Source organism: Heteronotia binoei, chromosome 8, assembly GCF_032191835.1.
Source record: "Heteronotia binoei isolate CCM8104 ecotype False Entrance Well chromosome 8, APGP_CSIRO_Hbin_v1, whole genome shotgun sequence".
NCBI classification, from domain to species: Eukaryota; Metazoa; Chordata; class Lepidosauria; order Squamata; family Gekkonidae; genus Heteronotia; species Heteronotia binoei.
The window spans coordinates 92,990,020-93,254,290 of record NC_083230.1 but is presented as its reverse complement, the minus strand read 5'-3'; the positions used below and the strand labels follow the sequence as shown (position 1 = coordinate 93,254,290).

The 264,271-nt window shown below is 43.1% G+C and overlaps 1 protein-coding gene across 6 annotated transcripts; it reads right to left on the bottom strand.

Moving 5' to 3' along the window:
* Positions 1-26,058: 26,058 nt before the first annotated feature.
* Positions 26,059-148,848, bottom strand: IGF1 (insulin like growth factor 1). Of its 6 annotated transcripts, none has more exons than XM_060245608.1 (5): positions 148,729-148,848; positions 136,260-136,419; positions 46,449-46,630; positions 35,911-35,966; positions 26,059-27,564 (listed from the first exon to the last, which is right to left on the bottom strand). In XM_060245608.1, the coding sequence occupies exons 2-5, from the start codon at positions 136,411-136,413 to the stop codon at positions 27,525-27,527; spliced, it is 432 nt and encodes a 143-aa protein (XP_060101591.1). In that variant the 5' UTR covers positions 136,414-136,419; positions 148,729-148,848; the 3' UTR covers positions 26,059-27,524. The 6 variants fall into 6 exon arrangements, with proteins under 6 accessions (XP_060101591.1, XP_060101586.1, XP_060101589.1 ...); XM_060245603.1 differs by lacking the exon at positions 148,729-148,848 and adding an exon at positions 147,952-148,272; XM_060245606.1 differs by lacking the exon at positions 148,729-148,848 and adding an exon at positions 147,558-147,718.
* Positions 148,849-264,271: the final 115,423 nt, after the last annotated feature.

The following is a 264,271-nucleotide window of genomic DNA, read 5'->3' as shown; positions in this document are numbered from 1 at the left end:
ATGTATTTCCAATCACAGCTCATCAATCATAGCCTAAAGGAAGATGATGATATTGGATTTATATCCCGCCCTCCACTCCGAATCTCAGAGCGGCTCACAATCTCCTTTACCTTCCTCCCCCACAACAGACACCCTGTGAGGTGGGTGAGGCTGAGAGGACTCTCACAGCAGTTGCCCTTTCAAGGACAACCCCTGCAATAGCTATGGCTGACCCAAGGCCATTCCAGTAGGTGCAAGTGAAGGAGTGGGGAGTCAAACCTGGTTCTCCCAGATAAGAGACTGCACACTTAACCACTACACCAAACTGGCTGTGTTCATCTGGGCAGTTAATAGGTCATTCAGGGCTATCCCAGCATCTGTGGCCATCTTCTGATGTGGGCTTCTGCTGCAGTTTTGGAAACATCTGGGTAGGTGTTGTGTCCTAGGCTCAAATGGGAGAACTGTTACTTTTGGAGGGAACTGTTACTTTTGGAGGGAAGCTGAACAAGCCAAAGCTTGTACTCCACACCAGGGTTCCAGAGAAGGCCTAAGCGTGCCCAATCAGGGGAAGGATTGAAACATAAGTAGCCAATTAACATCTAGGCTCACACTGTACCCTGATAGGCCCTTAGGCCCCTGTAAATAGCCAATCCATGTACATAGTTAAGGACCAATCAGAAGGGGGCAAGAATTGTATAAAGGAGCGGGAGGTTTGAATAGAGCTCAGTCTGTGTTGTGTTCCTGAAGTAAACTGAAGTTGCTGAAATCACTCTCCGACTCCGGTCTCTTACTGCGCCGACCCCAGTACTTTACACTGGCGACGAGGATGGGATGCCAGTAAAAACCAGCAACAGAACCAGGAACACGGAAAGGTGGCTAAATCCAAGCCATCTGGGTCCGCACCTCCGCTCTGCGCACACCCCATCTCGCAAGCCGCCCAGACATGCTGCCAAGAATGGAGGCTCCAGCCAACCTCCTGCAGCCCTTTAGCATCGATCGCCCCGAGCTGTGGGACTCGTGGGTCGAAGGCTTCCAGTCATACCTGACCTTCCGGAAGATTACAGAGACTACCATGCAGAGAGCTCTGCTTATCAGTACGTGTGGCACGGAGACCGTGGACTTAGCCAGGGCTCTTCTCCAACCCAGGAAGCTCTCAGAGACGCCGGTGGACGACATCATCAGCGCTCTGGAGAAGTATTTCCAGCCCCAGCCAACCAAGCTCACCCGGCACTGGGACTTCCGACAAAGGACACAGAAGGCAGGCGAAACCACGATGGCATTCTTGACAAGCCTGCGCCGGGTGGCAAGCCGATGCAGTTTCGCAGACCTCAACGAAGCCCTTCTCTACCAGTTTGTATGGGGCTTGAGGGACAAAAAACTAGTACAGAAACTCCTGTCCCTCTCCGACTGTGACCTAACAAAGGCAATCGATGTGGCCACCAGCTGGGAGAAGGGCAGATCAGCAGGGCCACGGCTGACAAGACAGGCTGCGGCACACCAGATCAACCCTGAACCATCTACAGAGGACTCAGACGAGGACAAAGCTCTACAAACCGGCTATCGTTCAGCAGGAAGGAAGACCACCCATGCCCCACAGGGCATGAGACACAAGACACCACCTGCATGTGCAAGCTGCGGGGGCCAGCACGAGCGAAAGACCTGCCGATTCCGGAATGCCACCTGTCGACTCTGCAACAAGGAAGGCCACATCGCCTGTGCCTGCAGATCCACATCCCGAGCACGCGTCCCGCAAAGATCTGCGCACTCCGAAGGCCAGCCAGACTTCGAGACCGACGCTCTCCACGCCCATTTATACCCGGTACAGTACCTACCCTCGCCGGTCAGGCCCTCCAAAATCCGGGTCAATGTAGGGATCGGGGGGGTGCCCTGCCAAATGGAGGTGGACTCTGGGTCAGCATCATCTATTATAGCGCCAGAGACATTTTTTAAAATCCCCACCAGGCTGAGGCCTCGTCTCAGGGACCCGGGGTTTACCTTAGTGGACTTCCAGAAGAATAAGGTGCCTATCTTGGGAGTGGGCCCGGTCCCAGTCCAATACAAGGGGTTCAAGGGCCAGCTACAAGTGCTAGTGGTCAAGAACCACCTTACAAACCTTTTGGGTCTCGACTGGTTCAAGCCCCTGGGAATAGAGATCAGGGGGGTCAATAAGACTGTCAGAGTGGACTTTAACAAGGTTTGCGAAGAGTTCCCGGCCGTTTTCGATGGCACCTTGGGCTGCTACACGGGTCCCCCAGTTACACTACACCTCGACCCCACAGTGCGGCCTATTAGGCTTAAAGCGCGGCGAGTTCCATTCGTGCTCAAGCCTAAAATTGAAGAGGAACTGGATAAACTGATTGCACAGGGAATACTAGAGCCTGTCACCCACGCAACCTGGGAAACTCCCATCGTGACTCCAGTCAAGCCCAGTGGGGAAGTGCGGATTTGTGCAGACTATAAGTGCACCCTCAACAAGGCTCTTCAGGCCCACGCATACCCTGTGCCCATCGTCAGCCACGTTTTAGCCACCCTAGCCGGCGCAAAATTTTTTGGCAAGTTGGACTTGGCCCAAGCTTACCAACAGCTGCCGGTGGATGAGGCCACGGCCAATGCCCAAACAATTGTGACCCACCGGGGGGCCTTTAGAGTAAAGCGGTTGCAATTTGGCGTGAGTGTGGCTCCGGGGTTGTTCCAGGAACTCATGGACTCTCTTTTAAAAGGACTTCCCGGAGTCACTCCATTCTTCGATGATGTGCTGATCGCTGCAGCCTCGCCTGAAGAATTCGCCGCCCGCCTTAGAGGAGTCCTACAACGTTTTGAAACAGCCGGCCTCAAGGTCAAACGGGAGAAGTGCCTCCTGGGCGTGGATCGGGTGGAATTCCTGGGGTTCTCCATCGATGCCCAGGGGGTCCACCCCTCCGACGCCAAGCTGCGTGCCATCAGAGATGCTCCAGCGCCCACCAACAAGCAAGAACTCCAGGCCTTCCTCGGCCTCCTAAACTTTTATCATGCTTTTCTCCCCCACAAGGCAGCGGTGGCCGAACCCCTGCACCGGCTTCTAGACAAGAACCGACCCTGGGCGTGGGGCCGCCAGCACGCTAAAGCCTTCCAGGATATCAAGGGCCTCCTGATATCCAACTCCGTCTTTGCCCATTTCGACGAGACCCTGCCCTTGATCCTTGCATGCGACGCATCCCCTTATGGCGTGGGGGCAGTTCTGGGCCACCGACTCCCTGATGGGACCGAAGTCCCTATCGCGTACTACTCGCGGACCCTCTCATTGGCGGAGTGGAACTACGCCCAAATCGACAAAAAAGGGTTGGCAGTTGTGGCCGGCGTCAAAAAATTTCATGATTACATCTACGGCCGGCCCTTTACCCTCTATACGGACCACAAACCCCTCTTGGGCCTCTTTGCATCAGACCGGCAGACCCCTCAGGTGTTGTCCCCACGGGTCCTCCGTTGGTCCATTTTTCTAGCCGGCTACACTTACACCCTAGTGCATCGCCCAGGCAAGGCAATGGGCCATGCTGACGCCCTGAGCCGCTTGCCCTTGCCTGACGTGGATCCCGATCCAGCCCCGGCTCATCAGATCCTACTGATGGACATGCTTCCGGACAGGCCATTGCTCGCCCGTGATGTTGCTGCCCGCTCCGCTCGTGATCCAGTCCTCTCCCATGTCTTGGACTGGGTGGGGAGGGGGTGGCCCAAGGGCTCGACTGGGCCGGAATTTACTCTGTTTGCAGCCCGGAAAGACGAACTATCTACCCACAAAGGCTGCCTACTATGGGGCAACAGAGTCGTCATCCCCAAACCTTTGCAAGACCAAGTGCTTAGAGCCCTGCACGAGGCACATCCGGGCATAGTCCGCATGAAGGCTCTCGCACGGAGCTATGTCTGGTGGCCCGGCCTCGATGCAGAAATTGAGGCTTGGGTTAAAAGGTGCCCGACATGCCAGGTGTCAAGGCCTGACCCCCCACGTGGCCCAGTGCAACCATGGGAATCCACCAAAACCCCCTGGTCAAGACTGCATATGGACTTTGCTGGCCCCTTCCATGGGCGGACTCTACTCATACTAGTGGATTCATACTCCAAGTGGTTGGAGGTGGTCCAGGTGCCCTCGCCATCATCGCAGGCGACCATCACGGCTCTGAGGGCCATCTTTGCAACCCACGGGTTGCCGGAGACCATCGTCACCGACAACGGCACAGCATTCACGTCCGCAGTGTTCCAGGACTTCTTAGCCAGGAACCTCATCAGGCACATTCGCTCTGCCCCGTTCCATCCAGCCACCAACGGCCAGGTAGAGTGGATGGTGCGCACGGCAAAGGAGGCCTTGAACCGTCTGGGCCCCTCAGACTGGCCAAAAGACTTGGCGTGTTTCCTAATGGCCTACCGGACCACACCCACCGCCTCCACAGGTCGCAGTCCAGCCGAACTCCTCATGGGCCGCCGCATCACCACCCTGCTGGACAAGCTGCACCCTGACCGAGCCCCAGACAGGCGACCGGCGCCGGAACACCTTAAAGCCCCCAGAGGGTTCTACCCAGGTGAGACAGTGTGGGCACGGAACTATGCCACCACTGGACCCGCCTGGCTCCCTGGAAAGGTGGACCACGTCACCGGACCGGTCTCCTATGCAGTGACCTTGGAGGGTGGACATCTTCTGAGGCGACACATCGACCAACTCCGTGGTCGCCTGCCTGCCGGGGAGCCAAGGTCAGAGGCTCCAGATCCGGACAACGTAAGTCCCTGTGAGCCTGACACAGAACAGGGTTCTGTGGAGCCCGCTTCGGCCCAGCAGGAGGAGACCCCCGACCACGCAGCTGAACCCAGGTCTCCCGGGGCCGCCGTCCCAGATGTCTCCAGCTCTGCAGCCGCGGAACCACCAACCGAGTCGGAACGCCCAGTCCCCTCGGAGCTCCGACGCTCGACACGAGACCACCGCCCTCCGGCATATCTCCAAGACTATGTCACCTGATAGCTGGAACTATGGGGGGAGGGGTGTTGTGTCCTAGGCTCAAATGGGAGAACTGTTACTTTTGGAGGGAACTGTTACTTTTGGAGGGAAGCTGAACAAGCCAAAGCTTGTACTCCACACCAAGGTTCCAGAGAAGGCCTAAGCGTGCCCAATCAGGGGAAGGATTGAAACATAAGTAGCCAATTAACATCTAGGCTCATACTGTACCCTGATAGGCCCTTAGGCCCCTGTAAATAGCCAATCCATGTACATAGTTAAGGACCAATCAGAAGGGGGCAAGAATTGTATAAAGGAGCGGGAGGTTTGAATAGAGCTCAGTCTGTGTTGTGTTCCTGAAGTAAAGCTTGCTGAAATCACTCTCCGACTCTGGTCTCTTACTGCGTCGACCCCAGTACTTTACAGTAGGATTTCTAAATTGTTCTCTTCTCTCTTGTACTCCCACCTCAGGTTGTCAATATATATAATAGAAAATTTAGTGGTTCCTATTAGATAACCAAAGCAGGAAATGGAAGCCGTCCAGACTCCTAAACAGAGTTACACCTTTCAAAGTACATTGAAGTAAATTAGCTTAGCAGAGGATAACTGTGCTTAAGGTTGCACTATTAGAGAAAGAGTTTTGTGGGATGGAATGTTCAAATTGTTCTCCCCTTCTGTGATTCCTCATGGGTCCTCATCTTTATGAACGATGGTTACCCTATCCCAGCCACCCAGCCCAGACTACTCCATACCAGCTGTTCCCAGATGACCATTCTTCTTCAGGGATCCTGGTCTTGCTGTGAGGTTCTGAATCCACCAGCTTATAGCAATCATTTGATTTTTAAATGTTTGGGTGTATGGGAGGGGTATCCTCAGGCTGTGGTTTGGAATAAATGTGACTCGATTAACCATGCTTGTACTCATAGTTATGTTTGACTTCCGAAACAAGGTACATTACATTGGTAACTAGATAAATTCTAACTAGGTAAACAAATAAATTCTAACTAGGTCAAGAAGCTTTCAGGAAGGAGTAAGGGTGTGTGGGGAGAAACAATAACTTCTTGCTGAAATGATGTTTTCCTGCAGTATGTTTGACGTGACAGTCTTGAAAGTGAGAGACAGATGCTGATGGCAGAAAAGGTGATAAAGCAAGGCTATAAATGACACCTGGGGGATTATTTACAATTTATTTCAACTGGCCCACTTCTGCAGCAAAGCATCTAACCTGTGCCTACACTGAACTGTGGAAGGCAGCTCTACTGAAGCCTCTGGAAGTGCCCAACTCAAGCCTGTGATTTGGAGCACTGGAATCAATATTCTTGTAAAGTGTCTGGTTTAGTGGCTATGAACACTTGCTTCTGGAACTTAGAGCATTTTTCACTTGTGAGGACCAAATCACCAAGACATATATTCTTTGACTGAACACACTGCTTTTCCCTGCATTTTAATATTCGATGTGCCCCCCCCAAGGGTCTACTCCCCCCTCTTCACTGTATTGAACTCTATAGTGCCACTCCAGGTCACTGTCAGAATTGGTGGATAGATTTTAAACTGACTTGGTTAACTCTCTCAGCCATCTGCTTAATGGACCAGGATTTTCAGATTGTCACTGGAAAGATAACTTCCTTGATTGCCCAGCCCTATCCATAGCCCTCCTGACTGGATATAAGAGACCCTAGTGTGGTTAAAAACTCCCAAGTCAGATCTAGGCCTTCATGTAAGTGTCAGTCCGGTATGGTTTGTTCTGTACTTGTGGCCTAGTGACAAGAACATTTCTCCTAAGCACCTTCTAGGGTTGCCAGCCTCCAAGTGAGGCCTGGAGATCTCCTAGAATTAGAGTAGATCTCTAGACAACAGAGATCAGTCCTCCTGGAGAAAACAGTTGCTAGACTTTAATGGCATTACTCCCAGTTGAGGTCCCTCCACTCCCCAAACCCTGCCCTACCTAGACTCCAGCCCCAAATCCCCAGGAATTTCCCAATCCTGAATTGGCAATCGTATCAGCTTCTATCTTTTTCTGTTTATTTATGGCCTGCTTTTCTCCCCAGTTGGAGACACTGGAACATTCTCCCCTCATTTATTTTATCCTCACAACAAACCTATTAGGTAGATTAAGCTGAGAGCGTGACTGGCAGAAGGTCATTCAGCAAGCTTCCACGGCAAAGTGGGGAGTCGAAGCTGTGTCCCCCAAAGCCTAGTCCGCTGGTTTTCTGGCTTTCTTGAACAGGCTAGTTCACCTTGACTACTGTTTTGTTTGCTTTAGTCAGCCAGCCCTGAAATGTACTGGGATTTCCCACCTGTCTGTTCTCCCCTCCCCTCCCCTCAGCACCATTTATACACTGCTAAAGGCTGTACTCAAATGGCTGCTTGCTGCTTTCATTTTACCTGTCCTTTGTTGATTTAAATGCTAGAGAATATTCATTTCATTCAGTCAGATTTCGTTGGAATCAGGACAGAGTCCAGGGCTGTAGCGCCCTCCAGTGTTCCTTTTAAGCCCCCCAACACTTTTCTGATCTGACACCCCCAACAAGCCTCTGTTTGCCCTACTGGAGAAACTTATGTACACTGATGGGTTTTTATAGGTTTTCTCAGGGTCCTCAGGGCCATTTCAACTTGGGAAAACTATGGGGGAAGAGCTTAAAACTTCTGTTCCCTAACCTGGATAGCCTAAACTAACTTGATTTTGTCAGATCTCAGAAGCTAAGCAGGGTCAGCCTTGGTTAGTATTTGGATGGGAGACCACCAAGGAAGTCCAAGGTTGCTATGCAGAAGCAGGCGATGATAAACCACCTCTTAATATCTCTTGTCTTGAAAACCTTTTGGGGTCGCCATAAATTGGCTGTGATTTGACAGCTTCTGATTTGATGCTTCCAATCTAAATCAGGCCCTTGTATACCTGGGAATTTAGTTCCAAGCATGTAGCTTGGTACATGCCTAGTTGACAGGATCTGTGGTGGGCATGGGTAGACTCATAAACAATGTATCATCCAGTTGGTCCCAAAACAACGTACCTTGAAATACATGATCCTCTCCTATTTTTCTGGGGATCTGCTGGTCCTGCAGGAGTGCTTCTTTCCTTCATCTTGTATTTTTGTAAAGAATCAATATTGGAAAGACACCATAAATATCCAGTGCCTGTCATCCAAAGGAAATCAAATCTGGTCAATGCATATTCTCCACTTCCCTAAGCCACTTTTATAGTGAACTAAAAGGACTAAGATCTAGCAAAGTGAACTCTGATTCAGAATAAAATATGCTGAAATAAATTTGGTTAATCTCTACAGTGGTTAGTCTCCACAGTGGACTCCTGCTTTATTTAGAAGGCCTAAGAGAAATTATAGAGGTGTTAAGTTAGTTATTGCTGTAACTAAGCAGAGAAGGAAACTCACTGTGAAACATTACACCTATTAAAGGTGTGCTGATTCTCACGCTTAAGAGTCACAGATATTCTGGATTCAACTAATCTGATTGCTAAATTGTTTTTTTTGTTGTTTTCCAATTAACTTAAAGTAGGATAAATAAAAACAAGATTTAAAAAAAAAAGAGATCTCAGGAAAGTATTCTTTTAGAAGCAGAACAATTAGATAAAAACATAGTCTGGTCATGTTAATCTGGCTACTCGACAAGGCTTGTCTACCATCCAGTTTGGAGGAGGGGGAATCTGGCAGGAAAATTTTATTTTTGTACCAAAAACTCAAAGACTACAGATGATTTTTTACAGATGATTTGACACTGTGTTGTCCATTGAAAACAGCAAAAGGGAGCTGGGAATAGGTGAATAGTCCAGCTTTCAAACACAATTTATTTGAAAAACCAACACTCTAATCATACAGTGAAGGAGGTATGTACATTTGAGACAGTGCTGTGCTGCCAATAGCTATTCCAAGCACAAAAGACAGAGACGTTACCGGAATCTTTATGATAACAGTGACCTAATTCACGAGATAAGGGTTTTATTTGCATTTGCTAATACAAAACAATTCTCCTATCGTTTAAGATTTTTGATGTTGTTTCAGACCACACAAGTCAATGTGATCAATCTGCCTTTCGAAGTTGACCACCTAGAATCTTGGCTGGCACCTGACATTTAGGTATTTAAGCCATTTCTATCCTGCTCCTCAGCTCAATGGCTAATGGGTGGCTTTCTAACAAGGCCCTTATATCTACTGAGCCACACTGTAGGACTGCCAATCCTGGCTTGGAAAATTCGTGGAGATTTGGGAGATGGGGAGGGCAGAGTTTGGGAAGTGACAGGAGCTTAGAGGCAATGTGATGCCATACAGTCTGCCCTCCAAAGTTAGCACTTCAAGTGAACTGATCTGCATAATCCAGGTATCAGTTGTAATTCTTGGAGAAATTCCAGGCCGCATCTGTAGATTGGAAGTTTTAAAGGCTAGTGACATTAATTCCACCCAGTGAATTCCAGGTAGAGCTGAAGTCAGCTCCTTTAATTCCTTCCTTCAAATTAACAGTAGGTTTCAGAGGGTAGCCATGTTGGTCTGCATTAGAACAGTTAGGTTCAACTACAGGAGTGCCTTAGAAACCAACAAGATCTTCAGAGTATAAGGTTTAGGGAGACAAAGCTCCCTTTAAGAAATCTCATTGGCCTCTAAGCAGCTACTTTAATTATATATTTCCTAGGTGCATAATCTCATTTGCCTGACTCTTAGACTGCATCTACATGGTGATATTTTTTCATATTCTTTCTATTACTACAGCAAACACAAAGGCATTTGAAGTATGAACAGTATTTGCATAGTTTTATTTATTTACTAGGAATAAGTCCCGTTGTGGAGGAAAATACAATGGGATCTAAGAAAGAAGCTCTGGATGAGTGCCCCCCCCACCTTTCCTGTCTTCTCATCCACTCAAGGGGAGCTGATGCCTGTCATCTGGAGAGCAGTTCTTGGTGATCTCCAGCTCTTACCTAGAGATTGGCAACAGTGGTTCCCCAGGCAAAAATGGCTGGTTTGGGTGGTGAAGTCTATGGCATTGTACCTGTCTGAGGTCTCACCCCTCCTTAAACCCACCCTCTCTCCAGGCTCCACCCCTCAAATTTCCAGGAATTTGCCAACCTGGAGTTGGCAACTGCTAAATCACACTGTCTGCCATAGAGGGGCTGCTGCTGATCGGGGCAAGCATCGAAGCCTAGTTAAGTCATACTAGTCAGAAGAATTATTTGGGGGGGGGGGCGGTGCAGTGGGGCATGACAACGGTCACACAGATGCTGAAGCTCAGCATTCCTTTTGTTTGCAGTGCATTGTTGCCACTTTTTCCTGTCATATTCAGCCTTGCAGCATTTAGAATTAATGTGATTTTGTGCTCTGATCTGGGTTTTTTTTGTCCTGTCCTGGCTGTGTTATGGTATACTACAGAGTAGGGAAACTGATCTGACTTCAGTTTTTCATCTCCTCCTCCCTCCCTGCAGCCTCTACCTAGGAAAAGTACAATCTTTCCCCACAGTGAGGACCAAAGAAGGAAGCAAGCAACCTCAGCAGGGTATAATGACAGAGTCCACCCTTCAAAGCAGCCATTTTCTTCAGGGAAGCCTATTTTTGCCATCTGTAGAGGAGTTATAATTCTGAGTGATCTCCAGCCCTCAGTTGTTCCCCAGGAGGAAATGGCTGGCTTGGAAGGTGGAGTCTATGACATTTTACCTGTCTAAGGTCTCACCCCTCCTCAAACTCACTTTCTCCGGGCCCCACCCCTCAAATCTCCAGGAATTTCCCAACCTGGAGTTGGCAATTGCTAAGTCACGCTGCCTTTCATAGGGGGGCTGATGCTGAAAAACTGCTTTGGAGGGTGGACAGTGTGCCATACTATCCACCTGAGGCCTCACCCTTTACTGACAACAGCAGCCTGGGTTGCCTAGCAACAAGCCTCTGGCTAACACTTCTCAGATGTCAGCCATGGACTCTGAGGAAACACTCTCAGTGTGGCCTGGCTTCCCTGGCTATTTCTGCTGCCTTCAGAGGCTGCGTGTTCTGGGAGGCCTTTTGTGAGGCTGCAGTAGCTCTGCAGCCCTTTCTGAGGCCGGTTGACAACGAGGACACAAAGAAGTGTTGGAGTTGTGGCTGTCTCTGAGGTAAGGCTGCTTTTGGCAGTGTGTTCAACATTTCTGTTGAATGCGCCCCGTGGCACAGAGTGGTAAATGCTGCAGTACTGCAGTCCAAGCTCTCTACTCATGACCTGATTTCGATCCCGGTGGAAATTGGGTTCAAATAGCAAGCTCAAGGTTGACTCAGCTTTCCATCCTTCCAAGGTCAGTAAAATGAGTACTCAGCTTGCTGGCGGGAAAGTGTAGATGACTAGGGAAGGCAATGGCAAACCACCCCATAAAAAGTCTGCCATGAAAACGTCATGATGCGACACCACCCCAGAGTCGGAAACGACTGGTGCTGCTGGAATGGCCTTGGGTCAGCCAGAGCTCTGGCAGAGGTTGTCCTTGAAAGGGCAGCTGCTGGGAGAGCCCACTCCAGCCCCACCCACCTCACAGGGTGTCTGTTGTGGGGGAGGAAGGTAAAGGAGATTGTGAGCCGCTCTGAGACTCTTCGGAGTGGAGGGTGGGATATAAATCCAATATCTTCTTCTTCTTCTTCTTGCACAGGGGAATACCTTTACCTTTTTTTTTTTACTCAACATTCCTGGGCCTATAGTAGGCAGGGGCAGGGGATTCAACCAATGGGAGGCCAGAGACAGTGATCAATGTGTGATGGGCCAATAGTTTGTTCCCACACATATTAGCCAATGGCTGCATTCCATTTGGCCACATATTAGCCAATGGCTGCATTCCATTTGGCCACTAGATTAGATTTTTTTAGTCGTTGGTCACCCAAAGGGTCTCATGGTGACTTAAAGCACTTAAAATCATAATAAATAAGTTAAAAACCAGCAAAATCAGGTAATACATATAAAATATTAAGATATATAATCTTACACTAGCAACCCAGCCCAAAACATCAGGTTAACCTCCAAAATACAGCCTGAACAATTCAGCATTGCAAGCCCTGTGGAAACTAAGCTAGTTTCACAGGGTAGGGACAATAACTTCTCCTGGTAACTGCTAACTGAACCATCCTGGGGCTTTGTACCTGTAAAAGCTCTGAGAGATGACCAAAGGGTACACGGGGAGTTGTAATGGGAGAAGTAGTACCATAGGTATGAGGGTCCCAGACAGTAAAGGGCTTTAAAAGTTAACACTAACACCTTGAATTGGATCAAGAACCTAATTGGTATCCAGTGAAGCTGCCAAACAAGGGGTAATATGAGCTGACCATAATGTTCTGGTCTGCAGCCTGGTAGCTTGCATTCTGAACCACTTGCACTTTCGGAAGCATTTTCAAGGGTAGCTGTATGTAACACAAATTGCAGAAGTACAATCTGGAGGTGACTGTTACTTGGATCAATGTGGCATTCTACAGTTCAATACATTAACATAATTTAACATACCAAGATGGCTCGTAGGGCTATAAAATACCCAAGATTTTAAAAGGGCTGTGGCAAATACCCCCCCCCCCCCATACAGTTACTGAATAAACTAAAGGGGGTGGAGCTGGAGCAGGGGAGGCCAGAATTATGAGACACCTTTCACCAAGGGTGAGCATTGTGGAGGACAAAAAGGATGCACAGCTGCAGAAGGATAAATATGGTAGGACAGAAAGGAGGAGTCAAGTTTGAAATAAAGGAAGGGTGGACCTTTGGAAAGAGCTGGAGACAAGAAGAAAGGAAAACAAAAGAGATGAACATATTGAAAGACATATTGAAAGCATTAGGAGCTGTTCTCACACACACATGCACACTCACTTGACACAGTCTAAAATTACTACTCAAGTCTCTCCATTGTTCTCATTGGCTTGGATTCTGCATGACGTTGGGGAGATGGTCTTCTGCTGCAGAGCATGTTCCTCTGATGCTAGGAGCTTCCAGTCTTGTGAGATTGATGTCTTTCAATGAGCCAAAATGCACCAAGATCTAGAGGAAAGAGACACTCAGAGGCAGACCAGCTCTACAATGGACAAAGAGGGGCATAAACAGAAGTCACAAAGCTCAGTATCCAAGCCATTACCTACTGAAAATGGTGTGGTTAAGCATAACATAACACACAGTGAGAAGCCTGAGAAATTTTATATCTGAAGGAATGTCAGTGGGCAAGTCCCACAAACTAGTGAACAAAGGGGAGGAGGTGAGATCTGCTTCTTGCCCTCTTCAACAATGATCTTGTCAGACTCTGTTTTATGGGCATTAATGGGTGCCTAAGAGTTTTGTGCGCTAGGTTGCACTGTGGTTGGCTCTGAAATGCCAAGGGAGCTGGGTGGGATTCATGCACAAAAAAAGGAGGGTGGCCTAGCTGTGTGGATCTGTATTTATATCCCTTTGCCCTACAACAGTATCATGTTTCTAAGACCTTCACATTGCGCAGTCCTGAATTTGACCGAAGGTTTCTAGGTTTGTTAGCTTACTTGATGCTGGGCATTTCTGTCCAGAACACCCAGTCTATTGTTCATTCTTATCTGTTTACATAGAGTTGGAGGTTGTATAAAATGGGCATGATCTTACTGTTTGCTGGTTATTCTAGCTATCCATGCCAAAGCTACTATCTTATCTGGCTGAGTAAAGGACATTTCCTGAAAAGTGGGAAACCACAAAATTTAGAAACTACTACTGATATAATGGATTAGGATTCTCAGAAAAGTTGCTTCCTCCAGATTTTGGATGATGGGTAGATTTACAGGTAATCTAGGCAATATGGGGTGGTATTAATTTTGAGATTATAATCTGCTAATCTATTGGTCTCTCAATCATTTTATGCAAACTCACATCATTCCCAACAGGAAAGCTGAATTACCGGTATGTGTTCAGAATTAACATATAAACTCATGGCAGAAACATGAGTGTGCATTATCTTCTATGCAATATCACCCTCTGAATAAAAATGGCAAAGCTTTACTTTTAAGACTCTGCTGCTGCAGGTAGCTGGCTTTCATAACGGAGTGTTGGTGGGGTTTTTTTTTGGTGAGGTGGGAGGAAATCAGTCACATTACATCATGTTCTATTTGTCCTCTTTCCAGGTTCTTCACATCCTTAATACACTGTCTCAAAAATAACCCCTCTAGCCCTTTTTATTATGGAGATATAAGGGGAAATATGCAGGTACTTTTTGTCCTGATTCCCTAGAAATAGAATCTGGGAAAGGAAACTGTAAGACAATTGGAGATGTGCAATTTGTATGTAAATATTATTCAGTAGTGCATGCATGAAGGAAAAAAAGGGGGGGGGTTGATGAGTCACCATGGTGGGTCTGATGACCACGACTCTGAGAACCAGTTTGAAGTTGTGGCACACACGTGGAAAAGACACAAAAAATGGGAGAAGAAATTAAAACTCCATTGTGGAACTCTGTTGCTAATGCATGTGCCCCATTTGCAAAGGTAATAAAAGCAATGAAGAGACTTCTCTGTGTTGTTTGCCAGTTTTGGGTTGGGAAATTCTTGGAGACTGTCACACAGCAGGGACCTAGGAGGGCCTCCTACTGACTGCCATCACTTTGATAAGAGTCTGCATGGGAGGGCCCAGAGCACCCAGGCACCCGTGACTTCCTTATTAGTAAATACCTCTTAATTGTGACCAAGGAGACGTGAGGACCCAGGCAGTATAACAACAAAAAGAAGTTTATTATTAGTGCTCTGAAACAATAAGTGGGTGATAAAGATTTAGTGCTACAGTGAATATGAAAACAGTAAAGGTTGGTGCAAATAAATAGAAGCCCTGACGCAACTAACTAGACGTTCCTTGCTACTAGTAACAAAACTCACCACCTCCTTTGGGTGAGGAATTGCTTTCCAGCTGCAAGCTCTCTAGACTACAGCCTGCCTCTAGCTTAGCCTGGGACCCAGTACCGAGCCCTGCGGCACCCCACTGCTTACCGTCCTCCACTGCGAAGACTGCGCATTTATACTCACTCTCTGCTTCCTATTACTCAGCCAGTTTTTGATCCACAAGAGGACCTGTCCTTTTACTCCATGACTCTCAAGCTTTCTAAGGAGCCTTTGATGAGGAACTTTATCAAAAGCTTTCTAGAAGTCAAGGTAAACAACATCTATCGGGTCTCTTTTGTCCACATGTTTGTTCACCCCCTCAAAGAAATGTAACAGGTTAGTGAGGCAAGATCTTCCCTTGCAGAACCCATGCTGAGTCTTCCTCAATAACCCGTGTTCATCAATGTGCCTACTCATTCTGTCCTTGATAATGGTTTCTACCAACTTTCCTGGTATTGAAGTCAGATTGACAGGCCTGTAATTTCCCGGATCTCCTCTGGAACCCTTTTTAAAGATGGGGGTGACATTTGCTACCTTCCAGTCCTCAGGAACGGAGGCAGATTTCAATGAAAGATTACAGATTTTTGTTAGAAGATCCACAAATTCAACTTTGAGTTCTTTCAGAACTCTCGGGTGTATGCCATCCGGACCCGGTGACTTATTAGTTTTTAATTTGTCTATGAGTTGTAGGACCTCCTCTTTTGTCACCTCAATCTGACTCAGGTCTTTCAACACCCCTTCCAAAATTAGTGGTTCTGGTGCGGGCAAAAAGTTCTCGTCTTCCACAGTGAAGACAGAGGCAAAAAATTCATTCAGCTTCTCAGCCATTTCCCTATCCTCCTTCAGTAATCCTTTTACTCCATGGTCATCCAAGGGCCCCACTGCCACCCTGGCTGGTTTCCTACTTCTAATATATTTGAAGAAATTTTTATTGTTGTTCTTTATGTTTTTTGCAATATGCTCCTCATAGTCCCTTTTTGCCTGCCTGATCGCAGTCTTGCATTTGATTTGCCACAGCCTGTGTTCCCTTTTACTAATCTCACTTGGACTGGTTTTCCACCGCTTAAAGGTGTCCTTCTTACCTTTTACAGCTTCCATTACTTTGTTTGTTAACCATGCAGGCCTTTTCTTATGCCTGTTTGTGCCTTTACTAACTTGTGGTATGTATTTTATCTGAGCTTCTAGGATTATAGTTTTAAATAGTGTCCAAGCTTCCCCAAGGGTTTTGACCGTATTTACCTTTCCTTTCAGTTTCCTCCTCACATGCCTCCTCATCTCAGTGTATTTACCCCTTTTAAAGTTAAACATGGTTGTGGCGGTCTTTTTGGGCAACTCCCTATTTATACAAACGGTGAAGTCAATAACATTATGGTCACTGCTCCCAAGCGGCGCAATCACTTTTACATCTCTCACCAAGTCTTGGGCATTACTTAGGACTAAATCCAGGATCGCCCCACCCCTGGTAGGTTCTGAGACCATCTGCTCCATAGCACAGTCATTGAGAGCATCAAGAAACTCAATCTCTTTCTCTCGACCAGAACACATATTGACCCAATCTCTGATCTCTGCATTCTAGTGACCAGTTGTAATTCCAGGAGATGTCTAGGCCCTACATGGAGGCTCATCCTAAACATCCATTATGCCTCTCTGCACAAAGACTGTGCAGAGAGTGTGCACAAAGACTCTGCACAAAGTTCTGAGCATGCTTAGGGGCTCTGCTATTGGTGGAAGCCAGTTTTACAAATGTAAGTGCGGATGTTTGTCTGTCAACTCTGCTGTACGAAAGCTGGTATCCTCAATAGTTCACTGGCTTAGATTTTTGTGAAGGCACACCTAAACCCCTTGATTTCTTCAGATTTAGGCACACTTAACTCTGAAAAGATCTGGGCTGTAAGCAAAATAAACCTTGTTATTTTATTAGCAGTGCCAAAACACCAGGCTTTCTTGTGAGCAAGGCAAAATAAAGCAAACATCTGGACATCAGCTAGTCTGTGAAGGAGTTGTGAAGAAGTAGGACAGAGAATGTTATTCTTATAGCCAGATAAAACTGATGAGAACAGAGTAAAACTGATGAGAACGGAGTAAAACACCCACTCCTGAGTTAACCTGGAACCAGCCCAGGTCACTCTCAGTCACTGCAAATGAGACATGGTAATGGAGTCATGTGCAGCTTCCCAGAGTGTATTGCCAGGTCAGTCTGACTTGGGCTACAAACCAAATGCCTGAAAACATTCTTATTGGAGTCCCAGCATTATCACAAACTCCAACTCAGTGGAATAAAGCGAAATGTAGAATCACTAAAATATATTTTACAAACTCTGCTTACAGACTGTGCTATTTCTGTTTTACATATCCATTACCATCACATCACCCACCCTAACACAGAGAATCTATTGTTCTTTGTTAACCATCTGTCTTTATGGTTACAGCCAGAAGCCTGGGTACCAAGTTAAGCTATTGGGCACTGCAAGAGGGATGCTAGAAAAGAACGACAGGAAAACTATGGCATTGGACCTCTTAGCTGAACAGAAAGGCTTCCTGGCCCAAAAGCTTTTGACTTACCCAGGCTGCATATGCTATCATTACAATCAGTATCAATTGTTTCTGGCGTATTCTGCATCTGTGGAATGACAGCTGGTTGTTTTCCTCCCCCTACAAATCAGCATCAAAGTGATTTCAAGGACAACTCAGCTAGAAACTTCAACCCATGGAATTCGGTTCATCTGCAAAATGAAAATGTGGCAACAGAATGTTTTTGAAGCTAGGTCAACATACGCAGCACTTAACTTCTGCGGGCCAAATCATACATGAGGCTGAGAGATCCATGATTGATCTCCTGGGACTTTTAATGTAGGAAATCCAGGCTTCAGAAACTGCTGATTTGATCACAGCAGCAACGCGGAGAAAGGGATATTCTTTCTTTGTAGGCTGTCTTTATGATCAAGATCGCTCCACTCTAGTTGTTTTTCCTCCTGCCTGAGGAACAAATATAGCACCCAGTGGATTCTCTATTCCACCCTTCCCTGCAGTGGAAAAAATAGTTTGTGTGGCTGTGGTTCAATGACAGAGCACCTGCTTTGCATGTAGAAGTTCACAGGTTCGGTCCCTGGCATCTCCAGTTAAAAGGAGCAGGCTCTGAATGAACTCCTGCCAGCCAGAGTAAATAATGCTGACCTTGATGGAGCAGTGGTCTGACTCAGTATAAAGCAGCTTCATGCATTTAGGACAAGGGAAGGGTTACCGTCTTTTAGACTAGTTCCCCTATCTGTCCCTTTAATATCCATATACAGCAGTTATTGAATGATGTTACTTGGCTCCATGCAATGAAAAGCTTCAAGTGCCAATTAAACCGCTATTAAAAGGATAGGGCATTTGTTTCCTGGCCAGCTGGCAACTGGGGGTGGGGGGAAGCCAAGTAGCAAATAGCAATCACTCCTGTAATCAAATTCTAAGCATCTTAGGGAATCCTGGATCTTACATAATCAGGGTCTCAATTGGCACAAGAAACGAGGCGCTGGAGATCAAAACTGCTTTGATGCTGCACCTTTTGATGCCAGAAGAAAGCAAGGATGTTGAGGTGTTGTACTTCAGTGGCAAAGGAATGCTCTCTGTGCATGCTCAGAGGTACACAGTGGGAGTGCCAACAGTGCAAGGTTATACATGCATTTTAAAATCAGTAAAGAAAATCTCTTTAAACTCCAAATAACCTGATTGGTAGAAATGATAAGAATGCAAAACTTTTGAGATGGACATAAACAGTGGTTCAAGAACTATGAAGACTAATTGTCTGTCCTTTCCAGTCTGATATGGCAGGGGTGGCCAATGGTAGCTCTCCAGATGTTTTTTGCCTACAACTCCACTCAGCCCCAGCCATTGGCCATGCTGGCTGGGGCTGATGGGAGTTGTAGGCAAAAACATCTGGAGAGCTACCGTTGGCCACCCCTGTGATACGGGATTGCCAAGTACGTAGCCTGTAACTTTAAGAGAAGAGAAAATACTGTCAGGTGCAACTTATTCTTTTCCTGCTGAATAGGAAAATTTTGTTTACTTCTTTATGATGCTCTTTGTACTCCGACATGCTTAGGATTGGGCTCCTGCTGCACAGCTGCCCCCTGTCTGATGCTGTGCACAGAAAACATAAGCAGGTTCTTTGAATGGCCTCCACCTGGGTACTCACATGATCCTGCTGAACATGCATAACAGGGCTATACCACTCCACAGGAGATTCTTTTCCTGTTTGCAGCCATCAGGGATTTCCATGGATCTGCTTTCTGTACACAGCTGGTTTCCAAATCTGATTTTATGTATGTGACTATAAGCATGTACATAAAACAAGATTACTGGTCTGGGACAGTTCTGAATTGTATCAGTCTACTAATATCGTCATTCATTTTTATTTCTTTAGATATTACAACATCATTCTTCCCTCCTCATGATAACTGCCCTGTGAGGTAGCTTATACTGAGAGCCTGTAACTGGCCCAGGGTCACCCAACAGGCTTCCATGGCAGAATGAACTTTTGAATCTGGGTCTCCCTGATCTTTCTGGCTGTTGCTAGTATACTAATGCAGTGCCCTCAATGTGCATGGCAGAGTAGCAAAAGACAGGTCCCAGACCCAATCTACACTATACATTCTAGTGGCTTTCTTCCCAGTCAGTTGCATGTTTTCTGCTGCATTAACTTCTCAAGGAAAAGATTTTACAGTACATATAATATTTCATTCCACTGTTTAAACCTCAATTTAATGTGCAAGTAGGCTTGATTCTGTTGCTGTTGGTTTTGCAGCAAATCTCAGTTTTTCTGTTTTATTTTGAAATGTTTAGCTTCTCTGTCTTTGTTCTTAACATTCCATAGTATTTGTGTGTGTGTTCGTGTATGTTCAAAGCACTCAGCCGTCTTTTGGGTTCTCATAACACCTCTGTGGGAAAAGGTCAGTATTCCTCCTGTTCTACAGATGGGGAGCAGATGCTGCAAAATACTGATTGGCCCAAGAGGACCACCTACTGAAGACCAAACAAAAAAAAAAATCTTCATCCACTTCTAACATCTCAGGCATATTGACTTGAGAAAAAGTCCCTCTGTTTTTCTGTGGGATTTGGTCCCAGTTAACAATGACTTGAATTCAGGGCTTTTTTTGTAGCAGGAACTCCTTTGCATATTAGGCTACACCCCCCCCCCCACTCTAGTTAGTCCTCCAAGAGCTTACAGTAGGCCCTGTAAGAAGAGCCCTGTGAGCTCTTGGAGGATTGGCTACATCGGGGGGGGGGGGTGTAGTCTAATATGCAAAGGAGTTCCTGCTACAAAAAAAGCCCTGATTGGATTGCAACTTTTGTCCAAGGAAGAACTGGAAGCAGCAACAAATGGAACAGAGATGTGAAAGTTGCAAGGGGCAGGTCTTTGAAATTATATATGGGGTCAGAGAACTTATCCTTTTCAGCCATTGCTTTCTTTTTAAAAAAGAAAAGAAAAACTGAGTTTTATATGCAGGTACCCTTCCAGATTTGTATGGAATGCATGTGCTCCTTTCCCATTGGCATCTGTACCTGCAGAATGTATTGGCTAGTTCAGAGGGCCAGTTCACGTTACAAAAGCCTTAGGGTCAGACATGCACCTAGAAAGTCAGCTTAGTCCAATTCAAAGTGGGGACTACAGCCTGCAGATAGAAAGGGCTAAGCATCCCTCTATATTTTCAATTGGAAAAAGCCCTGGGGAGCTGCTATTTGCCCATTTGAAAAACAGCCATCCCCCCAAAGCCCCCATTATATGCATATTATTTGACTAACCCCCAATATGTGAGAGCCTTCCATCTGGCTAGGTTAAATGCTAATCCTTCTCAGGTTCACCAGGATAGATTTATGAATATCCCATATTCTGATCGACTGTATCTATAGCCTTTAGGTAAAACTGATACTGCCAATAGTCTACCCCCTTACTGTATCCTCTTCACATAAATTGTTCAAACCATGCTTATCAGTAACCCTGAACACGGCTGTAGCTTTGTAACTGATGAGTGAAACGGTCTGCATTCCAATCTGAACCATATAATTGCTTTTGCTTGCTTTTGCTTTGCTTAGAGAATGCATCCCCAAATGGTTGTCTTAGAAACTTGTTAACGTGGCAACTAAGGTCACGCTGGAGGAGAGGAGAACCTGGTAGATAGACACCTGGACTTAAGGGAGGGAAGGGGGAGTAGAAAGCCCGCCAAATGCACCCGCTTTTATTTGCCGTGCTTTGCTTGAATTGTTAATGGTTTACCAAGGGTAATGCCTACTGGCTGGAACCCCAGTTTCAGCAACTTCTTATATTGCCTTAAGGATGCTTGGAATAAACATCTGAAGTTACTCCTGCATGTTCCTTGACTCTGGGGTCTGACATATTGCTGAAACTCTCTTATCCCAGGCTGCCTGACTATGGCTAATGAGCAGGACCAAGCCACGGGAACAACTATGACCACCCAAATGGGAGTCGAAGAGTCTAAGCCGCCAGTGGGAGGAGAACCACCAGCAGGGGGGGAGCAACCTATTGTGCCCCCCTCCCCAACCAGAAAAACTGGTGACCCCAAGTAAGCGAGGCCAAGTTCGACGGAGGCCCAGCGAAGTTGGCATACTTCATTGTACTAGTACGGAGACATCTGAGCGTATGGGCCCGCAACTTCTCGACAGAACAGTTGAGGGTGGTCTACATATGCGGATGCTTAGAAGGGACCACCGCAGACTGGTTCGTCACCCTGTTTGAGAGCCGATCGCCTGCCCTCAATTTGGCACGGGAACTGCTGCGGGCCTTGCGCCACCACTTTGGGGATCCCCTCCAGGAAACTAATGTGATCTCGGCACTCCAAGATCTGAGGCAGGGGGCGAAGATGGTTCGAGAATATACTAGTGAGTTCCGGGCCCTCAACTCGAAGGTCCACCATTGGGACGATGGGACGAGAGTGCAGCAATTCAAAAGGAGGCTGAACTCCAATATTTTCGGAGAGGCCCTCAAGGCGGAAGAATGCCACATGCTTGTGGACTGAATCCAAGTGGCTTGTGAGATCGAAGACCGCCACAAGATCATTGCCCTCCACTGCAAACAACATGGGGAGGGTTCCGTGTGATGAGAAAGATAAACCCTCTAAGCCCAAGCCCCCGGGTCCCAAGTGAGGGCCGGAGGCGACCGTAACTGAGGCAGAGAGAGACCGGAGGTCTAAAGCCAAACTGTGCTTCAAGTGTGGAGGTGAGAATCATATCGCCAGTGAATGCCCCAGCAAGCCACGGGGCCCAGCCACCTCGACCCCCATCAAAGCCAGAAGGTGCAGGAGCCCAGCCTGGGGGGCATGAAGGGGAAAACCACGGCCCTGCTGTATCATGATCCAATGCCCGAGGTGTCAGGCAAGGAGGACAGCAGCCAGCCAGCAAGAAATGGCAACAACCTGCTGTGAGGTGCACACAACAGCAGGTCTGCTTGACAGCTGCACCAGTTCGGGTGAGACTTTCGGGCACTTTATATTACGTCCCCATCACTTTGGTGAACCCAGTGACCAAGCGATTCTCTTGTGTGAGGGCCTTGTTGGACTCGGGGTGCTCTAAAGACTTAATGTCCCCTGCCTCTTGGAAGTGCTGGGGTTGAAGACTGCTCCACTCCCCAACCCCCTAGTATTCGAACAGATGGATGGAAGGGTGATGGAGGGGAAACCCTGTACAGAGGGCACGGAGCCTTGCGCCCTAGGGGTTAGTGAACATTGGGAACCACAGTTAAGAACATAAGAACATAAGAGAAGCCATGTTGGATCAGGCCAATGGCCCATCCAGTCCAATACTCTGTGTCACACAGTGGCAACAAATTTTATATATACACACACACTGTGGCTAATAGCCACTGATGGACCTCTGCTCCATATTTTTATCTAAACCCCACTTGAAGGTGGCTATGCTTGTGGCCGCCACCACCTCCTGTGGCAGTGAATTCCACATGTTAATCACCCTTTGGGTGAAGAAGTACTTCCTTTTGTCCATTTTAACCTGTCTGCTCAGCAATTTCATCGAATGCCCACGAGTTCTTGTATTGTGAGAAAGGGAGAAAAGTACTTCTTTCTCTACTTTCTCCATCCCATGCATTATCTTGTAAACCTCTATCATGTCACCCCGCAGTCGACGTTTCTCCAAGCTAAAGAGTCCCAAGCGTTTCAACCTTTCTTCATAGGGAAAGTGTTCCAGTCCTTTAATCATTCTAGTTGCCCTTTTCTGGACTTTCTCCAATGCTATAATATCCTTTTTGAGGTGCGGCGACCAGAACTGCACACAGTACTCCAAATGAGACCGCACCATCCATTTATACAGGGGCATTATGATACTGGCTGATTTGTTTTCAATTCCCTTCCTAATAATTCCCAGCATGGCGTTGGCCTTTTTTATTGCAAACGCACACTGTCTTGACATTTTCAGTGAGTTATCTACCATGACCCCAAGATCTCTCTCTTGGTCAGTCTCTGCCAGTTCACACCCCATCAACTTGTATTGGTAGCTGGGGTTCTTGGCCCCAATGTGCATTACTTTGCACTTGGCCACATTGAACCGCATCTGCCACGTTGACGCCCACTCACCCAGCCTCAACAGATCCCTTTGGAGTTGTTCGTGGTTGCCCCGGCTGCCAAATTCCAGGTGGTACTTATCCTGGAGTGGCTGGCGGATCACAACCCATTCGTGCAGTGGAGCAGAGGCACAATCCATTTCCAAGCCAGGAAGTGTGACCAGCCCTCTTCCACAGCTAGAGAGACTGTGTCTAACGGCAGTGGAGGCTTCTGCCATCCCCCCCCCCCCGAGTATAAGGACTTACACAGGGTTTTTGATGCCCAAGAAGCAGATGAGCTGCCCCTGCATCGGAACACTGACTGTGCCATCAAACTAGTAGAGGGGGAACCCCTCCCTAAAGCCAAGCTGTACTCGATGAGTAGGGCCGAGAGGGAGGAGCTGCAGAAGTTTTTAGAAATGAACCTGAAGTGGGGGTTCATTAGACCCGCCAAGTCCCCCCACGCCACTCCCATTTTGTTCCGAAAGAAAAAAGATGGCAGTTTGAGACTTTGTACGGATTTTTGGGGCTTGAATGTGATATCTATGAGTAATGCCTACCCCACCCGCTTATAAGAGACTTATTAAGTGAAGTGTCCCAGGGGAAGATCTTTACTAAGTTGGACCTCCGTGATGCTTACTTCTGTGTCCAGATAAGGGAGGGGGACGAATGGAATATGGCTTTTAACACGTCCTTGGGACAGTATGAGTACTTGCTGATGCTTTTCAGACTAAAAGGGGTGCCAGGCATGTTCATGAATTTAATCAATGAAGTGTTACAATGATTCTTGTACATCATCTGTTACCTGGATGATGTGTTAATCTATTCGCAAGACCTCCCCTTGCATATTAATTTAGTGCGGCAGGTGCTGCAGACTTTGTACGAGCACAAAGTATTTGCCAAACTGTCGAAGTGTGAGTTCCACCAAACGGAGCTCGACTTCTTGGGATATAGAATCTCAGCTGGGGGACTGGGGATGGATCCCGCCAAAATAAAAGCTGTAGTGGAATGGGAGGCCCCCCGAACCTGCAAACAGCTCCAGAGTTTTCTCGGGTTCGCAAACTTTTACAGGGGGTTCATAAAGAACTTCGCCGAGGCGACCCTCCCCCTAACAGACTTGCTAAAGACCAAGGGGAAGGGGCCCCAGGCATTGAAAGGGAACACCAGTCTGAACTGGATGTCTCAGTGTAAGGTGGCCTTTGATGACCTGAAGACCAAATTTGTGTCCAAACCATGTTTGATTCACCTCGATGAGAATAAGAGGTTTGTGGTTCAATGTGATGCCAGTGACGTGGCCCACGCTGCCATGTTGCTCCAGGAGGGGGAAGATGGGGAACTGCACCCCTGCGCCTACCTGTCCCAAAAATTCACGTCCATAGAATGGAATTGGTCCGTCTGGGACAAGGAAGCCTCCGCCATCAAATTGACTCTGGAGAAATGGAGGCACTATCTAGAGGGGGCACGGGAACCGTTCAAGTTGTGGACCGATCACAAAAATCTAGCAGCCCTAATTGCCACCCAGAAACTCAACAATAAGCAGATCAGGTGGGCGGGGTTTTTCCACCAATTCAAATTTACCCTGGGTCACATCCCTGGGAGGCTGAACTTCCTAGCAGACGTGCTCTCCCGCCTCCCCCAACACGATAGTAAATGGGAGGAAGTAGTGGACTCTCTCTTCACCCCTGCCCAACTGAGCGCACTAGTCACTAAGCGCTCGCAAACCTGGAAGGAGGTGGGGCCACCCGATACTTTCTTTGAAACTCTAAAAGAATCCCTGGTGCGTGAGCCGCTGGATGATGGATTACAGTTACAATGCTCTGAAGAGGGGTTATGGAAAAGGGGAGATAAGATATTCGTGCCCAAAGAGTTGTGAGGTGAAGTAATCCGCCGGGCGCACGATTCAAAACTGGGGGGCCACTTTGGCTTTGTAAAAATGGTTTCGTCCAGAGATAGTTTTGGTGGCCGGGCTTACGGAAGGACGTGACCCAGTACGTAGGCGGCTGTGCTATTTGCATGATGGCCAAGAAGCGGGGGGGGGGGGGGGGAAGGCTCCCGGAAAACTGTAACCCCTTCCCCCCGCGTCGAGGCTGTGGGAATGCATTTCCATTGACTTTATTACAGACTTACCCCCCTCGCAAGGGAAGACGGTGGTGTGGGTGAACGGGTATGAAGGGAAACCATTCCTGGAGCTGCCATCTCTCCCCTTCGCTCTGAGTGGCAAGGAACGCTAGCCATTGATGACTGACATTGTATGAACTGTAGAGCGATGTGACTCGGTGTATGAGTCTCTGCAACACGCTTGCGCCTGAGGAAGCATTCGAGAAACAGATATCCAGCCGGTGTGCTGTCGCGCTGGACCTGGGGACTACCTGTGGATTTTTTGAAAGAGGTGTAGAATCCACCCTGATTTCAAGACGAACTGTGTATGCTCCTTTAATGAGCTGTATGGAATGTTGAAAGCTGAAGACTCCATGTACGGTGCTCAATTGAAGGTGTCAGTGAGTCACTATATCTGAAACAAATTTCATGATATCAAGTGCTTATCAATAGATACAACATTTTGTAATATTTGCAGTGTTTTGTGGTTGTTTTGCCGACAGGTTTTTTGTTTAGTGCCCCGCAAAAGAGGCAGAGCAAGTTGCAGTCCAGGGGCAGCTTGTGTGAAATCAGAAGGAAACCCAGCAGAGAAGAGTGTGAGACTGGGACAAGGCTAGTGGGGAATCAGTCCTGGTCTGGAGAAAGAAAAATGCTCAAGAGACTGATGTTTATTAACCATTATTCTTTATTAGACCTCACAGAGGTGTAAACTATACATACAAATACATTAGAAAGATACCCTCTTACAGTAATGTTTCACATTATGGACTGGATCCCAAGAGGGGTTGACAAACGTTTCAGTACATTCTACAAACCAAAAGTTGCAGTAGCCTTTATGAGAACAGTATGACTGAGCCCTTTTTTAAAAAAACTGCCATCAATGTAGGTTGCTTATTTTTGAAAGAATGAAAACTCGATAGCTCACTATTGAGATGTTTTGGACTAATTATGGTAAAGATATATAAAGAGGCCTTAAAAAGCATGAATACACAATTGTTTTTGGAACAGTATTTACCAGGTTGGACAGGTTGCACAGAGCAGGGAACCTGGCTAAATGGTTCTGAGTGGCCTGTTGATTGAGCAGGTCAGTATCTTTTGGTCAGTATCAAGATGCTTAACTTTGCTGTGTGTTTGTGGATGGACGGTACTGTTGAAGTATTTGATATGGTGGGGGACAGTGGGGGGGGGGAGTTTGCAACACAGCAATGTTACATACACAGTATGAAATATCATTTGCCTGTCATCACATTATGACACTTTTCATTTTGCAAGATCAGAAAGAAAGCTAAGCACTATACAAATCCAGACATTTACAGCCCAACCTACAAAGCGTTGTACTGGAGCATTGCCCGTTCAGCTCAGCAGGACTTGTGCCAACATGAGCAAATGTGCCCTTCATTACTTCCCTGTTTTACCATTAGAAACAGTGGCTTTGTGGTGATATTAAAAAATTGCAAATGCCTCCATACATTCCCATCCCTTCTAAACACTGGTATGGATTAGACTCCTGGCTTAAGGGGTATGGGACTCATTCATAGTTTTCTCTGAAACAACTGTCTGTTAGAAAACCATTTGGACATTCATTTCAGCATTTAGACTTTTGGCAGTTCAGTACAGAAATAAGTTATCAATAGAGGACTACCTACAACAACCTAGATTTGTAGGAGGTCATGCATCCAGGTATCAGCCAGTCTAGTTGGCTTCTAAGAGTAGATGCTATTGGACTCAGGCAGATAACATCAGAAGTTTGAAAGCAATTTTGGTAATCTTAGCCTCTGAGGATGCATGGGTAAAAATACCTGTAGAATTCCAAAGTCTCTCATAACATTCCTGACCGCATTCTGATTTTGTTTTTTAAAAGCAATATGTTATCACTAAGAAATTTTGTGTGTGGATGGCTGGCAGATATCTGCAGAAAAACTTGTTCAAATGTACCAGTGCGGTGCTTCAGTTGCTTCACAGCTCTCCTTGGGTCGCAATTGATTTTTCCTCAGGTAAACGCTCGGGCTTGGTTAGTCTCTCTGTCATACCTCAAAGTAAAAGTTGTTTTCATCTACTGTATAGTAAAAGGAAGCTTGCCCGTGTGTAAGTTTGATGCAGGCAAGCTCCTTGCTTAAGGCTCCAGTCCTCAATGGGGCTTGTGCCGGCGGAGCGCTTTGGGGATTGGGCTGCAAGTGGAAATAATTCTAAATTACAACACAGTTTATGTAGACTGCTTACAACAGGCATTAAGCAAATGGACTGAATTGCAAGAAAGCAGCAAAAATCATTAAGGCGCACAAAATCACTGACATGCACAGGGCCCCAGCACATAATCTGTGCTAGCACAGAAATCTTGGAAATGTCTTTGTGCTGCCCCCTGCCATGGCTTCAGTTTCATTCTTCAATAGCAAAGTGCTGTTTGTAAATTAAGGTCAGCGGGACACTGGATTTTTTTTCCTTTGCAAGTGGAATCTATCTTATCAGGTAGAATTTGGATGTAAAATATAGACTAGTCTCCTGTTGCAGTCTAAAGCCAATGCCAGCTCACAAAATGGTTTCCTTGACTGCTCTAGAACACGAGCTCAATGCCTTCAATGAAGTGTTTATGAAGGTACTTTGAACTATGTAGTCATAGGACTTAAATAGTATATGTGCACTTTCAGCTGTAAATTAATTTGAAGGTGCTGCCATGTTGTTCATCACTGATGTCAATCCATAGTTTAGGTAACCCAAAAGACTTGGAGTACTACCAAAAAAATCCCATTGGGTTGAATGCAATGACACACTTCTGCTTTGGCACCTTTCTCTGATTGAACTAAGGAGTCTTCTCTTCCATTTAGATCCAACCCATTGATCTCATTTGAGATACTGTGGATGAACTGTTGTGGATTAGACTAAGGGCCTTGTACCTGTTAGTTTTTTAAGTGTACCAGTAAAAACGGGTTGTGTAAATACAGCAAATATGTACAGATACATGTGTCATAGAGGTATGTTCGTCCAGGAGCTGGGGTTGATTGTAGTTCCTGGTCAAATTATGTACACTCTGTGGCACATTACAGTTTGCTAGCATGTAGTCTGGGGGAAAGGCCCTGTGAACATACATTAAAGGTGAAAGCTTTTTAACAGCAACTGTTTTCCTCATGTACTGAATTAGAATGATTCCTATGCAAAGCACATGTCTATGTGCAAGTTGAGGATAACATATGCTTTTAAGTCAGAATATATAGCAGCAAAAGTATAATATTAGGGACCATTATAAAATGAATAGGCTTGCTTAGCAAAGCAAAACCAACCAACCACGAATACCATTATTTAGGTGCATCCAAGACATTTTGATAGTTTTGAACTATGAATGCATAAACCAGCATTTTACAGATAACATTGAATGTTGACTTCCTTATTATTATTCTACTTAATAATGTTTTTACATGTGACTTCTAGGTCAGTCCATATATCAATTAGGTCTGAGAGCACAGATTTAAAATTATTGGCAGCCAATTACCAATCTGTCTATTTGAAAAGTCCACTGATATCATTGCAACATGGAGTGAAGATAGAACTACAACCCCTTCTCCATGAGAACCTCATTCTCCACATTGTAAAGAATTGGGTGTGGTCTTGCTGCAGGGGATAATTGTAGTGATAATACAAGCATGGCTATTTAACAGATATTCCCTCTAGTAGCAGAGCCAGTGTGACTCAAAGCAAGATATAGGCACTCCCCATAAAATTGGTGACATACACCAATATGTCAGATTCATTCCTCATGTTTTGGAAATGTTGGTTGTGGTTGGTTAGCAGATATAAGGCTCTGTTGATGCATGCCTATGGAATTTGCTGAAAATAATTCAAGAGTTTATGTGTGTGAGAAACAGATAATTTGTGCTGCAAATTATTGAAGCAAAAAGAAAAAAACACAAAGCAAAATCAAACAAACAGCCTTGCCCCTTTAATTCATTCATTCTAAGGCTAGGTACGATAGACAGTAGTTTCCCAGTGACTTGAAGTAGGTATGATAAAGTTATCATTGCCAATGGGGTATACCTGTTCTCCCCTCCCCGGTCCCATTTTGACCTCTTTCCAAATGAAATAGACCTTTCGGGTCTAAAAGAACGAGGGTCCTAAGTGTATTTCAAAATATTTGACTAGAGTTCAGCATGCCCAGAGTGTGGGATGGTAAACCAGCATTGTACCTCTCAAGGCCAGATTTTAATCTGAACCTTACTTTTTCAGCTGGTGTTAGTTTCCATTAAACTTCAAGGGACTGGAGCTGCTATTGATACCTAGCCTCAATCTAAGATTTGGTTTAGTCATTGTTAGAGTGGTATCTCTATACTGTATTATATGTAGTCAAGTTTCAGATATTCTTATAACCTCCTTCATGTAAATGTCAAACAGGAAAAAAATTGTATGTATGATACTGTGTTTGAGCAACAATAATCTTGTAGAATATTGCAATACTGTGATAAGCAAAAATGTCTATTGCAGGATTAAAATGAATAATAGGTTTGTATTTAGGATTTTGTTTATCTTTTAAGACAGGAATTTTATGTATATGATTTACCAAATAGTGCTTCTATTTCTAAAGTAAATGGTTTGTGAGAAAAATCACCATTGTAGAATTTTGACATTAAATAGCGCCAAAAAAAATCAAATCCCTCTTTTAAAAATAATCACCAATACAAAGGCATTTAACTTGGGGTAGCCATTTGAAGCCAGAGCCATCAAAATCACTTTGGATAAATGGAATTCTTGTTTGAACTGGAGCAATATTTTTAAAAGAGGAATCAGTGGTATATACGGTATATTTAATAAATTATTACAATTCATTTCCAGACTAAAAGTAGTTTTAAACACATTAAATAGACTGGTTATACTTTCATCAGAACATTGTTTTTCTATCTAGTCTCTAAATTCAAAGAATCTCTAATTGGGTTTAACTTTTCTTTTAAAAAAACCCTAATGGTGTTGTTCTTGCACATTATGTCTGTGAAAACCATAGAAAATTTAAAAAAAAATCACACATGCAGACTCTCAACACACACACAATTTCAGCTTCACAGGTTGCTAGCCATACATTTTCAACTCTTTCACAATCTGGAGCAGTTGATTTTTAGAGAATTGTGGCTTCCTTTCTTCTTGTCCCCCTGCAAATGCATTTCCCCCTTTTCCTTTCAACTTCAGGGCAGTTATAGCTGTAGCTATATTCTTATAACCTCCTTCTTGTAAAAGCCAAACAGGAAAAAGAATCATTCAGACCAAGGGGATGCATCTAACCATGTAGTTCCTCTGATGGAAGCATGTTTCCATTTGTGGAAGTGGGGGTTTGATGATTTTGGCCACTTCTCCCTCCACTATAGACCTCCATGTTGCCCCGCTATGTTTTTCCTGAATATCTACTCAAAAAGTTCCAGGAACAAAATTTTAGGGGTTTTAGTGGGCTGCAGCAGAATAGGGAGGTAAATAGTTGGAGATACCCCAGAGTCTCCAAAGTGGTCTCACTGATGTTTTTGGGACTACTCAGGAGTTATCAATTAAAAGAGTGCTGCTGTAAAGAAACCTAAACACTTTTGCCCCAGTCCAGCTAAGGAGGTCCATATGCTGGTTTCCACATTTGTATTATTTGCGGGATCATGAACTTTGGGTGTAAATCCAATGTGTGCTGCTATGCATCTGAAAGTGGATGTCATTTTCAGCACACTGCATTGATTTTCAATGGAAAGTACATTAAAATGGATGTCCTAATCCCACATGCAGGTGTCACTAGGAACCTATAAATATCGGTGTGTTTATCATGGTAGAGGGTCTGTTTTAGGGCATTTTCATGACTGGACTTTCCCCTGATTTCCCATACAGGCCAGCACTGGCTCCTATGTACATTCTGTTTTAAAAATGATTTATCACTGGCAACATTCACACATGCAGATGAATGGCACAAGTAAGGCTCAAGGGTGCTTTTATTTACTATTGCATGTGAAAATGTTCCCAGGCATTGGAATGGAACTGTAAGGTTGACCTTCTTGATGAGAAGATGATCTTGGATTTATACCCCACTTTTCACTCAAAGTCTCAAAGCAGCTTACAATCTCCTTTTCCTTCCTCTCTCCACAACAGACACCCTATGAGGTAGGTGGGGCTGATAGAGCTCTCAGAGAACTGCTCTTGAGAGAACAGTTCTGCTGAGAACTTGTGGCTGACCCAAGGTCACACCAGCAGCTGCATGTGGAAGAGTGGGGAATCAAATCCAGTTCTCCCAGATTCGAGTCCATGCGCTTAACCACTACATCAAACTCACTCCTTGTTTATTTCAAGAGAGGTTCAGTGTGTGTGTGTGTTTTAAAATGGTTATACGAATTGTAATTCTGGTGTGACACCATTTTTGTAAATCATTTTTAGGTGTATAGTTTATTTCACAGCTCGAGCCTTTTGCCATAATGTAGAGTCCCACATCCTGGAACAAGTACAGGATTGTTTCCTGCATTTGAACAGAATGGACATGTATGGAGTTGTGGTGTAGCTAGGCTTGCCTAGGTATGGCCCCATGAATCAATGTACTCAGTACTGTTGCAGTACAGCCTCCATTCATCTCATTGGGATTTGTGCAATTGCTCTGTATAAGTCCCACTAAAACAAATGAAGGATAAACAGTGGCCATGTTGGGAGCACCTCCCTGGATATTCAAGAGTCTTGAAATTCAATGCCCTATCAATCACTGGGGTAAACACTCTCTTCCAGTTTAACATATATTCTTTTCATATTTTTAAGTGAGAAAAAGTTGAAAGGCTATGGCTATGCATGTTTCAGTTTTAATAAGCAAATACTATATATTTGTCATTTTCTTTAAAATATGTATATGCTTTCTTTTATAGGTTTTTGTTTTTAAAGTCAAGTACTTTCTTAAATGAACAATAGCACCACTTTGGCATTGTTGACCAAACGAGTAAAAGGTAAAGCAAAATTAGCACGCGATCCTTTCTTGAAATTAATTTGTAAAAGTTCTTGATCTCAGAAATGGAGGCGCCTTGGATACAGCAAATGCAATGTATGTGTATACATTCATAGGTTCCAGCCATCATTCAAAGATGATGATAGAAGGGTATTAAGATGATGCCCCAGCAGTTTGGCCAAACACAATGCTTTTGTACCATCTGAGTCTGTCTGAATTAAGCCCCAGTCTGTGCAATGTCACTCCACACATGGTTTCTCAGTATTGACTTAGATCCAAGCCATAGGACTGGCTTGAGAAGTGTCCTTCCACTAATGGAAAGATACCTTCTATGAGTGCCAGAGTGCTTTTGGATCCAACTCAATGGGACTTCTCTTTCTGTAAATATGGGTAGGACTGCAGCCTTAGATTAAATTCACATATAAGTTTTTTTTAAGAGGTAACAGTGCAATCCTATGCAGATGTACTCTAGTCTAAGTCAATTGAAATTAGGGGTCTTAGAAAGATGCACGGCTTTTTTTGAGCAAGAACGCACAGGAACACAGTTCTGGCTGGCTTGGCATCAGGGGTGTGTCCTGATATGCAAACATGTTCCTGCTGGGCTTTTTCTAAAAAAAAGCTCTGGAAAGATCTAATGCTGTTTAGGATTGTTCTGTAATAGTACTTATAAAGCGTCACAGAATACTATGATATAGGTATTTTTGTAGGAGTGGAGGTTGAACACCTCTATGGCACAAAATACATTATCAGCAGAATCATTTGGTACAGTTTGTTGTGGGAAGTGGGCTGAAAAATGAGGGGGATTTCCATCTTTGAATACTCCCCCACATAAGAAATGCCCACCCACAGAAAGGAGGCATGTCAGGAGGAGGTTTTATACATGGGGGAACATCCAAACATCCAAGTCTGTCATCGGCAACCTCAAGTAGTATAGAGCGCTGAAAGTGATTTGGCTGAGCATGTAGCTGAGCTCATGAAATAGGTAGGGTGAAGGTGGGCTCGTTGGTGAGCTGCCATATTCTCTCCACTGGGAATTAATTTAATAAAGCAGAGCCTGGAGGATTCTGGGGCTTTTCCAGGAATTTGGGCTGGGGGGAGTCCTCTCCTAGCACTGGGCTCTTAAGCCAGATGAGCATCAGAACTACATAGTTGGGAGAAGGGTTTGGGGGAAGATGACTACTAAATAAGTTGCCTGGTCTGGGTTGGAAAATACCTGGAGACTTTGGGGTTGGATCCAGGAAAGGGTGAGGTTTTTTTTTGGGGGGGGGCTCAGCATGCGACAATGCCATAGAGTCCACCCTTCAAAGCTGCCATTTTCTCCAGGGGAGCTGATCTCTGCCAGCTGGAGATCAGTTGCAAATGTGGGAGATCTCCAGGCCCCACCTGGAGACTGGCAACCCTATTACTAAAAAGGAGGACTTGGGCAGCCCATATGTAAGAAGCTTAGAATAATGCAGATGGCTTGGTTGTTTCCTGTACAAAAGGAGGCTGAAGCTAAAAACAGAGCTTGGAACAACTATATTAAACTACCATTAGAGAGGCTGCAGTGTTTAGAGAGTGCTGCTCGCTAGGTCCTACAGGCTATTTCCTACATTTTAGAAGACAGAGGCTTAATTCAGAAAAGGAGTAGCCCCAAAACATGTGATTCAGGGACATGGAAGGTTGCCATGTCTCACAACCCTTAAGTGCTCTCATCATGCTATTTTTCCAAAAAGGGTCCTGGTGTGACTAATATTAATTAATTAGTATTAATTTATTAAACTGCATCTTCTCAGAGAAGAGGCAGGAAGAGCAAACTTCTGGCACTGGTTCTAGAGTTCATTTCCTAAAAACAGCCATGGCTGACCCTTTCTACTCCATGCTGTCATGCACTGAAAGGCAGATATACTACACCTTTTTAAAAAGTCTGTGGTTATAACCCTATACCAAGTTAGACACCCTCCATATGTGCAGGGCTTTTTTTGAGCAGGAACGCAGTTCCAGCTGGTTTGGTGTCAGGGGGTGTGGCCTGCTCTGCAAATGAATTCCTGCTGGGCTTTTTCTACAAAAAAGCCTTGTGTGAAACAATGGTGATGTCAGGGGGTATGGCCTAATATGCAAATGAGTTCCTGCTGGGCTTCTTCTACAAATATAGCCCTGCATATGTGTAACCACCACTTGGAAGCCACCTCCACAGAGGCAGTTCCACACAGTAGGATCTCAGGGATGTATCATTTGGTACAGTTTGTTGTGGGAGGTGGGCTGAAACAAGAACCATCAATTACAAGTTCTTGGAGTAAAATCAATGTTACTATTAAATTTAATACTGAAATGTTTAATTAGAAACCTTTTAAAACATTTTTAAAAGCTATATTCTATAACAATATCTCTCTCTTAATTTGGCATAGTTTTCACTCCGCTTCCAAGTTTATTATTTTGCTTTTACCTCTTAAAGTTTTGGCCAAACCCTTTCATATCACAAGCTACAAAAATAGCACCATTGTACTATGAAACAGTTTTACATACTGATGATATATGTGTTAATACCGATATGCTAAATTTCTACATACTGCACTATATGGAGGAAGAAAAAGACATTTTATTTATATCGTTGCAAAATAACTCATTACCTGAAAGAATCAGTGAGGATTTAAGAGAGCGACGAATGCTCTCTGCTGATTCAAAACAAACAGACAGACGAGAATCCTATTGTTCATGTTGCATCTATTCACATCTTCATGTGTATGGGGAGGGAGGGGGGAGCTTTGCCTTAAAATCTGTCATCCTGATCCAGCAATTTGTTGCAGACGAGGGGCTCCCATGTAGCCATGGAGCTCCAGCATATGCAGGCTGCTCCATTCACTTAAGTGGCTAAGGGCAGCTTTGTGCGCACAAAAGGAAATGTGCACATAGATATATAGCTGCTTTCTCTTTGAAAATAAATGAATGATGCTTCCTGTAAATGCAGAAGCTCTACATGCCTGTTTCAGCACATAAGGAGTTCTGGGGCAAATGTGTATAATCCATATGCTGTTAAATCGCCACAAGTGAAATTAATATTACTTTACAGCTGCTGCTACTGGGAATGTTACACTGTGCAAATATGAAAGGGGGCAAACAAACAATGTTATCAGACGATGTAAGACAAACAGTCTGTTGCTTGTTTAGAAGTGCAAACATTAAAAAAAGAGAAAGAAACCACTTAGACAAGGCTGGTGAATGACTCCAACAGCCAGGGTTCATAAGTTAATTTAGTGCAATTGGATCCATCAAAGGCCTGTACATTTGCTGGCTTTTGAGGGGCTCAGGACTTTATGAGAGTTGACTATTTGCGCGCACATGTGTTTGTGTGTATGCATGCAGGACATTTTATGGCAGGTGAATGATTGGAACAGCGATCGACCAACCTCAGAAACGTTTGAGCACTGAGTTGGTTTCTATTGGAATGTTTACTTGCATTGTTCATTGGGAGAATGCCCATTACTGGAGATTTCATCAAGCTTATCGAACTCTAGTGTTTTGTCCAATGTCTGACAAATTTATTTACAGCAAAGTATCCTGCAGATGGCACATTCATTCTTCAATCTTATGGATGGGCTTTTCTTACATTCTGTAGTTCCGGTTTCCTGTGCTTCCTCTACTTGTGTTCTTCAAATGCACTTCCTGAAATAGAAATGGGAGAAAAATCAGCATGTATATAAAACTTTAACCCCTTTCCAAATTCTCACTGTCTTCAGTCTCTTGGCCAGCTGCTTCTATTTCCATTTCGGTTATACTGTGAAGGGGTAACTTTCCCAAGATTAGTCATTTGTTGTGTGTATAATGATCGAAATCTCCTACCTGTACCCTATTGCTTCTCAAATAGGGTCCTATCAGGGTAGAGTCTAGGGTTGCCAGGTCTAACTCAGGAAATACCTGGGGACTTTGGAGGAGGAGCCAGGAGTAACATTGTGACAAGCATGACTGAACTCTGAAGGGAGTTCTGACTGACCATCATATTTAAAGGGGCTGTGCTCAGGGGTCATTTTGTAGAAAAATAGGTGGTGGAGCTCATCCAGGGATTGTTATGCAGCTGCACATACAAGGAGGAGGAGGTGGAACTCTCAGAAAGGTGAGGAGGTGGCACTCTCAGAAAGCTGCGCTCCTGTGAGCTCCCACTGAATCTGAGCCTTGGCTGTGCTCTTTTTAAATGCCTTCCCTTCATTTGGAAAAATAGAAGATGGGGGCATGTTCTTTGGGGGCTCATATAATTGGAACCCCTGGTCCAATCTTTTTGAAACTTGGACGGTTTTTTGAGGAGAGGCATCAGATGCTATGCTAAAATTTTGGTACTTCTACCTAAAAAACCAGCTCCCACAGAACCCCAGGTACCAACAGATTGATTATTCTACCCTATGGCAAGGGTGTCAAACATGCAGTTTGGGGGCCGAATCAGGCCCCTGGAGAGCTCCTATCAGGCCCACAAGCAGCTAGCTGTCATCTGCTTCCTTCTCCCTCTCTCTTGCTTCCTTCTGCATCACAGCTTGCTTTGCCAGGCTTGCTCAGAGCTACTGAGCCAAGCCTCTCTTCTTTCTATTGGCTGAGGTTCCCCCGCCTCATCCCCTGGGGAAGGAAGGAAAGAGCCAGAGCTTCCTTTGTCTGGATCTCATGGGAGAGATGCAAAGAAGCATCTTTAAAACCAGTGAGTGCTAATGTTTTAAGCATCTTTTAAGTTTTTTTAAAAATATATATTTGTGTTTGTGTTCTTTATAAAATTTATATCTCTGCTACCTAGTCTTAAATAGGTACACACATGGCCCAGACTGACATGGTTTGGCCCAACCAGACATGATCTGGCTCAACAAGTCTCATTTATGTCAGATCCGGCCCTCATAACAAATGAGTTTGACATCTCTGCTGTATGGGAACCAGTCTCCATAGGGTATAAAGGAGTGCCTAGCAGACATGCAACCTCCCCCCTACCTTCTGATAACCCTGAATGGGGGGAGGGCCTTCAAACCAGGGGATCCCCTGACCCCACATGGGGATTGGCAACTCCAGCAGAGGACTGGTTTTCAGTGATAGGGCTACCATTTTGGTGAGACTTCCATTCCTGTGAATGCTCTGACATAGGTTTGGATTTGCCTAGAATCCACAGAAGTCAATGTGGAACATATTCCTTGAATAGGGTTGCCAAGTCCAATTCAAGAAATATCTGGGAACTTTGGGGGTGGAGCCAGGAGACATTGGGGGTGGAGCCAGGAGCAAGGTTGGACAAGCATAATTGAATTCCAAAGGGGGTTCTGGCCATCACATTTAAATGGACCACACACCTTTTAAAAGCCTTCCCTCCACTGGAAATAATGAAGGATAGGGGCACCTTCTTTTGGGGCTCATAGAATTGGAATCCCTGATCCAATCCTTTTGAAACTTGGAGGGTGTTTTGAGGAGACACTATGCTGCAAATCTGGTGCCTCTACCTCAAAAAACAGTTCCCTCCAGATACCTACAGATCAATTCTCCATTATACCCTATGGCAGTGTTTCCCATTTGCAGGGTCATGACCCGGTACCGGGCCATGGAAGCCTCACTACCGGGTCACAAGAAAAGCCAAAGCTAGCCCCGCCTTCAGCAAAGCATGGCCTCTGTTCTGCTTCCTTCCTTCCCCCATCTCTCTGTTGTGCAGAGAAAAGCTAGCCTTGAAGACTGACACAGGCTGCAAAGCCTGCTTTCCATTTGGCTTCCTTCCTTCCCCCGTCTCTCTGTTGTGCAGATAAAAGCTAGCCTTGAAGACTGGCGTAGGCTGCAAAGCCTGAGCTCCATTTGGCTTCCTTCCCCCGTCTCTGTGTTGTGCAGAGAGGAGCTGGGCTACCTCTCCTTCCTTCTCCCCCCCTCCCAGTGTTTGAGAGAAAAGCTGGCGTCTACTGGCACTTTAGACCCATGAAGTGTTCGTCAAGGTATGAGCTTTCCTGTACCTTGCAGTATGTTCTTTTGGGGAGATTTCCCTGGGAGGCCTGGGCGGCAAAGAAAGGTGTGTGTGTTTTTTTCAGCCGGGAGGGGCGGGGAGTGGGCATTCTAGTAGCTATTTTTTTTTTTTTTACCAAACGACCCCTGGGCAGAATTGTTGCTGACTGAGGTCATCTGAAGGCTTTTTTTTCTTTGCCCCCCCCCTCTTTCTTTCTTTCTTTCCCTGCAAGTGATGCTCTGTCTGTATTCTTGGTGCTGGGGGGGGGGGGGTGTAAGCAACAGTGGGAGGGCTTCTAGTGCCCTGGCCCCACTGGTGGACATTCTGGGAGTGACATCACAGGAAAAGGTGGAGTTTTGGTGACATCACTTGGCCCTTTACACCACAGGAAATGACAGAATTCCTGTCTCCTGGCTCCACCCCCAAAGTCTCCTGGCTCCACCCCCAAATTTTAGTGGGTCATGAAGGAGAAGTGTAAAAATAACCGGGCCAGGAGAAAGAAAAGTTTGGGAAACCCTGCCCTATGGGAATCAGTCTCCATAGGGAATAATGGAGTGCCCAGCAGACACCCCCCCTCCTACTTTCTGATGACCCTGAAGTGGGGGAAGGACCTCCAAACCAGAGGATCCCCTGCCCCCACCTGGGGATTGGCAACCCTATCCTTGAAGCGATAAAGTTTGAAAGTCATTGTTCAAGGAGAACCAATCCAAGACGTCATAAGGTAAATTCTTAACCTACATTTGTATGTACAGAAGACCAGTCATCAGAGCATAAAAGCCCAGTGTGGCTAACTTCATCATAGATCTGTTATACTAACAAAATACCAGTGCAAATCTACCATTAGTCATCATAACTGACAAACTCTGAAAAGAAGAGGGTCAGCTTGATATGGGAAAGTAGATAGGTAGGCAGGCAGTAGATAGATATCACAGACCACATGGATCTTCCTTTTCAAACAAGATCCAGTGTGTTGGAGTGTGTGTGTTTGTGTGGCTGAGGGCCAGCTAAAGAGAGGAATTAGCAAAAGAGCTCCATGGAGTTCACGGCTGATCCCTTGGGTGTGCAGCTCCTTGCCAGAAAATGGATTGTGTACAAGGTTTATAAATGGTGGTCTGTATCCCACTACTCCACTCAGCAATGTGTGAAGTCTTCCTTCAGCCTAGAGAGTGTTTCTCCAGCTTAAGTGTTTTTCTTCCAGCAGAAGAACCATTTTAAGTTGAACAAAGGCTGAATGCGTCACACTTGGGGTAGAGTACAGGCTAGTTAAAAAAAACCCATAGTCTTGTGCCCTGCTTTATCTTGGCCAGTGTCTTCTGTTGTGAGATTAATTTATGAAATGACCTGCTCTGACATAATTAAGTATGAGTCTTACCCATAAAAGCTGAATTATATTTAGAAAGAGAATCCCCCCCCCCATTTTATAGAACATAAAGTGAACACGTTAGCCCCAAAGAATGTTCCTTGTCTTTGCACCAGTGCTTTGATCACCACCGCTAGAAAGCCAGGAACAGGCTTCTGTGGCAGCACACACTGCAAATGCGGCTTTTGTCTGAGTAACGCATTTCTGACAAACACAAACAGCTGAGACCATTTAACATCCATGGAGGCATCTGGTTTGTGTTTGGATCACTTCCCAAGGCCTTAATGAGACTTTTCTGTGCAGCCAATGATATCCCTAGAACAAAGCCACTCAGAGAGCTTGGTCTCATTCCCATTGGTTGACTGTTTTCATATGCTCACTCCTGACATTTCTTGACAAGCTGTTGGCTGTTTCAGCAGTAGCCAGACTGGCTTATGGACCTCAGGGGAGGGGTTGTGGCTCTGCTTTGCATGCAGAAGATCCCAGGTTCAGTTGCTGGCATCTCCTGTTTAAAGGGATCAGGCAGTAAGTGATAGAACCTGGGCTTTTTTTTGGAGCAGCAACGCAGTTCTGGCTGGCTTGGCATCAGGGGGTATGGCCTAATTTGCAAATGAGTTCCTGCTGAAAGAATGGTGATGTCAGGGGGTGTGGCCTAATTTGCAAATGAGTTCCTGCTGAAAGAATGGTGATGTCAGGGGGTGTGGCCTAATTTGCAAATGAGTTCCTGTGGGACAGACCTCTGCCTAAGACCCTGAACAGCCACTGCCAGTCTGAGTAGATAATAGTGACCTTGATGGACCAATGGTCTGATTCAGTATAAGGCAGCTTCACACGTGTTCATGTGTGTTCACATGGGAGTCTGGGTAGCTTGAGAAAGGTTGTTTAAAAGAAGCTAATGTATTTATTTTAGTTATTTGGAAGAGCTGTATAAAGGCCCACAAAAATTATTTAGATAAAATCAGTTTCAGGAGGGTAGTTGTGTCCATCTGCAGCAGCAGGGGTAGATTTGAGTCCAGTAAGGCCTTAGAAAACAATAAGATTTTCAAGGGTGTATGCTTCCGACAATCAGAAGTATCAGAAAAAGGGAGCTTTAGCTCTCAAAAACTTATATCCTGAAAATCTTGTTGGTTTCTAAGGTGCTCCTGGATTCAAATCTAGCTCAGATAAAATCAACTGTTAGATTTACAGGAGCAAGTAGGAAAACAAAGTTAGTTTGTTTGTTTATTTAATAATTTATAGACCACCCTTCTCTGAGTTCACAGAGCTCTGGTTGGTTAACAACAGAAGACTATACAAATTAAATTTTTAAACATTTAAAATAACTAAAATAACATCAGATGTTGCCAAAGCAAGTTTACAGTTTGCAAGACTATCTCACAATAAGCAGGAGATAGCAGGGTGGGGGAAGGAAGTGCCAGACAAGATGGTACCCATCACTGTCCTCAACCCAAAGCCTGGCGGAATATCTCTGCCTTGCACGCCCTGCAGAATTGCACAAGGTCCCGCAGGGCATTGGCGTTATTTGGCAGAGTTCCACCAGGTGGGAGCCATGGAGTTAAATAAAATAAACTAAATTGCCAGTCTATCCAGGAGCCTACCCCAACATATAGGGTTGTCAGTATAAAGTGGAGAAAGTATAGTTAAAGATAACTGGTATTGGTAGACATTTTGGATTTAATTTAGAGACAGAATTTGGATTATTTTATTTATTTATTTTATTGGATTTATATCCTGCCCTCCCCACCAAAGCAGGCTCAGGGCGGCTCACAACAATTAGAGACAGAATGTATGTGTGTGTGGGTGAAGAGTAACTGCATAAGGATTGCACTGTAAATGAGATATCTTTTTATTACAGTGTGACCCTCATGCAGTTACTCTGTGCCAATTGAAACCTAGAGTAGCAGTGTTAATAACTTTGACTTTAAAGGCAATGTATCCCTTAATTACTTCTTTTAATGAAATAAAACGACAATGAAGATCTTTAGTTATGACAAACATTTTGTTAAATCTATTTTATGTGATAGAAATGAAAAAGGAAATAATAATAACTCTTTTGTGCTGTCTGTTATTTAATTTCAGTTTGTTAGCCCTCATCCATTCCATCAGCTTTACCCAGATGTTGAAAAGCATGGGGTGGTTAAGATAACACCTTGTAGGAACCGATAAGCCAGAGGGTCAAGGAGTGAAGTAGCACACTCAGGCTGATAATGGACGACTGTTTTGGGGCAGCTTGCAGCTGCCCCGAAGAAAACTGGCTGAAAGAAGAGCGCCCCGGAGCTTCTGGATGTCGCCGGAAGAAGGGGCGGGCCTTGGGTGGCCAGGGAGCATGTGGAATGCTCACGCGTCCTGCTTGTGGATCCCTGGGTGCTTGTAAGGCGCTCTCCAGGCAACCAGATGGCCGGCCGCTGCCTCAGAGCCACCCCAGCGAAAAGGGACCACTTTCCAAGTGGTTCCTTTTTGAAGCGGTTGGAGCGTCTCTCAGAATGGGGTAAGTGCGGGATGGGGGCAGCCAGCAGATGTTGCCATGTGGCCGGGTTTTTTGGGTCGACTTCAGAGGTGTCTCTGAGTCGACCCAAAGTGCTGGTCTGTTAGCAGCCTTAGAAACCTATTTTTGAAGCAGGACCAAAATCACTGCAGAATGATGCCTCCCAGACCCAATCCAAATAGGTGGTCCAGAAAGATACCAGAATTGATGGTATCTAAAACTACCTAGAAATATCATTTCTATGTGTGGAACAAACTCAGTTTACATATGAAGTGGCTGAGCTTGCAGAAGATCAAACCTGACTATGAATGGCCCTTTAAAAATGCGAACATGGTTAATGTGATATACAGCTTTTGAAATGTGGTTGTATGATCTGAAAGTTCTGGAGGACGTACTTTTTTTGTTGTTCCTGTGAAGGTAGAATCTTGGCTAAATATTCAGGCTGCCTTACTGCTGAAGGTGCAGCATTGTTCATGCTGAGAGATAGCATGTATGATGGTAGATACACCGCTTTATTATGGCTCTGTGTTTTTTAAAAATATATATCTAAAAGCCAAAAAATCCTGAGTGATGAGTTCACGTGTATGATTAGTCTTTAGCCATGAAGGATGGGCATTTCACAGGTTACCTTGGGACACTCAACTAAGCAAGTAATGATGTCTCATTGATCTTCCCTGCAGCATTCCTATCCAATGTTCCCTCTAAGCTGCAGAGGCTTGTGAGCAAAAATTCTACTTTGTGAGCTCCTAGCATTGAAGTTGTGAGCAACCGGCATTAAAGTTGTGAGCTACTGCATAAAATTAGCATGCTCTGGGGTCATCCTTCCTGAGCGAAGACAAAGATGTGTGAGCTGGAGGCTAAAAATCTGTGAGCTAGCTCACGCTAACTCAGCTTAGAGGGAACACTGTTCCTTTCATCTCTGCTTTGTGCTTTGGCCCTTTTCAGGCCATGAAAGCTACTGCAGCCAAAATATCTGAGCTGTCCATTCAGTGTTGCCCAGACATCCTTTAAGCAGTCTGAGTATAATATATGAATTGGTTCTGAGGAGTGGATTGGACTGAACGTGGAATAAGAAAAGACCTAGGTGTGGAGTAACCTTTGGAAAAAATGCTTGGAAAGCTTGCATAGGTTAGTGGCTTCTTGCCTGTGATGAGATGGCTGTATATCTCCACAGCCACATGCAGAAATTGGCTTTCAGCTCCCCTTTGAGGCAATGGGGAAAACAGGCCTGCAGTCTCTTTGGCCACAGCCATCACACACCTAAAGTAGCACATGAGGATGAGCTATTGAGAGATCGATGGTGAAAGAGACAGTCAGAGTTTTAGTATTAGAGAAGAACTTGGGCTTGCCATTTTAAACTTTTCCAACAGATCCGGAAAACATGGAGACAGATTGAAGTGTTTTATGAAAATCCTTGCCTAGGGAGCTGTGATCGCTGCACACTGATGCAGTGAGATAATTTTAGATTCTGCCCCTCCCCCCCGGTAATTTATACTTCACATATGAAGCACAGAATGGACATTCAACAAACATGCCTCATTCCATCCCACCATATCAAAAGATAGAGAACACATGACCTCTTTTCAGTCATTACAATCATGCCTACCAGGAACTTTCAGTGGGAGTGCATACTCCCTGGGATGCTCCCACTATGCATATGCAAAGCCACCCTTTCTCGTGAATAGGATGATGTGACTTTTGCCTGCATGTACAGCTTCATGTTCATATGTACTATTGCTGTACATGCATGGAAAATCTCTATTCATGTGAAATGGTGTCTGTACATATTGGAAGCATTGTGGGTAACAAACTCTCAGTGGTGGGTTTCCTAATGTGTGTGGCTGTAACTTAATGTTTATTCAGAAATAGCAGACATTGCTAGTCACACCCTGCATCCCCCTGTCCTGCCCCACTGAGCCTGTACTCTAGGGCTCTGGATTTCTAGCCCGAAGTCTGGTCCTGATAGCTCCCTGTTTTGAAATTACTAGCCTTTTACTACTCCTAATAACGGCTCATGCTTTTCTTCACACAATGGAGGGGCAACTAGTTAGTTTTAAACTAGAAAAATAAAATAAGCTACATTTATTTTCCTATGCCTGTGTTACTTTAATGGAAGGCCTGACAACTGGTAACTGAATTTTCTCAGAGATTCCAATGTGATGAGGAATAACCAAGGATTTCAAACTTGTCAGAAAGTCAGACTTTTCCCTCCTTGTGAAAGGGTGACAGAACTTTGACAGTTGATTTAGAGCAACATAAAAATCTGGTTTCATATGCATATTGATTCATCACATTGAGAATATTGAGAATAGTTTAATGAGAACTTTTCAATTACCTCAACTTGATGCGGTTATAAGGGGGATGCTGAAGTTCTCCAAAGCACCTGCTCTTGTTGGCAAGCTCTGGGTGTTATATTTTTTTTATTGACCTGATGTCATCCAGTGATGATGACCTACTTCTAGTAACCAAGTTTTATTCTGGGTTGCTATATTAAAGTGAGACACTATCACTTAGCCTACGATTGGGAAACTTTACTCACAATGCGATTGAAGTCAATGGATTAGAAAGGGCAGAGGTTCCAGGAGGACCTAGAAGACAGAGGCTTCACTCTAGTGCTGCTTTGCCCTATTTCAATCAGTGCTGCTGCCTGGGTCTCCTTACCATCAGCTGAAACTTCCCAGCCCACCTTTCTATCAAAGAAGCGTTAGAAGGAATTTGATATTAATCTAATCTATTCTTTTGCAGCACTGCTGTTGGACCATTGGTTCATCCAGTTTAGTACTGTATACAGTGACTGGCAACAGTTCCCAAAACAGAGGTCTCTTCTAGAGGTGTGCAAGAAAAAAAATTTACCCCCCACCCCCGATTTGGGTCTATTGGACCATAAAATATTGGTATTTCCCTATAATCCCAAATCCCAATAGCAGTATGGTGTTGGGATTCAGGTAAATGTTTGGGGAACCTGAAATTATTTGGATCCATTATACCCTGTGGACCGTCCCCACAGGGTATAATGGAGAATCAATCTGGGGGCATTTGGGGCTCTAGGTTTTTTTTTTTTTTTTAAAGTAGAGGGATTAAATTTGCAGCACAGCTGCTTGGGTGGCCAATTTTATGGGCCCCCAAAGACGGTGCCTCATTCTCCATTGCTTTCAAACAGATAGATCTTGAGGAGCACTAGGGGTATGTGTTCAGTATAAACCAAACCAAATACCTTATTGGTATTTTTTGGGTATTTATTCAGCCAAATACAGATTCTCTAATCTGATTCAGCTTGCACAGGGGACTACCTTTACCTTTTTATATTGGTAGCCAAATCAAATTAGATAATCTGCAGTCAGCTGAATAAATACCCCGCCCCCATACAGATAATGTACTTTTTGGTTAGGCTTATACTGAATCCACACCCCTAGTCACTTCCATCTGTGTTCCCAAGACCTATTTGTTTTTAACCTGCTTTCTCTGAGAGGATTAGGATGGAATAAATACGCTTCCTGCCTTCCCCCCCTTGACAACAGACATAGGTTAGGCTGAAAGAGATAATGATAGAGTAAGGATTTGAACCTAGGCCTCCCAGGTCATTCAAGCCACTATAACAGGGGTGGCCAATGATAGGTCTCCAGATGTTTTTTTGCCTACAACTCCCATCAGCCCCAGCCATTGGCCATGCTGGCTGGGGCTGATGGGAGTTGTAGGCAAAAAAACATATGGAGAGCTACCGTTGGCCACCCCTGCACTATAACACTTTGGATCATACTGAACTGAGAAGTTTTGCAGTGTCCAGAACAGGGGTGGCCAAACTTAGCATAAAAGCCACATAGAATAAATGTCAGATGTTTGAAAGCCACAAGACAGGAAGGAAGGAAGGAAGGAAGGAAGGAAGGAAGGAAGGAAGGAAGGAAGGAAGGAAGGAAGGAAGGAAGGAAGGAAGGAAGGAAGGAAGGAAGGAAGGAAGGAAGGAAGGAAGGAGGAAAATAGATGGGGAGAGGTGAAAAGAAAGCAACTTTAACTTTAAATGCATTAACTGGCTGGCTTGGCTTAGAAAGATAATTTAAAGTCAAATGATTCCTCCAAGCTGGTTGATGGGGCAGGGGTTCAAGAGCTGCACAATATGTGTGAGAGCCACATGTGGCTTCCAAGCCACAGTCTGTCCACCCCTGGTCCAGAACAATACCAATACCCAGCAGCAAGCAAATATTTATAGTGGAGATATAATTTCTAGTGTGTAAACTTACTAAAAGCATGAAGAATTTATTGTACAGGAATAACTTTTGGTGTTATTTTTTCCACAATGATGGATTTAAAATTGGAGGTGTCTCAGATTGGCAGATTAGCTAATTTTGATTAAAGGCCTACCTTTTGTGCTTTAGGCATATCAGTATGGCGCTGAGCACGTACAGACCGTGCTGATTTTGGTGGTTTGGCAGGTGCACAGTACATCTCCAGGCGCTTCAGGTCACAGCTCTGGAAACAGCATTCATCCACTATTCCTTTGGTGGGGTTTACACGTCTATTACTTCCATACCCTGCTGGTTTACCTATATGTGGGGAAAAATCAATAACTGATTAGAGAAGTCTCAAGATTCTTTCTAATTTTCAAGTATTGTTAGCTGGGTCATCTCTTAGGATATGAAACAAAGTGCATGGTAATGAGACAGGAAACCTAGGTCTCAATTTGGTACAGAAGGATTCAGTCCAGGAGCAGGGCCGGCCCGATGCCCTGGGGCGCCCTAGGCAGACTTGATGCCTGGCGCCTCCCTAAAGTGCCCCCCACGGCTCCCCCCCCATGTGGTGTCCTGCCTGCCCCCCCCAGCGCTCCACTTGCCTGCCTGCAGCCACTAAAAGTGACGGCGCCCTACTCGCTCCCTTCCCTTCCCCCTGGGGCTTGCTGGCTAAAAGTAAGCTTAGCCGGCGAGCAGCTCATGCCTGCACATTTTGTAGAGGCAGGGAAGTAGAGCGCGGGGGGTGGGTGGGCAGGTGGTGGCGGCCCAGAGGGGGCTAGCGGCAGGGAGGGGGGAGGGAGGCAAGCTAAATTCTTGCCTGGGGCACCGGGGGGGGGGCGAGAGCCCAATTTGTTACCCCCCTCCTCTTGGCGCCCTAGACAACTGCCTATTTTGCCTAGTGGGAGGACCGACCCTGTCCAGGAGGATGCAAAGAATAAATGGAAATAAGTCTAAAGAAGTGAGGAGTGACTCATCCTGCCATGAATTTGGTTTGTCTTTAAGGTCCTAATAGACCCTTTTATACTGCTATTAGAAACCACAACATTCAAAAACGACTGGGGACATTTTAACCTTCCAGGGAATTCAGTTGCTGTCCTAAGAGTAGCAGTTCTCCTATAAAGAAATTTCAAAGGGAGATTAGGAAGAGAGACTGCTGAATTGCAACTGATAATGAAGCTCAAGGCAATGCATCCCGCTAAACTGAACTGAAACTTAGGTTTCTTCTCTCATTACCAATGCCTGCTATTGTCATTTGGCATCTGAAATCACTTCACATTCCAATATATAAGGACAGATGGGCTCATAATCTAGTTGTATCTGAAGAAGTAAGAAGTGACTCATGAAAGCTCATGTTCTGCCACAAATGTTGTTGGTTCTTAAGGTGTTGCTGGACTCTTGTTCCCCTCTTCTAATAAAGAATGTAACTTGTGCTTTTAGGTTTCTTCCCTGCATCTGTAAGAAATGGAAAGGTGTGTGTTTGTGTGTCTCTGTCTTGCTCTCTCTGGCTCTTCCCCTCCCTCCCTCCCTCTCTGAAGAAGTGTGTGGGCATACAAAAGCTTGTACCTGGAATAAAACTTTGTTGGTCTCCTTCCACATGATGCCATTCCCCCCTCCGACTCTTTTCCTCCTCCTTCCTCCCCAAAAGAGGAGGAGGTAGAGGAGCCTTCAGCCAGTTGAGGAAGAATAATAATAATTGCAGATTCATACCCTGCCCTTCTCTCTGAATCAGAGACTCAGAGCGGCTCACAATCTCCTTTATCTTCTCCCCCCACAACAGACATCCTGTGAGGTGGGTGGGGCTGAGAGGGTTCTCACAGCAGCTGCCCTTTCAAGGACAACCTCTGCCAAAGCTATGGCTAATCCAAAGTCATTCCAGCAGGTGCAAGTGGAGGAGTGGGGAATCAAACCTGGTTCTCCCAGATAAGAGTCCACGCACTTAACCACTACACCAAACTGGCTCTTGCTGGCTCTTTCCCTCCTCCTCCCTCCCTCAGCCAATCAAGGGAAGGTTTTCTTTCTCTCCTTTGTGATGCAAGAAATAAGAGAGACTGGACAAAAGAGCTGTGATGTAAGAAACAGGAAGGAGGAAGCTGCAAAGGGCCAGTGGCTCTGCGGGTCAGATTGGGGCCCTGTGGGAGCCTAATGCAGCTCATGAGACATAATTGACACCCCTGAGCTAGATCTTATTGTATAAGAAAATATATTTTTCCTCATTTTGCTGAAATCTGCATACAATTTAGCTGGATGGAAATCACTGCGGTTTGTTTTCATAATTGCTTCTTAATGTTTTCTTTCTTTTTTCCCATATTAACAATGGTGTTATCTAGGCTAAGTTCAAAAATTCACTACAGGATTCCTAATGGCTGCATGATGACATTTCCTGCTTCTAGTAAAACAGTTAAATACATTAGAAATTTGGGAGAAAATATGTCAAACATGATTAAAAGGTATGATTTCCCAGTGTCGACATCACATGCAGGGTTGCATGGACAGTGCAATCTATATCATTCCTACTAGCCACTATGCACTGGAAATCCCATGGACATATTGTTTGCAAGATGACATGTACTGTATCAAAACATCTGTTTTCATCAGATATTGCTGAGGTTTTGGCTACAAAAACTGATCAGTTATTTCCTTGGCATCTTATAGAGCATATTTAAAAACTGATCCTGTACTTTGGGTTACCCAGCCATAGATAATTGCAGGAGTCTTTGTGCTTGTAACAGGATTGTACCTAATGAGGAATGGCTAATATCATAGTTTGTAAGGACTTGCTTGCATTGTTAGTGTTTGAAAAGCAGTACAATTTGCACCTATGTGGATAAAAGAATTACTAAATCCATGGGATTAGGAATGATTGAACTCCTGTTCCTTTATTGTTCCAGAATTTCACTCTCTGCTAAGACTTCCTTTTCCTTAATTCTGGTTTAATTTCAGTAACTAATTCTGGAATTGGAACTTGCTGGAGTCAAGAGGGGGCATGGGTGGGTTGCTGTTGGCATAATAGTGCAAATCTCACTTCCGGGGAAACCCGGAAGTGACATCACACTGCTTTGTACCATAGAATTTCTGGCAATGCCTGGAGTGGTGTGACATCACCCAGAAGTTACATAATGCTATTGTGCTGATGGCAATTTTTAAACTTTCTATTATTCCACCAGTCACAGGGGGTAACTGACCACCCTACAAGCCAGTTCCTATTGCAGAATTCCTAATGCATCCGTTCCTGTTGATAAACAAGCATAGGTGACTGAGAGCCAGATGTCTGGGGCAAAATTCATATGAGGGAAATTTTGGAAGTCACAACATGTGAGTTTTAATAGACCAGCTCTTCTCTAGTAATAAAATAAATATTGAGCCAGCAACATGCTGTATTCTCAACTATGCATTTGCATTATCGTTATAAATGCTAAGATTTCAGCAACTTTTCCTGAGTGCTATAAATTAAATTAAGATGTAATACTTTACAAATCACAAAAGACCCCCTGCTTGCAGGACCGGGAGGGGGCAATATTAAAAAATGATGCCCCCTTATGGAGCCATTCTATCCTATGGGCCCATAGAATAGAATGGACTCCATACCCAATTTGGTGCCACCCTTCCGGTGGCACCTGGGGCAAGCGCCCCTTCTGCTCCCCACCTAGATCCAGTCCTGCCCTCTTGAAGTAAAAGCCACTGTATGGATGAGCTGTTAAGGCTCTTATAAATAGGAATGAGAGATCACATTAAAATGTATCTATATATTTAATTATCAACAGCCCCCTCTGGTTGCAGATACTTATTTCACCAGCGAGCACACAGTCCTACAATGTGTTTTTCTACAGACTCAGGGGACTCCATGGGTCTGCAGAACAACCCAAAAATTGCTTCTCCTCCTCCACCAGTTTGAGAAAGACTGACTGACTGAGAGTGAGAGACACACAGACAGAGAAAGACAGGGAGAGATAATGGGTAGGGGAAGATGGGAGGAAGCAAAAGCAGAACCGAAGCTGGGATTGTGGAGGATTCCTCACTGCCACTCACCCTTCTCCAGCCTGCAGCATGAATGGCTAGGTAACTGGGAGAAGTTTTAAAGTTTGGATGGCTGAGTATCTGAGGAGAACTTTAAAAGGACATCTGAGCCTGAAACTGCAAAGCCTGTCAAGCGGGAGAGAAGGATTGTCCTCACCTCATTCTCTGTAGCTGTGGGCTCTGCTGTCCTTTAACAACATTCTCTCTAGCTTCTGCTTCTCCCCCACTCCCCGTAAGGGTTTGGCCATGGCTTCTTCTCACTGCTTCTCTCTTCTGACTGACTAGAAGCCACAGGCAGATTATAAAAGGACAGCTGAGGTGTCATTAAAAGGATATCTGAGCTTCTCACCCCCACCTCGTTTGCTGTGGGCTCCAGTTTGGTGTAGTGGTTAAGTGTGCGGACTCTTTTCTGGGAGAACTGGGTTTGATTCCCCACTCCTCTGATTGCAGCTGCTGGAATGGCCTTGGGTCAGCCATAGTTCTCGTAGGAACAATACAATCAACACCGGAAATATATTTATCATCACACCAAAGTGTGTACAAACATATATTTTAGTGACAAAGACTTAAACAACATTTAAACATACAGTAATGCTTCCAGAAAAGTAGCTGGTTACAAAACGCAATCACTGAAGAAGTCTAACAACTCCATATATGGGACAAAGCCCACTTCCTGTACACGTCTCTATGTCTTGTCGTCTTCTGTGCTGCCTCCAAGGAATCAAAAAAATTCACTGTAGAGAGAAAGGGGACTGCACTCCTAGGTTAAATTATGGTTTTGTTTCTTTCCCTTTATCAGCCTAATCTCTCCATAACCATCATTTCACAGAGCCACAGAGAAACACTTTTGTTTTTGGATCAACTGATTTCTTTTTTGCTCTGTACCTGGTGATTGTGTTTTGTAACCAGCTGCTTTTCTGGACGCATTACTGTATGTTTCAGTGTTGTTAAGTCTTTGACAGTAAAACATGTGTTTGTACACACTTTGGTGTGATAATAAGTATATTTCTGGTGTTGGTTGTATTGTTCCATATTTACACATCGGAACCTGTTGAATTTATATTTTTAGCTCTCATAGGAGCTGTCCTTGAAAAACCCAGGCCAAACATTGCAAAATGTAGGCACGTACTTAAAGGAACCATTCTTCACCCATGGACAATTATGTGCTGCAAGAGTAAAATGTTTTGAAAATTTAAAAATTCAAGTTTACAGCACTCTAATCCAAGGATATTTTACAAATGAAGAAGGAATATTTACATCTAATATGGTATTCAAAGAAATACTTTAATTAAAAGCAACAATAACAAATATTACAAACAACAGAATACAGAAATAAAAAGAGCAATGACATTTAGAATTAACAGAAACACACAAAATCAACAAAGAAAGAAAATGAAAGAGTTAATGCTTTGTATACATTCTGTGTACTGTACTGAGTGGGTCATCACAAGGGGTATATATATTTAGTAACTACAAATCCTACACTGCAGTTTCAAAGAAATGCAATTACAACTTAAAACAAACTACAAAACATCACACAACATGTTGTTGCAGGTTCCGACTTGTTACTATATATTTTAAAAAGCAATTGGCAAAAAAGCTGCAGAAAAGGAAGCCCTCCCTAGCTATTTCCTAAGATGCTCTGATGTTGGAGAAACCTGGAGGTGAGAGCTACCAGAGCACTTTATTGAAACATGCTTCCCTCATAACTTGGCCATGGAATGATAGAGTTGCCAACTCCCAGGTGGGGCCGAAGATTTCCTGGAATTACAACTAAGGTTGCCAATCCCCAGGTGAGGGCAATGGATTGGAGGCCCTCCCCACCACTTCAGGGTCATCAGAAAGCAGGGGGGGGGGCGATGTTTGCTAGTCACTCTATTATTCCCTATGGAGACTGATTTCCATAGGGTATAATGGAGAATTGATCGATGGGTATCTGGGGCTCTGGGGGGCTGTTTTTTGAGGTAGAGGCACCACATTTGAAGCATAGCATCCAGTGCCTCTCCTCAAAATATCCTCCAAGTTTGAAAAGATTTGGACCAGGGGGTCCAATTCTATGAGCCCTAAAAGAAGGTGACTCATCCTGCATTATTTCTAGTGGAGGGAAGGCATTTAAAAGGTGTGCTATCCCTTTAAATGTGATGGCCAGAACTCCCTTTGGAGTTCAATTATGCATGTCGCAACCTTGCTGCTTTCTCCACCCCCAAAGTCCCCAGATATTTCTTGAATTAGACCTGGCTACTGTAATTAAAACCGAGTTCCAGACTGCAGAGATCTGTTCCCCTGAAGAAAATGGCAGCTTTCTAGGGTGGATGCTGGAGCATTATAACCTGTGGAGGTCCCTCCCCTCCCCTCACCACACCCTTTCCTTCCTGGGCTTCATCCCCAAAATGTCCAGGAAATTCCCCACTCAGAGTTGGCTACCCTAAATCTTCATGAAAGTTCTAACTTTCCACAGTTAACTACTCACAACAGCCAAGGGACAGAAAAGCCTGTTAGTGTAAAGACAAGAAAATGCAGCATTAGTTCAGAAGAGCTTATATGCACTTTGAAATAGAGATAGGCTTATCCCACTGAGCCTGGATCAAAGTAAGGTTCAGGAAGTTGAGATGTTTCCCAAATTTGTCAGATATTTCCAAGATCCTTTCAAAGCTTGGAATTCCTCAGAAGAGTCATTGCTCTCCCTTCTCTTTCTCCCATCCCCTCTCACTTACTTGCTGGCTACCCATCCTTCCTTAAAAAGAAAAGAAAAGCAAGCAAGCAAGCTGGGGATCCAGAAAAACTAAGGCCTCAAGCCAACCATGTATTATAAACCCAGAATCTGGAAAAAAGCAGGCAAATCATACAGTCATGTTGGTGCTGGGATTCAGCCAGAGGACACTCAATATGATTCCAGGAAGGAGGACGAGGAGTTGGATTTATACCTCATCATTCACTTGAAGTCTCAGAGCACTTTACAATCTCCATCCCTTCCTCTCTCCATGGCAAACAGGTGGAGTAGGTGGAGCTGAGAGAGCACTTCTGAGAGAAACAGGTGAGGTAGGTGGAGCTTAGAAAGTTCTTGAGAGAACAGTTCTGAGAGAACTGTGACTGACCCAAGGTCATCCAGCAGCTGCATGTGGAGGAGTGGGGGAATCAAACCCAGTCCTCCAGACTAAAGTCCACCACTCTTTACTATACCAAACTGGCTCTTAAGGATTGCTTGAGGTAGCAGAATCAGTTTGGGAAGGACTAGAAAGAACTATCGTTGGGAGAGATGGAACAAAGCAGTAGACAAGTGCACCTTTAAGATCAACTAAGTTTTATTCAGAATGTAAGCTTTTGTATGAGATGGTTGGATTCAGACTAAATTTTCTGATAATGGAGGGTGTCTTCTGCAGATCCATTATTTGCCCCAAATGCCATTCCTAAGAATACAAGAACACAAGGTCATGAAAGTAGTGGTTTACATTTATGGGGAAATGTGGAGGATTGTGCAAATATGTAGCTTTGCAGGATCATGGTCACTATCATTGTGGTCAGTCCTAGAACCCAAAGAGCTTAATTATTAACTTTGGCAGAATAATACTAGTTTAATAACTACCTTATACCAAATCAGACAACCATTGGTCCATCAAGGTTAGTATTGTCTACTCAGAGTGGCAACAGTTTTCCAGAGTCTCAGGTAGAGCTTGCACTTGTGATAAACCTATGCGTTTGGCAGCCGCTACAAGTGCCCCCCCTCCAGAAATCTAACCCAAAAGAGGCAACAAAACACTTAATCTCCACAACATGTGTGGCTTGGTTGGTTCTCTGCTGAAATGTTGGCCTTTACTATGCTGCATGCTTTGCCAATAGCCATACCATGTTTCAACTACTAGGTATAAAAACAACTGGTATACAAATATCTCATGTCAGACATTTCTAATCACCGGAGTTATGTGCTAATCTCAGGGGTACCTGGATATTTCTAATTATTGCTAGGAATGCTTTTATATCTCATTTTGAGGGAAAGAGTTAAAAATGACTCAGCACTGGAGACTTCTTTGGTAGGAAAGGTGCCTGGGATTATGCAATGTTTAACTTGGTGGGGTAAGAAATGTACAAATATCCTCTTTTCAGGTTTTGTCATAACTGGGACATTTGGGAGTTTGTGTGCACTCAGCGTCTGGACTCTGTCATGATACCTCAAGTCAGGCTGCAGTCACAGACACTATATAATGCACTTTCAATCCACATTCAATGCACTTTTTAACTGGATTTTGCCAGTTCACACAGTAAAATCCACTTGGAAAGTGCACTGAAAGTGGATTGAAAGTGCATTATTTAGTGTGTGATCAGTCTTAGTGAGGCCTATTCAGTTATCACAACCAAGCAGAGGGTTGTTTGTGGCAGGCTTGTTGTGCTCATGCACTCCCTCCACCCTCTCCTCATTTGCAGAGCAGGAATGAAGGCCTCCTGGTTTTGGAAGCTGATAATCAGGCTCAAATGTGTGGTGATATCAAAATAGAAGAGCACGGCAAACTAGAGTTGGTTTAGAACCACAGGCCTGTGGAGAGGAAACAGATTCCAGTTTGCCCAGCCAGGGTTGGTTAGGGTTGCCAAGTCCAATTCAAGAAATATCTGGGGATTTTGGGGGTGGAGCCAGAAAACATTGGGGTGGAGCCAGGAGCTGGGTTGTGATAAGCATAATCGAACTCCAAAGGGAGTTCTGGCCATCACATCTAAAGGGACTGCACACCTTTCAAATGCCTTCCCTTCAATGGAAATAATGAAGGATGGGGCACCTTCTTTGGGGGCTCATAGAATTAGACTCCCTAGTCCAATCCTTTTGAAACTTGGAGGGTGTTTTGAGGAGAGGCACTGGATGCTATGCTTCAAATGTGGTGCCTCTACCTCAAAAAACAACCCCCCAGAGTCCCAGATACCCACAGATCAATTCTCCATTATACCCTATGGGAATCAGTCTCCATAGGGACTAGTGGAGTGCCCAGCAGACATTTCCCTCCTCCCCTGCTTTCTGATGACCCTGAAGCGGGAGGAGGGCCTCTCCACCAGGGGATTTTTATGCACAAAGGAGAATCACGGACAAAAGTGAAAACAGCAATAATGATACCATGATGAAACAACTACCACCTAACATACATTATTATCTCCGAAGATTGGGTGCTTGTATGAGAGAGAGAGAATGAGAAATATTGGTGCATGAGGAACTTTGGATTGTTGGGATTTTTCTCAACCCCTCCTTGAAAAAGGGTCCCTTGAAACGGAGTGTTACTGAGGCTGGCATCTCCGTGGGAGGAGGCATGAGAAGCTCTTTACTTATTTGAAGAAAAGATAAATGAGCACAAAAACACTTTTTGCTGCAAGCACCTTCAATTACAAATACTTGCCATTTGTCAAAGTTGGAGTTTGGATTGAGTTTCACGAACTGTGGGGTTGAAATTCTTACCTTATGAACTGTGAAATAGCATGTATTCCATTTTCATGAATTGTTGTATGTACTCTATGAACTTTGATATTGTGAATTGATTTATGAATAGTCTGTTGTAAGTATTAATAATGCATGTTATAATGCCAGTATTTATAATGCATGTTAGGTGGTAGTTGTTTCATCATGGTATCATTATTGCTGTTCCCACCTGGGGATTGGCACCCCTAATACTGGTACACATTGGGACATCATGGCAAACATTTGGACATCATGGCAAAATGGAGATTGAATGAAGGCTTCAAAAACCACACCATTCTGCAGAGGGAGGGCACAGGAGAACACCTGCAAACTGGGTTGGTTTGTGCCCATAATGAACAAACCTCTGTTTGCTTTGTTCATGCTTGTTTAAATGTCATCTATCTGTGACGCTTGTTTATTTTTGAGGGGAAATTCTGAGCAATGTTCAAAGTTTATTTTGGTGTAAGAAAAACATAATTTTGCCCTGAATCAACACAATAAGGCTGATCATACTCACCTTGGTCTGGGGCAGGCTTCCATTTCCATGCAGAGCAAGCTGGTGATTTCGCACCAGTTGCTTCCACGCCGCCATTTTGTGCGGGGCAAACCCGTGATTTGCCCCACCACAGTGTAAACCTGAAAAAACAGGTTTACATTGCGGCGGGGCAAACCGTGGGTTTGCCCCACACAAAATGGCGGTGCGGAGCAACTGGTGTGAAATCGCCAGCTTGCTCCACGTGGAAATGGAAGCTTGCCCTGAACCAAGGTGAGTGTGAAATCAGCGTAAAAATGAAGTTGGTTCAAACTATTCTTTTGTACAGCATTTCCCCTGTGCTGAAGATCAATATCTTGTATCAGTCTGTCCAGGTTCATGTTCTGTTTCCTGTTGAAATTACTTCCATTATAAATAGCTTTCCTAGGTGAATATTACCTAAGGTAAGCACTCATCTTCTCTGACCTGGATGGCCCAGTATGATATAGTGGGGCACTTTCCACCACCAAGCACGCATCCTTTTGCTTACAGTCAAACTATGTGACTAGATATTGGACCTAGGCTCATGGCAAGCACAGGTAACATTACAGCTAACTGTTCATACAATTTCTTTATCATGTGGCCACATCAGTATTCACCCTCTGGTTGAGTAAAGGGGGGAAAAAAATCTGTAATTCTCATAATGGGCAGGAAATCAACCAGCTGTATGGGCATGCAGATGTTTCACGGCTAGCTGAGGTGGAGAAAAGTGTCTGTATGTGATTTTTCAAAAAAGTGTAACATAAAAAAACTAAAACCACTGAAAAAAATATCAAAGCCGTTGCACAAACTGCATACCATCCAAACCATAAGATGTCAAAGTCCCACTGTACACTGCATTGGTCACTGCATTGGAGTATCGTGTGCAGTTCTGAAGGCCTCATTTCAAGAAGGATGTGGACAGAATGGAGTGGGTGCAGAGGAGAGCAACAAGGATGATCAGGAGCCTTATGAGGAAAGACTGAGAGACTTGGGACTGTTCAGTCTGGGGAAGAGGAGGTTGAGGGAGAACATGGTTGCTTTTTTTAAGTATCTGAAGGGCTGTCGCTTATAGGAGGGCAGGGAGCTGTTCCTGTTGGCAGCAGAGGAGAAGACTCACAATAATTGGTTTAGATTGAAAGGGCGAAGGTCTCGGCTTGGCTTCGCGAACGAAGATTTAAGAAGGGTGCAATAGTCCACGTTTGCTGCAAGCTCGCTGGTGGCTGACAAGACCAATGCGGGACAGGCAGGTCCGGCCACAGTAGCTGCAGGGAAAAGTCTGATTTGGGGTTGGTGCTGTAACAGTGCGATTCTTCCTCAATCTCCTTTTGTCCTCAAGACCAGCTATGCGTGCGTTCTCAAAGGAAGAGACAGCTTGGTGGATGGTGTGCCTCCATGCTTTGCGATCTGAGGCTAGGTCAGACCACTGGTGATGGTTGATGTGACAGGTGCTAAGGGATTTCTTCAAGGAGTCCTTGTACCTCTTCTTTGGTGCCCCTCTATTTCGATGGCCGGTGGAGAGTTCGCCATACAGGGCAATCTTGGGAAGGCGGTGGTTTTCCATCCTAGAAATATGCCCTGCCCAGCGCAGCTGCGTCTTCAACAGCAGTGCCTCGATGCTGGTAACCTCTGCCCGCTTGAGGACTTCAGTGTTGGTCACAAAGTCACTCCAGTGGATGTTGAGGATGGTGCGAAGGCAGCGCTGATGAAAGCGCTCAAGGAGTCGCAGGTGATGACGGTATAAAACCCACGATTCGGAGCCATAGATGAGGGTTGTCATCACAACAGCTTTGTAAACATTGATCTTTGTGCCTTTTTTCAGATGCTTGTTGCTCCACACTCTTTTGTGCAGTCGGCCAAATGCACGGTTTGCCTTTGCCAGCCTGTTGTCAATCTCCTTGTCGATCTTGGCATCTGAGGAGATGATGCACCCCAGGTAGCTGAACTGCTGGACTGTCTTCAGAACTGATTCACCCACAGTGATGCAGGGAGGGTGATAATCTTCCTGGGGTGCAGGCTGGTGGAGAACTTCTGTCTTCTTCAGACTAACTTCTAGGCCGAATAGCTTGGCAGCCTCTGCAAAGCAGGACGTCATATGCTGCAGAGCTGATGCCGAGTGGGAGATGAGTGCAGCATCATCAGCAAACAGTAGCTCTCGGATGAGTTTTTCCATTGTCTTGGAGTGTGCCTTTAGTCGCCTCAGGTTGAACAGGCTGCCATCGGTGCGATAGCGGATGTAGACACCATCGTCCTCATCTAGATCTACTGCGGCTCTTTGAAGCATCATGCTAAAGAAGATCGTAAAGAGAGTTGGCGCAAGAACGCAGCCTTGCTTTACACCTGTGCCTATTGGGAAGGACTCCGAGAGGTCGTTGCAGTGTCTGACTTGGCCTCGCTGGTCTTCGTGTAGCTGGATGATCATGCTGAGGAACCTTGGGGGACATCCTAAACGTTCCAAGATTTGCCACAGGCCTTTCCTGCTAACGGTATCGAAAGCTTTGGTAAGGTCGACAAAAGTCACATACAGACCCTTGTTCTGTTCCCTGCATTTCTCTTGGAGCTGCCTGAGAACAAATACCATGTCGGTGGTGCTCCTGTTAGCTCTGAAGCCGCACTGGCTCTCTGGGAGGAGTTCTTCTGCAATGGTGGGCACCAGTCTGTTCAGGAGTATTCTGGCAAGGATTTTGCCTGCGATGGAGAGCAGGGTTATCCCCTGGTAGTTGGAGCAGTCTGACTTTTCCCCTTTGTTCTTGTATAGGGTGATGATGATTGCATCGCGAAAGTCCTGTGGTAATTTGCCTTGTTCCCAGCAGGTGACAAGTACTTTGTGAAGTGAGCTATGTAGTACTGTGCCCCCATGCTTCCAGATCTCTGGTGGAATTCCATCAACTCCTGCTGCCTTGCCACTTTTCAGTTGCTTGATGGCTTTAACAGTCTCTTCTAGGGTGGGGATCTCATCCAACTCTGTTTTCACCGGTTGAAGTGGGGTGAGGTGGATTGCTGAATCTTGAACAACGCGGTTGGCACTGAAGAGAACCTGAAAATACTCCGACCACCGGTTCAGTATGGATGCCTTGTCTGTGAGGAGCACTTGGCCGTCTGCACTATGCAAGGGACTCTGAGCCTGATATGATGGACCATATACCGCCTTCAGGGCTTCGTAGAACCCTCTTAAATCACCAGTGTCTGCACACAGCTGGGTTCTCTCTGCAAGCTTGGTCCACCACTCGTTCTGAATGTCTCGAAGCTTGCGCTGGAAGTTGCTACATGCAGCGCGAAAGGTTGCTTTTTTCCCAGGACAGGAGGGCTGAGCAAGATGTGCTTGGTAGGCAGATCTCTTTTTTGCCAGTAATTCTTGGATCTCTTGATTGTTCTCATCAAACCAGTCCTTGTTCTTCCTTGTGGAGAACCCGAGGACTTCTTCAGAGATCTGCAGGACGGTAGTTTTTAGGTGTTCCCAGAGTGCTTCTGGAGAAGGGTCTGTGGGGCAACTGAGGTCCTCAATTCTTGACTGGAGTTTTGCCTGGAAGGCAGATTTAACTTCGGCTGACTGGAGGCTGCCAACCTGAAACTTCCTCCGAGGGATACCTCCTCTCCTGGGTGTGGGTTTAAAGTGAAGACGGAGATTGCAGCGTACAAGACGATGATCCGTATGACATTCTGCGCTGGGCATTACTCGGGTGTGTAAGACATCCCGAAGGTCTCTCTGGCGCACCAGAATGTAGTCGATAAGGTGCCAATGCTTGGACCGTGGGTGCATCCAGGTTGTCTTCAGACTGTTCTTCTGCTGGAAGATAGTGTTGGTGATGGTGAGCTGGTGCTCCATGCAGAATTCTAGCAGGAGGCGCCCGTTGTCATTGCAGTTGCCAATGCCGTGTTTGCCAAGTACTCCTTTCCAGGCTTCCAGACCTCGTACGGAAGACCCCTACAGAGGACAAGGTGATCATCCTTGGCGACTTCAATGCCAGAGTAGGTAAAGGGCGAAGGTACCGGTTGGATATTAGGCAAAAAGTTGTTCAGCAGTGGAATCAGCTAACTAGGAAGGTGGTGAGTTTCCCCTGACTGACAGTCTTTAAGCAGCAGCTGGATGAAGATTTGTTGGGAATCCTCTAGGGGCTGCACTGAGCAGTGGGTTGGACTAGATGGCCTGTATGGCCCCTTCCAACTCAGTGATTCTATGATTCTATAAACTGAGAGGAATTCAATAGCAAAAATGGTAGCTCTGATGATCATTATTTTGGCTGGATTATGTATGAGCCTTTTGATATCATTGCCCTAGCTTTCATCCTGCCATTTTTGTCTCCAGCTCCTTCAAAAACCATATAGTCAAGTGGGCTTTAATCAGTGGGAGAGAATTCTAGAAATGATTGTGTCAACTGTCTGGGCCATGCCTCTATTCCAGATATTAGCTAAGAGTTTCGATTGAACCTCTAACCATTCCCCCAAATCTCTTAGGAAACCATCAGTATCTACCAGTTTCAATAGGAAGACAATTCAAATTGGTTCACCACTCCTGCAGAGGTCGTAGGCTACTGTCTATGTAAACCCCACCATGGAATGATGGTCCTGTTGTTACCAAATCAAGAGCAGGGCTTTTTTTGAGCAGGAACGCACAGGAACACAGTTCTGGCTGGCTTGGCATCAGAGGGTGTGCCCTAATATGCAAATTAGCAAAACAATGGTGATGCCAGGGGGTGTGGCCTAATATGCAAATGAGTTCCTGCTGGGTTTTTACTACAAAAAAGCCCTGATCAAGAGAATGGCCTGCCATGTTACATTAAATGTAGGATGGGAAGTTTGTATGTACCTGCTCTCTCACTGCAGGAACTAGATAGCTGCCCCCCACCCCGGGTATGCTGAGCCAGACTGACCTAGTGCCTGCTTGAAGCACCCCACACTGTAATGTGCTTTGAACTAATAGCATGCCCAGAGCCAAATGGCAGTCATGTGAACCAGCTGTTTGGACTACAGCCAAACAAAAGCCCAAAGAGAAAATTATATCTTTTGACATGTATCACATGTATGGATGAGTCCTGAAATGTGTCGTCCCTTTGGTGTAATGCTTAAGGTGAAGCATGTCAGCATCTGCCTGCTTAATGTCAGAAGATATATTATGTTGATTATTATTATGATTACCTATACCAGGGGTGGCCAACGGTAGCTCTCCAGATTTTTTTTGCCTACAACTCCCATCAGCCCCAGCCAGCATGTCCAGTGGCTGGGGCTGATGGGAGTTGTAGGTGAAAAACATCTGGAGAGCTACCATTGGCCATCCCTGACCTATACAGTTGCTGAAACATCCTGTTGTGTTGCTATGACATTGCACATTGCTCCCACATGCCACACATTCCTTTCATCATGACCCAGTTTCCATTTTTTTTCTGGCTGTCATTAATAAGATCCTTATGTTTATTCAGCCTTTGGAATTGCTGACAGCAACATGTAAGAGTCTTATGCCTTCGTTTGCTGATGTTATTACTCATGCACTTGAAGTGAGTTTGTTTCATCACATTTTTTTTTGTTAGTGCTCAAGGTTTCTTATCATGTAGATAAAAAATGGTATTTTGGCTACCACTTTAATCTATTGCAATCAAACTGACATTGCGTGTGCTGCAAATTGACATGTTGAATCATACCATTCTATTGGCTCTTGTAAGAAATTGTTGAGTTCTAGAATTCTACTCTTTGAACAGATGGCTTCTGAAATAACAGCACTTCACTGTAAATAGGGCCACTGATGTAATTCAGTAATGTGTTGTCTGCCCTACATTTTTACCATCTAAGGTTTTCTTTACCATGAACATTCTTATTCAACTAGACTGAGTTACAGTAGCATCTTTGAAACCAACAAGGTTTTCAGGGAATAAGGTTTTGAGAGTCAAAGGTACCTTTGTCAGATACAAGTAGGAATGGAGATCCTAGAATATAAGGGGGGAAGGGTGTAGCAAAGAAGGGAGGATGCAAAAATACAGTGCACATTATAATCAGCATGATTAGAACAGAGAAGAAATGTGTAGGGGCAGAAAATTAGCATCGGAGTGTGATAAGAATCCTATGTCTCTGTTCAGCCCTGGGGGATCCATTTTTCTGAATTTGTGAATGAACTTCAAGTTTAGCAATCTCACATTGTAATCTCCCTTTGAGGCTTCTCTATTTGAAGATTGCCCCTCTTTGGTCAGCAGTGGAATACCCTGGAAGATGAAAATGTGCTTCCACTGGTTTTTGAATGTTATTATAATTTCTATACTTCAATCTTGTTGGACTCTAAGGTGCTACTGGACTTGAATGTAGCTGTTCTACTGCAGAATGTAACTGTTTGACTGCAGAAACAATTATGATTCACTTTTCTTATTAAGTCTAAGGCTTCATAAGGGACACTTCAGCAACAAGTTCAGTTTCTTGGCTATAAGAATAATTATGTAAAGAGTTGAAAATAAGTATACTAGTTTAGAAACTAGGGAAAATCAAATTTCCTCAGCTCTGTTTGGTTTAACATTTATTCCCCCTCTACTGTTGGAGATTTGGTCAGATTTGTGGCAAGATTCTTGGCAATGTGAGGTAGAAATATACTAAACAAACTCTGTTAAAACTATGAACTTCGAAGTGCAGAAACCCAGAAAGGAAATGACCCTTCTCTGACCTCACCAGCTTAAAAAAAAAAATTAGCGTGCCCCAGTCATGCACTTCTGTCACCCCACAATTTAGGGATCATAGCAAATACACCATAGTTTTTCTAAGACTTCCAGCTGTCTGCCAAGCACACTAACAAGTTACTGCTTTTCCCCTGAAGTTCCTGCTTGTGTATTTTCAGAATAAAATGATCTCTGAAAAAGTACATCCCAAAGTTCTTTCAGGTTCCTTACTGTGAATTTAATGATTCATTACTGTGATATCCCACAGCCGATGTTCTTTGCCCTGGCCTGGATAGCACAAGTTAGCTCCGTCTCATAAGATCTTGGAAGCTAAGCAGGGTTGTTGGCCCTGGTTAGTATTTGGATGGGAGACCACCGAGGAAATTCAGGCTCATGAGGCAGGCAATGACAATCCACCTCTGAAACACCTCTTGCCTTGAAAACCCCATGGGGTCACCATGTCAGCTGCAAATTGTCAACACTTTCCACCAGCAGCATGATACAGTTTTATTATCACATTGAGGAGGGAGGAAGTTTTTTAGGGATATCTTGCCAGATCTAGATGAGTCTCTGTCTCCTTCCTGTCAACAGGTACTTCAATCCTGGACACGGCCAGAGGAATGAGGCTTTTTGTACAGCTCAAAGGGCTCTTGGCCTGTGGCTTGCAGCCTATGGCCACTATGGGACTTGCCTCACAGGTTTCAGAACCTGCTGCGGACGTGGTTTTGTTTTCTTTCTTTTTTAAAATTGTATTTAAATGGTGTGGTTAGAGTGTCAGACTAGGTTCTGGGGGACCAGGTTTTGAGTCTCTACTCTGTTATGGAAGCTTTCTGGGGGATATTGGGCCAGTGGCACAATCTCAGCCTAACCTCTCCATTTATGCACCACTGGAGAGAAAGGTGGGTATAAATGAAGTAAATCAAATCAGTGGTTATTTATTTAAATTATTTTAGGTGTCTTTCAAAGCTGATTTCAGTCCTCATAGGAAGAAGAGCAGGGCGATACATTGTTGAAATAAACAGGCTTCTCTAATGCAGTATTAAAACTAGAAACTGACCAAATGCTGTGTTTTTGTCATTGAGAAGAAAGGTCTCTACATTTCCCCTGCTGAATGCTTTATGGCAACTTTTACAGCAGTTTTTCTTTTTCTCTTTTTTAAAAAAATGTTGCAGCAGTTTTTCAGCACTGTGATTCAGCAAAAGACACATTACTTTCAGTAAGCGGCAACCTACTGTTTCACCTAGAAGGACTTAAATGAAGTTAGGTTTGTAAAGGAAAGGCCGGAAACATATGCAATTTGTTTGCACTGTCTGAAGTTTCCAAAGGATCCTCAAGAAGGTGTAAACAGATCCACTCAGAAATAATTCCCATTTTATTCAGTGAGCCTCACTCCTAGGACTGCCACTGAAGTGTCTGATTTTTATATGCTGTTCTCACACTGTACTGCCCTGCCAAGATATTTTTGGTTGTAGAAACTTTAAAGACAGCCTTGTGTAGGGAATCTGGCTCCGTCCACAGAGCCAAATGGAAGCTGCGGGTGGGCAGCTGTGCTTCCACAGAAGGAAGGGGAGGGAGTGACACCCAGTGTCACAGTGCCATGTTGGGGGGATGGAGCTAGGAGGGAGTTAAAGAGCTGGCTCTGCCCCTCCTCTTCGACCAAATGCTCGGCACACTTCAACTGGTCACCTTTTGGGGGCAAGGTAGGAATTTTTCACCCCTCCCTGGATTGGCATGATGAAGGCGAGGGCATATTCTCAACTACTTTGCAGTATTGGCAGTGGAACATTGGCAGTGGAACATGGGGAAATTGGATGTAGTGGTTCCATTGAATTAGTTTGGTCACTTGGTAGTAGGGTTGCCAAGTCTAATTCAGAAAATACCTGGGGATTTTTGGGGTGGGGCCAGGAGACTTCCCCTAAAATAAAGAAATAAAAATACAGTAGCGCAGTTCCCCTGAATACAGTCTTCATTCCCAGCAGCTGGTTCTCTCTCTCTCACACACACACACAAGCCCAAAACAGTTTGAAAACACATGGGAGTTGAATGCTGTACCTTCAACCCAATTCGTCAGACTAACACAGGAAAACTAGAGGCTCTATTTTACTTTGTAAACAAGTTATGGGGGGCTGTAAAACAAATGAAGAAGAAGAATTGCAGCTTTATACCCCACCCTTCTCTCTGAATCAGAGACTCAGAGCGGCTTACAATCTCCTATATCTTCTCCCCCCAAAAAACAGACACCCTGTGAGGTGGGTGGGGCTGAGAGGGCTCCCACAGCAGTTGCCCTTTCAAAGACAACCTCTGCCAGAGCTAATGGCTAACCCAAGGCCATTCCAGCAGGTGCAAGTGAAGGAGTGGGGAATCAAACCCGGTTCTTCCAGATAAGAGTCCACACACTTAACCACTACACCAAACTGGCTCTCCCAAACTGGAGGGAACTTATTTATTATTTATTTAATTCCATTTATATCCTACCCTCCCCGCCAAGGCAGGCTCAGGTTGGCTTACATGCTCATGCATATGCATGAGTATAAAACATATAAAAACATAAAAGCCATAAAACCGTTTAAGACATAAAAATTTAACATTTTGATGCCACGATCTTAAATTCAAAGTTATGTTCTCTGTTAATAGATCTTAGGTGTTCTCTGTTAACTTCCTCCCAACAGCCAGGTTGTTCTATAGGCTCACCCGGCCCCCATTCAGCATAGCTCCAAAGTTTTAAAGGCACACACACCTTTAAAAAAACCCCAAGCCCTTCCCAAATCTTCTATGCCTTCCAAGGTTGAAGGCATATGGTGGCTGTGGGGGTGGGGCTTCCCCCACCAGCCAACTGACTGGGGGCAGGAAGGAGCCTGGAAAAGCAGGAGAACCCCTGCTGGGAGCTGGAGTTTGGCAAACCTACTTGGTAGGTTAGTGTGGAAAGAGGGAAAGTAGATCCTGTGAACACCATAGAGCGCCTACCCTGTTTGAGGTCAAGGGGTCCCTTAGGCTCAAGCCTTTGGGTTTGGCGGTTGAGGGCTGGGGGAAAGAGAACTGCCTTCAGGTCTGCCCCGGCTGTGGGCAGGTGCTGTGGGGCAGCTCCCAATTTGCTATGCCGACTGGTGGTGATCCAGAAGTATGGCTCAAAACTGGGGCAAGTGTGACTTGCCCAACAACTGGCAAGGAGGTGGTTGTGCGGTGACACCTGCCTTGGCCTACTTCCAGGTTGTTTTCGCACTCACCTTAATCAGCAGCGACGACCCTCTTCACCGCGCAGGATCTGCACGGATTTCGCACTAATTGCCGCGGAGCACCCAGAAGAGCCGGAAAGTCCCGGCGCTTTTGCAGCGCAAACGGAAACTGGTTTTTGGCGGTTTCCGTTTGCGCCGCAAAAGCGCCGGGACTTTCCGGCTCTTCTGGGTGCTCTGCGGCAATTAGTGCGAAATCCGCGCAGATCCTGCGCGGTGAAGAGGGTCGTTGCTGCTGATTAAGGTGAGTGCGAAAACGACCCCACACTCAGCATGTACCCTTTCTGCTTAAGTTGTAAATAGTTAATAAAGTGGCCCTTAGTTAAACCCAAACTTGATGTTTGCCTCTTTCCTCTGATGTGGGGGGTGGGAGTGGGAATGGAAATTCTTTGCCTGGAAATACTCTGAGATCATTATACTTCAGCAGAGTTTCTAACCTATTTGTGTCCTTATTCTATAGTACAGGAATGATTAATCTGGCCTTCATCCCTGTATTTCCAATGTAAAGTCAGTATTCACCAGAGAATTTGAATTTGTAGCTGAATAGGCACAGAGATCTTTATGACAACTAAACTCTGTAATCGTCCATTTGATTACTAGTGCAGATTCTCTGATGATTGTTGGGCCTCCGTGCCAGAATATGTGCTAGCCTTGCAATGGTATCCTACCCCCACTGAGAGACAGTGCACAGAACAGAATTCCAGGAGTCACTGTAAATTGTTAGCAGGGATACTGAAAATAAAAAATTCTGGATATTGAAAAACAATTTGCTTTTCAATATCCATGTGAATGTCTGGATCCCTCTGGTGCCATGAACAATGACTTAGCCAGAGATAGTTTTATCACAGAGTGCCTGTGTCCTGTAGAATGCTGACTACTCAGTGTTTTAAGGATATTTGTAACATATTGTATTAAATTCCATGCCTCCTAATCATTTCCTTCTGCAGACTACATTTCCTGCTGTTCAGACATATAGAGTAAAACCCAAGGCATTACAGTAAAAACTTGGGCTCCTAAAATGCATCTTTGATAAAGCATAATAAAAAACTGAGATCCTTGGCAATTTGTGCTGCCATAGGTTTCCTCAGAAGCAAATGTATAATTCCTTCTATGTATGTATGTGTGCTTAATTGTCTGGGAAAACACACAGCCACTCAGCCAAATGTGTCCTGGGGGGCACAACTATGGCTTCAGAAAACTGTAAGCATGCCAGAAACAATATGTTAATTAAAAGCTCTCTGCATAGCTATGGGTGTGGACTCCTCTTCTTAACTTCCTCCTCTGAGAGCAGGAAATTTTGCCACATCTCAAACCAGGCATTGTGGAGCATGCGCTCAGGGAATGTGACCAAATTGTGAACTCTTTCTTAGTTTGAACAGTCACATTTTGATTCTGGTTTTCCCTTGTTAGACACAAATCCAAGAGTCTTTATTTTGTATTATGATAATCATTCCAGATGGATAGCTGTGATTAATTTGTTTTATTTTTGTACCACTTTCTCTTTTCCTGTGTTGAATTTTCCCCATTAAATTTAATACGTTTTTCAATGCCATTTTCCCCAGCACTTGAGTGTTAATGGTTTAAAAATAGCATGCATGATATGTGCATGGCAATAAAGAAATAAAACAAAAGAATTGTCACCAGTAGCAATGAAAACACGGGGGACCAATACCAATGACATCACACCTAATAAGAAAAGAAACACATCACCTTTTCCCAAGCTTGGCAGTTTTAAAAATTAAGCATTGCTCTTGCTGCTGCTTCAGTCATTAAAGTAGATTCCTACAGTCAGTGCATAACAACAATGCTTATACAAGTTCAACAGAACAATCCTAAGAAGAATGGCACCCTTCTAAGCCCATTGACTTTTGGACTTAAAAGGGTATATGTCTATTTAGGATTGTACTGTTGAGAGCTTGACTGATTTCAGTGGGATTGATTTTCAGGTCAAATCAATATGATTAGAGCTGGGCTATGCATTTCAGTGCTTCTGAATCGGCCTTGGAATTTTATACTTTGCTGAGTGTTTGTGCCCCAGGCTTGTTTTGAGTGCCATGAACTCATCAGTCTTACACTGTTTTTTTCATTATTTTGTTGTGTTTGTTTTTACTTTTTGAGCTGCCTTGAGCAGGTCTCTGGAGAGGTGGCATCTACATTTGCCTACTAAATCCCTATGAGTAGTTAAATATCGGCAAGCATACTTTACTTTCATACCCTAAAATTAAATCTTTTTTAATCATGTAAGGTTAAAGTGTGACTTCAGTTTTAATTCAGAAAACATTAGCCCTCTCCTAGTTTATGTATCCTCAGGGATTACACAGGAATGCTGTTCCGATTGGCTTGGTGTCAGGGGGTGTGGCCTAATATACAAATGAGTTCCAGTTGGTCTTTTTCTACAAAAAAAGCACTGTGTGAAACAATGGTGCTGTCTTGGGCGTGTGACCTAATATGTAAATGAGTTCCTGCTGGGCTTTTCCTACAAAAAAGCCCTGTTTATCCAGTATTAATGAGGAGGTGGAGGAGGATGCTGGTGGTTGGCCCTTTCCAAGGGTTCTTGATCATGTGGAGGAGCTTCTATGACAGAAAATGGAATGGAAATTCTTGAATTAAATAAAGTCACTTGCCAGAAAAATAAAAATGCATAGGTTGGGAGTAAGTATAACACACGTGAATGGTCTCCCTTCCCACTGACGTGTGGATATGAAAGTGTGAAAGGGGTTAGTATTTCTCAGCTACAGGGCATACTGTATTAAATTATATATGTTGTATGGAGGCACATTGAGTTGCAACAAGGTAAGTTTTGCATAAAAGCAGCTATCTTTTTTTGGGGGGGGGGAGGAAAGAAATTCTGAGCAAAATAGAATAGAAAATAAAATAATTGATATTAGTATGGTATTGAAAACTACCTTAATACATACTTGTTAGGGTAGAGTGCCAATCAATGAAATGAACTATAGGTGAAGCACTTTTATCTTATTTGGATTGATAAGAAACTTATTCTTGATTTGACCTCCAGAGGCATTAATTTTAAATTTACTTTTATATTTTAGCAATAGTTGTTGTAACAGAAGTATGTTTGTCATTTGACCTCCAGAGGTATTCATTTTAAAGTTACTTTTATATTTTAGCAATAGCAGTTGTAACTGAAGTATGTTTGTCATTTTGTTTCCCTGTGCCAAATGTAGCATATGTTTGCCTGTTGAATGAATTTATTTGCATTCAACTCTTTCTTAAAAAGTTATTGTGAGACATTTTGTTCTTGCAAATCCTAAGAGAGTTATAGTGGGAAAGGATGTGTGCTGAGTTTGCAAAGAGAATATAAAATATGGAATCGATCAGAACACTACCTAAAATACTCTTGCTGATTTCAGCTCCAATTGATATATCTACTCATAACTGAAATGATTCAGAAGGAAGGTGGCATCGAATAGCCTGATCTCATCAGATCTCAGAAGCTAAGCTGGGTCTGTACTTGGATGGGAGACCCCCTCAAAGAAGGCCCTGCAGTGCTTCTCAATGCTTTGAAAACCCCTCACTGAGGTCACCATAAATTGGTTGTCATTTGACAGCACATGTCCATATTAGTAAAATAATCAAAGATTTAATGGGGACGCCACATGATTACTGCTGGACTGAACACATCTCTTCAGCAGTGAAGGCGCATTGCTCTGGCTTGCATAAGGGAAGCCTCCTTCCTCTGGAGGAAAGCAGCTTCCCTAGCGCACAGAATCTGCAGGATCCGGTCAAGTACAATATGGAACAGAATCAGATGTGGCCATAATGGTAGGCATGTGAGGGCAGGAAGCATGCACCAGCAAGGGGTTCTCTGCTGACTGAAACTACTGCATGCTACCACTCCAGCTTGCTGTTGCAGTAGAAAACAGCAAAAGTCCTGTAGCAAAAAACCATAGAGTTGGAAGGGATCTCCATGGTCATCTAGTCCAACCCCCTGAACAATGTAGGGAACTCATAAATACCCCCCCCCCCCCACATACATCCCCAGAAGATGGCGAAAACCTCCAGGATCCCTTGCCAAACTGGCCTGGAGAAAAATTGCTGACTGACCCCAAAGTGGCAATTAGCATTTCTCTGGACATGTAAGAAAGGGCCACAAGAACTAAGCGCTGATGCAACCCTTCCTGCCCTCCTTCTCATGATCTGCCTAATTCACAGAATCAGCATTACAGCTTAAAGTCTAACAAAATTGGCAGCAGGGTATGTGTTTTCATGAGTTACTGCTCACTTCTTCAGATATAGCTAGAATGTGAGTCCATCTGTTCCTATATCTTGGAAAGCGGAGTGATTGCAGATGCTGAATGTCAATAGCAGGCAAATGGCAATAGCAGGTAAATGGCAATAGCAGGCATAACTGGATTAGGTGTCATATGCAGAGGGGTAGTAGGTGAGGAGAAATCAGCACTTGCAATCAGACAGGAAATCCAGGTCTTGATTCAGTCCAGGAGGCTTCATTGTCTTGAGCTTCATTATCAGTCAAAATTCAGCAGTCTCTCTAAATCTCCTTTTGAAATTATTTTGTAAGAGAACTGCTACTTTTAGGTCAGCAGCTGAACGTTCTGGAAGGTTAAAATGTCCCCCCACTGGTTTTTGAATGTTGTGGTTTCTAATGCCTAATGTTGCACTTTGCTCCCTTGCCTGCTCTCTCTTGGCTAGAAAAGTCAGCCAACAGAGACTGAGGAAGTGAGAGATCTTGATGGCAGTAGACAGACCAGAGCACTTTCTAAAGATAGGAACCTTGGGGAATTTAAATTTTTTTAAACATATTTCTTTTAAAATATCTATGTACTGCATTTCTCCTGTATGACAGGACTCAAAGTAGCTTACAAAGTTTAACATCACTACTCTAAATTCAAATACATCAAGATGTCAACAATTAATAATTACAATAAATGCCATTGGGCAACCCTGCCTTCTTGATGTTGCTCAGATCTCAAAGGCTCAATTGACTTATTACCCCTCTCCAGGGGTGGAATTGTAGCAGGAGCTCCTTTGCATATTAGGCCACATACCCCTGATGTAGCCAATCCTCCAATTGCTTACAATACTCTTTTTTGTAAGCTCTTGGAGGATTGGCTACATCAGGGGTGTATGGCCTAATATGCAAAGGAGCTCCTGCTGGAATTTCACCCCTGCCCCTCTCCCCCAAAACCAGAACGGCTAACGATCAGTTTTTACTGTTTTACAGTTTTACTCTTACACCCCCTCCCAATGCCTACAAGCTGAAGGCCAGTGCATACACAGCCAAAGCCCAATGTCACAATCAACGTGTGGTGGGTAGGAGGGGAGGGTCTTCAGCCCCAGTCAAGCTCCAGCTTTGAGAGGTCCCATTCAGCTATCACCCCTAATCTGGATATGGCAGGCTAACCCAATCTCATCAGATCTCAGAAACTAAGCAGGATCAGCCCTGGTTAGTTTGGATGGGAAACCACCTAGGAAGTCTGCTATGCAGAGGCAGGCAATGGCAAAACACCTCTGTTCTTGCCTTGAAAACAATCAATAGCTAGCAATAGGATTATCATCCATAAATTTGCCCAATTTCCACTGAAATCTGTCTCATCCAGTAGCTATCTTATATCACGTGGGAATGAGTTTCATGTCTTGAATCTCCTGCCAACTGTTCTGTGTTGTTTCCAGCTAGTATGGCTGAGAATGATGCTGCTACTAAAAATTTCACATCTTTGTAGTGATGCTGGCATAGAAAGGGATCAGACAATTTGCTTGACCCACACAGTTCCTAGAGACATGACTAAATTACTGTACTACCAAGCTACGGAAGGCAGCTAACATGTTGCTTTGCCCATGCCCAATCCTTTCAAAACAATGGAGTCATCGCATCCTGGGGTGAATTGATTTAGCAGAAGACTCTTAGCTGATCCATGAAGCAAGAACTGGACATTTTGGCTGGGAAGCAAGCTATCAATTCCATCCATAAATGAATCAGAAGAGGCTGGGGTCTTCTGGCATATGTATGATACTTGTGGCAAACCTGGAATGCCTGTAGGATCTTGGCTATGTATGGAGACTGGCTCCCATGCAAACAATTGCAGAAGAACAGATTGTAAAAACCAACAGGTTGTGTTAATTTTTAATTTGTTTGCTGGACAATTTATCTCATAATGGGACAGGGTAATAGACTTTCCTTCTCAAAGAATCTGCTTTCAGCAGCAATTTTCCAATTGCTTAATCTTAAAAAAAAGGGGGGGCTTGCTTTTAAACTTGTTATAAACTCTGTACTTTGGAAACTGTTTACTCTCACACATACTCTATGCTCTCTAAGGCTGCTGTTAGAAAGTGCTTAAGTCTATAAAGTATGTGATATGACCTGTGTCCTCCACACAGTAGTTTCCACAGCCAACTGGGGTGGTGTGAAGAGCAGGCCCATACGCAGTATTGATTTGGGATATGAAGTGGAAATTTTATAGCATGTAGGATTCTTTGGGGAGAAGAGCCTACAAAAGAATGGGAACTGATGTGATGTATTGCTTTAGACCAATACAATGCTCTAGAGGGTATGAGTGTTGCCAGAACGTCAGAGTTTACAAGCCTAGGTCAGATTCCATGGCTGGAAAGTGGTAGACTCGGCCAAAAAAAGAAAGGATACTTTGGCAAGAAAAATGCTGCGCTGGACAACAGTTGTTTTGAAGAGAATGGCCAGATTCATCAAGAACTGTGATAAGGTAATTAGAAACTAGTAGATGATTGTTGCATTTTAGTTCAGGATTAAAAAGTGGAGAATAATACAGTTTTTTTAAAGGTGGGGGTTAAATGTACAGCGCATCAAAGAGGAGCCAAAGTCTTCAGCTTTCTAGTCATCACTCCCTGTTTTGATATCATTACAAAATTGTATTCTCACCTCTTTCCATTTCTCCTTATTGTGGGCATACTTCACCCTCATTCAAAGCACCATATCTGCTACGCACACAGTTCTATATGAGCAGAGGCTGCCCCTGTTAATACCAATTTAAGATTAACCAAGAATACTTCCTTAAACACAACAAAACAAGACTTGAAGATTTTCCTGGACATTTCCCATATCTTTGGAAACCCCTTCTCTTAGAGACTTGTCAAATTTCCAGCGGACACATAAGATTTTATATATAAAAAATTCAAACTAGATTTTTGTAGCTGGGGTCATGGTGGAAAAAAAAAGTCCCCTTCCCTTTCTGCAGTCAGATCAAGATAGAAATCCAAATACATAATATTAGAAAAGTGAAATGAGGCAGACTTGTTCCTGCACATATTGGACTTTGCACGACTTATTTCAGAAAAAACCACAGCATGCATTGCACATTTTTGTATTATTTTTAGCTTAGGAAGGATGAAAAAGAATAAGGTGCAGGGTAGAGAGTTTATTTAGCTTGTATGGATCCCTACACATTTGGCTTCAGTGGAGGATCTTCTACATATTTTTTCAGTTCCCACCTTGAACAGTGAAGGTGGCAGCTGAAAAATCTCTGTGATGATCGCCTGATGAAGGTCAGAGCTAAACACATAGGGATCCATACAAGCTAAATAAACTGTATTTAGTTCTTTTTTCCCTTTCCTGGTGCAGCCTATCCATTGAGGGCTAGAGCAAGCTGTGGTGTAGTGGTTAAGAATGGCAGACTCTAATCTGGAGAACCAGGTTTGATTCCTCACTCCTCAACATGCAGCTGCCTGGGTGACCTTGGGTCAATCACAGTTCTCTCAGGGCTCTTAGCCCCACCTACCTCCCAGGGTGCCTTTTTGAGTATTTTTTAATTTATGTGTACATGTGTGGATATGTGCACACCTGAAAGTCATGGCGACCTCTGGTGACTGACTTCTATTGGGCACCTGGAGGATATTCAGGGAGATGGCTGAATGAAGCCTGCCCCCATCTCCTGACTCCTGGTATTCCATTGAGGTTTCCCATTCAAGTACTTGCCAGCAGCAATGGCACTATGGTGCCGGCACAAAGTCGGTGCCTCAGGCAAGGCTCCACCACTGCCTCCCCCTCCCCATGCACGAGCCTGAGCATGAGCACAGCAGCCCAGCCAGTGAGGCTCCGCTTCCTGTCTGTGCTGGAAGTACAGACACGGGAGGCGGAGCCACATTTCCCGATCGGGGCACAGGTGCAGGACACACCGCTTTGAAGCATATTTCAAAAAACTCAAGCACACAAGCGGGTGGGAGGGCCATAACTGCTGCCCTCTCCCAGGGCTGAGCCCCAGGCAGCCACCGAATCCTGCCTTATGGATGTGCCGGGCCTGCTTGCCAGAGGTGACCCTGCTTAGCTGCCGTGGTCTGAACTATCCAGGTCAGGGCCTCACAAGTTGCGTGTTGTGGGGAGAGGAAGGGAAGACAATTGTAAGCTGCTCTGAGATCCCTTTAGGTAGTGAAGAGCAATGTATGAAACCAACTCTTTTTCCTCACTGATGAAGCCATTATTTTTCCTGTTTCTTTTTAGCTCAGCAGTAGAGAAGGCATTCAAAATGACCCTTTCAACTGTCTCTGACAGTGGTTTAATTTTTTGTAATGTATTTACTTCACTGATACCCTGCTTTTCTTCCCAGTGGGAAACCAAAGCAGCTTACATTATTCTTCTCTCTTCTGTTTTATCCTTACAGCAACTCTGTGATGTAGGTTAGGCTAAGTGTGTGTGACTGGACCAAACTCACCCACCAAGCTTTTATGGCATAGTGGTAATTCACTGGATCCTAGACTGACATTCAACCACTGGGTTTCCTGGATCCTAGACTGACATTCAACCACTACACCACCCTGGATTTTTTATCACAGACTTCTGAAGACATTTTGGTACCTGAGGAAAATGTGGGCCCTTAACATGGAAGTAGAAATAAAACAACAATTTCCTGCCCTGTAAGTCTATCCCCAAAGTCTACTGTCTGGGGCAAGCTGCCTTTCTCTGCCTAGTAGTAAATCTGTGACTTCCACATTCCAAGGTGAGGCCATAAGCAAAACACCCATCAACAGTTCCTAATTTAAAATAATATTACTTTTTATAAATATAAATAAAAAGTATTATTATTTTAAGTTAGGCTTGCCAGGTCCAACTCAGGAAACACCGGGAGACTTTGTGGGTGGAGCTAGGACACAATGGAGGGTAGAGCCAGAAGTAAGGTTGTGACAAGCATGATTGAACTCTGAAGGGAGCTCTGGTCATCACATTTAAAGGGACCATGCTCCTTTTAAATGGCTTCCTTCCACTGGAAGAGCCCCACAGTGCAATGTTAAAGCTGCAGTACTGCAGTCCTAAGCTCTGCTCACAACCTGAGTTCGATCCCTGGTGGAAGCTGGGTTTTCAGGGAGCCAACTCGAGGTTGACTCAGCCTTCCATCCTTCCAAGGTCGGTAAAATGAGTACCCAGCTTGCTGGCAGGAAAGTGTAGATGACTGGGGAAGGCAGTGGCAAACCACCCCATAAAAAGTCTGCCATGAAAACATTGTGAAAGCAACATCACCCCAGAGTTGGAAATTACTGGTGCTTGCACAGGGACCTTTCCTTTTCCTCCTTCCATTGGAAATAATGGAGGATAGGGGCACCTTCTTTGAGGACTCTTAGAATTGAACCCTCTAGTCCAATATTTTTGAAACTTTTTAAGAGAAGCACCAGATGTTATGTTGAAAATTTGGTGCCTTTACCTCAAAACACAGCCACTCCGAGCCCCAGATACCCACAGATTCTCCATTATGCTCTATGGGGACTGGTCTCCATAAGGTATAATGAGTGTTCAGCAGACATCTCCCCCTGCCCCCGCTTCCTGATAACCCTGAAGTGGGGGAAGGGCCTCCAAACCAGGGATCCCCTGCCCCCATCTGGGGATTGGCAACCTTATATGCATGTGTTATAGAAACTCCCAGGGCTCTTCCATATTTAGCTCACTGACAATTCAAAAGTTCTTTTTATGAAAGCAAAAGGTGGACACCAATGATAACTGTTAAGCAGGTCTAACTTTCTTTGGATTATGCTTGTAGTCTTCATAATGTTTTAAAAAAACAATCCACTGAGTTAAGTCATGGCCATATTGATTTAGTCACCTCAGTGGCTTATATTTCATGCAAAAGCAGGACATAAATATTTTTACAGCCAGAGATAAAATAATGAGCTTATAAGAAAAGGAAGGTTTTCCACTTAGTAGGTGAGGGAAAAAGAGGAATCACAGTGTCGGAATGCCAGACTGTAAGCTTAGAGCAGAACTAATGATCAATTGTCTGGTCACTTTGGAGACTGAAGTTCCATGTTGACATTTATACACACATCAAAGAGGTACAATTGGTGCTGGCTGTTTGTAGCATATACGTAGGACAGATGCAGAGTATTTGCCATTGCATAACATAATGCAGTTATGTATTTTTTATGGCCTTTCCAAAGCACTTAATTTTTCTCTTTGGGGAAATAGATTTATGTTAATTGCTACTGCACAGAGTCCTGTGGTACAGAGTGGAAAAGCTGCAGTACTGCAGTCCAATCTGCTCATGATCTGAGTTCGATTCTGGCAGAAGCTGGGTTCAGGTAGACGGCTCAGGTTGACTCAGCCTTCCATCCTTCCGAGGTCGGTAAAATGAGCACCCAGCTTGCTGGGGGTAAAGCGTAGATGACTGGGGAAGGCAATGATGAACCACCCCATCAAAAGTCTGCCATGAAAACGTTGTGAAAGCAATGTCACCCCAGAGTCAGAAACGACTGGTGCTTGCACAGGGAGGGGACTACCTTTACCTTTACTGCACAGAGCAGATGAAAAATAGGGATAAATTCAAAGGTTATTTTCTGCCATCCTTGTGAAGACACACAGTTGACTCCAATGAAGTTCCTGAGGTCCTCCTTTTCTCCTTCCTGAAGCATTTTCAGGAGCCAAATGAGTTGCAGTGTGAGGGGGGAATTGGTGAAAATAACCCCCATCCTTGATTTACACTGGTAGAAAACTACTTTTGGATTCTACCCTTTGTTCAGCCCAAATTAACTCTGCCTTTGGTGTCCCAGGCTAGCCTGGTCTTGTCAGATCTCAGAACATAAGCAGGGTTTCCCCTAGTCAGTATTTGGATGGAGACTCCCCACCCCCCCACACCACTCCAAGGAGGTTGCTATGCAGAATCATCTCTGGATGTCTTTTGCCTTGAAAGCCCCAACAGGGTCACCATAAGTCAGCTGTAACTTGATAGCACTTCCCACCACTGTAACATATTGACTATCTCAGAAGCAAACCAACTCTCCCCACCAGATGTTTTGTTTTCTTTCCTCTCATGGGTGTTTTGGACTTTGAGCCATGATGCTAATGGAAAACTCTCTTAAGCAATTTGACTGAAAACTGAACAAAGCTTGAATTTTGCAGACTCAAAAAAGTTCCCCTATTCTAGGGTTGCCAGCCTCCAGGTGGAGCCTGGAGATCTTCCAGTTTTACAACTGATCTCCAGCTGCAAAGATCAGCTCCCCTGGAGAAAATTGATGTTTTGAAGGGTGGACTCTATGGCATTGGACCATGCTGTGGCCCCTCCCCTCCCCAAACCCTGCCACCCCCAAAGTCCCCAGGTATTTTCCAAAACAGACCTGGCAACCCTACCTTATTCCATAATAGGACGGGGGGTTGGATTGAATGGAAGGCAAGCGCATTGCTGATAGCTTTTATATACAGAAAAAAAAATATTTGCTCATATAGCAAACAAACTATATATCCTCCCACATTCTTATTTTTTAAGCTTTCAGTGGGGCTAATGTTCAATAAATACAGTTTCCCCTCATGGTGAGGTTCCTAAAGTAATCAAAGTAATTCCTTCTTTGCTTTAGTTCTCCTATTCCAAGTTTTCTGAGAGTTTGACATGCAGCCTAAAAACATTTAAAGATGTTTCTCAGTGATACTTTTTTAAAATTGGCAACCATTCTTGCCTTTTGTTTCATTGGATTCAAACTCTGGATTAAACAAACATCATAAATTACAGAAAAGCTGAATCGTGCTGAAGTTTCATCCAGAAAAGAGTAGAGTTTTCACTCTGAATTTCCTACGCCTGGTCACTCACAAAAACACTCCTTTTGAAAATGTGCAACTTTTGTTTTAGAATTTACTGACCCATTGATGTTTTTGTATGTCTTTCCCCACAGGGGAAAAACCTGTCTGGACAACTATATCATGATTATTGTTCCATACATAAATGGTTTGTATTGATATAGTTACAGTGGCAATTGGAAGTGGGGCATTCATCTTACTGTACTGCCTGTAAATTATATAATTCCATTTCAGGGTGTTCTTTCATGTGTAATGCTGTACCAACATAGCTGGGTTATTACTGGTTACAGTCCAATTTGGATAGATGAATAATGTCCTGTTCCAACCCCACTGTGCTGCTCCACACCATCTATTTTGTACCATGTAACATAATTGCGAATCTAGATCTAGCAATACTGGTTGTTTCCCCTACACTGTTGTTACAACTTTCACATAGGAAAATTCAGTTGCAAACAATAGTTAAAGTGCATGGAAAGTGCTTTATCCATGGTGTGTGAAAGCAACCACAGCGATGTCCTTGGTTGGATTACAATACCTACAAGAAGTGGTACTGTGTTGATGCAGCAATTAATAGTTCTTATTGTTAGATACATCAGAATGCTGATGCATGCAGTGGCTTAGAAGCTGTGTACATGAAGCATGAAGATACTAAAACTGCCATTGGGATGTTGCAAATACATGCATTTCCCAATCTGTGATGGATAAAATAGGCCCTTTTCACACTTACCAGTGGAAGCCGGAAGGGAGTCGGTATTGTGCCGCCTTGCAGTAATCCGAGACAGGGATGGGAGTTTTCAGACACATGTTTTTTTCCCCAATAGGGTTCCGTGATTGAAGCGAGCCATTTCACACTGTTCCGCTCTTATCTCGCTTCCACCAGCACCAGCTGTTTTCGCCTGCCGGCTCACGATCTCCAGCTTTTTTTTTTTTTTTGGAACATCGGGCAAAGATCGCTATAGCGCTATAGCGATGTATCACAACAGCAACACCATAGAGATGGCTAGGCTCTATTGAGATAAGTTACCAGGTTTCAGCGGCGGCAATATCTGGCATCTTAATGGAGCCCAGACATCCCTATGGTGATGCTGTTGTGATACGTCACTATAGCGCTATAGCGATCTTAGCCCGACGTTCCCCCCCCCCAAAAAAGCCGGAGATCGCGGGCGCCGGGGGGCGAAAAAGAGCGCGAAAACTGCTCCCGGGTTAGATACTGGACATTTCACATAGCATCCCATAGCGATTTCAACCCGGAAGAAGGGGTTGAAAAGTGGAAGAAGCTGCTCTTTGTTAGTAACGACTCAGGCATGCCTCACTACCGGGACAGCCGCGGGACTGTGTGAAAAGGTGAGAGTATTCCGGTAGCAGCCAGTTACTGAATCGGGTCTGTCTGAAATGCCAGCAGAAACCCGTTACTGATCAGTAACTGACCAGCTGGCATACCGGAATACTTAGGCTGTGTGAAAAAGATCATAGTTTATGAATTATCCTTCTCAAGAATAAAACAACACTCCTAACAAGCTCTGGAAGGTAAAGGACAGGCACATAATCTGTCTGTAGCCCAGGTGAGATGATCAGTGGCCTGACATGATTGCTTGGGGCATCATGGCTTGCAAGGAGATGCATGCAGATTTTATGAATCTGTAATTCCATGTAGAGGTTATACACAGGATCACTGGATGATCACAGATGCTTGAGAAAGCACCACTGTGGTCACACATGTCATGGTAGCTCTGTGTACAGCTCCAACATGGGTCATGGATTCATGTAATTGTTGTCTGCATGGCTATGAGCCCATCACTGTTTTTGCATGTCCTTGCATGTCCACAACATGTACATCATGTGTGTGCAGTGTACAAAGAAGAAACCTAACCAGTGGCAGCGACTATATTCTAGACCTTTGGTCCAGAGTCAAACAGATGAATATCCCCAGTAAATTCCCATGTGGCAATCTTACTCCTCAGTTCCTTTTTATTCTGTTTTATAGGAAAATTAGGTCCACCATGGGCAGACCTCATCCACTGTTGTGTCAGGAAGACACCTTTTTTTACTAAGGTTTTGCCAGGGCTGGCCCTAGACTGTCTGGCACCCTAGCCAAGGCTAAATTCTGGTGCCCCCCACTGATAAAGCCCCAACTGATAAAGTCACATGGGAGGTGCCCAATTTGGTACCCTTAGAAGGCTGGCGCCCTAGGCAATCACCTAGTTTGCCTAGTGGCAGAGCCACCCCTGGGTCTTGCAAATTGTGTTAAGTAGAACTTTTCAAAGACATATTTCAGAACCAACATTTAAGTTTGTTCAAATTTTACTTAACATTACATGGGATCATATGAATGTCTGACTTCAATAGTATATTTTCCCCTTAATTATAATGATCTTGTTTTTAATATCATTGCAACATGCCTTCATTATGTTACTTAAATCATAATATTATGAAGTTGCTATTAAGAATAATTTAGCTCAATAAGCGGAAAGTGATCACTGTAAAACATTGCTGACTGAGAAAAAAGGGTAATAAAGTTCGTAATGTATAAAGCTAGGATTTATTGTGTAATCAGCCTTGGCACTTCAGTGGCTATGCCCCCATTAATCTATGAGTTTTCACTGTACTGTTTAGAGAAGAGGTCACTACCCGTGTTGTTCTTGACTGTTTTGAGTCATTTTTGTCTATCACCACCTCTGCCATCCTTAAAGGTGAAGGACTTCGTTAACAGAGATGTAGAGCATCTACCGTTCTTCTGAGAGAGGGCCCTTTGGTGGTTTTGATAGCATTCAGCACAAGCACATTTCATTTGGACTATTGAGTATTAAACTACCCATACATGTTACGTGGGGGATCTCTGATCAGATCTCCTAACATATATTTTAACATTAAAAGGCAGCTATGAAAGCCTATGGTTTGGGTCAGGATTGTTATCACTGAAGGCTTGCTTGGAGGTGAATACGTTATTAGTCTACTTTACTACAGGCCTATGCTAATTGGGAACCACTTGTGCCTATGGCTAATGCCTACTAAGTCAGTTGTCTTGCAACAATTAAGACTGAGATGGGATTTCTGTTCAGTTTACACAGTCTGTTGAAACCTGAAGGAAACATAAAATTCTCTTACACAACTAGGCCAGGGGTATTAACCATTTCACCTCATACTAAGATAGAAATTGCCCCCTCCAGAAGAATAGACAGATTTTAGAAGAAGAAGAAAATATTGGATTTATATCCTGTCCTATATGCTAAATCTCAGAGCAATCACAATCTCCTTTATCTCCCCCCACCCCTGCCACAACAGACACCCTGTGATGTAAGTGGGACTGAGAGAGCTCTTACAGCAGCTGCCCTGTGAAAGCAACTCCTGTGAAAGCTATGACTGACTCAAGGCCATTCCAGCAGGTGCAAGTGGAGGAGTGGGGAATCATACCTGGTTCTCCCAGTTAAAAGTCTGCACACTTAACCACTACACCAAACTGGCTCACAAACTACACCAAACTGGTTGTTTGGGTAGAGAACCAGCTCTTTAATAACTGGGTAACAGCAATACAGCAAAAATGAAGTATGCATATTATACTCATTATGTAGTCATTCCATTGGCCAGGTTCAATTCAACTACCAGATTCAATTCAAGGTATTGGTTATCACATACAAAGCCTTTCATGGCCTTGGACCCTCCTATCTGCAGGACTGCCCCTCCTCCTCTTCCCTGTCATGACAGCGTCACTCATCTGACCAGGGCATCCCTCAGGTAGGGGTGTGCATTCGGTTCGGCAGAACTGAATACAACCCTGAAAAACAGCCACTTAGGATATATATGGGCCATATACAGCTGAATCAGAGTCTGATTCATACAGACTCTGATTCATACAGACCATATACAGCTGAATCAGCTGCCAAATACAGCAGTTCCCCAATAGCCACTGAAATTGGGCAGCTATTTAATCCCATTATATTCTATGGGCCATTGCAGTCAATGGCAAAATAGGGTAAATTGGTAATTGCTGGGTGGGAGGAGGTTTGAGGTAGAGGCTCCAAATTTGCAGGACAGCTGCCAGAGCCTCCTCCTCCACAGAACCTTCAAGTTTCAAAAACAGTGGACTAGGAGGTCCAGTTCTAGGGAAAGAGGGTGCCCTCATTTCACCATTGTTCCCTATGGGCCATTGAAGTCAACGGCAAAACACAGGGTAATGTATGGGCTCTGAGGAGTAGGGGGGTTGAGGGAGAGACCCCAAATTTGCAGGGAAGCTGGAGGAACCTTCCTCCCACAGAACCCCTGAGTTCCAAAAAGATTGGACCAGGGAGTCCAATTGTAAGTACACCCAAAGAAGGTGCCCCCGTTCCCCATGCTTTCCTAAGGCAGGGGAAAAAGGTGTCAGTTTCCTCATGGTAGGAAAATTGACACTGGGGAGGAGGGGGATTGAGGGAGAGGCATCACATTTGCTGTGTAGCTGCGGGAGCCTGTCCTCCAAGGAACCCTGAAGTTCCAAAAAAGATTAGACCAGGGGTTCCCATTCTATGGGGACCCCAAAGTGGTTGCCCTCCCTTCCTCATTGTCTCCTATAATGATCTCTGAGCGGTCAGAGATGCCAGCTTTGTAGATTTGATTCGAAAAAAATCAATGCGATTGTATCACTGGAAATTTAGTCCCATTCAGTGTTTATGCGCCAGATGAAGCATTTGTGGGAAATGGACTGTTTACTGGTTCACCGTTGTGCTAGTATCCCCGGGCCAAAAGAAGCCCGCCTGAAAGTCACTCGAGATAGGGCTTTCTCCGTTATGGCCCCCACTTGGTGGAATCAGCTGCCGGAAGAGGTGAGGGCCCTGCGGGACTTGGCTCAATTCCGCAGGGCCTGTAAGACGACCCTCTTCCGGCTAGCCTACACCTAGCCGGGATGGAACCTGACGTAACTGGCCTGCCATCTGTTTATATAAAATGATATGTTATTGGTTTTAAGCTGCATTGTTTTTATGAATTGAAATGTATTGGTTTTAATGTTTAAATGTGAAGTATTTAATTGTTTATATTTAAATTGTTAAATTGTTATTGTTGGAAGCCGCCCTGAGCCACTCGTGGGAAGGGCGGGATACAAATCCCGAATAAATCTTGGGGAAAACATTGTAAATTATCATCTGTTGTAAGAAACTGTGCACCCAGTCGCCATTTACCCCATGCAAGCGAAGAGAATGAAGAAATAGAGTGATTGCTCTTTAAATCATCGTGGAATTCGCTTCTTGGCAGTAGAGCAGCATGGTGGAATGACTTTTGGTTGGAGTCAATATTGTGAATTTGCAATATTTTGTGTATATGAATTGTTGATGTGGTTTAGTTTTCACATTCACTGTGTATAAACCATTTTTTTTTGCCTAGTATTTTTTCTACTTCCTGCAGCTACACAGCAAATTTGGTGCCACTCCCTCAAGCCCCCTCCTCCTCAGTGTCAATTTTCCCACCATGGAGAAACGGACACCTTTTCCCCCTGCCATAGGAAAGCATGAGGAATGGTGGCATCCTCTTTGGGTGCCCCTAGAATTGGACCCCCTGGTCCAATCTTTTTGGAACTCAGGGGTTATGTGGAGGAGAGGCTCCTGCAGCTGCCCTGCAAATTTGGGGCCTCTCCCTCAACCCCCCTATCCCGACCATACATTACCCTATGTTTTGCCATTGACTTCAATGGCCCTTAGGGTATAATAGGGCCATATATTCAAGAGTAGCTAAATATCTCCTGAAATCAGATTCAGCTATCGAATCTGCTATTAGGAGATATTCAGCCCCCCACATTTTTAAGCTCTGAATACCCTGAATCCAATTCCCCCCTCAGTTTTTTTGTTTTGCACCCCCTTGCCAAATGTGCAAGATCAACAACTGCCCATATGCATGCATTTCGGGTTGTGGTCTCCACTTTGTGCAATGATATGCCTGAGAAAGTTAGGAAGCCCCTCACACTTCTGGCATTCCACAAACTAAGTACAACAGAATAAAGCCAACAGTGCTATATTATAATTCAATGGTTCAAGAAGGTGCTTTAAAAAGTGGCTGGGGCTGTGGGCTCCACTATTGCCTATATCTGTTTAGTGTAATCTTGCTATCACTGCATTATTTTTACTTATGTAATTCACTATTTGGGGAGCATTGTTAGGAAATCATTTAATATTATTTCAATCCTAGTCCTACTACTTTGCTTATCAGATGTCTCATGCCCTGACTTACTTTGTGTAATCTGCCTTGATTCTCAATGAGAACGGTGGGCTATAAATATTGTGATTTTTTAAAAAATTAAAAAATAGGTTCAATGTAACTAAGAGTAAAGTGATGCTCATTTTGGGGAGCAAACATTCTTAATAACATATTTGCTACTCCTGATGAAAACCATGGGAGATTTTGCTGAAAGACATTTTGGGTAATGTTTCTACACATACCCTACACTGGGGGTTAAGGTTGCCAGGTCTGTGTTGGAAAATATCTGGAGATTTTGGGGTGGATTCTGGAAAGGGTGGGGTTTGGGTAGCGGAGGGGCCTCAACATGGTACAATGCCACAGAGCCCAAACTGCAAAGCAGCCATTTTCTCCAGGGGAGCTGATCTCTGCCAGCTGGAGATCAGTTGTAAAAATGGGAGATCTCCAGGTCCCACATAGGCTGGCAACCCTACACAATGTATATGATCCAAGTGTAGAAAAGGGCAGCCAAAATTACCTACAGGTTAGAGCACCTTTCCTTTGAAGACAGCCTGTAGAGCAGGGGTGGCCAACAGTAGTTCTCCAGATGTTTTTTGCCTACAACTCCCATCAGCCCCAGCCATTGGCCATGCTGGCTGGGGCTGATGGAAGTTGTAGGCAAAAAACATTCGGAGAGCTACTGTTGGCCACCCCTGCTGTAGAGTTTTAAGTTTTTGATTGAAGAAAAAAATGATCAAGGGGAGGGCTACAGAGGTTTATCAAATTGTGTACGGTACTGAGAAAGATAATTCCCCTACTCCCCAAATAAGGGAAATGTTGGGAATTCAAGGAAATTGGTAGCAGTAGATTCAGGAAGAAGAAGTGCTTTGCCCCAGAATGTAGGGAAGGACACCAGCACAGGAAACTGTTAAAAGGGATTAGACAAATTCACAGAAGATTGCTATTAGCTATGATGGCTAAAGAAAAACTCTGTGTTTAAAGATACTATGCCTCTTAAGGCTAGTTACTAAGGCAACAACAGGGGAGGCTATGGCCTCTTTGCCTTTGCTTGTGGGCCTTTTGGAGCATCTGCTTGGCATTGAGGTAAAGAGGATTCTTGACCAGATAGACCATTGTATCAGCAGGGCTGCTCTCATGTTCTATGCTCCAACCATTTACCTAGGGATCAGTGGTAGAGAATTTGCTTTGCATGTACTAAGTCTCAGGTTCAGTCCCCAGCATTTCAAGCTAAACGGATTGGGTAAGATACGAACATAGGCTTGCCAATCCCCAGGTCCCAGCTGGAGTTCTTCCGCTTTCCCAGGCTCCTTCCCGCCCCCAGTCAGTTGGCCGGCGGGGGAAGCCCCGCCCCCAGAGGACCATGTGTGTTTGCACCTCCGGAGGCTTCAGTCTCCGATTGAAAGGCTTCCTCTTGGGATGGTGTGTCTGTGTTACTTTGAAGAAGTTGGCAGCAACTCGTGAGTAGAGAGGCCAAGCCCTTGCTTCAGAGTTGCCAGACAGGGAGGGAGGGAAACATCTGCTGAGCATTTTATTATTCCCTATGTGGAGATCGATTCTCATAGGGTATAATGGGGAATTGATCTGGAGGTTTCAGGGGCTCTGGGGGAGCTGTTTTTTTGAGGTAGAGGCACCAAATTTTCAGTATAGTATCTAGTGCCTCTCCCCAAAGTACTCCCCAAGTTTCAAAACGATTGGACCAGGGGGTCCAATTCTATGAGCCCCAAAAGAAGGTGCCCCTATCCTTCATTATTTCCTATGGAAGGAAGACATTTAAAAAGGTGTGCTGTCCCTTTAAATGTGATGGCTAGAACTCCCCTTGGAGTTCAGTTATGCTTGTCACACCCTTGCTCCTGGCTCCACCCCCAAAGTCTCCTGGCTCCACCCCAAAGTCCCCAAATATTTCTTGAATTGGACTTGGGGTCTATACAAACAGGGGTTGGGGGTTTTTTTTTTAATTGGACTCCTTTGCATATTAGGCCATACCTCCCCAATGTAGCCAATCCTTCTGGAGCTTATAGTAGGCCCTGTACTACGAGCCCTGTAAGCTCTTGGAGGATTGGCTACATCAGGGGTGTGTGGCCTAATATGTAAAGGAGTTCCTGCTACAAAAAAAGTCCTGGATATGAAAGACCTGTACCTGGACCCCAGAGAGCTGCTGCCAGTCTGAGTAGACAACACTAACTTTGATAGACCAATAGTCTGATTCATTATAAGGTATCTTCATGTATTAATGTATTATATAAAATCTCTCTTGCATCCCATGAGCGTTCACAGGCTTATGGAAATAATGGAGTGAGCTGTTTGCACTCCAGAGACTTCTCAAACATCTTGGAACTGCTAGACTGTGGAGAATATGTGCTGATTGAAGGAAGTTAAACTTTCTCCAGTTTATACTGTTATAAGAAAGCTAAACTTTCTCCAGTTTTATTTAGAATTGTGGCCAGTGCTTTTGTGGCCAATATGTAAATGCAAATTAACTTACAAAGCAATTCATTAGTATAGATATCTACATTGTCTCTACATCTTCAAGTATGTAGAGAAGACCTTTGGCAAAGTAAGTACAGCACTTTAAAATCATGCCATCAGTGCTACTTTTTCATATGTCAGTTTCTCAAGCCGGATTTTTACTAAACCTCATTGGATGCCTTAACATTTATTAATAAAACGAGGGTATTGAGGCATCTGGAGCTATTGTCTGTTGTAATTTTTGAATTTTTGTTTGTCCTTCTAGCAATACTCCTTCTAAGCAGTGGAGTCTTGTGAGCAAAAATTCTACTTCATGAGCTACTGGCATTAAGTTGTGAGCTACTGCATAAATTAATTTGCTCTGGGACCATTTTTTCCAAGTCAAGCTAGAAATGTGTGAGCCAGAGGCTAAAAAACTGTGAGCTAGCTCACTAAGTCAGTTTAGAGGGAACACTGCCCTCTAGCACTCCAACAGCAGGTCACTGAGAATAAATTTTAGGTTTTGGGTGACTTTTATACTACCCTTTTCATTACCTTAAGAACTTCCAGCAATAAAAGCTTGACAAAATGATGCTGATAAGCAAAACAAAATTTATATCTGGCTAGAAAAATAGTGTAATCTGTAATTCACCAGAATCTTGGAAATATATAATATCCATAACACTCAGGCATGATGAGAAGCAACAGACGATGAGAAGCGTGGCCTGAGACTTACATCTGCCATAGTTTGTGGGTCAGGTGATGGGGGAGGCTGGAGGGAGGCAGGGTGCTCTTAGGCAGGGTGGAGCATGGGCCGGGTCTTTGGTGACTTGCCGCATCAAGTCACAAGGCACAGCACAGGGAAGGGCTGAGAGCCCATGGGGGGCTATGTAAACGCCCCCACACTGAGCCTCTTTGTTCTCTGCAGCGGCTTGCCCACCCTCCCTCTCTAGTATTTTTTTGGCTACGTGATTATAATGTAATTGACTTCACTCTTGCAGCTTTGTAGTTGGGGCATTGGGATGGGTCCTTTTGGAGGGTAGGCCATGCACACCTCTCCCATTTTTGGAAGGGGCTATGGGGTCCTGGGGCACATTCAGCCACAGACCCAGGCAGAGGCTGTTGGCCAGCTTCCACCCCAGATGGCAGGGGGACCATGTAGAGGTTGGTGCCCACATATGTCCTGGTATCCTGCCACTCCATGGTCAATACCCCAGGAGGCAGGTTTGTCAGACAGAAGGCAGGTTGCCTGATGCTACAACTCATTCCCATGCTTCACCATGGCTGCTTTGTTTGTAGTAATAAATGAACTGTGACCTTGTTTCTCCAGAAAGGTTGTGTGTGTTCACTCCTAGCAGTTTGCCCTCTATCCTCCTTGAACCCTGCAAAGATCTCTGCCTAAGACATAGGGCAGCTGCTGCCAGTCCAAGTGAACAATACTTACCTTGATGGATCAGTGATGTGATTCATGTGAACTTTTAAAAAATAAATTCAAAGATTCAGATTTTGGGTCTTACTAAAAGCTTTGTGCACAGCTCTAGTAGTTGTTACTAGTGATAATCTGGTACCAGTGATTAACATAGCCTTATCAGTCTTGCATTTGTGTCCCCTGCCCCTCTCCAGCTTCATGCTGGAGAAAGTTGCTATAATATAGTGGGTTCATTGCAAGGAGAAGACGCTGATGTAGTGATTATAGCTCTTTTACTAAGTAGAGCATGTTAATGGCTGAACTCAAAGAATGGCTAACTGGGCCAACAAGGCCAACTATATACACTTCAAGGTTCCCACGCTGGGACGCTATTGGATCATTCTAACTAGCAGAGGGCCCATGTTTGGAGCAGGGCAGCAGGAATTTGGATCCTACTGTCCATTGTTCCTAAGTCCCCAAGCTCAGTCATGCAGGCTCCAATGAGCCAGGCAGAAACACCATTACTTATATACAACCTTAGTCCACATACACAACAGTTGCAAAGCTAACAGTTGGAACTGGGGGAAATCACCAACAGAGGCTTGTTGAATATTTTAAAATGCTTGGAAACTATTGCAGTACAGTAGGAAGACAAGACATTTTACTGAAATTAAGAGACGTTGCTTATACAAATGGTAACTTCATCTGCATAGAGTTCCACTTCCAAGTCAACCCTAATTAAATATATGCACGAGCTGAGAAGTGTATTCAGTGGAAATACTGGTTATTCCTCAATAATACAGCAATGAGAGTGAGAGATTATCCTCCCATTTTCCCATGGTGACGTCATGACATTAGGTCTTTTGTGCTGATAATCGGACTTAGGAAAGATTTTATGTTCTTAGTATCAGGATTTCAAAAATCTAATACTGATTTTTAATGTAAGGGCAGTAGGTAGAGCTTTAAACATTAATATTTATCTTGAAATATCAGTAGGCAAACCTTTTCTCTTCACTCTGGGAGGGGGAGCAAAAAGAGAAGAGAGGGGTGAGCTAAGGATAAGCTAGCTCTGGACTGCAGTGTTCCTCAGTCACTCTGTCACATCTGGCAAAGATTTAGAATATCATCCAAACTGATATGTTGTAAAAATGCAGCATTCGGGAGTACAAACATACTGCTAATATTTCAGTGCTGAAGCTGGCAGTAATTACAGCGCTGTTTTATAGAGCAGGCATTCTTAATTTATGGGTTCAGATTGTTAGCTTTCATGTCAGACATTGTACTGGATGAAGATTTAGCAGCAACAATATGGTTATTGTGAGTTTTCTTCCTAGTACGGGAGAAGCCCCTCACTTAATGTTGAAACATGCTAGAGTACGTCCTGTCCTGTCCAAACCTTCATGGATTCTCTAGCTCCCCACTGACCTCTTGTTAGTTATCACTGCTAACAAGCACCTTTGCTTAATAATTTTGTACTATCTAGCTCACCTCCTGCTTAGCCATTTGAACCCTATCTTTGAGCCAAGCTCTTAGGACACAACCACCTGTTTGGCATCCTATTCAACTCACATTTGGCTGAGCGAACTAGATTTGCATTTCTTTAGAAAACACCCTTGTTTCAAAATCACTAATGTAATTTTATTTACATCAGGAGTGAAGAATGCCAGGCCCTTTCCCTCTTGGTATCCTCCAGCTTGTAGTTTCCTCATGGTTCCTATTAATTCACCTTCAACTTGCTGTTTGTTTTTCTCATAAAGCCATCATTTTGTAAACCAAGTCAATCAGGTTTGTGGTAAAGAGCCACAGGGTGGACCTGATTCTTGAGGATTTTCTAAAACTTATGAAAGCAGAATGGAAAGTCAGGTAAAAGAAACTGTTTGTGTTGCCCTCACATTACAGGAGGTGAGAAGTAGAGTGGCAGGTACATGCGTTGCTTCTTTACCATGGGAAAGGACTCGGGCCTGGTAACATTTGAAACAGGCCCAAGTTAGCACCAAAAAAAAGGGAAGCAGTATCTAAAATAAAGTTGGATATAATCAGGGTAGAAAAAGCCCAGCAGGAACTCATTTGCACATTAGGCCACACCCCTGACATCACCATTGTTCCACACAGGGTTTTTTGGTAGAAAAAGCCCAGCATTTTAGGCCACACCTCTTGATGCGAAGCCAGCCAGAACTGCATTCCTGTGTGTTCCTGCTCAAAAAAAGTTAGGAGGGGCCATTGCTCAGTGAAAGAACATCCTCATCACATACTGATGGTCCCAGGTTCAATGGAAGCATCTCCAGGTAAAAGGACAAGGTAGCAGGTGATATGCAAGACCTAGAATGCTGTTTGGGGTGCCATGGCCACTCTGGATAGGCAGTACTGACCTAGATGGATAATGGTTTGATTCAGTGTAAGGCAGCTTCATGTAATAGTTTCTGTCTTGTTTGTTTATTGTTTGGTCTTTAGACCAAACATAAAGTGAGTCAATATTCCTTGGATCAGAGATATACACCTGGAATTCTACCAACTGCACTGTTACTTAAGTCGGGCCAATATAGCTGATATTCTTGACACCAAAGCTGTATTAACTGATGTGTCCACACCATTCTATGCCGCACTGAAATCAACATTAAGTTCAATGGCTTAACCTGTTTAAATTTTAGTTTAAATTTTAATCTGTTTTTAATTGTTTTATTCTGTTTTATTGCTGGCTGGATTGTTTTATTGTGTTGGAACCCACCCTCAGCCCATCATGGGATAGGGCGGCCTATAAATCGACAGAAATAAATAATAAATAAAATAAATAAATAATAACCTATATTAGGTATTGTTTGATGGCGTACTTATAGGTTTGGTCCAGACCTGCACTTTAAGCCGGCACAGGGATGGCTCCCAGACGGATAAAAAAAAATACAAACAAGCACATATGCCTCCCATCCCACCCCTGTACTCACCCCGTACTTAGGTGTCTGAGACAGCTCAAAAAGCTATCACTTCCAAAGTGGTAGCAAATTTTTGCGCCACACGCCATCTGCCTTTCTGGTGTCTGAATGCTGGAGCATGCAAGCGAGGTGGGTTGGGAGTGTGAACCCACCACCCATCCCAAGCCACTTCTGACTTTAAAAAAAATTGCTTCCAAGCACATAGGTGCATGGGCACATATGCACATGACCACTGAAACGAATGGGGAAGAAAGAAATCCAAACCAAGCTGAGGGGATGGTGCGCTACAGCTGTCTGACCACACCACAGTGCCTCCTGTGTGGGATATGGGTACTTTGCAGGGGAGCATGTGGATGGGCTTTCACAGCTCCATTTTGAGCTGGCCCAATTTGGGACACCTCCTGTGTGGCCCAAGCTGCCAGTCTGGCCCCAATCACAGTTACCACCAGTACTTGGTACACATATTGGGGAGGGGGGGTGGAGAAGGAAAGTCTTCATTCTGCCCAAATAAATCACCTCTGTTGTATGGATCATACCACACCTTTCCCTACATGGGCTTTGGATCTGTCCCAGACCCAGCTTAGACTCCTCATCCTTCAAAGCCTTTCTTCTCTTCTTTACCACCTCCATCATCTTTATCCAAACAATGTTCCCTCAAACAACTCCACCTTTTTCTCCCATGCTGCAACTGCCTTCTAGAATACTTGTGTAATAACACCTTTTTCACTTCCTTAAAACCTACCTTTAAGTACACTTTTGATACTAACTTCCTTCCATATTGAAACTAAGCCATATAAAATAGAATTAGTGTACGTTCTTCCTCTGCTAAATCCCTCTGCCCACCTACTTCTCCTCTCTTTAATGCAGGGGTGGGAAACCTCCGTCCCGAGGGCCGTATACGGCCCTCGAGGTCACTTGGTGTGGCCCTTGGGGATTGCTGGGCCGAACTGAGCCATGTGGCAGCCTCCCTGGGGCCTGGCTGGCCAGTGAGGATTGTGGGGCCCAGCTGCGCTGTGCAGCAGCCTCCCCAGGGCCAGGCAGGGATCACAGGGCCCAGATGTACTGCGCGATAGCGTCCCTGGGGTCTGGCTGGCAGGCCAGAATTGCTGCAGAGCCTGGAAAAGTTACTGCCACAGTTCAGTTTGCACTTGATTATCCCAGATAGTGTGGCCTAATATGCTAATAGGTGTGTGACCTAATATGCTAATATTAGGGGATGTGGTCTAATATGCTACAGAGTTCCTGCTGGGCTTTTTCTACAAAAAAGTCCTGGACCTAGGCATTTGCCTAGGGCAGTGGGCCCGGTGTGTGTGTGTGTGTGTGCATGCCAGATTAGGCCCCACATGACTTCAAATAGATAAACAATTATTTGCATTAATTTTGCTGACCTGAATCATTTTCCCTCAGTGGAGTACCATTTTTTGTTGATAATTTTGTATGGCCCACAAATTATGTTATAAATATCCATATGGCCCTTGGCAGAAAAAAGGTTCCCCACCCCTGCTTTAATGTCTTCCATATGCCAAATTTAGATTAAGAGCTGAGCAGAGAGTTGTCTTTGATAAAGTTGTTCATAACAGTACTTGGGAACCAGTGTACAGTAGTGCTTAGATGTCAGGTGACAACCAGAGAGATCTGTATTCAAATCCCTACACTGCCATGATGCTCATCTTGAGACAATCACTTTCCAGCCTCACATATCTCATGGGGTTGCTCCAAGGATGGAATAGAGAGAATGGGCTATGCCTTGAGTTTCTTGGATGAAGGAAGGCATGAATTGTAATTATTTCCTACAGGCAATGTTATTGGCTTGTTTGAGATGGCCTGTATGCTGCTGAGCCTGACTACTTTCTTTTTTACTTTCTGTGATTAGATAAGAGTTCCCAAATCATGTGGCTAACATTCTGGCATCAGAGTCTGCAAATGCCATTCATTGGGATAAAATAACCCTGCAAAATGAGTGAGTTCATAATTCAGAAAATCACCTTGAACTAAATATAACAACACTCCTGAGTTTTAAAATCACAGAATGTGTTTGCCAAAAATTGACACTGCTATGGTTATGAGTTACACAACCATCTGAGGTCAGCCTCTTGACTGGAGTCATACTATTGAGCAATGCAACTTGGATGGGGGAGGGTTCACATGCTGCAACAGCCTTTCCAGCAGTTCTAGGAAATTTATATCTTTAAAAACATTCAATATATTTCTCTTTCTGCTCAGGCCTAGCCCTTCCAAACCTTTGCTGTTATTTTCCAGCAATGTGAATGAACTTGGGGTGACTGAATAGAAATCTCACTGGCTGCATAAGAACTGAGCAGTAATCTGCTTCCTCAGTGGAATTTTGTTAAAAGAATTTTAAGGTGAGTTGGTAAATGTAAAGATATTGTTGGTTTATACAGAGTTTGGCTTGACCAGCACACACCATGACACCTAGGCTATATTCGGATGTCATGATAAACTGTGGCTTGTTCAAATTGTGGTTTGTACAACAAAACTCTGATTAGTCTACCAGGTGTAACTAATAAATCCTCATTTGCGCATAAATCTCAGTTTGCTTCCTGCCTTCTCTCCCACCTCTCAGCAGAGCGGACATTTCCCTCATACTGCCGTCTCTGTGGTCAGGCAGCTGCAGTAGGCTATTACTCAACAAATTATGGTCTGTGAGTTCAAATGTTAGTGCAAACTGTAGTTAACATACTGTACCACTTTAGGGTAGCCAACATCCAGGTGGTGACTGGAGATCTCCTGTCATTATAACTGCTCTTCAGTCAACAGCGATCAGTTCACCTGGAGAAAATGGCCATTTTGGAAGATGGATTCTATGGTATTATATCCCTCTGAAGTCCCTTTCCTCCCCAAACCCCACCTTCCTAAAGATCCCCTCCAAATCTCCAGGTATTTTCCAACCTGGAATTTGCAAACCTATACCAGCCACCAACCAGAGCTGAAATCCTATTTGTTCTCCAGTCAAGAAACCCTGACCCTCTGTATTCATATGCCACAAGGAACAGTGGCTCAGTGGTAGAGCATCTGCTTGGGAAGCAGAAGGTCCCAGGTTCAATCCCCAGCATCTCCAAAAAAGGGTCCAGGCAAATAGGTGTGAAAAACCTCAGCTTGAGACCCTGGAGAGCCGCTGCCAGTCTGAGAAGACAATACTGACTTTGATGGATCAAGGGTCTGATTCAGTATAAGGCAGCTTCACATGTTCACAACTAACTAGATTTTGATCAAAGTATGGATTATAAACCATAGTTTATAGTTATCTCAGAACCTTAGCTTCTGGTACAGTTGTCAGCATGTAGTTTTTTATATCTGTATATGCTTTATTTATTTCCAAGGTCCTCTACTGAAGAAACTATGAAGATAGGAGGTCTATCAGGAAATCATTATAAAAATGGAATGTTAGTATTATTTTTCATGATTCACTCCTATGTGATTCCAATGCTCTGCTCTCTGTGATTCAACACATAAAGATAATTTTACAGTTTATCACATTGACAAAGTTCTTTGATCAGGTTTTTTTTTTTTTTAAATTCAGTTCAGAAAACATAGTGCTATTGAAAAACTTGCACTGTTGGGAGGCTAGCACAGGTGCAAAAATCCTGAGGTTTTATTATTTTTCCCAATTTCCTGTTTCTGTGTAGCTTGTTTCATTTTGGGGTGGAGGATGATTTGACAGTTGAAGGCCAAAACCTTTAGGAAAAGGCCAACCACTTTAACCCAGACTGACCTCTGTGAGTTTTTTAAAATGCTGACACAGAACAGGTTTTTCCCAATTCCAGCCACTATTATTTTTAGCTCATGCCATAAATTATTAGCTTTCATTTGGTGCTGCACATCTTTTTTTTGGAGCTAAGTAGATTTTATCCTAAGCGTATTACACTGCAAACCTTAACAGAGCTACATACTTCTAAGCTTATTGATTTCAATGGATTTATAAGATGCAACTCTGTTTAGGATTGCACTGTTCGTATGCTCACGTCACAAGGAGTCAAGTCTTTAGCTTGGTTGTTATTTTGGCTAGGCTTTGTTCACACTGTTTTTTTAAGGCATTAATTACAGTAAGTCTGACTGGTGTATCTCAAAGTTTATAATACCATTTGCTGATTTTTTGGGGTGGGCAGCGATAAAGCCGTATGCTATAAAGCAATGATGTAGATAAGGCTAAGTGATGAGCCCACAAAGGTAAATGACAACTTCACACTCATCAAAGGGATCTATCAGAAATGGGATCATCTGGATATCATGTTTTACTTGTTTTGAAAAATAATATTTGGAGAATAAACTTTAATGGGTGGCTTTGATTTTTCAGGGGCATTGAAAATTCTTATTGGTTTAGGGACTTTCAAGAGTTTCCAAGATCCTGGTAATTTTTTGTGAAACAAGTTGATGTCTCTTTCAGATTTATTTCTTTTCTCCTTTGATCACAGTTTTAGTTTCACAAGTATTATGTAGGGTTGCCAGGTCCAATTTAAGAAATAGCTGAGGACTTTGGGGGTGGAGCCAGGAGACATTGGGGTAGAGCCAAGAGCAAGGTTGTGACAAGCATTATTGAACTCCAAAGGGAGTTCTGGCCATCACATTTAAAGGGACTATGCATCTTTTAAATGCCTTCCCTTCATTGAAAATAATGAGATAGGGACACCTTCTTTGGGGGCTCATAGAACTGGACCCCCTGGTCCAATCCTTTTGAAACTTGGAGGGTGTTTTGAGGAGAGCCACTGGATGCTTTGCTTCAAATATGGTGCCTCTACCTAAAAACCAGCCCCCTAGAACCCCAGATAACCATGGATCAATTCTCCATTATACTCAATAGGAATCAGTCTCCATAGGAAATAATGGCATGCCCAGCAAACATTTCCCTCCCCCCTACTTTCTGATGACTGGGGAGGGTCTCCAAACCAGGGAATCCCCTGCCCTCAACTTGGGATTGGCAACCCTAGTATTGTGAACTATCCTCTACTGGGTAACTGATTTCTAGCTAGATCCAGGTGGGCAGCCATGTTGGTCTGAAGCAATAGAACAAAGTTGGAGTCCAGTAGTTGATTTCTAGCTGTCAATTTTGTGAAGATAATCATTATGACTTTTGCTCCTCCTGTTCATTAACATTCTCATACCTTTTAGTTGTTCACTCTGTTTTCCCCTTTACCATGACGTGGCTGATTTTTGGCTTCTGCCAGTGTAGAATGATTCATACAGTTTCAGCTTTGACCAGGGCCAAGATAATACAAAGTTCAGCAGCAGTTAAAAGGCCTGACAAACTTTTGTTTACATTTCAATGAATGGCATATTATTAACCTTGAAGTCCATATTTCTTACATTCTATCCAGTTCTTCTTGTGTATCAATCCTGGCTGTGTAGCTTCTTTGTTACATCTGTTGTGAGCAAACATCATTGCATTTTTAAAATATGATTCTCACCCCCTCCCCCTATGCTTTTATTAAACTGGGTGGCCATCGATAGTGTCATAATTTTCTAAATGATTTGAAATAAAAATATGTTCTCTATTACTAGATTGTTAATAGTGTCATCAAGTTGGATTTATTTGAAACCTTTGTCTGTTTTGACATTTTTAAGTCTCATCTGTTTTGAATCACAGATGATCCTTGGGAAGAACTACATTTTGAATCAGTCACATGAACAGAAAAAAGTGGATTTATTCATCAAGATTTTAGTAGATATATGCAGCTGTTTTCAATAACCATAGTTTTCAGTAACCAAGATACCCATGCCATACAAGGCAACACTGTCATAATGAACACCAAAAATGAAGGACTGTCTCTCCCCTTGGACCTTGTGCCAGCTGAGTTTCTCTTGAATGCTCTACTATCCTTTAAAAGTATGAAGTAAGCCATGGCCAGAGCTTAGGTCTTTATGATGGTCATACTAAGCATGTTGAACAGCCTACATTAACAGGTCAGGAGGGTACCATTCTTAATGTGATTGGGGTGGGGAGATGCCCTATTGAAAGAACTACTTTGCATTTCCTTGATAATACTTCAATTGTGTCATTTCTCTGATAATATTTCAATTGTGGTATTGTTTGCAGAGCTGTGTGTTTAGGCTTTATTAATTTATTGCTTTGAGTTACTTTATATACAGAATGTTTTAATTGCTATATGCCTATTAACATCTTCTGTAAATTGCCTTGGACCCTTTGGGAGAACATCTGGATAGGAATGCTTTAAATAGCTAAAATTATTTGAAGCAGGTAGCTACAATAACACCGTTACAACATTGTTTTTAGAAAATCTATCTTTGCTTTACACTCACTGGATGGCAGAGAACTATTGCTAAAGCCCATTTTACTAGCTGTCCTGAATGCTGGGCTGCTGGGAAAAATATGATGGAGTGGAGATACTTTTTCACTGTTGGGAGACTAGTATAGGTGTAAGCTTTATGCTGGTGGGACTCTGCAAGTACAAGGAACAAAACTGAGCAAAGTTGAGGCATGGAAGGAGAGGAAGAGGCAAGAATCCTGTATGTGTTCTGGAACTGGTTCCATGTCCAAGAGGTAGCCTAAGTTAAAGTGCATCCATTGAAAATGAAGACCCTCAAATGACCACATCCAGCTTGTCCCAGTGGCCACATCAGAAACTGTGGCCAGCTCTGCTCCAGAAGACTTAACAGAAAGGGTCTTCCTGGGTTTCAGCACCTCGACCTAGGAGGTGGTTGGAGGAGCTTGGCGCCAATGACCCCCCTCCCCAATCAGGTGGTATGATGGGTGCTACAGCCGTAGCATCCCGAGGGGGGCCTTGGGGAGGCCCCCTGCTAGCAAGGAACTCGACAGGATCCAGAGAAACAACAGCGGTTGTTCCCTGTTTTTCCTGTCTGCTCCAGTGCTCCCACTGCCAAGATCGCCATAATGGCAGCAAGAGGTGATTGCCCGACTGTTCTTCTCTTTCAATAAGCTTCTGATGCATCATTCTTCTACCTTAATCACTGGAATTCTACCATGAAAGTAAGTCAGCTTTCTAGCAATATGGGTTAATTGATCTTTTAACATAACAACAATTGGAACTGTTCCAAAAGAAAGGTGAAGAGGAGGGAAATCCCCCCCCTTTTTTTTTCTCTGCAAGGAAGGCTTCAGAAAGCAAAGAACAAACTGGAAACTTTCAACAATTTAAACTGGACTGAGCAAAGATATTTGAATTGATTTGGTTTATAAATAAATAAGCGTCAATGAGATCACCTGGTTACAATAGGGTCTGAACAAAAATGGGATATGCTTACAAAAGAAATGTATGTGATGCTTAATTAGGACTGAAATGGTTATAATTGAAATGCAGGAGGAGAATTTGAAGCTGAAGGAAATAGGTTAACTGCATCTTTGAACTATTCTCTAACTTTGATTAACAGACTGAGGGTTTTTTGTGGAGGAAATGGCAGCTCAAATCAAAGTATGTGATATTATGATTAACATAACCTCCTTAAAACAGTAACTTAGTCATTTAGCAGAGTTGGTGCAACAACAGACAGGGACTTTTATTTTGTAATACAGCGAGAATGAAAATCTACATGAGCAGAATAATAAAGAGTCCCCAGTGATGTCTGTCAAGCTGAGAAAAAAAGCTAAAGATTTGTTGGGAAAGGTCTGGAAGAAAAGCAAAATGGAGACATATAACTGCATAGTTATAAAGTTGAAACGAAAATCAACATTGACTATAGCCTGCACGGGAGGATGTGACGAAGCGGTGATCGTACCACTTCCAGCAAATAAAGGGCGGTATCAAGAGGAGAAAAGGCAAATTTCAGCAAGATGATCAAATTTTGGATAGCGTTGAAAAAGAAGAGATTTTAAACTGTTTTTGAGTTGTTTTTTTGCTCCACTTTTTTTTACATTTAGCTTGTTAATGTTGAATCAATGAAAGGGGCTAATAAGTGATTCCTTAATGGCAAATGAGGCTTTAAGAATTGGGATGCCTTTCTTCAGTTTGTAATAATTATCTATGGAAGTTAAATAGAATAATGTAATTAAGAGTGGGCTAAGAAGATTGCATGTATTTTTATTTAACTAAAAATAATCAAGTATGGGAGATGAGGTAACTATTGCATGTTAACTTGTGTTTTTTCAGAGCATTACGAAAATAGGATTTATGGTCTCCAAATTTTTTTAAAGAATTCTAAATGTTTAAAGTAGATAAAAAGTCAATCCGGGTAAATTTGTAATAAAACAGACTACACAAATATTTTGTAATCTTAAATCTGCTCTTGATGTTTCTGACAAGAGAAACTGCCTATAACAAAACAGATAAACCACTGTGTTTTCTGTTGTTGCTTTCTCTCTCTGCTATAAATAAATAAATTAACATTAAGGAACTATATTTACCTTGTATGCTTATGTTAACTGCTAATATTGTTAAACCAACTAGTTAGCTTTTATTTTAAATGATGTTAAATTTAACCAGTCAGCTCTGTTTCAGGGTTGGTTCTTCTGCTTTTCTCATTTGTATGTACTGAAGATGAAAAATTTAGATTTACATTATAAGCTACAGAATAGCTAAAAGTATATAACAAAATAAGAAGTCTATAGAATTAAAGGGTTATAATGGGTAAAACTTTAAGGCTTTCAGGTAGAAAGAATCTGTTATTTTGTTTTGAGGTAGAAATATAACAGGTATATATGCTGCTTCTCTTTGTATTTTTGTTTATGTTTTTCTATCTTGTATCCCCTTTCCTTTTTTGCTTCTGTAACCCCGCATTTCCTACCCTTTTTATATTCAAACTTAATAAACATTTTAAAATTGGGGAAAAAATCAGAAACTGTGGCCAATCACAGCATACCATAAGAGCTTATTAGACCAATGAGAGAACATATCACATATATCAAGGCACAAGCCATAGAGCTGCATCATTCTGATCTTACATCTAGAGAATGAATTTAAAACTAAGAATGGGATAGGAAATGTGAAGAAACAAAGCACAGAAAGTGTGTATTTATCTACTCAAAGCAGACATAAATCTCTCTTCCCCCCCCCTTCTGTCATTCTTAATGAACATAATGATTAAAAATTGGCAAGAAGTGACCAAGCACAGTTCACAGAAGGCCCACACCACTGGTTTGGAAATTGCAACCACAGCGATTGGCATTTCCAGTTTCCAGTTCACAGAAGGTCAGGTGGCAGGGTTATCCTTGAAGCAGTTGCTTATTACCTCAGATGAAAGGGAAAATGCAAATAAGACAGTAAGAGAGAGACTTTACACTCTTGATTTGGTATAAGCATCGACAAAAACATTATCTTTCACCAGCTATATTTTTGTTTACTTTAAAGAGTTTTCTGAATTCAGCATATTCACAGGTCATCTACTTACAACACACCCAATTGCTAAACATTCTTTGTAAGATAGAGATCCCTCCTTCTCCTTATAATGTTATAATTTTTAAGGATACTGTGTCCTGTATTACTGTACAACTATATATAAACTATTCACCCTTGAGATAAGTCAAACTTGGATTATCTTTTCCTTCACATTTTTTAAGCTGTTCACCTACATAAACAGACAGTTTTTGCACTGAATTCTGTCCTCAAACCTGGCAAAAACTGTTGGGGTCCATTTTTAGATCTGTTCCAAACAAGCAGGTTGTGTTCCTGGACCTGCCAAAAACCTCTCTGCTCCACCCCCAGGCCTCACCAGGATGCCAGATTTTTTGAGTTCAAAGGCTGACAACCCTAATTCCCAACCATGTGTATTCAGAAGGAAATCTTATTTATTCAAAAGTGGAAATTACTTCCAAGCAAATGTGCTGAGGATGAAATCCATGCAGCAAGGGGTTACCAACTCCAGCCTAGGAAATACTTGGAAATTTGACGGCAGGGTATGGGGAAGGAAGAATCCATCAGGGAATTCATCAGAGAGCCAGTTCGGTGTAGTGGTGTAGTGGTTAAGTGCATGAACTCTTATCTGGGAGAAACAGTTTGATTCCCTACTCCTCCACTTGCAGCTGCTGGAATGGCCTTCGGTCAGCCATAGCTCTGGCAGAGTTGTCCTTGAAAGGGCAGCTTCTGGGAGAGCTTCTCTCAGCCCCACCTACCTCTCAAGGTGTTTGTTATGGGAGAGGCAGATAAAGGAGATTGTGAGCCACTCTGAAATTCCGAGTGAAGGGTGGGATATAAATCCAATATCTTCTTCTTCATCATCTGATGCTATTGAGCTTAGAATCACAGAATCATAGAGTTGGAAGGGACCTTCAGGGTCATCTAGTCCAACCCCCTGCACAATGCAGGAAACTCACGAACACCTCCCCCTAAATTCATAGGATCTTCATTGCTGTCAGATGGCCATCTAGCCTCTGTTTAAAAACCTCCAAGGAAGGAGAGCCCACCACCTCCCGAGGAAGCCTGTCCCACTGAGGAATTGCTCTAACAGTCTGGAAGTTCTTTCTAATGTTGAGTCAGAAACTCTTTTGATTTAATTTCAACCCATTGGTTCTGGTCCTACCTTCTGGGGCCACAGAAAACAATTCCACACCATCCTCTATATGACAGCCTTTCAAGTACTTAAAGATGGTGATCATATCACCTCTCAGCCGCCTCCTCTCCAGGCTAAACATGTCCAGCTCCTTCAATCTTTCCTCATAGGACTTGGTCTCCAGACCCCTCATCATCTTCATCACCTTCCTCTGGACCCGTTCCAGCTTGTTTATATCCTTTATAAAATGTGGTGCCCCAAACTGAACACAATACTCCAGGTGAAATATTACCAGAGCAGAGTAAAGCGATACCATCACATCACGTGATCTGGACACTATACTTCTGTTGATACAGCCCAAAATTGCATTTGCCTTTTTAGCTACCGCATCACACAGTTGACTCATGTTTAACATATGATCCACTAAGACCTCTAGATCCTTTTCGCACATACTACTGCTAAGACCAGTCTCCCCCATCCTATAACCATGCATTGGATTTTTCCTACCTAAATGCAGAACTTTACATTTCTCCCTGTTAAAATTCATTTTATTGGTTTTAGCTCAGTTTTCCAGCCTATCAAGGTCATCCTGTATCATGTTTCTGTCTTCTACTGTATTTGCAACCCCTCCCAATTTAGTATCATCACCAAATTTAATAAGCATTCCCTCTATCTTAAAAGAGCCCTGTGGTTAAGATTGTTAAAGTTGCAGTACTGCAGTCCTAAGTTCTGCTCACAACCTGAGTTCAATCCGTGGTGGAAGCTGGGTTTTCAGGTAGCCGGCTCGAGTTTGACTCAGCCTTCCATCCTTCCGAGGTCAGTAAAATATGTACCCAGCTTGCTAGGGAGATGACTGGGGAAGGCAATGGCAAACCACCCCGTAAAAAGTCTGCCATGAAAACATTGTGAAAGCAACATCACCCCTGAGTCGGAAATGACTAGTGCTTGCACAGGGGACCTTTTCTTTTCCTATTCCTTCATCCAAATAATTGATAAAGATGTTAAACAAAACAGGTACCAGGACAGATCCTTGAGGCACTCCACTTGGCCCTCGTCTCCAAGAGGATGAGGAACCATTCACAAGCACTCTTTGGGTGCTATCTGTCAACCAGTTACAGATCCACCTAACGGTAACAGGATCCAAACCACATTTTACTAACTTGTTAACAAGGATAGTATGTGGAAGCTTTTCAAAAGCCTTACTGAAATCAAGATAAATGATATCTACAGCATTCCCCTGATCCAGCAAGGTAGTCACTTTCTCAAAAAAAGGGATCAGGTTAGTTTGACATGACTTGTTCTTGAGAATCCCATGCTGGCTCTTAGTAATCACATCCATTCTTTCTAAATGTTCCAGGACCGACTGTTTGATTTGTTCTAAAACTTTTTCAGGTACAGACGGGTCAGTAGTTACCCGGATCCTCTTTTTCCCTCTTCTCGAAGATGGGGGCAACATTTGCCTGCCTCCAATCTTCTGGCACCTCTCCTGTTCTCCAAGAATTCTCAAAAATAGCCAGAGGCTCAGAAATTACATCTGCAAACTCTTTTAGAACCCTTGTTTGCAATTCATCTGGCCCTGAGGACTTAGTTTCATTTAAAGAAACTAGGGGCATTTTCGCACTGACCTTAATCGGCAGCGACGTCCCTCTTCACCACGCCGGATCTGCGCGGATTTCGCACCAATTGCTGCGGAGCACCCGGAAGAGCCGCAAAGTCCCGCGGCTTTTGCGGCGCAAATGGAAACCACCAAAAACCAGTTTCCATTTGTGCCGCAAAAGCCGCGGGACTTTGCGGCTCTTCCGGGTGCTCCGCAGCAATTGGTGCGAAATCCACGCAGATCCTGCGCAGTGAAGAGGGACGTCGCTGCCGATTAAGGTCAGTGCGAAAACACCCTAGGTGTTTATGCACTACCCCTATGCTAATCCTAGTTTGGAACTTCATACCCTCCTTATATGTTCTGTTTTTGTCATGTTGAGCACTGTTTCCCTAAGAAGAGAAGGCTGAGGAAAAGTAGGAATTGAGCAGTTTGACCCTCTCTTCATTACTGGTTACAATTTCACTTTGTTGCCCTCGCGATGGGCCTACCATGTCCTTGCTCTTTTTCTTACTCTGAACATAAGAAAAGAACCCTTTCTTGTTGTTTTTAGCATCTTTGGCCAGCCTAAGCTCATACTGAGCTTTAGCTTTCCTAACTTTTTCTCTACAAGCACTGGTGATTTGTTTATATTCATCCCTGGTTATAAGGCCCTCCCTCCAATTCTTAAAGGAGTCTTTTTTATTTCTCAAGTCTTTAGCTTGCCATGTTTCCTTTCTGACCATTTCCTCAAAGGCAGTTAAAGGATTAAATCCCCCTCGCATTTTTCTGCATGGTTGCAATCTGAATCTCAGGTGTACACATTCTGATTTTAGGGCCAAAAGAGATGTGACAAAGGCCATGGATCTCCATCAGTTTACAAAGGTGTGCACCTCAGATTCATATTGGAACTATGAAGGAAGAGAGAGGGAGAGATTTAATTCTTCAGCTGACATTTGGTTTCACTAATTGAAATGGGGCTCCTGTACTTATTTTTTAGCATTTCAAAAGGCAAAAAGTAAAGGCTTAAAAAAAGACAAATCCCTAACCCTTTAAAATGCTAATGAGTGAATGGTTAGCTCAGATGCTAATAGCAAAACTGAACAGGCTTAGATAATCTTTTCCCTTCTTCCATTTCCACTTCCCTGATCTGAACTGCACCTGCAAAATTTATGTTTTGCTGACTGATCTATTTCACACATTTTGGACTGTTATTAATGCCTGATGTAAGCCTGATGTAAAGTTACTCCTAAGCTTAAGATTTCTGTGCCATCATTTGGCTAGCATGGGTTCTAAAATCAAATATAAATCAGCTAAAATCAATTAAACTTAAAATACCAATATAAAACTGGCATTTAAATTCAAGGCTCAGATTCTGTATAAAAGCTGGATCCCAATGAAGTTGGCAAGCAATACCAAGAAAGGAATTAAGAAGGGAAAACACCATTTTTAAAAACCCATACATTTTTGATCTGTACTAGAGTATGGTGGCTTAGAAACAGTGGATACTACCACCATGACTCCTTTGTTCAAATATGGATGGAAGACAGGAAGACAGGAACCATGACTCCTTTATCCAAATATGGATGGAAGACAGGAAGTAATTATATAACTAACATAATAAACAAGTAACACTATTGGAGCACAAATAATTTGCATCTTACACATTAAATAGCTATCAAAATAAGAGCCTACATTGCCTTAAAGAAAAACACAATTTTTGCACCCAATCTCTTGCTCCATAATATCCAGTGCTTTTTGTAGAAAAAGCTCAGCAGGAGCTCATTTACATATTAGGCCACACTGCCTGGCCTGGGAGCACGTGGTGGCCGCATGGCAGGTTGGGCCATCCAGAGCCCTGGCTAGCTTAGGTGGAGCTCTGCTCCAGTGTGCTTCGGCAGAAAAAAAGCCATATTGTGCATCTGATGTGTCCCAAGAACAATTAGAAACTGTTTTGACTCAAGAACAACCAGAAATTGCAGAATGCCTTGGAGAGATAGTAATCCCATACCATTTTGTTACAGGTTACTACCATCAAGAGTTGTACATTGATTAATTCCCTTTCTGTTTTTCCATTAAGGCCAACTGATGCCCTAAGCACAGCCCAACAACAGTGTCCCTCAGCCCTTCCATTGCTTAACTAACAAAATATTAAGACTCAATAAGTGCTGAAGGTGAAATAAGAGATTAAAAGTTCAGTCTTCTTCCAGGCCAGACCCCACAACTATATTAATAATAATAATAAATTTTTTTATACCCTGCCCTCCCCGCCGAAGCAGGCTCAGGGCGGCTCACAAGGCATGATATAAAATATCATGGTATAACAATAAAACAAAATAATACAGTCAATAAACAGAACAATATAAATTATACAATATATAAGTTAACATTAAAATCATCAATCTAAAAACAGTATAAAGGTGCTACTGTCGCAGTATATACAAGATGGCTTGATGATAATTCTAGGTTTATCTTAAAAGGCTAGTTGGAAGAGGGCGGTTTTGCAAGCCCTACGGAACTGGTTAAAATCCCGTAGGGCCCGCACCTCTTCTGGTCGCTGATTCCACCATTGGAGTGCCTTTATAGAGAAGGCCTGTTTTTAATTTGGCCTCCTTGGGCCCAGGGATTTCCAAGAGATTTTGTGAGCTGGAACGCAGTGCTCTCTGGGGGACATATGGAGAGAGGCGGTCCCTAAGGTAGGCAGGTCCTCGGCCATATAGGGCTTTAAAGGTGATAACCAGCACCTTGTAACGAACTCAGTAGACAATTGGCAGCCAGTGCAGTTCCCACAGCCTAGGCCTCACATGTTCCCACCAATTTAATATTAATTCTTCATATTAAATATAAGCTTTTAAAAAAATATTCCTTTAACACTAAATAGCAGTCAAGTGTGACAGTGAAAGAGCTAAAGAGAAGAGGAGGAAGAAGAAGAGGAAGGAGGAAGAGGACAAAATTGGATTTATACCCCATCCCTCAGTACCCGAAGGAGTCTCAGAGTAGCTTACAATCCCCTTTCCCTTCCCCTCCTCACAACAGGTACCCTGTGAGGTAGGTGGGTCTGAGAGAGCTCTTTTGAGAACTTCTCTTGAAAGAACAGCTGAAAGAACTTGTGACTGACCCAAGGTCACTTTAGCAGTTGCATATAAAGAAGTGGGGAATCAAACCCAGTTCTCCCAGATAAGAATCTACACACTTTACCACTATACCAAACTGGACAGCTAAGGAGAGAAAATCTGTGACCCTTCGGGATTTTTCTTCCTGAAAATCTCAGAAATTCCTCAAGGGTTTATATAATTTATACCCTTCCTCAGTCTGCCGTCTCCCTCAATGGAGTTTATCTGTAGTTTTATTCAAGTTAACATAAACCATTTGAGCCTATGGCCATGACTGAATTGTCATATCTTTTCTGTAAGTCTACCTTTGTATGCAATCACTTCCACACATAGGGTAGAAGAGCTAAGTGCTCTGAGATGTGACCCATCCTTCACCAAATTTCATGAGGACAAGGTAGTTCTGAGGCCTAGCCAGGACTTCTTACCCAAGGTGGTTTCCTGATTTCATATCAACCAAGATATAGTTCTACCAGTTTTCTTTCCTTCCCCTATTTCTGCTGTTGAACAAATTCTGCACACACTAGATGTCTGATGAGCACTTTTATTTAAAACGTACAGAACAGTTTAGAAAGGAAGACACCTGTTTATATGTTTCAGAGGAGTTAATAAACGGAAGGAAACATCACCTAGGTGGATGGTGGACACTATCAAAACAGCATATAGTGCAGCTGGCTTGTTATGTCTCATTGATATCAGAGCACATTCCACCACAGCACAAGTCTCCTCAAGTAGCCTTCATGAACTGTCTACCATCAAATGACATATGTAAAGCATCTACCTGGGTCAATGCTGTCCACCTGCGTTCAGCACTACTCCATGAATGTGAACGCCCCAAGAGAGGCATCTGTTGGGAAAGTGGTTCTTCATTATATCTTCTACTAAACAGCCCATACCCACCTCCTTGGTGAGTGAACTTGCTAGTCTCCCGCGTGGGACTGCACAGAAGCCACAATGATGAAAACAGGGTTGCCCTTATGTATAACCATTGTTCATCAAGTGGCCTTCTGCGCAGGCACACATCCTCCCTTCTTTCCCTGTGTGGGCTGCTTATCATTTCAAGTCAATTTTAGTTTTCATGGAGGTGAAGGGAGAACTGAGGGAAGAGTGCTTGCTGTCCCCTGTCAAGTGACCCTTTGGGTGGGAAAAGGGATACACTGAAGATGGGGGCAGGGAGGAGCACTCATAGGACCTAAAAAGGTCTTTTAGAAAGCTTGTTAGCTTTCAATAAGCAAATTGGAGTTTAAGAAATGGCAAAAAAAATTTTTAGACTTTTTATGGAACTCCAAACAACATAGAGTTTCAATATCTCTAATCTCTAGGCCGATAGAACTTGGTGGTCTGGGAGTTCCGCTCCTGGAAAAATATTATTTAGCATCCCAACTGAGACATATCCTTATATATATGCTAACTGAGTGTGACACCCCTTGGCTTAGTATTGAGAAGGCAGCTTTGGGAAATATCCTCTTACATGAGGGAATTTGGCTTGGAAGGTTTGACAGACCAAGACTAATATTGGACAACCCATTTTTGGAGCACACATTGAAAATTTGGGATCAATATAGAGAAACTCTAACTCCAGCAACATCACCGTTCATGTCCTTTCTTGGACAGCCCTGGTTTCCACCTGGCGAAGCAATAACTGAATTCAAAATTTGGGGAGATAAAAACATTTTTAGGCTGATTGACATTACAACTAATGGCAAAATAAGTACAAAAATACAATTGGAGACAAAATTTAAAATGCCAATACCGTGGATGCAATATTATCAATTATTTAATGCTTTGCACAAAGTAATCCCGTTTACCTGTGCAAATAGAACACCAAATTCTTTTGAGTCTCGATTAAAGGCTGGTTCCTCCTCGGTTAGAGGGGCAATCTCTTGCATTTACCGAGTGCTGAACGGAAGGGAGTGGGGCCGGGTTGCCTCACAGCAGAATCAGTGGCATAAAGACTGCCAGAAAAATTTTTCAGAAGAGCAATGGAAAACCCTTTGGAAAAGCTCTCTATTTAAATCTAGATCTACGTACATTAAAATACAAAATTTTAAATTGTGGTCCCGGTGGTACATGACGCCAGTGAGGTTGTTTCGTGGCAATCTGATCTCAACTCCAGGGTGTTGGAAAAAGTGTGGGGGAATGGGCCCATTGATGCACTGTTGGTGGGAGTGTCCACAAGTGCAGGCTTTTTGGAAATCAGTGATAAAAATTGCAGGGGAAATAATTGATTTCGACATTCCTTTCTTGCCAGAGTCTGTCCTCCTAAATATTTGGCATACCAAACCAAGCTCTAAAACAAAAATGGATCTTCTTTCAATTTTATTATTAACAGCCAAAATCAATATAGCTCAATGTTGGAAATCAGATAAATGTCCAACTATTCGCCAATGGTACAATAAAATATGGGACTTGATGATCCAAGATAAATTGTCTACAAGCATATTAAGATACGAAAATCCAAGACCAGCTGATAATTTTGTTGAGAAATGGTTTTTCTTTCTCTCTTATATTAATGAGAAATCCTTATTAAGCCTACCTACTCCAAAAAAGTATCTGGATTTCATCATATATTAACTATCTATGTTTATGATTTAGTTTGAGTCTTTACCTGTTATGTAAACTGTCCACGTAACGAATTACAGGTGTGTAAGTGATTGTAAAGAATTCCTTTATGTATTATTTATATTATTTAATTTATATTTGATGTATAATGATAATGCCTTGCTTACTTGTATACCAAAGATTTTGACTAAGCTGTATGGAGTTATTTAAAATAATAAAAATTACTAGTTATAAAAAAAAGACTAACAAGTGCTGATGTTTTAAGGTTTTTTTAAATAAAAAAATATTTAATTGAGAAAGCTTGTTAGCTCTTTTGTGGCTGGCCTGCAACTGCCCAGTCCCATGTGTCTCTGTACAGAAGACCACTCAAGGAATAGCAGTTACAGATTAAGGGCAATTCCATTTTCCAATAGTCAGTATAAGTTATTATTGTAAAGACTAACTCAGGTATCCCAACAGTACTGTTGCAGTGAGCCCAGAGGTATCCCAATGGTGTTTTTGTTTATTGTTCAGTGTATTGGGAATCCGTCTCACAGAGCAAATATAATGGTGATGAAATAATCAACAACAATTAAAATAGAGATACAAGTCTAACTGAACTCTGAAATTAATGCAAAAACAATTTGCCATTAGGATATGCAGAAATAGACTTTGGTATGGAATTCCAAAACCTTTGAAGAGGGATTCATTTTAGTAGGACTATGGTCATGGAGCCAAATACAGATCTGAATAAAATTCAGCCATATGAATGCTTGAGTTGAAATGTTACAAATTTCGGATAGGTACATATAAAGCTTATAGAAAACATAACATAGGCCTAGATTTTGGAAAGAGGATAATTGTACTCCTCAACCCAAATAGTATTGATCTAGAAAATCTACTTATTGCTTTGAGAATCTACTACCACTTACCCATTGCCTGCTCCCAAATTACACCAAGAGAAATCAGATACATTTCCAGTAGCTCATTCTCAAATCGTTTCCATGAGTCACTGTTATTCCTTTTGCCAAACTAAATATGTCTGGAGGAGAGCTGGAAACTAATGGAAAGAAGCAAAACACAAAATATGTAAGGGGGGGGGGAATCAAGCTCTTCCATGGATTGCATGTTGAATCATAATTCAACAATTTAAGGGATGCAGAAGTGAGATATTATAACTCAGTTTAAAGGGCTCTTGAGATCGTAATAGTTTTGAATGTGCTAAATTGAAATGCAATAGATGTAAAAATTAGCCATCCATTAACCTTCAGGGACTGGTGAAACAGTGCACACGGCCTCCTCATAATCAAGCTTTTTGTAAAAGTAAAAGAAACGGGACACATTTGCACAAAAAGAACAAACACCAAGATAATGGATCAACAGTAAATCTTTTTGGCATTATGTGTCTGTCTGTGTAGAGATGCCCTCAAGACAAAGGCTAAAACCAGTTCAGGAAAAAAAATGTAATGAAAGGACTACACACAGGAGAATACACATGTCTCTTAAATCAGAGTAAAGGGAATTACGTTCTACAAAATTAGTTGCAGCTGTGGAACCAGACAAAGGGAAAACTGTGGCTCTAAGAGCCTGAGGGAAAAATGGAACAGAGTTCCTGGTCTGGGGACTACAGGAGAGGTCCTCGCAGGACTTTACTGTGTTACACAAATAAAAAAAAGTGATGAACATTTTAAAAATCACCTAAATTATATTAATATGAGATTGCTTCAGGCCGCTTCTATGGTTGGACTGGAGAGCTCCTTTCTTAGACTGTTCTCACAGTTCTTCAACAGCCAAAGCTCTAAACTTTATACTGCCAACACAGCTATAGTAAACATGAGGGATTCCTTTAATTCTCATCCACCTTTTATACACCATTCAGCCTGTTCACTTCATTCACAAGGTACCTTTCCTACATACATACACAGTATTTCAAATATCCAGCTCTGCAGAATAAAACCCTTAAATTTGCAGTGGTGTTTCAAGTGAATTCAAATAAGGCAAGCCACTTGAACTCCTGGTCAGTCTTCACACTTTGCTGGTGTATTTTCATGTTTGACAGGGGAAACTACAAGATTTATACAGCATCACTGCTCACACAAAATCCCTCTGGAAGCTCTCTCAATATCCTGTTTTGTCTGTTAATTGTGGATTTTCTTTTGTAAGGTACAGATTATGCATAAACTCAACTGTCAAATGAATACCCAGAGATTAATGCAGGTGGCTTTAAAAGGGGATGATGAATTCCTGGAGTGTAGGTCCAACAGTGGCTAATATCCATGAGGGGCATAGATGGAACCTTCATATTCACAGATGTTATGCCTCTGAACAACTGCATCTGTAGAGAAAACTTTGCCTTCTATACATCTGTTTGTGGGACATTTGGTGCATATGGCTGGCCTCCTTGAGAGACAGGATGCTCAATTAGATTTCCCATAACTCCATGGTCTGCATATTTTTATACCTACATGAGATAGCTTATTACTTAGTAGTTTACTGCAGATTGAGAAAATACCCCTAGCTATGTAGAAAAATCTTTTACTAATAAAATAAAATAAAAACAAGACCCTTTCTAATCCAAACTGGTAGAAAGGAGGGACAATAATTGAAAACAATGCGCCAATAGCCCTCAGGAATCTAGTGTGATGGGGAAATCAACTTTTTGCTCTGCTGTGACATGCTGAAGGAAAGTAGAATAGGGATGGCAAGAGGAAATCCTGGTAATTGGCTTTCTCATCACTGGAGCAAAGCTCATAGAAGTCAGGATATTGCTGCCTAATATTTTGTGAATATTTGCTGATTAAAATATATGCCAAAGAAGGGAATATTATAGATAACTGCAACTCAGTCATCAGAAGCAGAGTGGCACACAGCAGGTGTGTTCACAGAACCCTAAATAATGTATTTTGCAATAATGTATTTTTGCTATTCTTATACAGTAAAAATTCAGTTGCAAAACACATTATTTAGTGTAATGTGAATGCACCCAGCTTCTCTGTGCTTGAGTCTTAGTATATGAAAGACCTCTTGTCTTGGGAGGAAGACAACATTAAAAAATTCACTCAGAAACAGGTATTAGTGTACGTCTTTCTGAGACTGCCCCTGCACATTAAAAAAATGACACTGAATGATAAAAATAGGAGGACATCCAGACAAGGAAAAGTGAGGGCAGAACGTCTGGACAGAGATTAAGATACCAGTGAAGTGCCAAAGAGTCCAACTCCATTTTCAGATCTGTTGTATAGGCAACAACAGAAACCAGAATTCAAGAGTGAGAAAAGTTTCTTACAGTAATGAAAAAACCAGTACAACATACGAATTAGGAAAGTAGCAGTAAGGATTAGCACAAAAATAAATTATGTGAACATAAATGTGGAGAAAGGAATGACCTTCATGTGATTCAAAAACAACAGCAGTGCAAACCATGAACAATTCTGTGAACCAAAAATGTAATAGAGGTTGTTCAGTGGCATATAGCTAAATAGATGGGAAAACTATATACATAGCACTGTATACATGTGTGTGTGTGTGAGAGAGAGATCTTCAAACTGTTAATTAATAGGAGAGGTCTTGAACAAAGAAATGTTAGGAGCAAATGAAAAACAATAATAAAAACAAAACAGTTATTCATAAAAATGAAGAGCAAAGAACACCATAAACAAGACTGGGAAAACAGAGGAAAGATAGCTAAAATAATGTGATGTACACTACTCAACCAAATGATATCTACCATGTAGAAAGTTTACACAGTATACAAAGGAAAGCAGAAGGAAAAACCAAATAAACAGCGTAAATTAGATGGAAGTGATTCAGAAGCAGTTAGCAACACATAACTAAAGTTGTTCACAGATGTAAATGGCAGGAACATGTACCATAAGAGCAGACTGGACACTTGTATTTTTCTTTAAGTGGGAAGAAGTTAGTGAAGATACAGAAAGAACTGGGGTGGTGGTGCAAATCCAACATTTCTGTAACAGTTTCAGTTTATGTTGTCCCAGAGGCAATGTAAACAAATAGTGATGTAAAATAGAAGAGTACTGAGGAGATTAAAATAGTTTAGTAAATCCAGAATAATATATTTATTTTCGCTATCTAGAAATTCAAGTATGACAGACAGCTACTCATTTTAATGATGTAGAAGAAATATGGTTTAAATGTGATCATCAAAGAAATTTTCAGTTTGTAAACTAAAGTCCCCAGAGACCACAATAAGAATGAAAGAAAATAGTACTGTGGTATCCATAGACTTCATTGAATGAGACTACCTGCTTCTCACACTTTCTCAATCTCTAGAAATTTTCGTTTCTGAAGATCCATGGACTCTTAAGAGCAGCACAGGGGCCAAAGTATCTCACCTTCCTAAAGTATACTGCAGTATCCCACATTTTATTGGGCCTACTGAGATATCATCAGTTCCAGCCCTATTTGGATTATGGCCAGATTAGTTGTCTTCTGCCTTGTACTCAAGTAATTGTAATTGTTTTATTGTTTTTATTGCTGTAACTGTTTAAATTTATTGTTAATTTTATTGTTCACTATTATTTGTTTAGACTTGCTGTGATCTGCCCTGAGCCCACTTGCAGGATAGGGCAGAATAGAAAAAGAAAGAAAGAAAGAAAGAAAGAAAGAAAGAAAGAAAGAAAGAAAGAAAGAAAGAAAGAAAGAAAGAAAGAAAGAAAGAAAGAAATGGGTCTAAACTGGGAAGGGGGAATCAATGGAAATCACTAGCCCCTCTTCCATGAGCAAAAATGCCTTTCCATCAGAAGAACTTTATGGTTGGATAACATAGCAATGTTTATATTCCCCCTCGCTATCAAACCAATTACAACAAATTCTGCAAAACTGACTTTAATGCAAAGTAGAAAACTCTCCCAGAATGTCTTTCATGAGGGAAAGTGGAGAATCAAGACAAAATGTTCATTTATGATTATAAAGGTGCCAAAATAAAGGAAAAGATAATAATATAAACTTTATTCACAATCCAAAGGTCAAACAACATTATAACAACAGAGTCTGTGGCTAGTGCATACTGCATGTAAGTGTGAACATTAAAATGTTAAAATTTGTAAAACCTTCTTATACTTGCTAGGTATTAACAGATTGATTTATCAGTGTCCTTATGGATAAAACCTTAGCACAAAACTTAGCCACTTTGATAGAGGTCTGATTTGAATGGTCTGCAAGGAGGGGTATGTAAAATATGTCCCATCTGCCTAGGAACTTAGATACAGGGCTTTTTTGGTTTGTTTTTGTGGTTTTCATTTCTTTTTTAGCAGGAATACACAGGAATGGAGTTCTGGCTGGCTAGCTATCAGGGTGTGTGGCCTAATATGCAAATGAATTCCTGCTGGGCTTTTTCTACAAAAAACCCCACAAAGTCCCATTTGTGTCAGATCTGGCCTTCATAACAAATGAGTTTGACACCCATGTTCTAGGGGTGTAACTTGCTGGCACTTAGTTTCAAGTGTAGTTCCTCACTGCTGGATAGAGGCATGCCCAACCTCTATTAGTTTGAAAGGATGCATCCCAGATTCATTGTTTTATTGTTTCTTTGGCTCCTGAGAGCCCAAGGTGGCAGAAGAAGAAAAGCTGTACAGTAGTAGTCTATTTTCAACAGTAGCCACCCAACCCAAGTAGCAGGATTAAGGGGGCTGATCTAGAAGGATTAAGAGGGCTGATCCAAATGGATTAAAGTTTAATTTAAACCAAAAGCATACTGCCAGATACCAGCTGTGTGCCTCTGGTGATACTTGCCCCTATACTAAGGATTGTGTTCCATCTACAGTGAGAGACACCAAATGTATTCCTTTGGAATCTGGACTGTATGACTTTTAGGGGATGGATGTCCCCTAGAAGTCGCACATGTGTGAGCCCCCCTTCGAAAGAGAAATCGCAGGGTGTCTGATGCCATTCTTTGGGCACTCTCAGTGGTCTGAGTCAACTGGGCTTTTCACAAGCCTGTGAATTGAAACACTACACCAAGATATTTAAAAATCTTCACCTGTTCTATCTCATGCCCATCAATTTGCCATTTGTGTTTAATATGTCTCCTAGAGAAAACTAGGATTTTAGTCTTTTGAAAATTTATTAATTGTTCCTCCTTGCAGTATACTTTAAGAGCCCAGCAGGCTATTCTGAGTAGAACAAAATGGCCATATTATTTGCATATACTTAGTCAGGTAAGGGTCTGTTTGCCAGATGGAATTCTGTTTTGTTAAGTGCTGGGACCATTGAATTAATATCGAAATTAAATGGGGGAATACAGAGTTTCACTCCCTTTTAAACAAGAATCAGACATGAAAATTGCTTCTTACTGCCAGGAAATTATCTTTGTGCAGCATACAAATAAGGTTGAGTAGTCTATGATCAATTGATGAAGCCTCTAGTTTAGCCCATAATCTATCTCTGGCAATGCTGTCAAAGGGCATTTTGTAGGAAAAGAAATCTACTTAATAACAACAAAAGAACAGCCATTATGAGTGGAACAAATGTTTATCTTACAATCAAACTTTATATCTTGGAAGGAAAATAATAGCAAACAAAAAAAGGGAAAAATTAAAACATATTTTAAATGACAACCATATCCTATTAATATTTACTCAGAATTAGTCTTAAAAGTTTATTCTGAATGTGTGACCAGCTATGCAGTTTCAATATCCCATTATGTGGAAGAGTGCTGCTTCCAGTAAAGGAGTGAAGTATATCAGGGTAAAGTATAGGAGGGGATGTTTTCTTCTTATTCTTCTATTTCCCTACTTTATGTACAAATAAGCAGATATATAACAATATAAACAAAATAAAAGGTAGTAGCACACTGTACACAAGCTGCAAACCTTTGTTGCAAGTTTGTATCTGTCACTTTATTTGCCATAGAATGAGATGAAGGAAGTTTACAGAATATGAATGGGTCATTTCTTTTCCATATAACACTTCACAAAAGAGAAGCAGCTGCTTGACATTATACTCTTCTGCAGAATTGATCCTTAGTCCTTTTCTCCACACTTTCTTTCTCCCAGTGTAGGTGAAAGTAGTGGAGAAGAGCAAGCTTGGATAGTGACCTAGTGGGGACAGGAAGGCCCATAATCTGTACTCTTCTGTTCTTGACGAAAGCCCTCAGAGGTGCTGCTGTGGAGTTCCACTGTGGAGGCCTCACTCATAGACTTGCAATTGTGAGGCAACTCTAGCATCAGAACCTAGGACAGCGTTCAGGGAAGTGAAAGGAAGGCAAAGGAGTAAGGCCTTGTCCAGGGATCACATATAGGGGCGTATTGTACTGGTACTGGTCTGAGGCCTGGCCTACACATACAGCTGAATGAGGAAATAGAATCCTGAGGTGATATGATGGGCAGGGAAGATTGCTTGTTTTTTTTTTTTACTGCTCCCTTATATAAATGATTTCCTGAAACTAAAAAACTGCTATAGGATGGAGTAAGGTTTTTGTCCAGTTCACTTCCCTCCTGTGCTAGTTTTTAATGGGAGGAGGGAGAATGAAACTTAGCACCTGTATTCAGAAGTAGTATCATCCATTCTATCAACTCAAAAGTGAACCATTCTACTGAAAATGTCAACAAGCCATATTTCTGCAGAGCAGTGTATATTCTGGGTTCCCCTTTCTATAGGTATATCTCCTGTGGTCCTGGAAAATTGTGTTTTGGCAAAGGCAGGAAACCCACAACAGAAGGAATATCTAGAGAGGATGTATTAGTATTGGAGGATGTTCTCAGAAATATGTTCTCAGGAGATGGTGTTCCATTGCTCTGTTAGGCTCTTTCTCTATTTACGGAACTTATTGAAATAAGGATTGCTTCATTGGCAGTTTTGTGAAATTATCTGGGAAGAGAAACTCTTCTTCTCCTCAACTTCCTTGAAAAACATCCAAGCTTAAGTTTGGGTCATAAAACCTATTTTGTAGTAGATGAGAAGCTCAACCATCCATCACTCAAGTGTTTCTTTAAGAGAGTGGGACAAAATACTAATCTGAGACTTGTGTTTTATTTCTTGTTCATTCATGTATGAGCAAGGCTTGGTGCATATGAACAACAGCCAGAAAACTGCAATCAGGAGTCATGATAAAGCTCATATGCTACTTGTTTATGTCATCTGTTCATACGTCCCCCAATAATATTCAGATAGAATATGAAATGAAATAGTGATGAAATGAACATGCTGCTGTTTGACACAGTGACAGATTCCAGATCCAAGGATATTATTTTTTGGAACTGAATCAGGGCCTTTTTACACATTTAATGAAACCTGGCTTTGTCTCTGAATGTACATTTAATAAGGAGCCTCAGACAATACTGAATTTCTATATGGCATTTCTAAAACCTGTTTGTCATAGACATTTTATATATTTGTAGAGAGATACTGTATCTTATACAGTGTGAAAATAGTAATGTGCAGGGCTTTTTTGTAGAAAAAGCCCAGGAGGAACTAATTTGAATATTAGGCCACACCCCCTGACACCAAGCCAGCTGGAACTGCATTCCTGTGCATTCCTGCTCAAAAAAAGCCCTAGTAATGTACATAGAAATTCTAAAGATGTTCTAAAGATGTAACCCAGTGCACATTGTGTATGTTATACCCACAAAAGTTTATGTAATCGGGATCTGAAGTGCAACAGCTATATAGGTTGCTTTATATGCTTGAAAATTGGAGCAAAAGGTTTTAATTAAGAGACTGTGTGGTCTTGGTTGACTGTGTGATTTGTCTGAACGACTCTTGCTACCCCTGCTCAAATATTGCAAAGCCATTAATAATATCAGGACAAACAGAGAAGATCATGTGCAAAGGATTTTGGCTGATTACACAATTAAATGTGCCAGAAATAAAACAAGTCAAGGATTTCTTGGTATTTAAGGTTCTGTGAAAAAGTGAGAGGGGCAGTTATGCCAAGAAATGATGCTACATTTGCCAAGTGCTTCTTTAAATAATTTTTGCCAACATGACACTAAACAATGCATTGGAAACACACACAACTAGCTAAAGTGAAGGAATTCACTATGGAGTAACTCTGTCCTCCCTCTTCACTTTTGCCATTGCACATACAATAGAAGATGTTGCTGTGTCTTGTCTATTTTAGGGCAAATGTGATTTCACCTTTTAAAATTATATTCAGAAACAAAGGCGGTGCATGAAGATTTATATGCTTGGAATGTTGCCTTTGGCTGCAGCTACAGTTAAAATCAGTTAGCTCATAACCACTCTAACAGTAATAAGTTCATCCTACTGAAAAGCATACTACTGTTCAGAGAAGGTATGAGGTAGTTTTGATTTCCCCCTGTGCATGCTGTCCCTTATTGTCACCAGCTGATGGGAATCTACTGCAGGCCCATTGTCAGAAGGCTGCCCCTGCCGAATGGCCTTTATGGAAACTAGCTGGGTTTCACATGTTGCCAGGCTCATAAGTAATGCAACGTGAGGGTTGTCAAAATAGCTGACAACCTTTGTTCACTACTTTTGCTATAAATTCATTATGAATGGTCATACTGCAACATTCATATTTCAGAATAAAGGTAGAACAAAGTTTGAGTCTAGTGCCACCTTTAATACCAACAAAGCTTAATTCTGGATATAAGCTTTTGTGTGCATGTACGCTTCTTCGGATAAAGGTAATTTATGTTCTTTAATGTTTATATAAGATGTGTGAACTGGTATATAAAAAGCCAGTTTGATATAGTGGTTAAGTGCATGGACTCTAATCTGGGAGAACCAGATCTGATTCCCCACTCCTTCACATGAAACTGCTAAAGTGACCTTCGGTCAGTCATAACTCTGTCAGAGCTGTTCTCTCGAGCAGTTCTCAAAAGAGTGCTCTCAGCCCCACCTACCTCACAGGGTGTCTGTTGTGGGGAGGGGAAGGGGAAAGATACTGTAATCCACTCTGAAATTACCAGTGAAGGGCAGGGTATAAATTCAATCCCTTCTCTTCTTCAAATTGTTTGTGTCTATGGAATGACCGACTTATGCCCTTCAGTACAATCCTTCTTATATGCAGTTTATCTGGTTGAAATACCAGGTTTTTGTTGTTGTTATTTGTATTAAAGGTGCCAGAGTCATATATAAATTTGTGCCAGTTCTCACCAATTCACCTTTCAGGACTCCAAAAAAGATGTCACTACTCACTCTCCTCCCTCTCACACACAAAAGACCTATGAAATACAATAGGGTCCTGCAGACTCTCCAGCTAGTTTTCTGGAATATCAATACTAATATTAAAATATGTGCTAAAATAGTAAAGTATCTCAGCATTAATAATTGGTTTGTAATACCACCTTAACACATGGGGAAAATGCACTTAACTTGCAGAAAGAAGAAACCTTCACATTGGGTTGGATTGCCTTCTGTGACTGCAACCCAAACAGATCAAGCCTGGGGGCAGCTTTGCAGTTAGAACAACATCAAGATTGTCAGATGGAAGGGTTAACATTAATAGTTTCATTTTCATGAGCAAAAACTCTCCATACTGTCTCAAAAAAGACTGCATAGATTAAAGGAGCAATGATTGAGAAAAACAAAATGTGATTATCATAAGAACTACATGACCACAGAACAGTCTATTGCTGATCTTTTGTTTTTCTGCTCTGTGTGGTTCAAATTCCCCATCTAAATTTTCTTTTCGTATAGTAATGCGTGTGTGATAATGGATCACATTTCCAAAACACTTGCTGGGTCAATTTTTGTGACTTTCTGATAAAATGAGAGGCCCACTTATTCAGTATTCTTAAAAGGCCAGTTCCCACATAATCCTCTGTTCCTTCTTGCTTAGAATTTCATACAACCAAGAACAAAACCATGCATCTTTCCAAGCATCACATATGTAACAAATTTGTACTGAATATGAACTATGCTTACATGAAAGTATTTGCTGATATGAATATTTCTATGTAACCCTTGTCCTTAAAAGACAATACAGGCTCATGTTTCTTCAAAGCTATCACTCAGGCCTCATGTTGTAAAGTGTGTTTGTGTGTGTACTAGCATGCACACACATATTTAGATGTAATAATATGTAGCAACTCACTTAGGGCCATCAAGGATAGGTAAGAAATTACAAATTAGCATGCCCAAAGAAAGAGAAGTCACTTTTCACATGTTTGAGGAGATATCAAAATGTGGCTCCACCTCAAGACCCCTTAAAGGGGTCCCAAGAAACATGGGATGCAAGAATACGGGCACTGCAGTGCCTCCCCAGACAAAAGAATCCATCCAAATAGCCAAAGCATCATGAGACCCAGAGGGGATTCCCTCCCTCCGTTCCTGCCAATGCTCCTATTCCCATACCCAACAAAACAACCTGTCCAGCCAGATACCCACATCCCATTTGGATAAGTTCATGCTGTCTGCCTTATAGAGGGCAGACTGCCTATTACTGATGTCCAAGTAGCCAATGGCATGACCACCCAACCATTCCCCCATGCTTCTGCTTTGTGTGTTTTCCTCCTAGTCAAGTCCACTCTGTCAGATGCTAAAGCCCTGTGCTAGTCATGGTGCTCTAGGAGGAAGAAATTCAGTATTGTTGGTAGAACTCTTCAGAGTCTCTAGCTGAAGGTCCTGCATATCACTGGTTACTTGCCCCTTTTAACTGGAGATGCCAGGGATTGAACCTGGGACCTTCTGCATGCCAACCAGGTGTTTTACCACTGAGCAGCCCCGCCCCCCCCCCCCAGCCACAAAACAAATGGGAAGAGATGCAAAACAAACAGCAGCAGCAAGACTAAATGGAGGAGGCAGCAGGCATGCAAAATCCCAGATATTGCCTGCAGCCTGGCCCAAACCTGACATAGGCCCTGACACGGGAGGGGTGACCCCCCACCCCAATTGGGTCCATCCCATCTCTCCACCATGCTGCCTGCATTGGTGCCAGATCCTCCCTCCAGCAGTGGAGCCCACGGGGTAAGTCCTGGCTGCATCTTGTCTCAGTGACAAAGGAGCCAGGAGTTGAATGACCTAATGGATATTTCTCTTAATGATGATCACAGGTATTGCTGAATACTGAATATCAGAGAAGCCTAAATCTGCCCAATTCTTTTATAAAATTCCTTCTGTTCAAGAAAGCATGTTCCAAATAATTCGTCTTGCTCAGTGCCAAATGTTTAATTCCATCTTAACATCTTTAATTTTTAAAGCAAATAATCTTAAGAAGGTTTGCTTTAAGTACATGGGCTACTTTTGTAACTGGAAAAATGCATTGAGTTTTGTGAAAATCTCCATGACACTATTTAGATTTACATTGGTATGTTGAATGAATGAATCAAGCAGCATATGCTCTACCTTGCTTTGCATTAACCATCAGCACTGCCATTCTTCTTACCAATTTCTACAGATGGTTCAGTTTCTTACAGGTAAGTTACATTCTTTTTATTAGGGAAAATAATATAATGGTTGAGAGTTTCCTGCTTTAGAAACTAACAAAATATCTTAATTGTCTTCTAGTAATGAAATCTAGGCCCTGTGACCTGTCCCCCCCCCATAGTATATTGCAAAGATGGAGATGTGGAATGGTATGATATAGCCTGCTCTCATCCGATCTCAGAAGCTAAGCAGAGTCAGTAATGCCTCTGCTTCTCACTGGCCATGAAAGCCCCTTTCTGGGGTCACCAGAAGTCAGTTGTGATTTACACACATGCAGTGCAAAAATGGCTAACAGGTAGCCTCTAAACCACATTCATCCTCCTTTCTCATTTTCTCTAACACTCAGAACAAGCTGGTGTTTTACTTGGCATGTGCTGCTCTGGGCAGAAGTAACTCAACATTAAAACCATGTAAGATGATAGATTCCTTCCAAGAAGAATTTTTTGAAGAAGAGCCTACAGTTTTAGAAAGTGAAGAGAGAACTGCCCTGAGAGGAATTGGGAGAAACAAATCACCAGGAGTGTGTGGGATATCAATAGATGTATCCTAAGTCACAGAATCAGAGTCCATCAAAATCCAAACAAGATTGTGCCAACGAATATGGAAAACAAAACAATGTCCCGCAGACTGGAAACACTCAATTTACATCTCAGTTCAGGAAAAAAATGTCAAAGACTGCAGCTATCAGACCACATTAATTTATCACACAAGTAAAGTAATGCTCAAAATCTTATTGCAAAGACTGTTATCCTATATGGCAGGCAAGTCCAACTCCGAACAGGTCATGATCTATTTTTTCTGGACAAAAGTGCTGGTGATTACCACCATGAAAATTAAGTTTCAAATTAGTTTTGAATTAGATTTTAACCCACCAAAGTTGGGTTCCACCTACCCCCCCCTCCCCATTTACAATGCACCTTCTGTCATTTACTGGTAAGCAAAATAAGCAAAAGCAAAACAGAGATGAAGATCCAGAAAGAACTGCGAACAGTTTTTCTTAAATTTTTATTGTTAACTTTAACTGTTTATCTTTAACTGTCTTAATAACTTTCTTTAACTTTTATTGAGTAATTCGTGTTAAATGTAGATCAAGTGTTGATCCAGGCTGATCTTATGCAATCTTTAAAACTTTGCTCTTGCTAATTAGTGAGATGTCTGAGCCTGCATTTCATCCACCAGCTTTTTGAAGTTGAGTGAATATTGCGTGAGGGCCAGTCTCAGGGAATCCTGGAGATGTTCATCTGTCATGTTGGAACGCTGTGTACTCTTTGTCATTTTCAGATGGGAAAAGGCAGATTCACACAAATAAGTTGAACCGAAACAGGAGTATACAGCTTCACTGCATCTTCTCTCAAGATGGAAAATTTGTCTCTAAGCACTAGCTTCCAAAATGATTCTTGCTCAGCACGGGTCTTGAGAAAAATGTCATTTTTAAGGGTTACTATTTTGTTTTCAAGAGATGCCTTGTTCAATGAGTAATTTTTACTGATAGCAGCTGCAGTTTCCTTAATGTCCATATCTGCTTTGAATGGGTATGACAGCTCCACAGCTTTTTCAATTCTTTGGAAGTCACAGAATCTTTTTTCGAATTCCTGGATAACAGAGCAGATTTCTGTCACATACTTCTCGTTCTGAAAAACAAAATTTGGATATTGTTCCAGATGGTCCTGCGTATTAGGAAAATGATCAAAAGTGTTGTTTGCAAGGTCAGTCATCATTAGCTCAAATTTGCTCTTGTAGGATGAAACTACTCATCTCGCCAATGCATTTGTTTTTACCTTGTAGTTCAATGTTTATATCACTTAGTTTGCCTGTAAAGTCAGCGAGAAATGCCAGATCACATAACCACTCCTCATGCCAGATCATATAACTACTTCTCCAACTCTGCTTTGTCATCCCCCCATTCATTCAAAAACCTTCTTATTTCATTCAGCAAATCACAAAATCTTTGCAGAAATTTGTGCCTACTTAGCCACCTTACATCTGTGTGCAAAATGATTTCTGCTACCCCTTCATCAAGAGTAAGATTGAAAAGCCGTCTTTAAAGTGATCTTCCACGAACTGAATTTATAATTTTGAAAGTGATGTCCATGACAGTCTTTGTATTGAATCTCTTGCCTGCCAAAACTTGCTAGTGAATGATGCAGTGGTAAGAAAGGAAATCTGGAAAGTCATCATGCTGTCTACAGAGGCCTATGAAACCATTAACCTCACCTGTCATTGCTCTTGCTCCATCAGTAGTGATGGAAACAAGTTTATGCAATGGAAGATTACACTTTGTCACAAAAGAATGGAAGAGCTGAATATTTCCTGACCGGTAGTTCTCCCTTTTAAAGAAAACATTCCAAGTAGTTCTTATTTAACAGTGAAGTCTTCAAAAACCATCCAGATAAAGACTAGTAACTGGGCTATATCTCTTATGTCTGCCTATATTAAAGACAGCACCATAGAATGTTTTTAGAATGTTTTAATTGTAATTGTATTTTATTGGTTTTTAAATTGTAAATGTAAATACTCAAAGTGATTGTTAGCCGCCCTGAGTCTGCTTGCAGAGAGGGCGGGATAGAAATTTAAGGTAAATAAATAAAAATAAATAACTCATCCGGTTGGAGTGAGAAAGCAACACAAACTGAAACATCCTTCAACAATTGTTCGGTTGTGTCTCCACATATCTTTTCTATTCTGCTGCTTCAGGAAAACAATTTTTTACCAATTCTTCTTCATTGAAAGGTGTGCATTTCTTTGCAATCAGGTTGCTGACCTTGAAGGATGCCATGGTTGCACTGACTGAATGTGACCTTGGCTTCACCATCAACTGTTGCTGTGCAGTCAATTTAGATTTAAGTTCTTTGAGCTTCAGTTTACGAATTTCACTTTTGGGTGGAAAATCAGCATCAAAACTTATTGCTACGCAGAGCCTTATAATTACACTCCAGATTACCCTTTTTGGGCAAGGATACAGTGGCGTTACAAAGTAGACAACACTTGACTTTCACCATGATGAAGAAGTAGTCCATTTCCCATTCATCATGAAAGTGGTAGGTTTTATTCTTCTTTGGAACACTCATCTTTGTTATACTGGGGTGGCTGGGGTGCTAAGTTAACACTGGCTGAATCTGGTCCAAAACTGTCACTGTCCCAAAGTATTAAAGATCAGCAGAAACTGAAGACCTCTGGATGATGCCAAAACCACACATGCAGTTCTAAAAGTAAAATAAGAATTCATCATACTGGCACCAATAATCAAATACCACCACACCAAACAATCATCAAAAAAACCCAAACACCTGTCCAGCAAACCATGAAACCAAGTGGGGCTGGTGATCTACCTCTGACCCCTCTGTGATCTACTGGTAGATCGCGATCTACCTGTTGAACCTACCTGCTATATGGAACATGAAATGCCAGAAGTTCAGGCTAGATTCAGAAAAAGAAGAGGTACTAGAAATCATATTGCAAATTTATGTTGGTTACTGGAGCATACAAAAGAATTTCAGAAGAAAATCAGCTTGTGTTTCATTGATTACATCAAAGCTGTGTGGATCATTAAAAGCTATGGTTGGCTTTAAAGGAAAAGAGTGTGCCACAGCATCTGATTGTTTTGATGTGCAATATATAGTTTGGACAAGAGGCCACTGTTAGGACAGAATATGGAGAAACAGAATGGTTTCCAATTGGCAAAGGTGTCAGACAAAGATGCATTTTATCTCCATATCTCTTCAATCTGTCTGCAGAACATATAAGGCTAGATTAGATTTATATGAAGGAGGAGTGAAAATAGGTGGAAGGGTCTTTAACAATTTGAGATATGTAAATGACACCACATTATTAGCAGAAAACAATGAAGACTTGAAACAATTGCTAATTAAGGTTAAAGCAGAAAGTGCCAAAGTGGGATTGCAACTAACATCAAGAAGACAAAAGTAATGACTATTGGGGAATTGCACAACTTTGAGGTTGATGATGAAGAATTCTAAATTCTTTAAAGATTTTCTATTCCTTGGCTTCATCATCAACCAAAAGGGAGACTGCACCCAGGAAATCAGAAGGATGTTGAAATTGAGAAGGGCAGCCATGAAGGATCTAGAAAAGATCTTCAAGTGTAAGGATGTATTGCTGGCAACCAAGATCAAGTTAATTCATGCCATAGTATTCTCCATTCATGCCACAGTATTCCCTATTACCATGTATGGGTGTGAAAGCTGAACAAGCTGACAAGATTCCTTTGAAATATGGTGTTGAAGGAGAGCTTTACAGATACCATGGACTGCCAAAAAGATAAATAAGTGGGTTCTAGACCAAATCAAGCCTGAATTCTTCTTAGAATCTAAATTGACTAAACTGAGGCTCTCATAATGAGGTCACATAATGAGAAAACAGGAATGACCGGAAAAGACAATAATGCTAGGAAAAGTTGAAGGCAGCAGGAAAAGAGGAAGATTCTACATGAAGTGGATTGATTCTATCAAGGAAGCCAAGACCTTCAGCTTGCAAGACCTGAGAATGGCTGTTTACAATAGGACATTTTAGAGGACATTAATCCATAGGGTCACCATAAGTTGGAAGCAACTTGATGACATTTAACATACACACAAGATACTTAAGATACAGTAAAAACATACAGACATGCAAACACAACATAGCTACAGAGGAGGGCCAAGAAGAATTTACTGGGGGTGTGCCAAATGAAACAAAAAAGTCTTTACCTGTTGGTGGAAGACATGCAAACACAACACTGGATCCATTTCAGTCCAGTTTTTGACCAGGTCACGGGACGGAGACGGTTCTGGTCGCCCTCATAGATGATCTCATATGACATCTGGATCGGGGTGGCTCAGCAGTGCTGTTACTATTATATCTGTCAGCCACATTCGATATGGTTGACCATCAGCTACTGTCTAGCCGCCTCGCTGACGTGGGGATTCAGGGGTCTGCCTTGCAGTGGTTGGCCTCTCCAAGGTTGGGGACAAAGGGCGGTGATAGGAGAGGAATCATCCCAAAGGCACCCACTTATATGTGGTGTGCCACAGGGTGTGGTTCTGTCCCCGATGTTATTTAACATCTACATGCGCCCCCTTGCTCAGATTGTCAGGAGGTATGGACTGGGATGTCACCAATAGGCAGACGACATCCATCTCTATCTATTGATGGGTGGCCAGTCTGAGTGTACCTCGGAAAATCTAGACCTGGCTCTTCAAGCCGTAGCATCTTGGCTCAGGCTGAGTTGGTTGAAGCTGAATCCGATGAAGACGGAGGTTCTCTATCTGAGTTGGGGTGGTCCGGGAAGGGAGATCCCTTTACTGGCTCTTGACGGGGTGTCATTAATATCGGCCCCTAAGGTCAAGAGCTTGGGAGTATTCCTGGAGTCCTCTCTCACAATGGAGGCCCAGGTAGTAGCCACTACCAGATCCGCCTTTTCCCATCTTCGGCGGGTACAGCAGTTGGCCCCCTTCCTGGAGCATGCCGACTTAGCAATGGTGATCCATGCTACGGTCACCTCGAGAATAGATCACTGTAATGCTCTCTACATGGGGCTACCCTTGACTCTGACTCGGAAACTACAGCTAGTGCAGAACACTGCGGCGTGGCTGTTAATGGGCTCCCTTGTTGGGAGCACATTCAGCCAGTGCTGAAAGTGCTGCACTGGCTACCTATTGTGTTTTTAGTTCGTTTCAAGGTGTTGGTATTGACCTTTAAAGCCCTTTATGGTCGGGGGCCTGCCTATCTACAGGACTGCCTTTCTCCGCATGTTCCCCAGCAAGCACTGCGTTCAGGGACACAAAATCTACTGTCCATCCCTGGATCAAAGGAGGCCAGGTTATGCTCCATAAGGGCTAGGGCTTTCCGGTGGCAGCACCAGGAATGTGGAATGCCCTCCCGGAGGCTATAAGAGTCCTGCGGGAACTTTCTACCTTCTGCAGGGTCTGCAAAATAGAACTGTTCCGACAGGCATTTAACATCTGACCTGGGAGATGCCACCCCACATCTCTAAAGAGCTATGATTACTATCTGATCACCATCAGGAAAAGAATCTGCCTATATTAAAGACAGCACCATAGAATGTTTTAATTGTAATTGTATTTTATTGGTTTTTTAAATTGTAAATGTAAATATTTAAATACATAGTTAACCGCCCTGAGTCCGCTTGCAGAGAGGGCGGGATAGAAATTTAAGGTAAATAAATAAAATAAAAGACAATGACAGAGAGAGAGAGGTTAATGTCTTGATCACACTGAAGACATTAGGAACAAACAATAAGCCATATATTTATTTGCCCTGCTCAGTGGAAATATATTGAGTAAAACCTCCTCTTCTGCTTTGGATCTCAGATACCAAATCTATCAAGAAAGTATTCCATTTGGGGGAAATCAGAGTATGAATTCTTTGGATGCTAGCTAGCCAAGTGTGTCTTATGGTGTAAATCTATTGCAGAAGGTGTGGAAATGTGGCACTATTACTTTTATATGGGAAGAAGTAATCAAAAGTAATATTTTTTTGACTTGAATACCTGTGGTTCCTTCTGTTTGGATCTTAAAGGCCATCAAGCTTGGACACAAAGATCTATACCAGATGCTAAACATCTTTTTCTGTGAGCTTGGAAAGACATAATTTCACTATGGAATTTAAGTGTCTGAACAGCTAACAGAGTGGCAAATAAAAGAAAACTTGGAAACATCTGATGCTATTTGGCAACTAGGACCAGATTGCTTTGCTCAAAGAAGACCAGTGTGTTCTTTATCACTTAGGTGCTTTTGGCTAGCTCTTCCTTCTGTGTTTTGTCTCTATTTTTCCCTCTTTTGAATCTGTGGATACATTTTATGTGCATATTTTCTATCTCCTCATTTGTGTATTAAGTCATGGATAAACCTTACAGCTTTATCAATATTTGAACATATGGCATATAGATAACACCTGTGCATGGACATATTTTTAGATATTTGGAAACCTTTCATAGATGCTTGTCTATAGACTTGTCACAATTGTTATATTTTTATTTCTCTCTTTTGGGGTAATTTTAAAGCATTAAAATATTTCAAAAGTTACTGGTGCTGCTGCTATCATTTGGTTTTTTTTTTTTAACCCCACTGTGTTTTTTAAAAATTATTTTTATTTAATTTAGATTTTTCTGGGTCTTTTTTTTTTAGGTATGTGGAAAGATCTGTTTGTCTGTTAACAGCTCCAAACTCAAATTTAAGTATCCACAGATTTTGGTCACATCAGGAATGAGATACTGATGGTGATAGTAACTAAGAGGCTGAGCTCTGAATCAGGAAGTCGTGGCTTAAACTATTGGCTTTTAATAGGTAGCTTTAAACTAGCCATTTTCCTCTCAACTTCAACCCCCTCCTCAAATCCCAGTAATATGAGCCTAATAATGCTGACCTATCTTTCAGAGGACTACTCCAAATTTGGCTGAAGGACTAGAGGCTGTGGTGGGCTGGCTAAGAAAGAGCAGGTTGAAGTTGAACTTGTCAAAGACAGAGGTTCTGTGGCTGCGGGGACTGGGACTGGAGCTAGAGTGCAGATTACCAACCATTGATGGGACACCATTGTCACTGGTGCCATCTGTCAAGAGTCCAGGTGTGACACTGGATGTTGCTGTCTCAATGGAGGCCTAGGTCATGCAAATTGCCAGAGTGGCTTTTTCCCATCTTCATCAAGCTCGGCAACTGGCTCCCCTCCTTTCCATTTGGATTTAACCACAGTGATCCTTGTCACCTCCAGATTAGACTACTGTAACTCACTCTACACTGGCCTTCCCTTGAGACTGACCCAGAAACTCCAATCGGTCCCGAACACGGTGGTGCAAGTCCTGTCAGGAATGCCATAGCAGAGATGTTCAACCAGACTTTTGATAGAGACACTTGACTGAGGCAGTGATATCTGGCACCTCTTCTTTTGTCCAGCCCCTTTAGAAGTGTTTTTCCCCTCCTCATATGCTCTGACATTTTGATACGAATTAGTATAATTAGCTAAGGAGGTCAGAATTCTTATTGCTATTGTTTTATTGGACTAAATTATGTATTTGTTTTATTTTATGTACTTTTATCTGATGTACATTGCCCAGAGCCTGGCCTGACTGGGATGGGGTGAACAACAACTACTACTACTACTATATTATTAATAATATAAATGTTGCATAGCAGCACTGTGCTGTATCTAGATCTATCTCTAACTGTGGAGACAGCCTGTGATTTAGAGCCACATATGAACCACGTGACCGAAAAGAACTGTGTGCAAGACTTTCACTTCCTTAAGAGCTTATCTTGTCTAACAGCTTCCGGTTTTTTGGGAGGACCTGGAGATCTCTCAGAATTACAACTGATCTGAGATCAGTTCAGCTGGAACAATGGACCCACTGAGGTCCCTCCCTTCCCCAAACCTCACTCTCCTCAGGCTCCACCCCACTATATCCAGGAATTTCTGAGCTCAGAGTTGGCAACTTAATGTATTCCAACTTTATAATATGGAGCATATCTTCCATTATACTTAATTAATATGTAGAGCATTGGCTTTCTTGGTTTTGACAACAAATGTAACTCATTAATTTAAAACACTTCTGTGCTGTCTTTCTACCCAGACAGGGTCCTCAAGGCAACAAATCAAAATATTTCAACAGAAAACATTTAAAACAGTATTTTAAATAAGGTATTTCCAGTAGTAGTGTATGGCTGTCAGAGCTGGACCATAAGGAAGGCCGAGCTCAGAAGAATAGATGCTTTCGAGTTATGGTGCTGGAGAAGAATCTTGAGAGTCCCTTGGACTGCAAGAACAAATCAGTCAGTCCTAAGGGAAATCAACCCTGACTGTTTCCTGGAAGGTCAGATGCTGAAGCTGAAGCTCATTTGGCCACCAAATGAGAAGGGAGCACTCCCTGGAGAAGATCCTGATGTTGGGAAAGACAGAAGGCAAAAGAAGAAGGGGACGGCAAAAGATGAGATGGCTGGACAGCGTTACTGATGTAACTAACATGAATTTGAGTGGACTTCAGAGGATGGTGGAAGACAGGCGGGCCTGGTGTGATTTGGTCTGTGGGATCGCAAAGAGCTGGACTCGACTGTGCGACTGAACAACAACAACATATATAAAAGCCCTGATTTGGATAGCCCAGGCTAGCCCAATCTTGTCAGATTTCAGAAGTTAAGTAGGGTTGGCCTTCAGGATTGACCACCAAGAACTAACAACAGTTACTGAGGGTATGCCAAACAAAACAAAAAACCTTCACCTCTTACAAGAGACAACAAAAGAAGGAGACAGATGACTCTTCCTGGGAGTTTCAAAGTATTGGCACCAAGACCAGGAAGGCCCTTTCTCATCAAGAAGGGCTTAAAGGTTAATACCAGCACCTTGATTTGAGTCTGAAAACAAACTGGGAACTAGTGTAGAAGGAACAAGACTTGAATGATATAGTCCATATGACCCTCTCCTTTCAACATCCTGTTTGCAGCATTCTGTACCAACTGTAGCTTTCAGGCAGTTTTCAAGGACTGCCACACATAGGTAGTTTATTTATTTTATTTATAGACCTTATTTCAATAATCTAATCTAGATCCATACCGCAATGGCAAGACCTTCCCTGCTCATGAAGGGCTGAAGCTGATGAAAGCACTCTTGGCCATTGCTACTATCTGTTTGTCCAATAGGAGGATCTGGTCCAGCGGCATGTCCAAGTTACGAACCTTGTTCCTTTAGAGGGGAGTGCAACCCCATCCAGAATAGAAGATACCCCAGTTCCTGGTCAAACCTTCTTCCCACCAGTAGCACCTCTGTTTTTTCAGGATTAAGTTTCAGTTTGTTTGCCCTCATCAATTCCAGAACTGCCTCCAGGCTCCTGTTCAGGGTTTCCTCCCTGTGATGTGCTGGTGGCGGCGTGAGATCGAGTAGAATGTCATCCACATATTGGTAGCAACTCAGCTGAATCTCTGGATGACCTCCCCCAGTAACTTTACATAGGTACTGAAAAGCATGTAGGACAAGATAGAACCTTGTGGGACCCCATCAGTCCCCCAGCCCTACACTCTGAAACCTACATTTGAGGTATGATCAAAACCACTACACAACAGTGTCTCTCAGTTCCAGCCATGCAACAAAGTCGAGAAAGATACCATGTTTTATGGTATCAAAAGGCACTGATGTCCTGGAGAATTAACAAGGTCACACTCCCCTTGTCCATCTCCTAGTCCCAGTCATCCATGACCATGCATGAAACTAGATTGGAATAGATCCAAACAATGTGCTTCATTCAAGAATCTCTGAAGCTTCCCAGCCATCACTTGTTCAAGCACCTTGCTCAAGAATGATACCTATGACACTGATCATAGTTATTCTAGTCTCCTGGGTCCAGAGTAAATTTCTTTAGGAGTAGAAAGGTTCAGCACAGGTTCAAGGCAGGAGTAAAGGTCAACCAGAGCATTGACAGGAACACCAACCATATCAGCAAGAAAATCCCCTAATGCCGTCTGGAAACCAGTTGGGTCCATCAGGCTATGGCGGCAGATCTTCTTAATAAATTCCATACCCCCTGAATTCTTGGTATTCCTGGAAGTCTAAACCACAGTAAGTAATGATTTGTCCGTGACAATGGGATTCTGTTCAATCCTTTCTGCTGCCCAGAGTAGAACACCTGATGAAAAGTGTTATTTGCAATGTATTGCTTGTCAGGGCTTTTTTTTTTTTGAGAAAAAGCCCAGCAGGAGCTCATTTGCATATTAGGCCACATCCCTGACATCACCATTATTTCACACAGGGCTTTTTTTTAGGATTAAATTTCAGTTTGTTTGCCCTCATCAATCCCAGAACTGCTTCCAGGCTCCTGTTCAGGGTTTCCACAGCTTCCCTGTGATGTGCTGGTAGTGTGAGATCGAGCTGAATGTCATCCACATATTGGTAGCGACTCAGCTGAAAAGCCCAGAATCTAATTTGCATATTAGGACACATCTCCTGATGCCAGGCCCGCTGGAACTGCGTTCCTGCTCAAAAAAAGCCCTGATGCTTGTTGTTACTCGAGACAGGCCTATGGTTGTCAGGGAAACCATGAAATCCTGAGCCACTCCCAACAAGGAATTTTACTAGGACAGACTAAAATTTAAGATTATAAATGTTATGGCATTTATGAACTGAATTTCTATGATAGGGGAAAAGAGACATATCTCTGGCATCCCCACATATAAATAAATGCATTTGGGAGGGTAGAGTGTGTTTAAAGGTAACCTTACTTGTATTCTTGAAAACTACAGTTCTGTATTGTTTTTTTCAGTGGCTAGGATGTCTCTTTGTCAGCCAAATGATGGCCTCTCTCTAACCCTGAGCATGAACTGACTCAGATGGCAAAGTAAGGTCAACCGAATAAGCATTTTCTGCAGCAGCTTGTTTTCCTTGGAGATCTTCCATCTAAGAAATAACTAGGAGACCTGACCTTACATGGTATGTTAGTTTTATATCTGGCATTCACAAGTCAGTACATTTCTAAGTACAGTATTCAGTCTAGTGGCCAATGGGCATGTGTTCATATAGCAAAAACTACCAACACAATAACCACTATTAATTAGTACACTTGTTGGCATTCTCGATGCAGAGTTTCAAGGATGGAATCAGCATGTGGAATGACCTGCCCCTCTCACCCCTAGAGATGGCCCCTCCAGGTCAGAATTGAGGTCCATTGGTGGTGTGGGGAAGCTTGCATTGGCACTGCCCATTCTGTACTTGCTCTGTGAATAAACAGAAGACTTCAGTCTTCCAGATTGCCACTCCATAACTTATCATGAGTACTACATTTCCTCAAAATTGCCGGTGCTTAAGAATCAGTCAAAAGCTTGAATGTCATGGTTGCAACTGAAGGCAGCTTCAGTATATGCATCAAATAGTGAAAACTTAAATTTGCTTAATAGACATTCCTTCTGCCCAGGGAATCCTGTGAACTGAATTCTGTTAGGCATAATATGGCCCTCTACTAGAATTCCTAGCTCTCTTATGAAACAAGAAATTCCCAGTATTTCTTTAAGAAAACCATGACATTTTATAAGCATAAAACTAAATTTGAAGCACATCCATTGTATAACGAAATGCTTTCTTGATTTGAGGAAGAGATTTAATCTTGGTAGTTTTTACTAATATGATCAGCACTAAGTACACCTAGTACACCTAAAGCAACTAGTTCATGTTCCAACAAAGCATGGTTTAAAACTAAACAAGAAAAAATGGGGAAAATGGTATTTGTGGAGAAGTGCTTACATTGTCAGTTAAACCAGCTACAAAGATAGATGGATGCAAGACTCGTGACATAATAGCTCCCCAGTGTGAAGAAAGGCTTGTAGGATTCCATATATGTTGCCAAGTAATAACAGAGTTAAGTAGACAGCAATTGTTGGTGTTATTATAAATATATAAAATAATGTTTTCACTGTTAATATACACATTTAAAGAGAGTACATAAGGGTTGTTACATTTTGACATGCAATAACTAGATCAGTGCCGACAAGAACTATGTATTTATGTAGATTTTCATTTTTCAACAAAGCCATTTATACTGTATGTGTTCCTTGCAGGAATTATGGGATAAAATACAATAAAATAATAACTTGGAGCCAGTAATCATCTCTCAATATAGTTGACAGCCATCCTTACATAGTGGGAGCATCAAATGGATTTAACTCTATATCAAAGAACAGAATCTAATGTTTTCATCCACTTGTCACACTGACTGCTGTTTGAAGAGAAAAAAGACCTCAGCTCAGGATGGAATTGCCAAAAAAGAGAGAAGAAATCATTGCCAAAACATGAAAGAGCTCCCTGTTACATGAAATTTTCCACTTGAACATCATTTGAAAAAAGGATGATTGCACTGTGACCTCATCCCCCTGACTGTAAAAACATCTATAGCTTAGCCAGAGAGGACTCCCACCACCACCACCTCCAGTGATGTGAATACATTCTGGTCTCTAATGCAATGATTTTCAAGCTTTTGTTTTATACTTGAGGAAGCCTTTATAAAAACTCATCTGCCAATGAATGCTATGGCAGTGAGGAGGATTCTGGGGCATATCCTAGGGTGCACACTTAGTTTGCATAGGGTGGTGACCAGGTCTGTTAGACCTAATCATTACTTTGGGTGATCTGACTCCATGTCCTTTGGAATGTATTCAGCACTCTCCTGTATCTGTACACATTGTAAGGACAGCAATGGTAATGGTAAATGAGCAGTTCCTAAGGAAAGCTTTCTACCTTCCTGACTGCCTCATTGAAGCAGTGCTTCATTTCTGAATGTTGCAAGTGGTGCTTCGTTTCTGAATGTTTCAAGTGTGATTCAGCAAGGAAAAGAGAGCTGCATATTATATATAAATACAAGTCTCTTCTTGTTACTTTAGATGTCTACTGATTCCAATAGAACTGAGATCTTGATCCACAGTGGCCACGGTCATTCTTTTCTTCCATCTGCACATGTAGGAAAATGCAAATACCAGCATTACAGTCCCCTGGATCTGTGGATTAAGATCTCAAGTCTGTTGGAAATGATGGGAGAATTCCCAGTGGTTTTAACAAAACCAATATTAGAATCATGGTTAATTGTGGTCTGCAAGAGGAATATCAGGAGTTTCAAGGTTGCAGTTCATAAAAATACTCATTCTTTCTGTCTGGATAGGGAGCAGGAATTCTAGAAGGAAAGGAATGGGGATTTTCCAACTCCCACTAGTTTTAAGAGAGAATTACTTTAAAAAATTAATCCAACTTGTTCTGTCCAAGCTTGTCTTTACACACATTCTAAATTGGGACTGGACAACTTGACAAAATATTAGAACAATTTCCTATATTCTAATATTTTCCCCACAGCAGCCTCCTACTGCATGTCCAATTGATCCACATAGAGAAAGATGCTACTGGGTCAGAAGGACAGTCTATGAAACATCATACAAGAACTCACAATACAAGAAATTGTGAGCACTCAATGAAATTGCTGAGCAGTCGGTTTAGAATGGATAAAAGGAAGTACTTCTTCACCCAAAGGGAATTCACTGCCACATGAGGTGGTGGCAGCTACAAACAGACAGCTTCAAGAGGTGATTGGATAAACATATGGAACAGAGGTCCATCAGTGGCTATTAGCCACAAGGTATAGATGGAACTCTGTCTGGGGCATGTGAAGCTCTATATTCTTGGTGCTAGGGGAGCAAAAGTAGGAGGGCTTCTAGTGTCCTGGCCCCACTGGTAGACCTCCTGATGGCACCTGGTTTTTTTGGCCACTGTGTGACAGAGTGTTGGACTGGATGGGCCACTGGCCTGATCCAACATAGCTTCTCTTATGTTCTTATTATAGGAGAGCAAAAGAGCTCTAGTGTTTGGCATTTAGTTCTCACTAGTTCCCTTGGAATTACTGGTGATCAGTTTTATAACTCATTCTTCCACTCTTCTGAATGTTATTTCTCCTTCATTCAGCCTGTTGAGCTTGTCCTCACATGGGCCAGACAAATCACACATCACAATTCTCAGTTACAATCCCTGCATACCTTGATTGTATAAAACTACTAACATCTGTTGGTGATTGAGGACAACCCCTTTTGCTCAATGGAATAAAAGACTTGACAGAAGTAACTAAGTTTTGAATGGAATTCGGATAAAAATAAGCTACAAACACTGCCTTCGCTTTCCAGAATTCCATGCTGAGGTCTCTCCTTCTACCAGAGTTTCTTTGAGTCAGGGCAAGGGCAGATGCAGTAAACTCTTCTCATAGCAATTGCTTTACATTATAATTTTCTTCCTCCTACACTTCCTATTTTTGATGAATGCCCATTCACAGAACTACTCAGACCAGATGTTATAGCTAAGTGGGACAGCAATATGTGTGGCACCCAGCTCTTAACTCACTTAAAAGCATTTGCAGTGCAGTTCTAAGGCATTAACAGATGCAGCATCTTGTGCTTCTCCATTAAGAAGGCCCTTAGAAAGCAGCAACTACAGCAAGAGGAAAAGAGGAATGATTAAAAGGCACAACATTCTTGAAAAAGAAAACTTGTTAAAGCTTGGAGGAGGGAAAAGAAAATGCTGAACTCAGACCAAACTCTATGCTTCACAAAATCCTTGAGTTCCTTTCAGTTTTGAAGAACTCAGGAGAGGTTTGCAACTTGGTTGGACTATCCACTACTGAAATGTCAGAATAAATGATTCAGACTTTTGAATAACAGGAATAATGATGGATGTTCTACTTACTGAAATAAAAACCTCTTTCTCCACACACAAACTGAAGAGCATCAACCAGCTCAGCTCCACAAAGCGTCTCATGTCCAGCAGCAGCAGAGGAACAGGTTAACGTAAGCAAACAGAGGCCAAAGTAGAAGAGATGAACGTAGGACACAGTATGCATCTTCACCTGCCAAAGAAGCAAAAGGACTGCATCAGCATTTCCCTGCAGAAGCCTAAAGCAAGGCCTTCTCTGGATGGGCAGCACGGCACTTAAGACCCCATGCTGTGCCTGTTTCACCTCCCCTTTACTTCCTACTGTACTGTGGGCTTGATGGGTCATTTTCACTGAGATAGGGCAGTAAATGAAATTGGCACCATATTTCTAATTAAGGCTAAATGTATAGCCAAACTGCACCACCACCACCCCAGAAACATGAGAAATCTCAAGTGGAGCTACAAAAGCAGAGTGCCAAGTAAAAATACTAACATTTGTCACAGGGCTTCCATGTATCCTAGGCTGCCACTGAATTTTGCATGAAGCAAATTCGGTTTAGAACTTCACGTTAAGGCAAAACATGGCAGCAATAATACAAGTCAAGATAGCATCCAGTGATGAACTACATACATGGAATCCATGCCATCAAATATACACACTGTATCACTCCAGTCTTTAACTATTAATTTCTTCCTCCCTAATTTATGGACTTAAGAGCAGAATTCATGAGAACTCATCAAGACTCAGGCTACATTGATAGAAAGCACTCAGGTTCCTTTACTGAATTTGACAAATAACTTAAAACATTATTTTCCTTCCACTATGCATCCCAGTTAAATAGCTTGATTTTTCTATGGATTTCATTTGAACAATAAGAACAGCTGAACCCATCATTGCTGGCTCCCTGATGAAAGCATCTGACTGAATGACACATATTTGCAAACACAATATATGAAAGCTTTCACATTTTTAGGTATGCACTTGAAACATCTTGGGCATATGCCTAAAAACCTAACATGGGAAGAGGCCCAAGTTGGAGATGATATGTGATGAAAAGCTGGCTTGCTGAAAGGAAATTAAGCCTGTGGAAGGAACTTTGACTTCCAGACTTCATTGCTGATTCAAAATGGCCATATTAATTAGTAGCCTCTTGACCAGGAAGCTATTGCATAGGTGTGTTAGCTGGATTTGAGTCTTTGATGGTTGTTAATAGTTTAGTGGTTGAATGAACCATCACGTCGCAGTCAACATGACCTTCGGCGACATCTGGATCAAGGCGGCTCGGCGGTGCTGATGTTGCTGGACCTATCGGCAGCGTTCGATATGGTCGACCATCGGCTTCTGGCGTGCCGCCTTGCCGACGCAGGGATTCAGGGGTTGGCCTTGCAATGGCTTTCCTCTTTCCTTGACGGTCGGGGACAAAGGGTGGCGATTGGGGAGGAACTGTCCCGGAGACACACGCTTGATTGTGGGGTGCCTCAAGGGGCGGTGCTTTCCCCGATGTTATTTAACATCTATATGCGCCCCCTTGCCCAGATGGCCCGAGGGTATGGGCTGGGTTGCCATCAATATGCTGATGACACCCAGCTCTATCTGCTTATGGACGGCCGGCCCGCCTGCGCCCCAGAAAATCTGGACCGGGCGTTACAGGCAGTGGCTAGGTGGCTTAGGCTGAGTGGGCTGAAGCTGAACCCGGCGAAGACAGAGGTCCTTTGCTTGGGTCGCGGCGGCCCGGGAAGGGAACTCCCCCTGCCAGTTTTTGACGGCGCTCCATTAACAGCGTCGGGCAGGGTTAAGAGCCTGGGGGTGCTGTTGGAGCCTTCATTGACGATGGAGGCTCAGATAGCAGCCACTGCCAAGTCCGCTTTCTTTCATCTTAGGCGGGCGAGGCAGTTGGCCCCCTTCCTGGAACGTGACGACCTGGCAACAGTGATTCATGCTACGGTCACCTCGAGGCTGGACTACTGTAATGCCCTCTACATGGGGCTACCCTTGTGCCGGACCCGGAAACTGCAGTTAGTGCAGAACGCTGCTGCCCGGCTGTTATTAGGGCTCCCAAGATGGGAGCACATTCGGCCGGGGCTCCAGGGTCTGCACTGGCTGCCAGTAATATTCCGAGTCCGGTACAAGGTGTTGGTTATTACCTTTAAAGCCCTATATGGCCTAGGACCTGCCTACCTTAGGGACCGTCTCTCCCCACACGTTCCCCAGAGAGTACTATGCTCAGGTTCACAAAACCTGTTGGTAGTCCCCGGGCCAAAGGAGGCCCGTCTAAAATCCACCAGGGATCGGGCCTATTCAATAACGGCACCTTATTGGTGGAACCAGCTGTCGGAAGAGGTGCGGGCCCTGCGGGATCTAGGGCAATTCCACAGGGCCTGCAAGACAGTCCTCTTCCGGCAGGCCTATGACATTAGCTGACAATGTAAAACATCTTGGATGGAAAAAATGTATCTATAGGCCGCCGGTTTTATTCTATCTTGTTTTTTTACTAATTTATGGTTTAACTGTATTTTTAAATGTTTTAAACTGAAGTTGTTTAATTATTATGTTGTAAGCCGCCCTGAGACACTTAGGTGAGAAGGGCGGGGTATAAATCTTAATATAAATAAATAAATAAATAAATAAATAAATAAATAAATAAACATGGTGATTTTGTAGGGTTTTCAACATGAGATGTTCTGAGTTAGTTTGCCATAGCCTGCCTCTGTGTAGCAACCCTGGACTTCTTTGGTCGTCTCCAAGTACTAACCAGGGCTGACTGTGTTTAGTGTCTGAGATCTGATAAGATCAGGCCAGCTTGGACCATCCAGGTCAGGCCTGTTAATAGTTTACTGTTTGGAAAATACTGTTGACTGTGGCGTTCATGCATGAACAAGTCAAAACAGAGGGAAAAAAGGAATTTAAGCTGCCAGTTAGAATTATTAGAGGAACAGTAACAGATCTTCGTGCCTTACCTATTGACAGGGCTTTTTTTGTAGCAGGAACTCATTTGCATATTAGCCAATCATACAAGAGCTTAGAGGGCTCTTGGTACAGGGCCTACTGTAAGCTCCAGGAGGATTGGCTACATCATGGGTGTGTGGCCTAATACACAAAGGGTTTCTTGCTATAAAAAAGCCCTGCCCATTGATAATTGCAGATCTCCTCTGTAGGGTTGCCAAGTCCAATTCAAGAAATATCTGGGGACTTTGGGGGTGGAGCCAGGAGCAGGTTGTGACAGGCATAACTGAACTCCAACAGGAGTTCTGGCCATCACATTTAAAGGAACCACACACTTTTTAAATGCCTTCCCTCCTTTGGAAATAATGAAGGATAGGGGCACCTTCTTTGGGCGCTCATAGAATTGGACCCCCTGTTCCAATCTTTTTGAAACTTGGAGGGTATTTTGAGGAGAGGCATGGGATGCTATGCCAAAAATCTGGTGCTTCTATCTCAAAAAACACCCCCCCCCCAGTCCCAGATATACACAGACCAGTTCACCATTATACCCTTTGGGAATCGGTCTCCATAGGGAATAATGGAGTGCCCAGCAGACGTTTCCCTCCCTGCTTTCTGATGACCCTGAAATGAGGGGGAGGGTCTCCAAACTGGGGGATACCTGCCCCCACCTGGGGATTTGTGCAACCAAACAGAGAATCATGGCTGAAGGAAACTGAAGAACCAGTTTGGTGTAGTGGTGAAGTGTGCGGACTCTTATCTGGGAGAACCGGGTTTTTTTTCCCCGCTCCTCCACTTGCAGCTGCTGGAATGGCCTTGGGTCAGCCATAGCTCTGGCAGAGGTTGTCCTTGAAAGGGCAGCTTCTGGGAGAGCCCTGTCAGCCCCGCCCACCTCACAGGGTGTCTGTTGTGGGGGAGGAAGGTAAAGGAGATTGTGAGCCGCTCTGAGACTCTTCGGAGTGGAGGGCGGGATATAAATCCAATATCTTCTTCTTCTTCTTCAATGGACCATGTACTTTTATCCTGTAGATTCTACTGTGATTTATGTGCATCTTATCTGGACCTATATTGCAATCCCTGGGGTGTGTGTGAAATCTGATGAAAACAAGATAGTGAGTTTACTAGCCTCAAATAAGGCTGAAACCATCTATGTGGTGGCAAACGTCCTTTACTGTGCTTACAGAAGAAGAAGTCTGTTTAGAACGTTTAATTAACCAGCTTTCCTTTTCCTGCATCCTTGATTTGATACTGTCGTTGTTATGCCAATAAAGGTTCTGTGACTGTGAATCATGGCAATTGAAGTTGGAGATAAAAGCTGGTGAAAACCAGCCTCGTGATTTTTGACCCATGATTTATGTTCTAACACGTGTTCTAATCATGTATTGCCCACGTAAATTTTCTGGCAAGGATATATAATGGTGTAAATGCATTGCTTTGTTAAACAGGTGGCAGCGTTCCTCAAAACTACTTTAAATCTAGTCATAGGCTGGATAAATTCTCTGATTTCAAGTTATGGGGCACACGTGGAACAAGTCCCACATTTATGGTGCCTCCCCTGTACTTTCCTTGTTAGCTTCAGGCTTCACAAAATCTGATCTAATAAGCAGAAAAAATCACATGACAGAAGCCCTGCTTGTTGAACATTTTCACAACTTTCAGCATGAACCTAACACACTAAGAGTTTTTGTTTTAGAAAAACTTCTTTTAAGATTATATGGCAAAGTTGACATGTCAAAATGGCTGTTAAGACAAGAAATGAAATGGATCTTCAAACTCCAAACTTTGGTGCCAGAGGGATTGAATAGTGATTGGGACTTATCTTGCTTTCCATAATTTGTTTTTCATATGGGTTGACCCTCTGTTTCCTTCTATGAATGATGTGTAAATACTGTGGATTTGTTTGCTATTGCTTTAAGGAACTCTGTAATGAAATGCACTTGTGGATATATAGTCATGTGATTGTGAGCCACTGGTAACACTATTGTAACAATGTATGGAAGCAAATGGAAGCATAAGCATTTTGTCTGAACTTTTGTAAAGTATTTGTTGGAAGGTATGTTTCTTTTTGTTCAGTCACACAGTCGAGTCTGACTCTTTGCAACCCCATGGACAAAGTCACGCCAGGCCCTCCTGTCTTCCACCATCCTTCAAAGTCTGCTCAAATTCGTGTTTGTTACGTCAGTAACGCTGTCCAGCCATCTCATCTTTTGCTATCCCATTCTACTTTTGCCTTTCCCAGCATCAGGATCTTCTCCAGTGAGTGCTCCCTTCTCATTTGGTGGCCAAAGTATTTAAGCTTCAGTTTCAGCATCTGACTTTCCAGGGAACAGTCTGGGTTGATTTCCCTTAGGACTGACTGATTTGATCTTCTTGCAGTCTCAAGGTTCTTCTCCAGCACCATATTTCTTTACATGTATATATTTCCAAGATTAATTGATATTTGTATAGATTTGTCATAAGTGATTTTTTATACACAGCTTGTCAAAGCAGAAGTGAAACGAGAACTCAAGTATGACCTCCTAGCATATTTCAATTTTGCCTAGCTGTGTTGGAAACATCTGCAAATTGGAGCATTGGACTCTTGTAAGAACACTCACTTATTGGAGCATTGGACTCTTGTAAGAACACTCACTTTCTGAAGTTGCTGCCTAGACTCTCTAATTTGAAAAAGTTTTGTATTGACTGCATTTGGAAGGATTTTGGGCATGGGTGGAACGGATGTTCTTCTAATTTATATGCATAGTTTATGCTTAATTCCAAAGAGAAATTCTGTCTATTTTTCATAGAAATTGGTTATTTGTTATTTTGTTAGGCTGGTTTTTGTGGAGGCTTGTATAGCTTCTATCTCCAACCCCACCTGAGGATTGGCAACCCTACTCCTCTGTCATCAATCATCAATCACCATCATCACCAATCATCATAACCATCATCTCTAGTTCTCAATGTGGCCCCATCTCTGGATTCTTAAATCCATAGCCAGAGACAGGGACAATGGACAGACAAAGCAAATCTTTCTACAAATCTGAGAAACACCTCAGGTTTGAAAGAAAGAAAAGCAGAAAGGGTTTTTTTTAAAAAAAAATCCAACATGACACAAGGAGAGCCTGCGGCTTTAAGAAACATGCCTTCCGTGGCCATTGCTAGGCAACAACCACCATATTCAAGTCTTGGTTTCTGTCAGGGAAAGGCAGGAGAATGGGGGGTTGGTGGGCTTTTCAAGGTTGTTTGGCCTTTGAGGGAGCACTCGTTCAGGCCAGGGCCAGCAGCACCCAGGTGACTTTCTACTATGGAACTTGCATGACTTACCCAGGCCCTTGCTACTGTTCAATAGCAGCTACCCCCATGAAAACTTGTGTTGTGGCTTGAGTTTCAGAATAGGATCTGGGATCTCTACTGTGGAAGCTCACTGTGTGAATTTGGGCCAGTCACACACACTCAGCATAAAATACTTCAAAGGGTTGTTATGAGGATAAAACAGAGGAGAAGAGAAGAGAAGAGGAGAGGATAAAACAGAGGAGAAGAGCCGCCCTGAGACACTTAGGTGAGAAGGGCGGGGTATAAATCTTAATATAAATAAATAAATAAATAATATAAATAAATATATAAGCTGCTTTAGGTCTCCATTGCACAGAAAAGCAGGATATAAAGGAGTCAATAAATAATAAATATAGCTGAAGATGCTCTGACCTGCATGGCCCAGGCTAGCTTGATCTTGTTAGATCTTGGAAGCCCAGATTAGTACTTGGATGGGAGACCACCAAAGGAGTGCAGGTTTGCTGAACAGAGGCAGGCAATAGCAAACCACCTCTGTTAGTGGTTTGCCAGTGGGGTTCCATAAGTTGACTGCAATTTGATGGCACTTAACATAAATAGCTGACAATGGAGGAGGAAAGTAGGTTGGTGGATAGGTGAAAGGGAAGGTGGAAGGGAAGCAGAGAAGGAAGCAGGAAAAGTTGAGGCTAGGTGGGCTGCCAGGAGAAGAAAAAGAAGAAATATTGGGAGGCGATTCAGGGAAAAGTGAGCCCTCCTTCAAGTCCTTGTGTTTATCCCACTGCACAACTTGGTCATAGTTTGTACAAGGAGAGGGGAAGTTGAAGGCAAGGACAGATAAAGGTTGGTTGGCTAGTGTGTGGAAAGGAAGGAAAGAAGAAAAAAAAAGGCAAGAGGCTATAAGAGCTGCCAGTGAAAGGAAAGAGGAAATAGTAGGAGAGGAAGCAATGGGAATGCCTCCCACAAGTCCTTGTGGGTCCCCCATGTGTTCACTGTAAGTAGAAGACAGGCAGAGAAGTGAATAGTTCAGATTACATGCAGAGTGAGTCTTTTGACAGACTATATGAACCAGACATGTTGAAGAATAAAAATACAGCTTAGGAAATGAATCCATTTATTTGCCATTGTCAAGGAAAGAGGTAGAGAGAAGCTGCATTCAGAGAGACTAAAATCTGGATAATGTGAAGTAGTAACAACTGCACATATGCAGTGCACCTTTCCATCTTTACTAAATAACTGCAACTTGCCCCTCTCCTCATCTGGCTGGAAGGGCAAAGGTAGGTTCTGATTTCCAGGTAGGCTTAAGCCCAGGCCCTCTTGTTTTGATATAAATGCCTTTTTACCATGTGCCAGGCTGCACCAGAGACCCAAACACACATTCCATGCAGCAAATATGTGACTCAGATTTGATATTTAAAAAATTATTGTTAAAAATTATACAGCATTTAGCTTAGGCTATTAGATTAGATAGCTGAATACAGGGCAGCCGTTGGTGCACAGCAAGGAAAACTCTGCCTGGCTTTTCCAACCATTGGCATGAGGAGTTGGACTTGCTAAAATTCTTTCCTTTGCCCAGCTATTGAAAACACAGAAGCCCTATCTTGCCTGTATTGATCCTGGAAGCTCATAGGTAAACCCATGTATTTTGACTGTTGCCACTTCCAAAGGGTCTAAATGAACAGATACTATGGTCTAGCTACTAAAGGCAAGGCCAAAAGGACTGGATGTGGTCCAGCTACCAAAGCAGCTCTACACCCTTGTGTAAATGCTGTTTAAATAAAGATAGCAGCTGCTTCGTGCTACTGAAGCAACACAAATCATCCGTGGTGTACTGATCTTTCCTGGACATCAGTGGCAATTTAATCACATTCTTCACAGATTGTTTCAAGAACCAGATGGAAATAATCTATTTATTACTAACACAATCCAACTGTGTGAAATGCAAAAAAGGCCATTGTGTTTCTGTGGAGTCAACTGCAGTTGGGAGCCCTACAGTACTTGCTCAGTTGAACTGTTTTCTTTGAAATATACAAAAAGCCAATGGTCAACATCCCATCCCATCCCATGATGGTGTGTCCAACCATCAAAAGGGAGTGGCACTATGGGGGTCACTAGCTGGGGAAGCAGGACTAGGCTCCAGCCCAATGATCTTGAGTGCAACAGTTAACTTTTTCATATATATGTGAACAACTACTGTTAACCCCATGAGAAAAGTAAATTCTGTTGCTATAAATGGCAAAACCTGACCAAGGCAAAAGGTGGTCCCATGTTCACTGGTGGTTCCAGTGAACAGGACAATATGTTTCCATATCCATTGTGCCTCCAGGGTTCCTAAGTAGATACCAGCTCTTTTACAGAATAACCCCACATCAGGAAGAAAGGCTTTAGAACGAGCAACAGAACAAAGTATAGAAGCAAGAATTGTTGCCTTCATTTACCATTGTCATAAAACATCCAAAACAAAATTGACACACACCTGATGGAACCATTGAGAATGAACACTTTTTCATTCATAACAAGAATATTTGGTCAGCTAACTTTGACATTCTTTAAAAAAAAAAGCTCAAAACTCTGAACATGACTTCAGCAGAAGACAGAAGAGCCACTTATAAATGACCCAGCATGATATTCTGAACAGTTTCTGCTTCAGCATCACTATCCCATATGAATAACACCTCAAAGAGATTTAGTGCAGAGATACATGTCCTGCTGTCTAGATACTATACCTTCTAAGGAGGCAGGTCAAATACTCCATCATGGCATAGTCTCTATGGAATTGAATTGCATGTATCAGAGAACACTGTATTTAACAGTGTGTTCCTCAATTACAACCAGCCTTGTTTCAGCTATAAACTTCATTTATTGGGACACCCCGCCCCCCGCTAATTGAGGTTTATAGCTGAAGCAAGACGGTATATTTGAGATACTGAAGTTGAGTAATATCATAAGCAAAATCCCTGCTCCCAATTTTAGGATGAGATATGGTCTCCATGCTTTTCCTCCTCCTTTGGTGCAAATCAGGAGAACTTTGTCACTGCTCTCCACAGTTATAAAATGACCAAGAACTTGTAAAAGTTGTTTGGGGAGAGACTGTGAAGACTTCACATGTTAATAGGCTAAATGGACCTTTCACCTGGTCTGTAGAACACATAATAGTCCCTTAAAAATTATTCAGGAATCTGACACAAAATGAACACTATTTTGTACCTTTACAGTTCTTTCCTATATAAGCTGGATGTTGGGATTCATAAAAAAAAATACTTACGAATCTAACAATTTGGATGCTGGCCTTTTCAACAGTTCAAGGTGTGTCCAATTTATTGTGTGTCCAAATTGAATGGGAAACAGAGGCCTTTAAAAGCATGCCCTGGGACGTGGGTGGAGTTTATTGAAGCATCTGATTACATTTGGACTCTGAGTCCAACTCTATGCAGTCCAAGACTCACTAAGCATCCCTGTAATGAATGACCAACTGTATTTCACAGCTGGAGTTTCCATGAATCTCTCCTTCAGTAGAAGATCCAGTGTCTACTGCATACAGAGTGGAGCAATCCAAAACAGTGGCACTCACGGAAGCCAACACATGGCTCATTGCGATGCTTTTACACCTTCCTTACCCTCCCCCAACTCCTCCCATTCAACAAGCTTTAAATCCAGCCGCGCATAGAAACATTCATGCAAGCTTGGGGTGAACGCTGACTTGTGACCATTTAAACAAGGACACGTCTTGTTTCCTAGAAATGCCTTGTAATGATAAATGCCTTTTAATGATACAGCTCTGGCAACAGAATATTATATAGACTAAAATAAGGAAACATTTTTTGCATTTCCTCAAGTGCCTGGCTTCTGTGGAACTTCAAGAACAAGTTACCCATCCATGCTAAAGATATACTTGTGTAAATTGCTGTGCAGTCAAATACAACAATGCTAGTATTAAACATGCATGCAAGTAACAATGGATATGATCAACATAATGCAAAGAAAGATTTGAAGGATTCATCTGTGGTACTTCTGTATGGAGAGGTTTTCTGATTGTTACAAGCCACAGCAAAGTGGATTGTTTTTGATCTGTAGAAAACTGGAGTTCAGCAGAATCCATGCAAAAGACATAATCCAAAAGAATGACTTTGTGGAAAAACCCCATGTTACTTGATATCTTTTTCTCAAGGTGCCTTTACTCTTACTTAGTACAATAGGGCTAAAGTTGCAATCTTAGACTAGGGAATAACACCCACTGAAGTCAGTAGAACTTGTTTCTAAGAACATGGAATCTTAAAAACCAGCCACCAAGAAGTTGTCTTTTACTATATATTGGAGTAGCTGGAGGGTAGCAGAACTTCTTAGAACAAGTTGCGAATGTTTATTATATAGGAAGGGGCTACATTAAAAGTACGCGTTTATTTTTGTTCTTTCTCAGGTAAACTCTACATTTGAATGGCCATAGTTTGGGGGTTGCAGTGCTGACCCTTCAAGCTACTGGCTTAAGAAAATGTGGACAACATCCTATTTTCTTATACTCTGTTTTGCTGCAACTCCCTCCCACCCTCCCTGTATTGAAATAAAATTGTTTAATCTAGTTTAAGAAATGCAGTTTTTAACACTAAATTGGCACCTATTGCATTGGGAGATTGTGTCAACTGCATAAAACTCTGCCTACAAATGGGGGAAAACTTAATTTTTCTTAGAATGGAAACTTGAGTGAAGGCCAGCTGAGAGAAACAGAGGTCAGTACATCTACTGGAGCCAAATCTACCTAAAAAGAGTTTATGTTCTTAAGTAGCTAGGAGTACTAACAAACTATACAAATTCACAAAGTTTGCTTGACAAAACCCTCCTTGCAAAGGACATAAGGAAAAACAAAACAAAACAAAACAGGACAAAGAAATCTTTTCACTTTCCTTCCTGCACAATTCCCTAAAACTTACATGAATATACATGGCCAACAAAAGCTGTACATGGTTTCTATTTTAGAGAAGGAAAAACAAACTTCACTTTAACAGGAAAGCAATAAAAAAGTAAATGTAAAATAGCACCAGCACACATCTGCAGCAAAAGCTGTAGGTTGTAGCCTTCAGTGAGAATTCTATGCATATAATATTCTTAGGGACTTCACCAGCTACCTGATATCTGATGGCTATCATGTCATCATCTGCACCTGCAGAGAAATCCAAAACTTCTTACTCCCTGCTCAGCAGCCTTAGCTATAGAAAGTGATGTAAGTGGAAATTTCAGCTATGACAGCCAGCATTTTGCAAAGTTTCCCCAATGCAAGTAAATTCTTAAATACCTGCAATAGAATTACCTTTATAGTCACTTAGATGGACTAAGACCAATCACATGCAGTCATTCATCAGCTCTGCTTAAAGTTGTCTGCTCAGCAGTTTAGAAATAATGCACAGTAAAAAAATAATAATAATACTGTCCCTGAAAAGTGCAGAACAATCTTCTAGCCAGAAACAGATCACACACAATAAAATGTTTTTTTAAAGAAATCAAATAGGAAGAAAGATTTACCTTCAAGAAATCACAAAAGCAGCACTTAAATAATTGTGTTGAAAGACTGTTGATTTTTTCCATTGCTTCTTAAGTGCAAACTCTGGAAATGAATTGGTTAGCAGTAATAATGAGGAGGAAAAAAAAAAAGAAAAGAAATCCAGAGAGAGGTGAGATGTTGAGAGCAATGTCACATTTCAATATTGAGGACTTTATTCCATTGCGCAGGCTCTATCTGCTCTGATTTTAGCAGTGACAGTGAGATTTAGCAAACAGAAGAGGGATTTAGAGAAAATCCTCACATTTATCTACATTACATAGACACTGTAGACAGGAAACAGCTGGGAGAACATTTGCCTTTTCTCTTTCTCTCTCTCTCCCTCTTCTGGCAAAGTTACCGAGTAAGGACTTTTTTGGGCATGGTGACAAATAACATCATACCTTTGCATTTTGAAACTGGAGCACTGAAGCATGTTTTTTTCCTTCCTCCTTAAAAAGAATGTGCATTTGCAATGGGGAAGTAAAATGGTTTAGAAGATGAAGAAGCATAAACTGCAATGGGGAATGAATACATAGTGGTCATATTTCAGCTAGTGGCATTCTATGTATGGCTTATACATCTCTGCTTTGAACCTGGGAAGGGCAGTACGTCACACCAAACCAACTCCTGCTAATTTTAACCCTGAAAACACATTTTGTAGTATCATTCACATGCCCCAAATGCTGGACTTCCTGATGTTTACTAAACCATAGGGTGTGTGTGTGGGGGGGGGGGGGGACTGCAGTCTTCTGTCTTACCTAGGCTGGTACTGATTTCCTCAAAAACGTCCAGTCATTTGTCTGTGGTGGGGCAATTGCTATGCCTTTGATTCCTGGGTTATGACAACATTGTGCATGCTGTGTTACAAATAATATAGTGTGATGGGTTGGCAGGGTTGGCCAACACACACACAGAGTGCAGGATCTGTTCTATTAGCAGCAGCAGGTGAAGCTTTTCATGGTATGGAGATAAGCATTCCAGTACTTGTGGATCAAACTGCTAGCAAAAGTGCAGGAGCCAGTAAAAAAAGGTCGGCAAGCCTAGTGGGTGGGTTATTAATGTTGCAATTATATCAAATGCTACCTGACAGGACAGACATGCCTTTGCCTCTGATCAACTCCCTCTCCCATGTATATATTACAAATAACACCAGCTGACTTGCAATGTGTTCTCATAAGTTATGATGTCATTCAAATCCATCAGCCCTGTTAGTGGCTTGCAACACACTCCAAAACAGCTGGCTTTACATTTATGATGTATATTCTTGCCTTTTAGGTTTTACTCGCTGAGAATACAAAGAGGAGATGTCAGAGACACAATTTGTGCTAGCTATCCTTTTGTTTTGAGACTTGGTGGATGAGACTACTCTCTGCCATGTGCTGGAGACAGAGTGTGGTTTCTTTCACAGCTTAATTTTATTTGTTTTCTTTTTCTTTTTGCCCTTCTTGCTGGTCTTAAACATTTGTATGCTGCGGAGAAAGGTACTACTGTTTCCATTTTGCAACAGCAGACCTGAGGCTGAAAAAGTTCACCCAAACCTGTTTTATAAGCTGAAGGACAATGTAGGTACTGAACCCAGGTCCCAAAGATGTATGACAGCTATGTAATCATAATGCTGTAAGAATGTCCTGACTGGGCAGAACTAAAACTCCATCTAATTTAGTAGTTCAGCTCTAACTGTGGCTAATTGGTATGTACTTTTCATATTTAAAAAAAACTTAATTCATTTTAGTTTATCTCATTATTTTGTTTGGTCATTTTTCATTGTTTCCCTTATATTTCTCATTCCCCCATTTACTGTCCAGGTTGACTTGAGCTAGGGCTGGGGCCAGGACTAGATTTCATCTTGCTGCTAGATTGGTCCATCTCCCCCCACCCCCTTATCACAGGCTATGAATCATTCTTTGCCCCTTGAATGCCATTTCTGGGCTGGGCTGGGAGGAGGAACCTACAAGAGAGCTGCTGGGAAGGTGACTGTTTTTGTAGGGATACCAAGCCTCTAGGTGGGATCTGAGGATCCCCTGGAATTGCAGCTCATTTCTATGTTGGAAATATGTATCTGTTTTGTATGTCCTTTGCAATGTTCTAAAGTTCCAGTCATTATAGGGTTAACACTGTGCCTGATTCCCTATTGTCTGCATGATCTAAGAAGAAGATACAAGGTCTAGAAGCGAGAAAACCTGTCAGGTGACTTCTTTTGTTCAGGCAGAGAGGTCAAGAAGAAGGAGGAAGTAGCCTCCATTAAGCACATGACCTTCTAGTGTAAGCATGTAGTTCTATAGTGTTTGTTGTTTTATCTCCCAGTACCCTTTCCCTGTAGACATAAATATGTTTTTGCTTTTTCATGTTAAATGCCTCTCAATGATTATTTGATCCAGTGATCCATTGCACTGTTTGAGATAAAGAAATAGAATTTCAAACACAATTCCATAACAAAATTGATAGCAGAGCAGATGGTTCTTGGTTTTTGCCATCAAGCTGGTAGCTTATAGCATGGACTGTTTTTTGAACTCTAAATGATTTTTTTAAATCTAGATAATCTTTGAGAGCATTTAGAAAGCAATAGGCAAAAAGCTGCTATGCTGTGCAGACAAGCCTCAATTTTAAAATGATGCTTTTCCCCCCTCTTGCCATTACTGAGAGCGTTCTGACTTAAATGAGCTTTGAATTCAGATTGTCTCGATCTGGAAACTCTGCTACTTTTGTCTAAAAGCCTCAGAAGTGCTAGAAAGAGAATTTTTGGAGCTTTTTAGCCCTTTTTCTGTGGATTACGTTGGAGACCTTGGAAGAGCCTTGCTGCAACCACACATGCACATTCAGCTGCCTTTTCTCTCAAGTGAGGAAGGAGGAATCTTTGACCCTGTCCTGCCTGATTGCTGTGAAAATGTCAAGCCCAGAAAGAGGAACCACTGGACCTTCTGTTTCCACATCTGCAGGAGCAGCAGGAGCCACTGGATCTTCTGCTTCCACATCTTCAGGAACAGCCACTGCAAATCTTGGTTTTGGTACTGTGAGTAACCTACCAGTGACAGGATTTAATACCCTGAAGTTAACTAAGAATAATTTCTCATTCTGGCTCTCGCTCCTAACGCAAAGACTTGAGATTTATGGAGCTGAAATAGTTTTGTCTGAAAATCCCCCTGAGAATGAGCAAGAAAAATCAAATTTTAAAGGGCTAGATGGTTTTGCAAAAACTCTCATTTTAGAATCTCTCGAGGCATATGAAATTCCTGAATTGCACACTCTTAAAACTGCAAAAGAAATGCTTGAATGCCTTAAACATAAATATAACAAAACTCCCATAAGCACTATTCATGATTTAAAGGGCAAAATATTTGGTTTTCAAGTGCAAGAAGGGAAGAATGTGACTAAACGTCTGAAGGAACTTATGCGCATGCAATCCAGACTACAGGAGCTTGGTGAACCTATTGCAGAAAGAGAATCTCAACTATACTGAAAGCTCTATCCAGTATTTTTAAGCCAATTAAGATGATTTTGAGACTTCAAAAGGATTTGAATCTGGAAGGCCTGTTAAATGCTCTCGAGGAGGAAGCAGCCTCCAGATCTGGGGACAAGGACACTGAATTGTCTGGTTCTATGTCTGCTTAAAGCCTGAAACCACAGTATAGGAATCAGTCAAGAAGAGATATAATATGCCATAGATGTGGGCAAAAAGGCCATATCGCAAGATATTGTAATAATTGTGATGCTGCTGCTGAACAAAGGAATAACAATTTTAAAGCACATGTTTCAAATGAGGGAACACGGGTGCCATCTTGTGGCCATAGATATAATAACACCCAGAAATTTTTAAAACAGAAATTTTCCAAGCCACATGGCCCAGGTGGGAACAAAGAAAAGAACAGAGAAAGTACTGTGCATGTTAATAATGTGAATTTTATTGGTGAAAGAGGAAGATTTTTGATTGATAGTGGATCTTATATGCATATTTGTTGATATAAGGGCATGTTTTCAGAGTTGGATGAAAGTCAGAGACCTGAAATGATAGGTGCCAACCAGAAACCCTTACAAGTTTGTGGTGTGGGTGAGATCAAAATGAAATTGCTTACCACTGATGGGGATTTAATGCCAGTAAGACTGAAAAATGTAGCTTATGCGCCTGAATCAATTGAAAATTTACTTTCAAGCCAAGTGCTTATAAGAAATAATTATGCTGTATATCTTGATAAAGGAGATGATGGTGAAATTATTCGGAATAATTCTGGAATTAGTTTTAAACTGGATGAAAGAAATTGAGCTCATTATATTATGAACTTAAGTGAAAGGTCAGATGCTGTTGATGTTGTAGAAAAGACTGTTTGCCAGACTGAAGGCAGAAAGTGTGACCATAGGAGATGTGTTTATGCTTGGCATGTAAAGTTAGCACACAGAAGCATGCAGAGTGTTGAGAAGTTGCTAAAGGATTGTGGACTTGATGTTGTGCATTGTGATAAATCCAAGGAAAGATGTGATGTTTGTCTGAGAGCAAAAGGAACTGCACCTTGCTTCTGTGAAAAAAGCAGTGTGCATAATGAAAGGTTTTTGGAGACAATGTTGTTGGGCCTATAAAAGCTTCGATCGGGAGAAATAAATTTTTCTCAGTATTCACAGAGGCAAAGACAAAATATAGCACTGTCTATATGCTCAAATCAAAAGATGAGACTTTTGATAAATTTAAAGAATATGTTGCCATGGTTAAAAACAGATTTGGGCATGCACCTCAAAGCTTGCTGACAGATGGAAGTGGTGAATATTGCAATAATGAGTTTAAGAAATTTCTAAGAGCAGAAGGGATTGAACACAAAGTGACTGTCCCATACACTCCACAGCAGAATGGGAGTGCAGAAAGACTTAATCTTGTGTTACAGGAAATGACTGGAGCAATGCTCATGCATTTTGGATTACCTAAAGGCCTGTGGGCTGAAGCTGTGAATAAAGCAATGTATATTCACAATAGAATACCTTCAAAAGTAACAGGAATTACTCCATTCCAGGCTTGGTTTGGTAAGAAGCCAGAACTTAAGCATATTAAAATTTTTGGAGCAAAAGCCTATGCATATGTTCCTAGAGAAAATAGAGGGAAGCTTGATGCAAGGACTGAAATTGGATTCATAGTAGGATATTTATCAGTGGGAAAAGACTACAGAGTCTATGATCCAAAGCTGAATAAGACCAAGCATTGTAATGTTGTGTTTGTGGATGACAGTAATTTGCCTAAAGCTTCTGTGTACCAGAATCTGATCCTGAGGTTACTGATGATGCTTCTGAAGATTGGTATAGTTGGTTACCTGTAGTGACCATTGGTGAACTGGCAGGTCTACCTTCTGAAGACTATACTGAACCAGAAGGGGAAATGGGGACTGTACCGCAGGAAGTGACAGAACCTCCAATCATTTTAAGACGAACAGAAAGGAGCACAAAACGGCAACCACCACAGAAATATGGATACTGTGACACTGTGAGATCTATAGAGACTGTGAAACCTAAAGAGGAACCCAAGAGCTGGAAACAAGTGTGTGATTTACCTAATGAAGAAAAGGAGAAATAGATTCAAGCAATGGAACAAGAGATACTATCCATTTATGAAAAAGATGTATGGACTCTTACAAAGCTACCTGCAGGAAGAAAGCCTGTTGGATGCAAATGGGTCTACAAAATAAAGTACAAAGACAATGGAACTATAGACTTGTACAAAGCAAGGCTAGTAGCCAAAGGCTATGCACAAGAATTTGGAACTGATCTGAGACTTTTGCACCAGTTATCAATAGGGCTACACTTAAAACACTACTGAGTGTGGCATTATCTAGAAATATGCTCATAGAGCACCTAGGGTGCAGCCAGACGTACCATTAGTGGCGATACAGCTCCGTCTCGCTGACGGATTAAATGTGTTCATTCAGACATCCACATCTGGCAATCAAACATCATCGAGGGTCATCCCAGCTTGCTACGCCTCAATGTCACATTAATTTGACAGTGCATAAAGTGCGGTCCTTTTTCAAAAAAGCTGCACAAGATCGGCTTTTTCCTGTTTGGACAGCTCACGCGCGATACTGCCTCTCACCTTTTTTTTTTTTTTTTTTTTTTAAAAAGCCCCAGCAGACATGTGCATTGCCAGATCATCTGGGAATCTGAGGTGATGCTTCTGCTTCTCCAACCAACACAGGATCGGTGGGGAGGGGGAAACGTTATCCCACTATTTAGAACAGGAAAAAAATCTCTTTTTTCCATGTGGAGGATTTCTGGAAACTTTCCCCCCCCCCGAAGTAACGTTTGATTTCTCACCTCCAAACAGTTGGGCGCATGTTCAATGGACCCCCCCCCCCTCCCAGAAATCACCACCTGATCACGCATGCTCCAAGAAAAGAGTGTGATAGTATTGGATGTCTGAACGCTCAACAACAGAATGAGTCGCATTCTTGGATGCTCATCTGAATGGCCCTGCATCAAATCAATATTCAGCTGTTCAAATTTGAGCGCTACACACACGCTTTTAATGTGAGGTGTAGCCGCACCCCTAGACATTAAGATAAGCGTTTCTTAATGGTGAGCTATCAGAGGAAATCTATATGAAAATACCTGAAGGTTTTCAAGTCCCAGGCAAAGAGAACTGTGTTTTCAAACTCAACAAAGGACTGTATGGTTTGAAACAAGCCACGAGAAGCTGGTATGACAAAATAACTGGACTACTACAGCAACAAGGATTTGAGCAAGGGAAAGCTGAACCCTGCATGTACATTAGACTTAAAGATGGAGAATGTCCATACATTCTGGTTTACGTTGACAATTTGGTTGTGAAATGCAAGAACAAAGAGGACATTAAAGACATTGTTGAAAAGCTGAACAAAGAAGTCAAAAGACTTGGAGATATTAAACACTACCTAGGAATACAGATTGAGAGGCTCAAGGATGGAACCTTTCAACTGTGCCAAAGACGAAAGATTATGGACTTTATAGAATCTCTTGGCATGAGAGACTGTAAAGAATCTAAGATACCTCTTGAACCTGCATACCTGAGAGCTCAGGGTGGTCAACCACTTAAAGACATTAGGGAGTACAGAGAAGCTATAGGAAAACTCCTGTATCTGAGTAAATCTACCAGACCTAATATTACAGCCACTGTTGGAATACTGAGCAGAAAAGTAAGTTTGCCTAATCACCATGATTGGCATGCAGTAAAGAAACTTGCCAGATACTTAAAAGGGACTATGGACTTAAGACTGATCATTGAACCTTCTGAGAATCCCAGACTAGTTGGATACATGGATGCCAGCTATGCAGAAGAATTGTGCAATTACAGATCAACCAGCGGATACTTGTTCTTCTATGGAAATGGACTTGTAGAATGGACTAGCAGAAAACAGACTATAGTGGCACAATCTACAGCAGAAGCTGAGTGTATGTCAGCAGCCAGTGACTGCAGTGAACTTGAATGGATTTTTCATCTGCTGAAAGACTTCAAGATAAAAGAACCTGTACCTATTGTAATGTTTGAAAAAAAACCAAGCGTGTATTGCTATATGTAAAGGGGAAAGTAGAACAGCCAGAAGTAGAGCTATTGGTAATAAATGTGAGCTAGTGAAAGATTTACACCAGAAGGGGCTGATTAAGATAGAATATTATTGTACAAAAGCTATGATAGCTGATATACTTACTAAGCCATTACCTCGTGCTAGATTTGAACGTTTACGTGAAATGATGAATCTAACTGATGTGAATGTTACAGTGAAAAATGAGTAATGACTATTGACTGTATAATGACTTGCACATTAGGCATTGAGAAGTGGTGTTGGAAATATGTATCTGCTTTGTTTGTCATTTGCAAAGTTCCAGTCATTATAGGGTTAACACTGTGCCTGATTCCCTATTTTCTGCATGACCTGGGAAGAAGATACTGTCAAAGTCTAGAAGCGAGAGAACCTGTTTTGTCTGTTTGGTCAGTTAGTCAGGTGACTTCCTTTGTTCAGGCAGAGAGGTCAAGAAGAAGGAGGAAGTAGTCTCCATTAAGCACATGATCTTCTAGTGTAAGCATGTAGTTCTATAGTGTTTGTTGTTTTATCTCCCAGTACCCTTTCCCTGTAGACATAAATATGTTTTTGCTTTTTCATGTTAAATGCCTCTCAATGATTATTTGATCCAGTGATCCATTGCACTGTTTGAGATAAAGAAATAGAATTTCAAACAGAATTCCCTAACACTCTAGACTATAGAGATCAGCTCCCCTGGAGAAAATGGATGCTTTGGAGGGTGGACTCTAAGGCATTGTACCCCACTGAGGATCCTGTTCTCCCCAGGGTCCATCCCTAAATCTCCAGGAGCTTTTCAATCAGGATCTGGCAACCCTACCCCCACATCCACCACCAATGGCCGAGGGGGGACCGGGCAATTGTAGTCTTTCCCCCCACCCCGATTTCCTAAACTGCTAAACTAGTGGAGAGCATTAATTGAGACTGATTTGTGAGAGTACAGAGTTTGAGGGTGAGTGGGTGCTTGTAGCCTGCTGGAGAGCTATATTTTTGTTTCGGTCTGTTTGGGTCTTTTGTCTTGTCTGTTGCACATTGAGCAAAGTCTATTTGCCTGGGGCTGATTGCAGGGCCCACCTTCTGCTGTTGCTGCTGGGATACAGAAGCTGTGGGCCTCTGAGCTGTAAGATGCCTCCTAGGCAAAAATGCAAGCCTTTGGTGCAAGCTGAAGGACCTGGAGATCAGACATGAGAACCCTGCATCATTCTAGATTCCTTTAAAACACTAACCAGTTATGCAGGTAGAAAGATAGCAGGGGCTATCCAATATTTTTCAGAGAGTGCCACCTGTATGATTATCTACCCACTGGGTAGAAATTACGGGTGTGTGCTCATTGCATGGAGCTTGTGGCTCTCAAGGAGCAGGTTCATTCCCTTGAGGCTAGGGTTGCTGACCTAGAGAAGCTGAGGTGGAGAGAGAGGTTTGGGGAAGAGACCCTCAGGGACTTACATTCTCTCCTGTGCTGACAGCTCTTTTGTTGTGGAGAGCGATAGTCTCAAGGTAGGAGGGTGTCAATCTGAGGAAGAGGGCTGTGATCCCTTAGAAGGGACCCCTTCCTTGGGCAACAGACTGGTATCCTCTTGTATTGAGAATACCCCAGAGAGGCTGGGGAGAGGTGGGCTTCTGGTAGTGTGTGATTTGATCATTAAGAGTATAGAGAGTGGAATCTGACCAGAAATTTTGACCACATGGTGACTTGCTTGCCTGATGCAAAAGTTACATTGGGTAATGTAGTCATGTGGTCCTGCAAGCAAAAAATTAGGTTATTAGGCAGAAAGTCTAGTAACATAAAATATTCCAGCTCCCCCATCTTGGCTAAGAGATTTCTTGCCAGGACCTCAAAAATAGCATTCTCAGAAGTGCTGCTGGTTGCATGCAGAGGGCCAACTAGACAGACACAGATCAGGAATCTCAATGTGTGGATAAGAAAGTGATGGTGGAAGAAAGAGTTTAGATTTGTTAGGCACTGGGGAACTTTCTAGGACAGGGTGAACCCATACAAAAGAGACTGGCTTCACTTAAACCAAAAGGGAGCCGGGCTGCTTGAGATTAATATTAAAAAGCTGTCAGAGCAGATTTTAAACTAATCCCAGGGGGAAAGGTGACAGGAGCTTCTGGTTCAGGAAAAGTCAGTTCAAAGGGAAGACTGCATAAACATTAAGGGTAATATTGATAGGAGCATAATGGAACTTGGGAGTGAAAGCACAATGGCAACTGAGGGCCATGGGTGGTGACTAAGGGGCTGAGTGCTGCGAGGGTTACTGAAGATGGAAACACATTATAGGTGTCTATATGCCAATGCTAGAAGTCTCTGAGCCATGATGGGGGAGCTGGAGTATTTGATGTTCAATGACAATTTAGATATAGTAGGTATTTTGGAACATGGTGGAATGGGGAAAATCCAGGGCTTTTTTTGTAGGAAAAGTCCAGCAATAACTCATTTGCATATAAGGCCACACCCCCGATGCCAAGCCAGTCAGAACTGTATTCCTACTCAAAAAAAGCCCTAGGCAAATCTATGGGATACAATCATTTGTGGGTGTAAGCTCTATAGGCAGGACAGGGAGGGAGAGATTGGTGGTAGTATTGAGTTGTACATCAAAGAGGGCATAAGCAAATAAATTAGAGAATATCAGGGGAATTCACTCCCCAACAGAAGCAATATGGGTGGAAATATTGGGCTGTAAGGGTTACTTAAAAGTGGGGGCATACTATTACCAACCTGATCATAGCCTTGAGGCTGATCTTGAGATGGAGAAGGAAATAAGAGAGGTGACTTAAGTAGATAATATACTGGGAGACTTCAACTACCCTCACATAAACATATGCTCCAGTTATGCTGCAGAAATGAGGTTCCTAGACATCATAAGTGACTGTGCACTTGGCTTTGTTTCTGAGCAGGTCTCAAAATCTGGTGAGAAAAGTAGAGGTTGTTACACTAAATGTAGAGGTTGCCAAGTCTAGTTCAAGAAATATCTGGGTACTTTAAAATCACAAATTGAAGCCCAAATAGAATACATTCCTTAGGTTAGGAAAGAACTGCCAAGTCTCAATGAAGGCCTGAGTGGTTAACAATGCAAGTCACAGAAGCTATAAAAAAAATAAAGAGAGCCAGTTTGGTGAATGGAGAATCAAACCCTGTTCTCCGGCTCAGAGTCCACTACTCTTAATCACTAGTTTGGTGTAGTGGTTAAGTGTGCAGACTCTTATCTGGGAGAACTGGGTTTGATTCCCCACTCCTCCACTTGCACCTGCTGGAATGGTCTTGGGTTAGCCATAGCTCTCGCAGGAGTTGTCCTTGAAAGGGCAGCTGCTGTGAGAGCCCTCTCAGCCCCACTCACCTCACAGGGTGTCTGTTGTGGGGGAGGAAGATATAGGAGATTGTAAGCTGCTCTGAGTCTCTGCTTCGGGTATAAATCTGCAGTCTTCTTATTTTAAAAAGTGGACGGTCTGCCTTAATGAATTGGACAGGAGGGACCACAGGCTCTGGCAAAAGAAATGTAAACTGATAATTGTGCATGCAAAAAGAAATTTTGAGGACTAGGTTGCTAAAGGCATCAAGGCAAAATATTTTTAAAATATATCCAGAGCAGAAAAACAGCCAGAGAAGCAGTAGGGCCTTAGGATGACAAAGGAATAAAGAGATTGTAAAAGGATGATGGGTAGGTGGCAGAGAAGCCCAATGACTTTTTTTGCCTTTGTGTTCACTGTGGAAAGTGTGGGGCATGTATCCATGTCACAGCCCCCATTTTCAGGAGGGGAGTCTGAAGGACTGAACCAAATTGAGGTGACCAGAGATGACATTCTAGATCGACTGATGGCCTATACCCAAGAGTTCTTAAGGAACTCAGATGTGAGATAGTTCATCTACTAATATCTATATGTAACCTATCACTAAATTCAGCTGCTGTAGCAGAAGGCTAGAGAGTAACAAATGTTACCCCAGTTTTCAAAAAGGGATTCAAGAGGAGAACCAGGAAATTACAAACCAGTCAGCCTAATATCTGTCCCAAGCAAATTTGTAGAAACTTTAATCAAAGATAACATTATTAGGCAAACATAGGGACAAAGCCTTCTGAGGGAAAATCCACATGGCTTCTGCAAAGGGAAGTCCCGGCTCACCAGCTTGTTGGAGTTCTTTGAGAAAGTGAACAAGCATGCAGACAATGACGATCCGGTAGACATTATATACCTGGGCTTTCAAAAGCCTTTTGACAAGGTACCTCACCAAAGACTCCTGAGTAAATTTAGCAGTGGGATAAGAAGATGGGTTATCTTATGGGTTAAATGAAAGGAAGCAAAAAGTAGGGATCATTAGACAGTTCTCAAAATGGAGGTAAGTAAGCAGTGGGGTCCCACAAGGATTAGTATTGGGGCCAGTACTTTTTAATTTATTCATCAGTGATCTAGAACTAGGGGTGAGTAGTGTAGTGGCCAAGTTTGCAGAGGACACTAAATGATTCAGGCTGGTGAAAACCACTCTGAGAAATTATTACTCAAATATCAAACCCTAATAGAAGAGAACCCAAATGGATACCTGTAGCCTTAAGAGTTGCATAGAAGGAATATTAGTGTCACCTGCTGTAGCATTTATTAGAATGCAGCCATCCATAGGCAGTCTTCATTAATGGGCTGGGTTTCACAAATAAATTAATAAAGACTTCATGATTTAATCATAACCTATAAAGCATATCTGAGTCTTTCAACCACCTCGTCTATGTATTTTATGTCTTTGAAAGGTTAACATCAGAAACATGTTCCTATTGAATTTACAGTAAACATCTTCCTTGAATACATAATAACTTCTCTTAATCCCCCTTCCTTTCAGCAATCTGTCCTGCAACTAAAGGGGAATATTTCAGGATAGTTTGAGCATGATATAGATAAAGCTGCTCTTAAAAATTCACTTGGTTGCCAACTGGCTGGAGAAAAATGCTCTGTCCTTGTAATAGAGGTTTAATTAATGGAAATGGGTAGCTGAGATTTTCCATGGCCTGCAGGTAACTGACATCACCTGCTAAAGAGCAGCTGCTTAGACCTGTATTAAAAGGACAGGACATTTTCCCCCCTGCTGACAGCTAGCAAAACTGTGTAGCACCATTGGGGTGGGCAGAGCTGAGCAGACAAGAGTGGGGGACATTCATAACACTCCCACTTTGAAAAAGGGGCTGCCAACTGCTTCTAAATGATTTGAATTGTATGTTTCCCTGTTGTAAAACAAATCTGTCATTCTTTAAATAGAAATTAAACACTTTTTTTTTTAATCTGTTTTTCTAAAGATTCACAGTCACAGCAAATCAGTGTGCTAGCCCCACTGTGGTTAGTATGACTTGCCAGTGGTTAAAAGCAGAGATCTTTCTCATCATCATCTCCTTGAACTGGTGATACTAAGGAGTTACATTATGGTGGTGGTGGGGATACAAGACTAGGGCTGTGATCACACACATCAAATAATGGGTTTTCAATCTACTGTCAATGTACTTTCCAACTGGATCTTGCCAGTTCACACAGTAAAATCCGGTTGGAAAGTGCTTTGAAAGTGGATTGAAACAGCGTTATATAGCATGTGTGATTGCAGCCCAGGTGGACCTTTGGTGTTGGGATGCAAGGTTAGGTGAATCTTTGGTGTGATCTGACAGGGCTTTTGTTATATTCTTATGTAATTTTCTCTCTTTGTACATATCTATTCTCAACTCCTGTTTACAGTCATGGGATTAGCAATGCAATCCTAAACAGCTACACCTTTCTGAACCCATTTAATTAATGGATTTAGAAGGATGTAACAGTGTTTAGGATGGCTGATAGGATTGCCTAGTCCAATTCAAGAAATATCTGGGGACTTTGGGGGTGGAGCCAGGAGCAAGGTTGTGACAAGCATAATTGAAATCCAAAGGGAGTTCTGACCATCACATTTAAAGGGACAGCACATCTTTTAAATGCCTTCCCTCCACTGGAAATAATGAAGGATAGGGGCACCTTCTTTGGGGGCTCATAGAACTGGACCCCCTGGTCCAATCCTCTTGAAACTTGGAGGGTATTTTGAGGAGAGGCACCGGATGATCTATCTCAAAAGACAGTCCCCCCCCCCAAAGTCCCAGATATTCAAGGACCAATTCACCATAATACCCTATAGGAATCTGTCTCCATAGGGAATAATGGAGTGCCCAGCAGCCGTTTCCCTTCCCCACCCTGCTTTCTGATGACCCTGGAGGAGGGCCTCCAAACCAGGGGATCCCCTGCCCCTACCTAGGGATTGGCAACCCTAATGGCTGACCCATTAAAGAGCCTATTACAAATGTATTTATTTATTTCATTATACCCTATTTTTCTCCACATTGGGAATCAGAAGTGATTTACATTGGGTGATTACAGACTGGCACTTTGGGCCGACTCAGAGATGGCTCTGAAATTGACCCCAAAAAATCCTTCTACACACAAACATCTGCCACCCATCCCTGTCCCGCACTCACCCCATTCTCCAGCCTCCATAGGCTGGCTCAAAAAGCTACTGCTTTCAAAGTGGTAGCAAATTTCTGAGCTGACAGCCAGTCACCCCATTGGCATCTGGAAACAGCAGGGTGGATGCAAGGTGACTTGACTGTGTGAAAGTGCCAAGTTGCCCCAAGCCACTTCCGCTTCCCCCCCCCCCCCTTAAAAACTGTTGGGAGTGCATAAGTGCTTGAGTGTTTAACTTGTTGGGGGAAGATAGAGCCGTCTGGCTTCTGAGGCACCTCCATGTCTGGAGGTGCCTGGCCACTTGGCAGATGGGATGCAGGCACTTTGCTGGGGATTGTGTGGAGACTTCAGGATGGCTCTTTTTGAGCCAGCCCAATTCGGCAGGCCTCCCAACTGCCCCAAATTGCCAGTCTATTATCACCCCTCATTTTCTTCTCTTCCATTTTATCATCACAACAGCCCTGTGAAGTAGGCTAGGCTGAGGGAATGTGACTGGCCCAAAGTCATTCAGTGAGTTTCCATGGCAGGAGATTCATACACACATACATACACCTTTATTGGCATTGGCAGGGGAGTCAAACCTGGGTCTCCCAGATCCTAGCCCAAACCTCTGACCTCTACAATCTGAGGTGGTGCTACTTCAGGAGGAGGAGGAGAAAATATTAGATTTATACCCCGCCCTTCCCTCTGAATCTCAGAGTGGCTTCTCCTTTTACCTTCCTCCCCCACAAAAGATACTTTGTGAGATGGGTGGGGTTGAGAGAGCTTTCATAGAAGCTGCCCTTTCAAGGACAGCTCTGCGAGGGCTATGAACTGACCCAAGACCATTCCAGCAGCTGCAAGTGGAGGAGTGGGGAATCAAACCCAGTTCTCCCGGATAAGAGTCTGCACACTTAACCACTACACCAAACAGGCAACACAGCTCCCTCCCTCCCAACTTATATTGGACAGCTAACGTAACAGAAGGTTATTTTAATCTCCACGAGGTGGGATTGCTTATGCCTTCTAAATGTAGACAAACATTCTAAAGAGAGAGGCAGCGTTTGGTACAATTTTCTCTTCTGTGCAATTCTTAGGGGGACAAAAGCCTCAATACACTCTGAACTCTACTTTAATGGATGACCCAAAATGCCAGCAATTGTGTTTTTGTAAAAGCCTAACCTGGATAGCCCAGATGAGCCCTATCTTGTCAGATCTTGGAAACAAAGCAGGTCAGTAGTTGGAAGGGAGACCACCACAGTCATAACATGAAGGCAGGCAATAGCAATCCACCTCTGGACGTTTCTTGCCATGAAAACTCCACAGGGTTGCCATAAATAAGCTGTGACTTGATGTGGTGGTGGGGGGACAACCCTCAGAACATGCAGGTTCCATTTAACCACCTGGTCTAATAACCATGGATGGTCCTGTGCTCCATGAATTTGTCAGGAATTACATTTGTGCTGACGCACCTGTTTTCCAGTCACATTGACAATGATTTCTAGGAAAAAGTGTCAATGTTCAAACATTTGTAAATAAATTTCTTATCAAATCTCACACAGAATTCTTTCAACCCTTTGATAAGATAAAAAGTCAGAGGCTTTGCCAACTCCTGCTGCCACTGTGGAAATGTTTAAACTGGCTTCTGCACAAGTTAAGGCATAGAGTCCTTGGCTGTGATCACACACACTAAATAATGCACTTTCAATCCACTTCCGATGCACTTCCCAACTGGATTTTACTGTGTGAACTGGCAAAATCCAGTTGGAAAGTGGATTGAAAGAGCATTATTTGGAGTGTGTGAACAAAAGTCAATTTACACAGTTTCCCCCTCTCTAAGCCTGCATAAAAAGAACCTGGATGACACAGAGGCAGACCCAGACAAGGTTCTTATGCTTTTAAGAATCTCATAGAAGAATCACTTGCAAGAATGGTAATGGAAAAATCTGCAATTGTTACAGAACCCCTCTCAAGGTAAAGACCTGGCTTTCAATAAGTTCCAGGGTGTCCTGAGAAAAAGGAAAGCAATTTAGGATGTAACAGATTTCAAGACAAAATAGAAGAAAAGGAGAAAGGAGAATTACAGCAGATATGAACATACAGAACTCCCTTATTCTGAGTGAGGTTATTGGTCTTTCTAGCCTATTGTGTACTATGGCTGGTAACAACTCTCCAGGGTCTTCAGGAGAGATCCTTCTTATCACCTGCTACCAGGCACGTTCCACATGCAAAGTATGTGCTCTATCACTGAGGTTCAGCTTCTCTGACTCCACAGTGGTCAGGTTTGCCGATTATTCAAGATAAGATGCTTCCTCACAGACATTTGCTTTCAAACTAAAACACTTTTTTTTTAGCATCTATATGACATTGTCTTCTAATATTTCTCTTTCCAGATGTTCTCATCCTTAGTATGGTCTTTCCCAAACCTGCTGTACTACCAAATCTTACTCAGGATCTTACTCAGTTCCGCAGGGCCTGTAAGACGACCCTCTTCCGGTTAGCCTACGCCTGTTTGGACAAATGTAGCTTTCTAGATTTTTTGTGATTATACTGTATAGTTTCAATGTAAAATTTTAAGGTTTTTAGGTTTTAAATGCTTGATTTTAAATGTAATAACTTTGTTCCGATTTTATTGTTTTATTGTTTGTTGTAAGCCGCCCTGAGCCACTTGTGGGAAGGGCGGGATATAAGTTATGGAATAAATAAATAAATAAATAAATAAGCTTTTTGGACGAATGCTCTCTGGATGGGAAAACGTGGAGCCCCTTGCAGCAGCCTGTTCCTCCACTGAGCTACCAGAGGGCTTTGAACAATCTAATATTGTAATAGTGCTATAGCAGTTACCATGCAACTCACCCAGTGCACAAGTTAATACAAACACAGTTAGTCAATTTCTCTCAATGGCATTAGTGGTTCTCTAACACAAATTGCCACGCCTATCCTTTAAATAGAAAACACCTGCATCAGACATGAGCTCTTAAAGAAGAAATACGAAGGTCGCTACCGAAACACGTGGTTTTTAAACCTACGAAGCATGTCATCATTGCACTACGGAGAGACTTTTCAGAACCTTCTAGGAATGCTTTAAGCACCGAAGATTACATTCCTTTATGTGGACTCTGTTATTATCGTTGTGGACTGTTGAGTATATGATTATCCTATGGAATCCTATTGGAAACTTATGTATCATTTTATTGTGACTTTGTATTATTAGTGAGATACTTATGAGCAGAAATGAATTAACTGTACTGCATATCAGTTATAGAGTTACTAGAGTGATATTTTTGTCACTGTTTTCTCCAGGACTTCCACTTGGGGACTGGCAGCCCTGGAACCAACAATGATTTTAAAAAGGTAGATCACAGCTGCTTCCCCTGAAAAAAGAAGCAATCAAAGTTATGATTTTGAACATCTCTCTCCACCCCCCCCCCCCCCTTGTTTCAAGGAGTTCTAAATTTCCTTACAGCATCAAACAACATTTTGCACAGGCTCAGCATATGCTGTTAGCTTTAATGTATTTTTAGATCTACTCAGGAACACTTGTGGAGGCTCAAACAGGGCTAAGCAGAGTAGAGGTGTGTGTGTGGGGGGGGGGGGGCGGAAATAGGGATCAGCATCCCTAGTCTTCTCAATCTCTTCCACTCAATCTTTTAGGTGCAGCAGATGCGTGAAGAGGAAACAAAAGTTTGAAAGGCAAGAGGCAAGGGATTGCGTCAAGGGAATTTTGTAGCTACGGTGCCTGGGCCAGTACTTGGGATTGGGGGGCCTTGGTTAATGAGAACCCAGGGACCCTACCTGCCCCTTCAGACCTCCCTTCCTTATCACCCACCCCCATGCCCCTTGCCTGCTTGTGAGCCCTCCAATCACTCATATTCGCAGCTACCTATTCTACTTGCATGCCCTTTAACCAATGATGCTAGACACTGAGCAAAGCTGGGAGCACCACCACAGTGGCTGCCTGGAGTATCATACCACACAGTTTCCGATGATTTCTAGAGCTACCCATTATCACTGCCAAGTTGTACCTAGACGCATAGACAGCTTCAAGAGGGGATTGGATAAACATATGGAACAGAGGTCCATCAGTGGCTATTAGCCACAACATATTGTTGGAACTCTCTGTCTGGGGCAGTGATGCTCTGTATTCTTGGTGCTTGGGGAGCACAGTGAGAGGGTTTCTAGTCTCCCGGCCCCACTGATGGACCTCCTGATGGCACCTGGTTTTTTTGGCCACTGTGTGATACAGAGTGTTAGACTGGATGGGCCATTGAACTGATCCAACACGGTTTCTCCTATGTTCTAGAAGTGACATTGCTGGGTTCCCCCCCCCCCCGCCCCCCATTTTTCTCTTGGCATTGCTTCAACCAAAAAAGCATACCAGCAGGAGATCTGACAAGCCTAATCTGCAGCCAGGAGTGCAAGTGGTGGAGCACTCAAATGTTCTGGGCCCTGTCTGCTGCCCTACCTGAGGACATGCTGGTGCCAGAGTTGTGCAGCACTCTTAGATAGGTAGACAGTACCTCCAGTTGTACTCAAACAGGACTGCCAGCTGGCCAGGAAAAAAAAATGGCCAGGTCATGATTTTTATCAGCAACTTTGTATGTAATTATCAGTGAATGAACCTCTTAAATATAAGTAGGTAAAAATAGATCTTACCTGGATAGCCCAGGCAAGCCCAATCTGGTCAGATCTCAGAAGCTAAGCAGGGCCGACTCTGTCAAGTACTTGGATAGGAGACCTCCTTGGAATACCAGAATCCGGATACAGGGACAGGCTTTATTCAACTGTCTCTCTAAATATCGTCCATGCTCCCAATAGGGGTCAGTTACCAGAGGTCACCATGACTTCCAGGTGTGCACACACATGCACATAAAAATACAAAAAAGATAAAAATAACCAGATTCAGCAATCAGATCAAAAATGGAAACTTTATCATTTACTAAAATTATAATTTGAGTTAAAATTACCATTTTGCTTTCTTTAAATAAACAAAGAAGCATATTTTTATTCTGTTATGTGAAACAATTGTAGAGGAAGCCATTTCTGCTATCGAAAGGCTTCAGTTTCTGTTCTCTATCTGACACCTTCAATTGCACTTGTGTCTGCTCATATTTCCCATCCAACAGCTTTCTTTCTTGGATTCTTTTTAACCCATTTCCTTTGGCCTCCTTGGAGATGTTGTCTGAGTAAACAATGTTAACTAAATTATTCTGATATAAGTTTCAGCTCACCCACCAAGATCATTTTGATGTTTCCTTAAAGACTCTTATAGAGCCCTTTTAAACCAAAAACATCTGATACAGTACAAACTGATGTCTCCGTCTGTGAACTATATGAGGCTGCTTTGCTCATTGTTTTCCGCAGTTCTAAGATTTAAGGCTAACAAATGATTCAGAGAAATTGATTTTAAGCATTTTGATTGACTGAAGGATTGCCAGGGATTAACAGAATTTCCACCAGGTTTTTAAAATTATAATTCTAACAATATTAAAAATGAGTCATAGAAGAGGCATGCACCCTTCTCACCTAGAAGGGAATGCCTCTTATTTACCTGTTTAGAATATTTCTATGCCACTTTTTCAGAGTCCCGCTTCAGGTAGCTCACAATTAAAAAAACACAGTATTTTTTTTAAAAAAAAAAACATTAAAAAGAGAGAGGGCTTCTAAGAGTGGGCTTGCTGAGACATGTACATCCACAAAGGAGGATAGTTTGTTTTGATTACGGACAACTGTATGAAGATTTACACAATTATTGAATTAGCTAGTCAACCAAATCTCACAGGATTCATAGCATAGCCTAAGATTTTTTTCCTTTGAACTGGGTGTTAGTCCAAGGGCATTATTTTTATTTGCCTGTGTTATGCCTTTGGGAACAGATGATCGAAGAAGCAGTGAACCAAATGATCATGAAAATTTGTGAGCCCTCTGGTGGTCACAAGTGTCCTTATATTGAGCATAGACTGGAGCCATGACCACTCACCCAACTGGAATACTTTGTCGATTTAATCCGAATTCTACCATAAGAAAAATTTGAACTTGGAAATTATGCCTGGAAGCTTGCTTCTCCTGCACAGCTCCCTCTTGGGTGAGAAGGTAAAAGAAACTCTTGGCCAAATGGAGAAAGACCGTGCTGCATAAGGTTGCCAGCTCTGGGTTGGGAAATGCCTGGGAATTTGGGGGTGGAGCCTGGGGAGGGCAGAGTGGAATCTCAGCAGAGTATTATGCCAAAGAGTCCACCCTCTATAGCAGCCATTTCCTCCTGAAGAACTGATCTCTGTATCTGGAGATAAGTTGTAACAAGTGGGACCTGCAATACTTGTAAGCAGGGCTTTTTTTTGTAGCAGGAACTCCTTTGCATATTAGACTACACCCCCTGATGTAGCCAATCCTCTAAGAGCTTACAGAGCTCTTCTTACAAGGCCTACTATAAGGTCTTGGAGGATTGGTTACATCAGGGGGGTGTAGCCTAATATGCAAAAGAGTTCCTCCTACAAAAAATGCCCCGCTTGTAGGGGGGAATCTTCCCCCCCATTGCTGCTGATTCTCTCAGTGGAGGGGCCAAGAGACTCATGCAGTGAAGGAATCCCATATCCCCACCCCATTGCTGAGACTGGTGAGGCTCCTGGCCCTACCACTCATCCAAGAGCTGCAGCCAGCATCCTTCACCACCATGCCTGGCCCAAAGTTGCTGCCAGCATCTGCCATCACCATGCCTGAGCTCATGGCAGCTTTTAGCGTCCTCTGCTGATGCTCAGGTCTGCAGCAGCTGCTGGGCCTCATGTGGCAGGCAGCATCCTTCTCTGTGGTGGTCGGGGCAGCAGCAGCTGCCAGAAACATTGGGCAGCAACCACTGCAGCCCCAGCCATACCCGAGCAGGATGCCATCAGCTGCCCCAGACCCAGATCAGCAACCAGTGTCCTTTTCTGACGTAGCTGGGGCTGCTGCAGCTGTTGGCATCCTCCTCCTTTGCAACCAGGTCCACGACAATTGTTGGCAATGACACAGAGCTGGAATGGCTCCCGAACTGCATTGCTCTCTCTCTTTGTGTAGACAAGGCAATTCCGTTTTGGGGGATTTAACCCCCCCCCCTTTAAAAAAAAAGTCAGATTTTTCTGCAAACAGAGAGTTCGTTTAGCATTCGTGTAGCCCTGATCCTTGGATTTAGCTATCTGCAGGTGGGGCCTATGGGTGGCTAATCGTATATAGATTCCAGGGGGTCTCCAGACCTCTGCTGGAGGTTGACATTCCTAATTGCTGAACCTTCTCTCCATGCAGCCTTTCCGTTGATGCAAGTAGGGACAGTCCTAGCACAGAAAGTAGGAATCTGAAATATTTTTCTCGGTATTTTTCAGTTTGGGTCTATTGGACCCCAACAAATTTCAGGTTCCCAAAAGACCCCAGATCCCAATGTCTGTAAAGTATTCAGATTTGAGATTTTTTGGAAATGAAATAGACCCGAGAAGAAGAAAAAAACGAGAGGAAAAAAGCAGTGGCAAACAGCTGATAGGTGGGAGCAATCTGTTCTCACCACTCAGCTGTTTTTTGGGCTTCCTTTTGCGATCCCTTTAAACAGGGTGTGTTTAAAGGGACTGCAGAGCAGGTTTAAAGAGTCCCTTTAAATGGAATTTTACCTCCTGTACACAAATGTGTGTATATATATGTGTGTACATAATTCAAACAGTGTTCAATGAAAGGAATATAAATTTCCAGAGATTATGCATGTTAGGTATGACTGTAGCTCCACCTGAGTCTCAGACTTTCATTATGACAATAATATATTATATTGATTATGCATGGTGCATTTTTAGGGATTCTGGTCAGTGCTGATATATTACTTCTCTGCATGTGGGGAGTTCTGTTTCACATATGGAAGCATTTAGAAATAAAGAACAAATACCAGTAGGAAAAGAGTTAAGAAGCTCTTTCCACTATACTTAAAGAGCTTAACTCTTTGCATCATAGCCTTCTCAGCTGCAGATTATATTAAACAGAAATGTTGAGAACATGGTATAGTTTTGTCCTTGATTTAGCATCCTCTATATGAATGGCTCTGTGTGATCTAAGAAATTAGGTGGGCTAATTGTCTAGAGGTCTGATTTTGCCATTTTCATGCTGCCTTGTTTTCTTGTGTAGCACACTTTCCCCTTTATTAAGAAAAAAAAAGAAATCAAAGGAAATGTCCAACTCCAGTTGAGTTGCAGAACAGCCTACCTTAGCTTATAGTTTATAAAGTATTATAAATAACTGTGATGTGAACAGAACAGCTCTGGGTGAACTTGTGAGTTGTAAGAACACAGTTGAAGTTTGTGATGTAACACTGTTAACACTTTTTTATAGCACTGCAAGAATGCGCAAGATATTGTTTAATATGCAGCTGTTTAAGGAGAACTGCATGCACTCCAGATGTTGCTCATACAACATTTCTCATGAGCAAAAGTAGTCTCTCCCTGATCATATCCATTTTACATTATTCTGCCCTTGTATGTGGTGCATGATAATACTGTGCTCTCTCTCCCTCTCCCACTCTCTGAACTATAGCAATAAGCTCTAGTTAGCATTTTTGTATTTGAAGAAGAAGCTGCCTAGAAAAGCATTTTCTTTCACTGTTGGCCTTTGGATCCTTGTGGCTGACAGCCCAATACTACAAAACCACTATAATTCAGCATAGCTTGGCAAGGCTGGTAGTTTTAGTGGTCTCCTATTGTCAAGCCATAACTTCTTACAGTAAATTTGTAGAAGCTATGAAATTTGGCTAAAGCCAAAGGTTGAAACCACACACAGACCAGACCCAATCATTCCATTAAATAAGAGGGGTTTTTTTAAAGAACCATAAAGTTAAATGGCCTATAGTAACTGGGGAAAATAGCATTTATTTATCTCTTGCTGAAATTTCACAGCTTCTTCCAAAGGAAACTTGACATTCAATGCCTAATGAACAGTAACCCTTTTACTAGGCTTACTAAAGACAGACATATCCAACTTAACATTATTGAAACATTATTGTGAAAAAGTGACTAGAACTCTGGGAAATGGGGAATTCAGCAATGGTGGGTGAATTCTGAGATGCCTTGAGTTTTTTCCAGGTGATCCAGATACAAAACTTAGTTTAGCTATAGACTCATGGCTTTGAGTAAACCAATGAATTTCCATCTTATTACTTCATGTAAAAACATGGACAGCGTAGGTAGATAAGAATAAAAGGGAAAGTACCAAACACATGGAAAGAAGCTGTTATTTCGTTGATACCTAAGGAAGATAGAGATGTCACAAATGTAAAAAATTATAGACCAATTTCGCTATTAAATAATGACTATAAAATATTTACAAGAATCTTGGCAGAACGGCTTAAACAACATTTGATAAACTTTATAAAGGAAGATCAAGCAGGGTTTCTTCCCAAAAGACAAATAAGAGACAATATTAGAACTGTTGTAAATATTGTAGAATATTATGAAAGACATCCAGAAAAAGAAGTATCATTATTCTTTGCAGATGCAGAGAAAGCATTTGATAATTTAAATTGGGACTTTATGTTTGCAGTAATGGAAAAAAATGGAGCTGGGTGAAAACTTTATAAGAATGATAAAATCAATATATTCTGAACAAAGTGCAAAGTTGTGTATAAATACAGATCTTACAGAAGATATGAAAATTAGCAAAGGTACTAGACAAGGCTGTCCGCTTTCACCATTGTTGTTTATAATGACTCTTGAAATATTATTGATGCAGATCCAAGAAGAAAAAGAAATAGAAGGATTAAGAATAAAAGGACTTACTTACAAATATAGAGCTTTTGCTGATGATATAATGTTTATAAATGAAAACCCCATACAAGTTATACCTTTGCTACTAGCTAAAATACAAGAGTATGGGGAGTTGGTGGGACTTTGTATTAATAGAGAAAAATAAAAAATTCTGTGTAAAAATATGCGGATGAACAAGCAACAAGAATTACAGAGACTAATGGGTTGTGAAGTCACCTCTAAGGTAAAATACCTAGGGGTGGAGATAACAATGAAGAATATTGATCTGTTTAAAAATAATTATGAGAAGTTATGGCGTAAAATGGATGAAGACATGTTAAAATGGAATAAGCTCAATTTGTCATTGTTGGGTAGAATAGCTGCAATCAAAATGAATATCTTACCAAGAATAATGTATTTGTTTCAAATTATTCCAATTGTGAAGGATGGCAAACAATTTGATAAATGGCGAAGGAAAATCTCAGAATTTGTGTGGGCTGGGAAGAAACCAAGGATTAAAATGAAAATTTTGACGGATGCAAAAGAAAGCGGTGGGTTTCAACTGCCAAATTTAAAATTATATCAGGAAGCAGTTTGTTTAGTGTGGATGAAAGAATGGATAATGTTGTTAAACAAAAAACTTTTAGTGTTGGAGGGTCACAGAAATAAATTTGGCTGGCACGCGTATTTGTATTATGGGAAAAAGAAGATGGATGGTTTTTTCTCTCACCATTATATTAGAAATAATTTGCTAAATACATGGATTAAATACAAGAAATATGGAGATGAGAGAAGACCGTTATGGATAGTGCCAGCTGAAGTAATAAAAATAACGGCTGAGATAGGCGAAGAAGAGTGGTTGTCATATAATCACAGAGCCAGTTTGGTGTAGTGGTTAAGTGTGCGGACTCTTATCTGGGAGAACTGGGTTTGATTCCCCACTCCTCCACTTGCACCTGCTAGCATGGCCTTGGGTCAGCCATAGCTCTGGCAGAGGTTGTCCTTGAAAGGGCAGCTGCTGTGAGAGCCCTCTCCAGCCCCACCCACCTCACAGGGTGTCTGTTGTGGGGGAGGAAGGTAAAGGAGATTGTGAGCCGCTCTGAGACTCTTTGGAGTGGAGGGCGGGATATAAATCCAATATCTTCTTCTATTAAAAATACAAAGTGGCAAAATAAAACTGAAAACTGCTGAAGAGTTGAATTATAAATATGATTGGTTTCAAATGCAACAAATAAAGAGCTTGATGGAGAATGATATTAAAACTGAAAGAATAAGGAAAGAGCAAACAGAATTGGAAAAGTTCTGCTTGGAGACAATGATAAATTAATTTCAAAAGTATATAAATTACTTCTACAATGGTCTACAGAAGATGAAGTAGTGAAATCGCAAATGATTAAATGGGCAATTAATGTAAATAAAGAAATACAGATGGAAACTTGGGAATATTTGTGGAAGAACTCTATGAAACTTTCAACATGTCAAAGTATTAAAGAAAACTGTTTTAAGATGATGTATAGATGGTATATGACTCCTAAAATAATTGGCAAAGATGAATAACAAGATGCCAGACAGATGTTGGAAATGCAAAAAGCATGAAGGTTCTTTCTACCATATGTGGTGGACTTGTGAAAGAGCTAAAATGTATTGGCAGATGATTCAGCAAGAGATTTCTAAGATCTTGGGATATGAGTTTAACAAAGTTGCAGAGACTTTTCTGTTGGGACTACAAATGGAAAAATTTCCAAAAGAAGATAGAACTTTAATCTGGTACTTGCTCTCAGCCGTTAGGACATTGTATGTGCAGTTGTGGAAGCAAGAAAAAATACCAGAGAAATGGGATTGGATTATAAAAGTTACGACATGGAGTGAAATGGACAACAAGAATATTAAGAGACTATAATTTAGAAGCTTTTAAGACAGAATGGAAAAAGTTTAGAAGATATGTAGAAAAAAGAGTGGAAAATAAAAGGACATTGGACAATCTTTGATAATGATTAAGTTTTAAAAAGAAGAAGAATATCAATTTTTGTTTTAATAGTTAAGGGTACCTTTAAATATTTGCATTTTAAGTAAATAACACCGGCGGGGGTCAAGTAATGGGGGGAGGGGTGGGTAGAAAGTAATATATGGGGTAGATAAGAAAAACTTTTTTTAAAGATGTAAGATAGATTTATTACCATATGTTACCAATAAAATTGTTTTAAAAGTAAAACATGGATAGCGTAGGCTACATTTGCAGATATTTTGTAAGGTGGGGAGAGGTCAGAGTGGTAATCTCTTTTGCACCTTAAAATACACAGTGCAAGTACAGCGCGTGATATGTCCAGTGATCTCCAGACCTTTTGCTGGGATAATCATGAGGATGATTAGTTTCAAGTTTGTTCCTTCCCCATGCAATGTTTCTGACAGTGTTGGATGAGTTTCCTAGCCCAATTCAAAATGAGCTCACCTAAAATGAGCAAATTCAGCTTGTTTTGGATTGGTCCCAGATTTGTTCATTTTAAATGAAAGTCCATTCCAAGTTTCAGGTCTTGTATTCCTGACCATGCAGTTGCGAACATATAAATGTTTGGAATAAATATTGATGTTGGGGGACATTGTAGGCTCTCAGTGGTCTGTTTTCCCAAAAACTTCCCTGGCAGTGATAAGGATAAAAAGAACTTCAACCACAGTCTTGATTAGGCCTAGAGAACTATAGGACCAGTAGCCCTGGGGCTAAGATTCCTGAAAAATATCTGAAACTATAATTAATTGTTTTTAACTATAGTAGGAAAGGTAAAGAAACCTAGTTAATTTAGAAAAAAAGATATTGTGTAATGGAGTGGATAATATATTAATGTTTTTTATGTGAAAGGTGGAGTTGTTTGGGTGAGGATAATGGGTGGGAAACTTTTGGGAAATATGATTGTGCTTTTATATTATGGGTTGTTCTTAGTTTACTGATGGGCAGTTACTGATTTTCGCAACTTGTTCTGACTGAGATTTTTGTTGTTGTCAAGTCAGAGGTGGCTTGCCATTGCCTGCCTCTGCATCCTGACCATGGTATTCTTTGGAGGTCTCCCACACAAATACTAACCACAGCCAACTGCGCTTGATAAGATCAGACTAGCTTGGGCTATCCAGTTCAGGGCAAGGAGATATAGTGGGATATAAATATTTTTATTAAATAAATACTTCTTCTAACATTTGAGGTTAAGTAGGCAGAGCCAGCATGTGCCAGCACAGCAGTGTAGCAGTTCAATCACAGCCACAAATGCTAATCTTTTAGTTTTATCAATTACACAGTCATTTTTATTGAGAGCCAGTGTGTTATAGAAGAAGAAGAATTGGAGATTTATATCCCGCCCTTCTCCCTGAATCAGAGACTCAGAGCGGCTTACAATCTCCTCCCCCCACAGCAGACACCTTGTGAGGTGGGTAGGGCTGGGAGGGCTCTCACAGCAGCTGCCCTTTCAAGGACAACCTCTGCCAGAGCTATGGCTGACCCAAGGTCATTCTAGCAGGTGCAAGTGGAGGAGTGGGGATGTCAAACCCGGTTCTCCCAGATAAGAGTCCACACACTTAACCACTACACCAAACTAGTGATTAAGAGTAGTGGACTCTAAACCAGAGAACAGGGTTTGATCCTCCATTCACCCACATGAAGCCCGCTGGGTAGCCTTGGGCCAGTCACAGTTCTCTCAGAACTCTCTCAGCCCCACCTGCCTCACAAGGACCCTGTTGTGGAGAGAGGAAGGGAAAGGGATTGTAAGCCACTTTGAAGACTCTTTAAGGTAGAGGAAAGCAGGGTATAAAAACCACCTTCTCCTTCCTTGTAAAGCAAATATTCTATCTCTCCCCAAGTGTGCAAATTAGATGATTTTGCCTCAGAAGTTCTTGTTGGCAGTGCCATTTATGGCCAGTAGATGGCTGCAGTGTGTATAGTCCCCATAACCAGGGATAGGCACAAACCTAAATTTATCATGAAAATCGCCTGATTTGTGGTTCATGAGCCCAGGGTTGTGTGATTGTGTCTGCAATGAATCTCCATGGCTTCCACAGAGGTTTGTGCATGTTGAGCTCAACTCAACCCCACGGTGCACCTAGCATAAATACAGACAAGGAAGACGGGCTAGGTATGGAAGCCAAAAAATTGCTACCCACCTGACTCTGTGACAACAGCCTCGGATTCTGCTTTGCTCCTGTGACCTTTGAACTAGCCTTGGACTTTGATTTCAGACTTCCTCTGCTTGCTCCCATGTATGACTCTGGACTGTAAGACCCTAATTTCTGGACTCTGCTTTGAACTGGACTCTGCTTTTGGGTAATCTGGACTGACTTTTGACTCTGACTCTGAACTCTGGCTTGGACTGAACCTAGACTTTTGACAGATCCTCAACTTCCATGCTCTGCCCCCCCCCCCTCCCCGGCCAGGCTTAACATCACCAGCTGCCCTTACTTTGCCTACTCCTCATCTTAATTTTACAGCCTTTCACTCACCCCTCAGCTGGGCCGGTCCTGCCACTAGGCAAACTAGGCAATTGCCTAGGGTGCTGGCCTTTTGGGGGTGCTGAATTGGGCATCCCCCACATGACTCAGTGACATTATAAATGCAGGGGGAGGGGTTCCAGAAGTTAGCCTTCGCTAGGGTACAAGACAGTCTAGGGCCAGCCCTGCCCTCCAGGCCTCCTGCAGGGTCTCCCCCTTTTGCACTTCTGCTGCAAGTTTGGTGTCTCTGGCTCAAACAGGGGTCATTCTACCACATCACAATCCTTATGAAATGAACTGATTCAGTAAACAGGAACATTCATGGTTCATGAGACCCCACGAACCAGAATGAACCTCATTTTCTCCAGTTTGTGCCCATCCCTACTCACAACTTTAAATTCTTTTTTTGTCCTTAATCTGTTTCTGCACTCAGTTATGAGCTGCAGCTTGAGTTTGCCCAAGAAGAAGAAGAATTGCAGATTTATACCCCGCCCTTCTCTCTGAATCAGAGACTCAAGGCAGTTTGCAATCTCCTATATCTTCTCCCCCCACAACAGATACCCTGTGAGGTGGGTGGGGCTGAGAGAGCTCTCACAGTAGCTGCCTTTTCAAGGACAATTCCTGTGAGAGCTATGGCTAACCCAAGGCCATTCCAGCTGATGTAAGTGGAGGAGTGCAGAATCAAACCCAGTTCTCCCAGATAAGAGTCCACACACTTAACCACTACACCAAACTGCTTCTAGTTTATTGTTCCCAAGCTTGAATTCTTGGTACCATCCTTTGGAAAGCCTCACTAAAAAGAGAGTCTTCCTCTTTAACTCCCTCCTCCTCTCTACCCTGTGTGGTGGATCTGAAAGCCTGTCTGTACATCGGCACTGTTAATGGTGCTAGTACTGGCATTGGTAATGACTTTAGGCCACAGGACAGCTGCTTTGGCTATCAGATCTTACAGTTGGTGGGAGCTGGTCTAATTTTTTTGGTCTTAATTTATACTTTACTAGTTCAGTCTGCTTGGCTCCCCTACCCCCACCCGTGTTCCTCATCCCCAGATCCTGGATTTACTACAGCCTTAAACTGTTTCAGTGGCTGGATGTTTGTAAAACAAATAGAAGAGACTGTGATAGCTCTGGACCAGATGGTCCTGATAGCATGTTGCCAGCAGAAGAGTTCTCGTCCTTGAAGAAAGTTTTCTAAGTGGTCATGATACTCTTGGTCATGATAGGTTTTTAAGTATTTTTGGAAAGGAGCTCACTGCCCTGAGATGACTCTTTAGACTTGGATCAGAATCTGCTGGACACACACGCACAAACATATATAAAGGCTTAATTCATACTGATTATCATGTGTGGGAATTTAAATTCAAAGGGATCTTGTTTTAACTAGCTGGCCAGTTGGTTCTGCTGCAGACATTTCTACTAGCCAGTACTCTGGAATAAAATGAAGATATGCATGGAAAATCTGCTTTCCGTGACATGGCCTCCATGTGGAAGATTCTTGAAATGCCTTCTTTGCACTTTTGATAAATCCATTATTCCATAGTACGTCTGTTATTCTTTATGGAACGCTGATGTGCTTTGCTGCAGTAACACAACGTACCCCTCCTGAAATGTAGTGTTGTTCTGTTCTGTTTCAGTTGTGACCCACTCCTCCCCCAGCTCAAGTCACCACCCCTTGATCATTGCAGCAATTCTCTGAAGTGGGTTAGGCTGAGAGAAAGGTTACCCTGTGAGCTTCATGGATAAATGGGCATTTGAACTCATATTTCCTCACTTGTCATCTGAAGCTCTAACCACTACACACTGGTTCAATACATCTAAATGGTAACCTCATATTCAGTTTTTGGTGTAGTGGTTTAAGTGCATAGACTCTTATCTGGAAGAACCGGGTTTGTTTCCCCACTCCTCCACATGCACCTGCTGAGTGACCTTGGATCAGTCACAAGTTCTCTCAGCTGTTCTCTCAAGAGCAGTTCTCAAAAGAGCTCTCTCAGCCCCAGCTACTTCACAGGGAGTTTGTTGTGGGGAGAGGAAGGGAAAGGAGATTGTAAGCCACTCTGAGACTCCAAGTGAAGGGCGATGTATAAATCCAATACTTTCTTCTTGTTTTATCTTAAACTATGGAAAATTATGTGAGTGTGGAAAATTAGACCATGAGTGAGATTTGTCCAAGGTCAGCTGTTCTGTTTCAGTTGTGACGCACTCCTCCCCCAGCTCAAGTCACCACCCCTTGATCATTGCAGCAATTCTCTGAAGTGGGTTAGGCTGAGAGAAAAGTTACCCTGTGAGAACAGTTTTCTTCCCAATGGGGACCTAAAACAACATCAATTTCAACATAATTTCCAGCTTCCCCATTTTATCGTCCCAAGAGGTAAGTTAGGTTGAGAGATAATAATTGGGGCATCAAACTTCCATAGCAGAGGGAATTCGAACCAGGGTGTTGCAGATCCTAGTGACCATTACACCTGGCCACTGGGAATCAGCTTGCACCAGCCTGGGAAACCCTAGAAGGAAAATGGTGATGAACAGAGGTTGATATAGCCAGGTCTTGTTCTTGGTCCCCCAGATCTTAAGGCAGCCTCCAACACTCCAAAGTCCCTCCTGGCCTTAAATTGGATGTAGCCCACTAAGGAAGACCTAGAACAGACTGAAGGGAAGAAGCTTTCCATTTGGGATTGCCAGATCCAGGTTAGGAAATTCCTGCAGATTTAGGGACTAGAGCCTGGGAAGGGTAAGGTTTGGGGAGGGAGCTCAGCAGTGATATAATGTAATAGAGCCTAACCTCCTCCAAAGCAGCCATTTTCTCCAGGGCAACTGACATCTGGAGATGAGCTGTAATTCTGGGAGATATCCAGACCCCCAACTGAAGAATGGCAACCCTGTTTCTCTCAGATGTGAATTTTAAAAGCCTCTTTGTCACAGTTCATAAGAACATAAGAGAAGCCATGTTGGATCAGGCCAATGGCCCGTCCAGTCCAACACTCTGTGTCACACAATGGCCAACCCCCCCCCCCCCAAGTGCCATCAGAAGGTTCACAAGTGGGTCTAGAAGCCCTTCCACTTTGCCCCCCCTCCCAAGCATCAAGAATATACAGCATCACTGCCCCAGACAGTTCCAATAATATACTGTGGCTAATAGCCACTGATGGACCTCTGCTCCATATTTTTATCCAATCCCCTCTTGAAGCTGTCTGTGCTTGTAGCAGCCACAACCTCCTGTGGCAGTGAATTCCACATGTTAATCACCCTTGGGGTGAAGAAGTTCTTCCTTTTATCCATTCTAACCTGACTGCTCAGCAATTTCATTGAATGCCCATGAGTTCTTGTATTGTGAGAAAGGGAGAAAAGTACTTCTTTCTCTACTTTCTCCATCCCATGCATAATCTTGTAAACTTCTATCATGTCACCCCACAGGCGAGATTTCTCCAAGCTAAAGAGCCCCAAGCGTTTTAACCTTTCTTCATAGGGAAAGTGTTCCAAACCTTTAATTGCCCTTTTCTGGACTTTTTCCAGTGCTATAATATCCTTTTTGAGCTGCGGTGACCAAAATTGTACACAGTATTCCAAATGAGACTGCACCATCGATTTATACAGGGGCATTATGATCATGGGTGATTTGTTTTCAATTCCCTTCCTAATAATTCCCAGCATGGCGCTGGCCTTTTTTATTTCAATCACACACTGTCTTGACATTTTCAGTGAGTTTTCTACCACGACCCCAAGATCTCTCTCTTGGTCAGTCTCTGCCAGTTCACACCCCGTCAACTTGTATTTGTAGCTGGGATTCTTGGCCCTAATGTGCATTACTTTGCATTTGGCCACATTGAACCTCATCTGCCATGTTGACGCCCACTCACCCTGCCTCAACAGATCCCTTTGGAGTGCCTCACAATCTTCTCTGGTTCTCACCACCCTGAACAATTTAGTGTCATCTGCAAACTTGGCCACTTCACTGCTTACTCCCAACTCCAAATCATTTATGAACAAGTTAAAGAGCATGTGACCCAATACTGAGCCCTGTGGCACCCCACTGCTTACCGTCCTCCACTGCGAAGACTGCCCATTTATACTCACTCTCTGCTTCCTATTAATTAGCCAGTTTTTGATCCACAAGAGGACCTGTCCTTTTACTCCATGTCTCTCGAGCTTACTAAGGAGCCTTTGATGAGGAACTTTATCAAAAGCTTTCTGGAAGTCAAGGTAAACAACATCTATTGGGTCCCCCTTTGTCCACATGTTTGTTCACCCCCTCAAAGAATTGTAACAGGTTAATGAGGCAAGACCTTCCCTTACAGAACCCATGCTGAGTCTTCCTCAATAACTTGTGTTCATCAATGTGCCTGCTCATTCTGTCTTTGATAATGGTTTCTACCAACTTTCCCGGTATTGAAGTCAGACTGACTGGCCTGTAATTTCCCGGATCTCCTCTGGAACCCTTTTTAAAGATGGGGGTGACATTTGCTGCCTTCCAGTCCTCAGGAACAGATGCAGATTTCAATGAAAGATTACATATTTTGGTCAAGAGATCCACAAGTTCAACTTTGAGTTCTTTCAGAACCCTTGGATGTATGCTATTAGGACCTGGTGACTTATTAGTTTTTAATTCGTCAATCAGTTGTAGGGCCTCCTCTCTTGTCACCTCAATCTGACTCAGGTCTTTCAACACCCCTTCCAAAATTAGTGGTTTTGGAGCAGGGAAACACTTCTCATCTTCCACAGTGAAGAGGGAGGCAAAAAATGCATTCAGCTTCTCAGCCATTTCCCTATCTTCCTTCAGTAATCCTTTTACCCCTTGGTCATCCAAGGGCCCCACTGCCTCACTGGCTGGTTTCCTGCTTCTAATATATTTGAAGAAATTTTTATTGTTGGTCTTTATGTTTTTTGCAATATGCTCCTCATAGTCCCTTTTTTCCTGCCTGATCACAGTCTTGTGTTTGATTTGCTACAGCCTGTGTTCCCTTTTATTAATCTCACTTGGACTAGCTTTCCACCGCTTAAAGGAGTCCTTCTTACCTTTTACAGCTTCCATTACTTTGTTTGTTAACCATGCAGGCCTTTTCTTATACCTGTTTGTGCCTTTCCCAACTTGTGGTATATATTTAATCTGAGCTTCTAGGATTGTAGTTTTAAATAGCCTCCAAGCTTCCCCAAGGGTTTTGACTGTATTAACCTTTCCTTTCAGTTTCCTCTTCACATGCCTCCTCATCTCAGAGAATTTACCCCTTTTAAAGTTAAATGTGGTTGTGCTGTTCTTTTGGGGCAACTCCCTATTTATACAAATGGTGAAATCAATAACGTTATGATCACTGCTCCCAAGGGGTGCAATCACTTTTACATCTCTCACCAAGTGTTGGGCATTACTTAGAACCAAATCCAAGATCGCCCCACCCCTGGTAGGTTCTGTGACCATCTAGAAACTCAATCTCTTTCTCTTAACCAGAGCACATATTGACCCAATCAATCTGCGGGTAGTTAAAATCACCTATTATGACACTACTGGAGAGCCAGTTTGGTGTAGTGGTTAAGTGTGCGGACTCTTATCTGGGAGAACCGGGTTTGACTCCCCACCTCTCCACTTGCACCTGCTGGAATGGCCTTGGGTCAGCCATAGCTCTGGCAGAAGTTGTCCTTGAAAGGGCAGCTGCTATGAGAGCCCTCTCCAGCCCCACCCACCTCAAGAAGAAGAATAAGATATTGGATTTATATCCTGCCCTCCACTCCGAAGAGTCTCAGAGCGGCTCACAATCTCCTTTACCTTCCTCCCCCACAACAGTCACCCTGCTAGCAGGGTGCAAGTGGAGGAGTGGGGAATCAAACCCGGTTCTCCCAGATAAGAGTCCGCACACTTAACCACTACACCAAACTGGCTCTCCAGTAGTGTCATAATAGGTGATAATAGGGTGTTTGTTGTGGGGGAGGAAGGTAAAGGAGATTGTGAGCCGCTCTGAGACTCTTCAGTGGAGGGCGGATATAAATCCAATATCTTCATGTGGTGGAGTAAGGCTATGTTGTCTCACTGCCCAACTCAACTGGGTCCAAAACCAAACACGGCCCTTCCAGCACAGGGTACACAGTAATCCCCACTTGAGTGTTGATTTAGCCATTATTTGATTTCTTCACAAAGTGGCCAGTTTCTAACTCAGCCCAGTTTGGCATTGTTTGAAAGACGTTTCCTAATAGGGTTGCCAACCTCCAGGTGAGACCTGGAGATCACCAAGAATTACAACTGATTTGATGGATGAAAGGGCAGCGTTGAAGGGTGGACTCTATGGCATCACATCCCCAATGCTGCCCTCCCCAAGCACCGCCCTCAAACTCCAGGAGTTTCCCAACCTGGAGCTGGCAACCCTTGGATCCTGAAATCAGTCCTTGTGCACTTTTATGGCATTTGAACTGTGAGTTTTATCACACATCCAGGCATACCTCAAAGTGTCCACCTAGCCACTGTACAGGCCTGTGTGAAGAAAGCATAATGTAATTGGTGCTGTTTTCTTCCATGTCAGTGCAATGACTGAACTGATGGCTGTAGAAGCAGCCATATAATGAACAGATGTGCAGGACACACTATATCAATATGCAAGCGGTTGAAGGTCAGATATGCTAGAAATATTACTGCTGATATTTTAGGAGGGGAAAAAATTGTCCTGGCTCTCCTGATAGCTTATATACTTTTGAGATGAATGTAGTCAGCCAAATGACAAAGCTTTGGCCAACCTCTCTAAGGTAGCTAATTGGTCAGAGTGGGTGCCAAAGAATAACAATATTGTTTTGGTCAGGACTAACGGACACGTAGATATTTTAGAGCGTATGGGAGGACATTGATGCCATATGGCAGGCCTGATCAGTGGCCAGTGTTGCTCTAATGAGTATTTCAGCCGTGTGTGTGGCGACTGTTTCCAACCACAACTCTTTCAGAGCTGCATGAAAACGGAAGGGTTGCTAACATACTACTTGGTAATCAGCATTAGACTTCTTCATGTTTGAAGTTCAGGAGCCAAAAGAGCCTTAATGTATTTTATTTGAAAGGATAACTGTTTTCTAGCCTGGCCCTATTAATGCTGATGATGATTCACCTTTGTCACAATGACCGCAGGAAATAATGGCAAGGATTCAGATGACCACAGGAAATAATGGCAAGTCCTTGGACCAGTACAGGCATTTGGTACTCACACAACTAAAATTACCCACTCTGACTTTGCTCATTATATAATATTCCCAGATACAATCGGGTGGGGGGGCATGACTCAGAGGTAGAGCTTCTGCTTTGCATGCTAAAAATTCCAGGTTTAATCCCTGGCATCTCCATTTAAATGAGATTAGGGTAGCAGGTGATATGAAATATCTGTGCCTGATACCCAATGACAATCAGAGTAGACAACAGAGTACACAGAATAGATCCTGATATACAAACTCATTGTATGGCAGCTTCATGTGTCTATTTTGGACAGGGCTTTTTTAAAAATAGGAACGCACAGGAACACAGTTCCAGCTGGAACTAATATGCAAATGAGTTCCTGCTGGGCTTTTTCTACAAAAAAAGTCCTGCTTTTGGAGTGGGGCCATAGGTTAGTGGTAGAGTGTTTGCATTACATGCAAAAGATCCTAGGTTTGATCCCTGGCTTCTCCAATCAAAACAATCAGGTTACCTCTGCTTGAGAACCTGGAAAGGCACTACTGGTCAGGCAGTACTGACTTAGATAGACCAGTGGTCTTTAGTATGAGGCTACTTCATGTGTGATTATGTGTTCAGGATCCTAATTATTGGCCTTCTTCATGGATTTATTGCTGTAAAAGTCATATGAATAGCCCTAGCTTTCCCACAGAACTGTATCTGCAACATGTAACAGGATCTCTTTGAAACTTTCTCCTAAGAGAAACCGCCTCTAGCTGTCTGAACTCGCCCTCTTGATAAGATCTAATAGGAAAGGTCTGCTTAGATTACTCAACAAGCAGGGAGGCAAGAAGTGTTTGAGTCCTGTTATCATATTTAGCGCAGGATAAATTAGCTTGTCCCAGGCTGTGATAAAGAAGATGCTGCCAAGGTTAAGAGAAGAGGAGATCACCTGAAGCTGCATCTTGTACAGCTAGTGAGAGGAAGAAGCAGTGCAGGCAAGAGAACTACAAAGCATGGAGATTTGGGGACTTTTATTAAAAACCCAATTTTTAGAACAATTATATTGTCACAGGAGCAGGTAAATGAGTTATCATATAGGTGTAAGACTCATCTCCTGTATTCACAGAGCGACCAATGTCACTTTTATAGTAGTAGAAGAACAAATTGGATGTTAAAGGCGGCTGTAATTCCGCCGCTTCTGAAAAAACCTTCTCTAGACCCTAGGGTATTAGTTAACTACCGCCCAGTTTTGAACCTGCAATTCCTGGGAAAGGTGGTTGAGAAAGTGGTAGTGGAGCAGCTGCAGGTTTTCCTGGATGAAACATCTGCCCTGGACCCATTCCAGTCTGGTTTCCACCAGGGCAATGGGACGGAGACGGTATTAGTTGCCCTCACAGATGATCTAAGAAGGCATCTGGACCAAGGTGGGTCAGTGCTGCTGATTCTTCTTGACCTATCAGCAGCATTTGACACGGCCAGCTATGACCTATTGACCCACTGCCTCGTCGTTGCCAGGGTGTGGGGGGTAGCCTTGCAATGGTTTTCCTCCTTTCTCCAGGGATGGGGACAAAGGGTGATGCTTGGTGAGCAGACCTCCCTGCGGCACCCACTTATATGTGGAGTGCTGCAGGGAGCTATTCTCTCGCCCATATTATTTAACATCTATATGCACCCCCTTGCCCAGATTGCCCAGGGTTTTGGACTGGGCTGTCACCAGTATGCTGATGACACCCAACTTTACCTATTGATGGATGGCAGACCATCTTCTGCCCCTGAACAGCTGTCCGAGGCATTAGGAGCTGTGGCTGGATGATTACAGCAGAGTCGACTGAAGTTAAATCCAACTAAGACAGAGGTCCTGTACCTGAGTTGAGGAGGGTGGGTTCGTGCATCCAGCTCCCAGCCCTGGGTGATGCTGTTCTGGTACTGACCCAACAGGTGAAGAGTCTGGGGGTGATTCTGGATGCCTCCCTCTCCATGGAGGCCCAGGTCACAGCGGATGCTGGGTCTGCCTTTTTCCATCTACAGCAGATCAGGCAGCTAGCACCATACCTATCCCCCCAAGACCTGGCTACAGTGACCCATGCAATGGTGACTTCCAGGTTGGACTACTGTAACTCACTCTACGCTGGTCTACCCCTGAAACTTATCTGGAAACTGCAGTGGGTGCAGAATGTGGCAGCTCGGCTGCTGACTGCATCACCTGTACAGGTGAGCATATGGCTGGTGCTCTGTGACCTGCATTGGCTGCCTATAGAGTACTGGATCTATTTCATAGGCCCTGCAAAACGGAGCTGTTCCACCAGGTCTTTGGATGAGGCAGCGGGCATCTATTTATCACTCGGTTGGCCTCCCCCTTGTTGCTCTGCTGCTCTACTGCACTACTGTACTGTGATGCTGTATTGCGGTACTATTTTGTGCTATACCACCTTGCTGTCATGTCATCTTGCTGAATCATCTTGCTGCACTTTGATTAATGTTGTAATTGGTTTTATTATGATTTTATTGTGATTTTATTTCTATTTGCTGAACTCTACTCTGAGCCCCTAATGGGGGAATGGGCAGAATATAAATAAACAAATAATAATAATGTATACCCCACCCTTCTCTTGGAATCTCAGAGTGGGTTACAATCTCCTTTTCCTTCACCTCCCCACAACAGACACTCATGTGGTAAGTGGGGCTGAGAGAGCTCTGAGAGAACTGCTCTTTAGATAACAGCTCTGAGAGAACTTTTGACTGACCCAAGGTTGCTCAGCAGTTGCATGTGGAGGAGTGGGGAATCAAACCCAGTTCTCCCAAATTAGAGACCGCGCACTTAACCACTACACCGAACTAGTAGGGTTGCCAGCTCTTGGTTAGAAAATTCCTGGAGATTTGAGGTTAAGCCTGGGGAGGGTGGGGACTGGGGAGCAGAGGGAAATCAGTAGGGTATAATGCCATAGAATCCACCCTCCAAAGCAGCCATTGATTCGGGGGTGGGGGGTGGGATGTATGTCATCTGGAGATCAGTTGTGATTCCAGGAGATCTCCAGGCCTCAGGTTGGCAATCCTTTTTAACAACAACTATATATTTACTACATTTCTATCCCAGTTTTCTTTCATCGTGGATTTCAGAGCATCATACATAATGTTCCCCTGAGCTTTCCCCTGAGGCTGTGACCAGGCACATACTTGCTTCAGCTGTTCCATGCAGAGGACATGATAGTGTTACATATTTACTTGGAGCACAGCATTCCTTGTTTGTAGACTTGGTGTCTTTTTTCTAAAGGGTGACCCAAGAAACAACATCTGCTCAGTTGGCCTGGCCTGGTTTCAATTTATTCTAATCTTGTGGATCATTTTCTTAGTAGTGAAGAGGTAACTTTTTTCAGCAGGATGATGACGGTTAGTTGTCTCCAATCGAGGCTACTCGTATCATACATAAAATAGGTGGTGTGGCCCAATCTTTAGAGCAAAACCAGGAACTGAACCTATATGGTACCTGCTGCTTATTCCCCCACTTTCCAGGTTGTTCTGCCCCCCTCATTTCCTCTTAGCTCAGCCTATTTCTGATATTGGAGTTTTGCTCAGGAGAAAAACATGTAGGACAACAGTTTGCAAGGGGATACCTTATGATTATGGAAAGGATTTACCCCCTCTTTCTCCTTATGTTAAAAATAAAAACAAAACTAGACCCTTCCACATGTTTAAATAAATGGGGTTGGAACAAATAGTTTTGCCACCATTGGATGCAATTTGGTCATCAGACCATTTGTCCATTGTTGGGTAATTGTAAATATATCATCCAGAGGAGACTTCAAGAAAGCATCTTGTTATAGTATCCAGTTAAAGTAATCAGTTCCAGGAACTTCCGGGGCTTTTTTTGAGCAGGAATGCAGTTCTGGCTGGCTTGGTGTCAGGGGGTGTGGCGTAATATGCAAATGAGTTTCTACTGAGTTATTTCTACAAAAAAGCTCTGCGTGAACAATGGTGATGTGAGGGGGTGTGGCCTAATATGCAAATGAGTTCCTGCTGAGCTTTTTCTACCAAGCATCTCTGCATACTTTCCCACTTCCATTTTAAAATATTTGTATTCTTAAAAATACAAAAACATGGCAATGTTATATGCATATGTTCCAAAGTGAATCTGTATCAAAACACACATATGAATATGCGATCCGGGGAGGAAGTGGGGAGGAAATGGCAGCGGCAGCTGCTGCTTTTTCAGTGGCTTGCTGGTTCCCCCCCCCCCACCGTCGTCACCCCAGCACTGAACGTTCCAAGAGCATTGGAAGGCCCGCATAGGAGACGCCGGCCTCCCCACGGCGTTTCTCACTGATCAGCAGGGGAGGGGGGCACTTTCAAAGAGCCCCGGGAGCCGGTGCTTCACCACTGGTTCCCCAGGCATTAAAAATTGGGTGGGTGGGAGGGGGAGGTGCTGCAGAGAGGGGTGGGGGTGGAGGGGGTAGGGCAGCAGACATCGAAGCTGCCTGGGGCTTCATGCGCCCTCGGGCTGGACCTGCTGAAGTCCCTCCTCTCTCAAGCTCCACCTTTCTCAGGCTCCACCTCCCCCAAGTCTCCAGGTATTTCTCAACCCAGAGCTGGCTAACCTATAGATCAACCTTTAGAAAGAATGGTCAGAGGTGACCTATGAGCCCAGACAACTAAAAGATGCTATTAGCTATGGAGGAGACTTGAGCTTCCCAGAGTAGGTCAGGAACTAGCTAGGAACTTGTTCCTTCAGGGGGAATGCATCCCTCTTAAGGGACAGAACCCTGAACTTTGTAGGGCTTATTGTAGTTCTTGAGATCACAAAGCAACAATAATAGGCAATGGCTGCATCTTTGTACCATCCCTTCCTATTTGTTCTCTAACACCTGACAGCCTTGAGGCTTCAGCTAGCATATGAGATGTCAAGAGTATGCAAAGTAGTAATCATTTTTGCAACTGAAAAAAAATCCCATTTTTGGCATCGGTTTAATTAGTATTTGCTTATGTACAATGATGTTTGGAAAGATGTCTTTTTTTCCACAGTCATCTTGACACAAGAAAATCAAGTAGAGAATAACAAGGGGAAAAAAACCCAACCCAAGGAGTTGTTTTTCACAGTTCTCTGCAAATCTGGTGTAATGTGGGGGATCACATGCAAACACTGCTGGGTAGAAATGCTGTTTCTCCCTTCCTCCCTCCCTGATGGGGAGGGGGAAGACTATTGCTACAGAATCACAAGGATTGTCAGGGTTGAACCAGCTGTCATGCACTGAATAATTCCCTATCATACTGTAAGGGGAGGGGGGGGGGAATGGTGACTGGAACTAGAAGCCAAATCTGCCCTTTAGGAAGGGGGAAAGGAGAGAGAGGGGAGAGAGAGAGAGAGAGAGAGAGAGAGAGAGAGAGCTTGGCCGCAGAAAACCTAGTTGAACTCAGTTTAAACATTTTGACTGCTGGAAATCTTGTTTGTTTATACTCAATAGGGAACTGAAACCCAACTAAAGGAAACCGTGGTGCTTTTTTAATTTAAAGAAATCTTCTTTTAGATCCTGACAGTGGGGAACATTGGGGTGAGTACTGTGAACCTGCTCAGAAAAGCTGGGCTTTGAAAGTAAGCTCACCAGCCATTGCTGCTTAACACAGTGAACAGGAAAGCAAGCAGTTGGGACAATAGTGGCCCTCTCCCACTGTTTGTCTCCCACTGTTTGTCTCCCAGTGTCTCCCACTGGCCCTCTCCCACTGCTTGACCTCAGCAAACTCTGTCCTCAGCCTCCCACAGAGATCTGTTTGAATGCTAGCCCTCCACCCCCATGCCCCGGCTAATTGGCATGGAGTTTACATTCAACTGAGAATGGTATAATGAATTCTTAAAGTTTTCTTAGATGAGGAGGGGGTGGGGAAAGAGAAAGAAAAACATTTTTTGAATTAAGATTTATGGTTTGGTTTCATAATCTGTGATTTGACAGCAGCTGCTGATACCAAGTGTGGAGTCTATTGGATTAGTTTATATAACAGATGGTTCTGTTTTCAAATTTACTCCAAATGTTGCAGATGCTTAACTAAATTAATATTTCCCATCAGATAATAACCTATGGGCTAAGCTTTAAAACTGTTGGTTTTTCCAGCTCTGGTGACGATGACAAGATCTATAAAAAAAGAATTAATAAAAACCATCAGTATCATTCACACTTGATTTTAAAATCATAACCTGGAGATATTTGGGCAGGATGCAAAACCAGGTTGGAGTCAGGGAGAGGAACATAATAAATAGATGTTGCTGCTATTTCCAAGCAGGAATGTTTTTTTTTAATGGAATCTCACCTACTGAGAGTGCAAAAAAAAAAGAAAAAGGCAGCAGTGAGTGGGGTTTTCAAGGTGAAATTTTTGAGGTAACCCCCGGTGGTGTTTTCAAGGCAAGAGACATTCAGAGGTGGTTTGCCATTGCCTTCCTCTCTGGGTAGATACCCTGACTTTCTCAGCCGTCTCCCATCCAAGTACATACCAGGGCTGACCTCGCTTAACTTCCAAAATGTGTCAAGACTGGGCTTGCCTCAGCCATCTAGGTCAGTGCTTTTAGCACCATACCTCCCTCTATCTGTGGGGGTCTTGTGAGCAAAAATTCTACTTTGTGAACTACTGGCATTAAAGTTGTGAGCAGCTGCATAAATTAGTTTGCTCTGGGGCCATCCTTCTTGAGTTAAGACAAAAATGCGTGAGCCGGAGGTGCAAAAACTGCGAACTAGCTCACACTAATTCAGTTTAGAGGGAACACTGCATCACACTATTTTTCTTGTTTTATTTTATTTCATGACATTTATAGCCTACTTTTTCCTGCCCTCCTAAAGGCTACCAGGTCTGATACCCAAGTGTCTCTTGTGAATTGGCTGTTATCACTCTGGAGCTGAGAAGCCAGTTCACTTACCTGCAGGTGGGGCAAACTGGGTGCTTTCCAAACCTGGTCCAAATAAGGGTAGTCAGATGCTAAGCTTTAAAGAAATCCTGATCTGTCATCCACTGGGATATGCACCAGGTAATCACCACTGAGCAGATTATGGGGACTGGGAAAGAAAGATTTATCAAATTTATATCCTGCCCCCCTGAGTGGGACTGGAAGTGACTAACAATATATAAAATACACTAAACAATACAGAAAATGCAATAAATAAACATAACAAATATAAAATGATTAAAATTCTCCCATAGTTAAAACCCATCAACTAATAAGCAAGGTAAGATGCATGGGTTCTGGAGACACAGCTGTAGCATAATTCACCAGCTGCCCAGTGGATCGATGTCACCCAAAGGCTGCCCAAAAAAGAACTGCCTTGCGTGCCCGGCAAAACCTAGGGAGGTCCCAGAAGGCAAGGAAATCTTTAGGCAGCTGGTTCCACAGTTCTGAGAAATTTGTGCTCAGTAGCACCCGTCTCTAGATAGAAACATCTTATTAGCAGTAGTAGTCACTTCCCTAATTAATTTGTAGTCTAGAAATGTATAGTCAGCCTTCTGCCAATTCTGAATACATTAAGTTTGGGTTTTTTAAATAAAGGGTGGGGCTGATAGTTTTCTTTTTTTGGATTATTCTTCACTTTCTCCAGATGGTTGCTGAGAAGATATAGGTTTGCTGAAGCTGCTCGAACATAGAGGTGGCCTTGCAGCCGCAAGTTATTGTGCAGTGTCTTGAGCAAGAGCTCTTGGAAACTGAGTAACTGAAATGTGCCTTGTTCAATTACACACAATGTGGGATAGAAAAGTTGATTTCTAACTGGGTTTATGTTTTTAATTCCAAGGGATGTGATGTCTTTAAAATTACCCTGTTTCTACCTATTGAATCATTGTGCCTCTGGAGCTGAGCCTAACTCGCTAGTTGTAGTTACTCTGTTGTGGTGCTGGTAAATATATATTTTTAGTTTTATCTTATATTTGAGGTTGAGGTACTGATAAACTCCTAGAGGAGAGAAAGAAAAATATTCATTATTTAGTACACACTAGTGAGAGGCAGCTAATGACTATGGTATGGGAGATTTAAAAATAAATTATCAGACAACTGGATGCAGGGGTGTCAAACATCTGGCCTAGGGGCCAAATCAGGCCCCAAGACAGCTCTTATCAGCCCCCCACCCCGAGCAACTGGCTGTCATCTGCTTCCTTCCCCCTATATCTTTGTTCCTTCTGCATTGCAGCTTGCTTTGCAAGGCTTGCTCAATTGCACAGAAGATGCTACTAGAGCAAAACCCCTATTTTCTCCATTGGCTGAAGCTCCTCCCTTGGGGAAGAAGGGAGGAGGAATAGTTTGCTTTGCCTGGCTCTCTCAGTTGCACAGCAGAGCTACTGAGCCAAGCCTCCCCGGAAAGAGCCAGAGCTTCCTTTGATCAGTTCCTGAGATCCCATGGGAGAAATAAAAAGAAAGCATCTTTAAAATCAATGAGTGCTAACGTTTTAAGCATGTTTTAAGTTTTAAAAAAATTGTGTTTGTCTGTGTCCTTTATAACATTTGTATCTCGGCTACCTAATCTTAAATAGGTACACACATGGCCCGGCCCAGCATGGCTCGGCCCAACTCAACATGGCCCGGCCCAACAAGGTCTCATTTGTGTCAGATCTGGCCCTCATAACAAATGAGTTCAACACCCCTGATTTAAAACATGATTGGCTCTGGCATTACCATGCCACCTTCTATTTCTTGCTGTCTACATAGTGAAGAGTAGTGGGCATGTAGTTTGAGCACCTCTCCAGTTAGAATCGCAGAAATGAGGAATGGAAAACTATTGTGAGATCATCTACAGAAGATTATTTCTCCTGCTAAGGCAAGCGTTTTACTGCTGAACAATTATTTCTTGCCCAAAGCCACAGAAGGGCCTGGAATGAGAGCCTTGATTAGAACCCAGGAGTTTCTGGCTCCTTTTGTTCTACTCAGACAAGCAGAACCTGCTGCAGTAAAACTACATTGTCCAAACAGTAATGAAAACCACTTGAGATGACTTGACCAGTTCGCTTCTGGTTGCTGAAATACCTCCAGTGGTTTGGACTTGTCACATTGACCTGATCAGGTTTACAGGGCAACATCCCCTGTAATTCTGGATTTCGCTGGTGTATCTTGCTTGTAAAAGGTGAACTTTGAAAAATATGTAACAAACAAGCCAAAAAAACCCAAAACAAAACCCAGAACTCAACCAATTTATGTACTGCAATAGATTATCAATACCAGGGATATTATTTCAGAGAAAATATATATTCTATGCCCTGACTTGGATAGCTCAGATCTCAGAAGCTAAGCAGGGCTGGTGCTGGTAAGTACTTGGGTGGTACACCAAGGAAGCCTGGGTTATTATACATAGGCAAGGCTTTTTTTGTAGCTGGAACTCCTTTGCATATTAGGCCACACCTCCTGATGTAACCAACCCTTCTGAAGCTTACAGTAGGCCCTATACTAAGAGCCTTGTAAGCTCTTGGAGGATTGGCTACATCAGGGATGTGTGGCTTAATATGCAAAGGAGTTCCTGTTACAAAAAAAAAAGCCCTGTACATAGGCAAGCAACAGCAAACCACCTCTGCTTGTCTTTAGCCTTAAGTTGGCTGTGCCTGCCAGCATTTTACATGAACACATGTATTCTCTGGATGAATTTACTCAGTATAGGAGCAATTCTAAGCAGGTTTGCTCAGAAGTAAGTTCCAGGAAAGTATTCTTATGATTGCAGCCTATATTTATAAAGTTTTTCATAGTGCCTCCTCCAAACCCAGGGTAAGAAGAAAGGATGGAATAGCTGGAGCTATGTTGGGAAAATTCACCTGTTTTTAATATGTTCCCTGTAGGTGTATAAAAACAGTTAAGGGGGAAAGGAAAACAAATGTTAAAAAACTGGAATTGGATAAATGATGGGCTTGTTCTCTCCTGTACTTTTTCAATAGGTTTATTCTGCCAAGTGTTTTGTTCTGTATCTTTCTGCTGATTCACTTTGATTTTTTTGTGATGATCATTTGCATGAGCACACAAATGGCATATCACTTTCAAGGTGCATATCTAAAGAAATGTGTGTGTATATATACATACTTCCATAATTTGTATATATCCAGTTGTCTACTCTCCTGCATATCTGGAACACACTCAGGGGTGGAATTCTAGCAGGAGCTCCTTTGCATATTAGGCCACACACCCTGATGTAGCCAATTCTCCAAGAGCTTACAGAGCTCTTCTTACAGGGTCTACTGTAAACTCTTGGAAGATTGGCTACATCAGGGGTGTGTGGCCTATTATGTAAAGGAACTCCTGCTAGAATTCCATCCCTGGACACACCAATGGAAAACAGGGGGAAAGAATGTAATGCAGTTCTACTCCACAACTAGGGTTGCCCTGTCTGACCTCCTTGCTAGTGGGTGGTGGGTGGAGGGAGCTTTCTGGGATGTGATGATTTCATGCGGAAGTGGTGTCATCACATAGGGGATGTCATGTGGCAATGCTTTGGTTTTTGGGCAAACTCTGTGGTAAAATTGGACTCAAACCATAGAGTTTTGCCCCAAAACTAGAGCATTATCACATGGCCTTTCTGGCATGATGACATCGCTTCCATGTAATATCATCACACTGGGAACATCACATGGGGTCATGGCTGTTGAGGGAGGGGCTTCCCAGCCAGGTAGTCGGCAGTGGGCAGGAGCCTGTGAAATTGAGGGATCTTCTGCTCCCATCTGAGGATTGGCATCCCTATCAAATGGGGAACCAAATAGGGATGGTTGACTCAAATGGGGATCCAAACTTACACTGTTCTCCTCTCTTCCATATTATCCTCACAACAATTCTGTGAAGTAGATTAGGTTGAGAACTTTGCGACTGGCTACCCAGTAAGCTTCCACAGCACAGCGGGGATTCAAATCTGAGTCTCCCAGACCACAGTCCAACACTCTAACCACTACACCACAGTTTTTGGTATTACCTCTGTTCTGTACTTATAGCTCTTGTCTTGGAGTGGATCAGCACCATGGTCTCTGAAAAGCAGGAAGAAACAGAGTGATGATTATTACATACTTCACCACTGTGGAAGAGTCAAGTTGTAATTCAGTTGATTAACAGGACCATTCCTTCCTTTATTTTTTAGCTGCTGAAATTGCCAATTGCTGTTGTGGAAATACTTTTAAGTAAACTGCTTTAAGAATACTGGTTAGCATTTGTATTGAATTTATGAGTTTGTGAGTGTGTGCGTGTCCATGCATATGCGCACAAAGGACTTCACATTTGCTGAGTGATTCTCACAACAGCCTTCTATAACAGGCCAGCATTATAATTTGTGCTGCCTGGAAGATAGAGGCATTCTTAAGACTACCTAGTGAGTAAATGGCTGAAATGAAATTTAAACCACAAAATTCCCAGTACACATTTCAAAGCCGCTACAATACACAACTGTTTGTAGACCCAAAAAGGCTGAGTAGCTTATCCTTGGAGATTTGCCTCTTCGCCACAACATGTTATTGAGTCAATTCTTTCTAAATTGCTCTGGGACCTCTGGATGAAAGATACTACAGATGAGCAAGGTATTATTGTTCTAAAATGTAATCCTGTTTTTTGAACTGCGTGAGAGCTCTGCATCAGATTCCTGGAACGCTGGGTGCTACAAATGAACACGTATTGTTATAATAGGACCTGATTATTATTTTTATTGGCCTGAATTCCAAAAGTTGTTAATTAAGTAAAACTCCCTCTGGTTTCTGTGGGAATTTTGGTTGTATGACTGCAGAATTTGGCCAGCTTTTTATTCACTATTGACATTGTATTTGATGCTACGCAGAACACATGGAATAGCCTACACTTGTCCTGAGAAACCTGCAGTTCAAACAAATGGACACCCCCAAATGCATTGAGAAATGCCTTATGAGTAACTAATGAACTAATACTTTGGGCTGAGATCCAAGGCAAGGAGATGCATGCACACAAGAAAACTGTAAACATAACTGGAGGTTTGCTTGCTGTTTTCCTCACAGCATTTCCTGTAATGAGAAGCAAAGAAAGCCAAGCAGCCATTTCCTATCATTCTCTGAGAATCAGGAGGGACCAAAGCTCTGATCACTCCACACTTCCCACTGGGGAGTCAAGCCGTTAATTTCAAAGAACTTCTTTTTAGAAGTGGGAATAATTGAAGTGAGAATAGCTATCATGACTCATGTACGGTTCTAGGATTGCATGGTGGGAGTCTGGAAGGGGGCAGGGGCATAGAAGATACTGTCAATGCAACAATGATATGTCACTTCCTGGGAATGCCCAGAAGTGACATCATGGCTTTCTAGGAATCATCAGAAGCTCTATGGTAAAACCACAGAGTTCTTGGCAGTTTCTAGAAATATATGACATCATTTTTGGGTTTCCTCCAGAAGTGACGGGCTAACAACAGTGTTTTAGTTTGGCCAACAGCAATGTTTTAGTTTATTTTTCTCCCTCCTGCCAACAGAGAAGTGGCAGGTGGTAGGGGTTGCAGGCAGGAAATCTCCTGCCATAGACCTGTCCTGCATATGTACATCCCTTCTTTTGATTTTGGCCCTGGACTAATATTTTGAGACATAAACACCCTTTTCACAGCTGTTGTATAATGTGGGGATCTAGATAATTTTCTAGTGGAACATAAAAAAAGATGAGCTAATCTAACTTACATCACAAGTAGCTGGTTAAAGTCAACACTAAGTTTTCTGCTAATAAGGATTTTTCAGGGGAAATGTGCTTTTAAATGTTGTCCTTCTGGGACAAATTGAATATGTTGGGTTTGAGTTTTTAAAAATCTTTAATAGTGTGCAGAGGTCATTTTGTAGAAAAATAGGTGGTGGCGCTCATTAGCAGCCAAAAGCAACTCAATGATACAAGGAAGGAGAGCCCCAGGCGAGCGAGATTCAGCCAGCTCAAGTAGGCCTCGTTCACCTGGGGCTCTCCTTGGCTGCCCCCCCCCCGTCAAAAGGCCAGCAAACCACCCACCGCTCAAAATCACATACGAAGTGGCAAAAGGGTGGTGCGGGCTTCTCCAGGGGTTAATGAGGGGTGCTGGGGGTGTGGCAAAACTCCTGATGGCTGGCTGGCTGCCCGCTCTCCTAATCCAGGGATTGTTATGCAGCTGCACCTACTATTCAATGGACAAGGTAGGTGGGGTGGAGGAGGGGGGCCATCAGAAAGGTTCAGCAGCTGTACTCCTGTGAGCTTCTGCTGAATTCAAGGTGGTGGTGTGAGTCCTGAGTATCTCAGAGTGGCTCTTGCCATTTGAACACCCTCACCAGATGACACTGGTACACAAAGCTCTAGCACAAAGTAACCTCACCTGTGTAGATCAGATAAGCAGTTGGTCACTCAATATGCCCAAGGCCCTGGAATGAGCTTCATGAGAAGGTAAAATATTGCATATTTATAATAAGCTTTTGATGAATTTGTTGAGATTTTGTAGGGCTTTGCCTTGCTCCTTCCTTCTTTAAGATAGTTAAAATCAACAGTACCAATGAATTAATGTGAAACTTTTGTTTTGGTATGTTTTGGGATGTTAGCTTTTGAAATTTTGTTTGTGGGAGAGAGGGGGTAAATATTTTAAATAAGTAAACAGTTAATGAATTGTCTATCCTGCAGTGTGGGGACTGCAGTGACCCCTTTGCTAAGAACATGATGGAAACATTTAGTGCCATGGCAGTCGTACATGAAAGACAATACGGAGCTGCCAGACTCTGTGCTGTTCTCTTTAAGCAAGTTAATTAACAGCTTTGAAGGCTTATGTCCTCCTCCTTCCTTACATGCTGCTTTTGGACACTGTTTACCATATGCTCATTAGAACTTAGAAGTTTTATAGGGTATCAAAGAGTGTAAAGACTTATGTGGTTAATTTTATCTCTGTTGCTTGTCAATAAGGGCCTCCTGTGTACATTACTTGTTTTGCTACTAAGGCAGAATGGCTCCTGCAACATTGTCAGGGGGACATTTCGGCAATTGGGGGGAGGAGTTATGAATAGTCATGAAGTGTTAATTCCATCTATCAGTGATGTCTACTGCTGAGTGCTGTAGGTTTCTTTCTTTTGTTTTTACTAACAAGAAGCATTGCTTCTTGCTCTGATGGCACCTTGAAGTCCATACAGTTTCATTATGTGATGACATGAAACGAATCCAAATCAGAGTGAGGGCAGGAGCTAAAGGTCAAACAGAAGCTTCAAATACCACATTCAGTTGGCTCACTGTGGCTAACTTTGTGAGCTCTGCTGCTGGAACCAGCTGAGGAAGCTGAAAAGTTGTAGTTTGGAACTTAAATGCAGGAATTGAAAAAGCCAAATATTACCCTTTGGGTGGATTAAAAACCCACATGGGGTGGGGGGGAGATGCAAGGCTATGGTAGAGAAAAAAATAAGTCTTGGAGGGAGGTTAATGCTCACAATAGTACCAGGGATGTCTATAAATATAAAGGCATCATGGAGGAAAAGGAGTTCAGGTGGCATAATGAATTGCCATAGCAACTCAAGGTGCTGTGTGGAAAGGCCTGGTAATGGTCCAGTCCAATAGCTGAGGAAGGGAGGCTAGAGCTCTTTCTCCCTACCAGTCTTGTTGTCCACCCCTTCTTTGCTGTATTAGGCAGAACTGAAAAAATGGACAGGTAAAGGTGAGGAAGTCAGGTGAGCAGAGAAGGGAGGAAAACAGTGGGAGGACAGGATGAGTGGACAATGGCAGGAAAGAGCGGATGGGCAGGGGAAATGCACAGCAAGTGGATGGATGAGACAGGGAAGGAGAGGCAGGTGTCAATACAAGAAAGAAGACTAGCAGAAGACTGCTAGTAAAAAACATGACTCTTAGCAGATCCCATGTGAACCAAGCTGATATTTAAATTTTATAAAATACAGATTTACTTCATATGCATCATTTTTTCACTGTTCTGAACTGCCATGTTAAAAAAAATGGTTTCAAGCAACACTAGGCAAAAACCCTTTGAAAGTTTTCTTTCATACCTTGATTGAATCATATACATTAGTGGTTTGCAATCCTAAAGACAAGGTCATTAATTTCTGAAATGTCAAAAGAAAACACTGAAATGATATTACGAGCAGATGAATAGCTGTGCCTCAGGTACCATCTGATGCCACAGTGCACCTCTAGCTGGGGCATTTCTTTTAAAAGCTGAGAGACCGCTGTAGCAAAATCCCTGTCTGATCACAGCCTATGAGTCTTTGAGGGGTCCCCAAATGTTTTCCCTAAAGCTTCATTTTTAGATGCTGCAATGTAGAAGAATAATGTATGTCTACAGTATTACAGCCCTGATCTGGATAACCCAGGCTAGACTAATCCTGTGAGATCTTGGAAAATAAGTAGGGTTGGCCCTAGCTAGAATTTGGATGGGAGACCACCAAGGAAGGCCAGGGTTGTGATGCAGACAAGTGATTGCGAACCACGTCTGAATGTTTCTTTCTTTGAAAACCCTATGGAATCACCACAAATTGCCCTAAAAATTTCAATTTTAAAGCAAACTCTCCCTTAAAGAGACTTGTTAAATTATTGAACACTGAATATTTTATAAAATGATATGATATGACGATGATTAAAATAGCTGGTATTTTTATAAGAAAATTTTGTAAATACATTTGATTTTTTAATTTTTTCCTTTTTCTTTTTAAAAATGAGAAGGCAAATTTATTCTTTAATAATTTTCCTTTTTATTATCAATTACACATTTGAAAGTTTCATGGCATCATTACAGCTCTCCTCTTCCTTACACTGGAAATGTTTTAAAAGTTAATAATGATTAATAATCAGTGTAGCAGAGCAATGCCTTACTCTATAACTGGGACTCTTCCTTCAAACCACAACGTTCTGGCTTGGTTGTTGCTGCAAAATCATTCATTGGCTTTTGCTGTACAAAAATGATCCACTTAAATGGTTCTCAGCACTATTTTTTAAAACTTATATTGTCTTTTGAGCTTCTAATAAAAGTTTAAACACGGTGCAAGTCTTAAGCAAGGCTAAGCATTTTGTTTAATAAGCATTTGGTGCTAGCTACAATATACAAAGAAAACTATCTGGTTTTTGCTTTCAAATATATAATCCTTCCATATACACCCCAGAGGTCACTTCGTTCAGTTTCCCAGGATTTTCTGACAGTTCCCAGCCCAAGGGATGCCCGTCTTGCCTCTACCAGGGCCAGGACTTTTTCGATCCTGGCCCCGACCTGGTGGAATCAGCTCCCTATGGAGATCCGGGCCCTACCTGGCTTGCTGGCCTTTTGTAGGGCCTGTAAAACAGAGCTGTTCTGCCTGGTCTTTGGATGAGGCAGTGGACATCTGTCTGTCTATTAGATCGGTCGGCCTCCCCCTACGCCCTTACGGCCCGCTGCACCACTGTATTGTGGAGCTATACTATCTTGCTTTATATCATCTTGCTGAAATCTACTGCACTTTACTGAATGCTGAAGTTGTTTTTATTATGATTTTATTGTGATTTTAATTCAAATTGTTGTACTCCGCTCTGAGCCCCCCAAAAGGGGGAAGGGGTGGAATAGAAATAAACTAATAATAATAATAATAATTCCTCTGCAATATACAGTTGAAAGGTGAAAACTGGGTCTGTTTTGCTCATCCAGGTTAATAGCAAAGTATAGCAGCTAGGGTTGCCAATGTCTGGGTGTGGCCTGAAGATCTTGCAGAATGACAACCGATCTCCAGGCTGCCAAGGTCAATTCCCCTGGAGGAGATAGCTGCTTTGGAGGGTGGACTCTGTGGCATTAAATCCCACTGAGGCTCCTCCCCAAAACCTGCCCTCTCCAGGGTCTACCTCAAAATCACCAGGAATTTTCCAACCCAGGTTGGAAATAGACCTGGTATCAGCCCTAGGCTTGTGGAAGGCTCTGGACAAGATTCCACCCAGCAGTCCCCAGAGTCATCTTCCTTCAGCTCCCCAGTTCTCTCAAACACACATGCAGCCTTACTTACTTCTTTGAAATGGATATGGAACAACACCTTAAAGAGAGCAACATCTTTCCAATCAGGACATGGGAGATTGCTCCTGAGGCTCCTATCGTGTTGCAGGAGTTTCTGAAATGATCTTTCATTTTCTTGTGGCAGTAGACTCTCTGCTAAATTATGAGACTCTGCAAGTGCCCACTTACTCTGGGCCCTGATGTTGATCTTGAAATGGCCAGACCCCTGCTAAGGGCTTGTGTACTCAAGAATATGCTATGGAAGACGCTGCAATGCCCAAGGTGTTCTAGTAGTGATGACAGGCATGTAGAGGTTCCTCAACAAAGCAAACTATGTGGGAAGTGCTTTTTTAAAGCTGGAAAGCTTTGAAAACCAGTGAATTGGCCTTGTAATCTCTCTTAACTAAGCAGGAAAACTCCAAAGCAGTAACGAACTCAACAAGCACATCCCACCCCCAGTAATTTGTCCTGCTTAACAAAAAGCTAAACTAATTCAATGGTAATAATTTCATAAGCTGGCAAATATGCCAGTGGCATACCTTTGCAGTGTCACTCCCCACTGTTTCGTTGATAGCATGTATGAGAAAAGTTATACAATTATAAATGGTCATGCTTCATACAAGTGAGGGTGAGTTAAGGACAGCTTTTCCAACCCTTCCTATAAATGTTCTAGCTTTTGTGGGCTCTAGTTATACTCCTAATGTTGTTTGAACATTTTTCATTGTGGTTGAATGTATACTATAACTTGTTCTTTTGTGACAACAGGATTTATCCTGGCTTCTTTTCCAATACCACTGGAAACTGGAAGCTGGCTCAGTAGTGTGAGCTTGTTCTCTAAATATTTTAAATGCTCAGTCACTATTTTGTGCAGGTTTTGGGTGGCAGTGCAGAAAATTTTCCAATAAAAAGTCTCCATTAATCAAATCAGTGCTCCAAACGTGAACAATGCACAGGATGTATTGGCTAATCAGTCTACTTAGCATATAGTAAGCAGAGACAGGCCTTTGTATGTCCTTTCTTTGTGTGCCTTATGATGTGCAGAAATTGACCAAATTGTGGTTTTGGCTTGTTTTTACACTGGAAATCTTAATTCTGTGTATAGAGCCAGACCAAGACATTTTGCTGCCCCAAACAGATGTACTATGTAATCCAACATTTGTGCCCTCAGCATGTCTGAATGATTGCAGAGGATGCTGGGTGATCATAACACCCATATCATGCACAGCTTGAGAAAAGTTACCCAGCATCCTTTGGGATGTAGCAAAGGGTGGTGGGACTTAACATTTGGGGGACACATTGATGCCTAAAAAAAAATAAATTGCTGCACCAAGTTACTGCTGAGTTGTAGACGATGGGACCCAACAAACCAAAGAAGTATAGATGTGTTTGAAGTAACAGAACAAAAGTATAGCGCTCAACCACTAGGCAAATTTTAAAGCCAGATTCTTTTGTATCCACTTTCTGTATTTAGTTGAGGGCCTTTATGTTGATTCTGCCTTAATCATCTCTATGGCAGACATTCTCTACTTGATTTCAGGGACAGGAAGTAGTTTTAATACACCATTATTCAGGGGGTGATTTGTTGCAAGTCCTGTTACATTTGGAACCTGGCAAGAACATTACTTGGTCAGGCATATGGGGTCTGAGAGAACATTCAGTCTCTTCCCCCTTACTCTGAAGTTAGGATGTTGTTTATTCATGTTGTTAAGGAACGCCTGAAACCCTAGCAGCATTACAGAATGAAAATACAGTTGGTTCCTGAAAAGAAAGGGGAGGGGAAAGCAAAGCCCCCTAGCACTGGGATTACTTCTGTATTGCCAACTTTTCTAGTATTAAACAATGGGCAATTGCCTGTCCTAAAATGATTGAAAACCTAATCTGGTTTGGCATTAGTGGTGCTGTGGAAGAGTTGCTGCTTCTCTGTGGCTGGATCCCACACCTCCTTGCCAGATTTCCACAATTATGGAAAGATTTCATGGCTGCCTGCTGTATTCTAATAGATGTCATTCATTCCACTATTGCTATTTATAAGTTTGCCTTGAGAGGCACATTTCTACAACTGGGATCTGGGGATTCCTGAGGGCCTGCAAAGAGACTTCCAAGGGATCTGTGAATCCTTTCTAAGGACAGAAGATGAGACTTTCTGTGCCATCTGGCTCATGAGAAAATGGAGCTCTCTCAGTTTTCTAGCAATGACAGCAGGGATTCAGCACCTCAGACAAGATCAGCTTTCCCATCACTTCAGAACAGTACCCAGAAACTGTTGCCAGAAACTCGGACAGGAGTTGAGGAGGTACAGCCCTAATGTAGTCATCCTGGTTAAAAAGGTAAGAGGTAACGGTAGTCCCCTGTGCAAGCACCAGTTGTTTCCAACTCTGGGGTGACATCGCATTACTTTGAATATAAAACGGAAGTGGTTTTCATTGTATTTTCTAATGCAAAGGATTTCAGCAGAGAAAGAGAAGGGGTGAGAGAGAGGTGGCATGTGTTAATAGCCTGTGGGAGTTGTCAAGTAAATACCAGAAATTCAGATATTGTTTGATGCTTGTCTTTTTCTCTACCTACAAGCAGTTCTGAAAGTTTAACTAGGCAATTTCCTGTCCTTGTTCAGCTCACCTCTATTTAGAAATGATTAACCAATAAGGAAGCATCATTCTGTGTCTGGACAAACTCCCTTCCAATCAAGGGACAAGAATGAATAGAACTCAGACTGTAAAATCAGTTAACTTCTGACACTTGACTTTGTATTGTAAGCCACATGAAGACAAGTGGCATGTTTCCAGTCTCCCCTGCTCCCTTTCACCTTCTCTATGCTGCCTCCATCCTTCCCTTAGGCTTCCCTTCCCCTTTATGCTCCCCCTTCTCTCACTGTGCCTGTGGCTTCCATTATTCCATGGTCACCCTCAATGCTGACATCCTTGCTGAATATCATCCGAGGCCATGTGGGATCAGCATTGAGTGCTGCTCCCCAACCCCAGCTCACATAGTAAAACAAAACCAGCTGTCAGATCCCTGGCAACGGCAACCACTGGACCATTCATATAGCCCTACCCAGACCTAGGCCATAGCTACGTCCATGACCTTCATTCATCGTCACTGACTTTTCCCACATGCCCAACAGCTTGTATTCCTTGCAAAATAGCTTAACACGCTATATGCTGGGAGGTTCCGAAACAGTGTGTAATATGGTTGGGGGGTAGGATGGGATGTAGTCAGGGCCGGCTCACCCACTAGGCAAACTAGGTGGTTGCCTAGGGTGCCGGCAGGTTGGGGGCACAGAATTTGGCCTCGCCCCTAGGCAAACGTCTAGTTTGCCTGCTCCACAGCCTCCTCCTCTCTGCCTGCCCCCCATTCTATTTAAACTCTCGGAACCGGAGATGGAGCGCCGCACTCCGGGCTATCTAAAGGCATGTCCCCCCCCCACTGATCAGCAGATCGACGGGTAAAACTATGAGGTGCGCTGTCAATGCTAGGCAGACCAGCAGCAGCGGACCACTAAGTGGCCATGGAACTGCCTCCTCCCCACTTCCTGGATGGGAAGGAAGTGAGGAGGAGGCGGTGCCGCAGCGGCTTCATGGTCCACTGCTGCTGGCCTGCCTGGGCATTGTGTACCACACGGTTTTATCCGCTGATCAGCTGATTGTGGGGGGCGTGCCTTTAGATAGCCTGGAGCACAGTGCTTCACCACCAGTTCCAAGTGTTTAAATAGACTTGGGGGGGACGGGGGAGGAGGCGCTGGGGGAGGGAGAAGGAGGCACGGGGGAGGGGGGAGGAGGCACAGGGAAGGAAGTGTGGGGTGTGTGGCACCATGGTGCCGGGAGGGGGGCACAGCGGGCCGAGTCTGCCTAGGGTGCTATGCACCCAAGGGCTGGTCCTGTATGTGGTGATCTGTTGATTTCAGAAATGAAATCCCAGTCATCCACAAGCCCCTGGGCATGGTTCAACAAAGCTCTTTCATTCCTAGCCCTTGTCTTTCTCCAGTGTTTTGACCCTTCCATCTGAAAATCATACTATAAATTCAAAGTATTTCATCAAGATTTAACCAATAAAAAGGGGGGGGGGCAAGGAGGGGAATTTAAAATGCAAGCTCCTGGCATTTGTTCTTGTGGTCTCATTTTGTTCAAGGTATCAGTTCTTGGTAAAAATTATATTGCTTGAGAATATGCCCTGAGTCTAATAGTTTAATAATACCAGTCATTTGAAACTTATAAATGTATTTAACCATGAACAAGTTGAAGCAACATGTTGTGTAATCCATTATGTTTATGTTTAAAATGGCTGCTTCACCCTACCCCTTTCAGTCCTTCTGTAATTATGCTAGTATTTGCATGAATTACTATATATTTTTAAAAAACAGTTCAATAAGGGGATAAAAGATGATGTAGGCAATGTGCCACTTCAGCAAACATCAACTTGTGTGAAGTAAATGGCAAAAAACTTCCACAGTGAGGCTTTTCAGCGTTTGTTTTTCTGTTTAATCCATATTCTGTTAGTTTGCAAAGTAGGGTCATGGAAGTTGTGGAAGCCAGTGCAGCTTGTGCAGTACAAGTTGGATTTGTGCCATCAAGAGGTCTCTGTCAGGACTCCAATGAAAAAATTATGAATAATTGGAGGATGACATACTCCTAGGTAACTTCCACGTGTTTCGATGATGTCTTTTTCTGATCACAATTATTCATATATCTGGAACCAATGCTCAAATGATTAACGATGCAGCTAGTTTAACTCTTGCTTTGATGGCATACAAGGTTCTGGTGTCAAAGCAACTGTTGGACTAGCCGCATTGTTAATCGTTTGAGCATTGATTCCAGATATATGAATAACTGTGATCAGACAAAAACATCATCGAAACATATGGAAGTTACCTAGGAGGCTTTGAAGGGTAGACTCTGACATTGTACCATGCTAAGGCCTCTTCCAGATCCACCCCCAAAGTCTCCAGGTATCTTCCAACACAGACTTGGCAAACTTTGGTATTTTGCATTAGCTTCTGCTTGCATAAGAACAAGAGGACATGGAAATCTTGCACCAAATTCATCCCAGTGTCTTCATGCCTACAGAACTCAGATTCTAGCAGCATTTTGATTAAGTGATGTATACACATTGCTTTCAGGCAGTGGCTACTGCTGCTTTCAATTAAACAGTACAGGAGGAGCTAGGCTTAAAAAGGAAATCTGGAATAAGAGGTTGTATTATTTGATAGTTCAGTCTAAGCTTTATCTTTGATTTCTCAGAATTCCCTAGTTAACTACAGAAGAGTCCAGGGCTGGCGTGTGGGAGTCGGCCAAATAGGCAGTGGCTTAGGGTGTCACCTAACCTAGGGGAGCCATGAGGCACCCCCTCTCCTCATGCACAGTGTGCACACTCCTTGGAGCCTGCCTTCTCCAACAGAAAGCAGGTTCCATGGAGTGCAGATGCTGCTGGGCCACTTTCGCATTCGGGGAACGCAAAAGCCGGCAGTGCCTGCATAGTGCATTCCTCGGATCCTAGCAGGCTCTGAGGACAGCACTGTGCATATGGCACCCGGCCACTTTTGCATTCCCCAGGTCTGTAACAGGAATGTGAAAGCAGCAGCCCCTTGACCCCACGCAGTCTTCTAAAATCTTGGAAAGCCTGGGTGAGGTGGGTGGGTGGGCACAGCAGCAAGCGTGCTTAGAGCCTGGTTCTGAGCACACTCACTGCCATCCAGACCTCACCGAGGCTTCCAGAGGCTTCATGCTGCCACCTCAACATTGCTGATGCTGGGGGCAGGGAGTGTGGGTCTGCCTGGGGTGGCAGAACCCCCAGTGCTGGGCCTGGAAGTGTCTGTTTTATTTTTGATGTTTTTGTACGGCAGTTCTGAGAATGATAATCTGCCATCTAATACATGGTTAATTCGTTTCTTAATTAAATCAATTAAAGCATGCAACATCTTTTATCTGTTTTTCATATGAGTTTCCCATGCTGTTATGTTTCCAACAACTGCATGCAAATTTCAAGTTAGTGTGGAGAAATTTATGTGAACACTTTGTGGGCTGAAAGGCAGAGTATTCTAAGATAAATAAATGCATTTTCTGGCTGCTGTGATGATTTAGCTGCCTCCAGAGTTTTTCTGAGGTTCAGAGGTAGGTTGATTGGCAGTATGCAGGTTTGCTAGGTCCCTCCTGGCAACCAGCAGGGGATGGGGGGACTTACCTGGAGAGAGAGGAAGGCCGAGGCAATGTAGAGACATCACTTCTTACATGCACGGGACATGACATTGTCAAGGAGCACCATCTTGACAGTACTCTGATATTTGGACAAAAACTTTAAGGTAAACATGACTTCTACCATAGAGTTTTTACCTAAATACTGGAGCGTCACACAGATGTCACCTGTATGATGATGTCACTTTATGTGCATGCTGGAAATGACATCACCACATTGCCAGCCATGTGGTCTGGGCCTTCCTCTCTCTCCCAGTAAGTCCCTCTGATGGCCAGTTGATCAGTGGCAGGGGGTGGGGCCTGGGGGCAGGGGGCCCCTTCTCTACTGGGGAACTGGCAACACTAGCAGTATGCCGGGGGCCCCTCTGTGCAAGAATGAAGTCATTTGTATGAGTCATACTGCATTTGTGACCTCTTTTTGTAATGGGCAAAAGCTTACATCTTGTTTTAAAGTTTTCTCTAAACGGTTTAAGAGATTGATTTTTGCTAATTACTAAATAATGAAATCATAAATGTATGAAGTGGAACCACAAATGGCTCTATGTCTTGTACCAAATGGCAATATGAAGATATTTGAAAATACCTTTCATAATTCTATTAGTTGGATGATGTTTTCATGTAAGAGGAATGCTCTAATTGATGTCAGTTTCCCTGTATTTCTGATTTTAATTCTTCTTATTGATCTTCTACAATATTTTAGGGAGCTATTCATCTGCTCGTAATATCATTTCAGTGTTTTCTTTTGACATTTCAGAAATTAATGACCTTGTCTTTAGGATTGCAAACCACTAATGTATATGATTCAATCAAGGTATGAAAGAAAACTTTCAAAGGGTTTTTGCCTGGTGTTGCTTGAAACCATTTTTTTAACATGGCAGTTCAGAACAGTGAAAAAATGATGCATATGAAGTAAATATGTATTTTATAAAATTTAAATATCAGCTTGGTTCACATGGGATCTGCTAAGAGTCATGTTTTTTACTAGCAGTCTTCTGCTACTGCAAGGCAGCTCCTTGTAATGGGAAAAGGCTACCATTAGAAGAAAAGATCTGTTGGATTGAACACATTCTTTCAAAATTTCCTTGCTGATGTGCCTTCTTCCTCTGACCAGTACTATTATTAGTTCCTGAATATCTCAATAACTTCACTGTAGTTCTGAGTATTGGGGCTGCTGAACGTTCTGTTCACTGTATATACATGATGATGCTAAGCTGACTATACATAATGTAAGATTCAAAGTCCTAAAAGATGATGCTGTTAAAGTGATGCATTCATTATGTCAATAAATTTGGAAAATGCAACAGTGGCCACAGGATTGGAAAAGGTCAGTTTATATTCCTATTCCAAAGAAGAGTAATGCTAAGGAATGTTCAAACTATCGCACCATTGCACTCATTTCACACTCCAGCAAGGTCATGTTAAAGATCTTACAAGCTAGACTTCAGCGGTATGTGGATCGGGAACTACCAGAAGTTCAAGCTGGGAGAGATAGAGGAACTAGAGATCAAAGTTTTGGAGACATAGAGGAACTAGAGATCAAATTGCCAACATTCACTGGATTATGGAGATAGCACGGGATACCAGAAAAATGTCTATTTCTGCTTCATTGACTACACTAAGGCATTTGATTGTGTTGGCAAGTCCTTAAAGAGATGGGAGTACCAGACCACCTCACATGTCTGGAGAAACCTGTATAAGGATCAAGAAGCAGCTGTCAGAACAGGATACGGAACAACTGATGGGTTTAGAATAGGAAAAGAAGTTTGACAAGGATGCATATTGTCACCCTACTTATTTAATTTATATGCAGAATACATCATGTGGAATGCTGGCCTGGATGAAACACAAGCCGGAATTAAAATTGCTGGGAAAAACATCAGCAACTTCAGATATGCAGATGGCATCACTCTACTGGCAGAAAGTGAAGCGGTCCTAAAGAACCTCTTGTTGAGGGTGAAAGAGGAGAGTGCAAAAGTAGGCTTGAAACTCAACATCAAAAAAAACTAAGATCATGGCATCTGGCCCCATCACTCCTTGGCAAATAGAAGGGAAAGACGTGGAAGTAGTGACAGACTTCACATTCCTGAGATCCAAGATCACTGCAGAGGGTGACTGTAGCTGTGAAATTAAAAGACGTTTGCTCCTTGGGAGGAGAGCTACGGCAAACCTAGGCAGTATAATAAAAAGTAGAGACATCACCCTGCCAACAAAAGTCTGTATAGTCAAAGTGATAGTATTCCAATGAAATGTATGGTTGTGAGAGTTGGACCATAAAGAAGGCCGAGCACAGAAGAATAGATGCTTTTGAGATGTGGTGCTGGAGAAGAATCTTGAGAGTCCCTTAGACTGCAAGAAGATACAATCAGTCAGTCCTAAGGGAAATCAACCCTGACTGTTCCTTGGAAGGTCAGATGCTGCAGCTGAAGCTCAAATACTTTGGCCACCAAATGAGAAGGGAGCACTTACTGGAGAAGATCCTGATGCTGGGAAAGACAGAAGGCAAACGAAGAAGGGGATGGCAAAAGATGAGATGGCTGGACAGCATTACTAATGTAACTAACATGAATTTGAGCTGACTTTGGAGGATGGTGGAAGACAGGAGGGCCTGGCATGACTTAGTCCATGGGGGCGCAAAGAGTTGGACTCGACTGTGCAACTGAACAATAATAAAAAGATTCTTTAAGCAAATTATTGGGAGAAAAGTTTGATGGCAATTTTCATACCTCTGAAGGTTGGAGAATATATTATGCTAGGATGAACTGCTGAAAAATTGAGAAAAAAAGATGACATAAGACAGTGATGGTGAACCTTTTAGAGACTGAGTGCCCATACTGCAACCCAAAACCCACTTATTTATTGCAAAGTGCCAACACGGCAATTTAACCTGAATACTGAGGTTTTATTTTAGAAAAAGGGGAAGCGGGGAGAGCAGGAAAGGCGAAAACGGGTTGCAGGGAGAGTAGGAGAGGCAAAAACGGGTGGTGGGGAGAGGCAAAAATGGGTGGCAGGGAGAGCGGGAGAGGCAAAAATGGGCGTGGAGAGAGCAGGAGAAGTGAAAACGGGCGGCATGGAAAGCCGGAGAGGCAAAAAGGGGTGGCAGGGGAACAGAGGAAACAAAAATGGATGGCAGGGAGAGCGGGAGAGGCGAAAATGGGTGGTGTCATGTTCTCAAGGTGCAGGCAGGCAGGAGTCCAAAGCCAGTCCAAGGTCAAAGTCCAGGAAGTCAAGCAGGAGCCAAGTCACCAATGCAGAATCACAAACCGGAATCAGAAGTCAAAGTACAAACGCCAAAAGGTCAGGGTGCCAAGGAAATCAAGCAGGTCAGGATCAGGAAGGAGCGTGGATGCAAGCCAGAGAATAGACTTGTTGCTTCCATAAGGTTACCAGGTCCTGGGTGGCAGCTATATGGGAGTCTCAATCAGCCTGCTCCCTGGGTGGCAGTGACTCTGCTAGAACTCAGGGCTGAGAGACCGGAAGCATCGGCGTGCCTCATGTCTTCGCTCTGAAAGTTCTTTCCGGAGCCTGCTTCAAACTCTTGAGATGGGAGGAGGAGAGCTTGGAGGAGATTGATTGTCAACAGCTGACACTGGTACCTGGAGAGTGATTGATGGGCCAGCTGCTGTTTGTTCAGCTGAGGAACTGGCTAGCAACTCTTCCAGGTCTGTTAACCCTTCCAGCTCCTCCTCGTCAGGGCTCATGACAGGTGGCAGGGAGAGCAAGAGAGGCAAAAACTCGTGGCAGGGAGAGTGATAGAGGTGAAAACGGGTGGCAGGGAGAGCAAGAGAGGCAAAAACGGATGGCTGGGAGAGCGAGCAAGGCGAAAACGGGTGGCGGGGAAGCAGGGGAAGCGAAAACAGGCAGCATGGATAGTGGGAGAGGCAAAAACGGGGGACGACATGTGTGCCCGGAGAGAGGGCTCTGAGTGCCGCCTCTGGCACGTGTGCCATAGGTTCACCATCAGGGATATAAGACATTTAAGAGAGCAAAAGTAATGTGGGTTTTCAAGAATAATTAGAATTATAAAATATTATGGAACCATTTTTGATGCTTGAAATAGAACATTTAGCATTTTAGCAAGCAAACTTTAAAAGTGCCTCATGCTAATTTTAGGCCTAATAGCCTAAAGGCTAAAGGCTACCTGACTGAGGTAAAAAAACCCAATCAAGTATGGTTCAAACAAATACAACCTCTATGCAGGAATGACTTTAATACAACAAAAGTTAAAGATAGTATAAATGTAAGAAGAGAAAGAACCCTAAAGGCCCTGAAAACTGTGGATACAATAATTTTTGCTTACTCAAAGAACTATGCATGATGTGCTATAGATGTGGCAAAATCTAATTGGTTCCATAATTATGTGACCTTATCATGTTGCCTAGATTGTCAAGCTCGGTATTTCGAATAACCAAGCACTTGTTTAATACAAAGACTCGTTTTATTTGATAATCCGGTGCTCCTCCAAGGTCTGATACCTTGGAAGTGATACAGTTTCACACGGTACAGATTCTTAAAGGATACTTCAAACGCAACAGAAAAGATAGCTTCAAGCCATAACATACAGATGTGAATTGCAACAGGTGTTCAAAAGGGTACTACATCCTACTATTATGCGGTTACAACTTCCCCCTGTTCTCAGGCATTCCTGTCTCTCTGATAAGGTGTGTGAATGGGAACAGTTTGGGGGAGGCGCCTTTCTTCTATCATCAAAGTTACTTGCATATTCTAAATCTTCTACCCAGGAGTGAGAAAGAAAGAAGAGAAAGAACGGAAAGGGGGGTGTAACCCAGCTTTGAAATGCAACTATGAGAGAGAAGAATTTTAAGGCCAAGAGGAAATGGCTTTCAATACCTCCATTGATTTAATGTACAGAAATATCATGCTTGACATAGATGGCCTATATCTCAGGAAGAATTCTTTGAATGTTAATGGTTTTGAAAGTGCAGATGATATAAGGAAGCAGCAAAAACCTGTTTATTAAAGATGTTAGCGGAATAAGAGTGCCCACCCTAGGTAACACTGGCCCAATGACACCATGGTCAACAAACCAATGAGGGAAAATCTGTGGGGTTTTTTTAAAGCATGATTCTGTCAAGTACCGACTCCAAAACAATCTTCCTGCCCTTCCAGCAATAGCCAGTACTACTTCTCCTGCTCTGGGCGTTGCCATTTCCTTGAAGCATTGCCTTTCAATCTTCTAGCATTAGAAACTATTTTGTTTTGCCAGTAAAGATTAGCATAATCTTTAAGAAAATCTGCCTGAAGGTCACAAACATTTCAGGAGAAAAAGTTACCACTAAGAAAAATGACAGACTGGGATTATGGGATGAGTGGGAAAGGTCACTTTTTTGGCTCAAAACAAACTTGGAAGTGGAATCCCAAACTTTATACTTATTTACTAGACCCTTAAAAAGTTATAGTTAGTTGCTATTCAAGCAGATTTTAATGAATATTTATTCACAGCATCAAATTGTTTGAGACAGTCAGATGGGAGCACTTTTCCACATAGTGGATGATTATTCTGGTGGATCTTAAAAAAACAAACTTCAACTATCTGTGGACATGAATAGAATAAATGGATTTACTAAAGCACTATTTCTTCTTGGCTTGTCAAGCAACGCATTGTCAAATTTGCCTCTGGCATAGAGGGAAATCCAGTAGTGTTTTCCCTTCATCTATAATGCCTACAGATTCTGTCTGAAGAAAAAACCCAAGATAGATCTGGAAAGGAGAGGAGAACTGTTATGTATTGGGACTGGAACATTCGTGGGTGTGCTACCAGAGATTTTGCTGTGCTTGAGGCTCCAGAACAATAGCCACCTGCACTCTGGGAGGTGGCCAATCAGGAGTCAGTGGGCCAGTACTTGTACCTATAGTTAAGAGTCGTTGGGTTTTGGGTGGGGACATTTGCATGTATTTTAGCCGGGTTACTGGCCCTGGGTTCCAGTCTTAGTTTAGCCTTTGCAATGCTGTAATCACTAATAAAGAGCTGTGATCACTCTGCTTTGGGCCTCCTCATGCATCAAACCTAGTATTTCATAGGAACCGATGATTAGAAAAGATCTCTATTACTGCATAATTTTTAAACATGGTACTTCTCTCTGGGGATTTTTCAAATCCCCACATGTTGGTTAATACCTGCCAATGTACACAGTGCAGTGGGTGAGGAATCTGACTGCTTCTCGTAGAGGATTAAAAGAAAAAGACACCAAATAAGCAGTTCCTTCATGTATGGGTCACACCCCTTCGTGGGGTGCATGCCCTTTATCTGATTCCACCCCTGCTCATATCCCTAACGAAGACCTTCCCTTCTCCCTTCCCCTCATCCATGGCTGTGTTACTGGTGGTCTGTTGCATGCCGACCAGATGTTTTCCCCATGCTATTGTAAGATTATTTTAAAAGCGGCTTCTTAGAACAGATGCTTCAGTATCCTTGTCCTGGCTGAAAGTGCTCAGCTCAGAAAAGAGTAGCTTGCTTTGTGGCTGCTGTCCTTTTGATCTGAAGAGCGGGCGGAAAGGGGAGGAGGGGGAAGAGGAAAAAGCTCACACAAATGGCCCTGGCCTTCATTGCAGACTGCTTGACAAGAGCACACCTGATAGATGCACATCTCCTGCTTCCCTGCTCTTCATCATTGCTGCTGCCTGCAGATGTCTCTGTGGGGCTTTTCTTTCTTCTGCAGCCTGTGCTCCTCCTCAGTGGTCCAATCCGTTTCTCCCACAGCTTTTATTTGCAAGCTGGCAATCGATGGCACGTCAATCACAGTTGCTTCCAAGGTATTTCCTGCCTGCTGCCAGCACCCTAACTTCATCACCAGCTTCCCCTCGGCAGCCAGTTCTAGCATGCTTGTTTGTCATTCCCCACACACAGAGGTACAAAGTATGGGAGAGGGGGGAAGAAGCTTGACTCTGACTTGGCTCTTCACTGGGGGCAAATGAGGTACATTATGTTGGAAGAGGGTTTTATGGAACCCTATATGGACACTTCCCTCTTCCAGGGTTTGGAAAAGAACTAGTGGAAGACAGATAGCTAAAATGGATTTTAAACAATTGTGCCTGAATATCATGAAAAACTAGAATACAAAAAATGCATAAGCTTAACTAACATCACTCTGTATTCTGTGCTCATGAATATAAAGATAGATTTGAACTATCACAGCAGAAGGTGTCTGTAGTAGGGGTGTGCATTTGGTTCGGCCAAACCGCATAAAGCACCGAATCACCCCTGATTCAGTAGTATACGGCACCGTATACTACCAATCCCATTTTCAGGCCATTAAACGGGGGCCGTATATGGCTCCCCGTATACTTCCGTATAGATATTCGGAAGTATACGGAAGTCAATGGAAAAGGCGGGAAAGGGGCTTCTGCAGCCTCAGGGGAGCTGCTTGCTTCCTGCCTTTGGAAGCCTTTTCCTGCCTCTCCCATAGCCTCCCTGGGATCAGGGAGGGGGAGGGAGGGGGATAGGAGCCCCAGCAGCCAATCCAAAGCATGCATTTGCAAAATGCATTGCAAATGCATGTTTTGCAGGGCTGTTGTGTAGCTGATGGCTGGGCTAATCCCTCAGCCATCAGCAACGTTGTTGTTCTTTTGTTTACTTGGGTATCCAAGTAAACAGTGTTCTCTGGCCAATCACAGAGCAGTGCTATTTTTTGAAACTGCTCTTTGGGTCAGAGAACCTTTTAAAGGAGTCTGCCTGGCTGGACTCCTTCATTGATGTTGTGTTGGTGTGTTGGTATGTGAGAGAGATTGTGCTGTGCTGGCCCTTGGCCTCAGCTGCTGCTGCTCTCTCTCAGCCTTGCCTGACTGGCCAGACAGTGCCTGGAGAAGAAAAGACGTCTAAAGGTAAGACAGTCTTGGGGTTCTTGTTTTTATTTTAGTTAGTGAAAAGGACTTTTTAAGACTCAGAGTCCCTTTACTTATCCAGATTTGGGTGGGTGAGTACTGGGTACCTTATTTGGGGTTAGGGGGTTCTGCTGGGGGTGAGGGCCTGGGGTGGGGTGGGGGTTTGCCAATTTGCCCGTATCTTACTTTAGTGAGAGGACTTTTAAAAGTGCAGTATCCTTTTACTTTTCTTGATTTGGGTGGCTTTGATTTCTTGGGATTAGGGTGAAAGTTTTTTTGGGGGGGGAGGGGTTGGTAAAGTTCCTGTATTGTTAAAAGTTAAGTTTTTTACTGTTTTAAAAGGCTTCTGTGTTTGATTTGTTGCTGCTGTCTGTGTTGTGTTGCTGTTGTTTCTTTTCTGTTTCTGGTTCTTGGGCGGGGGGCTGTTTGGCCTCATTTTCATTGTTTAAAAGGCCACTTTTTAAATAGTTGAGTTTGTTGGCCTTCTGTTTGGATCTATTGTTGCAGGTTTTGCATCCTCCTGTTCTGCACTGCAACTCTAATAAAAAGTAGAGACATCACCCTGCCAACAAAAGTCCGTATAGTCAAAGTGATGGTATTCCAATGAAATGTATGGTTGTGAGAGTTGGGCCATAAGGAAGGCCGAGCACAGAAGTATAGATGCTTTTGAACTGTGGTGCTGGAGAAGAATCTTGAGAGTCCCTTGGACTGCAAGAAGATCCAATCAGTCAGTCCTAAGGGAAATCAACCCTGACTGTTCCCTGGAGGTCAGATGATGAAGTTGAAGCTCATTTGGCCACCAAATGAGAAGTGAGCACTCACTGGAGAAGATCCTGATGCTGGGAAAGACAGAAGGCAAAAGAAGAAGGGGATGCAAAAGATGAGATGACTGGACAGCATTACTAATGTAACTAACATGAATTTGAACTGACTTTGGAGGATAGTGGAAGACAGGAGGGCCTGGCATGACTTGGTCCATGGGGCTACAAAGAGCTAGACTTGACTGTGCAACCGAACAACAACAACAACATCTTGCTGAGCCAAACACCTTGCTAAACCAGAGTGTAGGCCACTCAGCACCCTGTATGGATTGGTCTGGGGAGGAAAAGGTTCCCTGGAATAGTTTATAGCACTCTCTCCAGAGTGGTCAAGATGGAACACATCATTCTCTTTTTGTTGTTATCAACTGAACTATGCCAGGGTAGTAGGGTTACCAGGTGGGGCCTGGAGATCTCTTGCTTTTACAGCTGGCAGAGATCAACTCCCCTGGAGAATATGGCTACTTTGAAGGGTGGAGCATATTAGGGTCCCTCCCCACCCCCAACCCCACCATCTCTCAGATCCATCCCCAAAGTCCCCAGATATTTTCCAACACAGACTTGGCAACCCTATGCTTGATTCCTGTGGGTCTACACAGGACAATTTGCTAACAGGAAATGGCCCCTTGCTGTTTGCACTTTAAATTATTGTTTTTTCTCTCTTTACAAGGCTATACCTGTGCATGTGAAACTGTGCAGTGGTGGAAAGATTAAATTCCTTCTCCCCATCCTGCATGGCCATGATCTCAACAGAAACCCAGATGGCTGTAATTTTACTTCAAAAGGCACTGGCAAGATCCACTTCTTGGAATCTCATCCATTTGGACTCTTAGTTTGAAGTGGGCAAGGGGGTGATCGAAAGCTTCTACTATCAGCCATAAAATAAATTTCACATTCACATATGAGCAAAGGGACAGCCTGAATGTTGTTTCTTTGGCTTTAGCAGTTTTGTGGTGGTCAGGTTAAGTTAACTGCACTTTAAAAATCTAGACAGTAGGCTAGGGTTGCCAAGTGTAACTAAGAAAATACCTGGGGACTTTGAGGGTGTGGCCGGAAGACTTTGGGGGCGTGGCAAGGAGACTTCCCCATTCCCTAAAATATAGAAATAAAAATACATCAGCACAGTTCCCCTGAATACAGTCATTTCCTCATTCCCTAGCAGCTGGCTTCTCTCTCTCTCTCTCACACACACACATACACACATTCACTCACTTGAGTTGCCAAATCCCCTTACCTTTCCAGTGGAGGTCTTGGGGGGGGGGGTGTTCCAGGAAGTGGGGGGGGGGGATGCCAATGAAATTTTTGACTACTTCTGGTATAATCAGAAGTAGCCCAAACAGGAAATGGCTGGCAGCCATTTGAGTGGTACCTAGGGGGGTGAAGACGGACTACTCAAATGGCTGCCAATCATTCCATGGCCAGTTTCTCCCCCCCCCTTCTAATCGTGGGGGGGGGGGGGAAGAGGAGCAAAACTTATCCCTGAAAAGGGATAGCCTAAACTAGCTGCAAGATTGCAGCCATTTGAGAGGTCCTTTTTGTTTCCCCAGGGAAGCAAAAGTGACTGCTCAAGTTGCTAGCAGCCATTTGAGTGGTCCTTTGTGCTTCCCCACTCAAATGGCTACTTTGGGGTAAAACTTCCAGTTTTTTGGGCTACTTCCAGTTTTACCAGAAACAGCCGAAAAACCTCATTTTGGAGTTGTATTTCTCCTGCTGGCCAGCAGTAGGAAACCCCTCCCCAAATTGGGGGATCCCCCGCTGGGACCAGGGAGTTGGAATCCCTACAGTAGGCCCATCTCTCACTTACACCTACCCACTCTTATTTTAATAGGCAAAGAGATTTGTATCTTGTGCTTAGTATACAATAGCCCCTTAGAGTGTCGGCCAGGGGTGGTCAAACTGCAGCTCGGGAGCCACATGTGGTTCTTTCACACATATTGTGTGGCTCTCAAAGCCTTCGCAGCCCCGTTGGCCAGCTTAGAGAAAGCATTTCTCTCTTTAAATCACTTCTCCAAGCCAAGCCAGCAGCTTAGAGAATGCATTTAAAGTTAAAGTTGCTTTCTTTCTACCTCCCCTCCCTCCTTCCTTCTTTCCTTCGGCTCTCAAATATCTGATGTTTATCCTATGTGGCTCTTACGTTAAGCAAGTTTGGTCACCCCTGGTGTAGGACCTCACCCCTGGTGAGTTGTCCAGGTGTATAGGTACCCCTGAGGAATAACGGTATGTGAAATGAAACATGAGATGGAGTGTAGGAAGCAGATGCTAAACACCTTTTCTAGATGGTTGCCTACTTTGGTCAAACTGCTGTTTACTTTTGGTCAGCAATTGCTGGGGAGGACTGCAAGGTATCTGGCACAAGCTTGTTTGATTTGGAGACTATATTTTAAGTAATATTTCATAGTTGCACAACAGCCATTAGTAACTGACCCTGAGTAGATTGCAGCATCCATCCAGAGTCACCTAAAGAGATCCTTTCATGATTGCTAAAGTTAACAAATGTTGCAATAACACAGTGTTTTTCTTTTGTCACTTTGGTGTGTAACTGATTTTCATGGGAATTTCCAAGGGCACCGCTGACAACTTCCTTTAATGGAGCTGGCTAACACTGCTCGGAAGGACCTGCCAAGTCTTCCTTGTCGTACATCTGCCTGCAAGTACTGCTTGGTGAAATATGCAATGAGTTGCAATGGAAATGACTGCAGCTGTTCTTAATTAAGACAAAAATATGTGCGTTCTAGCGGTCAACAAAGGTAAACATCAGTTCTCAAAGAGATTCAAGCAAGCTCACTGATAAAAAGGTGAGGCCTTTATATGACTTGGCACTACATACCCACCTCAACAGTTGGTAGGTCTGAGGTACACTCTTGTTCATGTTAGCCCGATAGAGATCCTCTGTATGTGCAATCCCAATAATATCCACGAAACACCAGCCCTGGAAGGAACCAATAGCTTTATTTGCAAATAACGGAGGAGAGGTCAAATGTTTCCCCCCCCCCAAAGTGTTCAGAGAAGACTGAGAGTCTTATATCTTTGTTTACAGACAAAAATAGCTAATGAGTGTAGCAAAAGGCAAAAAACATACATTCAGTTAATGCCTAACCTACAAAGAGTCATGTCTTGTTCTGGACATCTCTACCTTATCTTTCTCTAAGCCCATGCATTACAATCAGCTTGTTAATGTGTGTTAGTTAATATATTAACAACAGGCTATTAATGTTTGATTATTTTTAAATTCTCTTCTCCTAGTTAAAATCTAAAATCTAACTTACCACAAGTCTTGTTCTATATAAACCTGTTTTTACACAGATATACTTCATTAATATGCATCTACAGATTGGCCAGACATAGCACTAATAGCTTAATCAGTAAGCTACCCAGTTTTGCTGTGTAACAAGAACTGACTTCATAATTGCCAAGTTTCTGCTATACACATATTCCTTTTGATTTTACTAATTTTCTCCTCTATATGTCTTATAATTTTTTATTATAAATTTCCAAAACTAAACTGAGACCCATCATTCATTAGGGCTTTTCGAATGCAACACATATATGAAGTGACCTTGATGGAAGTGCATACTACCCACAAGCCTCTCAATATGTGTAGACACCAAGCTGTGTGACCAGGGAAGCATGTATATTTATCATGCATGCCCAGCTACAGTATGCATAAGTGAAAATCCTGAAAAATCTGATTCTCAGGTGTGTACAAGTAAATTATGACATGTGGTGACTGCACATATTGGGAGGATCATGGGTAGCACACACAACCCATTACATGTGGTTGGTGTGCTTCTGATATGCATTTTTTGTAAAGCCTGGAAAGATCTATTATTTCCCTTGAATACTGTGTTCTGTGCATTCTTGCGTAAAATATATTCTTCAAAAATGGAAAGTGAAAAGCAGGATTGTAACATTTACTCTATTTAATTGGTAGATGCCAAGCTAAAGGCACAACCAAGCTAAAGATGAGTAGCTGTGCTAGTAGCTGTGTGAGTAGGGCTCTTCTGCAGGCCCATAGCCGCATGTTCGGCGCTGGAGCACCGGCAGCGGGAAGGACCCGCCACTGCACCCAAGCACTGAACGTGCTGAGAGCGCTGGAAAGTCGACAGAGAAGCTGCTGGCCTCAGTGCCACTTTTCCCACTGGTTGGTGGCCCTGCTCTTCTGAAGAAATGAACAGTGGCTCACAAAAGCTCATCCCCTGTCACAAATTTTGCTAGTTTTTAAGGTGCTACTGGACTCTTGCTCTTTTCTAAAACCAAGCAAAAGTTAGGCATTTCCAAGTACTTTTGATTGCAGTAGGAAATTTAAACACTGAAGTCCACAGGGTTTTAAAGGATCGGTGGTTCACATCCCTTAGTTAAGTAAGAGAAGAGAAATTTTAATTGAGGAGGAAAAGCTTTAATCAATGATGTTGTGAGATCACTTAAGGGCATGTTTAAAATATATTTTAAATATTAAAATGGCCATTGCTTCTAATACTAAGTGGCATCTTTTGGTTATTAAATTATAGGTTATTTCACATTTCCTGCAGTAACTCAAAAGAGTACTTTTGGTGAGGTTTTGGTAATATGCAGTTGGTTTAAATTTAAGTATTCAATTCATTGATTAGCAACAATATTGACTGCAAGTATAAATTATTATAGTTCTCTAATTAAAAAGTATAGCAAAAGAAGTTGGAACAGCTGATTTTGACAAAGTTTCTCTTTAAAGGGCAATTCCTGTGAATTTCTAATGTTTTTTTTTATGGAATGGAGAAAACTGGTTCTTTTGAGTTACATTGTGAGTTTATAGGAAGTAAACAGGCCATTTCATATAATACATACACAGTAACAAACCTGAGTTTGCCACTGATTCTGGGCACACAGTAGGGAGCCACAGCTAATCCTGGCTCTCTAACAAGCGTATATGCACGTGACCAGTTGAAAAGGGTTGCTGACACTTGCTGAACTGCCAGAGTTCCCTTATCTATGCTTGAATATATATATTTTTCTGCAGGTAGTAGCTGTGTCCCCAGCCTCCATGAAAAGAGGCATGGCCGTAGAGTCTCTTAGACTGTGAAAGACCTGTCAGAATCTGGACTGTGCAGGACTGGGTTGTTGGATAAGACTGTCTTTACATGTTGAAAAGGTTTTGTATTCAGGCATCCAATCAACTGGATGATGCCGGTTTCAGTGTATAAATTAGACATTAGAGGGTGGCCAGGTGGCACATTTGAACAGGAAGCAACTGTGATAGCTTTCCGGCTCACAGAAGCAGCAAATTTACCTCTTGGTCCATGGCCTTGGTCCATGACTGGTGATCCAGGACAATTCTCAGGGTTTCAGACTCTGACTACAGGTAACTTATCATATCACCCTCACCGCATATCATCACTACTGTAGCTCAATACCATCTTTGCTATTTTATAGACCTTTGAGTTGGCCTCTAGACATCCCTAAAGACTTTGTATGAATGTCCTAGGTGTTCTTCCTATGACCAGATTCATATAACAATGTCATCAATATTCATTATTGAAACTCCCATCAGGGTCTATATATTTTGTCTACCAGTTTGTGAACATTGCAGCTGATCTGTGTAAGCCAAAAGGGTTTGAAAAGAACCCTGAGGGGTGCAAAACTAGGTCGGGAGCAGCAGTACTCCTAGTCCTTTTGAAAGAAGAAGTAATAAAAGAATCTATAGGGTCTTTGGTGCTTTGCCTGCAACAATCACCATGTGGCCTGTCTAAGACAAGAGGCTTATAAGGGACTGGTGCAAGCAGTTGGTGGTGATGGCCTCTTCTTCCATCTGTCTCAGTTCTGGCTTGTCTTCTTGCTTTTTCACCCATAACTCTATCCACTCTCACTATCATTTTCCAGCACACCTTGTCTAGGAAATCAACCCAGTGTTCTTGGGAAAGGAAGCCATGGTACTATGAAGAGCTGGGTCCCTCAGGTGGATCAACAGCTACAGCAAGTCAGGCTTCCTTGGACAGGGTCGAAGGAAGAGACATTGCTTGGTGTACTTGATGTTAAGTTTGTCCTGCCCTATCAAGTTAGGATATGATGGCTTGTCCACTTCCAACATTTTGATCTTTAAAGTACCCCCCCCCCCTTACAACAGATGGTTCATCTTTACTGTGAGTCAATGGTAGAGTTGTTTATGCACACAGATGATGACAGTGGTTCTCACCATTTTAGCCTTGTCTTCCATCAGATGGCCCTGGACTGTGAATGCACCTCTGCTAGTATCTGGGATCATAGTCACCATCCTTCCCTAGAGCAGGACTTTAAGTGTGAAGACAAGCAGGGGGCACAGGCACTCAGAGCACTCCCCAATTGGGCACCTGTGCTAGAAACACTCCAGCTCTAAGTATGTACAGCAGCAGCCTCCTAAACTGGTTCTGTTTGAGGGGCTTGCCTCCATCCTAGTATTACCATTGCTGCCAAGTAGTTGCCCTTGAGTAATGTCTGTTCAGAGAAGAACCATATGTGCCTTCCACTGTGGTCTCTAGAGGTCTAAACCAGCTTGAGGTTGAGGCACTCTCCTTGATTTCCATCTGTCAGGCCACTTCTGAGAAACTGCCATATATTTCTGTTTCACTTTTCAGGGGTTTTGCCACCATAAAAATTTCCAGTGGAGCTGTCCAGGGTTGCTGGCTTTGAAGGGGCCCAACTGAGCACTAGTTGAATAATTTACTCAGTGACATCTTCTCAGCCATTATAGCTTCCCTGTTGATTATTACTTTCATACACTTTAAGACTGTGTCTCTCACTGTGTTTGCTACTTCTCACTAATGTGCTTTCATGGGAAGCAAATGGACTGAAGGCACTGGTAGTGGGATTCCTAGGTTACCCTGTAATGGTCTAGGAAAGAGGTCTCCAATGTAGTGCCGATGGGCACCACAGTGCCTACCTACACAGTGGGCACCATGGTGCCCACCAAATGTTTCTAGAAAGTGGTCAGAACCAAGTGGGGCTTTTGCCCAGCAAGACTTTATAGGATATTTGATGGACTGTGCATATTTTAAAAAATGTTGCTTCAGCAGCAGCTGCGACCACAGCACAAGGATCTTTGCTGTGTGACTAAAGGTAAGTTACACCATCCACTGTATGGCTGGCTCCACCACCTTGTGCATCCATTTTTTGATTGTGCCCACCAGACGGTGCCAGAATTCCAAAGCTGCCTGCAGGTTCACAAAGCCTGGGGACCCCTGGTCTAGGACATCAGCATTAAGGCAGTCATTAAGGCAATAGCCATCTGACAGCAATGACGATCCTGTGAATTTAGGGGGAGGTATTTGTGAGTTTCCTGCATTGTGCAGGGGGTTGGACTAGATGACCTTGGAGGTCCCTTCCAACTCTGTTTCTATGAACTATCAGCATCACAGGTAGGTGGTCATTATGTAATTCCTGGGCACCCCAGAGAAGTATGGGCCCAGCGTCAAAACTCACTAAACTTGTGACCACTGGAAGCCTCAGCTGCACAATCAAATGTGTTTGCAATTGTGTTTATATTGTTCTCTGTAGTTGATGGAATCGGTCAGAATAGAATGGTTTTTCCTACAGCACCTGTAGTTTCTCTGACCATTGGTAAAGGGCAGCCAACTGCCCCTCCCTTACACATCTCTTGCGTGAAGCTAGCTAGCTTGAGCCTTCCACTAGTTCTTTGCAATGTTTAATAGCTTATCTTGATGCTCATCTCATCTCCCTTGCTGGTTTTTAAAAATTTGGTTTAAGATACCATTTCTCAGTATTCAGGGACTGAATTGGGTGCGTACATAAACAAAGTACTAAGGGAAAAAGGGGATTATTTTTGTCCTGGAAAGACCTTGAGTGTGAGATTAGTATGCAAGCAAAGACCACGTGGGATATGAGGAAGAGCTGCGTGAAGACACAGAACATGGTGCAATATAGAGCTTTCAAGCCCTTTAATCAAACATTAATGTTATGCACAAAAAAAAATGTAGGTAAGGAGGTAAAAATCCCCATACTGTTATTTATTGCTCTCTTCCCCGTTGTGACTGTCTGTTGACGGTTGTGATGCTATAGACTGTATGCATCAGTTCCTTTCCTTTAATCTTGGTAGATCTAAAGTCTGCCTGGATGTTTCCAGATTGTTTAATGAAATAATAATTTTTTCTCGTACATTGTTAATACAAAATGAGCTGGTTGGTATGCAGTTTCGGAAAAGGGGAGTGTTGTTTAAATCTGAATGAAAATGTGACTGACAGTAGAAGAGAAATCATAGAAACAAGGCCATTGTTTTCATTATTCATACCTTTAGAAGAAAAAGACTGCAGATTTATACCCTGCCCTTCTCTCTGAATCAGAGACTCAGAGCGGCTTACAGAGCTCCTGTACCGTCTCCCCCCACAACAGACACCCTGTGAGGTGGGTGGGGTTCTCACAGCAACTGCCCTTTTAAGGACAACTCCTGTGATAGCTATTGCTGACCCAAGGTCATTCCAGCAAGTGCAAGCGGAGGAGTGGGGAATCAAACCTGGTTCTCCCAGATAAGAGTCTGCACACTTAACCACTACACCAAACTGGCTCTCTCTGGGTGCTTTTATGTGACATGAAGATGGGGAACAACGGTGGTATTTCCCTCTTTTTTTTTAATGGACTGTCATTATTTAGAAAGCCAGTGTGGTACAAAAAGTTATAGTAATTTGGACCATGGAGACTATAGTGGTATAGTGCAGGGGTGTCAGACTCATTTGTTAGGAGGGCCAGATCTGACACAAATGGGCCTTTTGTCAGACTGGGCCATGAGTATCATAAAATATAATGCCAGGTAATGGAGATATAAACTTTATAATGGACACAAACACAATTAAAATATTATTTTTTTAAATTTAAAATACAAACATACTTAAAAGTCTTCCAATATTTTTTTAAGTTGGAAAGGTGGGGTAAATAGTGGGATTTGGCAGTGTGGAAACAATGGAATGGCATTGTAAGCTTCTCCCCCCACCCCCCAGTCTACTCAGATTGGCAATGGTTTTCCAGAATAATATCCCCTTTTGGTTGTAGGTTCCCACATTAAAGCACTCACTAGATTAGGTCCATTCAGCAGAGACAAACTGTCTGAAATCATCAACCTTTTGTTTGCAAGGACACAATGCCAGGAAGCATGAGTTTCAGCTGGCTATAGGAACACTGAAAATGAAACAATATCCATTCCATTTGAAACCATTACAGAGCACAGACAAAGCTGCAAGGAAAACATGGAATGGATCTTAAAATCCATCCCATGTTTTCCTTGCAGCAGCCAGCAAAGAAAGGCAAGAAGAGCCAAGAACTGAGACTCAGCCTGGGAGTTTCAAAGGTTGCTTCAAAGAGCCTTTGAAGGTCCAGGCTGAAACTGAAAGAGTCTTAGCTTCAAAGAGCCTGGAAACTGTAAGAGACTCAGCCTCCAAGCTTCAAAGGGTAAGGATAGGAGGGGGGAGAAAAGAGCTCATTGGGCCTGATCAAAGCCCTGGGTGGACCAATTCTGGCCCACGGGCCAAATGTTTGACACCCCTGGTATAGTGGTTAGGGTATTGCAGTAGGATCAGGGAACTTGGTACAAATCTCTACTCATCCATGAAGTTTTGTGGTTGACCTTGGGACTATCACATATTATTTCAGCGTAAACAGGCCTCAGAGGGTTGTTGGAAGGCAAAACTGAAGGAAGGACTATGTGCACAAGCAGCAAGGCTTTTTTTATAGCAGAAACTCCTTCGCATATTAGGCCACACACCACTGATGTAGCCAAACCTCAAAGAGCTTACAGTAGGCCCTGTAAAAAGAGCCCCTGTAAGCTCTTGGAGGATTGGTTACATCAGGGGTGTGTGACCTAATATGCAAAGGAGTTCCTGCTACAAAAAAAGCCCTGCAGTCTTAATTAAGCTATTTGGAAGAAGGGCAAGATAAAACTGTACTAGATACACAGAGACAGAGGATCAGAGGAAAGACTGTGGCTCAGGTTAGGCTTTGCATATGGAAGATCACAGGTTCTGTTGACAGCATTTTCCATCTAAAACATTTGAAGTAGCAGGTGTTGTGAAAGGCCTTTCTCTGCCTGAGAAGCTAGAGAGCTGCTGCCACACACACACACACAAATGCATGCACACACACAAAATTCTAAGCCAGAGGTAATGATCTGGTTCATTAGGTAGCAGTTTCAAATTAGGTAAAATCAGGCCCCGTGGCGCAGAGTGGTAAAGTTGCAGTACTGCAGTTGGAGCCCTCTACTCACGACCTGAGTTCGATCCCAGAGAAAGCTGGTTCAGGTAGCCGGCTCCAGGTTGACTCAGCCTTTGATCCTTCCGAGGTCAGTAAAATGAATACTCAGCTTGCTGGGGGGAAAGTGTAGATGACTGGGGAAGGCAATGGCAAACCACCCCGTAAAAAGTTTGCTGTGAAAACGTTGTGAAAGCAACATCACCCCAGAGTCGAAAATGACTGATGCTTGCACAGGGGACTATCTTTACCTTTACTTTTTTTAGACCTCATTTTGGGCAGGAGCTCGCAGGAGCAGAGCTCTGGGACCTCTAAATTTTATTGTGCTCTTTCTTTCTTACCCCCTACCCCCATAATTGCTTCTGGGCTCCATTGTTCAAACCCCCTGTGAGAATTTTGCTGACCTCTAAGTTATGACAAACTTTCTAATATTTTTCCCCACAAAAAAATGGGAAAATAACCAAAACATATAAAATAGACAGATGGAAATCATCATCATTCCATTGTGGCCACATAGGGGAAAGTAATTTTAAAAGTATGATGGGAGTAAGGTTTTATTATGACAATTATAATTCAAGAAGCATTTTAAGGTAGATTCTGAGCTGATACAATTTAGTACACCTTCCGGTGATGTCAGGGGTGTGTGGCATATGCAAATGAGTTGTGCAAATTTGCTCTGGCACTTTTTTTCCTACAAAATGGGTTGTGCATCTGTGGAACTTAATGGGGGGAAGACCTAGAAGAGGAGACTTAAGAGACAAAACTGGCCATGGAATCAATAAAAAAATTAAAAAGAAGAGTGTTTTTTTACATTATTACATACACCCAAGGAAAAGAAACTATACAAAAATTTAAACACACGTACACACACACACACACACACCCCAACTTGTAAAGGGAATACAAGGCCCATTAAAATCCAGTAACAGAAATCTGTGTGAAAGATGACACAATAGGGATCACTTAAAAATTTCATATTATGATTATACCCACTTCGCAAATTTAGCTCAACTGTAAAACTAGATTTCTCATTACCTTTCTAGTAATACTTTATGCTTTCCCCTCCCTATAATTTCTTCATAGCCCCCCCCCCCAACACCTTCATAAAAAAGGTAAAGGTAGTCCCCTGTGCAAGCACCAGTTGTTTCCGACTCTGGGGTGACGTAGCATCACGACGTTTTCACGGGGTGGTTTGCCATTGCCTTCCCCACACCTTCATAAAGCACAAATAAGCACAAGGGCATTCAAAGCTCAAAGAATGTACGGAGGAGAACTAGTTTTTATAATGCATAGGTTCCAATTGTGGAGTTCATAAATCAACACAATTGGTTTGCAAATGATGAGAGATATTATTTGACTCTTGTGTAATCTGTCAGTAACATATGCTACATTGGAAAAGAGAAGCAATTAATGGGGTTGTTAAATTTTAAATGGAAGTCTTTTTAAAAAAATGACTGTTGATTTTGTCCTGCTTTTGGGACATACCAAGTAAAACAGATATGCTTAGTCACCTCTGTCTGGAATGAGAAACTACAGGAGATTAAAGGCTTTCTGTCTGCATTGTCAGAGGCAATTGCAGAGTATTTAAAAGTGTAGGCTGGTTTTATGCATAGCACAAAGAAAAGTGGAAGGCCAGGATTAGAGAGTTGTCTTTTGTCATTATGCTGTTGAGATGTTCATGGTGAATACCACAGTTTCCAACTGTGTGGCTACAAACCATCCATGAAATTAATCAGTCCCATCAGCATAGGACTGACAAGACTTCCTTAACCATAAAGTAGGATAAGCACTGCCTCAGGCACCGGATTTTGCAGTATTAATGGGTGGCAAATGGCATTCCTTGCTATGTTTTTACAAAGTAGTTTTTATAAGGTAGTGGCAGTGGAGAGGAAACCTCAGTTTTCTAGTACAGGGGCCAAAATGCTTTGGGCAGATCCTGAGTACCATATGTTCAGGTAGCAGAAAGATTATTTGTCATTACTTGGAGCAATGGGATTTTTAATTCAAAACTAGGGTAATATCAGTTGTAAGAAATGCCATCAAAAAGGTTTTTGGAAAATTTTGTTACATTTCAGTCTCAGTCTCAAGAAGGCACACCTTAGATTCCAAGGCAATCTCCTATTCAGGCAGTGACCAGATATGCTTAGTGTCCACAAAGCTACACTGTCACCTGCTGAATCCATGCCAAGGGGAAGATCTTGTTTCTTCTCTTTGGTGAATTCTCCTGTTTTTCGCTTTGGTGAATATGAGCTTGCATAAAGGGGAAGGCCTGTAGATCCTTAGCTACATTCAAACATACTGATGCGTGGGCTGCTACAAGACCTCCTTCACATGGCCAAAGTAGTCAATTTATTTCCTCAGTGATCTTTGTGAAAATGTCTGAAAAATGTCTGAAAAATGTCTGAAAAATGTCTTGGGCCAGAACCACTTTCTTAAATAATAGTACAGAGAGAAGTAACATGAGCTTAATCATTTCCAAATGGATCTTGAGAAACGTTTGGAAATGTACCATTGTACAGAATCACTGCAAGCACTACTAGAAAGTTACAGCAGTTTCCAGTAAACTTGCATTTTAAAGTTTCAACCATGTGGTCAGTTTCAGGACGTCCAGTTCTCTTTTTTATTGTATGTAAACCCCTGATACTTGTTTTAAAGTCATTTTAAAATGTTGGTATTTACCAAAATGTTGAATCTGGCATTCGATTAATGATTATGTACAATCGTTCCATTGAAACTGGGGACAATGTGCAGGATATTTTATGTATAAGCAAAATGGCTTATGCTACTTCCTTCCAAAAGGCCATTTGGAAAAAAGGGCCATGACCCAGTCAAAACAGCGCATTCGGAGTTCCTTATTTCCTCTGTGATGAATTACTGGGAAACATTTCTGTAGAAAGTTTAAGATGGAAAGCCATATTGTCTGTAGCAGTAGAAAAGAGCAAGAGTTCAATAGCACCTTAAAGACTAACAAAATTTGTGGTAGGATATGAGCTTTCGTGAGTCACTGCTCACTTCTTCAGACAGTGAGCAGTCTCATACCCTGCCTCCAATTCCATTAGCCTTTACAGTGCTACTGCACTCTTGCTCTTTTCTACTGTTGTAGAAAGTTTGTCACCTTCCTGGGAAATGGTGTAATCCCCCTCACTAGACATCTTTGATTTTATACTTGTAACAATGCATTGGTACCACTGGATTGCAATTTTTATGTTAAAAAGGGGGTAGATTGCTAAATATTGTGAAAAAGATTAAAAGACTAGAAGCTAAATTGATATCATAGAAAACTGTGGCATACAAAAGAATCAGTGTATGCTTCTTTGTTTAAAGGGACATATATACCACTTAACAACACAGCTCTTGAAGTGGCTGTTATATGATTAGATAATAATACTAATAATATTTATTATGAATTGTCACAGTCAGATATTTTCCTGCAATTTGAGAGGTTTTGGGAATTAAAGATGTATCTTTGCAGGATTCTTTTTGTTCTAAGCAACACTGTCTTCTGTAACGGAGCTGGTATTATTTGCTCAATGCTCAGAATGTCCAGGTGTTTCTTGAGACTTCTAGGCAGTGATCCAGTGGCTCCAATGACAACTGGCACGATGATAACCTTCTCCTAGAGGTGCTGTACCTGTAGTCATAGTCTTGGTATTTTGTGATCTTTCCCTGTTTTCTTTTCTATTCTGCTGTATCCTGCAGTGCCAGCAATCCAAACCTTATTTCTCCTCCTCCTCTTCTTCTCCTCCCCCTCAATAGCACACCTTTATTGGCATAACCAAAAGAGATATACAGAGACTTGTCAACCAAACAACAATCCAATATATCTGTTCAAAGCATAAAAGGGTAAAATAAGATTAAGAATCACAATAAAACCTGCTTAGAATAATTTTTGACAATTTCAATCAAGAATTTGGCAACAGCTCTTGTGATATCGGTTATGTTGTCATTTAGTAGGAAACGGCAACCAATCCTATTTTCTTGATTATGGGATGGTAAGGAAAGACTATCTAACAGAACCTTCTGGATACAGTTGGAAGTTCAATAAAATATTCTTCCTCCTCCTCCCTCCCATATGGGTGAAACCTAGATAATTATTATTTTCCTTATATTGCAGATAATGGGTTGAATCTTGTGTATCTGTTCTGCTAATTGTGATGCTTTCCTTTGTGTCAATGAGCCTTCTTCTGGCACTACTGAAAGATCATTTGCATAAGCAAAAGACTCCTTCTGCATTACAAAAATGCAATAATTAGTGCAATGTAGGGCTTGAATTCAGCAGGAGCTCACAGGAGCACAGCACCTGGACCTCCAGTCAGGGTCTGCATGCAGTGGGGAGTTCTCTCCCCGTTGCACACAGATCCTGGGGCAAATGCAAATGAGATATGCTACTGAGCTCCTACACCTTTTTTCTACAAAATGACCCCTAGTGCAATGGATTTGTGAGATCAAACCCACTGGCTTCCTAAGGATACAAATAGACATACTTAAGTGGTAAGCCTGCTACAGAAGCTCAGAACTCTTGCAGTGGAAACTCAGTACAATGCAGTGGAAACTGTACGTGCATAATTGAAGCCAGTGGAACCTTGCACGGTTTGGCTGGAAACCACTGATGTGATTAGTTCTCCTGCCCTTTCCTTCCCAAAGCAATTTTTTCAACACTGGAAAAAATAAAAAGGGATGCATGTATATTTTATTAAACGGGAAACAGACTATGAAATTATCCTTTGTTTTGCTGGCCAGTATACCTCTCAAACATGGAGGGAAGGCAGCATGGTACAGCTTGAATGCATCAGATCTCAAAAGCTAAGCAAGGTCGGTACTTGAATGGGAGACTACCAAGGACTGTGAAGAGGCAGGCAATGGCAGACCACTAGGGTTGTGTGTTGGGTATAAACGGAGTTGAAAAAGTACTCAATAAATACTTTGTAAGTATTTGTGTATATTCTCAGCTGGTTACCGAATGGACTATTTTCAGCTATCCAAAAATTGCCACCCTGAAAAATCCGCAAATATTTGGGTTTTTTTGGGACTTCTGGGAAGTGACAGTTAAAGGGCATTTAAAAGCCCCATTAAAAGTCTTTGGAGTGAACTCTCAGCTTGCAGAAGGCATTTAAAAGGAATGTGGGCCCTTTAAATGCCTTGGAGTTCAAATGCTCTGGAGTCACATGGCTTGGAGAAAGCATTTGAAGGGACCGTGATCCCTTTAAAATGCCTTTCTCCCCTCCATTTGGAAACATTGGTTCAAACTAGGCCCCAGCAGAGCCTGTGGGGAGAACTCTTCCCAAAGGATTGGCTCCTGGATGGGCTTTGTTGAGCTGTCCAGTCTAAACTGGGCTGCCCAACAGAGTCCCAGTCAAGCCTGCAGGGAGAACTTTTCTTGCAGGATTGGCTTGGCTCCTTGGCGGGCTCTGTTGGGCAGTCTGGTTTAAACTGTGCTGTCCAGCAGGGCCTCAGCCAAGAGGAGCCAGCCCAGGATTTTAGGGGCAGTAGGAGCTAACAGTTCCACACAGCGTCAGCTGGGGCTGGTTCTTCTTTGCAGCTCAGTTTAAATTGAACTGTAAAGAAGAGGCAGCCCAGGATCAGTCTAGGCAGCACAGATCTCTCAGCTCCCAATGCCTTAGTTGATCCTCTTTTTCTCTTCTTAGGTCCATTGGACCCCCTCCCCCCCTCCAGTTGGGGAATCCTGGACATTTACTGAATCAGAATACCACACTGGCATACTTGAACCCGAAAAATATTGGGTATTTTTACACACCCATACAAACCACCTCTACATCTCACTTGCCTTGAAAGTCGTTTGCTGGGGTCACCATAAATCAGACTGGTTTGTTGAGAGAGTCCTGCAGGGTTGCTTTAAACAAACAAACTAACTAAGAACATAAGAGAAGCCATGTTGGATCAGGCCAATTGGCCATCCAGTCCAACACACTGTGTCATACAGTGGCCAAATATATATATATATATATATATATATATATATATATATATATATATACACACACACACACACTGTGGCTAATAGCCACTGATGGACCTCTGCTCCATATTTTTATCTAACCTCCTCTTGAAGCTGGCTATGCTTGTAGCCGCCACCACCTCCTGTGGCAGTGAATTCCACATGCTAATCACGCCATGTCGTATCTATTAAGAACATAAGAATATAAGAGAAGCCATGTTGGATCAGGCCAATGGCCCATCCAGTTCAACACTCTGTGTCACACAGTGGCCAAAACAAACAAACCAACCCAAGTGCCATCAGAAGGTTCACAAGTGAGTCTAGAAGCCCTTCCACTTTGCCCTCCCCCCCTCAAGCACCAAAAATACAGAGCATCACTGCCCCAGACAGTTCCAATAATATACTGTGGCTAATAGCCACTGATGGACCTCTGCTCCATATTTTTATCTAACCTTCTCTTGAAGCTGGCTATGCTTGTAGCCGCCACCACCTCCTGTGGCAGTGAATTCCACATGCTAATCACGCCATGTCGTATCTATTAAGAACATAAGAATATAAGAGAAGCCATGTTGGATCAGGCCAATGGCCCATCCAGTTCAACACTCTGTGTCACACAGTGGCCAAAACAAACAAACAAACAAACCCAAGTGCCATCAGAAGGTTCACAAGTGAGTCTAGAAGCCCTTCCACTTTGCCCTCCCCCCCTCAAGCACCAAAAATACAGAGCATCACTGCCCCAGACAGTTCCAATAATATACTGTGGCTAATAGCCACTGATGGACCTCTGCTCCATATTTTTATCCAATCCCCTCTTGAAGCTGTCTATGCTTTTAGTCACCACCACCTCCTGAGGCAGTGAATTCCACATGCTAATCACCCTTTGGGTGAAGAAGTATTTCCTTCTATCCATTTTAACCTGACTGCTCAGCAATTTCATTGAATGTCCATGAGTTCTTGTATTGTGAAAAAGGGAGAAAAATACTTCTTTCTCTCCTTTCTCCATCCCATGCATAATCTTGTAAACTTCTATCATGTCACCCCGCAGGCGACGTTTCTCCAAGCTAAAGAGCCCCAAGCATTTTAACCTTTCTTCATAGGGAAAGTGTTCCAAACCTTTAATCATTCTAGTTGCCCTTTTCTGGACTTTTTCCAATGCTATAATATCCTTTTTGAGGTGCGGGGACCAGAATTGTATGCAGTATTCCAAATGAGACCGCACCATCGATTTATACAGGGGCATTATGATCCTGGCTGATTTGTTTTCAATTCCCTTCCTAATAATTCCGCAGGGCCTGCAAGACCATCCTTTTTAAGTTCCTTTTTAAATCAGCATATTCGGACTGCTAAGAAAAATGGTAATTAAAGATCCGCCAATGCGGTCCAAAGATCTATACCGCAGTATAATTGTATCTACTAGACTGGTTTTTAATTCAATGTTTTAATGTTTTATTGTTCTATATTGTAATTCTAATGTTTTATTTATTATGGTGTGTTTTTATGGATTGCTGTTAGCCGCCCTGAGCCTGCCAAGGTGGGGGAGGGCGGGATATAAATGAAATTAATAAATAAATAAATAAATAAAATAATTCCCAGCATGGCGTTGGCCTTTTTTATTGCAATCGCACACTGTCTTGACATTTTCAGTGAATTATCTACCACGACCCCAAGATCTCTCTCTTAGTTATTCTCTGCCAGTTCACACTCCATCAACTTGTATTTGTAGCTGGGATTCTTGGCCCCAATGTGCATTACTTTGCACTTGGCCACATTGAACCTCATCTGCCACGTTGACACCCACTCACTCAGCCTCAAAAGATTCCTTTGGAGTGCCTCACAATCCTCTCTGGTTCTCACCACCCTGAACAATTTAGTGTCATCTGCAAACTTGGCCACTTCACTGCTCACTCCCAACTCCAAATCATTTATGAACAAGTTAAAGAGCATGGGACCCAGTACTGAGCCCTGCGGTACCCCACTGCTTACCGTCCTCCAGTGCAAAGACTGTCCATTTATACTCACTCTCTGCTTCCTATTAATTAGCCAGTTTTTGATCCACAAGAGGACCTGTCCTTTTACTCCGTGACTCTCGAGCTTACTAAGGAGCCTTTGATAAGGAACTTTATTAAAAGCTTTCTGGAAGTCAAGGTAAACAACATCTATTGGGTCACCTTTGTCCACATGTTTGTTCACTCCCTCAAATAACTGTAACAGGTTAATGAGGCAAGATCTTCCCTAGTTAAAATCACCTATTACGACACAGTTTTTACATTTGGCCACTATCTTTAATCCTTCCATCATATTATAATCATCCTCTATCTTTTGATTTTGTGGGCGATAACAAACTCCCATAGTTAAATTTCCTTTTGGGCCCTCTATTTCAACCCAAGCATTTCTAGAAGGGAATCTAATTCTCTGACCTCAGTCTTACTGGACTGTATACCCTCTCTGACATACAGAGCCACCCCACCTCCAATCCTTCTGATATATCTTATATCCAGGAATCATTGTGTCCCACTGATTCTCCTTATTCCATCAAGTTTCTGAAATTTCCACGTCTATGTTTTCTCCCAACACTAAACATTCCAACTCACCAATTTTACTTTGAACACTTCTAGCATTTATATACAAACATCTATAATTTCCCAGGCAAGCTAGGCCCGCAACCTTCCTCCTGCTGCCTCAAGACTTTGGCAGACAGTCCATACTGTTTGTCACCATCTCAGTGGACAACTCTGATGCATTACCCGGTAGAAAAGTAACAGCTAACTCTTCATCTCTTTGAGATGAGTCCTCCTGAACCAGAGACAATTCATCTCCTGTCGGCTTTCCCACAAGATTTAGTTTAAAAACTGCTCTGCCACCTTTTTGATTTTAAGCGCCAGCAGCCTGATTCCATCTAGGGATATCAGCGATGCTGATTTCACATCCTGGTTTGAACCTATATTAATTAGATCTTTGATTTCAGCTATTTATTGTATTGAATTCTATATTGTGCTCCCAACTTCAGCTTTCTACTTGGCAGGTAAGTAGTTGTGAACATAAGAACATAAGAGAAGCTATGTTGGATCAGGCCAGTGGCCCATCCAGTCCAACACTCTGTGTCATACAGTGGCCCAAAACCCCAGATACCATCAGGAAGTCCACCAGTGGGGCCAGGATACTAGAAGCCCTCCCACTGTTGCCCCCCCTCCAAGTACCAGGAATACAGAGCATCTCTATCCCAGACAGAGAGTTCCATCTATACCCTGTGGCTAATAGCCAGTGATGGACCTCTGCAAGCTTGCTATGCTTGCAGCTGCTACCATCTCTTGTGGCAGTGAATTCCCAATTCTAACTAAACTTGATTGCTCATTGCCCTTTAGATGTCAGTGTCCAAGCCACTAAGCAGGGCAGCAGATGGCTCATAACAACATTATAACAATGAGCAAATCAGTCACAAAAACAATAGGCTTTCTTCTGTCTATGATACTCAGTAACATTGCTCATCATAGAATCACCTGTTATAACTCTGCAGTGCAAAGGGCTTGTCATGATCCTGGGCCTAGTGGGGTCCTAGTGAGAAGCCTGCCTAGGAGTTACTGGGGAAAGCCTACATTTCCGGGGATCCCTTCTGTCCCTCTGATTGTGTGCAAGGTTTTGGAGGGAAACTAGCCCAGAGAGGGGTGGGGTCTGGGAGGAGAGCATAAAAGAGCCAAGCCCAGGCAGGGTGTGTTCTTTCCTGGAGAGGTTGCAGGCAGAGAGATTCTCTATCTAGAGAGATTGCAGGCAGAGAAAGAGCACTCTCCTGAACAGACAATAGGAAGATCCCTCACTCAAGGGAAGTGTGGTGAGTTTGGTGTTAGAGCAGGGACTGTATAGCTAAACGCTTCAGGGCTTCTGTTTATTTGCGCCAACCTTTACTGTTTCATATTCACTTTAGCACTAAATCTTTATCACCCACTTATTGTTTTAGAGCACTAATAATAAACTTCTTTTTGTTGTTATACTGCCTGGGTTCTCACATCTCCTTGGTCACAGTTAACAGGTAGTTATTAATAAGGAAGACAGGTGTGGTTGGGTGCTCTGGGCCCTCCATACAGACCCTTACCAGAGTGGTGGAAGCCAGTAGTAGGCCCTGCTGTGTGACGGGGCTAGATACGTTTTTTAAAGAAAAGAAAAGAAACTGAGAAGATCCAGGGGATTGTGGCAATAGATTATTATAATGGTATTGCACTGGAGTGACGCAGTAATTGCATGCTGATGTTTTAAAAGCCCAGAACAGTTCTCCAGTGGCAAACAGCTGGGGGAAACAGATTTGGAGGGTCCGGGAAACAAGGCAAGGTAAGTGTAGGGAAAGCTGCCATGTGGATGTTCTGTTAGCAATTAATTTTAGCTCTTGATGGCAGGACATGATATAGCAGAAACCTGGGAAGGAGCATAGCACACAAATACAAATTGGTTGTAAGTGATGCATGCCAGCCTTGCAAGGATTTGAACAGAAACAAGGGAAGTTGCTGGACAGCTGTGTCCTCACAGTGAACTCTAGCTAGAAGGATACAACTGGTAACACCTCCGGGAAGGATCGTGTTCTGAAGTCAGATTAATGTGAAGCACAAAAACCCTATACATGTGTGCTTGATTTGTGTGACATTTAATATGAGTTGATTTTCTTGGCTCTTCAGACAGCTCTTCACAAAGCATTGTTAAAGGAAGGTTTAGGTTTATTGTAGGGTCCTGGCAGATTGTTTCTGGCCATCTCCTGCTAATGATGATGTCTTAAATTATATCATGTAGGGCTGGGAAGAACAATATATCTAGTACATTATGTAGATTTTTTTTAAAAAAAATCTTATGAATGGGAAGTGGAGGTGAAGCTTGGGTAGAATTTGGCAGGTGTTCATTGCAGACTGAAAAGTATGCAGTGGTGTGGTCTACATCAGGGGTGGCCAACGGTAGGTCCCCAGATGTTTTTTTGCCCAAAACTCCCATCAGCCCCACCAGCATGGCCAATGGCTAGGGCTGATGGGAGCTGTAGGCAAAAAAGATTTGGAGAGCTATCGTTGGCCACCCCTTGTCTATATAATCTTAAGAATATTTTACTGACCAGCTGTTGTAGCAACAAGAGGCAGGAAAGGCTGCTTAATGTTCTGGTTTGAATGCATTGGCAATAGGCAGAGGGAGTTTAGGGGGAGATTAGAATAATAGAATCATAGAATTGGAAAGGATCTCTGAGGCCATCTAGTCCAACTCCCTGCACAATGCAGGAAAATCACAAGTACCCCCCTGCCCTCCTTCTCATGATCTGCCTAAGTTCACAGAATCAGCATTGCTGTCAGATGTTTAAAAACCTCCAATGAAGGAGAGCCCACCATGTTCTGAGGAAGCCTGTTCCCTGAGAAACTATTCTAACTGTGAGGAAGTTCTTCCTAATGTTTAGCTGAAAACTCTTTTGGTTAATTTCAACCTGTGGGTTCTTGTCCGACCTTCTGGGACAACAGAAAACAACGCTGCACCATCCTCTATATGACAGCCCTTCAAGTACTTGAAGATGGTGATCATATCACCTCTCAGTCATCTCCTCTCACTTTCCCCAGAGCTCCCTTTATCTTTTCCACAGATCCCAGGAGCATTAATGACAGTGATCCGTAACATGGCCCTCATGGACACCATGATGTCCATCAATGTGTTCCCTAGTGTACACTTCCTTCTTCTCCAAAGATTTACTTCCCCAAAGCAAAGAGTCTTTACTCCATGTAATTAGAGCAGGAGGTGCTTCAGAAGAACCCAGGAGGCGTCTCCTTTCTGTCTACAGGCAAGATTCATTCAGAAACAGCTGCCTCAGTCACAGGAGGACCATTGGGTTGGGACCTCCCAATATTTTGTGATTTGCTCCAGCCTCCATGGCAGCCATTTTGTTATGGTGCCCATGATCTGTTCTCAAAATTCCAAAAGCATCAATAAGCTTACCTGCTTTAGGGTCTTTTGTTCAGCTCTGGCTGAGTGAGTGTACACAATTGGAACAAAAATAGATGTAATGTTTTGGGCCATCTCCAGCACAAAGACTGAGAGCCAGCCAAGAGAGAATGAGAACAGGATCAGGAATAATACTATATAGTCTCATCACACTCACCTGGAACAATAGCAGGCTTACAGAGAAACAAGATTCCCCCATTATGAAGCCCATTAGTTATGACTTTTCTGTTGTAGAAAGGATTGATGCATGTACTGTCATATCCCATTAAGGGATTCCCTAGTCCAAAATGATTTAATTTTAGATATGGAATTTCCTTTCATAAATTCCAGCTCAGTTGTATAACTATAGAGGCCTCTAACGCATCTCTCCTCACCATCCATAGACCTTCCCTCTGTTTCCTTCCCTCAGGGAGCATACCTGTTAGCTCATCTGGATTTCCCACCATTTTCTTCAAACCAGGGAAAGGAGAATCTTCAAGCCTCTACCCTTAATAACTGGAGCCAGGATCTTTCCCTAAAGGTTCCCTGGCATCTGGGGTAGTTATGCTGTGACTGTTGGGTCTTGCTATTTATCTCAAATATGGCATCTGACTGTGCTCAAGTCCAGCTTTGCATGGCTAATGCATATTGACCTACCTAAGACAGTCTCTCTCTTGCAAGTCACAAGCTAACTGCTTTCTCTTGAATTATCATTTAGGATTATTGTCTGGTTAGGTATTTGCAACCTTAACTCCAGAAAATAGACCAGTGTCTGAATCTGCATAGCTAGGTAGCTATCACTTCTGCTTTAGCCTTTGTATGTGCCTCATTGGCCTTTTACCTCTCCCTTCTTAAATAATACTCACTGCACAGTGTATGTGTGAGGGAGCATTTGGAGTATTTTTCTGCTGTTTGGATGCTATTACTGCATGCTTCATATTTCTGTAACTACCTGAGTGTTCTAATCATCCTCAGTTAACTATCTCAGTTTTCAACATATTAATCCTCTCAATCCTTCTTCCCAACTTTCCAACTTTCCAACCTATCTCATCATCTTCTTGTTAGTTTTTTGTCCAAATTGGGCAAATTCCCTTATATCTGGTATAACACCTTAGACAGCAGCTCCTAGGATTCAGAGGCCATGGAAAACAGACTGATTTCCTTTTCCCCATGCCCCCTTTCCCCACTGCTCTTCAGTCTGATTTTGCACACGCTGCTGTGGGGTGCAACTTGCCCCACCTCTTCCCAAGTTCCCTCTGTGGCTTCAGGATTCTCTGAAAACCAGGATCCTGAAGTGGCAAAGAGAACTTGGGAAAGAAGTGGAGCAAGTCACAGCCCCGCAGCAGTGTGTGCAAAATCAGATGGAAGGGCGGGGGCGGGGGGGGGGAGGTGATATCCAGAAAGACACCTTGTACTGATTCCCAAGCCATGCACCCCTGGAATGTGATATTGCAATGTAACCCTAGAATATTAATATGACACAGCAATGCCCATTTGAATTGGAATGGTCTTTCTTGCGCATAAGGGAGAAAAATCCAGTTCCTTCTAGGCCCCAGGCAGCCTGGAATGATGTCACAGGCTGGACAGACAAAGTGGCCAATGCTGAATGGCTAAGAAGCATCCATCTTTCTGCTCCTGGAAATGAAGAATTTCAGGCCCAGAGAGGGACACATAGTGGGCAAAGCTGTAAAAGTTCCTTCACTTCTTTTGGCAACCTTTTAAGTCCTGTTATCAAAACATAAAAAATAAGGGTTACCAGGACTCCTGCAACACAAATAAATGGCTTGTATATATATGTTCTGTTATTCTTCAGGGCAAGACAACAGAAACACAAAGGCTAAATGTTAAGTGGTCATCTTGTTGTGAATGTGTGGTATACCTGTAAACTGGTCTCACATTTCTGCCAGGGAACAAAGTTTCTATTTTTCTTTGATTATTGCTAAGGCTATCAAGTCAACCAATCTCCTGAACACTTGATGGATGCCTATCCATGTTTGACACTAAGGGAGAAATCTATCACTTTTGGGGAGCTTCAAAGGAATCAGTTTGGAAAAACAGGGCCATAAAAAGTCATTTGGCCAGTGTAATTAAAATTCCTCTATTGGGGTATGGATTTATGACACAATGATCTCTGATTGGATATTCCACATATGACACTCTGATTTTCCATTGGTGTGACACTCTGCTTCCTCATTGGGCAGTTGAATTGCTTGATGTGACGTAATTTACCCTAGAAAACAGGCAATCCCACCTGTCAGGGTTAGAGAAAAAAAGAAGGAAAAAAAGGGAATTCCTCCATCCTCTCCTCCCTCCATCCCTTCCTATCCTCACCCCCCTTCTTCTCAAGAGAAATCTCCCTCCAGAGGCCTTGTGTTTCCTCTGACTGAGCCTACTCTGCAAGATCTAGGTATTGTATCACCTACCCCATCCATACTTGTTCAGCTAACCACTGTATTCGTCTTGTATGCTTGAAATTGTTTGATTGGGATGTAACTATTTCAAAACCTATACCTATAATAAAATCCATTATTAATCAAAGGATTTTCAGTGGTCTATCTCCGTAAACATTGACAGAGATCCTTGCTCACCTCACCTCTCGTAGACTCACCATTTTGAGCTAAGAAATATTAATATTCCCCAATAAAAAGTTAGTTGAGGTGTAACAAAGTAGCACAGAATTGGGACAAAGGCTAGTGAAAAATCAATCCAAGTTCTGTTCCTTCTGCCTCAAGCTACATATCTTAGTGTAAAGAAAGCAAAGTGGTCTCATTCATGCTGGCCTATGTAAAAAATATGCAGGCCGTTCTGACCACACATAGTAATAGGACCTGCCCCACCTCCAACTATGAGCAGTGCCTCATCTGCATCCTAGGTTATGGTGATAGTAACAGGGTCATGTGCATGGAGTGATAGTAAGAATGCATGTAGATTGCATATTCATATACGTTGCTGTCATCCAGTGGTCATTTCTCAAACATATGATAGTTTTCTTATAACGCCTGGATGTTTTAAAAAATAGCAGCAGTCTAAAGATCATTATAAAGCTAGGACTTCATGCAGGCTGCACAACTGGAGGATATGAAAATTAAATTAAGTCCTATCCTTTCGCTTCAGATTACATAAAGTTCAAAGGAAACACTAGATGCAGACATCAATGCACAAGGAAGCTTCAGTAATAAAAGCGGCATTTAAGTGTGCCAGTGTGGCTTTGACCACAGTTTAAATGTCGGCAAATAAAGTACATTTCAATATCCTTACGGCAGTCTCTGTTTACTTAGTTTTGTTCCAGTGTTTGGACTAATAATTAGTTACTATTGCAGATGCTTTTTAATGCCTCTGCTAAAGTCATCTTTTTCCAGCACCATCAACTCACCCCTTTTCTCCTGCCTCTGCCTTGGCTCCTTGTCACTTTCCACATTGACTTCAAGATAGCTAAGGCAAGTGATTTGGTAAGAATCCTGTGACAAGAGACATTTGAAAGATATGGACAGTTTCTGGGATTCTCTTTCTACCTAAAATAGCATAGATTCTTCAGAAATAATGCATAAGATGAGTTTAGCAGATTCTTCTGACTTGACTGAAATGAGAAGACACTGCAGGAAGGAAGGAAGGAAGGAGAGTTTGCAGTCATCTATAAATGAGAGCGCCTTAGTGGTAAAGACACACACACACATAGGCAGATTTGGGCCATGTCAAAACCCAAGAAGTGGCAGGATACAGATCTAGGAGGAGAAGGAAAAACTTCTCTAAGCTACTATGCTTCTAAATTCTGTTCTCCATATTATCTGTGGAGTACTCTGCTGTGCATAGAAGAGAACAGAGAAACCCCTTCCAGATAGAAAGTGCTTTATGTACCAGCATTGTTGTATCACAACGAGTGGGGCAGATCTAACCATTTTCCATTTCCTTCAGCTTAAGGAGACTTCCTCCAAGTTAAGTGGCTATTCTTCCAATGAAAGAGCCACTTCAGTTGGAGGAACAGCTAGATCCCAGTCCTGTAGTACCTTAGAGACCAATAAGGGTTTTTTGGGGGGAGGGATGTGGTATGAGCTTCTCAAACCTTGTTGGTTTCTAAGGTGCTTTAGGGCTGGATTCCAGCTGTTTTATTGTAGACAAATATGGCTACCCTCTGAAATTAAGCTGGAGGAAATCTGCCTGTGAGCACAGTAAACCACATACAGTGGGGTGCATTAGCAGAGGCATAACACAAATCACAAGCTGTCACAGTCCTGTTGTACACTGCATTGGTCAGGCTGCACCTGGAGTATTGTGTGCAGTTCTGGAGGCCTTACTTCAAGGAAGATGTGGACAGAATGGAGCAGGCACAGAGGAGAGCGACGACGACGATGAGCCTGGAAACCAAGCCCTATGAGGAAAGGCTGAGGGACTTGGGACTGTTCAGTCTGGAGAAGAAGAGGTTGAGGGGGGACATGATTGCTCTCTTTAAGTCATTTGAAGGGCTGTCTCTTAGAAGAGGGCAGGGAGCTGTTCCTGTTGGCAGCAGAGGAGAGAACTTGCAATAATGAGTTTAAATTAAGGGTGGGAAGGTACCAGATGGATATCAGGGAAAACTTTTCTACAGTAAGAGTTCTTCAACAGTGAAATCACTACCTAGGGAGGTGGTGAGCTCCCCCTCACTGGCAGTCTTCAAGCAGCAGCTGGACAAACACTTGTTGGGGGTGCTCTAGGTTGATCCTGCACTGAGCAGGGGGTTGGACTAGATGGCCTGTATGGCACCTTCCAACTCTGTGGTTCTAATAGGCATAAAATCACAACTAATTTTCTGTAGCAACTTCACCAAGAATCTCAGAAGCCAACCATGCTCAAAATATAGCACAGCCTACAGCCATTTAAGAAAGACTTGTTGAAGGGTTTCTCCATGGATGTTATCCTGAAGATTAGCAGAAAGGATTCCCTCTTCACATCTTTAAGCATGCTATTCCACAGTGTTGGACCAGTCACAGAAGAAGCCTGGTCTCAAGCAGTGGCAGTATCCAGATCTTAGAAGGGATATAAAGGAGGCATTGGCCAGCTACGTGAGACTGGTACATCGATATAAACCAGGAAATGTGACCCTTCAGTTCTGTGGGTCCCGGTTTGTGATCTGAGTCCAGAAGCTAATGGGTAGACCATTAAGATGTTGTAAAAGTGATAATGTTGAAAGCAGCCAACTCCAACCTGTCAAACCTCTGCATTTTGCACTAATTGAAGATTCCAGGCCATCTTCAAGGGCAGCCTCAGATAACGAGTTCTGACAGTTGTCCAGCCTAGATTCCAGTAGCATAGATCAGTACAGCTAAACCAGATGAGGACAAAAAGAAAGGGGGAAATTGCAATCTCAAGCAAAGATGTCTCATTCTCTGCAGCAGTGTCAGAAGTGTGAATTTCTCCCCACTCCCCCCAGAAGCACTAGAAACCAAGCTGTTTTGCATGAGAAACACTGTTGGCTAGAAGGCCGAAGCAAGCTTCCCCAACCCACCAAGAAAGGGTTCCTGTAGAAAATCGCTTCTCCTTTCTCCTTAGCAGTCCCCCTGTTGTCAAACTAGGTCAGTGTGTTATCTATGCTAATCAGGAAGTTACTACCATCTCTTTCCATGGAAAACCCTGTCTGCACACAGCCTTAGCTTGAGAACAACATAATCCTGTTGTCCTGTTTTGAAAGCACGTCCTGTATGCCAGGACAAGCATTGTAACTTTCCTGCTTGCTGTTTGTAAGACACATGTACCTAAACAAAATCTTGCAGCAGCTATTAAGTCAGCATTTGTGCCACTGGGGTGGTGCAATACAATTATGAGCAGGTCCAACTCCTGGCTCTGATTTTAAGTGTAACAGAAACTCAGGAGCCTTTTCTGTATGTGCTGGCCACCATCTCTACTTTCCCTGCCAGGAAGCTTATGCTTTGGCATTTGCAGACACACCACAGCTGTCCAGCTGATAAACTGACACACTCTGGGTGGCCCCATCCTCCTCCTCCTGAGATTTCACAACTGCTGCTGCTGCTGCTGAGAAGTGGAGCGAAAGGATTCCAAGCTCTCTGACAGAGAGGGGTGAGTTTGCAGCAAGAATCCAGCACTGGCTTTTCGGTTCAGCAGACGTTCTCTTCCATGCAAGGCTTCTTGTTTTGCGGTTATGAGAAAGTTTGGAGAAGGGAACCCACCAGCTAGGAGTGGAGCACATGAGATGCTCCGTATGCAGAACAGCAGGGCTGCCAAGAAAGGGAGAGGGTAAAGTTTGGATCCAGTACAAGAGTCAGTTGCGGGGAATGGTTTGGGTGTTGGACTAAAATCTGGGAGATCCAGGTTGATGTCCCCATTGGCTGGGTGACCTTGTGCTCTCTCACCCGAGCCTACCTCACAGGGTTGTTGTGCGGATAAAATGGAAGAGAAAAGAATGTGTTGGCCGAGCAAAGCGAGGTATAAATGTACTAATAAAATAAATAACAAAATAAGAACCTTGTGAAAACCGCACAAGGATCACTGATCTTACCAGCTTTACACCAGCCAACTTTCAACTTGTTTGAACATTGACACTTTTGTATTGCACACACCATTTTTAGTTTGGAACATGGCAGCGCCATCTTTGGGTTTTCATGGAAAGCTTCAGAGTTTGTTGTAGTGGTTAAGAGCTGCGGACTCGAATCTGGAGAACCAGATTTGATTCCTCACTCCTCCACATGCAGCTGTTGTGTGACCTTGGATCAGTCACAAGTTCTCTCAGAGCTGTTCTCTCAGGAGTAGTTCTCAAAAGAGCTCTCTCAGCCCCATCTTCCTCACAGGGAGTCTGGTGGGGAGGGAAAGGGAAAGGAGATTGTAAACGTCTCTGAGACTCCGAGTGAAGGGTGAGGTATAAATCCAATCTCCTCCTCCACTTCTTCTTCCTCTTTCTCCTCCTCTTCTGCTTCTTCCTCTTCTTCTTCAGCAGCAGGGGATTTAATCCAAATTTAGGGCCTCTGTAGACTCTCTCATTCTCTGATCTCCTGATATTTTATTGTGCGTCCTGCTTGGCAGCAAATAACCCTCTACTTCCCCCATGTGGGTAATTATGGAGCAGGCTGTAATCAGGATGTTGGTCTTTTGAAGCAAGGAGACTAAAGAGCATATGCTTCCATTGTCCCAGTTTTCAGGCATCTGTTCCTGATAAATCACTTTCCCTGATGTGTCCCTATTTTGCCTTTTAAAAAAAATCAGCATGAATTTGCATTCTTCAACATATACTTTTCCTTCCTAGAAATTAAATCATTCAGTGGAGGCAGACATATTTTCACTCTGACATAAAAGCATGTGCAACACAAAATCCCAACTAAGTTTTATTCTGGATATAAGCTTTCGTGTGCATGCACACTGTTTCAGATACATTGAAACAGTGAACATCAGCCATTACATATAGGTAGAGGGTGGGGAGGGTGTTGCCAGGAAGGGCTAATTAGAGTCAAGATGCATAATTTTTACTTGAATTTTTACTCAGTTACTTAATAGCTGGTGACTTCTGTTTCAATGTATCTGAGGAAGTGTACATGAACACGAAAGTTTATACCCGGAACAAAACTTTGTTGGTCTTAAATGTGCCACTGAACTCAAACTTTGTTCTGCTACTTCAGACCAACATGGCTACCCACCTGACTCTAACAAAATGCCAGTGTGTTCCTTCCTTTCCCAAACCTTCCTCTGTAATTTTATTGAACATTTGTGACAGTAAAGTGGCTGGCCTCCAAGCCAGCATTGAAAGCAGTAAGAATAGGGAAGCTGCAGATGGCGGCTCTGGTCAGACAAGCAGTTCACAGCAATATATTAGCATTACCTTTGCAGATTTAATGAGCAGGATCAGGCAACAACATCTGCCTTCCATATCCTAGTCATCGGCATCCCGCATTGCCCCACTACAGTGTAATTGGGCACTGGAGAAAGTCTGATATTTATGGATGGTAACCAGAGCTTTTCTTGTAGAAAAAGCCCAGCAGGAACTCATTTACATATTTGGTTACACCCTGATGCCAAGCCAGCCAGAACTGCATTCCTGTGTGTTCCTGCTCAAAAAAGGACGTGATTGGTAGCATTTCCACTCTACATTTCTGGGTTTCTGAACTCCCCTGTCATGACCTGAAGCCACATGGGAAGTCTGAACTGGCAGATATTTTCACCATGTTTTTCATTTTGAAGTACTTCTGTTACGTGCATAGGTGCATGAGTACATATGTGCAGGACTTTTTTTGAACAGGAACGCACAGGAACGCAGTTCCAGATAGATTGGTGACAGGGGGTGTGGCTTAATATGCAAATGATATCCTGCTGAGCTTTTTCTACAAAAAGTGCTGTGTGAAACAATGGTGATGTCAGGAGATGTGGCCTGCTATGCAAATTAGTTCCTGCTGGGCTTTTTCTCCAAAAAATGCCCTGCATATGTGCATGCATTCTGTGTTTTCAAAAAGAAAGTGACCAAGTAGTGCACTTCATGGTTGCAGCACTGCAGTAATGTGGACACCTCACCACTGGATGAATGTGCAGGGAAACTGCTGCATGGTGGGCCGTCTGGTCAATCCTTCCTGCAACAATTTAAGCTGGCACATTTAGAGGCACACCCAGGTTGTGCAAAGTCTCTAGTATGACTGCAGCCAAGGCAGAGATTTATTTGTATTTGAAGACCCCTACCTATGCAGAAAAAGGTGACTTTGTTGTAAGCTAACCAAAATAAGTGTTGGGGGGTGGGAGAACCAAAAGAGCTTGATGAGAATGGAGCATGGTTGAAGAGGAGGGTTGCCAGCATCCAGGCAGTGGCTGGAGATCTCCTGGGATTACAAATGAGGCATTGTACCCTACTGAAGCCCCTCCCCTCCCAAAGCCCCACCCTTCCATCTCTACCCCCAAAATCTCCAGGAACTTCTCATCCCATAGCTGGGAACCCGACTCAAGAGGCATAGAATCAGGGCCCTTTTTTTTAGCAGGAACACACAGGAATGCAGTTCCGGCTGGCTTGGTGTCAGGGGTGTGGCCTAGCATGCAAATGAGTTCCTGCTGGACTTTTTCTACAAAAAGCCCTGCGTGAAACAATGGTGATGCAAGGTGGTGTGGCCTAATATGCAAATGAGGTCCTGCTGGGCTTTTTCTACAAAAAAAAGCCCTGCATAGAATGTTGGGAGATGTTGAGGTTTAGTTAAAGGGCAAAGAGCAGAGATGAGGAAATGAGACTGCTAAAGCTGTTGAGGGGAGGATTGGGGTATTTGCGTTCATGTGAGATCAGAAATGTCCAAATCAGTTATTGTCCCTGTTGCAATTCTTCATGGGCCCTTTGTTTCTCTATCCTGACACAAACATGCTTTGAGTTATAACTATCCTATTATTAGTCCCACTAGGCCCTTTATAAAGTTAAACATTCTTAAAATTTTTAAGTGAAATTTTTATGGCCAGCTTACCAAAATGCTTTATTTTTGAAGTGAACATGGAGGGGAAAAATATATTGCAGATATTGCTTGCAGCCAGTGGAGAAAGTCTTCCAGCCAGAGTGCAAGGCACGTATCCTTAGGCTGAGAGATGATTCAGTGTACACAAAACAGTTCTGAAAATCAAAATTACCTTTTTTACAAATGCCTGCTCACTGTCTAGCAGTGCACCAGATTACTCACAATGTAAAATGAACATCATTTTGAGTATTTTGTCTATGCAGCAGCTGCTTTTGACTCTTGCATACAGTTTACTGGCTTACCTTGAGGATAAATATCCCATGCTCATCTACAAGATGGCGGCGCGGTGAGGAGCCTGAGCGCTGAGGCTCCGCGGAAAAACGACAAAGAGAATAAAATCACCACAAAACATCGAAAACATCGAGGTCACACAAACGTACAACCTATTGAACTTACTGTTAAATGAGAGACGGGTCTGGACGACATTGACAACAGGGGCGCTGAGTGAGGCGTGTTGGAAGTGTCGGAGGCCAAAGCGCGCTGGAAGTGCCGGAGGCTGAGGCCGCCGCAACTGCGGTCTGCACTGAACGGCTGGCCGGGCGATTGGGATGGTGAGCCGGGAAGCGCGGCCTGTGTGGAGCGGAGGCCAATGGTGGGCGACACAGAGCGGAGGCTGCTGGTGGGTTGCGAGGCACACGGAGTCGGTGGGAGAGGGTACTGGTAGCCGGCCGGTTGGAGTGTGTAGTGAAAGACGCTGCTTTGCCTCTGAGTAGGAGATTACTGGAGGCTGGAGGCTGCGGCCGCTGTGGCCGCGGACTGAGGTGAGCGGCCTGGCCGGGCAGCCGAGACAGAGAGTTGCAGAGCTGCGGAGAGAGCTGTGCAGAAAACTGCCATGGCTGGAGCTCGAATGGGACTGACGTTGTGTGCAGGACTCGAGCCGGGGAAGAGAGAACGAGGAGGGTGCGAAGGGGCAGAAGAGCGAGGACTAGGCTTGGATCAATGAGCTGGTGGATTAATACTGAGGAGACCTGCACAAGAACCGGAAGGCTGGGGCGCCTGGCCCTGAAGAGGGACAGAGGCTGACCCAACCCGGCGGTGAACGAGAAGTGGGCAGGAAAATCACACCAAAGAAACATACACTGAAAAATCTGATAAGCTGTGACCTGCCGCCTTCTACCTCCGCACTACCTCTGCACATCATAATCTGATACCTCTGCACTATACTGCCACTTTACGGAGATCAGGACTAGCCTATGCCAAACAACCGGCCAGCATTCAAAGATTTACAGCATATTAGCACCTTTTTTCCCGCACTGACACTTTAAAGAGTACTTTAAGAACTGCAGCATACTATCCAGCACTTTAAGAATCGCAGCGTACCAGCACTTAAAATCTGCCTCCTGCACTTTAAAGAGACTGAGAACACCTAATGTCAAAACCACCTAGCACTTCAAGAACTGCGGCATACCAGCACTTTAAAACTTGCCTCCCTGCTTTTTAAAGAGACTGAGAACACTCAGCGTTAAAACTATCTAGCACTTTAAGAACTGCAGCATACCAGCACTTCTAATCTCCCAGCAAACAAACTACCTGCTGCAACTAGTGGCCCACCCACCTACTATTTAGGGTTATTTTTGGGTCTTAAATTGATTTAAAATTTGATTTTATATATATATAAAATGTGTGTGTGTGTGTGTGTGTGTATGTGTGTATATATATATATATATATATATATATAAATTATTATTATTCCTTTCTTAATTGGTTGAGACGATTAGTAGTGGTCAGAAATTTTCAGGTAGTGTGGGCAAAAGAACAGAATACGTTGTGTGGTGGCTGACTCAAGACAGAGACCCAGGCTTCAGAAAATCTTTGGTAAGTGATGTCGGGCCAGGGGATTCCAGTGCTCCTGGGGAGGGGAAAGTACAGCGGTGGGAGCAGGCAGAATGTGAACGGAAGGAGTACGAGACACAAGAGAGCTCGCCCCCCTTCCAGCCTGTGTCCCATCCCAAGGATGGCAAGTGGGAGGGCCAAGTGGAAACACTCGCCTCCGTCCCTGGTGTTGTGCAATGCAGGTCCATAAATAATAAAACCTCAGTCCTGCAAGATTTTTTTATCAGGCAGGACATGGACCTGGCTTGCGTGACGGAGACCTGGGTGCAGGAGGGGGAGACAGTTGCTCTCTCCCAAGTAGCCCCGCCTGGGTTTTCCGTCCTTCACCAGGCCCGGACTAGCGGGCGGGGGAGGGGTGGCCTTTTTCATGCGGGAGGATTGCTCCTTCAGGAGACTTCCGCCACCAGAGATCGAGGGCGTGGAGTGTGTGGGCCTGGAGTGGGACGTTGGGGAAAGTTTGGCAATCTGGCTGGTGTACCGTCCGCCTAACGCACCAGCCAGTGCCCTGACGTCCTTGATGGAGGCTGTAACAGGCTGGGCATTGGAGCACCCTCGACTTATAGTCCTGGGTGACTTCAATGTCCATGCCGAAGACACAGCTTCCACTCGTGCGACGGACCTAGTGCTTTCCATGGCAGCACTAGGACTTTCCCAATATGTAACGGCGCCCACGCATCAGGCTGGACACACACTAGACCTGATCTTTGCGGCGGGAGTAGAAGTGGGTCAGATATCTGCCGAGGCAGTGCCATGGTCTGACCACCAGGTCCTGAAGGCCCGTGTGGACATGCCACCCTGTCCCGTTTAGGCGGTGAGCAGATTTTGGCTCGCCCGCATAGTCAGATGGACCCATTGCGGCTTCAGATGGCTATACGGGACCCTTGGCCCACCGGCGACTCGTTGGATGAACTAGTGGAGACCTGGAATAGCTGGCTCTCCGAGGCCATAGACGAAATCGCTCCCAGACGTCCTCTTCATCCTCGATCACGATCCACTCCGTGGTATACCCCGGAGCTGCGATCAATGAAGCGACGATTAAGACGACTAGAGAGACAATGGCGCCATGCTCGCGACGAAGCTACGAGAACATCATATAGGTCATTTATGAGGACCTATGAGATGGCTATTCGGACTGCAAAGAAGGATCACTTTGCGTCCAGAATCGCATCTGCGACCTCGCGCCCAGCACAATTGTTTAGTATAATTCGGTCATTAACAGAATTGCCACAGGGCAAACAAAATAATAGAGAATTGGAAATAGGCTGTGAGGCTTTTGCGAGCTTTTTCGCAAATAAAGTCTCATCGCTCCGACACGACCTACCCACCATAATTAAGACAGTAGATGAACTTGGGGCACCGAGCGCGTCTTCTGGTCCAATTTTGGATTCCTTCAGCCCACTCAGTCTGGAGGAAGTCGACAGGATCCTTGCAGCTGTGCGCCCTACGACCTGTAGGTTAGATCCGTGCCTGTCATGGCTTATAAAGGTTAGCCAAACGTGGCTGCGTGAACCACTACAGGACATTATCAACAGGTCCCTGATTGAAGGGATCTTTCCCACACCTCTTAAAGAGGCAGTGGTCCGTCCCCTCTTAAAAAAACCATCAGCAGACCCGGCCACATTGGCGAACTATCGGCCGGTGTCAAACCTTCCCTTTCTGGGTAAGGTCATAGAGCGGGCGGTGGCGACTCAACTGCAGGGATTCCTGGAGGACACTTCCGCACTGGATCCATTCCAGTCTGGCTTCTGGCCAGGTCATGGGACGGAGACAGTTCTGGTCGCCCTCATAGATGATCTTATGCGACATCTGGATCAGGGCGGCTCTGCAGTGCTGTTGTTATTGGATCTGTCAGCCGCCTTTGATACGGTTGACCATCAGCTACTGACTAGCCGCCTTGCCGATGTGGGGATTCAGGGATCTGCCTTGCAGTGGCTGACCTCCTTTCTCCAAGATCGGGGACAAAGGGTGGTGATAGGGGAGGAAGCATCCCAGAGACACTCTCTTAATTGTGGGGTGCCTCAGGGAGCTATTTAATATCTATATGCGCCCCCTTGCCCAGATTGTCAGGAGGTACGGACTGGGTTGCCATCAATATGCGGATGACACCCAGCTCTACCTATTGATGGGTGGCCAGTCTGACTGTACCCTGGAAAATCTAGACCTGGCGTTACAAGCTGTGGCTTCTTGGCTCAGACTGAGTCGGCTGAAATTGAATCCGACGAAGACGGAGGTTCTCTACCTGGGTCGGGGCGGTCCGGGGAGAGAGATCCATCTGCCGGCCCTTGACGGGGTACCACTGATACCGGTCCCTAAGGTCAAGAGTTTAGGCGTGCTCCTTGAGTCCTCCCTTACAATGGAGGCTCAGGTGGCAGCCACCGTTAGATCTGCCTTCTTTCATCTTCGGCAAGCGCGGCAGCTGGCCCCTTACCTGGAACGCAACGACTTAGCGACGGTAATCCATGCTACGGTCACCTCAAGAATAGATCACTGTAATGTTCTCTACATGGGGCTACCCCTGACGCTAACCCGGAGACTGCAACTGGTGCAGAACGCTGCGGCACGGCTGTTAATGGAGCTGCCACGACGGGAGCACATTCAGCCAGTGTTGAGAGAGCTGCACTGGTTGCCTGTTGTGTTCCGAGTTCGCTTCAAGGTATTGGTACTAACCTTTAAAGCCCTCTATGGTCAGGGACCTGCCTATCTACGGGACCGCCTTTCCCCATATATCCCCCAGAGAGCACTGAGATCAGGGACAAAAATCTGTTGTCTGCCCCTGGCCCAAAAGAAGCCAGGTTATGCATAACAAGATCTAGGGCTTTTTCGGTGGCAGCACCAGAACTTTGGAACACCCTCCCAGAAGCTATAAGGGCCCTGCGGGACTTGTCGGCGTTCCGCAGGGCCTGTAAGACTGAACTGTTTAAACAGGCTTTTGCGGTTTGATTGGAAAAGGGCTGCCACCAGGACATCCACAGAGTGCTGGCGATCATAGTCAGAAAGTCAATACCGCCTATATTGGATTGAAACAGCGCTAGAATGTTTTTAAAATTGATAAGTAAATTATGGTTTTATATGTTTTATTGAATTGAATTATTTTTAAGATGTTGTAAGCCGCCCTGAGTCCGCTTGCGAAGAGGGTGGGATATAAATGTGAAGTAATAAATAATAAATAAATAAATAAATGCTCATCATTAGGCAGGTAATGCCTAATTTAAAACCAGCTGTGTAACAATGCATGTGGTTCCTTTGCACCTCTGCATTGGTTAGCCTCCATCAAGCAGTATTAGTCATGCCAGCACATGCTGAAAAGTTCCTGAATCAAACTGCAGCTTGCAACAGTGAGAGAAGACAAAAATGTGATCTGATTAACACAAATAAACACCTTTTACCTTGGTAATCAGGTAGGGGGACAAGACAGGACGGTAGAAACATAAGCTATACAGCTTTCCCCATCTGCCCCAGCTGGACTGAGACAAGGAAGGGAAAGACTTCTTTTAGAAGGTAATTTTTTTTCTGTTGGGAGTGTTGGGCAGATGGATGGGGCAGAGGGACAACTACTTGGAAAGCAGTGTGAGAACACATACATGCAACATGTTCAGGATTAGCCCTGAATGCTCTGATGAAGAAAACAGAGGCTGCCAAGAGCAGTGGGCAAAGCTAGAGTGGAATGACTGGCCATACAATTTCGACACACCCTCAACGCACCCCCCATCCCTGGATTGAAACATCTCTTTTATTTTATCAACTTATCAACATAACAAAGCTGAGGGACGGGGGTTGTGAAATATGTGTGAGAATGCACACACTGAATATTTGTTATCTAAAATTGAAATTAAAAAAAAAAACACCCAAACTTTTTTGGGGGGAATTTTCAGGACTTCTGCTCACTATTTGAGAACAAGCTGTGGTTCAAAAACCCAGAGTTCAACCATCATCTCTAATTAGAATGGGAACAGAATAGATCAAGACCAATTTTGCACTCAGCTTACCCCGCAGTCATGTTCCTCTTCTCTGTGCAGCATCCGTCGGATTTCCCACTATCTGTGCCAGAGTTACAGGAAGTGTCGCGGCTTTCACGCAGCAAACAGAAACTGGTTTTTAGTGGTTTCCGTTTGCTGCGTGAAAGCTACGACGCTTCCTGTAACTCTGGCACAGATAGTGGGAAATCTGACGGACACTGTGCAGAGAAGACAAATGTGACCGCGGGGTAAGCTGAGTACAAAATCGATCCAAGAGTCCAGTAGCATCTTAAAGACTAATAACATTTGTAGCAGGGTATGAGCTTTCATGAGTCACTGCTCACTTCTTCAGATACCCTGAAGATATCATACCCTGCCAATTTTTTCATCTTTAAGGTGCCGGACTCTTGTTCTTTTCTGCTGCTACACTACAGATAGACTATGATAGCTGTCCAGCTACAGTGGGAATGTTACCATCACATGAGAATGTCCCTTTTTGATTCCACCTCTTTAGCTTAAAGCTTAGGAGCTGTCGTCAAAGGAGGAGGAGAAAAGGAAGAGGGAATATTCAGAGAAAATTGCCACTGAGGCAGATAAAGAATGTCTCTGTTTTCAGGCTGGATGTAGCAATCTAGTGGTGTGAGGACTGAAAATCTACATGCAAGGACTGTAAATCTTTACTTCCTCCTAATGGCCATTTCTGACCCTAGGATAGTCAGTTCCTGGAGTCAAAGGACCTGCATGAAAGACTAGCCAGGCAAATAGATGGGCTGAAGTGAGAAAATACGTCTGTGAAAATCCCACAGAAGCCATGTGTTTCAGTCCTAGGATGCTGTGCCCACAGTATACTGCTCTTGGCTGCCTCCATTTTCTTCAGCAGAACATTCAGGGCTAATCCTGAATATCTTGCACCTGTATGATCTCACACCGCTTTCCAAGTAGCTGTCCCTCTTTTGCTTGGGAAGAGACAATGCCACTGATGGAAGAGGGGGGAAAGGCAATTTCCTTCCCTTCTCCCAGCAGCCCTCAAACCTGCATGTCTCTTACTCCACATGGGTCCTGCACTCCCAGGAATCCACTTTTCCAGGGTCAGAAATGGCCGCTGAGGACAGTGGAGAAGATTTGCAACCATTGGTGCCTTCTGTTGATGGACTGCTGGATCCAACCCTTTATCTGTGCAATGTTGCACATTATGCAGAAGAGAAGATTGCCAAAGAAAGCTGAAGAACCCAAAACCTCCAAGTGTCAAAAACCATTTTATTCTGTTGCTCAGAATCAGAAAAGTTTCATGGCAAAACGTTGACCTCAGTCCACAAGGCTACCAGGACAAGTTTGTTCTTAGAATTTCAGAGCCCCAGTCCTTTCATTCCCTTTCCAGGAAAGACCTAACTAAAGGCCAAACTACACAAAACAAAGGCATTGCTGGGAATCCCATTTCTAGATCCTCTTGGTGGTTTCAAAGTAATAGAAATTGTGCCATTATCTTTCTGGGGCATTTCCCTTCAGTAACAAATTATAGCTGCATTGGACCTAACTGTCTAGTAATCAAGCCAGTAATCCAAAGAGTAAATGACTCAGTATTGATAGAATATGCCACTTTTTGCTCAAAACTCTTTGCCTGGCTATTCTTGATAAAGCAGACATGTTTCTGTGAAAATCCCACGAAAGCCATGTGCTTCAGTCCTAGGATGCTGTACTCCCAGTACAAATTTGTACTCCCAGTACAAGTTTCTTTAACGTTTCTTCTCCTTATCCCAGTGTAGATGACTGATATTGTCAGGGCCGGTCCTAGACTGTCTGGCACCCTAGGCAAGGATAACTTCTGGTGCCCCTCCCTTGCACTGATAATGTCACCAAGTCACATGCGGGTTGCCCAATTTTGTGCCCCAGAAGGCCAGCGCCCTAAGCAATCACCTAGTTTACCTAGTGGCAGGGCCGGCCCTGGTTATTATCAATATATAGGGAGAATATATTCTCCAGACTTGCCCTCCCCAAGACTCTCATTACACTTAGGGATAAATGACAACACTGTTTTCCCTTTATTTCAGTTTGCATATGTTACCATCACAAGCTTATTCATTTCACCCATATTTGAGGCTGCTCTTTATATTTTGTTGGTTACTTTTGCATTATTCAATGCTATTTTTATATACAGTTAGTAGCATCAGCATTGTTTGAATGGGAATCATTCTACTGAATTCAGTTAGCATAATCAGGAGAACAAGACTTCATCCTAAATGGGAAGAGTCCATTTTAGAAAATGAGGTTTTACAATCAAAATGGTGTTACTTCACTCACTTCCCTTTCTTTCCCAGGTAGACCTGGCTTCAGCACTTACAGGGTAACTCACAATATGCAATGAGTGGAAGAAGGTCCCCCTCCATTGGAGAGAAAGAGCTAAACTTACTGTCACGAATGAGTCCCTGACAGTTACAGCTCTCGGTTTTACTGGTATTATTTCCTTTGCTTATCAATGTTCCATTATTACCATGTTGTTGTCATTGCATTTACATGATGTACTAACTCCATATTGTGATTGTATCTATGACCACTAACACTATTGATTTTTGTAGCCATTTAGTACTTTGTGTGCTGTGGGATGCTCTAGGGCTGCAGGTGGAAGAGGAACACGAGGAGACACCACTAATCTAGTCTCCCTGGGAAACTGAACCAGGAAGAGTTTGTGGAATGTGACCTTGACTGGAAGTAACACTGAGGCATGGGAAAAGAGCTTTATACTAATTCAAAAGACTTTTAGTGGAGGTGGGGAAAGGGGAGTCATTATGTTGTCAGGGCTTTTTTGAGCAGGAACGCACAGGAATGCAGTTCTGTCTAGCTTGGTGTCAAGGGTGTGGTCTAATATGCCAATGAGTCCCTGCTGGGCTTTTTCCTACAAAAAAAGCTCTGTGTGAAACAATGGTGATGTCAGGAGGTGTGGCCTAAAATGAGTTTCTGCTGGGCTTTTTCTACAAAAAAAGGCCTGTATGTTGTAACCTATGTGTCAAGGGCCTGCCAATTCAATTCAGTCTGGAGTCACCTTCTGGGGTCACCAAATTGGGCACCCCCCATGTGACTTGGTGACATTATCAGTGCGGGGGGGGGGGGGGCCTCCAGAAGTTAGCCTTGCCTAGGGTGCCAGACAGTCTAGGACCAGCCCTGCTTGCAATGCATGTCTTAGTGTTTGCTTCAAGCCTCATCGTTAAAAGCTTCTTTTGAACCAACCTAAGGAGCCTTGTGATTGAACTTGGGCAAAATCTTACACTTACCTGGAAACCAGGAGCCATACTGACAGAGAACAATATCTGTTGGTCACCTGTAACCTCCCCACATCATGACTGTTCCACTATAGACTGGACTATAAGGCCTTTTCTGGATACTAGAATGTTGATTGTGGGGTATTGGGGAGGTTTATTAGTAGCAGCTGAAAAAGGATGTTTGATTATAATGCAAATGAGAGCTGATAGGTATTGGAGTACGTTTTATCATACATGGCCAGTCTTCGGCAAGGATACTCGCTGCTCATCTAACCTCTGTTGCATTCCAATAAGAAGATATTGAAGATATTGGATTTATATCCTGCCCTCCACTCCGAAGAGTCTCAGAGCAGCTCACAATCTCCTTTACCTTCCTCCCCCACAGCAGACACCCTGTGAGGTGGGTGGGGCTGGAGAGGACTCTCACAGCAACTGCCCTTTCAAGGACAACCTCTGCCAGAGCTATGGCTGACCCAAGGCCATGCTAGTAGGTGCAAGTGGAGGAGTGGGGAATCAAACCTGGTTCTCCCAGATAAGAGTCCACACACTTAACCACTACACCAAACTGTCTAGTTGATGATACACAGGCCTCCATCCCCCCCTCCCATCAACGTTAATATTGTGCAATGTCAGATAAGTGGAGCACACAACTGCACGCTTCTATGAGATGTTGCAGGAGAAGAGATTGACCTGACTAGCATAACAGAAACATGTTTGAAAGAAAATGACATGGTGTGTTTGTCCCAATGAAGACCACCTGGTTATGAGGTCCTCCACCAGCCCTGCACACCTGACTGGGAAGGTGGCATGGTTATTATCCTCTGTGAGTCCTTCAGTTTCTGCAGATGTCAGGTGGAAACTGCCACTGGCATTGACTGCATGCTAGTGATATTAGGAACTAAGGATGGATTAGGCATTCTTCTTGTCTACCTGACACCTGGTTCTCCAGTGAGCACCTCTGTGAGTTGGCAAAGATAGTGTAGAATGTGATGCTGGAGACTCCTAGACTGCTAGTTCTAGGGGACTTCAGCATTCATGTAAAGGATATCGTACCAGCCTAAGATTTTATGTTTTTGACTGCCTTGGGTCCCTCCCAATAATGTAAAATATACATCCAGGCTCAGAGTAGCTCCAAGTAGTTGCCATTGCCACAGTCCAGAATCTGCCACTCCTGCAGCCAGGCCCAGAGCAGTTCTGTCCCTGGAACACCAAGGCCACCAGCTCTGAAGAAGAAACGTAAGTATGTTGTCTACTCATCCACAGACACTTTTTTTTTTGGTGGGGGGGGGCAATTTGAATTGCCCAATGTATTTTTTTTTAACATTTCTAATTTTTCTGCAAACCAGAGGGGTCCCCAAAGTTTGCAGAAAAATCTGTTTAATGTCAGTGCAGCCCCAAATATGTGGATTTAGATATCCACAGATGGGGACCATGCTTGAGAAATAGACCTATAGAGATTTAAAACTTACAAGCATCTGTAACTCCATTAAGTGCCACTGAAGTTCTAAATAAGTCCGTTAAATTTATTGGAACTCTTCGGTAATAACTTCTACATTCAGTGTTTGACTTGCTGTAGACATGAATGCAGTTTATAACTCAATCTTTATCATTCTTTGGCTTACTCACATTGTGCTGCCAACTTCCAGAGGCGCCTGAAATTCTCTTGGAATTACAGTTTCTCTCTGGACTATAAATATTAGTTTCCCTGAAGTAAATGACAAACTCAGATGGTCAACTCTATGGCATCACATTCCCACTAAACTTCATCTCCAAACTCCACATTATCTCCAGAATTTGGGAGCAGTGTGCAGTTTGGAACTCACAAGTTGGTTATCTGTGCATTAATGCACAACTGGACTGTGGTGAGTGGTACAGTACATAGAAATAAATGTGGATTGGGGATGAACACCTGGGTCCCATTCTCCACAGCTATTACTTGTCCAGATATACTCAGTTCGCATTCAGTTAGAACGATGTTCAACATATGCTGAACTTCAGGTTAGTGATTAATCTGACAAAAAATTACCAATAAATATTTTTTATTTCTTTTTTGGTGCTTTTGGCCCTCATAGGCTCACCTTTGAAGATGGATTCATACTTATGAAACTTCTCCTCAAACCCTTTTGGTCAGCCTAAAACTAATCTGTTAACAGTGATGTTAACATTCTCTTCTAAGGCTTGCGTACTGTGTAGTGATCATTTCCTTACTCATGAGCAACTTGCCCTGGCTCAGCTTTCTGAGGTCAAGGTCAGTCTAGCTGCACAGGACTGGACATGCTTTGCTTAAGACAACTCCAGATCTTCAAGAGCTGCACTTTGTGTTCATTTTGCTCTGTTCCCAGTTTGCTGCCAAAGTAATGAGGATTTCTGGTTTTCTGATAGTTTGACCCAGAGCTAACAAAAAGCCAACCAATCACTACTTGGAACAAAAGCAACCAAGATAATTTGCCACAGGATACAATCAAGAATTTCTTGTTCCTTAGGCTGGTGATTCCCCAAACTTTCTCCGCCAATAAAATTTATGTTGCATTTCTAAATTCATTCCTTCATTCTCTCTCTCTCTGTGTAAGGATAACCAAAGGCTGAAATTTGTGAAAGAAGAAGGTAGTGTCTCTCCCACAGGATAGAGACCCCTGGCCCTTAAAGGGAAAGAAAACTCTGTGACATTGTATGGGCTTTTTCTTGGTCAAGGCATTGGAGGGGATGGTGCTTTAACCCATAAAGTAATTCATAAACTCAGTCATCCTGAATGGTTGTTAAAGTAAATGAGTGTATAACATAGTAGCCCTGTGGTGGCGTGGGGAAGGAGAGCAGGCATAAGCATAATAATACCCCTCCCCCTGTGCAATTGCAGAGTCATCTGCATGGTCAGGTCTTGGATTCAGCAGGAGCTCACAGGAGCACAACTCCTGAACCTTTCTGAGGGTTCCGCCTCCTTCTCCCCATCCACCAATATCCCTTGAACAGTAAGTGCAGCTGCATAACAAACCCTGGATTAGGAGAATGGGCAGCTAGCCAGCCAGCCACCAGGAGCTTCGCCATGCCCCCAGCAGCCCTCATTAACCCTTGAGAAGCCTGTGCCAGCCTTTCTCCACTTTTTATGTGATTTTGGGCAGTGGGGGGCACTTGGGGGGCAGCCCAGGAGAGCCCCTGGTAAGCGAGGCCTGCTTGGGCTGGCTGGATCTCTAGCCAGCCCAAGCAGGCCTCACTCACCTGGGGCTCTCCTTTCATATGTTGGGTTGCTTATGGCTGGTGGGAGGTCAGTATATGTTAATGAGTTATGTTAATGAGCTCTACCACCTATTTTTCTACAAAACGACCCCTGTGCATGGTGCAGGGGATGTTCCCATGTATACATCCCTTCCCCATGGCCATGTCTGCTCTTCCTTCCTGTGCAATGAATCAGTGTGCAGATGGGTCACACCTACATGCAGGGCTTTTTTTGCAGCAGGAACTCCTTTGCATAGCAGGCCACACACCCCTGATGTAGCCAGTCTTCCAAGAGCTTATAATAGACCCTGTACTAAGAGCCCTGTAAGTTCTTGGAGGACAGACTACATCAGGGGTGTGTGGCCTAATATGCAAATGAGTGCCTGCTACAAAAAAAGCCCTGCCTGCATGGGGCTTTTGTCTATAGTGTCCACGTGGTTTTTCTTTATATATGCATTGAATAATTCTTGCATTACATTCAGTGCATATATGGTTGATTGCACAGCACAGTCTCTACAGTTATCATACTACTGGTCCTCAGTTTCTTTTTAAAGTGAATGTACATTGACTTTTTTCTTACAAACATACATGTATCTGTCTGTGCTTGTATATGTACATGAATGTGTATTCACTGAAACGGGTACAAGACTTCCCCTCCCCCGCCCCCGAATTAATGTATTAGGTTTTTATCTTGACCTTTCTCCAAGGAATAAGAGCCCCGTGACGCAGAGTGGTAAAGCTGCTGTACTGCAGTCCTAAGCTCTGCTCACGACCTGAGTTCGATCCCTAGTGGAAGCTGGGTTTTCGGGTAGCCGGCTCGAGGTTGACTCAGCGTTCCATCCTTCCGAGGTCGGTAAAATGAGTACCCAGCTTGCTGGGGGGGAAGTGTAAAAGATTGGGGAAGGCAATGACAAACCACCCCGTAAAAAAGTCTGCTGTGAAAATGTTGTGAAAGCAACGTCACCCCAGAGTTGGAAACGCCTGGTGCTTGCACAGGGGACCTTTCCTTTCCTTTCTCCAAGGAGCTGAGGGCACCATACCTTCCCTGTTTTTATCCTCACAATAACTTCATGATGCAGATCAGGCTGACAGAGTGAATCAATGAGGTCTCCTGATGAGTGCCAAGGTACAGCGAGGTCTTCTCAAGCAACATTAACCAATACATCTCCTCGTTTAAAGAACATGTTCTTTGGGAAACCCTCATTTGTGGCCTTATTGGGACAGAATCTCCCAGTGGAATTATTTTTCCGGGTTTTTTGGCTATGTTTATAATAGGAAACAAGAGTGGTACAGCGGTTGGAGTAGGAGTGGGGAAACCCAGGTTTAAATACCAACTCTGTCAGAAAATTGACGGATGATGTTAGGCCAGTCATTCTCAGTCTGACCTACCTCACAAGGCTGTTGTGAAGATAATGTTCAGGGCAGGGAAGAAGCTTGAACACTACCCTAAGCTCCCAGGCAGAAAAGCAGGATAAAAACAAATCAGCAGATTTTAAAAACTCCATTTGCCTATTCAGTTATGTGCATTTGGACATCTATCCTTTCAGTATTCTCAATTGCTTCCTTCTGGTAAAAGATTCCTTCTGGTAAAAGATCTGGTTTAATTGAAGTGTGGGTTTTTTTATGTACACAGGTGTTGCTTGTGATCACACTGGTTTATGTGTTGTGTTCTTGCAAAGGTGCTCAGATTATTAGTTGTTCTCCAGGGATATGCTGCTCAAAACAAAGTTCAGCACAAGAAGGTTAAAATATCACTTGACTAGAATATACACGCTAGATCTGAGGAGGTTGAAATACTCATCTGTTTGCTTTGTGGCCAGTTTGGTGTTGGACTAAGATTTGGGAGACCTCTGTCCTACAATGCCAAAAGCTTGCTTGGTGACCTTGGGCTAGAACTGGCAACAAGCCTGAAGAAAATAATGTTCTGTCTCTTTAATAGATGCTTAATAGGCAGCTAAAGCTGTTCATAGCATAGAAATAAATAATATTCCCTGGTATATAACATCCAATTAAGCCTTTATTAAGGAGACAAGAGGACATTTTCCCTTGAGGCAGTTGCAACCTTGCCTTGAGCTAGTCAAACTTTCTCTGGGCTTTTGCACATCCTCATTTTACTTTCTTGCAAGTTCCTGTAGAACTTTAAAAACAACTAATTACACTGTATATTTCTTTTCCCTTTTATGGTGGTATAGATGTGTCTGCTCCATAGCAGACAAAACACTCAGTAATATCTTTACCATGTTTTGACATTTTCTCTGGTTTTTATTAGCATGGAACTTCTCCCACATGAATTAGCTCCAGAATTGTTTTATCTAGTTGGTTTACAGACTAATTAACAATTACATGTCATATAGAGGCATTGCAAAATTTAAGACCTAACTTAGATTCTGTTTTCAATTAAAATTATTTTAATGCTAATCATCTGATGCATTCAGAAAAGGCAGAGCCATTCCCAGATGCAGGTGAAGGAAGCAAATTAGCGTGTAAGGAGAGAGCTGCTAGCTACTTGATAGGCTAATTGTTCTAAAGGCAGAGGTTTTTTTAACACATGGAACTAATAAAAATGCTATTTTATTTGAAATGCTACAACCCTGGGAAAGCTGGTCTCGTAACACATTTTTACCCCATGTGCTTCTTCTGTCCTCCATTTTACCCTCTTAACTACCTAGGGAGGTCAGTGAGGCTCAGGTTGCTTTGATGTGGGGTGTTTGGCTTGACTCGGATGCTAATTGCAAGTGTTTCCCCCCCCCCCCACTTCCAACTACTATTGTGGTGCTCTGAGGGTTGCCAAGTCCCCGGCGGGGGACTTTTTTCACACACTATGCACATGTGGTGCGATGATGTTACTTGTGAGTGACATCATCACGCCAGCGATGTCATGCGCCGGCCACTCTAGGAGCTTCCGGGAAAACTCTATGGTTTTCCCAGACACTCTAGCAATTTGGGAGGGAAACTCTATGGTACCAAATTAACCCTCCCAAATTGCTAGAGCATCCTGGAAAACCATAGGGTGTTCCCAGAAGCTTCTAGAGAGGCAAGCAAAAGATGTTGCCAGTGCAATGACATCACTTGCAAGTGATCAGTGCAATGACATCACCATAGAGTTTTTACCTAAATCCTAGAGCATATATTTTGGATAACCACCCAAAATAACCACCAGGACCTCATAAGAGCTCAGTGGCACACATTTCTTAAAGAAGCAGGCATTGCTGCTATGATTGGTGTGTGTATGGCGTCTTCTAACCCCTGATTTTATTTTTTATATTTCATGTTGTTCTGCAGACCTGGAGTTTGATTGAGGTATTGGTAATATACTGATGTATTTAATTCTAAAGACTGTTGATTAGTTAGTTTTATCCTTCCTGTGCTTTTAAAAAGCACTTTATTAATAAAATAATCAAACTCACCAATTTAATCACACATTTCTTTTAAAAGAAGGTGTATTTCACAGTGGGTTCAGTTTGATGTAAAAGATATTGGTTTAAGGGTTTCTTTTAATAATACAGGAGCACAACTGTATGGGCTGGAAATTCCTAAATATCTTAATAAGCCCCCCAACACTTTACATTTTCTTATAACTGAAATAGCTTCAATAGTCAATATTTATTACATCATTACTTAATTGAGCATTTTCACCTTGTTTTTTCACAATCTCAACCTCAATCCTTAATAAATGGGACATACATCAATTTCCCCCATTAATGTGAACTGAGATCTGAGTAACCCTGAAACTTTTTAAATGAAACATTCAGATATTTACATTAAAACACAACATGAAGGGAAAGGGGAGGAACCACAGAATTATCAGTGCATTTACTGTGGAAGAATCCATTATATATGAAGCAGCAAAGATAAGTGGGAAATATGTATTTACATCCCTATAGGGACTTCCAGAATGTAAGAGGGTTTAAAATGCAAATGAAAAGTTCAGCATTCTTTGTGTCTCTTGTCTCACCAGGCATCCATAGCCTAAATCCAGCAGATTAATTTTGGTCTCAGATTTCTTCAGCCCACAGAACTCTTTTCCAGTTTGTAAATACATGTGGGAAGGGATTTTAAATAGAACTGCCAACTTCCATGTAGGGCCTAGAGATCTAAAATTACAAGTGATCTCCAGACTATAGAGGTTGATTTCCCTGAAGAAAATAGCTGCTTTGGAGGTTGGACTGTATGGCATCACATGCTCAGCGAGCACCTTCCCAAACCCTGCCCTCCCCAGGCTCCACCTCCAAATTTCCAGGGATTTCCCAAGCTGCACTTGGCAACCTCATGAGAGACCCATTCTGACATACAACAACAGGACCAGATCTACATGTTTTTTGAGGGGGGGGGGCAAAATTTTAAAAATGATGCCCCCTTATGGACCATTCTATCTTATGGTCCTATAGAATGCAATGGACTCCATACTCAATTTGGCGCCCCTGCTCCATCGGTGCCCGGAGCAAGCACCCCCCTCTGCCCCCCCTAGATCCGGCCCTGTACAATAACTTGGCTCTCCTTTACACTTCTAGAAAGGCACTGGAAAGAAAAATAAACAAATGTTCTTTCCCCACGCCCTTTCATTTCGATCAGTAATCCATTTCCTATAGAAAAAAAACAAGACACGAAGGAAAATATGGCCCTTCTGTCCTGTTCCTGGAGGTAGAGTTGAGATGCTTAAATGTTAGTGATACACTGCCATCTTCTGGATAAAGTGTGAACACAGCTGTGGAAGATACCACTCTCATTGTCTTGACTGCAACAGTTAGACCACTGGCCTAAAGATCATCTGTTTCTGAGAGCTTAATTAAGGCCAGTTATAGTTGTCTGGCAATTACCATATACATGACTCCCAACTCCAAAGTACCTGATGTTCTTATTCAGCTGCTTCATATGGATGTGAGAAGCACAGGTGAGAAGACAGAGCCCTTAGGGAGCCATATTGGAAGATCTATATTGGTGACTTGGCTTCCCTGATGGAAACTGTCCATGTTTTCTTTGTCAGAAAAGACCATTGGTGGTTGCTTCCTGGAACCCCCAGAATGTTATCCATAAGCTTCATTAATACTTGATGATTCACTGCATCATCTGAAAAGAGGGCTGATTCCACACTAACCTTCTCCTCACCAGGCTTCCATTTCTCTCCAAAGCAAGCTAGCAATTTTGCACCAGCTGCTCCGTGCCACCATTTTGTGCGGGGAAAACCCATGATTTGCTGTGCTGCAGTGTAAACCTGTTTTTTTCAGGTTTACACTGCAGTGCAGCAAATCACGGGGTTTCCCTGCGCAAAATGGCAGCACAGAACAGTTGGTGTGAAATTGCTAGCTTGCTCTGGAGAGAAATGGAAGCCTGGCGTGGAGCAAGGTTAGTGTGGAATCAGCTGAGAAATCTAAAAGAATTAACAAAGAGGCACTAACGGCCTGTACAGTGAGATCATTTATCAGAGCAGCTAAGGCTTTCTGAGTCCCTGATTCAGGCCTGAAATGAATCAAGGGTAGATGTGTCATCTTCATCCAGGTATACCTGATGT

Excerpts from the sequence above, each read along its gene's own strand:
- IGF1 (XM_060245603.1), bottom strand. The coding sequence starts at position 148,014 with ATGGAAAAAATCAACAGTCTTTCAACACAATTATTTAAGTGCTGCTTT. Across the intron at positions 136,420-147,951 it reads GCTTTTGTGATTTCTTGAAG|GTGAAGATGCATACTGTGTC; the intron begins GTAAATCTTTCT and ends CTTCTTTGGCAG. Across the intron at positions 27,565-35,910 it reads GGAAACCGGAACTACAGAAT|CCCAATCCCCAAAGCGCTCC; the intron begins GTAAGAAAAGCC and ends TTCCACTTGCAG.